At 43.8% G+C, this 279,308-nt stretch overlaps 2 protein-coding genes across 6 annotated transcripts; both read left to right on the top strand.

Moving 5' to 3' along the window:
* Positions 1-81,077: 81,077 nt before the first annotated feature.
* Positions 81,078-155,004, top strand: ADGRG2 (adhesion G protein-coupled receptor G2; the record flags this gene model as incomplete). 3 transcript variants are annotated; one of them, XM_082681514.1, is made up of 27 exons in its annotated part: positions 81,078-81,196; positions 108,631-108,666; positions 111,916-111,963; positions 112,062-112,085; positions 113,753-113,791; positions 115,893-115,934; positions 118,192-118,245; positions 121,662-121,717; positions 122,544-122,602; positions 125,310-125,349; positions 125,823-125,860; positions 127,457-127,551; positions 128,103-128,169; positions 132,059-132,450; positions 135,976-136,147; positions 136,345-136,501; positions 137,991-138,134; positions 139,003-139,125; positions 139,773-139,818; positions 139,941-140,044; positions 140,835-140,956; positions 142,304-142,572; positions 145,741-145,840; positions 146,409-146,692; positions 149,878-149,979; positions 150,976-151,128; positions 154,411-155,004. In XM_082681514.1, the coding sequence occupies 27 exons, from the start codon at positions 81,079-81,081 to the stop codon at positions 154,593-154,595; spliced, it is 3,069 nt and encodes a 1,022-aa protein (XP_082537640.1). In that variant the 3' UTR covers positions 154,596-155,004. The 3 variants fall into 3 exon arrangements, with proteins under 3 accessions (XP_082537640.1, XP_082537642.1, XP_082537641.1); XM_082681516.1 differs by having other exon boundaries at positions 81,079-81,196; positions 111,916-111,954; positions 122,547-122,602; XM_082681515.1 differs by having other exon boundaries at positions 81,079-81,196; positions 122,547-122,602.
* A 6,239-nt stretch (positions 155,005-161,243) lies between these two features.
* Positions 161,244-242,967, top strand: PHKA2 (phosphorylase kinase regulatory subunit alpha 2). Of its 3 annotated transcripts, XM_082681077.1 has the most exons (33): positions 161,244-161,355; positions 189,971-190,129; positions 193,428-193,475; positions 194,407-194,575; positions 197,001-197,083; positions 199,372-199,452; positions 200,572-200,670; positions 202,458-202,604; positions 204,091-204,144; positions 204,769-204,891; positions 208,746-208,841; positions 212,535-212,642; positions 214,689-214,767; positions 217,687-217,821; positions 218,500-218,609; positions 219,766-219,910; positions 220,164-220,242; positions 223,232-223,401; positions 224,171-224,344; positions 228,208-228,296; positions 229,299-229,432; positions 229,841-229,997; positions 231,158-231,237; positions 231,431-231,509; positions 231,610-231,739; positions 232,325-232,426; positions 234,966-235,084; positions 235,837-235,866; positions 237,077-237,130; positions 238,915-239,085; positions 240,606-240,659; positions 241,330-241,530; positions 241,986-242,967. In XM_082681077.1, the coding sequence occupies exons 1-33, from the start codon at positions 161,278-161,280 to the stop codon at positions 242,154-242,156; spliced, it is 3,708 nt and encodes a 1,235-aa protein (XP_082537203.1). In that variant the 5' UTR covers positions 161,244-161,277; the 3' UTR covers positions 242,157-242,967. The 3 variants fall into 3 exon arrangements, with proteins under 3 accessions (XP_082537203.1, XP_082537204.1, XP_082537205.1); XM_082681078.1 differs by lacking the exon at positions 237,077-237,130; XM_082681079.1 differs by lacking the exons at positions 228,208-228,296; positions 229,841-229,997; positions 231,158-231,237; ... (8 more) ...; positions 241,330-241,530; positions 241,986-242,967 and having other exon boundaries at positions 229,299-229,401.
* The last annotated feature ends 36,341 nt before the right edge of the window (positions 242,968-279,308 follow it).

Here is a 279,308-nt window from a genome sequence, read left to right as displayed (position 1 = left end):
CCAACTATTTTGGGGAAGGGGCTGGGGGCGGCGGGTTCCAGGAATTGGGCCAATGCCTACTTTTTGGCCTTTTAGGGTCAGCCTCAGAACTCTCATGGCGCCTGTGGCTGTGGCCTTTAGCATATGCTAATGCATTACAATGAGTGTCTTAATATAACTAGGCTCAAGGTCTAGTGGAAGTCAAATCTTCCATCATCTTGGGCCTAATTGATTCTAACCAGTTTTTGTATCCTCAAGGGCTTAGTCATTCTTTTAAAGGTTGTGCCCTGCCCCCTTCCCTCCTGTCTCAAATCCACTGTGAGTCAAGAGTCAAGATGAAGTAGAAGGTTTCTTGCTCGGAGCACACCTAATAATATCTCCCCTTGCCGTGGTTATATTTGTGAGACTTGTACTTTTTAGTTTTGGTTTGAGCAAGATGAACAAAACATTTGGAAGAGGTTAAGTGCATGGGGGATTTTGCTGATGACGGACCATAATGAAAGTGATTTGGGAGTTGAAGAAAGACAGGATATGGGGTGAAATTAGGTCAGTTGCTCCGAAATTTATTTTTACCATGACCCACAGTATGAAATACGGTTTACAGCATGACCCAGTATACACACATAGACATATATAATGGAAATAAAGATTTCATATGAGCAATACTTAATCTTTACTACATGCATCACATTCTATTTCCTATTTTATTGTCTCCTCTTCTGTCCTATTCTGTTGCATTTTATTCTGTTCTCTTTTATTCTATTTAATTTTTAATATGTTGGTCAAGTTTCTCTAGATTGACTTTACAGCCCACTACTGGGTTCCAATATGTGGTTTGAAAACACTGGGTTAGGAGCCATGTGGGTTTGGGAATTGGAGGAAAGAGAGGTGACTTGGGGTTCTGGGCTTCAGACAACAGAGATGGAGGCTGTATTATTTTGCTAGGGTTGCCATAACAAGGTGCAGCAGAGTGGGTGGCTTTAACAATAGAAATTTATTTTCTCACACTTCTGGAGTCTGGAAGTCCGAGATCAAGTGCTGGCAGAGTTGGTTGCTCCTGAGCTTGTGGATAGCCACTCTCTTGCTGCTTCTTCACATGATTGCTCCTCTGGTGTCTCTTCCTCTTCTTTTTTTTTTTCCCTTAGAATTTTATTTATTATTTTTAAATAAATTTATTTATTTATTTAATTTATTTTTGACTGCGTTCGGTCTTCGTTGCTGCCTGTGGGCTTTCTCTAGTTGCGGCGAGCAGAGGCTACTCTTTGTTGCGGTGTGTGGGCTTCTCATTGCGGTGGCTTCTCTTGTTGCAGAGCACAGGCTCTAGGCTCACGGGCTTCAGTAGTTGTGGCACGTGGGCTCAGTAGTTGTGGCTCGCGGGCTCTAGAGTGCAGTCTCAGTAATTGTGGCGCATGGGCTTAGTTGCTCCGCGGAATGTGGGATCTTCCCGGACCAGGGGTCGAACCCGTCACCCCTGCATTGGCAGGTGGATTCTTAACCACTGCGCCACCAGGGAAGTCCCTCAGGTAATTTCTTTCAGGAAGATTCCTAAAAGTGGAATCACACAGTCAAAAGGTATAAACATTTTAGAGCGTCTTGATATATAACGCAAATTCTTCTTACCAAAGATGGTTCCAACTTTCACTTTGAGCTGCAGTGTAGGAGAGTAGAAAGGGCACATTCCTGCGTTTCTAAGGGTAGGTGGCTGGTGGCTGCACTGACTGCTGGAGTTACAACCAGAAAGCCCTGGTTTAAACCCTGACTTGCCAACTATGTGACCATGTGGGTCACTTACTTTTAGAAGACTTGGTTTCTTCAGTGTCTAATGGGACTAGTGACACCTTCTCAAAGAGCTATTGGAATGAATACCTGAGAAATTGCACATGTGAGGCTTACTTCACACCCCCTTTCAGTGCTGCTTGGAGACTAGTTAATCTTGGAAATGAATGAGAGTTTACATTTTAATGACCAGTGATGGTCTAGTGGATAACCCTTCCCAACAATCTTCACCAGAGCAGACTACATGGGAACAATCTCTTCTCTTCCATTCCCTTCCCTTCCCTTCTTTGTGACTGGCCGAGCACAGAGGCTGGAGGTGGGGCTTCCCCAGAACCCCTAGACCACATCACACCAGTACTGCCTGCCCTGCCTCCTAGTGGAGGGCCCTTCCATCCCACTTTGGTAGAGTAATAAGCCACATGGTAGATGCAAAACTTTGGACTAACATTTCTGGTTTAGAAATGGTTTCACTGTTTTGAATTCGGCTGAATACCACACTTGCCAACAATAGCAAAGTAAGAATACAATTCAGCACCTCATTAATCCCAACATTATCACATGTGTGGTTTTCATTTCACATTTAATATTTATCTTTCTCAAGAGAAAGCCAGGACCAAGTTAGGCAGGTTATAGTCATCCAACCTGAAAGTCAGGAAGACACTGGTGGAGGGGGAGAGGCAAGGGTTTCTGGGGGAAGCAAAGACTGGCTGACTTTAGTTCATGTCCTGATGGGTAACACTCATGATCATTTTTATGGACTACAACAGTGAAGTGGATTTTTGGACTGACTAAACTAAAATTATGGGAAGCATGAATAAATTTAGTCTCTGAGCCTTTGAATCTACCCACCTATTTATTCCCAGCAACCACAGCTTCAAATCACAGAACCTTGTTAGTAGCACGTTAGCTCTAAAGTGGATCTGAGAGACAACCTTCTTGTTTTCCAGATGAGAAAACTGAAGTTCAGAGAAGTTACGTGACTTGTTCAATATCACGTGAGCTATTAAGGGCAGAGCCAGGCTATAGCTGAGGCCTCTTATGTTGCTTAGTTGCACATGGCACACCGTCTCCCTCCCTCTGTCTGCATTTGTGAAATGTTTATCATTACAGTACCTATTGTGGTTTAAACAAACTAGAAAGCAATTGGAAAATCAGTGGTTTAATTCCTCCAGAGAATTTAAGTTAAATTCCAGTATACGAAACTACAGGAGGACTTTCACCTGCGGAATTTGTTCCAGTTGGGCTGCTAAGAGCCCTAGCTCTGGAGTGAAAGAACTGGGGATGAAAAAGCTGTTTCTAATCTAGTCATAGAAAATTGTGGGTCAAATGCTGGGGAGGGTATGGGCAGATTAAGATCCCGCAAGCCGCGAGGCACGGCCAAAAAAAGAAGGGAGAGGGGTTTGGACTTTTGTTCCCACTTATAAGGTGGGGTAATAGTTAAGGATTCAGAGCAGGGGGAACAACAGATCCAAGCAATGCTTTAGGAGGAGGGATGATCTGGGAGCAATGGGTGGTAAGGAAATACGAAAAAGTGATTGCAGGCCAGAGGCCAGGTGGGGAATGTATAAAATCATCAAGGAGAGAAGTGGGGAAGACCTGCCTAGAGTTGCAGAACCAGGAATTATCTCCATTTGGGATCTTTCCAGAAGCAGACTCCGAGACAAGGATTCAATTGCAAATAGTTTCTTTGAGAGGTGATCCTAGGAAACCCTGGTTGGAGAGAGGGGGAGTGAGACAGGGAAAGAAAGGAAGACACTGACAGGTCTTTTAGCAAGCCAGTTAGTGGAGTGGGCAACTGAAGGTCAATCCCACTGGGGAGCTCTGGGATACAGAGGAGAGCATGCCTCGGGGTTGTCCCCACAAGGGACCAGGAAGGTGGAGGATTCATTCACCCATTCCCCATCCACCATTGGTTTCGAACTGCTTCCAGAAGCACTAACTCTCCAACACTCTGGGCTTGCCCTGCTTATGGGCCAAATGTGCTCCAACAAAAAATGCTCTCAGGATCCAGGAGTGGAGAGGTGAATGTCAAGGGAACACCAGCAGTCTGATATACGGACACCTGTTTCTCCTTGGAGATACTCAAGCAGTCCTGGATATTGTAGACAGGACTTAGCACTCTGTACATAGTTGGGTGCGAAGACCTCAAACTTGACCTTTTCTAAGTTCTGTGATTCCTTTGTCTTCAAAAACAGGCCACCCTGCCTATGAGCGCCCACTACATTCTTGCCTGTATCTAATCCCAGGTTTTAATCCATGCCCCTTTAAAAATTCTACTCCATGATACAAATTTCCTTGAAGAACATGTGATTAGTGTTTTGTTGGGTTTTTTTGGTGGTGCCGCAAAGCATGTGGGATCCTAGTTCCCCGACCAGGGATCGAACCCATGCCTTCTGCGTTGGAAGCACGTAGTCTTAACCACTAGACCACCAGGGAAGTCCTGTGATTAGTGTTTTCCATGTCTTTTATGGAATTGTATTTTTAAAACACTTCTCTAATGAGATTACAAAAGACTGGAAATTATAGTAATGAAGGTATTAGTCAGGCACGTGATACCCAAGGTAGGAAAGAAGAACACATTAACTCAACCTGCCTTAACTTGCTTCAGTGAAGCTGGCAACAGGCAAGCTATCTGTCGCCATCATTTACCAGAATTAATTCAAAGTCTGGCTAGGGTTCAATCCCGCATAGAAATTGGCCAGGACTTCAAATTGGAAACCATTCAACATTAAAACCAGTATGACATATTTTCTTTTTAGAACCACACAACTCAAAATTTAAGAAATTTGAGGAATTTCTGGAAAATTCTGCAGTAAGTCAATGACGTTTATTTCAAGAAGACAGAAGTGACTTTCTTAGGGAAACAATAAGTTGTTTGCATTTATGGACCTTAAAACGGACCTTTCTGTCTCCTTCTGTTAGTTTAGTAAGGGGGTAGGGAGTGGGAAAGTGCTAACGGCTCCCAGGATGGATTTTTGAGTGCTGAGGTCCACCCAGTGAACTCCGGAGCCAAGTAACCAACCCTTGAAAATACGTTTACATCATGAGTAGAAACGCCAAACACCAGATGGCCTTCCTGAGAGGGAATAAATGTAAAGTCCAGGATGAAAGCAAGCACGGCGTCTCTGGAAGAGGCAGCTTTTCCTTCATTGTTATTTGCCCCTTTCCTTTGACCGCAGACCCATGCAGCCTCTCAGGGTTTGGTTTGGAAGATTGGAGGCGGCTTCTGTTACTTTTACACCCAGCTGGAGTGGCCTGGGTGTTGACCCAAAGCTGGGTGAAGCCGTTTTCATGAAACTAGTAAATATTTATTGAGCACCTACTAAGTGCAAGGAACTGAGTCAAATGTTACATGGTTTATAAATGTCTGTCCTGGAGGACCTTAGACTTTGGAAGGGGAGATAAGGCTCACAGATAAAGAACTCTAAAAAGTCAAGAGGAATAAATGCTCCTCCTCTGTTCCAACTTCCCTTTGTACTTGTAACTGTTAAAACAATCATAACAATATTAATAATGATAGGAACCCATTTATAGAACACTTTCAGTAGTCTAGACTCTGTGAGGTGAGAGTTATTGCTCTCTTATTGTACAGATGTGGAAACTAAGGCACCTGCCCAAGTTCACACAGCCAGTTAGTGTTGGAAGTGAGATCCAAATCCAAGCAGTCTGGTTGCAGAGCCCACACTCTTAACAACTATACTTCCTACCACACAATAATGTTTTTACTATTAAGTTGTTCGTGTACACAGCTGTTTCCCAGTTATTCTGGAAAGTTCTATGAGGTAGGAGACTTGTGTTTTCATTCTTGTGTTCGAGCACTTCCCACAGAGCCTGGTCCCAGAAGCTTCTCAGTAAATACTGAATGAATGAATGGTTGAACCTGAAGCACGGGTGAGGCTCTGTGGCTGTTCAGAGAAGGAAAAAATGACATTTATTAATAGGCATGAGGGAAGGCTGCATGGAAGAAGTGGCCTTCAGTCTCTGCTGTGATGGGTGGATAGGATCCATGGAGCTGGAGGAACGTTTTTCAATTCTGTACTGCAGATGCAGACCTTTGGTCACTTGGGAGGTTGCTGGCTGGTTGGAGGGCCTATAGCCTGTGACGTAGTAGGCCTGCTCCCCAGAAGGAATGGACATTCCACTGCCAAGTGCCTAGAGCCATGGGCCCATCTGCCTCCAGAGGCTGGGGGACTGCTGGAGACAGAGCGAGGGGACAGATACCCCACAAATGGAGGACTGAGCATGTGGGAGGCCAGGGAGTGAGAGGCAGCACCACCTGGCTGTGCTGTGCTGGGTCCCACCCTGGAGCCCCAGGACTCTGGACAGAGGCATTGCTAGTTCATGGAATGTGTACACAGGGACTGCTGCTGCCGGGAAGGACCCGTCAAAGTGAATCACGGGTGCAACGGGCCAGGGGATGCCATGCCCAGTGGAGCCCACCTGGTGGTGCTGATGGTGGGGTGCATAGCAGCAAAAAAGGATATTGGCAGATTGAGAAAAGCCCAGACAGAGTCCAGGCCTGAGCAGGAATCACGTGGCTCTGAGAGATGTCCCATCTGTTGGGACTGGGTGAGCTCTTGAGCGACCTTACTTGGATTGGTAACTTTGGTAAATCAGACCTCAACGGCGCTTAATATATTTGTGATGAAGGGAACCATTCACAGGGGGCCTGTGGAGAATCCAGTCATGGTCCAAGGCTAACTCCAGGGGCTGATCCCTGGATTGTGTAAGCTGCATTGACAAAGAACCCAAACAGAATTGCTTAGGGACTCATAATGCTGTAGGGTTGATGGGAGACTCTTGGGGCTCTGCTTGGTTGTTTACCCCCCCCAATCGCAAATTTGGATTGTGTGAACTACTGTGGAGAGGTGACTCTCAGTGTTAAGTGGCTGGCTGTGTGTAGGAAGCAGCAGGGAATGCAGTTGGACAACCCCAGACACAAAATATAGGCTCCGTAGTTTTAACCTCCTGTTTAATGACATCTCAACTTGGCAATATCAGTAAAGCCCGGGCAGAGTGGTTAGACAGAACTGGAGGTACTTACTCAGAACCTGAAATTCTTCACCCTCACGGTCCCACTCTCTGATGGCATCCTCCCTCTCCCAGTGTCCACAGCAACTGTTTCAAAGTTTCACAGCACACTTGAAGTCCTCTACTTTCAGCATGTGACATTCTCACACAACACAGAAAATATGGTCTCGTCTTGCATCCACCTGGGCAAGGTCACCCCTTCCTTTCTACTTCTTTGGTTACTCGATTCTCCTGCATCTTCAACCCCCATAACTCCTCTGCCTTTTATTCATCTAAGATATAAACACTTTCAAATCAAACTCTCTCTTTACTTTCTCTCCCATCTCGCCACAGCCAATTTTTTTTCCTTCCCTTTCGATCCAGCTTCTTTATTATGATCTTCACTTCTGCTCCCATTCATTATTCAAACCACTTCAGTTTGTCTTCAGCCCCTAGCCGGTCCCAGCAACCGCTCACACTAAGGCAGTTAAGGAGCTCATTGCCAAATCCGGTTCACACCATGGTGCTGGCCATTGCCTCCTTTTCAGAACTCGCCTCTCTTGACTTACGTGATGCCATGTTCTCCTCCTGTCCCTCCTGCCCTTTGATTGCTCTTCCTTCGTCTTCTTCATGGGCTTCCCATGGTTGCCACCTCTCTCCTTAAATATTGCTGCTTTCCAAGCTCCTGTCCTCGGTCTTTCGGTCACCTCTCCTCCCCTCACTTCTCCTCCCTCTTCACACCTCTTCTTTCACTGCCTCACTTCTCATTCCCACTTTTCTCTTTTTATTCCTCTCTCCACCCAGTTCTTTCTCCATAGATAAGTCCATTCCCAAGATTTCAACTACACCCATGTGTGGATGGCCCTCGCCTCTGCCATTTATATTCTCCTGCCAGGAATACCCTCCTGAACTCCAGACCCATGGGGTCAACCCATCTGGACAGTTCCACTTGGATACACCCACACTCAGCATGTCTGAAACTGAACTCACCTTCCACAAAATTCTCTCTCCTCCGTGATCTCCCATCTTGAGGAGCAGTGCTAGTGTCCAGCCTGTTACCCAAGTCAGAAAGCCCAGAGACCTGGCGGTGTCTCTTCACTACTTCCTCTCCTTTCCCCCTTCATACATGGAGCTGCCAATATCTAGAGGGTCTTCCTGTCCCCTCTGTCATTTCAATCCCCCACTTTCCATAGCTCTTTTTTCTCCCCTGGATCCCAGCACTGGTCCAACCCATCCTCTGTCAAGTACCCCTTTGGAAATGAACATCTGTTAGATCATTTCCCTGCTTTCTGTCCTCATGTGGTTCCAAATGCTCCAGACCTCTGAGGGCTCTGGTCTCTGCCCAACCCAACATGCCACACTTGCCTGGCTCCCTCCTCACCTGGCTCCCTTCTCGCTCCCCTGCCATTGTTCCTACCTGAAACACTCTCCTTCTTTTTCCTTACTTCCCCTTCTTCGAACTTGATCTCCTCTCCTCTGGAAAGTCTTCTCCAGCCTTTCTCTCCCTACCCATCTCCAGGCTGGACTAGCTGCCCCCTATTCTGCCCACCGCCCCCTGCCCATTTCTAGTGTAATCCTCAGCACACTGCTGAGTTTCTTTGTCTTCCATTATTGGTCTTATGTGTAACCTGACCTTGTTAACCTGTGTACTCTAGCATCGAGTACAATACTTGACACATACTCAGTAATGTTGTTAGATCCATGCAAGAAAAATCCTGGACACCATGCTTGAGAGGGCCATAGATATCCCAAACACCGCCCCCCCCCACCCCAGAAAAGAAGTATTAAATACTGGGGCACCTCTGTCATGAGGAATTCATTGCTCAGCCTGGCACAGCACAACCTGTAACTTAAAACATTTATACTCTCATGACTAACACTGTTCAGGCTCAAGGGAAATGCTTCTGCACATCTCTCATCCTGTGGCCTTAAAACAAAAGGCAGCTGTGTCCAACTGCTGTAAGAGTTCATGGTTACACAGCAATTGGCCTAAAAAAACATCTATAGCTTTGGAGTACACGGAAGATTTCAGTTGTGGAAATGCCTAGATAAGAGAAAACCCAAGTTAATTAATTAACGTTCCTTGTCAAATATAATGGATGTAATGGATCCTTGCATAATGAAATATTGCTTCCGGCAGTCCCAGGCATCCAACTGTTTCCTTCCCTTCTCGATTCAAAAATATTTGTGAGTTAGCATGGTGTTCACTGTGGTTGCACATGGTGGCTGGCAAACAGTTCACAATATTGAACAATTCATTAGTCTTAATTTTGTGTTTTTGTGTATGCATAGATAGATGAAAAATGTGTGAAGCATGAATGACACTGATTTTATTTTGGTAAGGCTGCACTAAACTTTCTTTTTTTAAAATTTTTATTGAAATATAGTTTTACAAAGTTGTGTTAGTTTCAGGTGTACAGCAAAGTGATTCAGCTACATATATTCTTTTTAGAATATATATATTCTTTCCCATTATAGGTTATTACAAGATATTGAGTATAGCTCCCTGTGCTATACAGTAGGTCCTTGTTGGTTATCTATTTTATATATAGTAGTGTGCATATTTTAATCCCAAACTCCTAATTTATCCCTCTCCCCCTTTCCCTTTGGTAACCATAAGTTTGTTTTCTATCTCTGTGAGTCTATTTCTGTTTTGTAAATAGGTTCATTTGTATCATTTTTTCAGATTCCACATATAAGCAATATCACTTGATATTTGTCTTTCTCTGTCTCACTTACTTTACTTAGTGTCATAATCTCTAGGTCCATCCATGTTGCTGCAAATGGTATTATTTCATTCTTTTTTTATATGGCTGAGTAATATTCCGTTGTGTATATATACCACATCTTCTTTATCCATTCATCTGTCGATGGACACTTAGGTTGATTCCATGTCTCAGCTATTGTAAATAGTGCTGCAATGAACATTGGGGTGCATGCATCTTTTCAAATTATAGTTTTCTCTGGATATATGCCCAAGAGTGGGATAACTGGATCATATGGTAACTCCATTTTTAGTTTTTTAAGGAAGCATGAATGATACTGATTTTATTTTGGTAAGGCTACACTGCACTTTCTTTATGAAGCATTCTGTGCTTTAGGAAAACCATCATTTTATTATTAATCTCAAATCACTTAGTTGCAATGACTTTTAAATAATTCCATTCATGCAATGATTTGTTACTAGTTCATTGCAATGTGCGTGTGGTAAGTGTGCAGTATGTTGATATTCATAAATTCAAAGGTTTTTAGAGAATGGAGAGACAATAAAATTGAATAAGCTTCCTAACATTCCTTTAAAATATCTTCAACATGAATCTTTCGAATATGAAAGAGAACAACAAAGAAATAATTTCAATAATGAACTGCAGCCTGTTACATGTTCTGGTAATGGCAAAAATCACAAACAGCTTGAAACATCCTTTGATTTCGGGTAAGAATCAGTTCAAAGTAAAATAATTTGTAATTCCACAATTAAAAACCGCTTGATTATTTCAACAAAAAATACAAGTAGCTTATTATTCCTACTTACATAATGTTAGGGGCAAATGGACTCAAAAGTTGTATCACTAAAATATGGAAGTGCCAAACATGCATTTTTATCAAAACGGCAATTATGTTCTGTTAAAACTCATGGTTCCAAAAAAAAATGCACAGTCATCAATCACAAAAAATTTGAAATAACATCAAGAATCAATTCCATAAAGCTTTTGAAATAGTAAAAACATTCCAAAAATATTTAATCAAAAAGTCAAAAAAGCAAGTAAAAAACATTTAGAAAACAATCAGAATTTTAAACGTTGTCTACTGTGTAGTTAAAAATAATCAAGCTTCTTCAGAAAGGAAAATTTTATGAGAACTTCAAAGAAAGAATAATACTGATATAAGCATATAATGCAATCTAGACTTAAAGTCCTTCTTATTATAAAACTTATTTAGTAAAATGAGAAAGTAATTTTCAGGAAAACATGAAACAAGAAGATACAAATTTTAATAATCATCAAAGGTGCTCTAGCTAGTCACATAAAAGAATTTTAATGACATACTTAAATTATGAAATTCAAGACTAAATATAGTTTAATGAGTTTTGTTGATATCCAAAAACCAAAAGGAGTAATATATTAAACTCTACTGTTGGTGCTTGGGAAAAAATATTTAAATGACAAATATTTACAGGAAAATCTTATTGCTTGATAAAAAGAATGGAACTTCGGTCAAAATTTTAGGAAACTTTCTGTATATTTTAGTTTGGAAATAAGCCACTGCATTCGATTATTTTGGATGATGCAATAAAAAGGTAAATTAGTAGAATAGAGATTGTTCTCTGGGCCCATGTGCCAAATCTGGCCCGCTGCCTGATTTTGTATGGCCTGTGAACAAAAGAAGAAAAATATTTTGTGACATGTGAAAATTATATAAAATTCAAATCCCAGGGCCTTCCCTGGTGGTGCAGTGGTTAAGAATCCGCCTGCCAATGCAGGGGACACAGGTTCGAGCTCTGTCCCGGGAAGATCCTACATGCCTCAGAGCAGCTAAGCCCGTGCGCCACAACTACTGAGCCCAGGTGCCACAACTACTGAAGCCCACGCACCTAGAGCCAGTGTTCCACAACAAGAGAAGCCACTGCAATGAGAAGCCCGTGCACCACAACGAAGAGTAGCCCCCACTCGCCGCAACTAAAGAAAGCCCGTGTGCAGCAACAAATACCTAACTCAGCCAAAAATAAATAAATAAATAAGTTAATTAATTTAAAAAATTTTCAAATCCCACTGTCCATAAATACAGTTTAATTGGAACCCAGCCCCGCCCATTCATTTACAAATTTGTGACCGCTTTCATGATACAACAGCAGAGTTGAATAGTTACTACAGGCACCCTGTGTCCTGCAAAGCCTAAAATAGTGACAGAAAAAGTTTAACAACTGCCAAAGTAAAACACTGAAAATCCTTTCTCCATAAATTTTATAATATGCTGCCATACAAAAATAATAATTGGAAATAATTAAATAAATTGTCTGAAAATCTGGAAATTGAAAGTAATGAAAATGAGAATATTTTGATCTCCTGGGGCAGTCTGTAGGGCTAGAAGCTGCAAAAGCAGTTTGGAGAGGATAGCTAGCCTTGTACCGTCACGTTAATTGAAATTATTAAATGGAATTAATTAAATATTCTGAGATGTCAATAACTTTCTTCAGCTCTACAAGCAAGAAAAGTTTTGATATTAAAGCTGGCAGATTAATTTGATGAAAGGGAAAAGTTATTGAGTATATAAAATAAAATAAATCAAAGTGTAAAGAGAGGTGGATGATATTATTAGAGATAGAGAATTAGGACATCCCTTTGAAACTAAGTAAATATCAATTCCAAGAAGAGCTACCATTCACTTGCCTTAAAAATTATTTTAAAATGGTTGTGTTGTTTAATGACAAATATGAGGGAAAACTTCCTAATGTTAAAACCTGAAATTTGACCAAATGATGTTTATGAATCTCTTTGAAGTAGAACAAAAAGTGTTTAAATGAAGACCTTTAGCAGTAATAGCCCATGTCGAACAAAAGACCACACTAAGATTTTCTGAAAATCACCAAATAATTTAGAAATTAAATTTTTTGATGAATGATTTAATAAGCAGCTTTATACTATATAAACATATAGATTTTAGAGAATAAAAGGATTTATAAGCATTTCATTCTTATTAATGTTATATACTATATATCAATATACCAAATAATGTCTTTATCTACATGTATTACATTTCTATATCTGCAGCTCTATGTTACTTTACCTGTTGTGAAATATTTTGACCATGGCCCCTAGGCCCACACACAGTCCATACTAGTTTTCTGTCCTGGCCTCACCTTTCGAATGGCACACATGAAATTGACTTGGCAGCTCTGACCGTGGCTCCAGTCAAGAACTATTCTGGTTCTCCCCTGCAACTGGCTGCACAGCCTCAGACTGCCTTGAGTCACACCCGTTTTAATTCAGTGCAGGCCTCAGACAGTCTCAACAGGGCCTGAGTAGTTGAAGGAAGCCCGCTTACTCCCTTTCTGCCTATATCAAAGCTTACAGTCTGGGAAGCATCTGAACTCTTGGTCAAAATGCTCTTTTCCCAGGGGCCATTTTTATTTCATATCTCGCAGAAGGAAAAACTCTATTCCTCTATAGAAGAATTTCAGGCATCAAAGGCAAGTGGGGAAGAATTTTGGGAGCTGAAGAATCTAGAATCCTAATGTTTTGTGAGTCCACCTGTAAGTCAAACGAGAAAAAACTTGGACTTTTAACATATTATTTTTCCAGAGCGGGAAAGAAGAAGCTTCTCTACATCCTCTGGTTTCTGATTTATCATTTGGATGGATCTTATGAGTGTACAGGCCTAAATGAGGTGAACTTGCTGACTGATACATCACTTGTTATGTCATGGAGTATAAAGTCATGAGGTTTAATGGAAAAAGACAGCTTGAAAAGACATCTGTGTAAGCCAGCTTTTAGAATCATGTTCAAGAGGTCTTAAATCTTGACATTGATTGATAAACTGGCTATAACTTCAAACAAATAAGTACGTCTATATTTTCAATAGTCCATACAATAAAAATAATCGCTAGTGTTAACTGGCTGCTCGTCTATGCCAGATGTTGTGTTAAGAATTATATATGCAATCTCATTTAATCCTCAAAACAAATTTAGGAGATAGGTACTATTTTTATCCCCATTTACACATTTTACAACATGCTGAGTATTCTCTGCTTGAATCCCTCTTCCTAATCCATTTTTGGCCCATCCGGGTCCTACTCTGTGCCCCAGGCCTCCCTTATCCTCTGGATTCTGTTTGGGTTCGGCCATTGGGAGTCACCACCGGAGATTGGAGGGTGGGAGCTGGAAACACCAGTTTTTCCCTTTCTCCTTTCCAACCCAAGGGTAGTAAGCTTCCCGCTGTTGCTGGTCTCTGAGCACCCTGACATCTCTTGGTTCCCTTAGCCCTGAACGCACTTCCAGAAATAGTCTCTTCACTAAATTGTCTTCATAGATCCCAGCTGAGTGTGCCTTCTATTTCCTGCTGGAACTCTGACAAGTTAATATTTGATCTCTGAAGTCCCTGCCAAAGATCCTGTCCACTTAACTTCTTCACTTACTGCCTTCTTCTAAATGCTATATTTTTGTTTGTTTGTTTGTTTGGAAATGTCTGTTTGGCTTTATTTGAAGGGAGCTGATCTTACCTATAAAGTTACCCATTTTTCAGGTGGGCATCGATTATTTCGATCCTTCACTGTAGGAACCATCTTCTGTAGCTATATTTACATATTCATGGGTATCAGTCCTCTCCGTGGTATTACTACTTCTTATTCGCCAGTGTGTGGTTAGAAAGTCTCAAGGGCTGGCATTCAGCTTGACACAAGCACACATTTTAGTAACTGGCAAGCAGTTTTTATGCCTTTAAACCAAAATAAACATTTGGGGGCATTTCTGGAAAATGTGATTAGGCAAATTTCACTAAGATGCTGTTCATGGCTTTAGCCAGGTTGTGTGGAGAAGGATTTTCTTTATTGGCAGCTCAAGGAGTTCAGCAGCTCAATTGCACTCTTTGGAAAACTTGAATATTTACAATATAATTTTATAAATGGATAAATGTTCTTGTGTCTGGGCAAATTAATATGCTTTTAAAATCAGAGCAGAGATTGGAAATAGAGGCTTGAGTTGCAGCGTCACACTGGCTCCCAATTTCTTAGCAGTGAAGTAAGAAAATATATTTAAAAACTTGTCCGGGGATCTATATGCCTAGACGTAACTCAGTATTAAATAATGTGTAAGACAACCACACATATAATAGATTTTAAATAACACATAAATGTAATCCAATTTTCCTTTTCACAACCCTCATGATTCATATTTTCTTAGCCACTGGCATTCTTACATACAGTTTCCAAGTTGATAGGATTGACTTTTTTTTTAATGGTGGTGTGACTAAGCAGGGATAGCTTCCTGTTCGAGCTACGGTGCTCCAGGCACCAGTTCACCACCTGGGTATGTTATGCCATGGGCATGCATGTGCTAAGATAATTGTGACTTATCAAAGTCCAATTCTGGATTTTAATTTCCTCAGCACAAGCCCAGGAAACAAACAGAAAACACATTATAATAGTGCACAAGTCTGAATTCCAATTTTAGAAAACGGGATTTTTATCCAAGCCAATCAAACTTGGTAATTAAACATTTATTTACCTATTATAAAGTGTTCTTTTTTGCACTTAACCATTTAGATGAATTATTGTATAAGAAAGTAACACTTTAAATGTTGCCTTATAGATTGAATAACAAAGAGTTGCTAAGGTAGAAAATTATTACAAAACACAGCTCCTAATTTTATAGATATTAAGGCTGTGTTCCAGAAGAGATCTCAAAATCCCAAAGAAGATCTAAGACCTCAATATCCTATCTGCTGACTTCCGCCTGAAACTTTAGGGTAGAGTTTCATTCTTTTAGTTTAAATTCTTATTTATTTATTTATTTATGGCTGCGTTGGGTCTTCCTTGCTGTGCACAGGCTTTCTCTAGCTGCGGTGAGAGGGGGCCACTCTTCACTGCAGTGCGCGGGCTTCTCATTGCGGTGGCTTCTCTTGTTGCAGAGCACAAGCTCCAGGCTCGAGGGCTTCAGCAGTTGTGGCTCGCGAGCTCTAGAGCGCAGGCTCAGTAGTTGTGGTGCACGGGCCCGGTCGCTCTGAGGCACGTGGGATCCTCCTGGAACAGGGCTCGAACCCGTGTCCCCTGCATTGGCAGGCAGACTCCCAACCACTGCGCCACCAGGGAAGCCCCTAGGTTAAATTCTTAATGCCTGTTAAAATGCAAATACCACCACTGGAAGGTAGGAGTTTGTATTAGATTTAGCTTCATGTAACCAAAAACCCCACATAGCAGTGGTTAAACACGTAGGAGTTTATTTTCCCCTCATGTATAGTAAATCCTAAAGTAGGCAGTCCAACGTTGGGAAGGAAGTTCCATGATCATCAAGAAAACAGCTCCTTTTGGTCTTTTACTTTATCATCCTAAGTGCATGCATTCCATCTCTAAATTCCACTCAGAGTCCAAGATTGTTGCTGAAGCCGAAACCATCATATATGTATTCCAGTCAGCAGGAAAAAAGAAAGAAAGGCAAAAGGCCCATTGGTACCAGTTTCTATCCGCTTCTAAAGAGGCTTCCTAAACATGCCATCCAACAACTTCTTTTTATATCGCATTGTTCAATCCTACCTGAAAGATAGGTTGGGTAATGTAGTCTTGTCACTTGTCTCATTAAGATCTAGTGTAAAACTAAGATGCTGGGCTTCCCTGGTGGCGCAATGGTTGAGAGTCCGCCTGCCGATGCAGGGGACACAGGTTCATGCCCCGGTCTGGGAAGATCCCACTTGCTGCGGGGCGGCTGGGCCCGTGAGCCATGGCCGCTGAGCCTGCGGGTCCGGAGCCTGTGCTCCGCAACGGGAGAGACAACAACAGTGAGAAGCCCGCGTACCGCAAAAAAATAAAAAACCTAAGATGCTGTACCTGAGGAAGAAAGATAATGAGTGGTCTTGACCACAGAAGGATAATGTTTTCAATCTTTTATCAGTCATTTAAGCATTAGTGGGGGGACTTCCCTGGTGGTCCAGTTGGTAAGACTCTGCACTCCCAATGCAAGGGGCCCGGGTTTGATCCCTGTTCGGACGACTAGATCCTGATACATGCCACAACTAAGAAATCGGCATGCCTCAACGAACATCCTGTGTGCTGCAACTAAGACCAGGCACAGCCCAAATAAATAAATAAATATTTATTTATTTTTAAAGAAATCATTAGTGGAGATAAGGGACCTGAATAAATTATTTAAAGAGAGTATAGAAAAGCACTGAGATCTGAGATGAGAAGAAGGGAGAGAGCAAAACTGAATCAGGGAAGGAAAGCTAAAGAAAATATTCAGTGCTTGGCACTTAACTAGTTAATCAAGAAGGAGTTGTGGAAGGAAGGGGGAAGAAATGGAGGAAGGAAGGAAAAAAGAAGGAAGGAAGGAAGGAAGCAAGGGAGAAAAGATTGCTTTTTTGTAAATGCTTTGGAGATACAGACCTGTTTTGTTGGTTTTTCTACCCCTAAAAGCCCCCAGCACAGCCTCTTGCCATTTAAGCAGTTTGGATGTAAAGTCACTCCTTTCTTTAAGATATGATATATTTTGTTCTCCCTTGAAAATGTCATATCATTTTGTCATCTCCTTATATATCACTCTCTCCTACTAAACCATGCATTCTCAATGGGAGAAACATGGTCCACAAGGGACCAAAAATCTTAGATATGACAATGATTTATGGCTCTTCAAAGGGCCACAAATACATAAAGAGATAAACAGTGTACCTGTGCATTTAAAATTTCGTGAAGGACGGTCTCTTAGGGGAAAAAAGAGGCCTACAAAGACTCTTTAAGTGGGGAGATAATGAAAAGAAGGTTGAGAAACACTGTGCTAAACTCTGAGTTCCTTGAGATTGGAAAGAAATCTCATTTATTCTGTGTTCCCAGAACCTAGCATGGTACCTGGTATCAGAAGGTAAATGAATGTCTGTTGAATCAATACATAAATGTCCAGAGGGACAGCTTGATAGAGAAGAGTCCAAAGATACAAAGAAATATTTTATTAATATCACAGTTTGGGACCACCTCTAACCCCTGCCCTACCAACTATGCCAGACAGCAAATAAACTCTATCTGCCCACCCCAGGATGTATGAACCTCGATGCAAAGGTCGATGCAAACATAGTTGATGAAAGAGAGAATAAAGATGAAGGCAGAATTTAAGCAGGAGAAAAAGAGTTAAAAAAAGAAAGAAAAAATGTATTGTTTCTAAAAGTACCAGAAGAATAGGAAAGAAAAGGCCAGAGTGGGGAATGTGGACAATTTTCTGTTCCCATCTATCCCTTCGTTTCTCTCTCCCTCCTATTTTAATATTTTCTCCTTTTACAAAAGTTTTAAAAAGTTAGTTCTGAGTAAACCAGCAGGAAGGCATTGAAACTTCAAAAATAATTCATCTTTTGGAACACTGGAGGAGATCTGAAAGTGTTTCTCACAATGAATACAATATTATTTAAAGCAATGGCTCCCAAGCATTTTGGAGTTTCGATGTGTAGTTGTTTGAACATATGGACTAAATGCAGATTGTATAAATGCCTGCACATGTGCACACACACACACATGTGCACACACACACAGACAAACACATACATGACACATGTTTTGTTACCCTATAGAAATAACCTAAAAGGAAACTCTTTTTGTGGGGCTTTACAATTTTGATCACCCTGAGGATCCCTGATGTATTCATTTTGGTAGGTCAGTTCTAGATCATTCCAGCTGACAGGGACTTAAGCACCAATGCTTTCTAAATTTTTTTTTTTAAATAACACTTTTATTCACATAACATACAGCTCACCCATTTAAAGTGTACAATTCAATTTTTTTATATTTACAGTTGTATAACTGTCACCACAATAAATTTTAGACCCATTTCATCACCCTAAGAAGAAACCCTCATACTCATTAGCAATCACTTCCATTTTCCCTCAAACCTCCCCCTTGCCCCGCTCTAGCCCTAGGCAACCACTAATGTACTTTCTGTTACTATATATTTGCCTATCCTGGACATTTCCTATAAATGGAATTATGCAATATACAGTTTGTGGCCTTTTATGACTGACCTCTTTCACCTGGCATCATGTCTTCGATGGTCATCCATGTTGTAACATGTATCAGTACTTGTTTTGTTTGGCAGCAAATTATGCTTAGAGACTGAGATTGTCTTTGCCAATAATTTATTTAACACAAGTTCAGTGCAGGAATTATAATAATTTCACAAGCCAGTAGCATACAGGATAATGTCTCTTAATAAGCCAGTAAAGAGATACACCAAACCAGTGAGAGGTTAATCACACTACTATTCCAGACAAGGAGATGAAAGGAAAGTCCACATTTAGATGACGTGTACGACTTGGTTCTCAGGAGGGTTGGCTTCGCCAACCAAGCGCTGACATCCAGCTGCGGGCTGCAAAAGTTCAAGTCCCTTATTTTTAGAGCACATTGCCAAGGAATACAAGCACTGGTGTTGGTGGGCAAGATGATCTCCTTCACGGGGAGCTTCACAGTTTTCACCACTGCCAGGAGAGAATTACTTTGCCTGGGCAGGAGCTAATGCCCCAAGGTCTTTGGAGAGCTCTTCAGTTCAGCAGAGTAGACTCGTCCAGACTGGACACTCTCTAGTTGCTGGTCAAACCTCTCGGTATCTAAAGCTGAAATATCCCCCAGCCACAGTGGCTCTTCCACGTGTTCAGTAGCTCAGTAGCTGAGCTACTGAGGGCTTATAAACAACCACAGATGTTGATGACAACATCCTGACGTGGCCTCCTCCATGTAAACAACTTTACTCTTAGAACTAAACAACTTCATTCTTAGATCAAAACAAGTGGTTGCGAAATCATATCAAACTAATACACAAAAGTACCTCCTTCCTTTTCATGGCCAAATAATACTTGATGGTATGGATATGCCATGTTTTGTTTATCCAGTTGATGGACATTTGGCTGTTTCTAATTTGGGGCCGTTACGAATGATGCTGCTATGAACATTCATGTGCAAATTTTTGTGTAGACATATGTTTTCATTTTTCTTGGGTATATACCAAAGAGTAGAATTGCTGGATCATATGGTAACTCTATGTGAAAGCTTTTGAGGAACTGTCAGACTGTTTTCCAAAACCACTGCACCATTTTACATTCCCACCAGTAGTGTATGAGGGTTCCGATTCTCCATATTCTTACCAATACTTGTTATTTTCTCTTCTGTTAATTATAGCCATCCTCATGGGTATGAAATTGTATCTCATTGGGGTTTTGATTTGCATTTCCTTGATGACTAATGATGAGTAAATTTTCATGTGCTAATCGGCCATTTGTATATCTTCTTTAGAGAGATGTCTGTTCAGATCCTTTGCCTGTTTTTAAATTGGGTTGTCTTTTTATTATTGAGTTGTAAGAATTCTTTATATTTTCTAGGAACAAGTCCCTTAGCAGTTATATGATTTGCAAATGAGAGGGAGCAGAATTTGCTACCCCCAGATATGCCTCTTTGGCATTTTATTTTGAGCTGATTCTTTTCGAGAGGCTGCAGACACAGGAAAAATCTCTGAAATCTGAGTGGAAGTTGCCCTTTTGTTAGAGATGTTTTACATTTTTATAAGGAAAATCTCCATTTGTAAGGGTGTCTCCATCTCTGTAACAGGAAGAGAAAAATGACTAAATCTCTAGTAACTCTTACCAATGGAGAAGGCGTGAACTTATATCTGCATAACAACCTTACCCTTGTTTGTTGTTTCCTGGTAACCTCCTATTAACTGGCCTTCCCCACTGCTACCCCCAACATCTTTTTTCTTTAGCTGGAGCTGTTACTGAAGGTGGTGGCTTGGGCCATTTCAGGGAGTTACTCAGTTCCCCTGGGTCTCTCCCTTGTATACCACAGGTGTGCATGTTCTTAAACTTCTATTTGTTTTTCTCCTGTTAATCTGTCTTTTTATTATGGGCAGGGGTCTCAGCCAAGAACCTAGAAGGGTAGAAGGAAAATTATTTTTCCTCCCCTACACAAATATTTTCTTCCAATCTGTGAGTTTTCTTTTTATTTTCTTGATGCTGTTCTTTGAAGCACAACAGTTCTTAATTTTGATAAAGTACAATTTACTTTTTGTTGTTTGTGCTTTTGGTATCATTCTAAGAAATCGTTGCTTAATCCAAGGCCAGGAAGATATAGCTCTATGTTTTTTTCTAAAAGTCTTACAGTTTTTACTCTCATTTCGGTCTTTGATCCATTTTTTGAGTTAACTTTTGTACATTGTGTAAAAAGTAGGTTTTTATGCTTTACACAGTGTAGGTCTTCAACTTAATTCTTTTGTGTGTGGGTATCCAGTTAGCCCAGAACCATTTGTTGAAAAGACTATTCTTGCCTTATTGAATTGTTTTGGCACCCTTGTTGAAAATCAATTGACTGTAAATGTGGAAGTTTATATCTGGACTCTTAATTCTATTCCACTGATCTATATATATGTCTGTCCTTATGCCAGTACCATAGTGTCTTAACTAATGTGGGTTTTTTTTTAATATGTATTTGAATTTTTAATTTATTTTTTTCAGGCATTCTCAGGTTGGCTTTATCAAACATTTCTAAGCTTTTAGTTCAAAATGTTTTTGCCCTTTTTGTTTTACTTTCTACAAAACTGCTATAAGATGCCAAAGATGAGCAGAAATTGGGAAAACTTCCTATCTCAAAAATAATGACAGAAGTTTAGAAACAAATGTTAAGAGAAAAACGGCTTGAGTGTTAAAACATAATTATCAACCCATATCCCTCTAATGTATGATAGTCCAAGATGTTGATCATGGAAGTAATTGAATAATTCAGTAAGTCTTGTGTAGACCCTATTAATTTCTTTTTTTTTTTTTTTTTTTAACCAAGGAGACACAGACATACACTGAAACCTATAAATTGTTGCTGAAAGAAATTAAAGATCTAAATAAATAGAAAAACATCCATAATTAATGTGGTTTTGTATTAGGTTTTAAAATCAGTAAGTTTTTTTTTTTTTTTTTGTGGTACGCGGGGCTCTCACTGCTGTGGCCTCTCCCGTTGCGGAGCACAGGCTCTGGACGTGCAGGGTCAGCAGCCATGGCTCACGGGCCCAGCCACTCTGCGGCATGTGGGATCTTCCCGGACCGGGGCACGAACCCGTGCCCCCTGCATCGGCAGGTGGACTCTCAACCACTGCGCCATGAGGGAAGCCCGAAATCAGTAAGTTTAAGTCCGAATTTGTTATTCTTTTCAAAAATTGTTTTGGCTATTCTGGGTCTTTTCCATGTCCATACGGATTTTAGGAACAGCTTGTCAATTTCTGTAAAACACCTAGCCTAGATTTTGCATTTAATCTGTAGGTCAACTTGAAGACTACTGCTATCTTAACAATTTAATTCTCCTGATCCATGAACATGGATATCTGTCCATTTTCTTAGGTCTTTAATTTCTTTTAACAATGTTTTATAGTTTTCAGAATATAGATTTTGAATTTCTTTCTTTAATTTTATTCCTGAGTGTTTTATTCTTTTTGATGCTACCGTAAATGAAATTTTTTAAAATTTCATTTTCTGATTGTTCATTGTAAGTATATAGAAATACAATTGATTTTTGTATATTGATTTTATATCCTGCAACCTTTCTGAACTTGTTTATTAGTTCTAGTAGATTTTAGAGAATTATTTGGGATTTTCTACTAATTATTTGGGTCATGTTATCTGTGAAAGAAGATAGTTTTACTTCTTCCTTCCTGCTGTGACTGCCTTTTATTTCTTTCTCTTGCTTAATTTCCCTGCCTAGAACCTGTAGTACAATGTTAAGTTGAAATATTGAGAGCAGACATCCTTCTCTTCTTCCTGATTTTGGGGAAAGCCATTAAGTGTGATGCTAGCTGTGGTTTTTGTTGTTGTTGTTGTTTGTTTTCTGGCAGATGCTCTATCAGGTTGAGAATATTCCCTTATATTTCTAGTTTGTTGAATGTTTTTATCATGAAGAGGTATTAAATATCTTCAAATGCTTTTTCTGCATCTATAGAGAGGATCATGTGGTTTTTTTCCTTTATTTTATTAATATAGTATATAACAATAATTGATTTTTGCATGTTAAACCAACCTGCATTCCTGGGATAAATTACACTTGGTCACAGTGTATAATCCTTTGCTATGGATTTTTACATCTGTATTTATGACAGATATTGGTCTGTAGTTTTCTTTCCTTATGATGTCATAGTCTGGTTTTGTTATCAGGGTAATACTGGCCTCATAGAATGAGTTGGGAAGCATATCTTCCTCTTTTATTTTTTGCAACAGTTTGTGAAACCCGGTATTAGTTCTATAAATATTTGGTAGAATTCACCTGTGAAGCCATCTGGGCCAGGGCCTCTCTTTGTGGGAGTTTGTATGGTTACTTATCCAGTCTCTTTACTTGTTATAGGTCTACTCACCTTTTCTGTTTCTTCTTGAGTCAGTTTAAGTAGTTTGTGTCTTTCTAGACGTTTGTCATCCAGGGTATCTAATTTGTTGTCATACAGTTGTTGATAGTATTCCTTATAATCTTCTTTATTTCTGTAAGGTTGGTAGTAATGGCCCCTCTTTCATTTCTGATTTTAGTAATTTGAGTCTTCTCTCTTTTTTTCCTGGTCAGTGTAGCTAAAGATTTGTTAATTTTGTTGATCTTATCAAAGAACCAACTTTTATTTCATTGATTCTATTGTTCTTCTATCTTATTAATTTATGCTCTAATCTTTATTATTTCAATGTTTTTTTAATATTTAATTTAATTTAATTTATCTTTATGGCTGCATTGGGTCTTAAGCTGCGGCATGTGGGATCTTTTGTTGTGGCCTGCGGGTTTTCTCTTCCCTAGTTGTGGTGCATGGGCTCCAGAGCGCATGGGCTCTGTAGTTGCAGCACGCAAGCTCTCTAGTTGTGGTGCGCAAGCTCAGTAGTTGTGGCACACAAGCTCAGCAATTGTGGTGCATGGGCTTAGTTTCCCCGCGGCACGTGGGATCTTAGTTCCCCGACCAGGGATCAAACCTGTGTCCCCTGCATAGGAAGGCAGCTTCTTTACCACTGGACCACCAGGGAAGTCCCAATGTTTTCTTTTATAAATGAAAAGAACTATGGCTTTAAGAGGCAGAGAGAGTTGCCCTAAGAAATTAACACACATACCTTTTATCCTTTCTTTCAAATGTAAGTCTTAAGCTTTGGAACTATAAGATGAATCAAGTATCAAGATTCAAGATGCACAGTACAGGGTTTTCATATAACCTTGTCCACCATAATTAATCAATCTTGCGTGAATGAATGTGTTAGAGAGTGGCTAGCTGATCACTAAAACTAGATCCTTTTCCTCCTGGGCACCTAGGTGAACCGCATTTCCCAGCCTCCCTGCAGTTAGGTATAGCCATATGGCTGAGCTCTAGCCTGACCAATAAAATGCAAGCAAAAGTGAAGTGCACCATCCAGACCTGGCTCATAACACTACCCATTCATAGTCCTCCCTCCCTTCCCCCCAACCTGCTGGCTGGATGTTGGCCCTCAGGGCAATCTTGAAAGCCATAGACTGCAGATGGTAGAGCCTCTCTTACTGGCTGTGTCTACCCTGTTCATCCACACTCAAGAGTAGTGTAACCAAGTTCCATTGTGATTTTTGTTATAAAGAAGAAAGAATTGAGACTTTCCAGAATTCAACCCTGAGATGACTCTAAACCCTGTAGATACAAAGTTTTCCCACTTGAATCTGCTGTAGCCTCTGTGTGCCTGAATCTTTAGAATTTGCATGGTGATTTAGGAGGTATAAAGGACTGTCATATATTATCTCATTTAATCCTAAATGAATGTAATGTCAATGAGAGTGGAGAATATGCATATCTTGGCCCCTTCCTCATTCCCAGCACCTCCCGAAGTATCTGGCACATAATAGGTACTCAATAAATACTTGCTAAATGAACGGATAGGAAAGCTTGATTAGTTTGAGGGCATGGAGAGAGAGACTTACAAGAACCTAGAAGCAGTTTAAACTGTGGTTCTTATGTCTAGAGCAATATTAATGTGCAGTATCAGTGCCTGACACATAGTAGGCATGCAATAATATATATTATTTATATACCTATAATGTATATATAGTATATACATCATGTATTAGATATCATATATACTATTATTATATACTTTAATAAAGCATAATTTTACTAATTAATTTATTTAAATATATATAATTAGCATTAGAATGACTTGAGAACTTGACCATCTAGCCAGAGTAAACTTGATGAATAGGCAGAATCCAATAAGAGGCATTCAAGTATTTCAGCCCTCTGAGATAGGATAAAATTTCACAATAGAGTGAAGCTGTAGATAGATTAGGTAAATCCAATCAGACAGTGAAGCACTCTGGATTGAAGAGTTTTTTATTGACTCTTATCAGATGAAAAAGGGGAAAGAAGTTACAAAAGTAAATAAGCCTTGACTCGAACTTACTCCGGGGATTCTGAGAGCAAAACTAACCTCATTTATGGGATCTGAACTTGGAGTTTTCTGTTGGGATGGCCACTATGACAAAATGTTGGGGCAGAGGGTGGGACCATAAGGCCGTTTGGTCGTAAGAAAGATCACTATGAATGTCTGTAGTTCCAGATCGCACATTCTGACCAAATCTCAGCCAACTGAGAAGATAACCCCAAAATTCACATGGGGTGTGACCCCAAATTGCTTGCAATGACATCATTGTCTCCTTAAGTGGACCTTTAACCCAAGGTTTCTCCACCTTGGCACCATTCTTATTTTGCACTGGATAACTCTGTTGTAGGGGACTGTCCTTTTGCATTGTACCATATGTAGCAGCGTCCCTGATCTCTACCCGCTAGATGCCAGCGGAATTTCTTCCCCACTCAGATTGTGACGGCAAAAACGTCTCTGGACATAGGCAAATATGCCCTGAGAGGCAAAATCACCCTCTATTGAGAACCACTGCTTTAACCCTATGAAGATTTACAGTTCAGTGTAGAGCTAGATAAATAAATCAAACCCACAGTATTAATATTTTTGTCTTAGATGTGGAAATTCTCTGTGTATATCTATTTGCAATGTTTAACATAATTTTGAGTATTTGACTGTAACAAGTTGGCCTTATGTTTCTAATTTAAAATGTGTACATGACTAATTGATTTAGGCTTGTGACAACTAGTTCACCAAGTTTGTAAACAATATTAGAACATTTGAGAGAACTTATTTAGAAGTTTAATTTATTAAATATATTAGAATCAGTGACGTTCTTGAGGAAGTTCTTTGTTAGGAAACAACTGATATATTTAAACAGAAAATAAAATATATTAAATGTGTAAATTTGGCTTAAGGACTTCCCTGGTGGTGCGGTGGTTAAGAACCTGCCTGCCAATGCTGGGGACACAGGTTCGAGCCCTGGTCCGGGAAGATCCCACGTGCCGCAGAGCAACTAAGCCGGTGTGCCACAACTACTGAGCCTGTGCTCTAGAGCCCGCGAGCCACAACTACTGAGCCCTTGAGCCACAACTACTGAAGCCTGCATGCCTAGAGCCCGTGCTCCACAGCAAGACAAGCTACCCCAGTAAGAAGCCCGTGCACCGCAACAAAGAGTAGCCCCCTCTCGCCACAGCTAGAGAAAGCCTGGGCGCAGCAACGAAGACCCAACGCAGCCCAAAATAAATAAATTTATTTAAAAAAAAATTTGGCTTAAAATTATTTAAAAGAACTTAACTGTCAAAGTCCCTGTAAAGTTATTGATAAAATGCAATTATGTTTATAAGGAAAACAACAAGATTTGTAAGTTGATCTTAAAAGCTTAAGAAAGATCTAGGTTTTTAAGTTTTAAAATTTGCTAATTTAAATCAAATATTATTTCCAAGAACCAAATTAACCTCTGAATAATATTTTCTGTGTGCGAAAGCCATCCCTGAGGACAAAAAAGAACTTCACGTTGACAGTAAGAAGTTAGTTGCCTCATAAGGGGTGTGACTGATGGTTTTACACATAGTCCCTGGGGGGCTGTGAGGAACAGTCTTTCATCCTCTTATTTCACAGAATCACTTTCTGGAATGATGAATAAAATGTATGAGTAAAAATGAGAAAATCGAGGGGATAATATGGGGAAAAGTATTCCCTCAAAATGAGGGAAAATGTTATGGGGTATTTATTTATTTAAACGACCATTTTATTTTATTTTATTTTTTAATTAATTAATTTTAAAGTTTTTGGCTGCGTTGGGTCTTCGTTGCTACACGCGGACTTTCTCCAGTTGTGGAGAACGGGGGCTGTTCTTTGTTGTGGTGTGTGGGCTTCTCACTGCGGTGGCTTCTCTTGTTGCGGAGCACAGGCTCTAGGCACGTGGGCTTCAGTAGTTGTGGCTCACGGGCTCAGTAGTTGTGTCTAGCGGGCTCTAGAGCGCAGGCTCAGTAGTTGTGACGCACGGGCCTAGTTGCTCCGCAGCATGTGGGATCTTCCCAGACCAGGGATTGAACCGGTGTCCCCTGCATTGGCAGGTGGATTCTTAACCACTGCACCACCAGGCAAGCTCCTTGGGGTTTTTTAAATTGAATTTGAGGGGGAAAATATTCAGGATAAGTTGTCAATACTCTCTTAAACGTGGAGTAAGAACCAGCGCATCTAACTTACAGGCCCCGATTTCCCAGCCCAGCTCCCGGGAAGAGACTGGTGTTGGAAGGACAGGGGCGTAGAAGGTGGCCCTGGTCAGCTACACGCTCCACCTGGCACACGCCTCAAGGACAGTTTGGGGACAGCTCTCTGAAAACACAGAGCAGGCAGACACGTGAGCTGAGAGCTGTCTGAATAAACTAGGCCCTGCACATGCTCTGCTGGTGGCTCTCGCCTCCAGTCTCTGTCCTGGAACCAGCTGCTGGAAGGCGGGCCTCAGGGGCACAGGTGCTCTGCTGGCTCTGGGGATGCCGCCATGTTGCAGCTCTCTCCCGCCAGGGGCCGCCGGTGCTGGGCTGCACACTCAACACTTTGCCTTTATTATCAGTGAGTCCCCCCAGAGCTGGCTGCTGTCTTACCCCCAGTGACAGATGGAGAAACTGAGGCTCGGAGGGGTGGCCACTCAGCTAGGGAGGATAAGCTGTCAATCTTCTAGGCAAAAACCAGTGAGTTAAAAATAAAGTGTCAGAAGAATCAGAAAATAATCTTATCATAAAATGAGACTGATTTGGTGAAGTCTCAGGTAGCAAATGCTACATTCAATGAGCTTGGGGTTTAGGGTTGTGTTGATTTCTGAATTTGTTTGGTAATATGGTGAACCATACGTCCAGAAAACACTAAACCTTTTTTTAAAAATCACGATGTCATTGGGTTCTTTGGTTGTCAAATTTCACTTGCATATAATTGCCTCAAAGTGTAGGTACAGCATTTGAAACAAAATGAAAAAAAAATTAAACTGATAATGATGTTCTTGGTCTCTGAATAAACTCTGTTTTTAAATAGAATGTACCAAGCATGGTAGTTTTAAAGACCAATCCTAATTTTGTGAAATACATTTTTATTTTTCTAAACTGGAAAAGAACTGTATGTCTGTCAAGTGCACTGAAGATAGGCAATGGAGAAACAGGTTTGATTTAATTTACCAAAAAAAAAAGAAAAAAAATCCCAAACTTGGTTATGGGCTTTTTTTCCCCTTATAATTAAAACATATTTGTATTTTACATCTTTAATAATGAGTAACTTTGGGAATAAATGTTTATTTTAGTTGAAAACGGTACAAAGACTAAAATATTAATGAGGGGGTCTAGAAAAAATTTGAGAGGCAGGGATGGAAATAGAATGATTTATCTTGAGAATTATCAGTACCAATATTAGTAACCACTGATACTGATTGAACGTTTACTGTGTGCTGGATAGTCTACTAAATCCTCAACACCAGTGCATCTCAAATTGTAACGTATAAGAATCATTTGGGGGAATTCCCTGGTGGTCCAATGATTAGGACTCAGTGCTTTCACTGCCAGGGGCTCAGGTTCAATCCTTGGTCAGGGAACTAAGATCCCACAAGCTGGAGGCCCAGCCAAAAAAACCCAGTCCTTTGGGGATCTTTAAAATGCAGATTTGCAGATTCTGTTTTAGTAGGTCTGGGGAGAAACCTGAGATTTTGCATTTCTAAGAAGCACCCAAGCGATGCAGATACCACTGTCTGGGTTTGTGAACCAAACTTTGGAGAGCAAAGTTTTAGTTGGATCATCTCATTGAATTCTCACAGTAACTCGATGTACTATTAATGTCTCCATTTTGCAGATAGAGAAACTGAGTCCTAGGGAGATTAAGTGATTTGCCCAAGTAGTGGGGCTGGCATTCTGACTCTAAATCTACATTTTAAAATTAGAATCATCTAGCCAGTGGTTCTCAATTCTGGCTGCACACTAGACCCACCTAAAGAGCTTTTAAAAATACTGATGGCCCCACCATTTAAATCAGCTTCTCTAAGGATGGGGCCTAAGCATCACTATTTATTTCAAGCTCCCCTGGTGATTGTAATGGGCAGTCAAGTCTGAGTACCACTGGTCTGCGTCAACCCCATTCTTTTACAAATAAGGCAATTGAGGCCCCCACCACAAAGAGTCAGTGTTTGTGACCAGGAACCCAGGTCCCCTGATTTAGTCAGTATCTGAATAAGAAGCCACTGTAATACAGGCTGGGGTTGGAGAGGGGGAGATGTTTATCTCTGTTGAAAAAAACCTTTAATTTAAACCTTATTAAACTATTAGCTAAGAAAAGCCTACAGGGCACTTACCATAAGACACTAAAGGGACTTCCCTGGCAGTCCAGTGGTTAAGACTCTGTGCTCCCATTGCAGGGGACACAGGTTCAATCCGTGCTCAGGGAACTAGATCCCACATGCTGCAACTAAAGACCCGGCACAGCCAATTAAATAAGTAAATATTTTTTAATAAAAGACACTAAAGAGGATCTAAAGTAATTTACATTATTTTGAGGAAAAAGTGTACTTGATTGTTAAAAAAGCAGGATCAGAATGAGCCTCAGAAACCCAAAAGAATGTAAGGAGTGGTGGATATGCTGGGTCTTAGAACAATTCTTTTTTTTTAAATTAATTAATTTATTTAATTTTTTATTTTTGGCTGCGTTGGGTCTTTGTTGCTGCATGCAGGCCTTCTCTAGTAGCAGCGAGAAGGGGCTACTCTTCGTCGCAGTGCGTGGGCTTCTCACTGCGGTGGCTTCTCGTTGTGGAGCATAGGCTCTAGGCGCCCGGGCTTCAGTAGTTGTGGCACGTGGGCTCAGTAGTTGTGGCTCACGGGCTCTAGAGCACAGGCTCAGTAGTTGTGGCGCACGGGCTTAGTTGCTCCTCGGCATGTGGGATCTTCCCGGACCAGGGCTCAAACCCATGTCCCCTGCATTGGCAGGTGGATTCTTAACCACTGCACCACCAGGGAAACCCACCACAATTCTTCTAGTCTATACTGGGAGAAAATTAAAAAAAAAAAAAGAGAACAACAAACTGTACTTTGATTGGGCGCAGTAAGATTGTGTGACTATCTCAAGAAATTTCACACCTATCCCCAGTGTGCGTAAGATCACCAATTTTGGAGATTTCTAGATTCACTAAGAAAAGTTTACACTATTTATGAAATGATTCATCCACTCATTCAACAAATATTTGTGAAGCACCTGCTATATGCTAGACACTAGATCCTGAAAATATGGCAGTAGACAAGACAGATACAGAGGTTACAGTTCGAGAAGGATGCTGCCCGTCCTAATGCTCTTGCCCTTGACTTAAAGGGGAGGAGGCATGTGACTTAGGCTTAGCCAATCATTATACTTCATCCTCCTCACCATGTGATGGTTAAAGCTGGGCCAGTGAGAGTGTGTCCCTGAGATTATTATATTCAATACACCGAACCCTGAAGCAGGAGTTCTGTTTCTTCTCTGGGATTGCCATCTGGGCTAATAGAAGCTAAGGGTGTCTTCAGCCATGTCTCATGCAACTTAGCATGGAAGAAGCCCTGTGAGAAGGGGGGGGATAGGGACCAGCTGCTGAGAGAGAGACAGAAATCCGATGACATAATTTGAATTCCTGTATTCAGAATCTATTCCACCTCTGTCCTTCCCAGATATGTGAGCTGATAAATTCCTTTTCTTACTTAAGCTGGTTTGAGTCAAATTTCTGTCATTTGCACCCAAAAGAGCTCTGACTCAGACTTACTGACTCACTGAATGAACAAGCAACATGAACCTCTGAGTTTTTCTAATACAGTGGCTCTCAGACTGTGGCCCCTGAACCAGAACCTCGGCCTCACCTGGGAACTTGGGAGATGCAAATCCTGGAATCGTATCCCAAACTTACTGAATCAGTAAGTGTGGAGGAAGGGCCCAGACATCATTTTTAACAAGCCCTCCAGATGATTTCAATCCACACTAAAGTTTGAGAAACTGTTCTAATACAGCCCTTTCCATAGATGTGAAACTAGAAGCCCAGAAAAGGGAGGTAATTTGCTAAAGTTCACAAGGCTAGTCAGAGTTTGCTTTAGACCCTCTTCGTAATCCAAGGACTGTAGGGTTTAAGAAAGGAGGGCCACTTGGAGTTTTGAGGGAAGTAAACACATGGATAGGCAACTAGAAGGGGGAAAAATATTTTGGGTCAAATAATACAGTACGGTTGGAAACACTTGCTGTGTGTTTCCACAGGAGTTTGGAGAATGTCTTACTCATCTTGGCTCCCCAGCTGAGCCAACAACAATGTGTTAAAGCTCCATGGCCAATGGCAGGAATCCAGGAGAGTCCTTTCTGTGTGCCAGCAAAGAGGAATTTCTTAGAAAAGCTACAGAAATTACGCTACTATCACATTTCACTTTGTGGAGTGAAAGAATAAAGAGGATGAAACAAAAAGCAGGGAACTTCAGTTATTCCCAAGAGTCCCACCTCTGCAGCTGGGAGAAAGGGATTTTATTGTTGTTCTTGCCAGGGCAGAAGTTCCCCGGAGGGAAACTGGGCACCTCACCTGGTGACTTGGAGAAAAACTTGCTTGTTTTGAACTTTTTTTTTCAGGTGGAGGAAGAGAGCAGCAGTGTTCCTGAGTGTCCCTGGAAACTCTATTTAGTAGCCTGCTTTCCGAAGATTTGCCCACCCTGCCCTGGGGACGTGGTGTATCCAGAGGCAAACCTAAGAAAAGAGAAGCCCTGGCACCATATGTATGAAGACTTCTTCTTCTGTCCTTCTCCTCCTCTTGAGTATACAGATAAGCATAGGAGGGAGCAGAGCAAAGAATCAAGGGAAGTTTCTGGCACTACCGGTTTCAGAGAGTACAAGCTTTTAATAGCCAATATACACTTTTGCTTTGGTATATCTACTCAGGCAAGGCCAATGTCCTCCAGGAAGTTACCTGATAGGAAAACGAAAGCATCACCTCCTCTCATAAAAATCCATGATTCACACATTCATTCATTCATCAGTTACTTATTAAATATCAACTACGTGTCAGGCACAGGTCTAGGCACTAGGGAAACAGCAGCAACAAAAATAGTAAATACTAGGGCTTCCCTGGTGGCGCAGTGGTTGAGAGTCCGCCTGCCGATGCAGGGGACACGGGTTCGTGCCCCGGTCCGGGAAGATCCCACAGGCCGTGGAGCGGCTGGGCCCGTGAACCATGGCCGCTGGGCCTGCGCGTCCAGAGCCTGTGCTCCGCAACGGGAGAGGCCGCAACAGTGAGAGGCCTGCGTACCGCAAAAAAAAAAAAAAAAAAAAAGTAAAAACTACAACAACAAAAACAACCTTGCCCTTATGGAACGTATGGAACTTTCTGTCTTTTTGGGGAGAAAGACAATAAACAAAACAAGCAAGTACATAGGCAGTTAGTGCTATGGAGGAAAAATAAAACAGGGAAAGAGTAGAGACAGAGCTGGGGGTGGTGAAGAAGGGAGTTTGAAAGAATAAATAAATAGGGCGACCAGGGAAGGCCTCACTGGAATTCAGTGTGGCCTTGGTCATAAACCCTCAAGAAAGATCTCTTGAAGCTGGAAAAGACCCTGAGAAAGAGACTCAAACAATCGATCAAGAAATAATTTCATCAGGTAACTACTGATATCTACTATGGTATAGATGAGTGCTCATCAAATATTCCATGTACTTTCCTACATTTCCCAGCCTTCCCTGCATTAGGTAGGAGCCATAGGACTAGTAGTCGCCAATCGTTTGTGAGCAGAAGTGATATGGGGCTTCGCTGGTGGTGCAGTGGTTAAGAATCTGCCCGCCAATGCCGGGGACATGGGTTTGAGCCCTGGCCCGAGAAGATCCCACATGCCGCAGAGCAACTAAGCCCTTGCGCCACAACTAGTGAGCCTGCACTCTAGAGCCCGCGAGCCACAACTACTGAAGCCCATGTGCCTGGAGCCCGTGCTCGGCAACAAGAGAAGGCACCGCAATGAGAAGCCCGCACACCACAACGAAGAGTAGCCCCCGCTCACCACAACTAGAGAAAGCCTGCACACAGCAACGAAGACTCAACGCAGCCAAAAAGAAATAAAAATTAAAAAAAAAAAATCCTGTTAAAAAAAAAAAGAAGTGATAAGTATCATTTCTGGGCTGAGGCATTTAAAAGCCCAAGTGCTTCCTTCCCCTTCCCTTGCCTACCTTGGCCATCTTGGAGGCACATGCTCCTGGCTGATTGTCTACCCTCAACCCGCTCCTCTCGTCTCCTCATTTTTTTTCAGGCATTCATCTTTCCCTCATGCAGCCCATGTGACTCAAGGTACACTGAGCCCATCCTTAGCTGCAAAGCCAGTCTGCTGGGTCTAACCCAGTGGTTCTCTTTAAGTGTGGTTCTTAGGCTAACGACATCAGCATTATTTGGGATCTTGTTAGAAATGTACAATCAGAAAAGTAAATTCTCAGCCCCCAACCCCTCAAGACTACTGAATCAGAAACTCGGGGGCTGGGGCCCTGCAATTTGTATTTTAATAAGCCCTCCTGCTGATTCTGATGCAGGCTTATATTTGAGAACCACTTGTTCTCACCAGTCATGTTAATCACATTCCCCTTGATAGTGATTGGTTCCTGAATCCAGGTTTAAGCCAGTCAGTGTCTGGCATTCCCCTGGCAGCTGAACTGGTCCAAAGGGAGTCATGTGACTTAAGTTGGCCCAAGTCAGACTGAAGAGAAGGCTATTGAAGCCACAGTTGAAGGAGGGTTTTTTTCCCTTCCTAAGCTTTCCAGGACCCTGCTTCTTCCCTTACCCCTTTTGATGGACACAAGTGAGGTTGCCTTCTTTGCCGACCATGAGGGAAACTAGGCTGAGGGCAGAGCTGAAAGGATCACAGTGAAAAGGAGCCAGAATGCTTGCACTGTGCCTGTTCCCTGAAATAACACATTTCCTTATGATTTAAGCCAGTTGGACTTGTGGTTTCTTGTACTTATAGCCAAAAATGTCATAACTACAAAGAAGTTATGAGACCAAGGAAGTATGGGGCCAATGGGCATACCAAAAATATTCTAGGATGATGAAGGACGTATTTAGTTAACAGGGATTTTTTCTTTCACCAAGTTCTCAAACACTAGACCCAGCTAGAATGACTGTTATAACTGTTATAACTTGGGAAAAGCAATTTAGGACAAATAAAATGGAGCATTACTTCATGCACTGGGTCCCCAGGTGGTGAACTGACTAAAAATACACAACTAATATTTTTTTAAAAAGAGGGGGACTTAAGTAATCTTCTTAAGTGAAATGAAAAAAATGGAGTAATACACAAGATGAGCCCAGAATATATTGTAGTTCCAGAAAGTAAGAAAGTGCTCAAAAAAGAATGGAATGCAGGAACCAGCCTGAAAGAACACCCAATGACTGAAGCCAAGACAATTTGACAACAAAATAAATAATGATAGCATTGGATAATAAACCAGACTAAAGTAATTACCCATGAGTCCGTAATGATATAAATAAATAATTGAATAAGTAAAGAAATGGGAGAGAAGATATAGCTCTTCCCTATTAGAAGAGTTCCAATGAATTAATGTAGAAGGAATGAATGAAAGAAATGGAAAAGCAGTTAGAACACCACGGTAATCATTGTTGCAAGTGTGATCCACTGATGGATGCTAAAATTAATGGAAGAAGGTTTGAAGAGAAACAGGATATTTGTATAGTCTCAAAGTATCTTCCTCAAGGGAGAAAATGAACATAGAAGACAAACTAGGGTGTCACAGGGCTGTGTATGTCCAGGGTTTTCCCCTGAAATACGCCCTGTGGTTTCAGACACAGGTAAACAGAGATTTGGTTTAAAATTGCATGGCCAGGACTTCATGGGTTCCTCCAAGAAACAAGAAGGGGATCAGAGACCTTCAGTTAGGACTGAGCTGGATGAGGCCTGGCCCAAAGTGTTGTCCTCTGTGTTCTACTGAAGAACCCAATGGGTTCATCTTCCTCACCGCCCCCCCCATCTCTACCCCAATGCCAAGGCTGCTCTCTGGAGGCAGGGTGGTGGTCAGTTGCACAAGCCAATGCCAGTGTGCAGATCTACTGGAATGCATCTAGTTTCCTCTGGATTTTCTGGTTGGTTATTTGTGTTGGCAGGGGGCCATGCTCAGTTCCTCCCAAACTGGAACACATTCTCTGGAAGGGCTGGTCCCACCATTCTCATCTTGGTCGAGGCCAAAGTTTCATTGTTCATTAAACTACCATTTGTAATTTTCATCGAACAGAATGACAATCTGTCCAACCATCTTCATTCAGTATTTCAACGAGAGAGAGTCTTTTTGCCTCCCACGAGAGTGTGTGATTTACTTATCTCTTCCATTGTGCAGTAGGTTCACCACCATCACAACTAGCGCAATGTTCTGGAGCAAAATTTTGTTGTATCACACGGTGACTTCACTCACATCGGCAGTGACTGGTTTCTCACCTAAATCCACCAGAGCCTACACCACAGAGGATAAGATCACATCAGCAGACACTTCCCTGGTCTGAGTGTGAGTGCCTTGGAGGGCTGGGATCACCTCTTGCCCATCTTCATCCTGCCCAGAGTCCGGCACATAGTAGATGGGATAGTCATCAGTGCAGTTCATCAAGTATGATGAACTACCTCTCCACTTCCTAGGTCCTTGTAGGGCTGCATTTCTCGGCCCTCTGTGCCTGGGTGCAACTATGTGAACAGTTCCAGCTGACGAGTTGGGAGCAGAAGTGTTGCACATCACTTCTGGGCTGCAGCACTGAAATGCTTGTGGTCCAGAACTCTCTTTTCCTTCTAGCTAAGCAACCAGCCGTGTTTGAGAAGGTGGCTCCTCAGTCAGCCTGGGTCCCTGAGTGACTGGAGGAAGTAGAGCTCCCTGTTCCAACCTATAATGACAACACAATGTAAGACATAAACCTTTGTTGCATTAGCCATAGAGATTTTGAGAGTTGTTTGTTACTGCAGCATAACCTAGGATATCCTCACTGATACTGTAGGCATTAAAAACAAATGTTTGTTGAATGAATGAATGACTTAAACCAGAAAGGATTTCTGAGCAGTGGTAGCTCCAGAGTTTCTATAAAAGGGAAATTCAAACTTGGTAAGCTGATTACAGTTTTGTGGGAAGTGGGGGCCATGTTGCTTAGGGGAGTTTTCTTGTTTTGTGTATGTAGTACACTGTTTTTGTTAGATGCCTTTTATTTGGGCTGTTGGAGTGTTGATGGAGATTATGGGGGCCTAAAAGACCCCATGCCAACTCTTGGCACCACCACTGGAGTTTAGATTGACATTGTTACCAGCTATGTATTTTTTTTTTTTTTTTTTCTGGCGGTACGTGGGCCTCTCACTGTTGTGGCCTCTCCTGTTGCAGAGCACAGGCTCCGGACGTGCAGGCTCAGCGGCCATGGCTGCTGGGAGGATCCCACATGCCGCGGAGCGGCTGGGCCCATGAGCCATGGCCGCTGAGCCTGAGCATCCGGAGCCTGTGCTCCACAATGGGAGAGGCCACGACAGTGAGAGGCCCGCGTACTGCAAAAAAAAAAAAAAAAAAAAAAGATGTAAAAACCGAGTATGTTCATCATCATCATCATCATTCTAGTTCCTCATCCCACTCTTTTGCCTTGCACCCAAGTCCCATGTTCTCTTTGTGCTCATTTCCCTTGGGAAATAATGAATCTGTTTGAGGCCATTGTGTAGTATATTTTTAGACTAGCCACAGGTAAAGTTGCATTTCCAGTTCTAAGGAGAGAGCTGGGCCCTGAGCACTGGCGAGCTGTCCTCCTCTGCCACCTCCCTTTGCTGCCCACATGAAGGGGTCCAACCAGTGGAAGAGGGCAATGAGACAAGGACTTATGCCCTCCCCACTCAGTCTCTGCCATGTTTCCTGACCAACTGAAGTCTGGGGATCAAACTCTATCACTGGTTCAAAGACCCTGTGGGGCAAGAGCCAAAATTGCCCGCTCTCCAATTGCTGGGATGTCAGCCCACGGGCTGTGGATGATTTAACCGCAAATCCTAAGCGGCCACGGCCTTCCTTCATGTCACCAGACAGTGCCTGTGTAGGAAGCGTGTGACCAGGGCCCCCTCTCTCGGAAAAGGCAGAGAGCCCCATGGCTGGAGGGGCCCCTCTTCAGCCCCAGCCTCTTGCCTCTTCTGTTGATCCTGATGGCAGAGTTTTGTTGATCTGAGCGTTTGTCAAGGAGAATGAAAGTTTGCCTGGAAGTCCATCAAAATAGGAATTTAAGTTTTAGGCAGTATCTCATTTGTGTATTTTAGATATAGTTCCCCAAAGTGCCTTTTTTTTTGTTTTTTTTAATGGCCAGGTTGTTTAAAGGAAAAGCATACTTATTCTGGTATTGCTCTTTAGAATTTCAAGCAACTTTTTTTTTTTAACATCTTTATTGGAGTATAATTGCTTTACAATGGCGTGTTAGTTTCTGCTGTATAACAAAGTGAGTCAGCTATACATATACATATATCCCCATATCTCCTCCCTCTTGCGTCTCCCTCCCATCCTCCCTATCCCACCCCTCTAGGTCAAGCAACTTTTAATATGAGCTCTACATATATTAACTTTTTATTGAAGTAGAACATACATAGAGAAAAGTACACATATCATAGGTGAGCAGCTCAATGAATTTTCACAAACTTAACAGATCCATGGAAGTAGCACCCAGATCAAGAAACATTACCTGTACCCCATAAATCCTTATCATCCTTATAACTGCTTCCAGTCATCAACTCCCCAATGACCGCCATTCTGACTTCTAACTTCACAGATTGGTTGTGCCTGTTTTATACTCTGTATAAATGGAACCACATAGTATGTATGCTTTTGTGCCCGACTTCCTTCGCTCAATGTTGCTTATGAGGTCCATCTACACTCAGCATGGCAGTGGCTTGTGCATTCACTGTCTGGTATTCCATTTTGAGACTATACCACTGCAATGTTTTCAATCCATTCTACTGCTGATGCACATTTGGGGAGCTTCCAGTCTGGGGCTATTACAAATATATGGCTATGAACATTCTCGTTCCTTTCCTCTGGTAGACATAGGCACTCATTTCTGTTGAGTATATACCTAGGAGGGGAATTGGGACATCAGGTAGTTGTGTGCTCAGTTTTAATCGATTCTGCCGAATGGCAGTGTATGAGATTTCTGGTGGCTCTACACAACATGAAGTCTTTTCTAACATATGCAAGTGTTAAGTTAATGCCAATGGAAACAATTTAACCCTTTGGAATAGCATTCAATCTATTTATTAAAATATACTATTTTACTCTTCATCACAATTCTGCCTCCAACTTGTTATGTAACCTGGGTGAGCTTCCTGCCGTCCACTCCCCCTTAATCCAACCCTTTCCATTCATTTATCTAGCTAGAATGTTGTGAGTGTTAATAAACTGGTGTTTGCAAAACAAAATCAACCCCCTCCTGCAAAGCGGAGTATACATCTCACGGGTGTTGTGTTTAATATGGCAGAGCCAGACAGGGGTGTGCTCTGTAGATCTGCACTTTATAAACATCCTCTCCAAAGCTCTGAATGCAATTCAGAATCTAGAATTTTGTTTTACTGGTAAAGAAAAATGGAATATTCTCCTGTAGATTTTAACGAAAGAAAGAGAATGGTGCTTTGAAAGTGATAAAGCATCTTGCAAATATTGGAGTTAGTTGACTACAAAGAGGAGGGCTGGAGAGGGTAGTGTGGGGATGGTGTAAAAGGGGCCAGAGAGGGAATTCAGAGCCCTTTTTCCCCTGGCCTGTACAATCAATTCTTATTGTAGAACCGAGCTAAGTTCCCCTGGGCCTCGGTTTTCCCATCTGTAACATTGGGTACTTTGACAAGCTGGTTAGGTGATCTGTAAATCTTATCCGGATCTAGTTTTTATTCTAGAATGTGCAGAGGCAGGAGATGCTGACAGAAAAGGTAGAGGGGACCAGGGACAACTCACTTCATATACTACCCCCCACCCCCCAGCAGTCAGAGCGCTGGGGATCCCAGTTTCTAGGTATCCGGTGTGCCAGGTAACCATGGAACCGAATTCGTTCTCAGGACCCTTTCCTTTTACCGACCTCTGTAAATCCCCCTCCAAGCGGTCTGACCTCTGCATCAGGAATATTGTGGCAGAGGGGCGACCTCGGGGTTCCCACCCATCACAGTACACGGTGCTGAAAGTGGTGGGACACGCATTTGGGTAACAGGGCGACCCCTAAAGGTGAGCGGCTGGGTCTGGAGACTGGAGGCCCCTAGGAGCACGCCGAACCGGACGCGGGGCAGCGGAGGTGCTCGCGGTCCAGGGAGTCCAGAAGCGCCACGCGGGCCTCTGCAGGGTGGTGTGGGCCGCTCGGCCCGCGGCCCCTACTTCTCTCCCCGCCCCGCAGCCTGGAACTCCCCCCGGCTTCGGGCGGCCGAGCTACTCGCTCACACCCTCCCCCCTCCGCGCCCCGCCCGCTCCCCGCTAGCTCCCCACCTCCGCGTCCAGCCTCGCAGCTGCCGAGCGACGGACGCGCCGGACGCGCCATGCCGCGCTGGGCCGCTGAAGAGCAGGCCGGCAAACCGTCCGGGAGCGGCGGGGGCGGTGCCCAGCCCGCGGGCGGGAGGAGGAGGGCCGCGGCCCGAGCGAAAGGGAAAAAGGAGGGCTGGAGGGCGCCAACAGCCAGCCCGTCGGCGGGGACCGGCAGGTAAGCGCGCGGCGCCGGGATGGGTCTGTCTTTCTCGGGTTCCTGAGACCCGGCCGGGGAGCCGCGGAGCTGGCGACCAGCGTGGGCGGCTCGGGCGCAGCGCCTGGACCTGGAGTGCGACGGGACGGCGGGGCGAACGCTCCCTCCGCCCGACTGCGGCTCTGAGCCGGGGCCCTGGGCCGCCCTAAAAGGCGGAGGCTGAGGGCCGAGCTCCGGGAGCTGGCACCCCGACAGTGGGAGAGGGCGCGCCGTGGGAAAGGGGGCTCTGGCGACGCGTTCTCCGAGGGAGAGGGGCGTGTGTATCCAAAAGCTTAAAACGGGCTCCAGCTCTCCCCAACCCTCCGCGAAAAAGAGCCACGAGCTTTGTTCGCGCGGGCGGTCTTCGAGACCCGACTGGTGGGGACTCAGTTTGCCGCGCCGCGCGGTGGGTGCGGCGGAGCCTGCGGAGCGCGGACGCGACCCGGGCCCCAGACGACTTGGCGCGGCAGCGTCTGGCTGGACGCAGAGCAGGTGGCTAAGGGCGCGGCGGGATGGAGCGGCAGCCAGGAGCCTGAGGCTGGGGACAGGAGAATGGAGGTCTCGGGTGAGCGCTTTTCGACAGGGACTTGCCATTTCGAGGCTCCGGAGCTAGATACGTTTCAGGTGAGGAGAGGGAGCGCTGACGGTCTCCTGAGAGCCAGATGAGGCAGGCAGCAGAGGTTTTCCGTGGCTGCTTCGACAGTGACACTTATTTGTATGTACCGTCCACACGAATTCCCTGGGGATCTTGTAAAAGTACAGATTCTGATTCAGTAGGTCCGGCTGGGGTGGGGCCCGACAGTCTGCATTTCTGACAGGCTCTCAGATGCTGCTGCTCCATGGATCACACTTTACACCGCAGGCCCTGCAGAAGTACTTTTTGTCCAACAGGCTGAAAACCTTAGGAAAACTGGGACATTGGGAGAGGAGGTCCTAAGACTTTACAATCCCACCTCCACCCCAAATACACACATTTAAACGATTGCTACTCATTTAGTAGCAAAATGCTTTACTCTTCTTACTGGGTTACCAGCCAACTACATTATCTGATAGTAGAGCTGGCTTCATGGGCATGCAACCTGTATTTGGTTTAATGTTCTGCAGTTGCTGTCGAAATTCTGAATAATTTTTGAACAAGGGACTTCGCATTTTTATTTTGCACTAAGCCCCACAAATTATGTAGCTGATCCGTAGGCAGAAAAAGGACCCATTTCTTTCTTTCTTTCTTTTTTTTTTGGCTGTGTTGGGTCTTCGTTTCTGTGCAAGGGCTTTCTCTAGTTGTGGAGAGCGGGGGCCACTCTTCATCGCGGTGCGCCGGCCTCTCATTGTCGCAGCCTCTCTTGTTGCGGAGCACAGGCTCCAGACGCACAGGCTCAGTAGTTGTGGCTCACGGGCCCAGTTGCCCCGCGGCATGTGGGATCTTCCCGGACCAGGGCTCAAACCCGTGTCCCCTGCATTGGTAGGCAGATTCTTAACCACTGCGCTACCAGGGAAGCCCAAGGACCCATTTCTTTGATCCGTGTTCAGAGCTGGTGGGTGATGGAGAGTGAAGGTTCATTAAGCAAAGACAAGCTAGATGTTACAGTTCCTTCCATCTTTCTCAACTTCTTTTCAGTTATTTTAAGAGATAAGCCTATGAGTATAATTTCAGTTCTACATGGTATGACAATATTTATTTTAAAAATAATATTAATAACCTATTAAGAGCTTAATTATTAATACAATTAAGTTCGATGTTGTAATAGTTTGTGAATTGAGTGACAAAGGCGTGTGCTATTTTCAAAGGATTTGGAGAGTTTTTATTTAGTGTCCCAAAGTTTTGCTTACTTAAGATCTAAAATGAGCTGGACATTGCTAAATTGGCTGCTTTTTTCAGCTCAAATGCAAAGCTGGAAAATAAAAAGTGGCCAAATTTTGAAGCTGTTCAGGGGTATTGCTTTACAGGGCCTCAGTGCGACGCCAGCCCCTATCGGATTCCCTCTGCTTTTATCATTCCCACATCCCTGCAAGGTGACTTTCATTAAAAGGGGGATAGAGCAGACTTTGCTATTGAAAAACACTGAAGAAATGCAGGGCCAGCATTAGTGTTTTCTGTGAATAATTCTTGCCCCAAACCCACAGACTGCAGGTGTGTGTACTTTTCTAGAGAAAAAATAAAAAATGTTGGAGACAGAGAAAAGAAAAAAAATGGAACTTTAATTATGGGTATGATTTTGTTCAGCAGAGGGAGGAAAAAGCCTGGGAAATGGCATTTCATTGGCGGGTTTGGCAGGCAAAGGAGAGCTGCTGTGTTTCTGGTACCATGAACAGCCTTCCAGAAATGGCAAAGTGAGTTTGCTCAGGTGTTAGGGAGAGCCAGTAAGGAAGCTGCACTTCCACGGCTAATGTGGTCATTCTGGGTGCTCCAGTGTGGCTGTGGTGTGCCTGGGGCTGGTTGGGGACTCAGCGAGGGGGACATCACCGTGAGGTTCCTAGTGCTTTCACAGCGTACATGAAACAAACATATTTTTCCATTTTGTTGCCTGAGAGTGCCAAGATAGTTCAAATACACAGTACAAACTGGGAAGAGCACCATTACATTGAAAAGAAAGAGCTGGGGGTCGGGGGGAGGGGAAGAATGCATTTCTGTGGTGGTAATAATTCTGAAGATAGAAAGGAGAGATTCTGCCTTTAGTAAAAACCTGGGAGCTGCCTTTTATGCCTCACTGAGAAAGGCCTTCGCTACCTCAAGATAGAGGAGAACAATTTTTCTGCTAAAATGTTCATGGTGTTAAAAATACATGGGTCTTTAATCCACATGGAAATTATCTGGGGGTTGTGGTGTGAGGTGGGAGATGTTGGACGTTAAGAAATGGGGTAAACATTTGGGAAAAATTGTCATAAAATAAATCCCCTCAATCAAAGTCTGTGAACACTGTGTTCCATTTTATTTATTTATTTATTTATTTTATTTATTTTTTTCTTTTGCGGTACGCGGGCCTCTCCCGTTGCGGAGCACAGGGTCCAGCCGCGCAGGCTCAGTGGCCATGGCTCACGGGCCCAGCCGCTCCGCGGCCTGTGGGATCTTCCCGGACCGGGGCACGAACCCGTGTCCCCTGCATCGGCAGGCGGACTCTCAACCACTGCGCCACCAGGGAAGCCCCTGTGTTTAATTTTATAAATCTGCTTAACTCTTGAGCCGATTCCATGTTTTAAAAATTGAAGTACAATTGTAAAGCAATTATACTCCATTAAAGATGTTAAAAAAAATGAACTACAGTTTATTTACAATAACATTCACCTTTTTTAGTGTACAGTTCTGTAAGCTTTGACAAATACATGTAATCATGTAACCACCCCCATGGTCAAGATATAGAAGAAGTCCATCACTCCAAAAAGTTCCTTGTTGACGCTTTGTAGTCAACCCCTCCCACCACTCTCAGCCCCTGGCAACCACTGATTTGTTTTCTGTCCCTATAAATTTGTCTTTTCCAGAATGTCCTGTGAATGGATACATACACAATGTAGCCTTCTGAGTCTGGCTTCTTTCACCTGGCATAATGCACTTGAGATTCACCCGTGTTGTGTGAATCAGTAATTTGTTCCTTTTTATTGCTGAGTAATATTCCACAGTTTGTCCATTTATCAACTTTTGGTGATTATGAATAGGGCCAGTGTAAACGTTCACAAACAGCTTTCTGTGTGAACATAAGTTTTCATTTCACTCCAGTAAATACCTAGAAGGAGGATTGCTGTATTGTGTGGTAAATTTAACTCGATAAGAAACTGCTGAACTTCTCCGAAGTGGCTCCACCAGCGTGCACTCCCACCAGTGATGTATGAGAGGTCCTGTTGCTTGGCATCCTTGCCAGCCCTTGGTATTGTCAGCTTATTTTATTCCAGCCATTCCAGTAGATTTGTGGTGGCATCTCTGTCGTTTTAGTTTGTGCTTCCCTGATAACTAATGATGTTGAGCATCTTTTTGTATGCTTTTTGGTCATTTGTATATCTTCTATGAAATGTCTGGGTTTTTTTTTTTATTGTATTGTGTGTCATTATTGAATCGTAAAAGTTCTGCATACACCTGCACACAAGTTCTCTGTCAGATATATGTATTGCAAACATTTGCTTTTAGTCTGTGGCTTGCCTTTTCATTTTCTTTATTTTTTAAAAAAATTGTGGTAGGAATACCTAACATGAGGTTTACCCTCTTAACGAATTTTGAAGTGTCCAATACAGTATTGTGAACTATAGGCATGGTGTAGAACAGCAGATAGCTAGAACTTTTTCATTTTGCATGACTGAAACTTTGTACCCTTTGAACAGCAATTCCCCATTTCCCCCTCCCTCCAGCCCCTGGCAACCACCATTCTACTCTCTGTTTCTGTGAGTTTGACTCTTTTAGTTGACTCATACCTCATATAAGTGGAATTAATGATTTTTTTTTTGAAGAGCACAAGTTTTAAATTTTGAGAAGGTCTAATTTATCAGGTTCTTTTTCTTCTATGAATAGCACTTTTGGTAACCTGTCTGATAAATCTGTGTCTACCTCACATTTACCAAGATTTTCTCTTGTGCCACCATCTAGACATTTTATAGTTTTATCTTTTGTATGTAGGTTTATGACTTCATTTTCTAAAATTAATTAATTTATTTATTTTTGGCTGCATTGGGTCTTCATTGCTGCACGCGGGCTTTCTCTAGTTGTGGTGAGCGGGGGCTACGCTTCATTGCGGTGGCCTCTCTTGTGGAGCACAGGCTCCAGGTGCACAGGCTTCAGTAGTTGTGGCATGTGGGCTCAGTAGTTGGGTCTCGTGGGCTCTAGAGCGCAGGCTCAGTAGTTGCGGTGCACGGGCTGAGTGGCTCTGTGGCATGTGGGATCTTCCCGGACCAGGGCTCGAACCTTTGTCCCCTGCATTGGCAGGCGGATTCTTAACCACTGCGCCACCAGGGAAGTCCCACGACTTCATTTTGAGTTAATTTTTGTATGCATCAAGGTTCACTCTTTTCCATATAGATAGTTGCCAGTTGTTGCAACACTATTTGTTGAAAAGACTATACTTTTCCCTCATTGCATCCCCTTGGCCCCTTTGTCAAAAATGAATTTACTGAGTATGTGTGGGTTTAATTTTGAACTCTCTTCTGTTCCATCGATCTGTACATCTGTCCTTATGCCTATACCACACTGTGTAGGTGTTACACATTCTTTTTTTTTTTTTTAATAAGAGGGTATTTTGTTGTTGTTTTCTTTAAAAATTTTTTTGTTTCTTTTTTTATTTTTTGGCCGCGCTGCGTGGCATGTGGGATCTTAGTTCCCCAACCAGGGATGGATCCTGCGCCCCCTGCGTTGGAAGCTCGGAGTCTTAACCACTGGACTGTCAGGGAAGTCCCACACATTCTTGTTAGGTGCATTCCTAGACTGTTTTGTTTGTAATTTGTATTGCTTTTAGAAATTGTATCCTTTTTTGCCCATTTCATTTTATTTTTATTATTTATTTATTTATTGGCTGCTTTGGGTCTTCCTTGCTGCGCGGGCTTTCTTTAGTTGCGTTGAGCAGGGGCTACCTTTGTTGTGGTGCGTGGGCTTCTCATTGCGGTGCGGTGGCTTCTCTTATTGTGGAGCATGGGCTCTAGGTGCACGGGCTTCAGTAGTTGTGGCTCGCAGGCTCTAGAGCACAGGCTCAGTAGTTGTGGCGCACGGGCTTGGTTGCTCCACGGCTTGTGGAATCTTCCCGGCCCAGGACTCGAATCCATGTCCCCTGCATTGGCAGGCGGATTCTTAACCACTGCGCCATCAGGGAAGCGCCCCCCCCCATTTTATTTTGTTGTGACTATACTATTGTATAGACAGGCTTTTTAATTTTTTTGTAGGTCTAGCATATTCAAGCCATGTTACTGAACTTTCATTAGTTCTCATAGTTTTTCAGTCAGTTTTCTTGAATTTTCAAGGTCGACAATCAAACGGGCTGCAAATGGCAATGGTATAGGGGTCCCTTCCCGCCCCCAATAGTTTTTCCTCAGTTTGTCTGGTCTCCTTAGTGGCTAGGCTGCCCTGTTAGAGCAGTGTTGAGGAGTAGTATCTGACTCAGGTGGGAACGCTTCTCATAGCTTACCACTAGGTATTCTTCTTGCTGTGGCGTTCTGACAGTTACCCTTATTAGTACCTTCAGGGGGTTTTCTTTCCATTTTTAGCTTTGAAATGTTCTAAAATTTAATTTTAAAATTTCTTGTTCTGCTTGGTTTTTTGTTTTTTCATTGAAAGCCTAACAGTTTAGAGGTGAGTCAGTCTTCCCAGCTTTGGGAGGTCATATTTTGACCTTCTTCCCTGGAGAAGAAGATAGTGTAGCAGAAGTCAATTCATTTTATTTAGACTAGGAAGAAACTACCTTTGGAGCTTTTTTTTATAATGTTCTCATTTGCGGGGGATGCCAGGTACAGTGAGGAAGGGAGAGAATAAAGGAACAGTTTATATATAAATAAATATCTTAAGTATAAATAAGATAAGATAGCTTTTTGTAGTGTTTTTCAAACTTTCCTGCCCACCATTCACAGTGAAAAGTATAGATCTCAACCCAGTATGAACATACCTGTATATAATTGAAACAGAATCCCATGAAGTATTATGCATTTTTCCTCTGTGCAGTGTATTCTGAAAATTTCAGTTCTCTTCCATCTGTTCTACTTCATTTAAGAATGATGATCATGACCCTCTGCATTGATCTGACACTCTTTCATATAACCCTGTTTTATAAAACTGTTCATTTAGGTTCTAAGCCCCCAAACTGCTGAACTGTGTCCAGGACAGATTCATTTTATATCAGATCCTGTTATGATACAAAGTGAGTTCATTCTTAATACCCTGAGATAGTGGTAGCTACCCAGATTTTTCTCTTGAATTAGGATATAGCCTCTAACCCAGTCTCCCAGCACCCAGTCTTGACCCCAGAGAATTGCCAGTAAAGGCAGTCTTGTAAATCCACTGCTCAAAACCTCTAACAGCCTCTACCACATTTACGCTAAACCCCCAGCTGCTCCCTGTAGCCTCTGAGGCCCTATATGACTTTTATCTCATTCTTCCCACACTTCTCCAGATATACCAGCCTTCTTGCTATTCATCACCCAAGCCAAGCATTTTCCTGCTTCCCAGCTTTAGTATTTGTGGTGCTACCTGCCTGGAGCACCATTTCACCAGATAATCACATAACTTGTCCCTCTGTTACATTTGGGTCTTCTCTAACCCTCATTCTAAATCAGCATTCCTCACCTACCACTACAAATGTCCACCCCTCATTCCACTTTTGTTTTCTTGTAACACTGTTATCTGCAATTACATTATTTAGTTATTCGTTCACTGATTCCGTGTCCTTTTTTTCCCTGCTAGAATATAGGAGGGCAGGGACTTTGTGTATCTTGCTCACCGTTGTATTTTCAGGACCTAGAACAGTGGGACATAGTAGGTGCTCAATAAATATTTGTTGAATGGATGAATGAGTGCACCTAGAATCTAGAAGAAATCAGACACTAATCCTAAGAGAAATTCAAATTCAGTTTTGGTGTGGAAATTTCTTTAGGTTAAGCATAGAGTATATTTTATTTGTATTTTTAATTAACTTATTTTTAGAATATATTTTAATGTAAGTCATTAATCAACAGACATCTGGTATCAACTACATTTCTGACTCTGATAATAATAATGATAACTAACAGCTAATATTTATTGGGCAGGCAGTGCTCAATTTACGTATATTAACTCATTTAACCCTCCCATCCTCTTGGGGCAGGTACTATTATTATCATTTTAAAGAGGAGGAAACTGAAGCACAGAGAGGTTAAATACTTTGTCCAAGGTCATACAAATGGTAAGCAGTAGATCCAGGGTTTGAACACAGACCATCTGATTTCAGAGCCTGTGTTTTGTTTTTGTTTTTTTATTGAAGTATAGCTGATTTACAGTATCAGTTTCAGGTATATAACATAGCGATTCAGTATTTTTATAGATTATGCTCCATTAAAAGTTATTACAAGGTAATGGCTATAATTCCCTGTGCTATACACTACATCCTTGTTGCTTATCTATTTTATACGTAGTAGCTTGTATCTTTTAATCCCATACCCCTAACTTGCCCCTCCCTCTTCCCTCTCCCCAGTTGTAACCACTAGTTTGTTTTCTATATCTGTGAGTCTTTTCTGTTTTGCCATATACATTCATTTGTATTATTTTTTAGATTCCACAGATAAGTGATATCATACCGTATTTGTCTTTCTCTGTCTGACTTATTTCACTGTCCATCAACAGATGAATAGATAAAGAAGTGGTGTGTGTGTACACACACACACACACACACACACACACACACACACACACACACAGGAATATTACTCAGCCATGAAAAAGAATAAAACTCTGCCATTTGCAGCAACGTGGATGGACCTGTGTTCTCAACCACAGTGCTCATAGGAACAAGGAGCATACACAATTCCTGATCTTCATAAACATGTAATGTTATGGTTAGAAGTAAAACAATAACTTTCAATGTTGATAAGGAGACCAACATTTGGTAAACAGTTCAGTTGAATTAGTAGGATGGATCTTACAAGCCTGATCCAGATTCTTGGGTCATCTGCCTATCACTGCTGTTGTCTTCTTCTTGTCCTGATATGGGTATCATTTGGGGGTCAGCAGACCTTTCTATATATCAGTCCAATGCAAAGGCCCTTCTTAAGTGGGAAATATGAATTCAAGAGTCAATTCCCTTCAGTTTCTCTGCGTATGAGCTAGTTAATAGCACCTGATAAGGGTCCTTTTATCTAGGTTGGAGACAGTCCTTTAAATGATGGCTTTTCCAGTATGCATAATCTCCTGGTTGCAGGTCACGGGGCATCTGATCTTCATCCAAAGATAGATTGCTGTGATAAGCTTCAGAAACAAACTTTGAGTGTTCTTTTAATAATTCAATTAAACTTTCCAATAATATAACTTAATAAGGAGCTATCTGGGAAGTGAGTCTTAAGCAGTAAATACAGACCTCAATTAACAAACCTAGAATTTAATACTCACTGAAACAATCTTTTTCTCTCTAAAATTACCCTCATTTCTACCAAATATAGCCAAATTAAGACTGATTTGTTTGCAGAATAAGTCTGGCTAATTGACCAAATAGGCTCTTTTAAATTGGCTGTGCTGGAACTTTTCCTAAGGAATCTCGGGTCGAACTTTTAAAAGGCCTCTCCAGGCTGGGAAATCCATGGCAAGGGCTAGCCAGATTCCGCCTGTGATATGTATAGATTTGGGTGAATTCCTCTCTTCTTGAGGTCCACCAAACATCTTGAGATTCTTGTACATGTCAGGAGGTGACCTTCCGTATTCACCTGATAAGGCATCTGGGAACCTAAGAGTTTCCAATTTCTGGAGGGATTTGGTAGAGAGAAAATATAAATGTTTCGATTCCACTTACAAAGGTATAATTTACCAAGTTGCTGTATGCCATAATTACCCTGAGGGGAAAGGTTTCCTTATATCTGGAAAACACAGATTAAAAGCCAGTAATATTTCAGACAAAAACCATGCAAATTATAATCATATTCACCAGTTCACTCAGTCCAATGTAACGAATCCTTTTTGTTAACAGTTTGGGAAGCCATCAGGTTTTCTGTTAGGATTCTTTAAATTTCTTACCTTGTTCAGCAGTATGGTCTGAAAGTTATTAGAAACCTGTACTTGCCAAAAAGTCCTTTCTATGAATCTTGAAGATGAAACATTTTTGCAAAAGGATCAGAGTAAAACAATAACTGTCTATGAATGACAAAAAAAACTTAAAAAGGCATGGTTAAACACGTGATTACAATGCCATTGACAAAGAAACTTGATTACTGCTGTGACATACAACATTTTAAGATGATAACTAAAATTACGACTGATACCATTTTACTAGGATGTATTCAAATTTTAAGAATTCCATATAATTTCTAGTATATCTATATTAATAACATTTACCCATACAATATAACTTAAGGTTTATCCCTCATTTGACAATGCTTCCTATGTAATTTAACATACCAAGCAAGCCTAATTAGTTTAATATTTCTCTTTGATATGCCTTAGGGGCTCTTTGGAAAACTCAAAGTTAGCTAGAGGTCAACGGACTTTAATTAGAATTTGATCTTTGGGAAGTTTGTCAAAAATATCGAAAAGTTTCAAAACACTTGGTCAAACACATAGGTCACTGGGAAACAATACTTGTTCACTTAACCAAAGTGACAATAAAAGATTTCAAAAGCAAATACAGAATGTAACAACAAATTACTTAAAAGGTAAAGAAAATTTACAATCTGATATCAAAAGCAGCTCAATAGTCCAAAAAACTTTGTTTTCTTAACAGAGGGAAAACCAAATTCCAGTCTTGTACCAGCTTACTTTTAATAACAAAATCAATTTACTTAATTAAATTCAATCTAATCTTAGCCAACCCTGACCATGCACAAAACACTTTTCTCAGGGTTCCTTTTTTACAAACCTTCCACAACTTTTTGTATCCGTATTAATTTGTCCCTTATTTTCTTTCCCATCCAGAAACAATTAGCTCTAGGACAAAATTACCACTTTTTTCCCTTAGCAAAATGTATTTCTATTCCTCATACCTTCTTTTACTGAAAACACACATCCTACTTTCCTTGCATACTGAAAAATTTCCCTTATTATTTCTAGTAGCTCTAATTACATATATATTAAAATTTTAAAAAATTTTTATTCATTGTGAACTTTTTTCTTATAAATTTATTTATTTTATTTTTGGCTGCGTTGCGTCCTCGTTGCTGCGCACGGGCTTTCTCTGGTTGCTGTGAGCGGGGGCTACTCTTTGTTGTGGTGCACGGGCTTCTCATTGCAGTGGCCTCTCTTGTTGCAGAGCACGCGCTCTAGGCATGTGGGCTTCAGTAGTTGTGACACGCGGGCTCAGTAGTTGTGGCTTGCAGGCCCTAGAGCACAGGCTCAGTAGTTGTGGTGCACGGGCTTAGTTGCTTTGCGGCATGTGGGATCTTCCTGGACCAGGGCTCGAACCTGTGTCACCTGCATTGGCAGGTGGATTCTTAACCACTGTGCCACCAGGGAAGGCCTATCCTTTCTACTCTTGATAGGCCTTTGGTTTGTTTCTAGTTTCTGGTTTTTATGAATAGTGTTGTGAGGATCACCCTTGTACATATCTTTTGATAAACACATATGTGCATTACTACTCGGTAAATGCTGTATTCCCTCTACCCTTCTAGGTTCTTGGCTGAGACACCCCTGTAATAAAAAGACAGATTAACAGGAGAGAAACAAGCACGTTTAGTAACATATATACCTCCTGTATGCATAGGAGAGACCCACGAAAACTGAGTAACTCCCCCAAATGGCCCAAGCCCAGCCACCTTCAACACCATCTTCAGCTAAAGACAAAAGAGGATTTTGCGGGGGTGGTGGTGGAGGAGGCCAATTATAGGAATTATCAGGAAAAATACAGTAAACAAGGGTAAGGTTGTTATACAGATTTAAGTCCACGCCTTCTCCATTGACAAGAGTTTCTAGAGATTTAGAGTCACCCTTCTCTTCCTGGTACAGAAAGGGAGACACCCTTAAAGTGGAGATTTCCCTTATAAATGTAAATGTCTCTTACAAAAGGGTAACTTCTACTCGGTTTTCAGAGCTTCTCCTTTGTGTGCCGTTTCTTAAAAATAATCAGCCTCAAGATAATTCTTATGCCAAAGAGACATTTTGGGGTGTCATATTGTGCTCCCCTTCAATACCTAAAAGAACGCTTCAGATATATTTCTACTCATTTTCATGGTTGTCAGTTATTTTCTTCTCTGAATGCAATTAGGATTAGTAACCACCTCTGCATAAACTTCCATATCTGTATCTATATACAGTGTTGAGGCTTTTTATTCATAACTTGAATTGTTTTAGCATCAGTTGTTTTTCTACTTCAGTTTTTTTCTAAGAGTGTTTCTATGTCCATTTATTACTTTACCAGCTTACCTATATCAAAATGTCATTTTTAAGTATCTCAAGAATTTTGACTTTTTCTTTTCCTGTGAGACACACACACACACACACACACACACACACACACACACACACACACACGTAATTATTTTGAAATGAAAAACACTCCTGGAACTGTCAAATGTATTTTGCAGATATTGAGGCAAAGGTTTACCCCACCTGAATAGTCCTGGAGTGGTACAGGCTTATTAAGCACTGATTCCTAATTTTGCCAAGGGGGGAAAAAGGGAAGAACAAAGTGAATGAAAGCGGTTTTGAAAAACTAAAGTATGCTTTATGTGTTGTGATTACACCCAGGTCCGCAGGTTGACATTATTATCTCCCTTTGTGCCAGACTGCATTAACTTATTCCATTCAGCAAATCTGAAGTTAACTCGACAAACTGAATAGAGCAAATATAGCCTGAAATCGAGCAAATACCTTCCATCTGATTTTGGTAGGAGTCACAGCCGCTGAATGTACGCTTTATGTAGAGAACACAGCGAACACTATTATCTACGGCACTGCTTTTCAGATGTACACATCAATCAGCTGGGGATCTTGTTGAAATGCAGATGCGGATTCTGGGGTTCTGGGATGGGGCTGGAAGATGCCTGCTTTTTGGGGGACCACATTTTGAATAGCGAGGCTTTAGAGCACAGCCGGGTTTACATGAGACCTTGGTCGGTTGCCCATTCAGGGGTCATCCCTGCCCCAGTGCCTCTCGGGTTGGCCTCCCAGTGCGGGCTGAAGAACCAGGTGTGTGCAGTCCCCGTTAGAGCCACAAAAGCCCAGTGCTCTTTGGATGTTTCTTTAAATCTCAAGTAGCAACTCCTTTCTATCTCCCCTCACCTAGTCTCTCCTCAAACATTCCGAACACCTGAAGAAAAACGACTGCACTCCTCAAAAGCACGCCAAACCAACATACACACCCACCCACACCCCAACCCCCGCCCTTACGCGCGCGCGAGCACACTTAATCCCAGGTACTGACCTGGAGGAAGAAGTGGGGCAGGGCAGGCACGAAGACGCTGTCTTCTCCCCTGGCTTCAGTGCTTTGTACTTCCTTGTTCATTCCACAGAGACTGGGTGTCCGTTTCAACATCCCGGTGCCGAGCACTGCGGTACACACCAGCCCCCTTCCAGCCACTAGCTGTGCATTTCTCTGCCCACCCATGTGGCAGCCTGGAGGGCTGGGGAATTAACAATCCCCAGCCCACCCCGGGAGCAGCCCTCAGCCAGCACCTGATGAAAGCTGGTAGATAAAGAGCCCAGTTCTTTGCCCATGAGCAGGACCACTGAGATGGATGGACGGTCTGCGCTGGCTCCCAGAGCTCCCCAGGACTGAGACTCAGCTGCCCCCAGTGGTAACACCTGTATTAGCTGCCTTCCTGCCTCCGTCCCTCTTCCCCATTCTCCTGTGTCCTGGGATCACATCCTAAATAAATTGCTTGCTCTTGAATCTTTGCCTCGGAGTTACCTTCTGGAGGAACCCAAACTATGGCAAGGCTCTTTGAGGCCAACAGTCAGGAAGTACTTTTGTTTGTTTTAATAAGACCCCATTACAAGAAAACCCAGGAGCCCCTTGGGTTTGTCCTAGGGGGGTTTCACCACTGTCTAGTTACTTTGTTGGCATGACACCAACCATTCAGATGGCTGGAAATAAGCCCGATCATGGAGAGCGTGCTTCCGTGTTCCTGGACTGTCAACAGAGTTGATATCTGGGGTCCCTAGCAGAGCTGATTCTTGTCATTCTGACTCCTGACCAGGGGCATGTATCTCTGAGTTCTGCCTCAGAGCCCTGAGCACATCCTGTGGCCCCTGCAACCCTCATCCTGGCTGCCTCCTACTTCCATGCTCCTTTCCGTAGGCCTCCTTCCCTGGGGTTCTCTGTTGTGAGTTCTCTGCCCAGCCCTTTGGGACAAGGAGTCCTTTCTTGGACCTTCAGTTTACTGCATGGAGGCTCCTGACTTTAAGTTTCAGGGACGTACCACCCCTGTCCTCCAAGCTTTGCACCAATGATCAGTGCTTCTCATAGCCGTGTCTTTAGCTTGTCCCCCTCCTCCTGCCTTCTTCCCCAGACTGGAAATGGATCCAAACCTTGGCATAATTTAAACTTCTGAGTGCATTTTAGAACTGCCTGTACCCAAATGGGGGATCTTAGCCCTTCTATATGTTCAGAAGTGCGCCTTTTCCCCTCAAGACCTTGTATGCAGCGCTCCGCTTTCTGTGGTTCCTTGTATGATGGGAACCCCCACCAGGCAGGGATATTTGGGAGGGTAGCCTGACCTGGCACTCTAGAATGGATTGCTCACAATCTTGCTGTACCCCTGCCAGGGTGCCTTGCCCACCAGGCTGAACACCCATGTCTTTGTTTGGGCCTCTTGGGGTTCCTGATTAGAGACCCTTGTTCCTTTGGATTTGGTATTTTAAGAGTACACACGACATCAGTAGGACTGTCTTTAATGTAAACATCCATGAAAACATCAAGGATGGATGGCTAGGTGACTGCTTCCCTGAGAGAGAGAGGGGCGGGGGGGGGGGAAGAGGGAGGGAAGGAGGGAGGGAGGGAATCTGTCTCTTCTTATAAGGCCACAGCCCTATTAGATTAGGGTCCCACCCTTATGACCTCATTTAACCTTAATTATCACCTAGAGACCCTGTCTCCAGATACAGTCATGCTGGAGGTTAAGGTTTCAACATATTAATTTGTGGGGGGAGAGACACAGTCCAGTCCATAGCAGTAACTGTGCCCAGCTTCCCCCCCAACCCCTCCATTCATCTAGCTGTATCCTGAAATTCCACAATTTGAGATTCATTTCTTTGGTTTAAAGAGTTGTTAAAATGTAAATGGGCACAGAATTTGGTTGATGTGTCTTGATATGAGGTCGGCTCCTGAGAGCAGGTAGGGTTCAAAAAGTAGGAGGCCACTGGGTACCTGCAAGTTGGGAATGGGCCCCATCTAGAGGAGAGAAAGGGTACTCAAATGAAAGTTGGTTTTCTCGGAGCAGTGTCTTTTTGTTAACTTTGCCAAGGCCTGTTCAAATCCTCAGAATTATTTTATCAGTTCCTGCAAAATAACCCTTAAGATCAAAGAACTGAGTACTTAACGTTGCTTTCTTGGATCTATGAACAATTTGAAAGACATCGCCTTTTATTTTTATTTATTTATTTATAAATTTATTTTTTATTTATATTATTTATTTTCGGCTGCGTTGGGTCTTCATTGCTGCTCTCAGGCTTCCTCTAGTTGCAGGGAGCGGGGACTACTCTGTTGCGGTGCGCAGGCTTCTCATTGCTGTGGCTTCTCTTGTTGCAGAGCAACAAGAGAATGTTTGTTTAAATGTTGCAGCCATAAATAAATAAATAATAAATAAAATTTTAAAATAATGATAAAGAGGGAGTCTTATTGTCTCTCTGCAAAGGGAGAATTAGAAGTACAACCTCTCACTGGTTTTTCCAGCCTTCTCTCAACACTTTTTTTTTTTTTTTTTTGCTGTACGCGGGCCTCTCACTGTTGTGGCCTCCCCCGTTGCGTAGCACAGGCTCCGGACGCGCAGGCTCAGCCGCTCCGCGGCATGTGGGATCTTCCCGGACCGGGGCACGAACCTGTGTCCCCTGCATCAGCAGGCAGACTTTCAACCACTGCGCCACCAGGGAAGCCCCTCTCAACACTTTTTATTAGCCAACAAATTATGTGTAATGACAACAGCTGTTTGTAGTAAAGATTCTTATGTGTCATTGGAGCCTAAAGTACTTTTTGAATCATCAAAGATTAAGTTATGTATGGGATAATTTTCATATTAACTGTGATATTGATGAAGTCTTTTTTTAAAAATTTATTTAATTTAGTTTTGGCTGTGTTGGGTCTTTGTCGCTGCGTGCGGGCTTTCTCTAGTTGTGGCGAGCGGGGGCTGCTCTTCGTTGCAGTGCGCGGGCTTCTCCTTACAGTGGCTTCTCTTGTTGCGGAGCACAGGCTGTAGGCGCGTGGGCTTCAGTAGTGGTGGCACGCGGGCTCAGTAGTTGTTGCTCGCGGGCTCTAGAGCACAGGCTCAGTAGTTGTGGTGCATGGACTTAGTTGCTCCGCGGCATGTGGGATCTTCCGGGACCAGGGCTCGAACCCGTGTCCCCTGCATTGGCAGGTGGATTCTTAACCACTGCACCACCAGGGAAGCCCCGATATTGATAAAGTCTTGGTTACTGCTTGTTACTGAATGGTAATCCTTTACCAACCAGGATATTTCCATTTTAGTACTTCATCCTTCTCCCACGCTAACATCAAAATGGTACCTGAGGTAAAGTGAGCCCTTTTCGTGGCTTCTTATTGCTGGGATTGGCTGCTTGTGGATAATTAGCTCAGCTAATCAGAACATTGTGTATGAGTCGGGCATATGGTTTTGACCCCATGTGGCCTTTGCTCCTAGGGGGACCCATAGAGGGTGGGTCAGTGCTGTTTCAGTTCTGCTAAGGAAAGTGCATGGAATTCCATCTCCTTTGGACCTGCTCCATCAATGGTGTCATCTAGAAGTCTTTAACCCTGGCCGTACATTAGCTTTAAAAAAGTGCACAGAGGTAAGCACTGTCCTGAAACTGGTGTTCATTTTCTCATATATTTCTTTATACTTATATATGAATATGTCCCTAAGCAAGAGAAAATGCTACTTGCATGCTTTTGAACTTTATATGATTGGTATCTTTTTTACCCTCATATTATTCTGCAACTTTAATTTTCAGTGTCTTTTTTTTGTGAGATGTGTCCTCGTTGCTACATGTAGCTCTAGCTCATTTCTTTTTCTTTGCTCTGTAGTAGTCCGTTGTGTAAATATATAATCTATTTGTACATTCTTCTATTGATGATCATTTAAATTGCTTCAGATTTTGTTGTTAAACATGAAGCTGCTATGAACAGCCTTGAACATGTTTCCTTGTGCTAATATATAAATATTTCTGTAGGGATTATATTCAGGAATGGGAGTACTGGGTGGTAGGGTATGTGCCTCTTCAACTGTACTAGTTGTTGCCAGATTACTTTCCTAAGCAACCATGTAAGAGACTTCCTGTTGCTCAGCATCCTTGCCAACACTTAGCATAGTCAGACTTTTGAATATCGCTAAGATGATAGGTATGATATTTATCTCTTTTTGTTGTGATTTGCATTTCTCTCAGTACTAGTGTTCACTGACTAAGTTTCATCTTCGTGAAATTCTAGTTCAAGTTTCTTACCTATTTTTCTCTATCAGTTTATCTGTATTTTTAAAAATTGATTTGTAGATGTTCTTTATATGTTCTGGATACTGATTTTTAGTGATATATGTTATAGATAATGTCTCCCAGTCTGTGGCTTATTTTTCACTTTTTATGGTGTTTTCTGATAAAGGTCTTTCAATGTAGTCAAATTTCTTCTTTTTTTCTTTTATGGTTTGCACTTTTTTTTTTTTTTTTGCGGTACGTGGGCCTCTCACCGTTGTGGCCTCTCCCATTGCGGAGCACAGGCTCCGGACACTCAGGCTCAGCGGCCACGGCTCACTGGCCCAGCCGCTCCGCGGCATGTGGGGTCTTCCTGGACCGGGTCACGAACCCGTGTACCCTGCATCGGCAGGCGGACTCTCAACCACTGCGCCACCAGGGAAGCCCTATGGTTTGCACTCTTTGTGTTCCTATCCCAAAGACATAAAGATATTCTTCTCTATTGTCTCCTAAAAGTTTTAAATGTTGGCTTTTGAAATAATTTTAGTCTAATTGGAATTGAGGGAGGAAATCTGTGTGTGGATTGTTTGTCCATGTGGAAAACCAGTTGTCCCAGGATCATTTATTGAAGAGTTGATCGTTGCCCTCCCTGAGCTGCATCTACCCTGGCACCTCCTTTGCTGTATCAAGTGCCCATATATGTGTGAATTTGCTTCCAGGCTCTCTCAAATTTGGTTTCCTGGTATATTTTTCAAACCCTGAGTGAATACTACACAACCTTGATTGCTGTAACTTTCTCAAGAGTCTTGGTATCTGGTAAGTCAAGCCCTCCTTTGTTATTCTTTGTCAAATTGTCTTGGCCACTTTGTTTTACATACACATCTTGCCCTCCATATCCATTGGTTCCATATCCGAGGATTCAACCAACTACAGATTGAAAATATTTGGAAAGAGAAATTCCAAAATGTTCCCAAAACCAAAACTTGAATTTTCTGCAAGTCGGCAACTATTTACATAGCATTTACATTGTATTAGGTAGTATATGTAATCTAAAGATGATTTGAAGTATACATCCTTTGTAGGTTATAGGCAAATACTATGCCACTTTATATAAGGGAGTTGAGCATCCTTGGATTTTGGAACCTGTGGGGGTTCCTGGAACCAATCCCCCATGGGTGCCAAGGGACGACTATACACCTTAGAGTTACCATCAAGTTCCATAAAGAACCTCATTAAGATTTTGAGTGAGGGCTTCCCTGGTGGCGCAGTGGTTGAGAGTCTGCCTGCCGATGCAGGGGACATGGGTTCGTGCCCCGGTCCGGGAAGAGCCTACATGCCGCGGAGCGGCTGGGCCCGTGAGCCATGGCCACTGAGCCTGCGCGTCGGAGCCTGTGCTCTGCAATGGGAGAGGCCACAGCAGTGAGAGGCCCGCGTACGGCAAAAAAAAAAAAAAAACAAAAACAACAGACAAAAAGATTTTGAGTGAAATTACCTTGAATTTGTAGCATTATATATTTTTTTCCAAATTACTTTGATATAGATGATCTCATTTGTGTCTTGCAACAACTTGAGAGGTAGGTTAATATTACCCCCATTTCTCAGATGAGGAAACATATTAAAGAAATTAAATGCCTTGTCCACAGCTCACAAAGCTAGTCGATTGCAGAGCCTGGTCATTTTTTGTTTTTAATATCCCTCTCTTCTTTTTTTTGTTAAGAAATAATTCACATACCATAAAATTCACCCTTTTAAAGTGTACAATTCAGTGGTTTTTAGTATATTCACAAAGTTGTATAGCCATCACCACCATCTAATTCCAGAACATTTTCATCACCTGAAAGAGAAGCCCTGCACTCATTAGCGGTCACTGCCCGTTTTCCCCTCCTCCCCACAGACGCTGGCAGCCACCCATCTACTTTCTGTCTCTGTGGATTTGCCTGTTGTGGAGATTTCATGTAAATGGAATCGTGCAGTATTTGGCCTTCTGTGTCTGGCTTCTTTCACTTAGCCTCATGTTTTCAAGAGTCTTCCATGTCATGAATCAGAACTTCATACCTTTTTCTTCCCCTTCTTCATTTTTTCTTGGGTTCATTTCCTTTCTTCATTTTCATGTTCTTTCTTTTTTCATTCTATTCCTTTTCCTTCATTTCTTCAGTCCTTTAGCCAAGTCTTTTGACTCCAAATCCAGTGCTCTTTTTACAGTTACCATGTTAAATCAATCAGTAAGTGGAAATTCATTTCTTTAAGAAGTTAAGGATGAAATGAAATGATTACGCGTGAGCCTAACAACGAAGTTCTTCAGCCTCACTCCTTGCTGGCATGCGTTAGGCACTCAAACATTGAACTGACTGCACCGGAATAGAGGGTTCAGCATCAGAGTTCTTTAGAAGAGTCTTGCCAGTGTTGTTTATGCTAAGCCAAACTTTCGCTAAGCACTGTGCCTGGGAAGTGGAATATTGTTTAGGTTGTGAGCTGTGCATTAGATATGCAAACTTGCTTTTGTAGAAGAGAAGTCGTATTTTCTTCTAGCAAACATCAGGTTGTTCAGTTGATTGTGTTACATAGATCTTGATTTGAAAGACAGCATAAAGCACTGTATATAAAGAACCCTTCTCTCTTTAAAAATGTACTTATTCAGTTAATCAATATTTTGACGTTAACCTTGAGCTTGAGTTGAACTATGAAGAAAAATCAGAAAGAATGACACTACAATTTGCCAAGCCCTGAACTAAACTAGGGACAAATATGTATGTTTCCCTGCCAAGTCTGCTGAATTAATTCCTTACCACTCCCCAGACCACTCCCAGTGAACAAACTGAACCCACATTTGGCAGGGTAGTGGAAGAGGAGAGATTAAACATGCACACACATGCACACACACACTCACACACACTCATAATTAGTTGATCTGCAGCAAACCTCAAGCTATTCTCTTAACTAAACTTAAATCAAGCCAATAATTCATTTAGATTTTAACCAGCTCTTTTGAAAATTGTTTTATAAGGCTTTAGTTCTTCCAAATGTTCACAACCCACAAAATTGGTTTTGGAAATAATCCTTTTTCCCTTTGCCTACAAGGAACTGCAAAGTTGAGTTTGAGTTCATTTGCAGTAGTTTTTCTTTCCGTAGGTTTCCAGATATCATCCTTTTTCTCTGTTTCCTTTTTTAACTTGCCATGGATTTTCCCTTCTTCCCCAATAGTATGTCCAACTCCTTCAAAATCTCTCCATTCATTCATCCATGTACTCTTTCAACAAGTATTTCTAAAGTTCCTACTATGTGCCAGGCAACCTTCTAGTCACTGGAGACTCAACAGTGAACCCAAAGGACAAAACCTCAGCCTTCAACAAAGCTTATTTTCTAGTGGGCAAAGCAGATAATAAGTAAATAAAATACACATTATGTTAGATGGTGATTAGTGCTATCTATAGAGGAAAATGAATCAGAAAAGAGGCACAGGGAGCATTGAGGGGCTTCAGTTTTAAATAGCATTTCTCTAGGTCAGGAGTTGGCTAACTTTGGCCTGTAACCTTCCACCTTTTCCTGTGAATAAAGTTTTATTGGCACACAGCCACACCCATACATTTAGATGTTGTCTGTGGAGTTCATTAGTTGGAACAGAGACCATATGGGCTGCAAATATTTACTATTTGGCCCTTTGCAGAGAAAGTGCAGATTTTTATATATGATAACTTTTTAGAATTAATATGCATGTCACACTTTTCAGCTTCCAAATCATCTTTACAAACGCTGCCTCATTGGAGTGTGGTAGAGGTGTTGGGAGAGGTCTAAGTAGCTTTGTTTTATAGGTGACTGAACTGGAGAGGTTACTGAGGTTGTCCAGGGCTGCTGCGTTTGTAAAGTGGTGATGTTTAATTCTAAAAGCTGGTGCTTTTTCCAGCCTAATCACCTGCTCCTGATGATAAATAAAACCCAGCTTTTTAGCACCGGGAGCTTCCTAGCGTACACAACACAGAAAGGCAATACTACGTAGGCATCAAGAGTGTGGGCTGTAAAGCTTGGCTGCCCAAGTTCAAATCCTCACTCTGCCACTTACCTCTGTGACCTCTGTGCCTTGTGACAGTTTCCTTTTCTATAAAGCAGTTATAATAATATGCCTCTGGGTACGGGGGTGATACATCCCAGTTTGCCTGAGGCAACCCTGGTTTATGCCTATTTTCTCTGCGTTTATTAATAGTGTCTCATTTTACTTTCAGGTGCTCCAGTCTGGACATTAAATTATATACGTACCCTAGCCAGGGTTGTCACTGGGATTGAGTTAGTACAAATAAAGGACTTAGAATCCTGCCTGACCATAGTCTGTGGCAGTGGTTTCTTATCTCAGTGTTGTGCCTACTCATCACTTAGTTTTCTTCTGACTCATTTTTTGATTCCATTAAGTCCAGACTGGTTGCTGTTTGAAGCGACTTTGTCTGTCTGGGTTAACAGGTGATGGAGGATCCTCCTTCTAGGGCACAGAGCCCTCCATCTGCAGTGTTCATCCCCCCGCGAGCCTCCTGGCTCACTCCCTGGTCTCCTTTGGCGGGTCTTTGCTCAGATGTCATCTTCTCATGATGCTTTCACAGGCCACTTCTCTAATTTGCCATGCCCTCCCATACACTTCGTGTCTACTTCCCTGCTTCTACCTACCTAGTTTTCTACCTAATACTTACTACTGATAACATGTAGATTTTATTGAGCGGCTAATAATATTTTTAGTGTAGTTTTATTTTGCTGTTGGATAGAAAGAAAAAAAAAACAAATACACTATGCCTGTGAGATTTATTTTTCTGTTTTTAAAAATAGTGTAGCTTTATTGTTAAAATTTGAGAAATTACAGAAAACCACAGTGAAACAAATATAATCCACCCATAGCCCCACCCCTCCCCCAGGGTTGTCATTTTGGGGTGTATTAAGAAGAAAGCAATTTTACACCAGCTCTAGAGGGAATGCATTTTCTAGTCTAATCACAGAACTTTAGCTAAACAACTTATAAGCAAATGAAGATTTCCTATGTTCTGTAAGTATTATAATTTTGATTCCTTTAAGATAAACTTTTCTTCATATTTTCATCTGAAACTGGTCTGAGAGAAAATATCAAAGCAATACTGGTCCAGCCTGGTCTCAGCCCCAGAAGTAAAGAAAAAAACATGGCAGAGCAGCTGAGTGAGACGGCAAGTTTCCCCACTTGGAATTAAGGTTTCCTGGCGTGTTGGCAGTGTGTTAGTCCGACTCTTGCCAATGTAAACGCCTTAATAGAAAGGGTCATGTGGTGGCATACTTTTTATTTGCTGACTTCCTTTATAATATAGAGCAAGTTGCACATTCTTTGTGTGTCACTCTCTCCTCCGAGAATATAATTCAACTCCGTGTTTGCTCCACAGCCCTCTTTAAAACTTGTAATTGTTTCATATATTTGTTCGTTTACATTTTTATTTGAGTGCCCCACCAGCATGTAAGTACCAGAAGGGCACAGTTGTATCTGTCTTGCTCACCACTGTGTTCCTAGTGCCTCATGTAGTGCCTTGCACATGGTATTTACTCACTATACATTTGTTGAATGGGGAGTCCACTGAGCCTGGCGGCACACACTCGCCCACCGCGCAGGGGTCCAGGATGGGGACGACCCGTGTGCCGGGTTCTCAGCTGTGAGAGAATGAAGCCCTAAAAGATGGCCTTGGCCCCACAAATATCATCCTCACTTTCTCCCTCAGGCCGCCAATTCCTTTAACAAATGGCAGAGTCATCAATTCAACCATCTGAGTTGGTTTCAAGTACCAGTGCCTTTTGAGACAGGAAGCTCATTAAGATCTTCACACTCGGAGATCAAGAGGGATGTTAGCTGCGGTCTTGGGGGTAGGGGGTAGTGGTGATAGGGTGGGGATGAGGAGAAGAGCACAGGGCAGGGAGGGGGAAGAGGGCCTGCAAGGTGGGATGGCCAGGGAGGAAAGAGCGCAGGAAGGGCAGCGTGCCCGCCGCCCAGGCTTCTCTAGTCTCTGCTAGAGAAGCTCGTTCAGTTTCACGTGCCGCCCAGGCCGATGAAGCAATCAACCGAGTGCCTGACACACCTGAGCAGTGGATGATGGCAATAAGGCAATAGCTACATTTTTTGAGCATGTACTGTGAGCCATGCTCTATGCTGAGCACTCTTCCTGTACTTACTACTCCTTTGCAAGAATTTTAGGACACAAATATGATGATTATTCCCATTTTATGGATAAGGAATCTGAGGTGGTGAGGCATTAAATATCTGAGATGACTTCATCCTGCAGCTTGTGGTAGGCTAAAATTTCATATTCATTCTCATCAGGACTCAGTAAAAATGTCTTGCTGTCCCCGCCCTCCCGCCCCCAACTGTTGCTTGAGGTCTGGGTGGCAGAAGGACTTACAGGAGCTGCTTCTGCAGAGTGGCCTTTCTACTATCAAGTTTGCTGACCCCTCATAGAGTTCAAGGTCAAACCAACTGGCCCACACATGATATCACATGGCTTTCCTTGCAGTGTATTAGAGAGTTACAGACCTTATAACAGGCAGGCCCAGTGTGCCTCATGGTTCAAAGAGACTTTGAGGTCTGGTGGCAAGTGAGTAGCTTTGGGACCACTCATGTGGTCTGCTCCAGTTTTCAGAAAATATCCGGGGAGTTAGACTCTTGCTGCAAGGGAAAAAAATAATACTCTCTCACCACTTGGAACACCTTGGTTTTGGAAAAATCATTAAAAAAAAAAATACTGCAAAGCCCCCGAGGCTGCATGATTGCTGGAGGGTCATTAGGGAAGAGGCAGTGTCCAGACACTTGTGGGAGGTAGGATTTTTTTATAGGCTGTTCGTGTGTCCAGTTTTGCAGTTTTTGGAGGAGGACTCCACTGGGGCTGTGAATGAAAACCATTGAATCTGTCACATTGTTGTTAGCCAGGTCACCTGGAAAAACACCCGGACAAATTGCAGCCCTGGGCGGGTCAAAGAGGGGAACACTAAAAAGAGAAGAAGAAAGAGCATGGCCCTGCTCTGGTTTGAGGCCAGGGCTCGGTGTCATAGCAAAATTCCCCGGTGAGAGAGGAGTTTCCACCATCGGAGGCTTTCCCCACCCTACTTTACACCATTAGTTTTTACAGTCTGAAAAAATAATTCCACTTCTGGTGGAGCCAAGTAGAGTCACTTGAAGGCAATGTAAACAAAAGGAACAGGTAGTGTTGATGCTTTAAGAGAACATCCTGATGAGGGAGGGAAAAAAATGAGAAGACCAGCTAGCAAGTGGGAGGTTTTCCTGGATGTAGGAGAGCTGCTTGGAATGGCACTGACTTCTGGTTTCTAAGGACCAGCCCAGCAAACCTAAACCTATAATGTAGGCAAAGCCTCCTTGGGGGTCTCTTCCCCATCCCTCTCCCTTTGCCCTCACTGAGCTAACAGCAGGTTCCCAGCTCAGTGCCCCTGTGTTGTCTGTGCCTGACCTCAATGGGCTCTCCCCAGTCATCCCTGCCTGTGGGATCCCTACTCACCAGCAAAGCTGATCTGATCAATGGAGCCACACTCGTCTGTTAATGACCACAGTCATTGAAATTTGCATCTTTAATGGGTTGCAATGCCTTACAAAAAAAACAAGCCTTGAGAGGTGATCTTTTGGTTATTAATCAGAAATTAAGAACTTTGAGGGTAGGAGAGGAGTCCTACTCTAGGCAAGCTTTAACAGGGCATCCTCTCCTTCAGTCCCTTTGATATGGAACACATTTCTCTGTCTTCCACTTCCCAAACACAAAAAGAGTCAGTCACTCCCATCTTTGTGTCCTCAAAGCACTGCTCTTAGGACTAGAGCGCATTTTATAACACTGTTCATCTGCGCATAGGGGTTGAGTGAAGATGTTTCTTGCCTTCCCAGAACATACCCCTTTATCCTTTCCCTGTGCAAATGTGGACCGGCCTCCATTTAGAAGAGAGTCTTAATTAGGAGCCACAACTTCCTGTAGATGATGTGATCAAACATCCAAGGCTGCTGACAGGAGGATTTAGCCTAGGACTGAGAAGTGACTGCTGCTGGGTTAGGTGAGGTGGGAGTCCCGGGCGACCTTGATAAGAGTAGCACAAAAGCCTATTTGAAATCAGTTCGAGAGAGGCTGGGAAGAGAGGAAGTGGTGATCGTGAGTACGGCCAAGCCCTGAGCAGATTCAGTTAAAGACTAGTTACAAGGAAAAACTTTGCTTCCTTCAAGGATTGTGTTTTCTCCTCTTCATGGATGAGTTCAGCATGGAATGTGATTCCTTTTCTCTCTGGGCACCAGAGAGCCATGTTTGTGGTTTGATATTTGATAATACAAATGTGAAGGCCTTATGACCGTGTTATTTGTTTTCTAATTCCCCTCCTTGGTTTTGATCTCCTTTTCTAATTTATATTCTCCTTGAACCTGCTTTCCTTTGTGTGGGGAGGGGACTACAGAATGCCATTTTGTCATCTGTGGTCTTGGTGGTTGATTACCTCTTGGCCTTTTGTCTACCATAAATCACCATACAAATGGAAGGGATTGTTACTATCAAGAACAGATGAGAAGGAGGGCAAATAGTTCTCTTGAAATAGGGAGGTTCGGGCTTCCCTGGTGGCCTAGTGGTTGAGAGTCCGCCTGCCGATGCCGGGGACATGGGTTCGTGCCCCGGTCCGGGAAGATCCCACGTGCCGTGGAGCGGCTGGGCCCCTGAGCCATGGCCGCTGAGCCTGCGCGTCTGGACCCTGTGCTCCGCAAGGGGAGAGGCCCGCAACAGTGAGAGGCCCGCGTACCACAAAGAAACCTAAAAAACAAAAGAAAAACAGGGAGGTTCTATAGACAGTTTTGGAACATGGGAAGGGAGATATTGGAAGACAGTTGAGGCAATAAAGTCTTCCTCTGCTCTTCCAGAAGATGGCATTGAGAAATCGAGAAAAATCCTAGAAATGTGTTCCAGAGGGTATACTTTCGATTTATTCTTGTTGATGGAAGCCATTAAAATCTCTGTACCTGACAGACAGTTGGTGGTCAGTTTCAAAATACGTTCACACATGCACCTAGAGAAGAAGTGAACTTGTGCAGGGAGTCCTAGGGAGAAAAGAGTTCCATTTAAAACACCATTAAAAAAAAAAAAGTGAACCTTTATCCAACCCTGACATCTCATTTGCCCTTCCTAAACATTAATGTTGTAACCACAAACAAATGACAGGTTCCAGGACACCAGGGAAAAGTAAGCTTTTAAAAAGTCTGAAAAAACATCATTCAGGGGAAAAAATAAGTTAGAGTGGGAATAAAGTACGGACTATAAATGTGGAAGAGGAAAGAAAGCGTTTTAAGAAATAACCTTCTGGCTTCTGAGTTGTACTGAGTGGTTTGATGTCATTAGCAAGATGATCCTATTGATTTTCTTTTATTCATATAGTAAAGAAATGGAAATCTAACCATTTTACCACTCACAGTGCGTTGTTTCCTGTAGTTATAAATGTATCTTCCAGTCGCTTAGGCTGGGCAGCCAGGTGAGGGAAGGGGGTTTGGGCTGTGCCCCTTAAACCTTGGGTGTCTGGCATGAAAGGCCTGTTTTCTTATTGTACTTCCCGTCTGGTTGCAAGGAGTTGACCGGTCAAGAGCGGAGGGCTAGAATGCTTCAGTAGTCTACTCAGCAGGTCACTGTGATAAATGACTCTCCCAGGGAGATTATCACCAACAAATGCCCGGAGACGGACTGCAAACTCTGCCAGGAGTCCACCCTCTTGCCTGGCAGTCCCCAGAAACATCTTGCTGAATCACTTTATGAGTGAGTCCCAGAGACCGTGTCTATAGACTCTGCTTATGCGGGCTTCAGAGGGAGTGGGCTAGAAGGAAATGAGGCCTTGAATTTGAACTAGCCCGGGCCAGTGTCTTTTGTACCCAGTGGGTCCTTAAACGGGTACTTGTAGTACTTGCAGAAGGAAAAGAGGAAAGCAAGAAGCGTGGGGGGAATAATGAAAGGGAGGAAAGGTAGGCAGAGAGGAAGAGAAAGAATGAAGAGGATGGAAAGGAAGAAGGAAGGTACATAAGTTAGTTTTCTCTGTGTAACAAAACACCCCAACATTTGGTGGTTTAAATAAAGCCACAGCTATTTCATTTGTTCCCAGTTCTGGAGTGTGCAGTGTGGGCTGGGCTCAGCTGGATGGTCCTGCTGGTGTCAGTTTGCTCACTCACACCCCTTCAGTCCCCTGCCAGTCAGCTAGATGACTCTGTTCTGGGGGTTGGAACAATGGTGGTGACTGGGCACGTGCCTTTCACCATCCAGCAGGCTAGCTCAGGCTCGTTTCCCTGTTCACAGAGTGGCTCGAGGTTCCAAGAGCAGCAAGAAAGTACAGACTTCCGCGGTCAAGCTCTTTTCGAGCTTCTGCTTGTATCACATTTGCCAATGTCCCATTGGGCAGAGCAAGTGCAAGTCCGGCCCACATTCAAGGGGTTGAGAAGTAGACTCCGCCTTTTGCTAGGAGGAGCTGAGGTCACATTGCAAATGGACAGGCATATTAGCATAGGGAGAATTTTTGGCCAGTTTTGCAATCTCCCACAAAGGGAAGGGCTAGAACTTTCTTTTGCTGGCAAGGTTGGCAGAGACACAACAGTATAGAGGCTGAGTTTGAGGCCCTCACCTTGAATTTTATTTTATTTTATTTATTTATTTTTAACATCTTTATTGGAGTATAATTGCTTCACAATGGTGTGTTAGTTTCTGCTTTATAACAAAGTGAATCAGCTATACGTATACATATATCCCCATATCTCCTCCCTCTTGCATCTCCCTCCCACCCTCCCTATCCCACCCCTCTAGGTGGTCACAGAGCACCCAGCTGATCTCCCTGTGCTATGCGGCTGCTTCCCACTAGCTATCTATTTTACGTTTGGTAGTGTATATATGTCCATGCCACTCTCTCACTTCATCCCAGCTCACCCTTCCCCCTCCCCGTGTCCTCAAGTCCATTCTCTACGTCTGCATCTTTATTCCTGTCCTGCCTCTAAGTTTTTCAGAACCATTTTTTTTTTAGACTCCATATATATATGTTAGCATACGGTATTTGTTTTTCTCTTTCTGACTTACTTCACTCTGTATGACAGACTCTGGGTCCATCCACCTCACTACAAATAACTCAATTTCGTTTCTTTTTATGGCTGAGTAATATTCCATTGTATATATGTGCCGCATCTTCTTTATCCATTCATCTGTTGATGGACATTTAGGTTGCTTCCATACCTCATTGTAGTTTTGTTTTTTTTTAAATTTCTGCATTCCATATCAACTGACCTTTATTAGTAAACAATCACCATCCATTGCTATAAGAGGTGTCCATTGAATCCTGGAGTTCAAAGAGACCCAATAATTCTTTATTTTTATTTTTTTACTCACAAATGACCTGTGTATGTTTATTTATTAATTTTCTTATTAGTCATCCATTTTATACACATCTGTGTATACATGTCAATCCCAATCTCCCAATTCATCCCACCACCACCCCGCCCCCCACTGCTTTCCCCCCTTGGTGTCCATACGTTTGTTCTCTACCTCTGTGTCTCAATTTCTGCTCTGCAAACTGGTTCATCTGTACCATTTTCTAGGTTCCACATATATGTGTTAATATACGATATTTGTTTTTCTCTTTCTGACTCACTTCACTCTGTATGACAGTCTCTAGATCCACGATGTCTCTACAAGTGACCCAATTTCGTTCCTTTTTATGGCTGAGTAATATTCCATCACATATATATACGACACCTTCTTTATCCATTCGTCTGTCGTTGGGCATTTAGGTTGCTTTCATGACCTGGGTACTGTAAATAGTGCTGCAATGAACATTGGGGTGCATGTGTCTTTTTGAATTATGGTTTTCTCTGGGTATATGCCCGGTAGTGGGGCTGCTGGATCATATGGTAATTCTATTTTTAGTTCTTTAAGGAACCTCCATACTGTTCTCCATAGTGGCTGTATCAATATACATTCCCACCAACAGTGCAAGAGGGTTCCCTTTTCTCCACACCCTCTCCAGCATTTGTTGTTTGTAGATTTTCTGATGATGCCCATTCTAACTGGTGTGAGGTGATACCTCATTGTAGTTTTGATTTCCATTTCTCTAATAATTAGTGATGTTGAGCAGCTTTTCATGTGCTGCTTGGCCATCTGTATGTCTTCTTTGGAGAAATGTCTATTTAGGTCTTCTGCCCATTTTTGTATTGGGTTGTTTTTTTTTTTTAATATTGAGCTGTTTATATATTTTGGAGATTAATCCTTTGTCCGATGATTCATTTGCAAATGTTTTCTTCCATTCTGAGGGTTGTATTTTCATATTGTTTATGGTTTCCTTTGTTGTGCAAAAGCTTTTAAATTTCATTAGGTCCCATTTGCTTATTTTATTTTTTTTTATTTCCATTACTCTAGGAGGTGGATCAAAAAACGTCTTGCTGTGATTTATGTCAAAGAGTGTTCTTCCTATGTTTTCCTCTAAGAGTTTTATAGTGTTCGGTTTTACATTTAGGTCTCTAATCCATTTTGAGTTTATTTTTGTGTATGGTGTTAGGGAATGTTCTGATTTCATTCTTTTACATGTAGCTGTACAGTTTTCCTAGCCCCACTTATTGAAGAGACTGTCTTTTCTCCATTGTATATCCTTGCCTCCTTTGTCATAGATTAGTTGATCATAGGTGCGTGGATTTATCTCTGGACTTTGTATCCTGTTCCATTGATCTCTGTTTCTGTTTTTGTGCCAGTACCATATTGTCTTGATTACTGTAGCTTTGTAGTATAGTCTGAAGTCAGGGAGTCTGATTCCTCCAGCTCCGTTTTTCTCCCTCAAGTCTGCTTTGGCTATTCGAGGTCTTTTGTGTCTCCATACAAATTTTAAGATTTTTTGTTCTAGTTCTGTAAAAAATGCCATTGGTAATTTGATAGGGATTGCATTGAATCTGTAGATTGCTTTGGGTAGTATAGTCATTTTCACAATATTGATTCTTCCAATCCAAGAACATGGTATATCTCTCCATCTGTTGGTGTCATCTTTAATTTCTTTCATCACTGTCTTATAGTTTTCTGGATACAGGTCTTTTGTCTCCCTAGGTAGGTTTATTCCTAGGTATTTTATTCTTTTTGTTGCAGTGGTAAATGGGAGTGTTTCCTTAATTTCTCTTTCAGATTTTTCATCATTAGTGTATAGGAATGCAAGAGATTTCTGTGCATTAATTTTGTATCCTGCAACTTTACCAAATTCATTGATTAGCTCTAGTAGTTTTCTGGTGGCCTCTTTAGGATTCTCTATGTATAGTATCATGTCGTCTTTAAAGAGTGACAGTTTTACTTCTTCTTTTCCAATTTGTATTCCTTTTATTTTTTTTTTCTCTGATTGCTGTGGCTACGACTTCCAAAACTCTGTTGAATAATAGTGGTGAGAGTGGACATCCTTGTCCTGTTCCTGATCTTGGAGGAAATGCTTTCAGTTTTTCACTATTGAGAATGATGTTTGCTGTGGGTTTGTCATATATGGCCTTTATTATGTTGAGGTAGGCTCCCACTATGCCCACTTTCTGGAGAGTTTTTATCATAAATGTGTGTTGAATATTGTCAAAAGCTTTTTCTGCATCTATTGAGATGATCTTATGGTTTTTATTCTTCACTTTGTTAATATGGTGTATCACGTTGATTGATTTGCATATATTGAAGAATCCTGGCATCCCTGGGGTAAATCCCACTTGATCGTGGTGTATGATCCTTTTAATGTGTTGTTGGATTCTGTTTGCTAGTATTTTATTGAGGATTTTTGCATCTACAATCATCAGTGATATTGGTCTGTAATTTTCTTTTTTGTAGTATCTTTGTCTGGTTTTGGTATCAGGGTGATGGTAGCCTCATAGAATGAGTTTGGGAGTGTTCCTTCCTCTGCAATTTTTTGGAAGAGTTTGAGAAGGATGGGTGTTAGCTCTTCTCTAAATATTTGGGAGAATTCACCTGTGAAGCCATCTGGGCCTGGACTTTTGTTTGTTGGAAGGTCTTTAATCACAGTTTCAATTTCATTACTTGTGATTGGTCTGTTCATATTTTCTATTTCTTCCTGGTTCAGTCTTGGAAGGTTATACCTTTCTAAGAATTTGTCCATTTCTTCCAGGTTGTCCATTTTATTGGCATAGAGTTGCTTGTAGTAGTCTCTTAGGATGCTTTGTATTTCTGCAGTGTCTGTTATAACTTCTCTGTTTTTATTTCTAACTTTATTGATTTGAGTCCTCTCCCTCTTTTTCTTGATGAGTCTGGCTAATGGTTTATGAATTTTGTGTATCTTCTCAAAGAACCAACTTTTAGTTTTATTGATCTTTGCTATTGTTTTCTTTGTTCTATTTCATTTATTTCTGCTCTGATCTTTATGATTTCTTTCCTTCTGCTAACTTTGTGTTTGTTCTTCTTTCGCTAGTTCCTTTAGGTGTAAGGTTAGATTGTTTATTTGAGATTTTTCTTGTTTCTTGAGGTAAGCTTGTATAGCTGTAAACTTCCCTCTTAGAACTGCTTTTGCTGCATCCCATAGGTTTTGGATTGTCGTGTTTTCATTGTCATTTGTCTCTAGGTATTTTTTGATTTCCTCTTTGACTTCTTCAGTGATCTCGATACCTCATTGTAGTTTTGATTTGGCAGTCGGGATTGATTTAATGAGGTGGTAGTTATCTAAATTCAGTTTTCCTGGTGAAATGTTTTCATACCAAAGGAAAAAAGTTCACCTCTAGTTAACTTCGTATGAATACAGCTTAATATAAGACTGTCATTAAGAAAATCCAGTAGATAAGTGTTCTGTTTTTTAAAAAATTGTTTATTTATTTACTTATGGCTGTGTTGGGTCTCCGTTGCAGCGCGCGGGCTTCTCATTGAGGTGGCTTCTCTTGTTGCGGAGCACAGGCTCTAGGCACGTGGGCTCAGTAGTTGTGGCACGTGGGCTCAGTAGTTGTGGCGCATGGGCTCTAGAGCACAGGCTCAGTAGTTGTGGCACTCGGGCTTAGTTGTTCCGCGGCATGTGGGATCTTCCCAGACCAGGGCTCAAACGCACGTCCCCTGTGTTGGCAGGCAGATTCTTAACAACTGCGCCACAAGGGAAGCCCAATAGGTGTTCTTTTTGTGAAATAGAAAATTAATGTTCTGAGAAAGAATTCATTGGTATATTTATTTATTTATTTGGCTGCGTTGGGTCTTCGTTGCTGCATGCGGGCTTCCTCTAGTTGGGGCAGTGCACGGGCTTCTCATTGTGGTGGCTTCTCTTGTTGCGGAGTGCAGGCTCTAGGCATGTTGGCTTCAGTAGCTGTGTCGTGCGGGCTGAGTAGTTGTGGCTCGTGGGCTCTTGAGCGCAGGCACAGTAGTTGTGGCACACGGGCTTAGTTGCTCTGCAGCATATGGGATCTTCCCGGACCAGGGATTGAACCCGTGTCCCCTGCATTGGCAGGCAGATTCTTAACCACTGTGCCACCAAGGACGTCCCAGCATGGCCTAAGTTTTGAAACACCTTTAGTTCCACCATGTTGGGTTGAGGCCTGTGGTAGCCTCACCCAGAGGGTTGGGTCTGCTGATCAGGGTCCTTCGAAACTGGGTCCCTCACTGTGTGCTCTTTAATACCCTCTTCTCCAGCTCTGGGCAGAGGTAACCAGCAGTATTCTATCCCCTGGGATACATTTGGGAAGCCTTAAGCTAGGTAAGGGGAGGGAAGGAAAAGAGGGAAACTGGGATCAAGGAGAGCAGAAGGGAAGAGAGGACGAGAAGACTGGAGAGAGGGGAGGAGAGGAAAGAAAGTGTTCAGTGCTGCAGAAAAATAGCATCGGACCAACAGTTGCAAGAGGTCCACCAGCTCCTTTCCCTGGTCTGGTTCATTCCACCTCTGACGCAGCCTCATCAGGGTGACCAAGAGGTCATCTTCTTAGATGTTTCGGAAAGCAATTCCAAAAGCTCTCTTCGTCACTTCTACAGTTGAACAATGCTCCATATCAGGACGTTCTTCCTCTTGTTAATTTAAATCCCTTGGAATGTGGTTCAAGCTACCTTTTAGACATCACCTTGTGCCCATGGCAGAGACGAAAACCACCTCGCTGCAATGGTTCTTTCTCAGAGGGCCTTGTATACATCGTGGATATTATTCATAATCCATCGTAACCTCCACCTGGACATGCAATGTGGATTGTTCCCAGTCTATTCACAGATTAAAATTTTAATACGTTCCATCGGTTGTCTGCTCCTTTCCTCCAGGTCCCTTCTGGCCATTCTCTGATTTGCTTGTTATGCTTCAGCAACGTCAAGCAGATTCTAAGCCCTGCCTACTCCATGCCAGTCTTTGACTCTGTGTCTTGGTTCAGGTACTTTCCTCTCTTTGGAATGCCCATTCCCATCGCTTCACGTAAAGGGCGTTGCACATCCTTTAAGATGCAGCATGACTGTTATCTCCTTGAGGAAACTCTCCCAGATCCGTTTCCCTACAACAGGTTAGGTTCCCTTCCTTGGAGCTCCCGCTGTGCCTGTGACAGAGCCCGCTGCCAGTTCATCTGCGCTTCCAGAAAGCCTGGCCATCTGCATTCAGCCTCTAATGGTCCTCTTGGCCAAGTGCCCTTGGCACACCCAAACAGAGCGGCCCTGTTCTTTGGCACACAGTAGGCATTTGGTAAAGTTTTGTTGAATTAATTATCTTTGAAGTCTTTCAGAGCCATCTCACAATTTAACTCCTCTTGAATGGTGGCATCCAGAACTGAACAAACCAGTCTGTGCAGGTAAAGGTCCTTTTAGACGGGCTCCCATCAGTAATGGGGCCACCACAAGGCTTGAGAACCATTCTTGTTTGTTCCTCGATGGCCATACCTACCACTCTACAGCCAAGACCTGCATATCCCTGACCTTCTCCTGTATATGCCCACAAGCCTGACCTTCACCATTCTCTCCGTCTGTGCAATTTGCTTTTCCTACTAGTGTGGAGAAGCTTCTCCTTGCTTATTTCTACTCTCATTTTCAATTTATCAAGGCCTTTGTCCTCTGGTTCTTTCTTCCGTGGTGTTGGTGTCACTGCCTGGAAGTGTGAGCCACTCTCTGCCCCTCAGTCTGGGCCAGTGATTAATCATTAGGTTGTAAATGAAGCGCCGAGCCCTCAGGATGCTGCATGTCACTGGGTTTTGTTTTGTTTTGTTTTGGTTCCTCCTTGGACCAGCATCACATTACCCAAGAGGACAGTGGGAAACTGTCTGGGGCTGCTGTTACCTGTGCCCTTTGCCCGTTGTTTTGCTGATTGTTCCAGGATGTGTGGGCCCTGTGGTCAGCACCCAGGGCCCCTGAGCAGGCTGTGAGCACAGGAGTTCTAATTCCTGGATGCAGCCTCTCTGAGAGCTTCCTCTGTGCTGGAGCAGGGCTCTAAGTTCATACAGAGATCATTTCCTTCCCACCCAAACCACTTGTACAGTCTGCTTGCTTTTTTCTTTTTTTCTGGTTATGCTGGTATTACCCTGGGTTTTAGCCAGCTTGATAAATAGAGGAAGTTGGATGCCTTTCCAGACTTCCTGATGTCATGGTTTGGTGGAGTCTGCAGTTGTGGGAGGTTTCAGTTAATCCTAGCAATTGGTGAGTTTGCTGTTCTTCTCTGAGAAACTTCTCTGTCCTGTGCCATGTCTTACATAAGTCAATATGGCTCCTTTTGTGACTTGCCTTTTCCTTTCAATGATGTAAGAAGCCCAGACATTGGCAGGCACTCTGTCCTGCTCAGTTCCTCGCGGAGATAAAGGACGGTGGACGTGCTGTGGCGATAGTGGCAAAGAGGGATCCAGAGGCCGACGGATGCACAGTTCTTTAATTAAGTTTAGGCCTCTGTGTCCATCAGCCATTTTCACATCATAGCTTTTGACATTCTCTTCCACAACTTACTCAAGTGAGTTCTTGCTCCCTGGCTGGGAAGCTGGTTTCTTGGCTCTGAGACCAGAAGTCTGTGCTCTCAGTGGGGCCTTTCTAATTGTGTTAGAGCAGGGCCAGGGGAGGCGGTGTCCAGCTGAACAAGTGATGGCATTACCTCCTAGTGAGCCCCCCTCCGAGCTTGATTTACGAGTTCTGTTTGGAGAACCTGGATGGCTTGGCCCAGCCTCCCTCTGTTATGCATTTTCCTAGAAGAAATACCTCTAATTGTATAAGTAATACATGAACATGTGCCGGTGTTCTTTTGGGCTTCGTCCTTTCCCCCATCACACGCCTCTCTGTGGAGGTTTGGTGGGTTTCCTTCCAGGCTTTTTTGTATGCAGCCATACTTGTCACTATATAAATAAGCATATATATGTATAGCTTTGTTTGTTTCTTAACATATCCTAGTATCTATATTATTAAGCAATTTGATTTTATTCACTTGACTTATATGTATTGACAATCTCTATGTGTCAACACATATAGATCAACTTCATTTTTTTTAAGCCTTGTATAATATTCCAGAATATGGATGGACCATCATTTTTTAACTGTTCATCTACTGATGGAGACTTAGGCTTTTCCCCCTTGCACAAAGCTGCAATGACAGTATTTGTTTGTATATTTTTGTGTATGTATGTCACTATTTCTGTAGGGACAATCTCCGGAATTAGAATTTCTGGATCAAAAGGTATGCACATTTAAAAATTCAAAACATAGCTAAACTGTTCTCTCAAAGTTTACATTGCCACCAGCAGTGTAAACAAGAGTTCATTTCCCCACATGCTCTCCGGCTTTGGGTATTATTAGGCTTTTTAATTGTTTCATTCAGTGGGCAAAACAGATTTCACTGTTGCTTGCCCTATTTTTCTACCTGAAAGTGTTCCAAGGGAGCAAAGAGAGCCTCATGTTGTTTATTAATAAACTTGGTTACCAGGAGCCACTCAGCATGCTTTATCGTGGTTATCCATAAGGTTTTGGAAGAGGCAATGTACTTGAATTGTGAAATTTCATCAAAAACCCCTATGTAGAAAATTCTCATTTGCACAAATACGAAGTGAAATTATTTCCATACTTGAAGTCACAGTTGATCTGTTTCCTTGTTTGATTATTTTAATGTTTTTCAGTTGTTGATCCTACAGTCATTCCACGTTGAATATTGGTACATGTGTTTGTAATTTGCTCATCCTAGGACAGGACAACATGCTCGGCTTTCATTTTTGCCTTCTTTAAACATTGCTTAATGAGGTTTTCCTGACATATTAGGCTTTATTAAAAACTACTTCTTTTTTCCTCTTAAAGAGCATATAATCAATAGAAACTCACCATGACTCCTTATTTCCTCTTTGAATTCATATTCTGGATCCTCCTTGAGCATTGAACTTCTGTCTTCACGGCTCATTGACTGAAGCCAGGAGTAGGTCAGTTGGTTCCAAGATCACCCTATAGATTGTTAACCTCTTGCACCTCTTTATCTTTATGTCTGTATTTCACATGAGGGGATATCATAGTGTGAAGTGACTGTCATCTTTGAGCTAAGAGCTGTACTGATGTTTTGGTTTTGAAGTGAAGCATGATGGAATATTCTTGAAGATACAAGTCAGGTTGTCAGCAGTGCTTTCTGTCCTGGGTGGGCACACAATTTCCTTTCCCCAGCGTGCATCTGCCTTGTCCCTCACTCAGGTCATTGCCAATGCCTCTGCCTCCCCCTTCCAACTCTGAGCCAAACATATCAGTAGAGAGTTATTTTTTTAGCCCCTCCATGGAGAAAGAATTCTGCCTCTGGCTTTGGGGATACAAGAGACATAAATGACCCAATCCTTGATATCAAGGAGTTTAGTTTCTAGGGAAGTTAAGTCACAAAAACTGAAGAAATAGCTAATGAAGCATGGTCTCTAGAAGAGACCATCCCTCCTCAGATCCGATCACTTCATTGTCCAGTGCCCCTGTGATGCAGTTAATGAAACCTGAGACTGAGCAGTAATACATGCTACTAAAACATTAACAAGGTCAGCCCCCAAGCGGGCTTTGAGCTTGTCTTCCAATTTGTAATAAGTTCCTTAGGAGTTGTTGCGGTGCGCGGGCTTCTCATTGTAGTGGCTTCTCTTGTTGCGGAGCACGGGCTCTAGGTGCACGGGCTTAAGTAGTTGTGGCGTGCGGGCTCAGTAGTTGTGTCTCATGGGCTCTAGAGCGCAGGCTCGGTAGTTGTGGCGCACGGGCTTTGTTGCTCCGCGGCATGTGGGATCTTCCAGGACCAGCGCTCGAACCCGTGTGCCCTGCACTGGCAGGCAGATTCTTAACTGCTGCGCCACCAGGGAAGTCCTCCTTATGCTAGTCTTGTTAGCCAACACTTATAAATCAGTGTGAATATCTCAAAGGCATAACATTTTCTAAAACACTTAGGGAGCAATTATCACACCTCTTGTTACTCAGGTCTAAAATATTGATAATTGCATACATCATTGCAGCCATGGTATAATCAGATTACATCAGTTAACCTGTGGTAGCACAGAATGACCCTCACCCAGACCTGCTCTGCAGTGGTATCAAGCTATTTCCCTCCTTTTAAACTTTATTCTATACCTAGATGAAGTTAGATTTATCATTTATTACCATTCAAGATTGCACCGATGGTCTACATTTTAAAAAATATGATACTTGTACTATTTAATGAAATTGAAGAGCTCCAGAATAATTTCTTGGAGTGGTACAAGCGGGGCCATGGCATTCAGTCATGTAGCTTATGTACTGTTCAACCCTAGGGTTTGCCATTTACATCAGAGTCTACAACCACAAAACATGAACGTGGGGTAATCGTTAATGAGTGGTTATCTAGTGTCAAGGTCTAGATTTTACTGTTTAAATGCTAGCAAATAGTTTTCTTTGTAATGGATGCTATCTCACAAGCCATCCTTAGCACCTTGAAATTTTGCTAAGAACCAGTGGCTATTCATCTTTGCTGTTGACGTAGAGAGCATTGAAGCAACCCAACTTGCACCAGAAGATGAAGAGAAGTTCCAGCTGAAAAAGATAAAAATGACTTTTATATATAATGAGTAAGGGTTTCAAAATCTATAGATTTCCCTCTTTAATCAGTGATCCCAGGGATGTCATGACCCAGCAGGATGTCCTCTAGTTTATGCAGAAGGCAGTAGGAGTGGTTACTATTTTAAATACCATAACACTTCTTCTCCTATTAGGAAATATATATTCAGCCTTGAGGAAACGTATTCCAGGCTTGGAATATGGACAATGGAAAGCAGTCTTTTCAGTGGCGCCAGGTCTGTAGTAAGTTCTTCCTGAGCCATATTCTCTTTTCAGGATGGTTACTGGAATCACCCTTCGTTGTGCCCTTTCCTGCCGTCATCTGGGAGCTGAGTACAAGCTCTCTTCAGTGGAAAAGCATGGTTTATTTTGATCAGAGGCCCAAGTCACAGCACATATTAACCAGTCACCCAGTGCCATGACTAACTTAACTTTGACCATATCTTATACACCACTTAGGCCCTACCCTAGAAGTTGGCAAAGCTCAAGAATGGGTTTGCAGAAATTTTGAAAATTCTATAATAGCATTTTGAGTTTGTTGATTTATTTCACCTGACGAACTCAAAACAGTTTACTTCCAAGGAGATCAATTCCCAGGAGGCCAGCACTGTGGCCTGGTAGAAAGAGTAGGAGTCCCACCAAACAGCCAGATGACCTTGACCCATCCCCTAGAACACGTTGGGCCTCTTTCTACATTTGTACAATAAGGGTCTCAGCTAGGTGAATTCTGAATTCCTTTCCAGAAACAGACTGCTCTGATACTCTTTCCAGAACTAAAATTAGATACTTGTGTAGTAAATCTTCTAAGTCAGCTCTGTGAATTCCAGGTAGAGTCAAACCTGAGGCATTTGTATAGGAGAGTTTTTTTGTAGAGGTTCATTAAATATAGCTTAAAAAAAAAGGGGGAATGCTTTTGGAGGGGAGCTGAGTTAAAAACTAAAAATAGATTAATTTTTAAACTTTATATGAAAATTTCTTTTTTTTTGTTTTTTGTTTTTTTGTGGTACATGGACCTCTCACCGTTGTGGCCTCTCCTGTTGCGGAGCACAGCCTCCGGACGCGCAGGCTCAGCGGCCATGGCTCACGGGCCCAGCCGCTCTGCGGCATGTGGGATCTTCGCGGACCGGGGCACGAACCCGCATGCCCTGCATCGGCAGGCGGACTCTCAACCACTGCGCCACCAGGGAAGCCCTATATATGAAACTTTTTATGACATATATATTAGTGTATAATTCAATGAATTTCAGAAACTGAACACACCATGTAACCAGAACACAGAATATTACCTGAACCTCAGAAGCCGCACTGAGCCCACTTCTAATTGTTGTATCCTCTGCCCGCTTCCAAGGATAACCATGCTCCCACCCTCATTCCATTGATTAGTTTTGCCTGCTTTTGTTCCTCATCTGAATGGGATCATGGACAACATGCATTCCTGTATGTCTGGCTCTTTTATCTAACATTGTATTTCAGAGATTCATCATTATTATTGTGTGTAGCTGTAGTACACACTTAAATTTTCCTCCAGAGAGACATTGCTTTATCTTTGCGCAACGACGTTATCATTCAAGTGACTCATTCGGGAGGGTCAGTAATATGCCATTATGAACAGAGAGAGGATGAAAGTGCTGGAGAGAAACCAGAGGCACTTTATAATTTATTAACATAGTGTGTTATTAATATATAATACAATTTACAGTATTGATTTTAAAAATAGAAGTCCTCTTTGGAAGGAGAAGGATTCACTTCCTGCTCTAAGACGTTATCATGCCTTGTCCAAGGAAAGAATCATTCCTCTGGTACCGGCAATGGCTGTTAAATTATAGGATTCTTAAAGATTGCCAGCTTTTCCTGGAGACTGAGAAATCGTGATTTATTCCCACCTTCCTGTGTCCTTATCCCTGCAATCCCTGCACTATCTTACCCTGCACATATGAGGTACAAAATAGCTATTTTTTGGGCTTCCCTGGTGGCACAGTGGTTCAGAGTCCGCTTGCCGATGCAGGGGACACGGGTTTGTGCCCCGGTCCGGGAGGATCCCACATGCCGCGGAGCGGTTATGCCCGTGAGCCATGGCCGCTGAGCCTGCGCGTCCGGAGCCTGTGCTCCACAACGGGAGAGGCCACAACAGTGAGAGGCCCGCGTACCGCCAAAAAAAAAAAAAAAGCTATTTGTTGACTGACTGAAGGGTCTAGCTAGCATTTATAGTGCCTTCACAGTGCCAGCCCCTGTGCCCAGATCTCCTGTTTACTCACCACAGCGACACTATCAGGCTGGTGCTATTATCACAGTTCGCTAGATGGGGAATCTTGGCCATCGGAAATAACTTATCCAGAGTCACTCAGACATTGTGTGGCAGAGCCAGAACCTTTGATCCCATGCTCTTTAGCCTTCACCGCGGTGCCTGCACACTCTATCTCAGGCCAACAGAAGCTGCGGTGGTGGCTAGTGCTTGGATGCCCTGTGGCCAGGAGCTCTGCCAGCTGAGAACACGCGGCCTGGTCTGTCCCAGCCCCTTCCCCTGTGGCCATGTAGAAGGAGCCTGCTCCGTGGGCTCTCACTGCCCGAGCCCCGTGGGTGGCGTGTGATTTCCTCGCTGGCTTCCTCCTCCCTCAGTATCCCCCGCCAGCGCCTGCTGCTGGTGCTGACTGCCTGTCACGGGCTTCCGTTGGCCAACTCCTCCATCGGGAGAGGAACGGACGCAGCCTTAGCATCTGCAGTTTTCTCCACGTGCCGAGCTCCTCTCAGCCTCTGCCCCACTTCCCCCATGTGTATTTCATCTAGTTGCTGCCTAGTTAACCCACACATCTCATCTGGTATATATTGGCCCTTGATGATTATTCGTTGGAACGAAATGAATAAACGAATGGTAAATGAGACTTAAAAATTCAGTATTGATATAAACTTCGCTTTTTAAAAAATGTTGACTCTGCCCTCCCCACTACTAAAAGTGTAAGCGATGATAATGAATTAACATACAATAAAGAGGAAATGCAACACACGCATCCTTTTACGGTATGACATAAATGGGGATAGATCATTCATAAGATTCTGTGACCTCTTCTGATTCTTAGCATAGTTTTTAACCAGCCTTTATATAGTGGTAATCATTATATATACGCAGCATTTTGTGTTTTTAAATTCTTTTCTTGATATTTTGCATGTGTTGATGTTTTCCATAAATCTACGTGGACTACCTTGCTTATCATTTTTATTATAATATCCCACTGGATGGGCCTCCCGTAATAAACATGGGTTTTGCTTTTTGTAGCCAGTGCCCACCTGGCATTGCCAATTCTCTGGACTAGAGTAATTTAAAGGAAGCAGGTTGCAGGTTGTCTTGCTTGAGGAACTGGCCTTTTGGGCATTGTTGTGTCGTGATTACGGCAAAGCTGTGATGATGTGTCCCCCTATTTTATTCCAGGATGCTTTTCTCTGGCAGGCAGTGTGGCCATGTTGGGAGACCTGAGGAACTTTTACTGACGTTCAAGATATTCCTTGTCATCATTTGTCTTCATGTCACTGTGGTTACATCCCTGGAAGGTAAGGTGCCCATTTTCCTTCATCTTTTTCCTATTTTATCTGTGTGTGTGTGTGTGTGTGTGTGTGTGTGTGTGTGTGTGTGTGTGTGTTTATTTGGGATTGTTTTACTGTGGTAAAAAAAACATAACATAAAACTTACCATTTTCACCATCTTTAAGTATATAATTCACTGCCATTAAATGTATTCACAGTTTTGTGCAACGATCACCACTATCCAGTTCCAGAACACTTTCATCATCTCAAATAGGAACTCTGCACCCATTAAGCAATAACCTCCCTTCCCCCCTCCCCCCAGGCCCTGGTAACCTCTGTTATTTCTGTCTCTATGATTTTGCCTATTCTAGGTACCTCATGTAAGTATAAGGAATCATACAATATTCATCCTCTTGTGTCTGGCTCATTTCCCTTAGCATGTTTCCAAGGTTCATCCATGTTGTAACATGATCCAGAATTTCATTCCTTTTTAAGGCTGAATAATGCTCCATTGTATGTACATATTTTGTTTATCTCTTCAATGTTGATGGACATTTGGGTTATTTCCACCTTTTGGCTATTATAAATAATGCTAGTGTGAACATTGGTGTTTAAGTATCCGTTTGAGTCCCTTCTTTCAATTCTTTGGGGTATATATACCGAGGAGTAGAATTGCTGGGTCATATGGTAATTCTGTGTTTAACTTTTTGAGGATCTGCCAAACTGTTTCCCACAGAGGCTGCACCATTTAACATTCTTACCAGCAAGGCACAGGATTCCAATTTTTCTATATCCTCACCAACACTTGTTATTTTCTGTTGTTTTGATAATGGATGTGAAATGGTATCATTGTGGTTTTTATTTGCATTTCCTTAATGATTAGTGATTTTGAACATGTTTTCATGTGCTTATTAGTCATTTGTGTATCTTCTTTAGAGAAATGACTATTCGAATCTTTGGTCCATTTTTGAATTGGGTTGTTTGGGGTTTTCTGTTTTCATTGAGTTTTAGGAGTTCATTATATATTCAGGATACTAATCCTTTATTATATATATGATTTGCAGATATTTTCCCCCTTCTGTGAGTTGTCTTTTCACTCTTTTTTTTTTTGGCTGCATTGGGTCTTCGTTGCTGTGCATGGGCTTTCTTTAGTTGTGGCAAGCGGGGGCTACTCTTCGCTGCCGTGTGCGGGCTTCTCATTGTGGTGGCTCCTCTTGTTGTGGAGCACGGGCCCTAGAGCACGTGGGCTTCAGTAGTTGCAGCACATAGGCTCAGTAGTTGTGGCACACAGGCTTAGTTGCTCCACAGGATGTGGGATCTTCCTGGACCAGGGATCAAACCTGTGTGCCCTGCATTGGCAGGCAGATTCTTAACCACTGCGCCACCAGGGAGTCCCTTTTCACTCTTTTAATAGTGTTCTTTGATGCACAAAAGTTTTTAATTTTGATGAAGTCCAATTTGTCTATTTTTACTTTATTGCCTGTGTTTTTGCTGTCATATCCAAGAAATGTCATGAAGATTTTTCCCTATTTTTCTTCTAAGAGCTTTATAGTTTTAGACCGGGGCACGAACCCGTGTCCCCTGCATCGGCAGGCAGACTCCCAACCACTGCACCACCAGGGAAGCCCCTATTTTTTTTTTTTTTTTTTAAACATCTTTATTGGAGCATACTTGCTTTACAATGGTATGTTAGTTTCAGCTTCACAACAAAATGAATCAGTTATATATATACATATGTTCCCATATCTCTTCCCGCTTGCGTCACCCTCCCTCCCACCCTCCCTATCCCACCCCTCCAGGCGGTCACACAGCACCGAGCTGATCTCCCTGTGCTATGCGGCTGCTTCCCACTAGCTATCTACCTTACGTTTGGTAGTGTATACATGTCCATGCCTCTTTATTGCTTTGTCACCGTTTACCCTTCCCCCTCCCCATAGCCTCAAGTCCATTCTCTAGTAAGTCTGTGTCTTTATTCCTGTTTCACCCCTAGGTTTTTCATGACATTTTTTTTTTCTTAAATTCCATATATATGTGTTAGCATACGGGTCTCTTGTAGACAGCAAATATATGGGTCTTGTTTTTGTATCCATTCAGCCAATCTGTGTCTTTTGGTGGGAGCATTTAGTCCATTTACATTTAAGGTAATTATCGATATGTGTGTTCCCATTCCCATTTTCTTAATTGTTTTGGGTTTGTTATTGTAGGTCTTTTCCTTCTTTTGTGTTTCTTGCCTAGAGAAGTTCCTTTAGCAGTTGTTGTAGAGCTGGTTTGGTGGTGCTGAACTCTCTCAGCTTTTGCTTGTCTCTAAAGGTTTTAATTTCTCCATCAAATCTGAATGAGATCCTTGCTGGGTAGAGTAATCTTGGTTGCAGGTTTTTCTCCTTCAACACTTTCAATATGTCCTGCCACTCCCTTCTGGCTTGCAGAGTTTCTGCTGAAAGATCAGCTGTTAACCTTATGGGGATTCCCTTGTGTGTTATTTGTTGTTTTTCCCTTGCTGCTTTTAATATGTTTTCTTTGTATTTAATTTTTGACAGTTTGATTAATATGTGTCTTGGCGTATTTCTCCTTGGATTTATCCTGTATGGGACTCTCTGTGCTTCCTGGACTTGATTAACTATTTCCTTTCCCATATTAGGGAAGTTTTCAACTATAATCTCTTCAAATATTTTCTCAGTCCCTTTCTTTTTCTCTTCTTCTTCTGGAACCCCTATAATTCGAATGTTGGTACGTTTAATGTTGTCCCAGAGGTCTCTGAGACTGTCCTCAGTTCTTTTCATTCTTTTTTCTTTATTCTGCTCTGCAGTAGTTATTTCCACTATTTTATCTTCCAGGTCACTTATCCGTTCTTCTGCCTCAGTTATTCTGCTATTGATCCCATCTAGAGTACTTTTAATTTCATTTATTGTGTTGTTCATCGTTGCTTGTTTCATCTTTAGTTCTTCTAGGTCCTTGTTAACTGATTCTTGCATTTTGTCCATTCTATTGTCCATTCTATCTCCAAGATTTCGGATCAACCTTACTATCATTATTTTGAATTCTTTTTCAGGTAGACTGCCTATTTCCTCTTCATTTGTTAGGTCTGATGGGTTTTTATCTTGCTCCTTCATCTGCGGTGTGTTTTTCTGTCTTTTCATTTTGCTTATCTTACTGTGTTTGGGGTCTCCTTTTTTGCAGGCTGAAGGTTCGTAGTTCCTGTTGTTTTTTGTGTCTGTCCCCAGTGGCTAAGGTTGGTTCAGTGGGTTGTGTAGGCTTCCTGGTGGAGGGTACTAGTGCCTGTGTTCTGGTGGATGAGGCTAGATCTTGTCTTTCTGGTGGGCAGGTCCACGTCTGGTGGTGTGTTTTGGGGTGTCTGTAGACTTATTATGATTTTGGGCCGCCTCTCTGCTAATGGGTGGGGTTGTGTTCCTGTCTTGCTAGTTGTTTGGCATAGGATGTCCAGCACTGCAGCTTGCTGGTCGTTGAGTGAAGCTGGGTGCTGGCGTTGAGATGGAGATCTCTCGGAAATTTTTGCTGTTTGATATTATGTGCAGCTGGGAGGTCTCTTGTGGATCAGTGTCCTGAAGTTGGCTCTCCCACCTCAGAGGCACAGCACTGACTCCTGGCTGCAGCACCAAGAGCCTTTCATCCACACGGCTCCTTAATTTGGGATGATTGGTTGTCTATTCAGGTATTCCACAGATGCAGGGTACATCAAGTTGATTGTGGAGCTTTAATCCGCTGCTTCTGATGCTGCTGGGAGAGATTTCCCTTTCTCTTCTTTGTTCTCACAGCTCCCAGGGGCTCAGCTTTGGATTTAGCCCCACCTGTGCGTGTAGGTCGCCGGAGGGCGTCTGTTCTTTGCTCAGACAGGACGGGGTTAAAGGAGCCGCTGATTCGGAGGCTCTGGCTCACTCAGGCCCGGGGGTAGGGAGGGGCACGGAGTGTGGGGCGGGCCTGCGGCGGCAGAGGCCGGTGAGACGTTGCAGCCTGAGGCGCGCCTGTGCGTTCTCCCGGGGGAGTTGTCCCTGGATCCCGGGACCCTGGCAGTGGCGGGCTGCACAGGCTCCCCGGAAGGGCGTGTGGCTAGTGACCTGTGCTCGCACACAGGCCTCCCGGTGGCGGCAGCAGCGGCCTTAGCGTCTCATGTCTGTCTCTGGGCTCCGCACTTTTAGCCGCGGCTCGCGCCCGTCCCTGGAGCTCTCTCAAGCAGCGTTCTTAATCCCCTCTCCTCGTGCACCAGGAAACAAAGAGGGACGTAAAAGTCTCTTGCCTCTTCGGCAGTTCCAGACTTCTCCCCGGACTCTCTCCCGGCCAGCCGCGGTGCACTAACGCCCTGCAGGCTGTGTTCACGCCGCCAACCTCAGTCCTCTCCCGGCGCTCCGACAAAAGCCGGAGCCTCAGCTCCCAGTCCCGCCCGCCCCGGCGGGCGAGCAGACAAGCCTCTCGGCTGGCGAGTTCCGGTCGGCCCGATCCTCTGCGCTGGAATCTGTCCGCTTTGCCCTCCGCACCCCTGTTGCTGTGCTCTCCTCCGCGGCTCCCAAGCTCCCCCACTCCGCCTCCCGAAGCCTCCACCCGCGAAGGGGCTTCCTAGTGTGTGGACACTTTTCCTCCTTCACAGCTCTCTCCCGCTGGTGCAGGACCCGTCCCTATCCTTTTGTCTCTGTTTAGTTTTTTCTTTTGCCCTACCCAGGTACGTGGGGGGTTTCTTGCCTTTTGGGAGGTCTGAGGTCTTCTGCCAGCGTTCAGTAGATGCTCTGTAGGAGTTGTTCCATGCGTAGATGTATTTCTGGTGTATCTGTGGGGAGGAACGTGATCTCCGCGTCTTACTCTTCCGCCATCTTCCCGGAAGTCCCCCCTATTTGTTTTTAAATACCTACTCGAAGGCACTTCTGCATGGAAATTTAAGGGAGATAGAGAATCACCCTAATGAAGCAGCATCCATTTCAGAAAAGAGGATCCTTAGAAGCTTATGTGAGAATGGGAAAACGTACCTGAGGAAGGCGATAAAAAGTCCAGAAACCCCAGGGCTGCAATATCTTTGAGTACAACTGCCAAAAGAATACAGTGCTATGCAAATATAAAAAATCAGTATTTAAGAAGACATTATTAAGGACATACAGAGAAATACCTTACTTATTTAGAAGAGAGTTGCAAGACCAAGGAATCTTTGTTGGATAAAGCAAATATCTACTAGCAGCAAACAACAGCATAAATACAACAGACACACAGATGCACACAAACTAAATGGAAAACTTGCAACAGATTAAAACACAGTTGAGGGCTTCCCTGGTGGTGCAGTGGTTGGGAGTCTGCCTGCCGATGCAGGGGACACGGGTTCGTGCCCGGGTCCGGGAGGATCCCACATGCCGCGGAGCAGCTGGGCCCGTGAGCCATGGCCGCTGAGCCTGGGCGTCTGGAGCCTGGGCTCCGCAACGGGAGAGGCCATGGCAGTGAGAGGCCCGCGTACCGCAAAAAGCAAACAAACAAACAAAAAAACACAGTTGACAGTCCTTCAAAAGTAGGCACTGGGGCATATTGTCAAGAAGCCATGATACTTTACACAAAGAAATAAGAGCTAAATGTGTATTGACTGCTTACAATGTGCTGGGTTCCTATGTGCTGTATATACATCCACTCTCTTAAGCTGCTCAACCAAATCTATTAAGGGGAGATCCTAGTCTTAGCACCATTTCTCAGATCAAGAAACTGAGGCTCAGAGAGATAAGTAACTTGCTCAAGGGAGTGGCCGAGCTGGGAATTGTACCCAACTTGGAATTTTGTGCTCCTAACCGCAAAACCAGAGTTCTCAAACTTGAGTATGCATCAGAATCACCTGGAAGGCTTGTTAAGCCAGATTCCTGGGTCCTTCCCTGAGAGTTTTTGATTTAGTAGCTCTGGGGCGGGCCCTGAGAATTGACATTTCTAACAAGTTCTCAGGTGATGTTGATGTGACTGGTTCAGAGAGGATACCACTACCTACACAACTGGCAGAAGACATAAGTAGGGAGAGAAAACTCCTCCAGATATATATCATGGGATACAAATTCTTTTATGGCCATGTGATGTTCATGTAAGCTGTGCTCAGACACATCATCTCCTTGGGGCATTAAGACACCACTGTGGGGGCTTCCCTGGTGGCGCAGTGGTTGAGAGTCCGCCTGCTGATGCAGGGGACACGGGTTCGTGCCCCGGTCTGGGAAGATCCCACATGCCGTGGAGCGGCTGGGCCTGTGAGCCATGGCCGCTGAGCCTGCGCTCCGCAACGGGAGAGGCCACAACAGTGAGAGGCTAGCATACCGCAAAAAAAAAAAAAAATTATGAAAATGGGGCAGGTAAACATGAGAGTTTCATGGCTCTGAAACCAGCCTGAGTAGGGAAAACCTGTGTGGATGCTAAGGTCGCTGAATGTATTTCTTGCTCTGGCTCTCTGATGAATTGATTTCTTAAGGCAGTGGTTCTCAGAGTGTGGCCCCCAGACAAGCAACATCAGCATCACCTGGGAGCTCTTTAGAAGTGCAGATTCTCAGGCCCAGCCTAGACCTGCTGAATTGGAAACTCTGAGGGTGGGGTCCAGCAGTCTGTGCTTTTTTAACCATCCCTCCAGGTGATGCTGATGCATTCTCAGAGAGCCACAGTCTTAAAGAATTGGCTGAAACATTACTGTGCCCCATGATATAGTAGAAAGGTGGTGAGATCTAGAGTTAGAGCCCTCCCCGTGCCTGCCACCTGCTATTTGTATGATCTCTATTTGCCAGTAGACTGACATGGGACTCTATTTCCTCATCTTCAAAATGGGTGTAATCCTGAGCTCCCCCAGTGGGCTCTTGTTTTTTGTTTTGTTTAAACATTATTTATCTTTTATTTTTTTAAATATTTTATTTATTTATATTTGGCTGTGTTGGGTCTTCTTTGCTGTGCACGGGCTTCCTCTAGTTGCGGCGAGCGGGGGCTCCTCTTCCTTGTGGTGCACAGGCTTCTCACTGTGGTGGCTTCTCTTGTTGCGGAGCACGGGCTCTAGGTGTGTGGGCTTCAGTAGTTGTGGCACGTGGGCTCAGTAGTTGCGGCTCACGGGCTCTAGAGCACAGGCTCAGTAGTTGTGGCGCATGGGCTTAGTTGCTCCACGGCATGTGGGATCTTCCCAGAGCAGGGCTCGAACCTGTGTCCCCTGCATTGGCAGGTGGATTCTTAACCACCGCGCCACCAGGGAAGCCCTGGGCTCTTGTTAAGGCTCAATATATGTTTTAAGAAAAGAACCTCCATGATGGCAAAGGTTTTTCTTTTTCTTTTCTCTGTTTCTTTTTCCAGCTTTATTGACATATAACATTTAACATTGCATATGCAAAGGTTTTTCTGAATGAAGTGTTTTGGGATCTGGAAAGGGCTAAATAGGAGTTCGTTATTATCTTTCAGAACTCTAACTAAGAGTATTCATGTTATTTAATAATCACTTTGATAATATTTACCTGTGCCAGCCGCTGTTCTTTGAAGTAGGCACTAGCATTAGGCTCCGTTTTACAGACTTACAGGAAACCGAGGCGCAAAGAAGGTAAGCAACTTGCCCTAGGTTAAACATTTTGGTTGCAGAGTTGCAATTCGAACTCAGGCCATCTGACCCAAAGTTTGTGTGTTTAGCCACTACGCTGTCCTGTCTTCAGCATTCTTAACCTCTTTGCTACACTAGGTTGTGTACTGTGCTTGGTGGTTGTGTAGCTGTAGGTTAAACGTCAAGGTGGAATCCACTTCTGGACTGGATATTGGACTGGATCATCCAGACGGCTTATAGGCATCATCTCTCTGAACAGCTTTGGACTGAGGCAGGTTCTTTTCGGTTCAGGATGGCTTAGGTCTGGTCTTTGATGAAGGCCAAGGGGACCTGCTACTTCTACATTGGATAATCAGTTGCGTGGTAATGAGTGCCTGCTGTGTGCCTAGCATTACTGGCTGCTGAGAGGACATCATCTCTGACTCCAGGAAATTTACACTCCAGTTGGAGGGACATGACTATGACACATGAGAACAGTACAAACTGTAACTAAATCCTGAAGCGTGAGTCAGTGCTATAGGGCTTTAACATATGGCCTTCGGCCAAATCCGTGGGTGAGTCTAGTTAAATGTTAAGCCACCTGTAGCAGATGCTATTGGTGCGCTGCCCATCTCCCTTGGCCCACCCAGAGGTCACCTAGAGACGGATCCTGCACATGCTGGTGGCTCCCATGTCTCCCTGACTGAGAATGATCTGTACCCATGCACCCATGCTTGGCCTGTACATGGAACAAGCTAGTAGTGCCGGGGAGTTAATACCCCAAAGCAGTGAAGAATGGGAGTTCGTGTTTACCTATGCCAGCTTCCTTGTCCCTTGGTGGGACAATGCTAAGGTGTGTTCTATACACCTAGGAGATTGTTGGATTGGGCCACAGTTGCCCATAGTAGCAGTGTGCTAATTAATGTACCCATTATTGGCTTTACTCTCTTCCCTACCTCACTCCCCTACTCCCTCCCTCTGCTTCCTGGGATCATCCCCATTTGGAAACACTCATTTTCCAAGTCTAGCCCAGTATTACTGCCTCTATGAAACCTCCCCTCACGTCTTCATAAGAATTAAATCTCTTCTGCCAGTGCTCCCTTTTCTGTTTATCCATGTCTTTTTATGCTTGTCACTTTGTATCATGTCATGATGTACTTCCTTTGCATCATGAGTCGTTTCAGCACATGGTCTGTGCCAGGTGAGAAGGGAGAATGAAGGTTTGGCAAGGTGGGTGGGAAACTAATGGGGTGAAAGCAGGCAGAGGGCCTGCTCTGGGGCAGGCCATGATGTAGATCATCTCATTTAATCCTCACAAAAACTCTTTATGGTAGATATTTTAAGTCTCAGTTTGCAGATGAAGAAACTGAGTGTCAAAGAGAGTAAGTCGTTTGCCCAGAGTCACACAGCTTGGAGGATCCCCCATTGGAATCAGTAGCCCGTACTGTTCATACTATACCAGGTTGCCCAGTAAGTGAAGACTGAATGAACGTGGCACTGAGGCACGGAGAGAAGAGGGAGAGGGAGCCTGAAGGACTGCCAGGGAGCAGCCGTTGCCCCTGGCTCTGGGGTATCTGGACTGCAAACACAGTAGCTTCGCCCTGGAAGCCTGAGAGATGACTCAGTGGCTCTTGACAGTGAGGAGGGATCGGACTGGCACTCCCTTTTTTTTTTTTAAACATCTTTATTGGAGTATAATTGCTTTACAATGTTGTGTTAGTTTCTGCTGTATAACAAAGTGAATCAGCTATACATATACATATATCCCCATATCTTCTCCCCGGACTGACACTCTCTTGTTAGGCCACTGACCAATAGAGAAAACCCTTAGACCTTGACACTTCCAGTTGTGTAATTTGGTGATGTTCGAGGGAGTCATTCGTGGTCTACCAGAAGCCCAAATAAGTTTTGGCGGGTAACTTACCTCTAGCCTCTAGCTCTCTTGGGCTGTGCCAATACCTCTTTTCTTTTCTTCCTCCCTCCCTCCCTTCCTTCCTTCCTTTCTTCCACTGCTTTTTTTTGTCTTCCAAGAAGGTCTTCTTTTAGGTACAACTGTTTTCCAGAGCGTGAGATGACATATTAGTGGAAGATGGTTATAATTTCATTCTTGCAGAGTTGTCGTCCCCATTTGGAAACAAGTACACATTTGAGCCAGTTTGGTGACCTCATGAGCTATAATCCCAACTTACTGTCTTTCTGGGCTGGATCTAGATCTTTCTGTGCTGAAGGCATTTCTAGTGATAGATTTCTCTCTAATTCCCCTTGTCCAAGGCCTCACTGGCTTGTCTCCTCTTACCGTCTCATACTTTGTCCATCCAAGTCTTTGTTCTTCTTTCCAAACCCAGTGCTGGTCTCCTTGTCTCTCACTTTTCTATCTGTAAAATTGCGATTATAAATACCATAGTGCTGATCTGATACTCAGCCAATTTCCCAAGCCCCCAAAATTCCACACAGGCATGAGGTCACTTCTGCTGGGCCCTGACTCTTTCCCTGGCAGGTAGAAGTGGTGACAAGGAATGATAGAGAATCTAGATGGGTTGAGGGGGAAACTGAAAGCAGAGGACATTGTGTCCCACTTTCCACTTAGAACTCCGGATGAGAACCCCTCACAGTGGACTGTAAATCAACATGGGGCAGTGGCAGAGATGAGAAATGGTGGCACAGTGTGTTTAGGCAGAGTGAAGGCTGGAGGTGGTGTCCTCTCCAGGTCTTTCTCATCTCTTGTGTGACAGGGAAGGGATTCAAAATTGCCCTCGTGTTCCTAGTGGGTAGCTCTGTTGAGAGCCAGGGGCAGGGACAGGGCTGCAGAGATGACGGTGTGGACAGCTGAGACCAGGGGCCAGATGGAGGATGTGACAGACACCCAGTGGTGAGAGCTGAGAGGACCTAGGTCAGCAAGAGAGGGACCCCCCAGGCCAGGGTGGGATTCTGAGAGACTAGAACATGGGGCGCACTGGACACAGCCTTCAGCAGTGGATGCCAGCTGGACCCCCAGGAACCCTGCAGGGTGAGGGAGATCCCTGGAGAGACCCTTGAGAACCCAGTGCTCAGCACGAGGTGATGTAGGTCCTTTCTCCCTGCTGTGCAGAACACTGGCACCCCATTCCTAACCTGGAAGCCATCTTGACTACCAGAAGGAAGAGGAGGGAAAACGAAGATTGCGCATTTATCTGGAAGACATTGAGTTACCTAGAGACCATTTTAGAGCGGAAGAGAGAGCTACCTTAAATCATCAGGTTTAAGGATCCCTTTCCTGTACCTCTGGAATGGAGGCTCCAAAACAAGATGGAGTCATCCTAGACATCAAAGGAAAGCTCAAGGATTTCTTTTTAATTTGTTTATTGTCACTATTGTTTGTACATCTAAATTATGTCTATACATTTTATAAGATTTTTTAAAAATTTTTTATTTATTTATTTTTAGTTTTGGCTGTGTTGGGTCTTCGTTTCTGTGCGAGGGCTTTCTCTAGTTGCAGCGAGCGGGGGCCACTCTTCATCGCGGTGCGCGGGGCTTTCACTGTCACGGCCTCTCTTGTTGCGGAGCACAGGCTCCAGATGCGCAGGCTCAGTAGTTGTGGCTCACGGGCCCAGTTGCTCCGCGGCATGTGGGATCTTCCCAGACCAGGGCTCGAACCCGTGTCCCCTGCATTGGCAGGCAGATTCTCAACCACTGCGCCACCAGGGAAGCCCCGTATGTCTATACATTTTATACTAACTCTAAAACATCCATACTGAACAGTTAGGATGTGTCAGGACACTGCTAGCAGTGGTGAAGGCCATCATGATATCCTGAATTCTGCTCCTCCTCCTGGTTTTATCTTTGCAGGTATGAAGGAATATCTGGTCAGGTCCTGTCTATATCCTCCATAGTGTTAGCACATAGTAAGTGCTCAATAAACTGGCTGGTTGGTTGGTTTTGATTTGCGGCTCTAGTCTAAAGCCTAGAGATACACTAAAACATGGACTGCTCTCCTCAGCTTACACCACCAGCATTATCCTTATCTGAACCCAATGAGTTCTGATACAACATATATTCCACTAAACTTTTGTGTAGACCTCAGTGAGGTGGCTGTACATTGGCTCCAATTACCCTTAAGGAATGTATTTCCTTTCCTCCATGTGATGAAGGGGCTCGGCTGATTGCCTGTTAAGAGTCCTTCACGCTTTGACATTGTGAGTTCGATTACCCAGTAGGATCGGTCTTTGGATTCCTGATTTGTTGTCCTGGGATACCGGGGATCCTTGAGGTCTGCCTCGAACTAAGAACCACTCATCTCTGCAATCCCATTTTAAGGCTGCTCTCCTATTCAAAGTTCCTAATATGAAACTGGAAACAATTTAAAAGTCCTATTTTCTCCAGACTACTTTTTTTAACTTGACGTGATTTCAAAAGCTCTTAAAGTTACTGTGAAGCCAGTGAATCTCTTGATTTCCATATTGATAAAAGCTCCAGACATGGCTTTTGCTGACTGGTAAATCTCCCAGTTGCCAGTGCTATCCTTGCCTTGTTGTACATGGAAAAGTCCCAGTGTCTCTTTGTAGGATCCAGTGGCAACAGCACATAGCACTGAACATTAAGAACAGCGGTAGCAACCCATCTGGACATTTCTGTAGGTCTTCATGGTCTACAGAGCACCTTGGCATATACATCATCTCCTCATGTCCCCCTGAGGTGGGTGGAGAAGTTTGTATTATCCCCACTTTGCTGATGAGAGGACTGAAGCGCAAAGCAAAGGATACTTTTCTAGGTTACCCAGCAAGAGACAGTATCAAGGTGCTGAAAGCAGCTCTCCAGAACTCTTTCTTGTACACCAGCCTGCACGAAGTGCTTGCTTTTGGTTATAGGAGTATGTTTTATCCAAGATCTTTAACAAGGGTGACTTTAACCATGAGGAATGTCCCTCTAAATGAGGAGTTGGCAAACTTTTCTTTAAAGAACCAGATAATAAATATTTTGGCTTTGTGATCCTTATGGCCTCTGTGACAACTACTCAACGCTGCCCATGCAGCTCAAAAGTGGCCCTAGACAATATGTAAATGAATAGATGTGGCTTTGAGCCAGTGGAACTTTATTTGCAAATACAGTTGGTGGGCTGGATTCGGCCCATGGACTGTAGTTTACAGACTCCTTCCTGGTCTAGACAGTGCAGAAGTGGTGCGGCACTTACTACTGATCATTTATATTACACCCATTCCTTGCTTTTCTTCTTGCTGGCTGAGCCTGGCTTCGTAGGGTGCTCCCCTCTTTCAGCACTCAGGAGTAAATCCTGATTATTCTAAGCCACCCGTGGAAATGCTGTTCCTTGCCAATATTTGATTTAGGAGTGGGTATGTGACTGAATTTTTTTTTTTTTTTTTTGCGGTATGTGGGCCTCTCACTGTTGTGGCCTCTCCTGTTGCGGAGCACAGGCTCCGGACGCGCAGGCTCAGGGGCCATGGCTCACGGGCCCAGCCGCTCCACGGCGTGTGGGATCTTCCCGGACCGGGGCACGAACTGGTATCCCCTGCATCGGCAGGCGGATTCTCAACCACTGCGCCACCAGGGAAGCCCTGTGACTGACTTTTGACCAAAAAGCCACCTGGGAAAATCTGCTGGGGGACTTCTAGGAAAACATCCCCACTCCTGAGACTCAATGAAAAAGAGTTTCTCTTCTTACTCTGGACACGCACTGTCCAATATGATAGCCACTAGGCACATGTGGCTATTTAAATTTAAATTAATTAAAATTAAGTGAAATTAAAAATTCAGTTCCTCAGTCACACTAAGTCACATCTCAAGCGTTCAGTATTCACGTGGGGCTAGTGGTTGCCGTACTGGACGGTGCAGATATAGAATATTTCCATCGTTGTAGAAAGTTCTCTTGGCTAGTGCTGTGCCTAGACATTTTCATGTTTGGATTTGATGCCTGAAACAGTGGTAGCCATCTTAAAAACACTGAGAGGAGCTAGGGAGTGCAAGTAGAAAGTGGAGATAACCTGAGTTTTTGAAAGGTTGAGTCCCTGAACTAACTGTATCCTGAGGCTGAATGAACCGACGGCTGGAAAAGGCCTGGCTCTTTGTTGCCATCACTGAGCTGTAGGACCAGCCTTAGAACTGTCCGCTTTTGGAGTTCTTGTTAGGTGGCTTAATTGAATGTCCTTAATGTTTGTGATACTTTTAACTGAATGTTCTGCGACTTGCCTCTGAAAGCATTCTAACACATCTAAGTTAACTTTACAAAGGTTTACTGTGTGTCACATCGTTTTAAATGCTTCGTGCCTTACCTCCGTGAATCCTGATAATAGTTACGGTCAGGTGTTAATCCTTCATTTTCTAGATGAGGGAACTGAGGCTTGGACGGTTTGAGTCACTTCCAAGTTCACACAGCTGGAAAGTAGAAGTGGTGGCATTTTAGAACTTGTGTCCTTAACCACTTCCTCAGTGTTTAGTCCCTGAAGCAGTTGAAAATGTTTTTTTACACGACTTTGACTGAAACTTTGCCATATTCATTTATCCTGGGATGGGTTTGTACCTCCAAAGGATTAGATAAAGATTAAGAGAGATCTGAGGAATAAAAGCAATAGTTCCGCTGATTTAATCTGTTAAGAAGTAAGTTGTTCCAAGAGAACATGCTGTTGAAATGTACCTTGATGTGGGTACAGCTTTCCTTCAAGGAAATAACAAGAAACAGATTGATCTTGGCAAGAAGCCTCATGTTCACAAGATGACAGCGCTGTAAAAGAAACCCATCAAGATAGATTGAGAGTGCTTTTGCAACAATGTCTGTGGCAATTGTGTTTGTGTTTTTTTGTGTTTTTTTTTTTTTTTTTTGCGGTACACGGGCCTCTCACTGTTGTGGCCTCTCCCGCTGCGGAGCACAGGCTCCGGACGTGCAGGCTCAGCGGCCACGGCTCACGGGCCCAGCCGCTGCGCTGCATGTGGGATCCTCCCGGACCAGGGCACAAACCGGTGTGCCCTGCATCGGCAGGCGGACTCCCAACCACTGCGCCACCAGGGAAGCCCAGTTGTGTTTGTTTTTAACATCAGTGTCCTATTTGACCTATACCCTTCCCTCTTCTTTCCCTTTAGGAATGCACACAGCATAAAGTAAAAGTTACTCTCTTGTTGCTCTAGTATTTAGTATAGTATAGAGTTTTGTTAATTTAAGGACGAGAGAAATGAAAACTATCAAATGGGTGGTGGTGTTGCTTTGGTGAATAAATGAGAATTGCTTATAATTATCTGATTAATTGAATAAACAAGGACTGAACACATAGCTGTCTTGTGTCTCAACTCTGTAGCCTTTTTTGCCTTGCTCCTAATGTAAAATAGGCCTTGTCATTACACTGGTTACTGGTTTGGATTCACAGTAAAGGCTAACCAATTCTGGGTTTTGGTGTACAGGCAGGAGGGATGAGTTTGAATTAGTGAAGAACTTTCAGTCATAGGATTTTTTTTCAAAGTAGAATTTTAAAACTTTCAAGTGAGTTGCATAATATCACTAAAATGTAAACTCTGTTTGAGGCCAGGGGTTTGGTTTTATTCCTGCTATAACCCCAGTGCCTAGCATACAATTGGCCTTCAAAAATTGGAATAAGTGAATAAGCTTTGGGCAAATCCCTTCATGTTCTGAGCTTCTTTCCTCCCTTGTAGACTGAAGGGCTTGGACTAGTTTGGTATTTAGTCTTTTCCAGACCTATGGCTTATGTTGTAATTCTTTTCTTCCAGTGAACTCCAAGTCCTAAAAGATACTATCTTTCAAATGGTTTATTTAAGTAAAATTTTCCTCCCATTTTTGTGCTGAGCAAAGACAACAAAGATAACTGCATCCAGTGTTTGTGATCAGTAGTAGAAAACCAGGAGAGATGTAATTTCAAACAAAGCAAACATCACACTCTGTTTTCTCATGCAGTCTATTGTGGGTAAATAAACCATTTTTGAAGTAAAGAAATATAGTATAAGTCACTACCTTTGCCACTTTTCTGGATTTACAATATTATACTAGGTCATCTTCAAGTCTCCTTCGCCTCTGAAATGGATTTCTATGAACTTCCATTTCCTGATGTGTAATACAAAGTGATGGAACCCCACGGTCTTTCTAGGAGATGTCTTCCTATGATGCTAACCCATGGAAACTTGAATTAGACGAACACAGTTTTGTAATAGATATTCTCACTAATCAAGCATTAGTGAATAGATAGGAATGTTTTAAAGTTAGAATGGAAATCACATACATGCAAATCTTGGAAAGAAACTATCTTTATGATTTTTTAAAAACGCCCCTCTGCAAATTACTGCTATCACGTTGTTTGTTTTAAGGAAAAAAAAAAACAGTTTATTACATAAAGGTAAACTTTATCCAAAGACACAGAATCATGCAGAGTGAATTAATAATAATTACAGGGACTTCCCTGGTGGCGCAGTCATTAAGAATCCGCCTGCCAATGCAGGGGACACAGGTTCGAACCCTGGTCTGGGAAGACCCCACATGCCGTGGAGCAACTAAGCCCGTGCGCCACAACTACTGAGCCTGAGCTCTAGGGTCCACGAGCCACAAGTACTGAGCCTGCATGCCACAACTACTGAAGCCCACGCACCTAGAGCCCATGCTCTGCAACAAGAGAAGCCACCGTGATGAGAAGCCTGCGCATCGCAATAAAGAGTAGTCCCCGCTCGATGCAACTAGAGAAAGCCCATGTGCAGCAACAAAGACCCAGTGCAGCCAAAAAAAAAATAAATAAATGAATTTAAAAAATTAAAAAAAATAATAATTACAACTTACTGTTGGAACTGTGATAAAAATACTTTGTAAATGTAATATAATTTCCTTCAAAGCAAGCACCCCCATTTTTACAGTTGAAGAAATATAAGCAGAGAAATGTCAGAAACTTACTCGAGGCAGAGCAAGGATTTGGACCTCTCTCTCAAGAGCCTAGTCTCTTAATCACATTTAAAGTTGGTTAAGGAGGCATGCTCATTCATCCATTGGAAATATATGGACATGGGCCTTTTATCCACATGGAGATTACTAACTCAAGAGTTACACATTATTAAAAGTGAGGAGTTCCAGATCAGACTTCAAAGCTCATGACAAGCCAAAGACAATAGAAGGGGAAAACAGTAGAACAGGAGCCGCCAACATACAGAGGCCTAAGGGCCTCCTAAGCATCTTCTACCCAGAAGTGCTACAGCAGAGGTTAAGGTTTACACGGCTTCAAAACAGAGGGAACTCAAAAATACAACTTTTTCACCTAAGGATGCAGCAAGAATATCCATAATTCAGCCGTTCTCTGTGGCTTTTACTAGTATGTCACTGTTTACGGAACTGGTTTGTCACACAGGAGTTCTACAGTTGGGGATCATGAAAAAACACGATATGGATGTTAGCTAGGAGCAAAGCTGGGGAAGTGAGTCACAAAGAAGGGGGGATTCATATCAGCCTCAGAGTGGCAAGGACTCCCCCTCCTCTGATTCATATTGATTCCCTGACTTTTGACCTAGTCAATATGAGGGCAAAGAACTGGAGAAAAAATGACTGGGGAGAGTGATTTTAGCATTAATTTTGACCTATCATTAGTTTAATGGGTATCATTACTCTACAACACTCAAATTAAGTCTGATGTGGCAGAGACTGGCTGGCAGCTCACCAAAGCTTTCTTCCTTAGCACACAGCTAGACTACATTTCCCAGCCTCCCTTGCAGTTAGAAGTGGCCATGTGGCTGAGTTCTGGCCAGTGGGTGTGGGGAGAAATGATGTTTGCCACTTCCGGGCTTAGCCATTAAAAATCTCTCACCTGGGGCTTCCCTGGTGGCGCAGTGGTTGAGAGTCCGCCTGCCAATGCAGGGGACACAGGTTCGTGCCCCGGTCCGGGAAGATCCCACATGCCGCGGAGCGGCTGGGCCCGTGAGCCATGGCCGCTGAGCCTGCGCGTCCGGATCTTGTGCTCCGCAACGGGAGAGGCCACAACAGTGAGAGGCCCGCGTACCGCAAAAAAAAAAAAAAAAAAAAAAAAAAAAAGTCTCCCACCTGTTTGCCTGGCTGGATGTTGCTCTCCAGAGCAAACTTGGAATCTTCATGTTGAAAATGGCAGTGCCTCTGTCAGCCTGGGTTCCTGAATGATTGCATGGAGCAGATGCTGCTCTCTCTGTCCCACCCTACCCTCCACTCTAGGCTGCTGATTGGACTTCACACCTGGAAAATTAACTTTTTTTTTTAAGTGTCTGAGATTTCAGCGTTTATTTATTGTAGCAACTTGCCTTACCTTAACTAATGAGGCAGGGTAGTTGTTACATCTCATTCATTCTGCCATTGGAAGGTGGGGTGGGATGGGCTAGGCATCCCTTCTTTCTTGAGATCATGTATGAACCCAGGTTCATACAATCTAAGAAAGCTGGAGGAGGCTATTCTGGGCACTACCAGATTATCACTGTCCAATCAGGAGAGAGTCATTTGTAGTCAGGGGACTCCACCAGAGCTGCCCACTCCCTTTGTGCCAACCCAGGCCACTGGGACCTCCACAATGTGGTATAAGGTTAAGACTACAGGCTCTGGACTTCCTGGGGTCAAGTCTTACCTCTGCCATTTATTAACTCTGACTGTACCAAGGTATTTAATCATTGTGCTTCAGTTTCCTTATCTGTAAAGTAGCAGTATCTCTCTCATAGAGTTATATGCAGATTAAATGAGTTAATGCATGTAAAACAGATGGCTGAAATGCATTTGACACGTTGTAAGAACTCCGTAAAAACTATAGCCGTCATCACTAGAGACCAGCATGATCTAATAGAAATTTTTGTGATAATGGAAGTGTTCTATATGTGTCCAGTACGGTAGCCACCAACCACATGTGGCCACTGACCACTTGAAATGTGACTGAGAAACTGAATTTTAAATTTTATTTAACTTTAAATTTAAATAGCCACACGTGGGTAGTGGCTACCATGTTGAACAGTACAGCTATAGGCCATTTGTTCTAATTGCTTCAGAATTTTTTGAATTAGTGGTTTTGGGTTTTTTTTGGATATATACCCAGGAGTGGAATTGCTGGGTCATATGGTAGTTCTATTTTTAGCTTTTTGAGAAACCTCCCTGCTGTTTTCCACAGTGGCTGCACCAATATACATTCCCACCAACCGTACGAGGGTTCCTTTTTCTCTACATCCTCGCCAACATTTGTTATTTGTTAACCTACCTGCCGCACTTGAGGGATTCAGAGCAATGTCATCTGCACTGTTGGGGTTTGATAGGTTAACTATTCTGCTTCTCCCTCACCGCAACATCCCCTACATCCTCTCATCTTACCTTAGAAGTGTCTGTTGAACCTCTCTTTTCATGCCAGCTTCCCAAGCACCGGTTCAAGTCGTCATCATGTCTTGGCTAATCTACTGCAGTAGCCTGCTGTCTGGCCGTCCCACTATAGATCACCCTCCTCGTTTATTTCATAGCTATGTAAAAAAAATATTGTTCTGTGCCAGGGGCTGGGGAGGATGGGGAGTCCGTTGTGCAGCCAAGTCCTTACCTTAGGCTCCGCACCCCCGGAGGACCTAAGCTAAGATGCCAAGGGGGTCACTGCTCACCTGTGAGCTGGCAAAGAGTGGCGTGATCTGAGGGAGACTGGAAGAGTTTCTGTACCCTACCCACTGGTGCCCCACCCCCCCACTTCCAGGTGCTTCTGCACTTAAACATCTACCACAGGGAACTCTCACTACCCATAAATGACAGGTGCTTTGGAGTGAAAGAACATGTCAGCTGACTAACAGCAGAATCAGCCGAGACACTAGTGGGCATCCGGGAGGAGAGGGGCACCCAGGCAAATGTTGCTTTCCTTAAGCTGGATCTCTTCGGGAGGAAACGGAGATAGCCCTGGAGTGTGCATTCTCTATGGGGGCCACTTCGCCCCCATGGGAATGAAAATTGGTTCTTGGGGGCCAAAAACATTTATTTGTTTTTTTGGCTGCGTTGGGTCTTCATTGCTGCGCGCAGGCTTTCTCTAGTTGCGGCGAACCGGGGCTACTCTTCGTTGTGGTGCACGGGATTCTCATTGCGGTGGCTTCTCTTGCTGCATAGCACGGACTCTAGGCGCGTGGGCTTCAGTAGTTGTGGCGCACGGGCTCAGTAGTTGTGGCTTACGGGCTCTAGAGCGCAGGCTCAGTAGTTGTGACGCATGGGCTTAGTTGCTCCGCGGCATGTGGGATCTTCCCGGACCAGGGCTCAAACCCGTGTCCCCTGCATTGGCAGGTGGATTCTTAACCACTGCATCACCAGGGAAGTCCCAAAATCTTACATATTACACAGGGCTGGGACTTGGATGAGGCAAGTGAGGGGTCTAGGGCACAGAATGTTAGGAGACACCCCCTCTTAGGGCTGTGTGTGTGTGTGTACACACATACATAAATACACGCATACATAAATATATACATACTGTTTGGATGGCAAGGAGTGTTGTGGGTAAGGGAATGGAAAGGGTCGGGCAAAGGGGGAAAGTGTTGTGATTTTAAATAGAGTGGTCTGGATCAGTCTCTCAGAGAAGGTGATATTTGAGCAACATTTGAAAGAGGCAGCAGGGCAAACCAAGGGGTTCTCTGTGGGAAAAGTATTTCAGGCAGAGGGAGCAGCAAGTGCAAAGGCCCTGAGGTGGGACTATGCCCAGTGTGTTGGAGGAACAGCAGGGACACCAGAGTGGTTGGGTGAGGGGAGAGGAGGGGGAGATGAGGTCTGGATAGAGGGCCATGTTTCACGGGCATGTGGGGAGATTCCATGAAGAAGCATGGGTATAATGCCACTGTAATAAGTGTTCAATAGAGGCCAGTTTGCCTCTCTCCCTCCCTGCCCCCTGAAACACTAAGCAGTATTTACCTTTCAGACTGAAAAAGCTCCAGAAGCTACCAGCCTTCAGAAGTAGAGTGAACCCAAGTTGTGGCTAGCATTTTATAATGGAAAGCACAACCCAAATACTCCATTATCTGCACTGGCCTTGACGGGCAGCCTAGATTACTGTCTATGTGTCTAACTTCAGGGGGGCTGGGAAGGGGGGATGATGCCCTAAAACCCCCACCTGTCAGAAACAGTTTATTTCAAGGCTCTCCTCCTTCCTAAAGTATACATCCCTCCCAGTGGAATGGGGTGGGTGGCCAGCAGGTCAGTGGCTCTTCACTGTTTTAGACCACAGCCCAAGATGAGAAGCAGCCCAGTATAGTGGGGCTGGAAAGCCTAGGCTCAGATCCTAGCTCTGTCCCTTTACTACACACGTTATTTGACCTCCCTGTGCCTCGGTTTCCCCATCTGTAAAATGGGGTAACTTGCCTCGTATTGTTGTTATGAGGACTAAATGAGTTAATATTTATGAAGTGCCTGGTCACAGTAATGCTATATACATGCTTGTTAATTTAAAATAGAGTCCCTTTTGGGACTCTACTGTTCCCAGAAAAAAATACATATGAATACACACAAATTTGCATTCTATTCTAGGGCATTTATGGACACTCCAAAATGCATCTCCTAGATCCTCAAGGGAGGGACTGTGTTAACCTCTGAGAGAGGCCAGATCATTTCTGGAGGGGTTAAGGGGCGAGAGGGCGGGTGAGTGGTACCGTGTGAGGACGGGAGAGGAGCAAGACCCAGGGGCTGGGGAATCAAGGCCACGTTTCACCCACTTCCCGTTTTGGCCACGGCCCACCTAGAATTGCCAATCGTTTGCACTTTGGGAAAATCCGCCAGCTAGGAGGTGAAGTTTTCTTTAGGGATGTCATTATCAATTGTTTAATAAAAACGTTGTGTCAGAGTATTTATTGAGCACTGTGACGTGAGATGGTCACAGCTCAAGTAAACACATTTTGGCTGTGCCGAAGTAGAAATGTTTTCAGTCATTTTGTTGGTTCTGTAGTAAAATCTGAAAAATACAGTTCTTGTAAGAGTGTCTGTTGTCCCAAGCCCTGGAGAGCCACTGTCATAATAATTTTGTTTTGTTTGGGGTTCCTGTATAAGAGTGCCTAGGCGTGGCACCTTGTTTTGAATCATCTCTCTATGGAACAGTAATTCAATCCAGAGAAGGACTGTCACCGGATTACAAATTTTAGTTGGTTCTAAAACATTCATGCAAGGGGGGCTAGTTGTATTCTCTTTAGATCCACTCCTAGAAGATTAAGCCTTTATCTTTCCCATCCAACTTCGGGGAGAATGTGCTGGGTGTAAAGAGAACCAACTGTCTGACGTTTTAAGTCTTACATCTCCCACATATCAAATAGCAGAAGAAAAATGAAAACCTCAGAACCCTCAGACATGACCTTGTATGTCTTGGGTGCAGGTTATTCGGGAGGTGATCCCAGGAATCAGGAGTGAGCGAGCAGGGAGAGGGCATTAGGAAGAGGAAAGGCTGATAAAGGGTACGGTATTGAGATCATTGCTGTAGGCAACGTTTGTGATACGGCAGTTGAATGGCCATTTTAGTATACGTTTAGAAGATCTGTTAAGCAAGCTACCTGCTGTGATTGGCAGTTATAGCTATGATTCCAAAGTACAGATTCTGAACCATAGCCATCTAAGAAGTATTCTCAAGTCTTTCCTTCATGGACTCTGCCTCATTGCTCTCAGATCTTTTGCCCATCTTTCCCCTGCTGTGCTTTGTATCACAGGGACCTGACCCCTTGCAATATTTGCATTAAATTGATGCTCTTGAACTGCCTGTCATATATTCATGACTGCTGGAGACTCCTTAATGATGTCATCAGTCAATGCAAACATGCAAAGCCCTGCACTGGATTCCTGGAGGATAGTAAAGAATCAGGCAGCTTAGCATTTAGTTGGGAAAACAAGACATACAGTGGAAAAAGTTAAATAACAGTGCCTAACAGTATATGTCCAAATGCCAAGTGAATGGTGTAGCCAATGAATAAACTTTAAGATACTAAGAGGAAAGAGCCGTCTCCATCAGTTTCATGCCAGGGCATGCTTTAGGGGGCTGGAGAGCTGACAGAAAGGGGTCATCTAAAACTTCCAATTTTGGAAGGGTAAGAATTTGGAATTTTATTTGAAATCTCCTAATTCTTAAATGTTGGTAAGAAATTCAAACTTTCAAAAACTTCAGTGTGAGTTCCATCGTGTGGGCAAGATAGAACTCGTCGGGGAGCTGAGCTGGGATTGGGAGCCAATGGTGTGCGTGCGGGGGATGGTTTACTGAGTTGGGTGAGAAGTCAGACGCAAAGAACGTTAAGATCCTTGCCAATGAGAAGGTTCTGGGTTCTAATATTTCACTTATATGTGAGGCGATCAAGATCTGGGCTTAGAAGGGGGCAGTGGGCATGGGAAGAAAGGAGAGGTAAGAGAGAGATTAGGGAATATTAATACCCTCCATTTATGTACTAGTTTATGGTCTACACAGTTTGTCATTGGAGGTAGGATAGAATAGAGGCCCAGAGGGTAAGCTTTGAAGTCAGACTGCCTGGGTTCATATCCCAGCTCTACAGTGAATTCCCACGGAGGCCTGGAACAATTCACGGAACCTCGCGCAGCCTCAGTTTCTCAAGCGCTAAAAAGGACTGATGCTAAGGAATCCACATATTTCACAGAGTCGTTGGCTGATTTTAAATAATAAAATGTGCAGGAAGCTCTTCGTGCGTTAAGCCTGGCTCACAGGAAGCATCAATCAGTGTTCACTCTTACTGTCATCACACACATCATTTCTCTTTAATCCTTGCAACAGCTCCCTGTTAGGGTGAGAAGAATGCACAGGATGGATGACGGAATCTGTGGGTGGGATGGGAGGTGGGGAACAGGAGGAGTCAGGAGCGATGGCCAGAGCGTTGGCCTTCGGTTTGTAGACTCAGCTGTATTGCTGAAACTGACTCTAGTTTTCTGGGCCCTTCACTTAACCCCTGTGGGATTTTTCTTCCTAAAGTGTGGTTCCTTGCAAGTCATATTCTCCATAATTTAAAAAAAACTGGATTTTTGAGTATGTAGGAAGAATAATGGCTCCCCAAAGATGTCCCCTTCTAATGCCTCAAACCTGTAACTATGTTGCCTTACACGACAAAAGGGATTTTGCAAATGTGATTAAAGCTCAGGACTGGGAGATGGGGAGGTGATCGTGGATTGCCTGGGTGCTCCCGGTCTAATCACTCGAGTTCTTAAAAGTGGAAGAGGAAGGCAGAAGAGTGAGTCAGACGGATGCTGCATGAGAAGGACTCCCCCTACCCCATCCCACTGTTGCTAGCTTTGAAGATGGAGGAATGGGGCCAAGAAATGTGGGTGGCTTCTAGAATCGAGGAATGGCCCTCAATTTATAGCCAGCAAGAAAATGAGGACCTAGGTCCTCCAACTGCAAGGAACTGAATTCTGCCAGTTATCCAAATAAGGAGGACACAGGTTCTCCCCCAGAGCCTCCAGAAAGGTGTGCAGCCTGTTGACACCCTGATTTTAGTCTGGTGAGACCCATGTTGGACTAATGACCTACAGAACTCTAACGTAACAAGTTTGCATTGTCTTAAACCACTAAGTTCATGGTAATTTGTTACAGCAGCAACAGGAAACTAATATACTGAATTTTCCAGTTTCAGTTGTTTGGCTGGTGTTACCAGAGGTCCATCAAATTCAAGAATGATATGGAAATGCTGTGGGGCGATGGGGGACAAGGTCTTGGATATATGGGATTGGAGAGGCAATGACAGTAAGGCATTCACATGGCAGTGCTCAGACCACACTTGATCATGTGGGATTGGATTTGGGGAGGTGGTAGCAGTAAATTTGAAAGAATGTGCCAGGGAGGCGATGTAGGGAAAGAGACCCCGTTGAGGGGGGCCACTTTCTTGAGTTGCCAGTTCCTCTGTTTGGCGTCCATTCGAAGCTTAGGCATGCCAAACTCCTGGTCATCATAATTGCAATATACGGACTTTGTTTTAAAAAATCACTAGGGGGTCATATTGAGTAAATTTTATAGACAGCTCACAATTTTATTTATGGATTTATATCGAGACTTCAATAAATGAATAATGCTTTAAATTTTGCTCTTTGTAAGTTTCCAAAGGAAAATCTGAAAAATTTAAATGTTTTTCCTTTCTTTGCTTGCGAATCTTTTTTTTTTTTTTTTTTTTGCGAATCTTTTTAACAATGGAAATGTTTTGTCTCCTAAGAGTGACATGGAACTCAAATATATGACTCACTGGAAATGCCGACCACCTCCTTGGTTTTAACAAATGAGAAGTGAGTTAGGAGAGAGCCCAAGAAAAACAGAGGCTGATACTCAGGAAAATGTAAGGCCTATGGGACGTCTCTATGTGGCACCAAGAGGAGTGATGTGGAGCGTTATAATGAGAGACAGAAAAAGTGAATAAAATGTTAGTCACTGAGTAATCGGGCCCCTAGAAGAAAAAAAAATGCCAAAAGACAAAAAGCGGACAATAACAGTTTAAAAACCTTTAACTTTTATTTACTGGGTTCCCTCCCTTCATCAGTGTAGGTCTCTGCTGGGAGCCCTGTAGGCTGGGCTGGGCTGGCCCTTCATCTATGTGTTTTTTTTTTTTTTTTTTTTGCTGTACGCGGGCCTCTCACCGTTGGGGCCTCTCCCGTTGCGGAGCACAGGCTCCGGACGCGCAGGCTCCGCGGGCCATGGCTCACGGGCCCAGCCGCTCCGCGGCACGTGGGATCCTCCCGGACCGGGGCACGAACCCACGCCCCCTGCATCTGCAGGCGGACTCTCAACCACTGCGCCACCAGGGGAGCCCTGATCTATATTTTGATAAGGTTTTACCTCTTGATTGTGAATCCATGCCTATCAAACCTGTCTACCCAGAGATGGCCAACCAGGAAAGTTCCTTCTCTACTCTGGCTCTCCTATTACCCTTGAGTTGTCCATTTCCTCTAGCATCTAAGAAAGAGGTAAAACTCAGATGAGCCCCTTTCCCTGTGGGTATACAGCTCTTGTCAAAGGATTTAGCAATGGAGAAGGTTGAACAATTGGTGATTCTGGTCAGCCACCGGGCAAAATTGAAAAGGAAGCAGTATTAGCCCCTGTTGCCCTTCAGCATCACTCTCCATCCCTCTTCCCTGGTACTCAACTCTTCCTCAGTGCCTTCATGCTGTTCCCTGCCTGTGCCACGCTCCCACACCACTCTACCTCACCTGCCTAAACTGATGTGTCATTTTCAAGTAGCCCATATTGAATGTTGATTCTTCCCGGAAATTTTCAACATGGCCCAGTATGGTAGGTCTTTGCTACATAATCAGAAGACTTCAGCCAATTGGAATTAATTCATACTAAGCTGTGAATGACTGATTTCCCCTTAGTGCTCCCAGGAGCATTCTCAAAATTAAACTCCTGTTAATTCAACAGACTCTTTGATTGGTGGGATATTTAAGGTAGCATGAGGGATATATTGAAGGACAGAGACTAAGAAGAGGCAATGCCAATTAAGTTAGGGCATCAAGACACTAACTACTCTGCGCCAACCACTGGAGCACTCATTCAGTCCTGCTTTCAAGAAGAACTGTGTTTTAATTATACCAGAAAATAATCAGTACCCTACCACCATTTAAGGAAAATAGGCTCCTGGAAGCTACCAGGTATGTTTCACTGTGCAATTTTAGTTTCTAAGTATACTTATTCTTTCTTTTTAATTGTATCTCAAGATACCACTATGGAAATAACCATTCCTTTGTAATTAAAAACAGTTTAAGAATTTATAAGGTAATACCCCATTGGGTGAGAGTTTGCGAAAGTAACACTCTGATGTACTGCAAAGAGTGGTATAAATTGGTTTGTTTTCTGTAAGGCATCTTGGCAATCAAAATTCATGGAATTTCTGAAAGAAATAGCAAGTATGTATGCAAAAATTTACCAAGAGGATTTCTTGCAGCGTTGTTTGTAATCATGAAAAACTGTGCACACTAAAATGTCCATCAAAAGGAAATTTGTTATATAAATTAATGGTACATCCAATCAATGAAATGCTATGCAGTCATTACAAAATGGTATTGGGGAAAATTATTTAATGATACTGAACAATGTTCAGGATATAGTGTCATGAGAAAAGCCAGGTTACAAGTAGTTTTAAGTGACATGATCTTTCTTATCGTACATATAAGTACATATGTATACACATACATTCATATATTTATATTCATATGTAGATATACATTAACACATAGAAAGAGAAAAGAATATATGTCACAATGTTAATGTCATTTATGTCTGGGTGGTAAAATTCTAGGTGGTTTTAATTTTCTTCTTTTTGTTTATCTGTAATTTCTGAAGTTTCTCCAATAAGTGTATTATTTTTCATAGAGAAAAAAATAGAATTACTTTTCTTTTAAGGAATTAGCATCCTCCCAAAATAAATAACACAGCAGTTCTTGTAGTTTATATACCCAGAGGTGTCTGATTGGCTTAATTAAAGGTATAAAGTCTGCGCTAATAGGTATAAAAAGAAGTACAGTTACGGGAAGTTTAATTTATGCAGATGTATACATTTACACATTCTAATGAACATTTGCCAACAACCGAAGTTCTTAGTCATCATTTTTATTTTAAAATGTACTAAACCATTATATAACAAAATATATAGAGTACCATCAACAGTTAAACTGGAAGAATTGCTTCACCAGAGATATGTCTTTGTGGAGAATTGAAAGAACTGATTAGGCTGTTGAAAATAATAGTAAATTAACATACTGCCCTCTTTTGGTAGCTATTTGCAACTCATTTTACATTCACTGCCGTTAAAGATGTTAATCTCCTACAAATTCACGTACAAACTAATTTTATTTACTTATACATTTTTTAATTGAAGTATAGTTGATTTACAATAATGTTGTGTTAGTTTCAGGTGTACAGCACAGTGATTCAGATATATATATATATTCTGTTTCAGATTCTTTTCCATTATAGGTTATTACAAGATACTGTAATAATTCCCTGTATTATACAGTAGTTCCCTGTTGTTTAATCTACAAACTAAACTAACTTTAAATCACCTTTTTCGTCAACAGAGCATGCTGATAATTCCAGTTTGTTGTCACCTTCTGGTAAGATCGTTATTTCATGACTTTGGGGGCATTTCAGCAAAATATTCTAAAAGTTCTCCATGCAGTGTCAGATACAGAAAAGTTGTTTTCTTCTATGAAGCTTAATTAAATTCTGTCATTAAACCTACTCCTGAAAAATCAAAGCAGACACAGACAACAGGATAGTCTATCAATCCCCCCCAGTTGCTAAAGAAAGCTAGGGACTAAGTTGTGGGTTTTCATCATGGCAACTGCTTCAGTTCTTCAGTGTTATTTTTAGTATTCTAGTTTATGTCTCCTGAAGAGTATCAAGGACATAAACATGCTAAATGTTTCTATATTTGAGGGCTGAGATGTTCTCTTAAATATACTTCCTCAGCACCCCACTGAATTAATATTTTTCAAAAGGCTTCTAAAGGCTTAGCACTCATGAGAATGGGAAGGCAAATCAATAAAGAGAAATTTATAACTAGGACCCGTCTTGGCAGGAACCAGGAGCTGAACCTGCATTCCAGACTGCTGGCTACAACGGGACCTCAGGGATAAAGTGGTCCCACCCCATCCCTTAGTTAATAACACGGTGCAGCCTGGAGAGGCTGAGTAACTTATCTAAGTTCACACGGCTTCTTGCCCTACATCACAGAGGCAGCACATGGCTTCTCTAACTCCTACTTCTGTGTTTCATTCTGTAACATATATACGATATAGTACAGAACAATCTTTTACGGTAAGGAGTGAGTCAACTCACATTGTCCTTAGTTGTGTGAAAATGAGCTTCTACTGTTATTAATTCATTTAACTAAAATTAGTAATGATCGCTATTACTGCTCATGCACATACTAAATGTCTGGGAGTCTTCCGACATCTCTTTTTGCTTCCAATCTTGCAGTATAGGGATCGTTATATTCATGTTATAGATGAGGAAACCGAGGGTCAGAGAGGATGAAACTTGCTCATGTTCACACATTCTCTGGAGCCACACTACTTGGGTTTGAATTTGGCCACCCCCCCGCCCCCCCACCTCCATTGCTATCTGTGTGGCTTTGGACAAGTTCCTTCACCTTTCTGTGCCTCAGTTTTTTCATCTGTAAATTGAAGAGAATAGCAGTACTCGCTTCATAGGGAAGTTGTGAAGATGAAATGAGATAACACATGTGCCTAGCACAGAGTAAACCCTCAGTAAGTAATAACGATCATTATTATTATGTTTTACAAATTTACTTATTTAAAATTTTATTTATTTATTTATTTTCGGCTGCGTTGGGTCTTCGTTGCTGCGTGCGTGGACTTTCTCTAGTTGCGGTGAGCAGGGGCTACTCTTCATTGCAATGCACTGGCTTCTCATTGCGGTGGCTTCTCTCGTTGTGGAGCACGGGCTCTAGGTGTGTGGGCTTCAGTAGTTGTGGTGTGCAGGCTCAGTAGTTGTGGCTTGCGGGCTCTAGAGCGCAGGCTCAGTAGTTGTGGCGCACGGGCTTGGTTGCTGCATGGCATGTGGGATCTTCCCAGACCAGGGCTCAAACCCGTGTCCCCTGCATTGGCAGACAGATTCTTAACCACTGTGCCACCAGGGAAGTCTCTGATCATTATTATTAAGTTATTAAGTAACAGGACAGAGATTCAAACCCAGGACTGCAAATCTCCAAAGCCCAAGCTCTTTTAACTAAGCCAGTTTGCCCCCTTGTTATTAAACTTCTAGGATAAAATGAACCACTGTATTTTTCTTCTGCTGCAGTAGCCTTCTCAGACTTAATCATGGTGATATCTTTGCAAAACTCTGTTTGCATGGAATGAGGTCGAGGGTTTGGAGGCACACAATGATGCCAGGCACAGCCCCAGGGCCCCAGGGGAAAGCCAGCACACATCCAGGGATGGACAGGCGGCTGTGCCTGCAGGCCTCTTTGGATGGTGTCACCCATTCCTCTCCAATCAGAAAAATGAATAGCCATTGATTAAAAACCACCTTTGGGCAATTGTATTGTTCTGCCCCAAGAGCAAAGGATTCCATACCCAGGCTTTGAATCTTATTGCTCAGGAACTGTCTTACTTCTCAAGAAATATACTTGGTAATTTAAAAAAATGACAAAATTTGGAAGGAATAATGTAGGACAGACAGGGTGTGTGTGTTTCAGCCAACGCATGATTGGTCTAAAACAGACAGGCCAGCCAAGCGCCTCGACACACCCAAATGTTGTCCTTACCAGCTGAATATCAGGCTCCCTATTGCAAAGCTCAGTTTAGTTGTAAAATGTTTACTTGTCCTGTGTATACGGAGAGGTCAAGCCATTGGATCTTTTTAATATTTAAACATGCAAAGTGTGTGCAGTAGACTGACCTCTTAGCATAAATAGAGTTATTCCACAGGAAATTTACAACCTGATTGTCTTAATAGCAGCCATATTTTATTTTATTATTTTTTTTAATTAAAAAATATTTTAGCTATGTTGGGTCTTCGTTGCTGTGCATGGGCTTTCTCTAGTTGCGGCGAGCGGGGGCTGCTCTTCATTGAGATGCACGGGCTTCTCGTTGCAGTGGCTTCTCTTGTTGCGGAGCGCGGGCTCTACGCATGCGGGCTTTAGTAGTTGTGGCATGCGGGCTCAGTAGTTGTGGCGCACGGGCTTAGTTGCTCCGTAGCATGTGGGATCTTCCTGGACCAGGGCTCGAACCCGTGTCCCCTGCACTGGCAGGCGGATTCTTAACCACTGCACCACCAGGGAAGTCCCAGCAGCCATATTTTAAAATAACTTACCAGGAAGTTGTGTTAGGTAGTACAGTATTGAGTGATAGCAGTGTCATTTTTTTAAATCTTAAATTCATTATGAGAAAAGTTACCAGGTGTCATTATAAACAGAGTAGAACCTATGTGCCAATATGTTTCATAATTGTAGTGTGACAAATTATTAAACTATAAAATGTTTTCTAGGACTCTGTGGCTGAAAAATTTTGAAAGTAGTATGTCTCTATTTTGTTGTGGTTCCTAAAGTTATTTCCATAATATTCCATAGGTCAGAGCAAGCTTCGTGGTCATGAGTCTCATATTCTTTACCTGTAAAATGAAACAGTTGTACTCATTTCATCTCTTGGGTTCTTTCTTTATGATTTTCTGATTAAATGTATACTCACTGAGTGATTATGGGACTTGCAGATTTAACTACATGTTGGTCTGATAGCCTGTTTTCTACTTTTCATAATTATATCTCAAAAGTTTAACTCCTTAAAACTCAATAAATAATTGTTTCAAAGTATTAATTGGAATTTTTTTTTCTCCTGCAGCTGAATCATCTCTTGTTGGTTTTGTCCCCTACTCCAATGGTACTCCAGGCAAGATTTTGAAAAAATTTAAACCTATATTTACCCCAATTTGTTAAGTTTTTGATTTAATCATACCTTTGTCTTGTCATTTTTCCTTGGGTCAAAAGAGGTTGAAACTACAAGCTTAAATGGTAAGAATTTTTCTGTAGCAAGTGAAAATCGATAACCCTTAATATGAATATAAGTATAATGAATGGTGTTGAAGGTTTCCTTATTCAAATAACAAACACAAACAAACACAAAAAATCCCCCAGACCATCGACCCTGGAGAGCAACCTAAACTTTCTGGTTAAATGATAACATTCTTATTGTGGAAGGAGGACAGCCGTACACCATTCTAACTGTGCTGTGAAAGGAAAGAAATATCGATCACATTTTGAGAGCTCTACTTGCTCTCCAACACGATGCGAACACACTTTACAGGACAGATTGTTCAAATGGGGAAAGCACATCCAGTGACTTTAATGTGATTCACCCTAGATTTAGAGGCACAAAGTGTTCAGAGACAGCCTTTTTTTTTACAGATGATTTTATCAATTTTTAAATAGTATGAAATGAAAAAAAAATCTGGCTTCATGCTAGGGAAAAGGGCAAAGAATTGGGCTATAATCGAGGGAGGTGGGCAGGGCAGCACATTCTGTTCCCTTTCTCTGTGGGTAGACAGCCTTCCATCTTATTGCAGTCAAAAACCCAACACTTTTCACAATCCCTTAGTTAAGATGAAATCTCACCATGTGGTTGGTGGTTAAGGAGCTAAACAATCATAGATGCAACTCATGCCAATCAAAACTGGTTTAAATTCACATTTGGTCCAGTGGGAAGGAAAGACATTATCTTTTTTTTTTTTTTTTTGTGGTACGCAGGCCTCTCACTGTTGTGACCTGTCCCGTTGGGGAGCACAGGCTCCAGACACACAGGCTCAACGGCCATGGCTCATGGGCCTAGCCGCTCCGCGGCATGTGGGATCTTCCCGGACCGGGGCACGGACCCGTGTCCCCTGCATCGGCAGGTGGACTCTCAACCACTGCACCACCAGGGAAGCCCAAGACATTATCATTTTTATGTGCAATTACTTTTTACAGTGAAAAAACATCTTTAAAATAGCCTTGGCAGTAGTTTTTGGATCCCATTTGTGTGGGGTTTTTTTTTTTTAAGTGCAATAATATATTACAGGCCTTTTTTTCCCCCTTAAAGTTTCATCCAGAATAATAAATTCTAGAAGGATTTTCATTTAAAGAAATACCAATAGGGTAGATTTTAAATTGGATTTTAAGTGAAACGATCAAAATGAGATTTCCTTAAAAGTTCGTTGAATATCATGTTCAAGAACTCCAAATTTAAACTAGAATTTGTTAACGATTGTTTTATAAGAGTATACCTTTAGGTACAAATGCATTAAGCATCTATAGGGCTATGTATAATATTAAAGTTACTACTAACTACGGAAATGTCATATCCCTTAGAGACTTTCATTATAACAGAGAAAAAAAGGGGACAGAATATTAAACAACATAAATAGGTTTATTTAAATCTAATGATTATAGGAGTGCTGCTATGTTTTAGACACGTAAAACGTGTTCAGGAAACACATTTTTAAATGAATGAATACTTGCTGAGGAATGGTCTACGCGGGTTGGGGAATGGCTAGTGTCGTGAGGGGGTGGACCAGTTGGCTTTTGCAAAAGTCTCTAACTTCTCCAGGATTTGGGGAAAAGTGAAATGTTTAAGGAACTTAGGAAGATGCATGTATTTGTTAACCATGTCAATAGCCGTGCTAATTTTTATTATTTTATTTCAGATGCTACTTCGAGCGTATTATCTACTTTGAACAAAACAGGTAATGTCAAGTTATTTCTAAATATAATAACTTGTCTTCTGTGGCTTCTTGAGTTTCTCACTTGTGTGGTCTTCTGGGTTAGTAAAAGTTATCTCCTTGCCCATTTCCTATGACTCCAGCTGTTGATTTATTACTCGTTTTACTTTGACATTGAACTATAATTCTGGTGTCACCACACTCCTGAACTTCCAAACTCTTATGGCTATAGCACTCCATTTAAAATAACATTTACAATTTTTTTGATTACAGTAGTAATACATCTTAGCTCATAAAAAATGGGGAATATAGAAAAATGCAAAGAAGAAAATAGCAATCATCTTTAATGTTACTTTCATACGACTATTACTGTTAATAATTTGGTATATTTCCATTCAGTATCATATATATATATACACACTATGTATATATATATAACAAAATAGTCATAGTTTACATACATTTTTGTATCTTACCCTTTTGACTTCATATTAAATTATAAGTATTTTCCAGCATCCCTTACTATTAATGACTTGATAATATTCCGTCGTGTACCATGTGTGAACATTAAATTTGTTTCTACTTGTTTTTTTGTTGTTGTTGTTGCACTGCGCAGCATGCGGGATCTTAGTTCCTCAACCAGGGATGGAACCCGTGCCCCCTGCAGTGGGAGTGCAGAGTCTTAACCACTGGACTGGGAAGTCCCTGTTTCTGCTTTTTAAATAGAAATTGCTGCAGTGAACATCCTTGTGCCAACATCTTTGCATTTCTCCCTGATTTTTGTAGAATGCTCTTCAAGGATTGGACTTATTTGGGTCAGCATTATGAATATTTTAAGGCCCTTGATACCAATTGCCCAATTACTTTTTAGAAAAGTTGCACCCAACAACATTCCTGTCTGCAGTGGATGAGAATGTCTTTGTAACCGTACCTTTGCCTAGAGCTGAGACTATGTCATATACTATTAGATTTTCCTCTCAATTCCTTAGGTTCTATTTTGCATCTTTTCATATTTGTGAGGTTGAACACTTTTCCCCCAAGGATTTTTTTACTGGAATCAGAAGTTCATTTCACAGCTGTGTTTTGTTTGCTCTGGAAAGGAAAGTGTCAGGGCGAAACAAAATAATATATTAAAAGGATTCTTAATAGTAATGCAAAATGCTGTCAGCTTTTATAATTACCACCGATCATTGCCCATGGGTCTTTCACACACTGAAACAGAAGCTTGTCAATAACACATACAGACATGAGATTTCTGAAACTGTCAGGATAACGTCATCATTCTTAAGTGTTTCTCCAAGATCTGAGCTTTGTGTTTTCTTCAGAACTTGCTACTCACCCTAGGAGACAGACCTTCTTTGTAAGTCTGTGCCCGGAACACAGTCTCTTCTAACTGGCCATCCTTACAGTAAGGATTTCTGAGCCTGGTTCTCTATTATCTGGGAAATAAGCCATGGGCTCTGTTCCCAAAGCGTGTCGGGAAGATATTTCTAAGGTTCATTTCTTCAGAGTGTGTTAATATTTGCCTGTGAGTCATTGACTTGGAATAATTCTGTCCTGGTTCTGCTGTGAGCTTGTTGGATGACTGTAGTTGGATAGTCTCAGCCTCTCTGAGAATAATTTTATCTATCAATAATATTATATTATTATTATTAACTCCTAAAGAAGATAGGAGGACACTGTTGATATTCGGGTATAGTAGCAATATTTTGATAGTAGATCCTGTGTTTACTATTTCCATTCATTTTTATTCTGAATCACCTGCTCCTTACAACCTATCACCCGAAGGTCCTGATAGTGACTTAATTCTGCATATCTGAAGTGTAAGTTCACATTAATTTGTCTAGCAGCAGCGCATGGAAACTGCAGTAGAATTATGCAGGCAGTGGGGTAACAGGAATGATCTAACTGGGTAAATGTAGGAATCTGAATCCAGACCCACCCTCTGCCAATGCTATATGATCTGAGTATGTAATTCTCATTCATTCTGCTGCTGAGATGACCAATAGTGTCTTAAATGTGTCAACAGTTTGATTTTCTTAGCAGTTCACTAAAATGATACTCATGGCAAATTGTTTTTAAAAAATAACAATTCTGCTCTAATATTTAAATTGCTTCTTTGCAGAAAAAACTAAAATCACTATAGTAAAAACCTTCAATGCATCAGGTATGACTTATTATCAATATCAAGACTTTCTTTTTTTGTAACTAAAGTAAAATTAAACAAATGGCTGGTGTTTATGTTTTCTTTCTCTTTTTTCCTGTCTTTTAAAAATCAAATCTGTTCTTCACGTGTAGGTGTTTATGCACTGGGTACCTTAAATTGTACTAAGTGTTTGGGGTTATATAATAATGATCAGACACAATGCCCGCCCTCTAGAATCTTCTAGTCTATGAGGAGAGACAAGGCAAACAGGTAACCAGCATGAACATGTGTGCAGATAAAGGCAATGATTTCACAAGTGATTCTGACATGGATAAGAATCATGAGAGATAGAAGGGCTGGTGCTAATGATTATCAGTGAGATGCAATTTATGAAGGAAAGATTCTTAGAGGAGTGAACCTCAAACTCTTTTTAAATCAAATAAGGGATGTACTATTAAGTGCCTATTATAAGATTAAGGATACATGATTTGCTTAACAAAGGCTTCCAGTTGATTTAAAGCAGGGGTTGGCAAACTATGGCCTGTGGGCCAAATATGGCCCACCACCTGTTCTTGTAAATAAAGTTTTATTGGAACACTGCCATGCCCATTTGTTTACACATTGTCTATGGCTACTTTCCCGCCACAAGGAATAGTAGAGTAGCTGCAACAGAGACTATATGACACACAAAGCCTAAAATATTTACAATAGGGTTGGCCCATTACAGCCAGAGTTTTCTCGCTCATGATTTAAAGGCTGACTTGTGGCCATGTACTTGGAGGGAATTATGGATAACAGCCCTAACAATAGGAAAGAAAATTCTCAGTATGAATGAGTAGCAAAAGATACGCATCGCTGGAAACAAAGGTGCTACTAAAATTTCAAGAAAGATGAGAGATGGAGATGAGAGAATGAAAAGCTTAGTAAGCAATAGAACAATGTTTGACCAAGAACATTAAAGCATTACTATCCATAGTAATCTATAGTATTTGCATAGTGTATGTTTCCAGTGAGTTATGTCCATAAGCAAGTATATTTAAAATGAAATCTTTCTCTTTTGGTGTGGGTAACATTGCTGCAGAACAATATAGAAATCTACATGTCAGGTAACTTTTGGCACCTAAATTCAGTTCGCTCACAGAATCAAAACTCTTAGCTGAAACGTGATGCCTACACACCAAATGTCAACTAAATCATTCTGGCAGGAACCACATCGCATGCACTAACTCAAATTATAATTTTAGTTTGTTTCCAAACTAGTTCTCTTAGGGAAGAATTAAGCACTCATAAAGTACTATAGAAATAAAATAGCAATCAGGCATTGCATACGTTAATTCTGACCAAACCAGACCTAACAGGGACATCAAAATATGACAACCTTCTCCCCTTGGCAGTCTGCTAATACATTATCAGCATTTGCCTCTCACACTTATTATAGATTTCTTATACTTTGCCAAAAGGATGAAATTAATGAAGGGAAGATTCTCAGCAGAGTAAATCAAATCAAAGAAGAGATGTACCTCTCCTTTCACCAAAGGAGAAAGTATTTCTCAGGTTAATACGTATGAAGTATTTTTTCTAACATGGCTTATTTCACCTCCCATTCGTCTCTGCCTCCTTTGTATGCCTACGTCATCTGTTGTACTGTCCATCACTCCATTTTGCCCTCACTGTAACTTTTTATTTACTGGCCAGTATCACTCACTAGATTGTAAGCTTGTTGAGGGCAGGGTCTGTATCTGGAACCTCCCAAAGCCTATAGAATAAGGTAGGTGCTCAGCAAACATTTTTTGAATTTTGTAGTTTTTGCCCATGTGAAATGACATCATGACATTGATGTTATTTCATACATACATTTGCATAAGGAGCTAAGACCAGCGTTAGAGTGTTCATGGAATCCCCTGCCTAGGAAAGGAAGGAGGACCTATGAGTAGGGAAGGGCTATTTCATTTAAAGTCTCTATACTCGATTGTATTCATGCTGTTCCTTTTATATTGGACAGAAGAGGGATTAATTGGGAATGGGACAAAGAAATTTTAGGGAGTAGGGGATCAGACACTGACATACTAAAGAATAGTAGAGTCCAGTTCCATAATTGAACTACTAAGAAATGAAAATTCTCATTCCTTTAGTCTTTGTGGAATTCATCCAGCCAATTATATCCAACATGTAATATTTTGGGTACACGCTTAATGCTTGAATTTGTGAATTCTCTTAATGTAGTATGTAAGTGCAGGTGTTTACATGCTTAACCCGCTGTGTTGTGTTTTCTTTGCAGGTGTCAAACCCCAGAGAAATATCTGCAATTTGTCATCTATTTGCAATGACTCAGGTTAGTTCTTGTGTACACTACACATTACCGGGTAAATTAGCTCCACAGAGAAATGGTTTGTTTTCCTGCCGTTGAGTATGTGATGTGTGCCCCTCTGATTTATCTCCTTTCATCACACCTGGCTACTAAGAGTCTCGAATGAAAACAAAAGCAAATTTTAGATCAGGCTGAAAGTGAGATAATGGGTTAACTTCCTTAATATGAGAACGTGAAGCTCTGCACCAAATATTTTTCACCATAGCTTTAAATCCATAGCTAATGCCCTTAGAGTTGATTTATGAACATAATAATGAACTTAATTATTGAAAGCCAGTTCTTATATATAATATCCTCAAGGTTCTCCATAGGACCTTAAGTATTATAACTTAGAAACAGGATGTTGTCTTTTGCTAAAAATAAAACAAACCACTCTACTAGAATGTTGCAAATCTTACGTACACCTAGTTTAATTGGACGCTAATTGCAGTAGTGCCCATAGTGTATTTTGCCATCTCTAACTAGACTGTCCACTATTTTTAAAAATTAAGATGGCAGTCGCTTGAGAACATGCTATTTTTGAAATGGGAATATTTTCCCTTCTGCCATGGGCCAGAAGGAATGAAACAACCACTTTTCTGACGTTGGTTTGGCTCTCTGGGGTCCCTTCCTTATTAAAACCAATGAAAGAGATGTGAAAAACAGAAAAACATGGTATGGCAGGTCAGAACTGGACCATGGGAAGAAAGAAGAGGAAAGTAACAAAGTATTTTATAATATTGAAGTCTTAGTGTAGCTCCAGTGATACAAAAAAGCCAATCATTATAGGAATGTTTTCCTTTTATTCTGTTCCTTTTAACAGTTTAATAATTTCTTTGAAAAACATAGGAAACAATTTCAAGTGAAGTAAGTTAAGGTTGGATAGTTTAGAAAACTTCCATTGAAAGAATGTTCCACAGACACTTTCTGTTTATGTGATTGTGAGGTTTACTTACATCAGCTTTCTGCTGATAGTATGCTCCAGGTCGAATATAGCAGGAAAGTGTTAGCTGGCTTTGATTAAAGGGAGCAGAAACTTGTTGGATACATTTCACTTTTATATATTGTGGAACTCTCTTCTCTCCTCCTTCTCCTCTCCCTCCTCTCTTACCCTTCTCTTCACTGAATTCTCCATAATTTCGTTATTTTCATCCTTCATCTATGTTTTGGACTGGTGACTAATGTCTAGCTTAGTGTTATGTCTACATGATGTTTGATAACTGAAAATTGAACATTAAGTCAAAAAAAAACCTGGTCATCTTGAGTAACAGATGCCAGGAAGCTGGTTAGAGTAATGTTTTCCCCAGTTAAGCTACTGAATTGACCATCTGTTTTAGTGTCTGGTGAAAACAGCCTCTTCAGGGGACCTACTGTTTTGTCACCAGAAATTCCACGATATCCTCCCAGAAACTAGAAACCTTCACTTCTTGCAGTTTCCAATCTGGATTCATTAAGGGAAATGGAGGCTGGTGAAAAAACTGAGAGCTGACCAGGTAGAGTTAGGCTGAGGGTCAGAAGGTGGTTGCTTCCTGGTTGCTCTGCTACCCCTGTGCGCCCAGCACATTCTTGAAACTCAGCATGTGCTGAATAAGACTGAGGGATGAACTTGGAGAATGGAGAGGTGAGGGAGAAAAATTGTGGGTGTCAGCACACACACACAGGCACTAAATAAGTTTTTAAAAGCTAAGATTTTTGCAAAAATGTACGAGTAATTCTATGCATGTATCAATTATCTTTTCTTTTTAAATTGATTTTTGGCCGCGTTGGTTCTTCGTTGCTATGCGCGGGCTTTCTCTAGTTGTGGCGAGCGGGGGCTGCTCTTCGTTGCGGTGCGCGGGTTTCTCATTGCGGTGGCTTCTCTTGTTGAGGAGCACGGGCTCTAGGCACGTGGGCTCAGTAGTTGTGGCACACGGGCTCGGTAGTTGTGGCTCGTGGGCTCTAGAGCGCAGGCTCAGTAGTTGTGGTACACAGGCTTAGTTGCTCCGCGGCATGTGGGATCTTCCCAGACCAGGGCTCGAACCTGTGTCCCCTGCATCGGCAGGTGGATTCTTAACCACTGCGCCACCAGGGAAGCCCCAACAATTATCTTTACTTTTAATAATTATGTAGTGTATTAATTGAAATTTCAGTATCAATATGCAGAGTTTGAGGTTCTCAGTAGAAAGGTTGCTGGAATAGATAAATCATGTTAATCACTGGCCTAGTGGCGTTGTCAGCCATTTTAAGGGGAAGTGGACCACTGGGTCCTTGGCTGTGGGAATCAGTTGTACTTTGTAGTGCAATAAAAGATGAGACGGGGTGGCCTTCCACCCTCTAGCTCAGGAGTTGGCAAACTACTACGCATAGTCCAGATAATAGCCTGCCACATGTTTTCGTAAATAAAGTTTCATGGGAACACAGCCATGCCATTCATTTATATACTGTCTATGGCTGCTCTTACGCTACAACCGCAAAGTTGAGTAGTTTCGACAGAGAACCTATAGCCCACGAAACCTCAAATATGTACTTTCTGATCTCTTACCAAAAGAGTTGGCTGCATCCTGCTCTTGTTTATATGATATCCTTGCCCTTCTGATCAGGAGGCCAGTTTTTTGTCTCTGTAGATTATGAAGTGCACACAGTGTACTTCTGTTAAGGAGTCTCTGTTTTGTCTCCAGAGAGAGCCAAAGCCCTTCCCAGTATACCCTGCAGGAAATGGCATTGACTGAAATTGAGTTGTGTTTCCCAAGGAGAGCATTTTCAGAACAGGGTTTTCTGGTGTTTCTGGGACGAAAGCCACAGTGAGTTTTTCAGCTGAAGAAAGGATTTGCTCTGCATTCTGTTCAGGTTTCAAAGCAAAATCTCAACTTTGCTCCTAGGAAAGATAGTGCATTTGGTAGCTGTATTTTATTTTATTATTATATATATATTTTTATTTTCATCTGGTAGCTGTATTTTAAAACAAAAAAGAAAAACCCAAAATGGCAAGGAATAAATAGACTTTCATAAGGCTGTGTAACTGCTGAGAAATCCTTTTTCCCTCCCTCCCATGTCTCCCATAACTGCAACTATAACAGCTTAAAAAGATTTGCAGTGTTAGAGCCACAGTTCCCCAGTTAACATCATTAAGGGAAACAAAGTCCTGATGCGAAGCACATAGATAGGGGTAAAATTTCTTGACAAGGGGACAAGTTTTTTGTTTTTCTGCATTCCCACATAAAATGTATAGTTGATATTTTCTGAAAATTATACTGATTGATAATCGTTGGGTAACTTTGTGATAGAAAAGAAAGTAAATGTGAATAACAAAGAATTTGATGAAATTGTTTATAAAGTAATCTGATAATATTTTTCTGTATTGTATTAATCCTCAAACTCTAAGGATGCAAGTTTCAAATTGCTTTTTGAAAATTTATTTTTAGCCTTTTTTAGAGGTGAGATCGTGTTTCAATATGATGAAGAAAGCAGTGTTACCCAGGTAGGTTTTAAAGACTTTTTAATTGCAATTTAAAAAGTGAATTTTCATGTATTTAAAGATTTAAGGTTCAAATTATTTCTGATATTTAGCATATTTAATCACTAAATTTAAATAAAGTACGTGTTGTTGAAACATTAGCTTTGTTGGGAGGGCTTGACTTCATGATAATCATGGTATTTTGTTAAAAATTATATTTTAGTTTTCACTAGGCTTGATGCTGAATAGAGTGTTTATATGATACAGTTCTATTGCCAGTCAAAATTTGAAATTATATTAGAAACTCCTAGCAGTAAGAAATGTAATATATTGAACCTAAAGATTGTCTTCTCAATCTGATCCTGTTCACCCCATGGGGGATTCAGACACAGTAGTATCAGCCTTCCCATAACCTAGATTGGTTCAGAAGATCCCAGCTAAATATGGTTTGTTAATTCAGTAAATATTTCCTGAGCACCTACTATGTGCCAGGCAATGAGCTAGGTGCTAGAAATGCAGTGATGGTTGCTACCAAGTGTCCCTGTTTACATTCACATAGAGAACTTTAATAGTGTTCTTTTGGGGGACCCCTTGGAACAACAAAAGATAGAAATTAGCACATCAGACTTGCTGATTCAGAATATTTTTTTAAAGAAAACATAAAAACAAAAACTGACTCAGCCAATATATATTTGATCGTTTGCTAGACAATATTCCATGCCGTTAGGAATCACAGTCTTTGGGGTGTAGTTCTTTGGGCGCCCAACAAAACTGAAGAACAGCTTCTTCTTAGAAAGTGTTATAAAACAAAACAATATTTGTTGTATTCTTAATGATTTTGTGCTTCTAGCAGAATCAAGTTATGGCTAATGGTACCTCAACTGGAATCCTGTCTCTAAGGGAATTGAAGTGAGTAATCAATCTGCTGTTTGATTTAAAACTTAAGACATCAACTACGGAAAGATACTTGTTGCGCTATCTATACTTTTGGAAACTGAGAATAGGAAAGAGACAGACCCCAGAGGTCATAAGGAATTGGTTCTTGAGATCTTTGCAAACTAACTATAGTCGCCTGTCTTCAACTAATATCCCTGTGAGGCTGTTCTCTTTGATGCTATCGAATATGTAAGAGTGTCACCAAACCAGATTCGTTTTGCCCAATGCACAGCAAGCCAAAACACTGAGAGGCCAAGGTTTGCAGCAAAGAGAAGGGTTTATTCCCAAGGCAGCCACATGAGGAGGACAAGTCTCAGATCTGCCTCCCCAAAGGCCAGGGACTTGGGGTATTTATGAGGTAAAGAATAAAGTGGCAGGGCAGTCTGAGGCTGGGGAGCGTGGGGAGCATGGGGAAAGGTGATTGGAAAAAGGTGGGTAAGCTTTGTTCTGTGCAGGTGTTACTAAGCTACAGACCTCTGCATGTTCAAAAATGGAGGCGCTTAGCACCATCTGAGGGTGGAGTTTTCAGCCCTCTGATGCCAAGGACATCGGACACTCGCGCATGCCCAGTTGGAGGGCCACGGGTCCTATCCCGTCTTAACCAGTTCAGCTAGAACTAGATACAGCTGACTCCAAGTTCCTGGAAAACAACTCGGGAAAACATCTTATTGTTTAGGCTACATGCTGCTTGGAGGACATGCAGGTCTTAAAAGGACTTTGATTAGTGAAGGCAGGTTATAGGCGAAATGGATTTGACTAATAATTACCCACGGTTTCAAGAGCTCCATTTGAAATGGTATTTGGGTTTTAATATGATTTGGTAGCCAGCCAGGTTGAAATAAGAGTTCAAGGTAGGACTCCATGTATACCATTTACTCATGCTTTCATGAGGCATCGGTCATTCAAAAGTCAGAGAGAGGTCTTTGTTAAGTAGACCTCAGTTTACAAGGGTAAGCACAGATAGTAAGAAATGCATTACAAATAAATGCTCCTAGTTAGACAATAGGTCAAAATGTCGGCCAGCAGACAGGCTCACCTTGACTGTCACAGGTGAAATTCATCCACTCTCAACCTTGCTATTATCTTTCAAAAGAGATTTTCGTAAACTTTTGAACCAAATCCAGAAGCTCTGAGGAGTATCTGTGATGACACTGAAGAGAAAAACTTTTCCAAGTTATCAATAAAAAAAAACACGTGATAGGAAACATGTTTTTAAACTCACAAGTTCGTAAATAGAACACAACCTAGCATACTTGTAAGTAATTCGTTTTAATTGCTAGACTTGAAATATAGATGAGTTCATTTAAAGCCACCAAGCATTTGTTGAACACCTACTGTGTGCTAGGCATTGGGGATACAAATGGGGATAAACCCAACTCTCTGAGATGGAAAACTGGGTCTAGAGCAGTGGTTCTCAACTCTGACTGTATATTAAAATCACCTGGGGAGCTTTTAAAATGCCTGCTATCCAGGCACACTCCATAACAATTAAATGGGTATTTGGGGCCTGAGTTGCAGGCATTGGTGTTTTTGAAAACTCCCTAGGTGGTTCCAGCACGAGGCCAATTTTGAGAAGCAGGAATCTAGAGTCTGATGGGAAAGAAGCAGGAAGCAAACAAATGATAACGATACAGTATAATCCCTGCAATGAAGGTGACACGTACAGGCTACCAAAGGATGTTCTGAGTGTCTGAATATCGAGTAGGCAGAGTAGTTGGACATGACTGGAGTGGCCAGGGAAACCCCAGAAAGAAGGTGGCCTCTGAGCACAGTTCTGCAGGAGCAGCTCCTGCCAGCTTGAAAAGCTAGCTGACTACTGTTGCCACGATACTTCTCTTCTCTCCAGACCTTCCCTGGAGCCAAGAACTATTGCCCAGTCCTTAGAGCAGGATTTCTCAGCCTCAGCACTGTTGACATTTGGGGCCTGATCATTCTTTGTTATGTGGGGCTGTGCTGAGCATTGTAGGATGTGTAACAGATCCCTGGCCTCTACCCACTAGATGCAGGGAGCACCCTGCCCCCAACTGTGACAATCAAAAATGTCTCCAGATATTGCCAGATGTCCCTGGGGGGGCAGAGTCACCCCAGTTGAGAATCGCTGCCTTCACGTGAGTTCTTTAACTAGATTTCTTTCATCTTAAGTTCATGTGAAGCTCTGCCACATTGAAGAAATAAAACTGTTGTTGGAGTGGGATTGGAGGAGAGGAATGAGGGAAATTCCTAAAGAGGAGTTGTGAGGAGAGGAAGGCAGGGCTGGGGAGTGCTAGAGGGCAGGTGGGGTCAGTTGGAGAGAGAATGAGTAAGAAATCAGAGACAGACCCCAGGGTGAGTGGCTGGCCCCTCTCAGAAATTTTGCTTCCGGCCGGCTCTTCCTCTGGCCCTTTGCCAGAAGCAGCTGCCTGGGGGTTGCAGTAGCCTAATGAAATAAGATTGTTCAACCATAATTTATATCTTGCTGTTGGCTAGAACCGATACAGCTTCTGTCTGGTTAGTTTCCCTTGTCATATAAATAATGAATTTTTCCCACCTAGGAATCTCTTGTTATACCCAGTATTTCTTCAGAGTGAGCACTGCAAGCAATAAATACCATATGCTTAATTTAATTGCTAAAAGTCTAACTTGTTTTGAACTTAACATCACCAATGATCTCCTTCATATCAATTTCTCATTTTTTTAACAGACGATCAGAACTCAACAAAACCCTGCAAACTTTAAGTGAGGTAATCATAGTACATCCTGTATTTGTTTATAATTATTGTTATTATTTGGGGGAGAGCATGGAGTTCTGTACTCCTGAGGAGATATGTGTTCAAATTACCCCAAATCTGTCATGTATAAGAATGAACGGGCTAGTTCCATTACTCCAAAAATCAGAACTAGGCTCAATGGATGGACATTACAAGGGGGTAGATTTTCCTGTAAGTAAAACCAAGTTTCTTAAAACAAGGGCTCCAGGAGAATGAGCTCCCTTGTGTGGTAATGAGTTTCCTGACACTAGAGGTATCCAAGTAGAGCCTGTATTGGCCTGAATAGCTTTGATCATATGTCGTTAATCTGGTAGGAATGTGAATTGGATGATTCCTAGGGGTTCTTGTGGTTTTAAGATTCTGTGATGCTGTGATTAGTCCTGGGTCATCTTGCCTGACATTTTCAACTGTCAAACTAACATGGATTTTTTTTTCTTTTGTTTCAGACTTATTTTATAGTGTGTGCTACAGCAGAGGCCCAAAGGTCAGTCATTTTTAATACTTTTATATAAATAACCTTATTTCGCTACTCATGAGAAATAAAGTACAAGGAGTCTTAGGGTGCAAATTCAAAAGCATTCCTCTAAAATAAATACACATTAGTGACATTTTGGATGTATAATTTTTTATTCTTCCAAACACATATCACTGTCATATCCATATTCTCATTTCTTTATGAAGCACAGAGGGGTGGGTGGTGTTGGGCCATTTGCCTCTGGTTCTATGAAGCTAAGGGTAATCAGTTCCCTTAGCCCCATAAGGCCACCAATAGGAACAATAAATGGCTCCCAGTGGTCCAGTCAGGGTGAAGGCCACACAGAGAAGAAGGAACTATGGAGCTAGGAGAGAAAAGGAGAGAGGGGGAAGGAAAAGATAGGAAAGAAAGAGAAAAGAAGAAAATAAAAAGTGTGTGCAAGGGTCGGGACTTCCCTGGTGGCGCAGTGTTTAAGGATCCACCTTCCAGTGCAGGGGACACGGGTTCGAGCCCTGGTCTGGGAAGATCCCACATGCCGCGGAGCAACTAAGCCTGTGCGCCACAACTACTGAGCCTGTGCTCTGGAGCCTGTGAGCCACAACTACTGAAGCCCACACGCCTAGAGCCCATGCTCTGCAAAAAGAGAAGCCATCACAGTGAGAACCCGGCACACCGCAACGAAGAGTAGCCCCCGCTCTCCGCAGCTAGAGAAAGCCCGCGTGCAGCAACAAAGACCCAGTGCAGCCAAAAAGAAAGAAAGAAATTTATTTAAAAAAAAAAAAAGTGTGTGCAAGGATGAATCAGAGATTGCCTGACAGCTATTTGAGGTTACACAGATTATCATTTGAAATTATGTCCATTGGCTGTCCTGCCTGCATAAGCCAATGGCTTTTAGGTCGATAATCTCACTACCCGAATCTTGAGCATTCTGTGAGAGTAAAAGTCCTAGAAAAAAACAGTTTCTACTCATCAGACGGTTCATTGGTACAAATAAAGGCAAGCCTTCCGTGAAATTGTAGATAGGATTCCTATTCACTGTATGTATTTAGTTATTTCACTTTTCATTATTTGCAACATTAAACCAAGACGAAAGTAAAAAAGAAATAGAATGTCTTAAATTCCTGGTTATCTGATGACCTGAATTGAACTGCCAGAAAGATTTTGGATTTAAGAGACCTTGCTATTCATCTAGGCTGGTATGTGAAAGGGCTCTCCTGATGGAAACGCAAATGCCTCCAGACACCGGGGTGGTGTGGGTGGGTGGTAAGACTGTAGATGTCAGGACGCTTGTCTTTGCAACCAGGTTTCACCCCTGTATGTTCATGATGCGGGCAGGCAAAACGACTCAGCAGCTGTGTGTGGTCAGAGGGTCTCTGGTTTGCAGTCCCTGTGAATGTAAACCTCTATAAATTCTTCATCCTAGAAAGTCTTTGGGGTAAAGTTCAGCCCTTGATAGGTGGGTGTTTACAAGCTTATTGGGGTGACATTGCAGGTTAACAGTATCAGTGCCCCCTTTCCTCACTCTAAGCTTGAAAAAGCAATTACAAATATGTAGGTAGGTTTCCAGTTTAGTAATACTCTGTTTATATATATTTCTCTTTATAGCACATTAAATTGTACATTCACAATAAAACTGCATAAGACAATGAACATATGTACTGTGATGGTTGCTTGGCAAACAGTAAAGATTCGACCGATGGGTAAGTTGTCTCTGTCTTTATTGCTGTGTTCATTTTCACATGACTTTGATGTGTTCTTTTCAAAATTGAAAATACAATGAATAAATTTACATATGTTACAGCTTTCTGTTTTGACTCTTTTGTCCTTGGGCAGTTTTTAAGGAGCTCTAAAAGGTGATTTTTCCTGCTTTCTCAGTAAAGTTTCAGTATGCCGTATTGCAAATCATGATAAAACAAACCCTACTGAGAGGGAGAATTCTATTTGGAGTGCTCGATCGATTGCTGCTGGGATATATTTACTCCTGAATTTCTCTTAGGAGTTGCTGAAGAGCGATTGATACTGTGTGCATATAACCCCAAATTATTCACTCAATAGATATTTTTGAGCACCTACTATTTATATATAATTGTCAGTATAATGGAATCCAATTTATTTTATCACCTGTTTTAGACTAATGCTCTTCAAAATCCCATTAGTGTAAGAACTGTTATACTTGACGGAGCTGAGCTTCTACCTTGCCTTATTCTTGACCAATGCATTTTCTTCTTTCTTTTCTTTTTGTTTCCTGCAGAACAGTGCTGCTGTTCTGTCAGGATCCCCTGCCCTTCCTCCCCGGAAGAGTTAGAAAAACTGCAGTGGTATGTAGCAAACATGCTGACCCTTTTCCTAATAATAATAATAATAATACTTAATCGCCATGCTGGCTAAGGAATTTGAAATTTTGACGGTGAAGAAGGGCTTTCAAGTTTAGGGAAAAAGCACAGTTTTCTTTTGTATGAAGTTTCCTTCACTTTAAACCAATGGTTTGCAATCTTGGTTGCACATTAGAATCACCTGGGGAGCATTGACACTATTCTGACTTCCCACAGCCTCACCAACTGACCGTGTCCTCATACTGAAAAATTTTTCCAGTGTGGTAGATGAGGAATGGTGTCTTAGTGTTATTTGTACTTCTCTTATTAAAACTGTTTGAACATTTTCTTTTCATATATGTGGGGCCATTTTTTGTATTTTTGTGAATTGTGTGTTCATATCTTTTTCCCACTAGATATTTAATCAGTTTTTAAGAGTAATTTATATATTTCTATATTGTGGATATTAGCCCTTTGTCTGTGGTATATGTTGCAAATATTTTCTCTCCAATTTGTCAGTTATCTTTTGACTTTGTTTATGATGTTTTTGTCATGCAAATGAAAATTTTTTTATGTAGTTAAATTTACCAATCTTTTATTTTATTGCTTGTGAATTTGGAGGCATTATTAGAAAGCCTTTCCCTACGCCTGGCTATAGAGGAATTTACCCTTGTGTTTTTACAGTACTTGTATGGTTTCTTTTTTTGTTTGTTTGCTTTTACATTAGATCCACTTGGAATTTATTCTTATGTGGTGGGAGGTATGGGTCTAATTTAATCTTCTTCCAATGTCTATCTAGTGGTCCCAGCACCATTTATTAAAAAGTCCACCTTTTGGGGCTTCCCTGGTGGCGCAGTGGTTGGGAGTCTGCCTGCTGATGCAGGGGACAAGGGTTCGTGCCCCGGTCCGGGAGGAACCCACATGCCGCGGAGCGGCTGAGCCTGCGCGTCCGGAGCCTGTGCTCTGCAGCGGGAGAGGCCGCGACAGTGAGAGGCCCGCGTACAGCAAAAAAAAAAAAAAAAAGTCCACATTTTCCTCAGTTACCTGAGATGCCACCTTTGTCATATGCTAAATTTTGGTAGCTATTTGGGTTAGACTCCAAATGTTAGATATTAACATTGGGGGAACCAGGTGAAGCTGGTTCATGGACCCCACTTTGAGTAGTGGAGTTCTAGACTGTAGAACAGTGGTTCTCAACCCTGGCTGTATGTCGGAATCATCTGGGGAGTTTTAAAAACAGCAATGCTGGGAATTCCCTGGTGGTCCAGTGGTTAGGACTTGGCACTTTCATTGCTGGGGCCCGGGTTCAATCCCTGGTCAGGGAACTAAGATCCCACAAGCCACGCGGCACAGCATGTACATACATGCATACATACATACATGCATACATACGTACATGCATACATACGTACATGCGCTGATGCCTGCCTCCCACCCGCAGAGCTAGGGATGTCATTGGTCTGGGGTGCAGCCTAGGTTTCTGGACTTTTTAAAAATTAGGCTAGAATTAGATGATGGCCCAGTGTCTTTCCAATGCATTGGTTCTTAAGAACCAATTAGAAACACATGGGGCTCTTTTAGAACTGATGTGTCAAGGTCTCCTTCTGGGTGCTGGAAATACTCTATATTTTGATCCGGGTGGTGGTGATAGAGGTGTATACATATTACAATTACAATTTTTATAATCCTTCAAGCTCTAAATGTAAGATTAGTACAGTTTACTGTATTAGGCTAGGCCTCGGCAAAGAAGCACATTAAAATGAATATGGATGCCTGCACCCACTGCGGAGATTCTCGCTCATTTGGTTTGGGTTGGGAGCCCCGGCACTGGTGCTGAAGTGCTCCAAGGTTTCTAACGTATAGGTGGCGTTGCCCGCCACTGCTCTGCTGCTCACCACGTACGTCACCCAGTGGGTTAAGGGCTCTGATTAGCAGAAGTGATGAGAGCAATACAGGGCAGCCTCTTCATGGTTGAGCCCAGCGAATGGGAGCCCCATGCTAAGGGGCTCTGCTGCAGCCCCCAGATAATATGAAGGAAATTTAATTTACACTTCTCAAAGCACCTTTGCCACAGCTTGGCCAGATGGGTTGCCGCATTATACAATTTAGGGAATGGAGGCTCAGAGAAGTTGGGTGGATTGCCCAGAGGAGTAGTGAGAGCTGGAGCCCCAGCCAAGGCTTCGCGACTCATCATCTTTCTATCTGGCACCCCTTTGTCCATACTGCTTCCCGAACATCAGGCCGTGGGGAGAGGCTTCTCGCTGGGTGCCTGGCCCAGACTGGGTTGAGCCAGCATTTCTTTTTATGGGTATGACTTTCCTTAGGTCTCTCAACCTGATATTCCTCCCTCCTCTAACCCAAGAGAAGCTCCAGGAATACATTCTCACTGGTGTTCTAAGTCACCATCTAAAACTGGATCCACCAGAGTCTTCCCTGAGTGATAATTTGTTGCCTTGTCCCCTGAAGACTGGTGGATTTTATGCCAGATGGTAGATGAGTTCTTCTCAGTCTTCCATGTCATGAAAATACATGGGCCTGGGAATCTCACCCCCACTCCAGGACCAACTGAATCAGATACTTAGGAGAAGGCCACAGAAATCTCTCTGTTTTTAAAAAAAAGTCCTCTACGTAATTCTCAGGCACAGCCAAGGTTGAGAACCACTGGGCTACAGTAACATTGAGGGTGTAGCTGATGTACAAGCTGGGGACCACCCCTTTGGCCCCAGCTTGATCCATGTTTTCATTCAGCAAGCATTTCTTGTTCACATACTACGTGCTAGTTAGGACCATGGCAGGCTATAGCAGTATAAAATTGATCCAGACAGATTCCTATGCTCATGAGTTTCACAAAAATTTATGTATTGTTAACTCCAATTCGAGATTTTCTTGAAACAAAATTCAATACGTTGAAGAAAAAAAAATGGCAGTGTGATTTACCTTTCCTAGCCAGTATCACCAGTGTGCATGTGAACGACCTAAATTTGAAGTTTCTTGGAAAGGAGAAGCTTATTTGTGACCCACCAAGACCAGTACAAGAATTTGCTAGAATTAAAAATTCCATTCTACAAATTAATAATAGTGATTTCTACATATTTTTTTCTTCTATCAATCAATATGCAGAAGATTGTAATTGTAATTGACAGAATTATGTACTTTGGTTGCAAAAACTGTAAGAAAAATTTGAAGAACATTTTGTCGTTACTGGTAAATTTAGAACTGCTTTTCAGTTTACGCCATACCACTTTGAAGCCGTTGTTAATACTGAGTTGACACAAGAGTTAGTGGATCTATTATGGACAGACATAGTTTTGAAATGGGTGCGCTTTAGCTTCTAAGTCAAATCAGTTGTTCCAAAAATGATGAGCCAGTTTTGTCAGTGTGGATTTGAATATTAAAGGAAAATGGTATTTTGGCATTTGATTCAGTTTTTAGAAAAATTTTAAGTATGTTGGGCACAGTTTGGGCATGTGATTCCATTTTCTTTGAGAGTAAATTTTGTAAAATCAAAAAAAACACCAAAAAAGACAGATTCCTAGTATATGGAAACTACCAGTTGGGTCGCAGGGCGTTTAATAGCTCCCCTCTGCAAGAAGCACCTGGAAATGTTACAAGATCTCCTCAACTGACTGATAGAGTCAGGGAGCGGCAGTGAACAAGTGAAGCAGAACTGGGAATTCATGAAAGAGCATCCCTCCTGGCTAATTCCCCTCCCAGGGAGAAGGTGGTGGCAATGGGCAGGGGCAGGAGGCCAGTAGCAGGTCCACAGAGGATGTGCAGTGGCAGGTCCCTGGTGGAGCCATGTCACAGTGGTGGTGTCAGATGGTTGCCAGAAGAAGAGGTTAGCCTCTGTAGCTCATTCGTGTCTCACGTGCATCTCTCTGACTCTTTCCTTTAGTGACATGCAGGATCCCGTTGTGTGTCTTGCTGGTCATCCACATGGTACACCATTTTCTTCTTCCAGCAATTCCATCGCAGTTGCTCCTCAGGCCACCATTGTGTCCCAGACCTCCAGTGCCTTCTCTTTTACTGAGCCTCTAGCTCATCCATCTGTAATCCAGAGCCCTCACTCTCCAACAGGGGTGATTCCCCTTTCTTCTCCCCAGCCTTCAGCTCCCATAGCTTCCAGCCCTGCCATTGATATGCTCCCCCAGTCTGGAACTATCTCTTCCCCTGTGCCTCCAACTCATCTTTCCCACACCCTGCCACCTGTGAAATCCTTACCTCCCTCTCCCACCACGTCTGCCCCTGTGAATGTCAACACGACCAGCACACCTCCTGACAAGACAGGTAAGTACAGGGAGCAACGCTGCTCCCACGTTTGTTGTAATTCTGGTCACGTGAAACCCAGCTGCCAGCCTGCCAAATCAAAATACCTGTAATGAAACCACGTTAAGCCTTTGCTTTTGTGATGCCTACTTGATTTTGAGAGCTTTCCTTTGGGCATTCTTAGAACATAGATATGGCTGTGTTTGATTGTTTGGCCAAGAGAAATAGCTCTGAGGCAAACACAGATCTCATTTTGTCAAGATGAGTTCTTTTATAGGTTTCTTTCTCCTACAAAAGGTTGTTGGGTCACTGTTTTCGACATTCTGAAGAGAAAGATTTTGAACTATTAAACACAGTAACTCCATTTAGACAGAAGACAAAAGAAAACATTGATGTTCCTGAAAACCAGTCAGTCACAGAGTGCCAGAGCTGGGGCTGAGCCACAGTAGCCGTGAGGAGGAGAAGAGAATTCAGAAGACCTAGGGGTGGGTCTGCCCAGGCCCTCACAGGCGGTGGGATCCAGAATAAGCCATTTAGCTCCCCCTGACTTAGCCTGCTCTGCCTCAAGATGGAAATAATCCCACTATCCTCATAGGTTTGGAACCGTGGCGGACATGAGAATGCCATGGAAACTGCACGGGGCTCCCCGGACACAAAGTAGGCTTAGGGTTAAAAAGATAAAGGGAAGAGGGAAGGAAGCAGAGAGAACTCTGGTTACTCTCTGGAGTTTCAAGCCAGTGAGTAAGAAGCAGGCCTTCCTCTAGAATTTGGAGGGTGGGAGGCAAAGCCAACTTCTTGGCGACATGAGATTGGAGCTCGAGTTGTGGTCCTGCCTCCTCTACCCTGGGCAAGCATCCCCAGGAGATCTGGAGCCAAATGACTGGAGATATTTTTGAATTCCACAAGAGAGGAATGATGAAATATGATATGCCACCTCAACAAAATGTCTATTACGCAGCTGTGCATAAGAACAGCTAGACAGAAACTTGGGGCATTTTTCAAGTCTTGAGTGAAGTGAAAATAACGCGACAGTAAATAGTTTGCACACCATGTTTGTAATAGTAAGTTATAACAGGTGGATAAAGATTAGAAGGGAATATGCAAAATAAGAAATAGGATGTTAGGTGGTGAAATTAAGAGACTTCTTTGTTAGAAGACATACAGGTGGCCAATAGGCACATGAAAAGATGCTCATCATTGCTAATTATTAGGGAAATGCAAATCAAAACTGTAGTGAGGTATCCCCTCACACCGGTCAGAATGGCCATCATTAAAAAGTCTACAAATAATAAATGCTGGAGAGGGCGTGGAGAAAAGGGAACCCTCCTACACTGTTGGTGGGGATGTAATTGGTGCAGCCGCTATTGAGAACAGTACGGAGGTTCCTCAGAAAACTAAAAATAGAGTTGCCATATGATCCAGCAATCCCACTCCTGGGCATATACAAAGACAAAACTAAAATTTGAAAAGATACATGCACCCCCTGTGTTCATAGCACTATTTACAATAGCCAAGACATGTTAACAACCTAAATGTCCATCGACAGATGAATGGATAAAGAAGATATATATATATATTTTTTGGCGGTACGCGGGCCTCTCACTGTTGTGGCCTCTCCTGCCGCGGAGCACAGGCCCCGGACGCGCAGGCTCAGTGGCCATGGTCCACAGGCCCAGCCGCTCCACGGCATGTGGGATCCTCCCAGACCGGGGCACGAACCCGTGTCCCCTGCATCGGCAGGCGGACTCTCAACCACTGCGCCACCAGGGAAGCCCGAAGATATGTTTTTTATATATATGTGTTTTATACATATATATACAATGAAATATTACTCAGCTATTAAAAAGAATGAAATAGGACTTCCATGGTGGTGCAGTGGTTAAGAATCCTCCTGCCAATGCAGGGGACACAGGTTCAATCCCTGGACTGGGAAGATCCCACATGCCGCCAAGCAACTAAGCCCATGTGCCACAACTACTGAGCCGGCGCTCTAGAGCCTGCCTGCTGCAACTACTGAGCCTGTGTGCCACAACTACTGAAGCCCACGTGCCCTAGAGCCCACACGCCGCAACTACTGAAGCCCATGCACTCTAAGGCCCGTGTGCCACAACTACTGAGCCCACACACCGCAACTAGAGAAAGCCCACACACAGCAACAAAGACCCAACGCAGCCAAAAAATAAATAAAAATTAAAAAAAAAAAGAATGAAGTAATGCCATTTGCAGCGACGTGGATGGACCTAGAGATTATCATACTAAGCGAAGTAAGTCAGAAAGACAAATGCCATATGATATCATTTATATGTGGAATCTAAAATATGACACAAATGAACTTATCTACAAAACAGAAACAGACTCACAAGACATAGAGAACAGACTTGTGGTTGCCAAGGGGGAGAGGGATAGGGGAGGGAAGGATTGGGAGTTTGGGATTAGCAGATGCAAACTAGTATATATAGAATGGATAAACAACGTCATACTGTATATAGTACAGGGAACTATATTCAATATCCTGTGATAAACCATAATGGAAAAGAATATGAAAAAGAATATATATATGTATAAGTGAGTCCCTTTACGGTACAGCAGAAATAAACACAACATTGTAAATCCACTATACTTCAATAAAATTAAAAGAGAGACTTCTTTGTTGTTAGACAGGTTTATATCATTGTCTCCCAATTAAAAACATTACTAAAAATCAGGCTTACAGCTGGTAGTCCAGCTGTTGATTTCATAATATTCTCCTTTCCTAAGCTTTTAGTTACCCACATAACTAAGTTACCCACATAACTAAGCACATAACTAAGCTTTTAGTTACCCACACAAAGTTCTGTATTCATGCTGTAAATTAAATACATGTATATTTATGCTTATACAGATATACACTAAATACACTAATGTGCTTTTACATTTTTTTTTAGTTAGGTTTCTTGAAGTATAATTTACCTACAATAAAATTCATCCAGTTCTATAGATGTTCTATGAGGTTGGATAAATGCCCACAGTCACGTAACCACCATCATGATATATAACGTTTCCACTATCCCCAACGTTCCCTCGTGTCCCTTTGTAGTCAACTCCTACCTACTACCCCAAACCTCTGGGCACCACTGATATGTTTTGTTTCCCTATGCTTTCAGTTTTTCTGGAATGTCACATGAAGAGAATCATACAGTATGTAGCCTTTTGAGTCTGGCTTCTTTCATGTAACATAATACATTGGACTGTTGGAGACCTGTCCATGTTGTTGCATTTATCAGCAGTTCATTCCTTTTTATTACTGAGTAATAGTCCACTGTATGGATGGACCACAGTTTGTTTCCTCATTCTCCAGTTGATGGACATTTGGGTTGTTTCTAGTTTGGGACTATTATGAAAGAGGCTACTATCAACATTTATGAACATGTCTTCTTAAGACAGGTTTTCATCTCCTTGGGGCAAATACCTAGGAGTGGGTTTGCTAGGTCACAGAGTCTATGTGTGTTTCTTCATTAGTGCTTTTTCCATTATGTGTTCAGAAAGTGATTTGGCTCTCTGTTATAGAAATTGTTCACACCAGCAGCGTCAGTGTTTCTGAGCTTGAGAACCAAGTGTCCCGGATGGAGAAAGTTCTTTCCTTAGGCAGCTTGGAGCCTAACCTCGCAGGACAAATGATAAACCAAGTCAGCAGACTCCTTCATTCCCCGCCCACCTTGCTGGCCCCTTTGGCCCAAAGGTATGACTTAGCAAACTGATGTGGTCATGAGAGGGGACCCTCTAATGATAATGATGCTTCTATATGATTAATTAAAGCCAAGTATTTTTCTCTCACGTACGAGGTTCATGATGACTTGTTAAGTTTCTACTCAATATTCTGCTTAGACTGGGGAAAACAAAGTGGGAGTGAATTTGAACGGCTACTTCTCTTTACAGATTGCTAAAAGTAGTGGATGACATTGGCTTACAGCTGAATTTTTCAACCAAGACCATAAGTCTGACCTCCCCTTCTTTGGCTCTGACTGTGATCAGAGTGAATGCCAGTAATTTTGACACAACTACTTTTGCTGCTCAAGACCCTGCAAATCTTCAGGTACATCCTAATTTATTGTGGAAAAGACCTTTTTTTGTATATGATTATAGTCCTTGTGTACTTCATGATTGAGGCAATTACTGCTATACTCAGGGGTGATATTCAAAATATTTAACATCTAGAACAATGGGGCGCCACAGAATCAAGAAAAAGGACATTGGTCTTGCCTGGAGCAGGATCTCAGAGGCCCTCGTTGTGCCCAGTGTTAACCCTTCAGCAGCTGGCTTGTGGAAGTTTGCGGGGGGGCAGTCAAGTCGGGGAGGTGTCCAGCGGGTTCTAGGCAGTTGGGAGAGAGCAGGGACACTGGCTACTTCGCTTTTTCTTTTTTTTTTCTTTTAACATCTTTATTGGAGTATAATTGCTTTACAGTGGTGTGTTAGTTTCTGCTGTATAACAAAGTGAATCAGCTGTGTGTATACATATATCCCCATATCCCCTCCCTCTTGCGTCTCCCTCCCATCCTCCCTATCCCACCCCTCTAGATGGTCACAAAGCACCGAACTGATCTCCCTGTGCTATGCGGCTGCTTCCCCACTAGCTATCTATTTTACGTTTGGTACAAGCTACTTTTCGACCCATTTCAGTAATTTTTTTAATATATAAATTTATTTATTTATTTTTGGCTGCATTGGGTCTTCGTTGCTGCGCGCGGGCTTTCTCTAGTTGCGGCAAGTGGGGGCTACTCTTCGTTGCAGTGCGCGGGCTTCTCATTGCGGTGGCTTCTTTTGTTGCGGAGCACGGGCTTCAGTAGTTGTGGCACGTGGGCTCAGTAGTTGTGGCTTGCAGGCTCTAGAGCGCAGGCTCAGTAGTTGTGGCGCATGGGCTTAGTTGCTCCGTCACATGTGGGATCTTCCTGGACCAGGGCTCGAACCCATGTCCCCTGCATTGGCAGGCGGATTCTTAACCACTGTGCCACCAGGGAAGTCCCCATTTCAATATTTTAACAAGTGTTACGACTACACTGGTGTGAATAGTGGTGCTGTATATCAATCCTGCTTCTAGTGTTTTCTTTTAGAGGGATTGGGGACTGGAAACATGCAAGTAAAACCAAGTCTCGCCTTTAAACTTAATTTGTCTAGTCTTCCCTTTACAAGTTTAGTGCATGTGGTTCTATGATGACTTTGCCCTAACAGGTCACCAAGTTGGTGTGTCTGCTGCTGTGGTTTCCTTGGGGTCTGCAGTTATCCTGAACTTTCTCCCCTCCCACCCTAGCTTTATTGAGATATAATTGACATATAGTATCCTGCACTTTCTGTTTCTGTATATCCTTTATCCTTAAAATGTTTCCTTTCCTGCTCCGAGGCCTCATCTCCCTATTACACATCCTCTAATTTCATAGCAGTCAGAGAAAAAAGAAGAACCAATTGTACATAGAGACACCACAAATAAATGCCCTTACAGGATCCTCCATCTTAATTAGGTGTTGTGTTTTCCATCTCTTCATTATACTAGCCCCAGGTGTCTTTATGATCTTTTACTTGATTTTCAGGTTTCTCTGGAAACTCAGGCTCCTGAGAATAGTATTGGTGTTATTACTCTGCCTTCTTCGCTGATGAGTAATTTACCAGCTAATGATGTGGAGCTGGCTTCCAGGGTGCAGTTCAACTTTTTTGAAACACCTGCCCTGTTTCAGGTAAAGTTGCCTCTAATTGCTTTTGGTTTCGGTTTTGGAGGGGACTGAGGGAGTTTTCTTTCTTTTAATCCTCACATATTCTTAAGCCTGCTATAAGTCACATGAATTGCTGAAAAGCTGTAGTTTATTTTTTTCTCTCTCTCTTTTTTTTTTTTTTTTTTTTTGCGGTATGCGGGCCCCTCACTGTTGTGGCCTCTCCCGTTGTGGAGCACAGGCTCCGGACGCGCAGGCTCAGTGGCCATGGCTCACGGGCCCAGCCGCTCCGCGGCATGTGGGATCTACCCAGACCGGGGCATGAATCCGTGTCCCCTGCATCGGCAGGCGGACTCTCAACTACTGCGCCACCAGGGAAACCCTGTAGTTTATTTTTAAACAGGACCTAATGATGCTGCTGAGGATAAATAACAATAACTGACACTCACATAGCATTTATCACCTGCCGTGCAGTATCATAAGCACTTAGAAATGTTAACTGTAATCCTCTCAACAACATCATGAGGGAGGAACTATTGAATTATATCCCAGTTTTACAGATGAGGCTATGGAGGCACAGAGAGGTTAAGTAACTTGCTCAGGAACACACAGCTTAAATGGCTTAATGTTATGTTCCCTTTAAGATTCATGAGGGTCTTGTTGTGTCAATCTGTGAAATTTAACTCAGCATTTAGAGCATTGTATAGTGGAATAAGCTCTGCCTCTCATTATGGTCCTTGGGAAAGTCACTTTACTCCCTGCCCCTGAATTCCTGACCTAGGTAGTAAAATAAACCAGTGTGGACTAAATAGTCCTTAGGATCCCGTCTAGCTCTAAAATTCTCTGATAACATTTCATTTTCCCTTGCCATCTTGTTGATTCTTTGGTGTGCTAGGACCCTGCCTTGGAGAACCTCTCTCTGATCAGCTATGTCATTTCCTCGAGTGTGGCGAACCTGACAGTCAAGAATTTGACAAGAAACGTGACGGTTACATTAAAGCACATCCACCGGAGCCAGGTGGGCGGGGCCTGTCTGGTCTGTTTGTTGACCAGAAACACCTCATGCAAACTATGGCTGTAAGACTTTGCCTGAAAAAAGTAGATTCAGCAGATCCTTAGACCCAGTTAGGGCAGTGTGTAAGACTAGAATCACATAGTCACTCCGTTGGGTTTTAACATGCCTAATAACTGCCTTCCTAATTTCCAAGAAGGAGCAGTGTAAAAAGCAAGCTCTTCTTGCCAGTTTTCAGTGCTTTCTATCTGCGGCTACAGGTCTGATTCTCACCTCCAAAGAGAAAGCATCTTGGTTCAGTTCACATTGAGCATCATCTATGACCTCGCTGCTCAAAGTGTGGTTTGCAGACCTGCAGCATCAGTATCACCTGGGAACTTGCTAGAAATGCAGACTCTCAGGCCCCACCCCAGACCCACTGAATCAGAATGTGCCTTTTAGCAAGGCCTCAAGGTGATTCCTATGCACAATTGCTGAGTTTAAGTGCTGACGTATATGAGACTCACTTGCTTCTAGAGACCAGTGTAAAATAAGAACTCTCCTAAAATCAGGAACGAGATTCTGAAATTTTAAAATACCGTTTTTTTTCTGATCGCTTTCCAGTTTTTTCAGTTCTGTAAATTAATTATTTGTAGTTTATCTTTCTGTTACAGGATGACTTAACAGTGAGATGTGTATTTTGGGACTTGGGCAGCAACGGTAGGTTCCAGACATAACTTTTTCAGTCTTGAGTGGGAAGGGGAGGGGGAGCAAGGAGGGAGGAGCAGTGATTGGCGCAGTGGCTTTGCTGACGGGGCAGACACTCTTTCCAATGCCAACAGGTGGCAGAGGAGGCTGGTCATCTGATGGCTGCTCTGTCAAAGACAGGAGGCTAAATGAAACCACCTGTACCTGCAGCCACCTTACAAGCTTCGGCGTCCTACTGGTAATATCCCCACTCTACCTGGCCTTAGATTTGGGTCTGAGGGTTAGCTGGGGATCATACCATGATGTCTAATCTGATGGATAACTTTGATAGATCAGCAGGTTTCATAATATTGTGGCAAAGTTATAGACCAATGAAATGACTCTTCTAATAAGCAAATGTACTTGAAGGAAAATACTTGAACATAGAAGTATTTTTTCGCATTCTATTTTTACATTTAAGTTTTTCTTTTTAAGATAGCTATAAGAGGACTAGGGAATTCAGATTAAAATGGGTAATAAAATAGTTTTAATGCACTTTAAAATTTTATAAAACATTTGACATAAATTATTTTATTTAATCTTCCCAACAATCCAGCAAGATAGGTAGAATAGGGAGTTGTTATTTTCATATTAATGAAGTCAGAATTAAGACTCACTTGTTAGGTAATTGTCTACAGTCATAGAACTAAGAAATATAAGAGCCGGAAGCCAAATTCAAGTCTTTTGACTTCTAGCCCAGTGCTTTTCCAGTGCACCATAATGCAGTGATCAAGTACATGGGCTTTGGAGTCGGCCAGACCTGAATTTGGATCCTGGCTCCTCTACTTTGTAGCTGTGTGACCCTTGGCAAATTACTTATCCTCTCTGGGCCTCAGTTTTATTATCTTTACATGATGATAATAATTGCGCCTATCTTGTAGGTTTGTTGAACGAACTATGGACGGGTACCTGAATACCCAATAAATGTAAATTATGACTCTTATTTATTTAAAAATATTTGGTCTTGAAAGCAATATTTTATTTTCCAGGACTTGTCTCGAACATCCTTGCCACCGGCTCAGATAATGGCCCTGACATTTATCACCTATATTGGTTGTGGGCTTTCATCAATTTTTTTGTCAGTTACTCTTGTAACCTACATAGCCTTTGAGTGAGTATCCACAACTGGAAACTTGGATTATATGACGTAGCACCTCAATTGCCAAAGTCTATTAATTAATTAAGCATGCTCCTTGGCCTAGCTTATCCTGTCCACCCATCTAGTGGGGCCACCTATATGTAAAACTTCATGGGACTTTTTGGTTTATATACTTCCTTCCTTCCACTAGCTTGTGCACTCACTGAAGGCAGGGGTTGTGTCTTAATCATCCTTGTACCCTAAAATGATGCCTGGTACCTAGCTGGCATTAAGTGAGAAATGAAAGATGGATGCAGACCCCGAAACCCGAGAGCTTACAATGTGAAGTAGACCATAGCTCCATGTACAGCACAAGAGCTGTGTTTAATATGTTAAGTTTCTAAATAATAGTGAGCAAACACAAAAGATTCAATGCATTAACGGGTGTGGGGATGAAGAAGAATAAAGTGTATCAAGTGTCACTGAAAAATACAGATACTCAGTGAGTGTGGCTTTGTAGGTCAAAGCAAGAATGACATTCCAAATGACAGCATCTCCTTCTTGGCTTATCAGAAGGGTCCCTTTGGTCACTTCTGGGGGGGATTCCAATAAATTCTGTCGGAAAAGAAATATAGGCACTTTTATTGCATTAACTAAATGAAATAATATGTAAGTTCTGGGATTTAGATTTTGGACACTGATCAGGAAATGCACAAATTTACTTTTAGTGCCAAACTTAGGGTCCAGCTGTGACTACAGATCTTCTAGTGGACCTTTGGAAATACGATTAATGAGACTAAATTACTATAAGGCCAACCATTACTCAGAATGATCTCACCAGATCTAATTTCACACGCATAAACATGTACATGTCATCAGTTAGCTGTATTTTCCTACGGCTGTTTCACTTAGCTATAGTTTGAACTCTTCTTTCCATGATCTCATTTTAACTACTAACATAAGATAAGAGGAGAATCTGGCTTTTTGAAGATCTGAATAGAGGAGCCTATTGTATGAGAAGCAGCACAATGCTTCTAGAAGTAGTTTGGGAGAAGTGGAGGTGGGTGCTCAGAAGATTCCACTACGAACTATTTGAAAGGATGGGTCAATAGTCGGCATGTATTAAAAGGTTCCACTGAAATATAACCATGAATTTTCCATATGGTTATCACAGATGATTCGGTTTCGATTTTCCCTTTGTTGTTATTGTTGGCTTTAATGCCTCCCCCCCCCACACATACACACCCACGCTCAAAGAGAGGAAATTTATACATATAGACATTTACCAAAAAATACAAATAAATTGCTTAGAACACAGATATGTTCACATAAACGTTGGCAGATTGTGATGCTAATTCTTTTTTTGTCCTTTCCTTTTAGAAAGATCCGGAGGGATTACCCTTCCAAAATCCTCATCCAGCTGTGTGCAGCTCTGCTGCTGCTGAACCTGGTGTTCCTCTTGGACTCGTGGATTGCTTTGTATGACATAAGAGGCCTCTGCATCTCAGTGGCTATATTTCTGCATTATTTTCTCTTGGTCTCGTTCACTTGGATGGGCCTGGAAGCATTCCATATGTACCTGGCCCTTGTCAAAGTGTTTAATACTTACATCCGAAAATACATCCTTAAATTCTGCATTGTTGGTTGGGGTATGTATAATTTTTGCTCACACAGTGCCTGGGTTTTCTCTGCTTTTTCTCCAGTGTTTTGATTTTTAATCAGATAGAGACATTGATGAAGCAGGTCATACTTGGCAGGTTTCTAAAACAGCTTTATTCTCCTTTTCATGTTTCACTGCCCAGAGAACAACCTCGTCAAGTCTCTTTCTAGAACACCTGTATATTTACCCTGGATTGGTTATGACCACAACACTCTGAGGTTAGGGCTATGAATCCTCTTTGTATCTCCAGTAACTAGAACTGGGGCTGGCACAGAAGGTGCTCAATCAATTGAAAATATTAGCTTGGCGATAATGAGGCCAGACTGTCAGTCCCCAAGCTCCCAGCCAGCCTCACTCTGCTCTGTACCTCCCAGATTCACACATGTGCACGACAGTGTGCTCAGCAGGGTAGAGCGAGAGAACGTACAGATAAAACCTAATGTAACTTCATCACCACACCGGCCCGGTATTTCAGATCATGCCACCTGTCAGTGGTGGATCACAAAGTCTTAGACGCCCCCAAGATCTTGAAGGTTTATTCATTCAACTCCCCACCAAATGTAGGAGCCTCCTGGACTTGACTTACCCTTGACTAAAGATAATTTAACCTCTGCTTGAATTTTTCTATTGTAGGGGAGCTCATTACCTTCATTAAAAAACAAAATTCAGCTGAGTACATTTGAAAGATCTTACTGGCTTTATTCACAATTCATGAATCAGGCAGCATCCCGTCTAGCAGATAGAAAGGGGCTCTGAGGAGCTGTACCAAGTGAAAGACTTTTTATAGGCAGAAGGAAGCAGGAATAAGGAAGTCATTCTGGGCAATAAAACGGGTTGGTTATTGCAAGGTTACTTTCCTTCAGGGGTGGCAGGGGTCTATCAGGCAGGTTACCTACCTAGTGCTGATAAGGTGATTTCGGATTGACTGGTTTAAGATTCCATTTCTGGGAGAGCCGAAGACTTAACTCTGTAATGGAGTTAAGTCTCAGTTTGGTGACCTGTGGCTAGCATAAGCGAATCCATTTTGGGCCTGTTGTCTCGTTTTTAATACCTTACAAGGCAGCCAATGCCCATCTTCTAAAGCTCCGCAGGTCTGTTTTTCCATTAAGTTCACTTGGCTCTCTGGTGGCACTCCAGCGGTCTTGGTTTTGCTCTCTCAGGAGAAAAAATAAGAAGCTGATACCTCTTCTGCCAAAGAGTCCTTTAGATAATCTACATGTAATGTATATGTATAATGCTCTATTTCTCAATGTATTTTCACACAAGTGACCCCATAAGAGACAAGTCAGTGAAGTTAGCAAGGCAGTTACTGCTAATACCAGGTGAAGAACCTGGCTCAAAGTGATGACGTAATTTACCTTAATTTCCACAGCTCGAGAACAGCCGAGGCTGGCTTTCTAATTTCCTTTTTTTTTTTTTGCGGTACGCGGGCCTCTCACTGCTGTGGCCTCTTCCGTTGCGGAGCACAGGCTCCGGACGCGCAGGCTCAGCGGCTATGGCTCACGGGCCCAGCCGCTCCGCGGCATATGGGATCCTCCCGGACCGGGGCACGAACCCGTGTCCCCCGCATCGGCAGGTGGACTCCCAACCACTGCGCCACCAGGGAAGCCCTCTAATTTCTTATGCATATCCCTTCCACTGTATTATAGCCGCCATCCCTCCCAGACTCCCTCCTCTTCTTCAGGCTAAATATTCCTTCAGGGACTTCCCCTGGCGGTCCAGTGGCTAAGACTTCGCCTTCCAATGCAGGGGGTGCAGGTTCAATCCCTGGTTGGGGAGCTAAGATCCCACATGCCTCGGGCCAAAAAAACCAAAAAACAGAAGTGATATTGTGACAAATTCAATAGACTTTAAAAATGGTCTACATCAAAAGATATTTTAAAATATATGTATATTAAATAAATATTCCTTCAGATATTCCCTATGCAATAGGATTGCAGACCCTTTTCCTCCCTTGTCATCCTGCTTGTTATTATATCTTTGTGAAGAACAACACCTTTCTAGAAAGTCACTTATTCCCAGAAAAAGAAATCCCTGCCTCTGATCTTGGGCACGGATTCCGTCTTCTTTGTACAATCCTGAATGGTCAGATTCCCTTGTCAAGGAAAAGCTCCACGCCCCCAGTATTTTCTTTTTAGGAAGGTGTCTCGCTTAGGAAGTCACCATATGTCAGGGTCTCCGTAAGGTACAAATACAAAAGAATTAAATGAAATATTATGTTAGATGGTACCAGGTAGCCCAACCTGGCTGTCAGAAGGAATTGTTTTTTATTTACCAGAGCCTTGAGATTGTATGCCAGGCTGATCTGTGTGCACAGAGTGTGAAGTGTCAGCGTGGGGTGGGGAGTGATGGGGTAGAGGGGTGAGACGGACTCCTTCCCAGCCCAAGGTCACTTTAAGCGGGGAGGAGCCTTTTCATTATGCTTCCTCTTAGCCCAAGCGCCCTGGGAGAGCCAGTGAGAGAGCCAGTGTCGTGGCAATCAACACCCCCAAATCAATCAGGTCAGGCATCTCAGTCCATCAACGGGTTTCAGATAATCAGTTGAGGACTTTGGGGTTCATAATGAAAGATTTTCCAGAAGTTGCTGGTAACCCTAACAGGTTGATTCTTTGGTGTATATTTTGGAGTCCTTCACTTTGCCTGCCACCTGACCCTTAAAATTACATTCCAGATGGGTGTAAGTTAAGGCTAACACTAGCTACCATAGCAGACAAACCCTGAAATGTCAGGAGCAGGTCATTTCTTACTCATGTGCAGTCCAGTTAGCAGAAGTGGAGGGGTCTCTGGTCTTGTGATTTTTCAGGAGCCAAGCTGCTGGAGACTCTGCCTCAAGACAGGGCTTCCAAGGTCGCTCTGAATTTGGGAGAAAAGAGTAGAGAATCTCACTGGAGGTTTTTATGGGCTAGGCCAAGAGGTGGAGCAAATCACTTCTGTCCATGTTCCATTGGCCAAGACTTAGTCAAGTAGCCACATACACCTAGCTGTAAGAGAGGCTGGGAGATGGCCAGCCACATGCCGGGAGGAAGAGAAACTGGGTTTGGTGAACAGCTCACCAGTCTCTGCTATTTCAGAAGAAAATAGAACGTGATCTCTATTCTTTCTTCTCACCACCTTTGGTTATTAGAACTGTGTGTGACCAATGTTTCCCATCTTCCAGGGGTACCAGCTGTGGTTGTGACCATTGTCCTGATTATATCTCCAGATAACTATGGACTTGGATCCTATGGGAAATTCCCCAACGGGTCACCTGATGACTTGTGAGTACAAAGCCCCCCTCGGAATGTTAAGTGAACTGGAAAGCGGAATTCTCCAAGAAAGTGGAGGCTCTAATCAGCATATCAACTGGCTCTCATCCTAATAAAATCCAGTAACATTTACAGCAGGCTTTGCAGTTATATATGTAATGAGATCAGCTAGTTAGAAAAGCCATGCTACTATGTAAGTATTAAAAAAATGAATTAGGAGGAAGTATTTCAAAAATACTTTTATAAGCCTCTGATAAAAATAAAATACCAGCTACACTATGTTAGTAAAGACTCATGGAATAGAGTTACTAGGATCTAAAGGGGATAAAATCTTTTAATGTCTTCAAAGAATATTTTTTAAATACTTTCAATCACCAAGTGTCCTAAAATAAACCCTCTTGGAGTTTTTCCCCTAGAGCTATAAATGGCTGTGGAGATCAGAGGTTTTATCTTTTTTTTCTCTTGTAATTGTAGGAAAATGTTTCAGTAAAACAATATAGATTCATTGTTATCATTTTGAACCATATTTCAGCAAAAAAAACCATAATATGTTTTCCCTGTTTTTTCCCCCCAATTCCAGTTGCTGGATCAACAGCAATGCTGTATTCTATATTACGGTTGTGGGATATTTCTGTGTGATATTTTTGCTGAACGTCAGCATGTTCATTGTGGTCCTGGTTCAACTTTTTCGAATTAAAAAGAAGAAGCAACTGGGAGCCCAGCGAAAAACCAGTATTCAAGATCTCAGGAGTGTTGCTGGCCTTACGTTTTTACTAGGAATTACTTGGGGCTTTGCCTTCTTTGCCTGGGGACCAGTTAATGTCACCTTCATGTATCTCTTTGCCATCTTTAACACGTTACAAGGTAAGCTCTACAGCACTAAATACACACTGAATGACCCAGTCGAACTGAAAAATATTGCTACTAAAAGTTAGAGTATCTGCAAAGTGGCTTACTTAGTAGCTTAAGATATAATCATGGAAAAACAGATTTAACTTTGAGAAAGGGTGCTCTGAGAGCCTTGGAAGAAAGGCTAAATTCGTTAAATTCAAGAAGTGGTCCTTTTTTCCTCCTTATCCATCACTACCTCCTGGGAGGGAACAAACATATCAAGGGGAACCTACCAGGGAACTGTTTCTGGGAGAGTCACTCACTCTTCCTTCACCTGGTTCCTTACCTTTTTTTCCCTTTAACTTTTTTATTGAAGTAGAACATGCATACAGAAAAGTGCACATACCCATAAGTGTCCCCGTGAGGTCTCACCACTCTGACCTCCTAGGTCTGTGTTTGATTTGAAGACAATGATAAATGTGAAGTCAATGGCAGCAGCCTGGCCCAGTGCTTAATCCCACGCAGTTGCTCTGCCCTGACATGCAGCGGGAAGGGCAGGCTCTGTGTGTGACCCTTGACCTCGGAGCTTCCCCTTAGTTAATGAAGCCCAGCCGCAGTCATTTGGGAGCCCTCTTCCATTGTATTCTTTTTTTTTTCCTTTGGTCTTATTGTATTCTTTAGGAAAGCAAATTACTCATTCTTCTAGATCAGCATTATAAAAGAGTTGTCAGCTGTGATTAATTTTTTTTCTTTTTTTTTTTTTTTTTTTTTGGTTGCGTTGTGTCTTCTTTGCTGCACACGGGCTTTCTCTAGTTGCGGCGAGCGGGGGCTACTCTTCGCTGTGGTGCCCGGGCTTCTCATTGCGGTGGCTTGTCTTGTTGCGGAGCACGGGCTCTAGAGTGCAGGCTCAGTAGTTGTGGCGCACGGGCTTAGTTGCTCTGCAGCATGTGGGATCTTCCCAGACCAGGGATCGAACCCATGTCCCCTGCATTGGCAGGCAGATTCTTAACCACTGTGCCACCAGGGAAGTCCCGGCTGTGATTAATTTTTCATGGACGCACTTTGGCATTAAAAGCGGAGCAGGCTAATAAGTTTACGTTACAATAACAATCATTCGTGTCCCTGGGTTTCCTTTTACTCCAAATCCTCTGTGTTGATGCCTTTAATTGCATTCTCATCCACTCGTTTTCATCTTTTGCTGGTGGCTTTTAGCTCCCAGAGCATTCTCCTGTAGTTCTTTCAGGCAATATAGTTCATTAATCTGAGATTGAATTCAAATGCCTAATTTGGCTACCGGTTCTTATTTTATTCGGAGGAAGCCAGTTAACGTGCTTGCTGGGTACATACAGTTGTTCATTTTTACCTACAATGTACAGTTCCTGAACTGGTATATCCAGGTGTTGGACAACTTATAAAAGTTTTATTTGCCAACAATGGCATGCTAAAAGTAAGAGACACTTATTTTAAAGAGAAAAAATATATGCCCAAATCACACTAATCGTAAACATGAAAGCAAGGTACCTCCCCTCGCATATTTACCGTGGAAACTGAACCTGCCTCTTTTTCATTTCCCTAGAATGACTTCTCATTAGAATATGAGTGGACAGAAAGAATGTATTGTTTCATTTACAAAAGGGAACTAAAGCCTAATTCACAGGGCTTTGGGGTTGATAAAAGGAGAGATGTATACAGGTTCTGATTTGGGCCTTGGGTACCCCCATTTTGATGTCTCCCCTAATGCAACCAAGTGTAGCTGCCCAGGGTGGCAGGTGGACAAAGGTGTGCAGTACTCGAGATATCAGTCTTCAGGCTGGGCACGTGTACCCTACTAGAGGCAAACCTGATATTTTAACATGAAGGTTTTAAAGTAGATAGATTGGGGGCTGGGGAGAGGGAGAACTCAATTCGCCCATTCATTCTGCTAATATTTGTTCCCGTTCAAAGCCTTGGGGAGTGGTAGCGAGGGGGCTGTGTGGGGAGCCCTGCGCCTGCATGCAGTGGGGGGTGGAGGCAGAGCCTGAGGGCCTCTTCCCGTCTGTAGTGTTGTGGCCAGGACACCACTGGAGAATTTCCTTGAGGCTGTCACAGGGAGGCTGGAAGGTAAACAAGGCTATGGCTGCAGTGCCCCAGGCTTCGCAGGAAGGCCCAGGGAAGGAATATGGCTGTGGACTGGAGAGAAGGAGGGAGGGATGTGAGACAAAGGAGGAGATGGCATTTGACAGAACTTGGAAATCAATTACGCATATGGAGGGACGGGGAGGTAGGAGCTGTGGACTGAAATTAAAAAAGCACAGGGACTTCCCTGGTGGCCCGGTGGTTAAGACTGCACTCCCGATGCAGGGGCCCCGGGTTCAATCCCTGGTCAGGAAACTAGATCCCACCTGCCGCAACTAAGCCCTGGTACAGCCAAATAAATAAATATTTAAAAAAAAAAAAAAAGCACAATGTGAGAGCTGTGAGTTTCAATTTTCTTTGGGGGAATAGAGTCCGGGAGAGAGCCGCTCAGAAAGCTCTGAAGAACTGCTTCGAAGAGGTAAGGGGGGAGATCAGCATATGTGTGAGTTTGGAGAAGGGGTATGTACAGTCAAGCACACATCTCGGCAGAAGGTTACTGCTTGTCACAAGGCACAGATATCTTAGTTAATGCTTTTAGTGCTTTTCTAAGTGTGGGAAGATGCAAGAAACTGGGTTCATAAAATTTTCTCCTGAAAATACCTAACCATCCGAAGGCCTTTTCTACCAGTTTTCCCCGAGCACAGAGCGCCTCATGCCTGATCTCCATCCTGAAACCCTTTTAGGGTGTGTTGAATGTCAGTGACTGCAGTGGCTTATGACTCGATCCTTGTAGAGCTGGATGGCCAGCAACATTCTTTAGTTGGCAGAGCCTAGGTCTGAGCTGGCATCCTGGGTAGATGGCTCGTAATTCCAAAGATAGGGAAGGCCAATGACAGGATGTGAGAGGTGAGACAGTGAGTTTAATTTTGGACATATGGAGTGATATTCTTTTTACAAGTATTTTTTTAATCTTACAAAGAGAGTCCTCCCAGGGTGCCTTTCGAGAGCAAACTTTCCCAGGACTTCGGGCTTTATTTTCAATCTGCAAAATTTCATTTTGCCTATGGCTGCCAAAGGTTTTATCTTTTGTGCAGAGTAAGCTCATGACATTCAAGTCTTAGTTTGGAATTCATTGTGTTATGTTTTTCCCCCCCTCCCCATAGGATTTTTCATATTCATCTTTTACTGTGTAGCAAAAGAGAACGTCAGAAAGCAGTGGAGACGGTATCTGTGTTGTGGAAAGTTACGACTGGCTGAAAATTCTGGTACATATTTACCTTACTTTTTCTCCTTCCCTTAAAGCTTGAGGAAAAGATTGTATAAGCTAAGATCCAAAGCAATTAATGCCAAAGGAATATCGGGTCTGGAAATCAATGAATGGAGCCTGCTCGACACAAAATATCCATTGTGAACATTAGGGGAAAAAACCTAGTGAATTAAAAACCAATTACTCACATCTGGGAACTTAGTGAGCAATAGAATTAGTGGCCTGGCTGCTTCCTGAATGAAGCAACAGTGAAATTTTTAGAATTCATTTCCTTTCGAGTGCATGCTTTCCATTTGTCCAAAGAAATTTTTAATATTTACCTCCCTAACTTTTTAAGTCTTGACTCAACCTTTTTTCCACAGGTCCTGGTTGTCAGTGACTTCATTTATTTGTTATTGGGCCAGACTTTATATATAAGCCTTAGCATACATTTGGTTATTTTGAAGTTATTTTCAGCTATGCCCTCCTGGGTTATAGAGCAAATAGCTCATTTTTAAGAAAATAAGAAAAACGAGGTACTCTTTGAAAATCTAAATTCCTTTTGCATAAATATTACCCATGAATACAGACTTTGCAGTATTGCAAAGATCTGGTTGCACAAGATTGGAAAATGGCAGTACCTAGAGTTCCATCATTTGCCTGGATTGAAGAGCCATTAGTCATCACAGCAGGTTGATTTGTGTTCTTGTGAAGACAGTCCTTGGCTCTGAAATATTACCTAATTCAGAGGATATTTATAGACACAATCAAATTAGCTTGGCCTTTAGTTCCCAGAGAACATAGGTTCCTTTTAACCAGGCAGTCATTTAAAGGACGAATGTATACAGTCTTAAATGAAAATACATTTTATCACACCAACCTGTGAAATGTGGATTCTCTGTAAGATCTGGAAGCGAGAGATCAGTTGCTTAGAATGAGTTATGCTGTGACCTGTCTCCTGCATCTGAGTTTCAACATTCTGCCCTGTTTTTCTGTAATGCTTACCCTACTGTAGACTGGAGTAAAACTGCTACTAATGGTTTAAAGAAGCAGACTGTAAACCAAGGAGTCTCGAGCTCTTCAAATTCCTTACAGTCAAACAGTAACTCCACCCAGTCCACCACGCTGCTAGTGAATAATGATTGCTCAGGACTCACGAGCGGAAACGGTACGTTATGTCTCAATATAGTATTTCTCAAGCTAGTGCTTGTTGTATTAAAGCACTTTTATCCTTTAATGGCATTTTTGCTAAGCAAAGTGTATAATTACATGTATGACTAGTGGATCAAAATGTGGTTCCCTTATAAAAGAGAAAGTTTATTAATCCAAGTTCATTCATTTTAGAGCAGTTTTTTTTTTTTAAGATTTAGGGGTTGTTTTTTTTTTTAAAGATTTAAGTTTTCACGATGGGAATTGATGACGACCTAAAAGTTTTAATGTGGCAAATCCTGACTTAAGTATTGCCCAAAGACTTCAGTCCTATGCTGTTTCTGTGCAAGCAGTACCTAAAATACTCAGTAAGACTACATCAGTTTTTTAGTATATCTATAATTATACACATCTTCAACACTTTTAAACCTGCCTATTTTTTGCTTGTCATGTTTGTTCATTCTTTTCCACAGCGTGGCTGCCTTGTGACAGTGCCCAAATCCCCATGAATATATCAAATACTGGAAGATGAATTGTGACCTGTATTGGTGACTATATATGTCTCCAATATACATACAGATCATTGCTGCTGTGCCTCCTTTACTCATTAATTCTGACATTTCTAGCTAGAACTTCCATTACGTTTTCTTTCTTTCATAAGACTGGGCAGTTCATTTCTCATAAAAACTTATCTGTTTCTCTCTTCTTTGGCTTCTTAATATGTCTTTTGCATTTTTATAAAAACTTAAATTCTGCTGGTATACTTTCTCCTTTCCTGGAGAATTTGCCTTTACTTATCATTTTAGAATATTAGTTATTTGCATGACAAATTCAGATAAATTTGTGAGAAGGTTCATATACTTACCAGATAATTTTCTAGCCTCCCAAAGGTGGGAGGTCCTACTGGTTTGTATAGACTTTTAAGATACAAGAGGAGGGACTTCCCTGGTGGCGCAGTGGTTAAGAATTCACCTGCCAATGCCGGGGACACGGGTTCGAGCCCTGGTCCGGGAAGATCCCACATGCCGCGGAGCAACTAAGCCCGTGTGCCACAACTACTGAGCCTGCGCTCTAGAGCCCACGAGCATCGCAATGAAGAGCAGCCCCTGCTCGCCACAACTAGAGAAAGCCCATGTGCAGCAATGGAGACCCAACGCAGCCAAAGATTAATTAATTAATTTAAAAAATTGTTTTTAAATAAATAAAATACAAGAGGAGGTCTCTAAATCAAGGTTTCTCAACCTCGGCACAGTTAACATTTGGGGCTAGATAACTCTCTGTTGTGGGGCCTGTTCTGTGCATTTGAGAGTGTCTAGCAGCACCCCTGGTCTCCACCCACCAGGTACCAGTAGCACCCAGCCGTTCACCGCCCCCCCCAGCTGTGACAACTAAAAATGTCTTCCAGTATTGTGGAATGTTCCCTGGGGAATAAGATCGCCCCGCCCCCCAGTTGCTGAGAACCATTGCCGTATCAGATGAGAAACAGTTGCCATGGGGCCTTAGCTCTTTATTGTAGATACCAGAGGGAGAGCTGGGCTCTATGCCAAGTTGCTATAGCGGGAGTGACTCAGTGCAGGTAAACAGGGTAGAGGCAGTGGCAGTCAAGGCTGATTCATAAGTTAGTGGGAGAAACCGAGTTCAAAGTAGAGAAATCAGAGGTGTGAGCTGAGTCATCAAGATCCCTCAGAATCACAACGTATCAGTCAAACCTACTGGTTTGGATAGAAGTGTTTGGGGCTCTTAAAGCCATACTTTTCCATATTCTAGAAAGAACTCAGAGACGAAGCCTCACTTGCCTAGCCTACCAATATGTTGCCATCCTTCGGGGAATCAGATTGAATGGAGGCAGCACATTTTGCACAACTGTTTGACGTGGCTGACTTCGCACAGCTATTTTCCATGGCTGACAGTGAGGGTGGGGTACATTTTAGGTCAACAAAATGGCCACGTGTTTAATACCACATAACCTGCACATCAGGATCTGGGATGGATGACAGAAAAAGAAGCTGGAAGTTTAACAGTTTGTTTATTATACCAGGTCAAATTGTTCCTGCACAAGAATGTCCTCGAACCAAAATGCCTAAATCAGAACAGCAGCCTCGGACAGTCACTTGCCCATCGCTATGCCCAGAGGTGGAGCTGTGTTAGCCACATCCGTCACCTAGTGTGTGTGAATACTACCTATTTCAGTTATGCCTTGGAGGCTTGGCTACTAGCAGCCGTGTCACTCAGTACACAGGGCCACAAGCTCACAGTTTGGAAGAGACATCACACGTTGACTCTTTCGCTTCTGAGCCATGTAACCTTAAGCAAAGCACTTACTTTCTGACACCTTAGTTCCATCATCTGTGAAATGGGGATAATAATAGCACTCATCCCGTAGGGTAGTAAATGAGATAATTCTTATAAAGTTCTCAGCACTGCCATTATTAGTATAATTATGGCAGGAACTAACAGTTGGGCTTATTATTCAGCTTTCTACATTGTCTTCAAATGGTGTAACGGTCAAAAAGATGGTGCCAAGGAGCTAGAGGATCTCAGCAGCTGTGCCCACCCCCCCCACACACACAATTCAGGGCCTGCCTGGGATTGGGGAGGCCCACCTGCTCCCTGGCCTGGACTCTGAGGTTGGACTCTGTTGTTTCCTCCTGGGAATCAGTCTTATCCTGATTTAGTCAGAGAGGCTGGTTTAGTGTATGAGAGATGATTTTTTTTCTTGCCAGGACTGTTGTCACTCTGGGTTTCTCTGGTACAAAGTTTTACTTTATAGGAATCTTAGGGAACTGAGAACCTTGTGAGGGATCTCTGTTAACCTTTGGGAGAGACCAGAATATTACCTTAAGTTAAATTATACATACGCTACTACTTGAAGGCAATATATGTTCAACCAGAGTTAGGAAATGGGCCTTTTAAAATCAAAAACATTGCTTTGCTTCATATTTTGACTGTTTCATTTAAAAAAAGCTGCCATAGAGAGCTGGTTTCTGAATCATTCTCCAATTTGTTTTGCTTACTTTGAGTGGTCTTAGGAAAGGAATGAAAAGTAAATAAAATATGACAATATATCAGACATTTTTTTTAAAAAAGACATGCTCTACATGTGCATACTTAAGAATAAAGTGACGTTTGTTTATTTTGAAAATGCTTGCTATAGGAGCAGTTCCACGTGTAGATGTATTTCTGATGTATCTGTGGGGAGGAAGGTGATCTCCGCGTCCTACTCTTCCGCCATCTTCTCCTGTCCCCTGAAAATGCTTTCTGTGGATACTTTATGACGCTGATTTTGTTTTTCCTCATACAGCGAATGCTTCTACCGAGAAGAATGGTTTTTCTTTCAGTCTTCAGAATGGAGACGTGTGCCTCCATGATTTCACTGGAAAACAGCACATGTTTAATGAGAAAGAAGATTCCTGCAATGGTAAAAACCGTATCGCTCTAAGAAGGACTTCAAAGCGGGGAAGCTTACGCTTTATTGAGCAAATGTGATTCCTTTTCCTAAAATCAAAGCATGTTGCTTGACAGTGTGAAAATGTCCAATCTTATTTTTTACACAATGTGAGTTGTATGAAAATCAACTAATTTTATACTCAGCAACTTCTGGAGGAGCATAAGCTAATTGAGCGCAATGGTTGCTATTGGAAGAGGAAACCAAGACGTTATACCATGGTTCTTAGACATTTGTGATTTGGTTTCTCATCCTTCATTTTAAAAGAAGACTGGTTTTAAACAACACACTAAGAATAAGACTCATTTTTAAAAAATCAAAGTAGTTCATTTCCAGCCCCAGTTAAAGATGCTAAGTTATCTTTGATAACATATGAAGCCACTGTTGGCTTCAGCCTGTTGGTGAGTTTCGTCGTGCATGCCTTTGTTGTAAATAAGATAAATTCTAGTGACCCACATGTCAAAAATCTTACTTCTCCATTTTTGGTATTTATTTTCTACTGTGTAAATTTCTTTCTTTGTAGAATCACGGTTGTGCTGTTGTGTCTAATGTGATAATTCAGAAAATCCTTGCTGATTCAGTGACCTCTAAATCTCCTTTTGGAGATTATATGGGATGTGAAATACAGGAACTTCACTGAAATCAAGAAATAATGACGCCAGCCAGACTGGAAAAATGTAAGCGGATAGTGCCACAATTAGCTCATATAGTGCCTTGGAGTGACTTAGAAAAAGGTGCCCCCACTGGGCAGACACAGCCCCATGGGCTCGTGATTTGGCAAACAGAATGAGGGCCATATTTTTGCCCCACTCACCCTCTTGGATGCACCGTTGTTCAGGGTGGCACCTGTACAACCGTACATAGCATCCGATACTGACACCCATCTCCTGACCTCTTCCCTAATCATCAGATTATGGAAGCTGCACCAAGGTGTTTAGCTGAATACCTTGGGCACCGAGAGGGAAGGAACCGTAATCTAGACCATATGGTAGAAAAATCATGATGTGGAAGCGATACATACACTGCCACTTCTCAAATCCCCAGAGCCTTTCAGAAGAGGGGAGTAGAGTAGGATTACTTTTTAAAAGAGATGTACATTAAAAAAAAATCATATTGCTGTTCTTTAAAAAGCAACTGCATGGTACTTTGTTGATTGCTATGACTGGTACACTCTGGCCCAGCCAGAGCTTTAATTATTTTTTTTTAAAGAATTGTCTTGATGAGTGTATAGTGACAAGGGGGAGCAGCTATTGGGAACAGTGAACTATCCTGCAATGCTATTGTTTCCATATGTATCAAACCCTGATTGGTCCTAGTCATAGCGAGTCTGTCTTGCTTCCTACCTACAACTGCTTGAGCAGTGCCTCAAGTATGTCCTTACTAGGAACATTTCAAAAACCTTTAGTTAGGTCTTTCGCCAAGGTTCCCTTGCATATATTTCAAGTGAATGTTGTATCCCAGACTAACCACAGTAATAACGTAATACACTTCTGTGAGTGCTGATTTGTCTTTGCAATATTTCTTTTCCGATTTATTTAATTGTCTTGTATTTATACGTTAAAATTGACAAAAATGTTAAAATTGCCAAAATAAATTTGCAGTTAAGCCCTTTAAGTTCGAGAACTTTCACAAAAGGAAAACATTTGTGATCTCTTTCCCTGGTGGTGGAGCTTGGAAGCGGTAGGACCACCCTGAGGAAGGCAACTCGACAGTAGCATCCTTTGGCAGGCGGCAGGCACGCTGTGACCATGAAGTCGGAGCAAGGATTGTCCTGCCTCCCGCGATTGCTTTCTGAGGTCTCTTTTTCATTTTCCTCTTGCTCTTTCAAGATTATCTCTTTAACACACGTTGACATTGGCTCACACAAGCCCCAGATTTGGATCCCCTCCAAGTGTCTGCTTCCTCAGCATCAAACAGTAGGATTTCAAGAAGGTGAGGATCGGAACTGGGGTTTCTGGGGAGCTGATTAGCATATAGGAGCCACAAATGGGGAAAGCTGGCCTCAACTCCACAAGAGGTGTCTGAGCAATCTCTCCTTCCACGATGCTCAGTTGCCTCAAAGATGTTGAGTACTAATTTGATGAGAGAGGTGGCGAGATACTCTAGATTTGGGGGTGAGATATCAGAAACCAAATCTCCCAAAGCAGATTATGTAAACAAAGTGTACACAAAAGGATACACAATGTCTGACAACCTTTAGGTCCTGCCCCCCACCCCTTATTTTTCCTATTGTGTTTTGTGTCTGGCTACAGTCCTTAAGCCAAATTCTCGTCTGTATTTTTACTTCAGACAGATAAGGGGCAGGACAGAGAGAATGTTCCTGAGAAGCACCCTCCTTTGGCTTTCAAATTGGTCCCACAATCTGAGACTCTACTGAAGGAGACAAAGGTGGTGGCAATATGAGGAGGCAAGGAGTATCACAACAGTGGCCAGTATTTGAAGGAGTATTTTCTCAGAACATTCGAGAATTTTTTTTGTTTCGTTTTGTTTTTCCCCCAAAACACTGCATTCATTAATCCCACAAAGTAACTCTGTTAACTTCAATGAACAGCATCATGATTGTTCTCAGTAAAAAGGGTGAAATGTCTTCATTGGAGATACTGGGTTGTGTCTAATGAGGTCACCTAGGAGGCAGGTTAGTTTGTTGAAGGTCATTTCCACAAAGAGCTAATTTACTGAACAAGCAATTTATCAAATGGACTAGTGCGTTGTCACTTTGTCTCCATAAGAGCATTTTAAGGACTATTGAGTTTTTCTCTGCTTCAGCTCCTCGCTACTGCGGTTGGAGTCTGAAGGATGGACAGGAGAAAGATAAGACTGAGTGGACATAAGAACATCATCTTGAACGGGAAGAATTCTTAGCAGTATATTCTTTTTTCTTTTCACCTTAGTCTCTAGGTACAGCATCAAAAAGTTGGGGTGGGGCTTCCCTGGTGGCGCAGTGGTTGAGAGTCCGCCTGCCGATGCAGGGGACACAGGTTCGTGCCCCGGTCTGGGAAGATCCCACATGCCGCTGAGCGGCTGGGCCCGTGAGCCATGGCCGCTGAGGCTGCGCGTCTGGAGCCTGTGCTCCGCAACGGGAGAGGCCACAACAGTGAGAGGCCCACGTACTGCAAAAAAAAAAAAAAAAAAAAAAAAAGTTGGGGTGGACAAAAATTGAATACATTCTTCCAGAATGTGTTCTTTTAAATATATTTATAGGACTTCCCTGGTGGCGCAGTGGTTGAGAATCCGCCTGTCAATGCAGGGGACACGGGTTCGAGCCCTGGTCCGGGAAGATCCCACATGCCGCGGAGCAACTAAGCCTGTGCGCCACAACTCCCGAGCCTACGCTCCAAGAGCCCGCGAGCCACAATTACTGAAGCCCAAGTGCCTAGAGCCCGTGCTCTGCAACAAGAGAAGCCACCACAATGAGAAGCCCGTGCACTGCAATGAAGAGTAGCCCCCGCTTACCACAACTAGAGAAAGCCTGAGCGCGGCGACGAAGACCCAATGCAGTCCAAAATAAATAAATAAATAAAAATAAAATATTTATAGATATATACCTCGCTGTGAAGAAATCTTATGCTCCCTGGCGTTTCTCTCTTTACCTCTCAGTCTCAAACTAGCTGCAGGAAGCTGGAGCAGAGATATATTCAGCATTCTTTAAAATATTTTGATAAAAAACAAAATGATCTCCAGTCAACTAAAATTAAATTGTCATAGAAATTATTTGGCAAATTGGCTATTTTCAGCAAATTAATTCAGAACGGACCCTCTCTTCTGTGTCAAAGATGGCGTGCTTTTCTTTAGAGTCAAAGACCTGAACCCTCCAAGAGAAACATTTGTTGGTTTCCACCTTGGATGGTGACATGTGGCTCCCTGGGAACTTCCTTGGCAGAAGCCCCCCATGGCAGGACAAGGGGCAGACCCTCTGGTTGGGGTCAGAGAAGTTATACATGGTGCTACCTAAGGGTCTAGTTTCAGACTTTCATCTTTATAAAGATCATGAATCAGCTTCAGAAACAACAGCATACCCCATCACATTCCATATCTGATTCTTAACAAACATTTGAGAAATGACTCGGAGATGGGTTTCTATTGGGACACAACCAGAGAACGTTTTCATGGATATAGGGACGAAGATATGGAGGTTTTATATCTCAGGGACATAGAAATCTAAGATATGAGTCTGATTTTTATATAGCAGAGCTTGTAGTCCAAAAAGAATCACTGAAATTTGCTTGGAGATTTAAAAGCTAAAAAAGTAATAGCCTTCCTTCTTTTTGGTTTTATTCCTGAATTTCAAGCTTATTGAAAAATACAGCTTATATGATAATATACATTAAAGCATAGACCAAAGCCTAAGAATGTAGGCTGGCTATGCACCAAAAGAGGTATATGTGTGTAGCAGAATTTACAAAGAGACCAAGAGACTGAAAATGTTTCTATCCTGGATGGAAATGTCAGGTAATATGTAAAGGTCATCAGTTATTTTCCCCTATGGCTACAAAATGGACCCTTGAAGAAGAACTCACTGTGAACAAAGGCAGTAATGAAAGGAAGCAATAATCCCAGCTTTTAGTTACAGTATATGTGAGAGTTCTGTAAGAGTACATATTCACATTCCAAGAGATTTAATGGTGATAACTTAATGTCTAGTTTTATTTACCCCTAGACCATAGCAAATTTTGCATGGAGGCGCATCATGTGGATTGCTGCATTATTTAAGAGCCAATAGTAAGAAAAAGTGAGATAATGGGTTTGGTGCTTTAGTCGAGTGACACAGATTCATGTTATGGAATTTTGAAAATGAACTTGGTTAAGGATGATACATAGGGGACCCAGCTGAACATGACTTATTTTCTTTCATTCATTCATTCATTCAGTACCAATTGAGCTACAACTACATGCTCAACACTGTACCAGGTACGGTAGGAGATACCAAAACTGTTTCAATGAGTAACTTACAATCCAGTTAGAAAAACATGCCTCACGTGAAAACAATATGGGCAGTACATTGTTGTCAAATGATGATGGAACCAGCTGTGATTCATGAAGTACTTTCCTATGAGCCAAGCATGGTGCTGAGTGCTTTATATTCACCCTCTTGTTCAAAGCCACCCTAGGAGGTAGGTGCTATTATTATCCCCATTTTACAGGTGAGAACATTGAATATCAAACAGCTAAAACATCCCAAAGCTCGCACCACTTGTAAATGGCAGAACTGGAATTTGAACTCAATTTGAACTGACTCCAAGACCTAAGTTCTTACTAAAGAAATTGTTATGGGAATTCAGAGAATGGGGAGAGCTAATAGGGAAAAGCCGAGCAGGCCCTTAAAGCAAAGACAAGCTTCAGATAGGCAAGGAGGAGGAGGCCTACTGGGTCAAGCATACAGTAGATGCATGGAGACTAGCAAAGGGCTTGAGTTAAGGATATTAGCTGAGCTGTCCTCTGGAATTAATATGGGACCAGATTTTGGTGGAAAATGAATAGTGGGCAGAAGATTGTAAACACTGTGGGTAATGATAGGCCACGAGAAACTGTAATGTCGAGTTTCAAGTTGCAGGTCTGGAGATGGACTGCAGGCCAGGCTCGGTGAGCTTCTGCCAGGTGACTAGTGGCGAGGCCGCAGGCGCGGGGGGCAGCTGGGGGACCCTGCTCTGCCCCAGTCGCCCCCTCTCCTCTTCCCCCCGGGCCCCACTACTCTACTTCCGCTCGTGGGCGCAGACGCGCCAGGGGCAGAGCTACTATTATGGTCCGCGGAGGGGCGCCCAGGCAGCCGCAGTGGGCGGACCTATTTCTCCCACCTCTGGCGAGGTTGGCAACCCATTCCGGGGCCCTCTTAGGAAGGCAGCCTTATCCCCCGCCCGGAGTCAGTCCTTTATCTCCGCAGCTGCGAGCTTTCTGCTCCGCGACGGCGCATCTAGGGGCGGTGCTAGAGGGCGGGGCCAGGGATGGGGTTGTAAGCTCATCTCAGGGCTGGGCGGGGCCGCCAGCGACAGAGCGTGTTAGGCGTGTTCTGGGCCTCAGGCCCGGCTCCACGGATTCGGCTCCGCGCCGGGGGCGGGTCCGGGGGCGGGCCCGGGGCGTCCAGATGCACGCGACGGAAGGACCTATTTCAACAGCCCCCGCTGAGGTCGACGGCCGGCAGGGAGATAAGGGGCTGAGAGAGGCAAACGTTCCCGCCCGGAGCCAAGTTCCCCGCTGCTCTCGGGGGCCACCTCGTTTTCCTTCCCCCACTGGCCGCGACTCGGAGGGTTCCGTTCCGCGGCGGGGGCGCGGCCGGGGACTGGGCTGTGTGTCTGCTGCGGCAGGCGGGTCGTATAGAGTTCGCGGCCGGCCCCGAGGCCGTCTCACGACAGCCTGAAGACAAAAAAGGCTCGGCGGGGGCATCGTCGCCCCACGCCCGGAACCCAGTTCCCCACTTCTCTCGCGGGGCCGCGAGAGACCCGCGAGCGTCGGGAGCGCTACGGACCTGGTCAAGGCGGGGCAGCCGTAGCGCCAGCCCCTTTCTCCTCCTCCGCGCCTTTCAGCAGTAAGAAACTCTAGTTGGCTTGCTTTCCAATCATAGTTTGGTTCTGTCGTTTAAAAAAGTCCCTACCTCGTAACGCCGGGCTCCATCTCGAGAACTGACCGAGGCTGTGAGTGCTTGGGAACCGGGCCCGCTCGGCGGCCGCAGCCCGGGCGTTCCACCTCCTTGTAGCAGGTCGGACGCCGAGGCCCCGGAGCAACGCGGAGATGAGGAGCAGGAGCAATTCCGGGGTCCGCTTAGACGGATACGCGCGGCTGGTGCAGCAGACAATCCTGTGTTACCAGGTAAGGAGGAACCACCCCGAACTGCCATCTCGAGGCACTTATTCTCCTACCCAGCCCCCTCTCGTGTGCTGAGACTTTGTAGTTAAGAGGAAATTTCCTCTTTAAATCCGGTCCTTGCTGGCCGGTGGTTACTCCCCACCCCGTCCACTTTACGAGCCAGGGGACCTAAGGGCTGTGCGGCTACACTGCACAGGATTCTTTGACCGCTGTTTGGGATCGAAGATAGAAGGAGACCCCTGGGTGCCCTGGGTACAAAATGCGTCTTTCTGCATTGACTCTGCTGCTTTTGGATGGAAGGAGGTGTGTGTAGGTTGGACAGAGCACACTGAATGAGGATGGTGAGCTCTGGACTGCGAGGACAGTAGACGGGAGTGAAGAAACTCCTGAGGTGTGCATCCCACTCCGGGGTGTGTGGCGACTGCTGCTATTCTGCCCTTGAATTATCTTGTTAGAGACCCACCTGCGAGGGTCTTAGGGCTTACTCTGGTTGCCATTTTACAGATGAGAAAACTGCAGGCCAGAAAGGTTACTGCAGGTAGCAGGGTTAGACCCAGTGCAGGTCTTCTCCCAAGTTGGAGGGCATCTTCGAAGCTGCCCATGTAGTCTGAGGTATGGAATGTCTCCTGTTTTGTATTACCCGGCTAAAGTTATATCTGGGCCCATCATGTAAGACCACTGGACTATTTTTATTCCTAGTGAAGACAACAGCTATGTTGCTTGCCCTCCGTCAACGGCAATTATTTATAGGAGCTCCACGTCAGAGAAGGAAGTGGCCTTCCAGGGTAGAGGCCTGGCCTTCAAGTTGGGAGCCGTGGTCACTCCCAAGCCACTGACCCTTTTCCCTATAGCCAATTTCACAGCCTTGTTTCTTCATTCAGGAGATATTTATTGTGTCCCTATTATGTGCAAGGCACTCTGTCAGGTGCTGGGCCTACAAAGAAGAATAAATACTTGTAGTACAGTCAGATTTATGCGTAGGGAATAGGTCCAGAGTCCCTTGTCTGAAACTCCTGGGGTCAGATGTGGTTTGCAAGTCAGCAGTGTTTGGACTTTAGGAAGGTAATATACATATATATTCTCTAGTAACTGCAGTGAAGTCTAGGCAGCACCCTTAATCAAACACATTATTATTTTCCACATTGGAATATGAAGATTCACACTGAGTAGGAAAAGTAAAGACTGAAAGTAGTTTCACATCAGGTCACCTTTTGCTACCAAACGAGCTTGCTGCAAAATTATGAAAACACTTTAAATTTTCAGAGCATATTGGCTTTTGAAATTGCACATGAAGGACTGTGGTTCTTATTTTGGGAGCTTAGCCCAGTTTGGGGAGCAGGGAGGAGTCCTGGAAGAGACGATGTTCAAGCTAAGAACTGAAGAAGAAGTAGGCAGGCAAGTGGGGGTGATTTTTTTTTTTTGCCTTCCTCTTTGGAATATATTATAATTACTTCTACAAAGTGTTTTAAAAATCCAAGTTGAAAATCCTGGCCCTTCATTACTGTGATGGAAGGGGCTTTAAGGAGAACTGATCAAGCCTGGTTCTTGTGTCACACCTGGGTTTGAATCTCTAGCTCGTCCTTCAACTACAGGTGTAACCGTTTCCCAGCCTCTCTGAGACTATGCCCTTATCTGTAAAATGAGGATATAAACACCTGTGATTACTGCCCAGTATGTTGCCTGCCCCCCGCCCCAGTAGGCAGTTAGCAAATAGTTGAGTGCTGTTGATGGTGTTATGATTTTGATATAGGCCACACATATCCAGGCCACAAGTCCTCGCCTCACCACCCTGGCCCAGGATGCTCTTTTTCCTGAAGGCCTTGATACAGCTACTAATTGCTTTCTGGTCTTTGAACATAATTACGTCTCCTCATGGATTCTGTGAGATCCTTAAGCACAGAGACCTCATCAGTTTCATTCCTTTTGCATCAAGCAGTGGTCCAGGCACATGAAAAGTACCCTTAAGTCCTTGTTGATAAAATATGTTCTGCAGACTCTGAGCCATCCTAATGACCCAGCTATTGATCCAAGCTTACCTTCCCTCAGGAGCAAAAGAACTGTCTTCCCATTAAAGCAAATCTGCAGCATTGGACTTTCCTCTCCAACATTTTAATGATTAAAAAAAAGTTGTCTGAGCCTTTAGTTGTATTTATTTTGGGGGTAGTTCGTGAGAAGCCCTCATGTTTGCCCTGTTTTTCCCTTCCTGACTGCATAGTCAAGCTTTTCTGGTTAACCAGAACACTCCAAGTACGGTTCTGTTGGAAAATCCCGTGAGTCTGCACATGCAGAATCACTCCTTCCCACTTTCCCCCACCTCGCATCCATCCCGCCCCAACAGCTAGTTTTCACAGTTGTAGAGCCCTAACCCATTTAGGGCCTGGTCATCTTTTCTGAGTGATCTTAGGCAGGTCACCTATCCACTGTGTAAGAATGAATGAGCAATTTTATGTTATGCATATTTTACCACAATAAAAAATGAATGAGCTGGACTCTGAATGAGTGGTTTCTAAAGTTTATACTATATTTCCCATCCCCTGTAGATAGGTGCAGATGTTTATGAGGCAGTTTCCATTGTCAACTGGTACCAGGCTGACCTCTTTCTGATTTGTTCGTTTTTTTTAAAGTATAGTTGATTTACCATATTAGTTTCAGGTGTATAACTTGGTGATTCATTAGTTTTATAGGTTATATTCCATTGAAAGTTATTATAAAATAAGGGCTATATTTCCCCGTGCTGTACAAAATATCCTTGTAGCCTCTTGATTTTATACATAGTAGTTTGTACCTCTTAGTCTCCTACCCCTATCTTGTCCCTCCCCCCTTCCCTCTCCCCACTGGTAATCACTAATTTGTTCTCCATATCTGTGAGTCTGTTTCTGTTTTGTTATATTTGTTTGTTTGCTTTATTTTTTAGATTCCACATATAAGTGATAAAACACAGTATTTGTCTTTCTCTGTCTGACTTATTTCACTAGCCTAATACCCTCTAGGTCCATCCATGTTGTTGCAAATGGCAGAATTTCATTCTTTTTTATGGTCGAGTAGTATTCCATTGTATATATACACCACATCTTCTTTATCCATTCATCTGTTGATGGACATTTAGGTTGCTTCCATATCTTGGCTATTGTAAGTAATGCTGCTATGAACATTGGGGTGCATGTATCTTTTCAAATTAGTGTTTTTGTTTTCTTTGGATATATACCCAGGAGTGGAATTGCTGGATCATATGGTAGTTCTGATTTTAGTTTTTTGAGGTCCATACTCTTTTCTGTAGTGGCTGCACCAATTTACATTCCAACCAGCAGTGTGCTAGGGTTCCCTTTACTCCACATCCTCACCAACATGTTATTTGTGGTCTTTTTGGTGATGGCCGTTCTGACAGGTGTGAGGTGGTATCTCATTGTGGTTTTGATTTGCATTTCTCTGATGATTAGTGATGTTGAGCTTTTTAAGTTGACATCAACTTACATTGATTTCACTTGTTAGAAATCAGTGTTAAATATACCAAACTCGTAATTATTCTTTTGTTAGAGGCAATACTTTGTTCAGATCAGCTAGCATATCAACTAATTCCTTTTCCCGTGTCTGTGAAAGAGAATTTTTTCCATTAGTCATTTGCCAAATGTACTTACTGCTAAATAATAAAGATTGACAAAACCAAAAGCCAGTTTTTTAAAAAGAGTAATAAAAAGGCAATCACAATAGATGTAAAATTTTAAATTAACCAGATAATGGAAATTAATTTTTAAAAAATTTTAAAGATATATGTGATTTATAAGACACAAAACAGAGGATACTGAAAGTTTGAAAGTAATTAGTGATATACTAGGCAAGATATACTAGGCAAATATATACTAGGCAAATGCTAGGCAAAAATAAGTTGGAGTAATTATATTGATACTAACATCAGACAGATAAGCTTTTGAAATTTAAAAGAATTCTATTAGGGATTAAGAAACGTTATTACTAGATGATAAAAGGATAATTCACCAAAAAAAATAGAGCAGTTTTAAACCCACGGAATACTAACAACATAGCTTCAAAATGTATAAAGAAAAACTTGACTTAATTGTTAACAAATCCATAACCATAGTGGGAGTTTTTAAATACCCTTCTCTCAGATACTAATAAAGCAGAGAAATAATTAGGACATAGAAAATTTGAACACTGTCATAAGAAACAAACTTGATCAAGTATACATACGTAGAATTCTGTGCCCAACCAGTAGAAAATACTTATTTGTTTCAACCTTGCAAAGTATATTTTTCAAAAATTGATGACAAATTAGAGTATAAAGGAAACCTCAAAAAATACTGAAGAGTCAACTTTATGCATACCACATTTTTTGACCAAAATGCAAGAAAATTAGCAATAAACAATGACTGCTAACGCCCCCCCCCCCCCCGCCAAATATGTTTGGAATCCTACTAAGCCCACTTCTAAATATATTTAAACAGGTAATGGATATGTACGTCATGAATATATACACACACATATATATATGTACATATATGATGTCATGGATCTAAGAAGAAATTATAATGGAAATTATAAAATATTTAGAACTGAATAAAAACAAAGGCATTCCAAATACCAATTTATGGAATATAGCTAAAGTGGGATGTGAAGAGAAGTTTATATCCTGAAATGTATAAGAAAAGAAGAAGGATTTACAAATTAATGAACTCAAGTTGAGAAAAGGACAACAGAGTATACCCAAGGAAATAGATGAAAGGAAATAATAAAGACAAGACCAACAATTAATGTAACATAAAACAAATAATAAAGATTGACAAAATCAGAAGCTAGTTTTTTAAAAAGACTAATAAAAAGGCAAACTTCTGTCAGGGTTGATGGGGGGATGGGAAAAGGGACAAATAGACAATATTAGGAGAAAATGGAAAAATACTATGAACAATTTTGGGCAGTAAATTTGAAAACGTAAATGACAGTTTTCTAGATAAATGTTACCAGTGTTAAAGCAAGAAAAAATTACATCCTAATTAGACTATAACCATTAAAGAAAATTGAATAAGTGAAAAAATTCCTAGTCCAAGATGAGTTTATAGACTAGGACCAAGGAACATTTAGAGGTTTATTTATTCATTCATCTTTGAAGGCTAAGGAATTTGGCTTTTATTCTGAGTGGGAAGGGAAGCCGTGAGAGGGCTTTGAGCAGATGAGTGGCATCATCTGAATGATGTTTGAAAAGAATCACTCCACCGGCTGCGTGGAATATAAGGTGTCAAGATGCACAACAGGGCGACCAGTTAGGAAGCTTCTGCAATTGGAGCATGATGGCTCAGACAAGGGTGGTTGTAGTGGAGACAGATAGGAATGGTTGAGTTTGGGGAAAATTTCATAGGTAGAGACAAGTTTTACTGGTGGACTGAGTGTACGATGTATGGAAAAAAGTCAAGAATGACTCCAAGATTTTTGGCTTGAGTAACTGGTAGGATGGAATTGCCTTTTACTGAGATGGGGAAGATTGTGGAGGAGCAAGTTTCTGGGGGAAGATAAGGAGTTTTATTAATTTCGAGGTGACCATTAGACATCCAAGTGGAAATGGTAAATAGGCAGTTGAATGTATGAGTCTAGAAGTCAGGGGAGAGGTTAGGGCTGGAGATGAAAATCTTGGAGCTGTTGGTACACATATATGTAATGAAAGATAATGAGACTGGATGAGATCACAGGAGTGAGTTAAACAGAGAAGAGATGATATTTAAAGAGGAGCTTTCCAAAAATGGAGAGCTCCGGAAGATGAGGAGGGAACACCAAGGGAGACTGAGAAGCAGCAGATGAGGAAGGGGGAAAACCAGCCAAGGGTGGTTGTCATCCTAGAAGCCAAGTGAGGAAAGTGATTCAAGGAGGAGTATCAGATGGGGGAAAGACTAATAATGGGTCAAAGACAAGTAGCAACAAGACTGAGAAGTGACCATTAGATTTAGCGGTGTGGAAGTTGTTGGTGATCTTGTCATGCAGTTTATGTGAGTATTAGAGGCAGAAATTGGTTGAGGGGAGCTCGAGAAGGGACGAACAAGAGCTAAAGATTGCGTTGAAACGATTCTTTTGAAGAGTCGCTGTAAAGGAGAGCAGTGGTTGGGTGGAGATGTGAGCTTGAGAGGGGTTTATTTGAGAAATTATATATCTGGTAGAAATGATCCAGTAGATAGGGAAAAACTGATAATGCAAGAGTGAGAGTGGGAATTACTGGAGCAGAGAGAGTTTATCCATCAAAACAAGAGGGAAGGCAGGGTACGCGGACTCAGTGTTCTCTTTTGATTGCTTCTGCTTTCTCAGTGAAACACAAGGCACCGTCATTAGCAGAGAGTGAAGTTGGAGAGGAGTTATCAGAGGTTTGAGGAGAGGGGAGAAGGTTTGAAATTGTCCTTTAGGAGAAGAAGGGAATGGATGGTCCAGGGATTTCTAGTATGATTGTTGGACAGCATTAAGGGTCATTAATTTCAAGCAAGTTCAACCAGTATGGCTGTGGTTTTTTTTTTCCAGCTGCGCAGGTGCACCCCCAGCGGTAGGCAAAGAGTCAGATTTAACCAGAGCTCGGGTTTTTGCGTGGTGACTACAATGGAGTGAGAGAGGGGCAAGAGATTAACAGATAACCCCTATCTTAAATAAACTGTTTCAGATAAAAGATAAAGAGGGATAACTACCAACTCCTTTTATGTGGCCAATATCCCAAGATACCATGGCCAAACAAGACGCAATGAGAAATATTATTTATGGAGGAAATTCACTTATAAATATTGATGCAAAAATATAAAGTAAATTATTAATAAAATGAAGCCATCAATGTATTAAAAATACAGCATAATCAAGTAAAGTTTATCTCAGTAACACCAGGAAATTTTCTTTAAGAAAATCTATTAATATAACTTACCATATTAATAAAGGAAAAAAAGCCTGCAACTTTATCTGTAACATTTTCTTTCTTTTTTAAAAAAGGAAGGAATTTGTACCGTTCCTTCATGGTGGAATACTTTCATTTGTTGGATCTGAGTGATGGGTATTGGTTATATTGTTCTCTCTGCTTTCCTGTATGTTCGAGATTTTATTAAGTTGTAAAAATTAAGGCCATATTAATAAACATAGTCTAGGAGTAACCCAGGAGTCAGCTTGGATTTCTTCTTTTCCCTCATGCCCCACCAAAAAGTGAGAGAATGTCCTAATGAATTAGATCACCAAAATCTCTCTGCGCTCCACCCACTTCTGTCCCTGTCCACTGCCCCCACCCGAGTCCAGGCCACCATCATCTCATGCCTGGACTGCCCCTCTAGCCTCCTGATTAGTTCCTTGCTTCCACTCTTGGCCCCTCCTCCCCAGCAGTAAGCAACCTTACATCAGGCACCAGACTACACTGCTCTCCTGCCTACAACTTGCCATGGCTTTCGTCACTCCTAGAATAAAATGCAGAGTTCTATCAAACTTTGCAGTCCAGCTGCAGCTCACCAGCTTCTCACGCACCATCAGTGGTGTGCTGGTAAATGCTTAACAGCTGGCTCAGCTGACTTGAAAACGTGACTTTGTCAAGAGCCATACCAGGAGGGAGAAAATGAGAGAAAACCACCCCCAATCTCTCATGCCCAACAGCAAACTCTTGATCTTTCCCAACAAATCTGGGTACCACCACCCATTTGGAGCCCCAAGTCAGCAACCCAGGAGTCTTTTTGGCCCCTTCTTTCTTCCTTTCCCACCTGTATCTATTCCATCACCAAGCTCTGCTGATTCTATCTCCTGAACGTCTCTCGAATCCATCTGCTGCTTCTGCTCTGCTCTATCGTCACCGCCCTCCTTGTCTAAGCTGCCAGCCTTGCCAGTCTCTACCCCGGTACTAGCTTCCCAGCCTGTTTTCTCTCTGCAGCTACTCTCAGTCCCCTCCCGGTATTTCTCCTGACTGCAGCCAAAGTGGTCTTTTCCAAAGCAGGTATGCCCTCCTGCTGCACCCTCACTCTGGGTAACATCTTAACCTCTCTTCCACCCCGGCTCCACCGGGGGAGCCCTCCCTCCCCTCCCTCCTTGATGCCCTCACAGCATGACACACATCCCCTTTGCTGCACGTAACCGAGTTGGAATTTTACATCTATTTGTGTGACTTAAAATGAATGAATTCCCACTAGGCTATAAAGTCCGCTGCACAGGACCAAGGATTTCTTTTTAATTACCATTTTGTCCTTAGCACTTAGTGTCTGGCAGTTGTAGAGATTTTAAAAACAGTTGTTGATTGAATGAATAAATGAATGAAATAAAATGCTTAAACCACATAGTCTATGTGCTGTAGTATGTGCAGTTAACAAATGACCACTGCTCTTGTTATTATTATTCATCAGACCTCTACCATACAACCATCATTTGGGGGTTCTTAGAACCTAATTGTATGTCCATAAAAAGAGACTGGGCCAAAGTTGCTGCAACCTATCCGTTGTCCTTAGTTCAGTTTAATCTAGCAGGAATTTATTTAATAGTCAAGATGGGAATGAGAACAGTTGTGGACCAGGGCATACACAAGCATTCCCAGCAGCCCTGAGTTCAAAAAGGGCAGAAATGACATTTTTCGTCCATAGTCAGAAAAGGACTGTCTGACAGATGATTGTCTGGTCTGTGTGTCGAAGATTCGAGAAAGAGAGCACTTGATAGATAACCTAGTATCAACCCCAGCCCTGCCTTCTGCCATCTCCCACTTCAGTTCTTTTTAGGTGCAGCCAGGAGGGGGGCTTTTGCTGTGCTCTTTTCAGGACAGCCTTTAAATATTTTAGTGCCAGATAAAAACATTAGAGTAATTCAATGAAAAAAGTCCTTGAATCTTCCATTTACAAATAAAGGACCATAATAGACCCGTAGGAGGGAAATCTCTCCCAAGTTTCGGAGGGATCCAAAAGGTCATGTAGATCACCTAATCTCCTTTTACAGTTGAAGAATTCCAGCCAAGGGAGTTGAGGGGACCTTTTTCAAGGTCATCCTTTTGGTGAGCTGACAGCCCTGTGATAAGTGCTCCGTCTTGTTGGAAACAGGCCAAAGAGTAGAGATAAATACTTTAGACATGCCAGATTGCTGTGAAATAAAGTTATTCACTAATAGAGTGAAGTAAATATCACATCTGCCTCATAATAGGTAGGGAGAACATAATGTTCATAAAATACATTTAGAGAAGTGTTCCTTAATCAAATGGGTTACAGACCCATTTGAGAATTTGATGATGGGTGAATATCTTATCTTCTCCTGGGAAAAATGCTCCCATAAAAGTTCCAGGAGTCTAAGGACCTCCAGCTCCCTGCCCCCACAAAGCCCATCTATGGACTCCCGGAGAGCCCAGAGGCAGAGTGACAGGTGTGATGACACCATGCTCTGAACCCGAACCTGATGGAATAAAAGTCATTGAAAATATCGAATGGTGACATTTGCGATTTTCCTGTTCAGGTGAAAGGTTACTAGTGTGGCACCCAGTAATCCCTTGATACCTCGGACTTAAGGCGTGGCCAGGAGGATTCTGACAGCCCTACTGAGTTTGAATGTGTTCTATAAGTTTCCACAACACCAGGCTAAGGACTGATACCTCAAGCTAAGGAATTGGCAAGAGAGTCAAAGAATTAAAATCTCCTAAAAGAGTGGTAAAGTCATTTGCACATTTGATTGTAGCTGAGGGGCCCAGAATGGTTTCTGTGAAGTTTGAAAGTTTTAAGATGAGCACTGGGATCTGGAACGAAGCTAGAACAAAGCTAAAATGAAGTGGATGCCTGCAGCGCTTGGCCTGCGACCCAGTTTGTTTCTCTGTAAGCCATCACTCAGTCGTATGAGATGATACAGATGCGTCGGCCCAGGGCAGCTTGCAGCCTGTGCTTTATTTGTGAACCCAGAGGGGGAAGTCTAATCGGCAGCAATTTAGAAAAAGACATCATTTGCAAGTGAAAATTGCACACCTGTGATCTCCTTAGGTAAAGCATGAGGCTGCTGCATGTTAGAGCTTAAATTTTCAACATTATTCTCTGAAAGCTTGAGGTTTACATATCAAATTATGCAAAACCTATCTTTTTTTTTTTGCGGTGCGCGGGCCTCTCACTGTTGTGGCCTCTCCCATTGCGGAGCACAGGCTCCGGACGCGCAGGCTCAGTGGCCATGGCTCACGGGCCCAGCCGCTCCGCGGCACGTGGGATCTTCCCGGACCGGGGCACGAACCCGTGTCCCCTGCATCGGCAGGCGGACTCTCAACCACTGCGCCACCAGGGAAGCCCAAAATCTATCTTTTAAACTAATGGAAAAGGGGCTTCCCTGGTGGCGCAGTGGTTGAGAGTCCGCCTGCCGATGCAGGGGACACGGGTTCGTGCCCCGGTCCGGGAAGATCCCACGTGCCGCGGAGCGGCTGGGCCCGTGAGCCATGGCCACTGAGCCTGCGCTCTAGAGCCCGCAAGCCACAACTACTGAAGCCCGTGTGCCTACAGCCTGTGCTCTGCAACAAGAGAAGCCACCGCAGTGAGAAGCCCGCACACCGCAACAAAGAGTAGCCCCCGCTCGCCGCAACTAGAGAAAGCCCGCGTGCAGCAATGAAGACCCAACGCAGCTAAAAATAAGTAAATAAAATAAATCTATTACAAAGTAAATAATAAATAAATAATGGAAAAAAGAAAGGTTATTCACACAGCCAGTAGTCTCAATTACAGATGCAGTCATTTTAAAACCAATGCTGATGTCATTCCCACTTTAAAAAACCTCTCCCAAGTCCAAGGCATTGCCCTTCCCCATCTCCTTTAACATTTCAAACAGTTGCTAGAACAAAATTCCCATACAACAAGTGAATTTAACCAGTTTTCGGAGTTTTTGTAATAGAAATTCTCACATTCTATTTTTTGCTTTACCAGCACAGGGGTGGTAGGGAACAGGGGGCTGGGGGGAGTAATCATGTATTTTCAATATTTATCTTAGTTTCCTTTGGGCATTGCATTTGAATAATTGAACAGTATATTCCTCCCTTGGAACTGAGCAAGTTGGTGGGATGCACTTAGCGATTCTTAATCCAAAGGAAAGAGGTCTAAGGGTAGGAGTTAGCTGGAGGCCTCTGACCTCTGTCCCTTGGAGCATAGGAAAGGGAGCTTCAGGAAGGCTTCATGGAGGAGGGAGCATGTGAAGGAGAGGCGTTTGCTGGAGAGCATTACAGGCGGGGAGAAGAGTGTGTGCACAGGCCCAGAAGTGCGAGAGCAGAGCATGTGCAGGAAATACTAATTGGGGTTTTCTGGGGAGCTAAGGAGGGAGCGACGGGTGATGAGGCGGGATGTGAGAGGAAGAGCCAGCACATGATGAGCCTTGTATGGCTACCCAAGGGACTTCGGTTCTACCTTGTAGGGTCGGAGAATTCTGAGCAGGGCAGTGAAGGCTTGAGATTCTAGGTCTTTCAGTGACCTCCCTTTGTGGAGGATGGATTGGAAGGAAAGCAGTACTAGAGGTAGAGAGATCAGTAAGGAGCTATTCCGATTTTCTTTTGGGACGGAGGGAGGGGAAGAAGGAATCTATCCTCTCTGTGCCGTTTTTGGTGGGTAGATGACAGCATCCATCTGTGTGCCCTCCAGGTAGAAATTGAACTGCAAAATGTTAAATTAAGTAGTTTGGTGCTACCATCTAGCTTATGTATTTTACCTTAATATTGCCTCAATCTTAGATTTCTTTAATAGCATCAAATGTTTTTACGGTATCTAGTTCACTGTGGCCAGTTAATAGGCATTTGTAGTTGTATCTGTCAGGATTCTTTCAGATGTAACTGACACAAACCCACCTCAAATGGCCTTTAAGCACAAAAGAGAATTTATTGCTCAAATAACTGAAAATCCCAAGCGACTGGGCTAGGTTCAGGCATGGCTGGATTTAGGAGCTCAAATGACCAAGTATATCTCTTTGTATTACTTGGCCCTGTTTGACTCAGAGTGGGCTTTATTCTCTGGCAGGCTCATCTCAGGTGGTGGCAGAAGTGGTCCCTTGGCAGCTCCAGGTTATAGTCTTTCAGATTGGTGCCCTCTGTAGAAAGCAAGCTTTTCCTATAGTGCCCCTAGAGAAAGTCCTGACTGTGAATGGCTCTCAGTTGGTCCAGCTTGGGTCGTGTGCACATCCCTGAACTGTGCCTAGATTGGCCAGGCTGGGTCACACGTCCTTCCCTGCAGCTGGGGTTGTGGCCAGGGGTCAGGCAGTTATGGGATCAACCCTGCCTCCCCTCCCCAGAACCACTACTGAATCAGAGCAGGGGAAATTATAGGCCATTACCAGAAAAGGGGGGAACAGTTACTGGATAGGCAGAGGCAACAGTGGTTTCCATTAGAATGGGGATGAAGTAAAGGGCCCGAGGGGTCCCGACCCATGGTCTCCAGTCTGCTTCGAACCCTCCTTTTTATACAAAAGGAAACCAAGGGCCAGAGAAGTTAAGTAATTCGCTCAAGATCACATAGCTAATAAGTGGCAGAGCAGATTTGAACCCAGGTGTATCTTACACAGTGTGGGGGCTGTGGCCTTAAACACTGCATTATGTTCCGTGCCTCCCTTGAGGAACGGCCTTCAGGGACCTTCTGCACAAATAATACCAGAGACTGAGCTCACATTACCTACAACCCTGTCCATTCTATTTGGAAAATTCTAAATATTAGGAAGCTCTTACGTTGAGTTGAATAGCCAAAAAAATCAAATCCCTCTTTCAGAGGACAACCTTTCAGCAATTTGAAGATGCTAACTTGCTCTCCCTTAAACCTTCTCTAAACACCCTATTCTCCCTTCATGAGCTGTGGCTCTCAGCCTCTTCATAGCCCTGACCAACCTCTGGGTATGTTCCAGGTAGGGAATATCCCTTTTCAAACATGGTGTTTGGCAGTGACAGTATGCCAGGTGTGCTCTGCCAGGCTGGCAGTTCAGCGAGACGCTCATTTCCCTTGTTCTGAAAACTCTACTTCCATTAACATAGCCTTGATTTTTTGGTATCCACTCACATGCTGTTCGTAGGTCGTTCGTTGTTAAAACTTGCAGGCAGTGTTGTATAGTTGAAATTTCTTGTACCTAAATACTGGGGCAAGATGTGGCTGGGTCAAAGGGTAGCTGCTGGGATGGGGGAGTGGGGGGGGTGATTTGGAAAAAAGAGAAGAGGTTCTGTTTAAAGAGTTGTTGGGGCCCTGGGAGTGGGAGTGTATGTGTAAAGGGAGCTGAGTCATCTCAAATGTGTGGGAGTGATTGCTACTAAAATTAGTTAAGCAGACATTTATTGAACACGTAAGCCCAATAAATAAATTCTTGTTGAATTGTATCTAGTTTTGTTTCCACCTGTTTTCTAAGTCCTTAAGTGTTCTGCTGTTCTGGGTCAGCATCCACTTTGCAGCCCTTACCTGCCCCTCCTCTCACATGCACACGCCTTCTTAGGAGCAGTGGATGCCACCTTTTCAACATCGCTGCTCTCTTCTGTTGTTAATCCTCCCCATCCCCGATTGCTCTCAGTATCATCTTGGTATTGCCACCAACCAAGAAGATTGTATAAGTGTTGTTTCTTGAGCGTATATGACGAAGACTTGAGCTTTTATTATCTTTATTTTTCAGGTTGATAATTTTAACATTGAATATATGTTTTTAAACTACATACCCACCACCCTAGGGAGCCATGTACACTGTCTTCTTCGGTCATCTTGTACCACTGTACCGTTACCCTCAGTGAAATTCACTGCCCTAACTTCTGCCTCCTTAAACTTCACCTCTGTCCTTTGAGTTTACTATTCTCCGTTTCACCCATCTCATCTCTGAATCTAGGGATAAGCCATTTCCTATGCTTGAAGCAGCTCCCCTGTTTTACCCACTTTTCTACTTATAAAGCAAAAATGAGGATTTACCACCTGTTTGAATCATTCCCAAGATTCATGCTTCTTCAGAGTTTCCTAAAGAAAGACTACAGTTCTATGAATTTTAAAACATGTATAGAGTCACGTAACCACCACCATAATCAAAATACAAAGCAGTTCCTTCGACTAAAAAATCTCCCTCCTGCTACCTCTTTATAGTCACACATCCCACCCAACCCTAATCTCTAGAAACCGCTGATTTGTTCTGTGTCACTATAGTTTTGTCTTTTCAAGATTGTCATGTAAGTGGAATCATATGGTATGTAACCTTTGAGAGTGGCTTCTTTCACTTAGTATAATGCCCCCGAGATTCATCCAAGCTGTCGTGTGTATCAGTAGTTTGTTCTTTTTCATTGCCGAGTAGTATTCATTATATGGACATATCACAGTGTGTTTATCCATTCACCCGTTGAAGGAAATTTGAGTTATTTACAGTTTCTGGCAGTTATGGATCGAGCTGCTTTAAACATGCATGTAGAGGTTTGCATTTCTCTAGGGTAAATACTTAGGAGCAGGTTTGCTGGGTCATAGGGTAAGTGTCTGTTTAACTTCATTAGAAATCGCCAAACTCTTTTCTAGAATGGCAGCACTATTTTGCATTCCCACCAACAGTGTATGAGGATTCAAGTGGCTCTATGCCCCTGTTAACGCTTAGTATTGGCATTAGTTTTTCTATACTTTAAATTTTCATTTATTTACTTATTTATTGAAGTATACTTGATTTACAATGTTGTGTTTCTGGTGTACAGCAAAGTGACTCAGTTATATATATACATATTCTTTTTCATATTCTTTTCCATTATGGTTTATTACAGGATATTGAATATAGTTCCCTGTGCTATACAATAGGACCTTGTTGTTTATCTATTATATATATAGTAGTTTGTATCTGCTCATTCCAAACTCCTAATTTATCCCTCCCCACCTCCTTTTCCCTCTGGTAACCATAAGTTTATTTTCTATGTCTGTGAGTCTGTTTCTCTTTTGTAAATAAGTTCATTTGTATCATATTTTAGATTCCACATGCAAGTGATATATGGTATTTGTCTTTCTCTTCTGACTTACTTAGTATGATAATCTCTAAGTCCATCCATGTTGCTGCATATGGCATTATTTCATTCTTTTTTATGGGAGAGTAGTATTCCATTGTCTGTGTATACACACACACACACACACACACACACAAACACACACACATATATATATATCACCCATCTTCTTTATCCATTCATCTGTTGATGGACATTTAGGTTGCTTCCATGTCTTGGCTATTGTAAGTAGTGCTGCTGTGAACGTTGGGGTGAATGTATCTTTTCAAATTATAGTTTTCTCCAGATATCTGCCCAGGAGTGGGATTGCTGGATCACACGGTAGCTGTCTTTCTAGTTTTTTAAGGAACCTCCATACTGTTTTCCATAGTGGCTGTACCAGTTTACATTCCCACCAACAGTGTAGGACGGTTCCCTTTTCTCCGTACCCTCTCTGGCATTTGTTATTTGTAGACTTTGATGATGGCCATTCTGACTGGTATGAGGTGATACCTCATTGTAGTTTTGATTTTTTTTTTAATTAATTTATTTTTCGCTGTGTTGGGTCTTCATTGCTGTGCTCAGGCGTTCTCTAGCTGCACTGAGTAGGAGCTGCTCTTCGTGACAGTGTGTGAGCTTCTTGTTGCAGTGGGTTCTCTTGTTGCGAGCACAGGCTCTAGGAACGCAGGCTTCAGTAGTTGTGGCTCGTGGGCTGTAGAGCGCAGGCTCAGTTGTTGTGGCACACGGGCTTAGTTGCTCTGCGTCATGTGGGGTCTTCCCAGACCAGGGCTCAAACCTGTGTCCCCTGCATTGGCAGGCGGATTCTTAACCACTGTGCCACCAGGGAAGTCCCTAGTTTTGATTTTAATAATTAGCAATGTTGAGTATCTTTTCATGTGTCTGTTGGCTATCTGTATGTCTTCTTTGGAGAAATGCCTCTTTAGGTCTTCTGCCCATTTTTTGATTGGGTTGTTTGTTTTTTTGTTATTGAGTTGTATGAGCTGTTTGTATATTTTAGAAATTAAGCCCTTGTCAGTTGCATCATTTGCAAATATTTTCTCCCATTCCGTAGGTTGTCTTTTCATTTTGTTTATGGTTTCCTTTGCTGTGCAAAAGCGTGTAAGTTTGATTTGGTTCCATTTGTTATATTTGCTTTTATTTCTCTTGTCTTGGGAGACTGATCTAAGAAAACATTCTTACATTTATGTCAGAGAATGTTTTGCCTGTGTTCTCTTCTAGGATTTTTATGGTGTCATGTTTTATATTTAAGTCTTTAGGCCATTTTGAGTTTATTTTTGTGTATGGTGTGAGGGAGTGTTCTAACTTCATTGATTTATATGTGACTGTCCAGCTTGCCCAACACCACTCGCTGACGAGATTGTCTTTTCTCCATTGTATATTCTTGCCTCCTTTGCCGAAGATTAATTGATCATAGGTGTGTGGATTTATTTCTGGGCTCTCTATTCTGTTTCATTGATCCATATGTCTGTTTTTGTGCCAGTACCATGTTGTTTTGATTACTGTAGCTTTGTAGTATAGTCTGAAATCAGGGTGGGTTATACCTCCAGCTTTGTTCTTTTTCCTCAGGCTTATTTTGGCAATTCTAGGTCTTTTATAGTTCCACATAAATTTTAGGATTATTTGTTCTAGTTCTGTGAAAAAGGTCATGGATAATTTGACAGTGATCGCATTTAATCTGTAGATTGCTTTGGGGAGTATGGCCATTTTAACAATATTCTTCCAATCCAGGAGCATGGGATATCTTTCCATTTCTTTGAATCATCTGTAATTTCCTTAATCAATGTTTTATAGTTCTCAGCACATAAGTCTTTCACCTCCTTGGTCAGGTTTATTCCTAGATATTTTTTATTTTTATTATTATTTTGCGGTACGCGGGCCTCTCACTGCTGTGGCCTCTCCCGCTGCGGAGCACAGGCTCCGGATGCGCAGGCTCAGCGGCCATGGCCCACGGGCCCAGCCGCTCCACGGCATGTGGGATCCTCCTGGACCAGGGCACGAACCTGCGTCTTCTGCATCAGCAGGCGGACTCTAAACCACTGCGACACCAGGGAAGCCCCCTATATATTTTTTTTATGTGATTTTAAAAGGGGTTGTTTTTTACTTTGCCTTTCTGATATTTCATTGTTTGTGTAAAGAAATGCAAAAGATTTCTGTTTGTTAATCTTGTATCCTGCTACCTTGCTGAATTCGTTTATTAGTTCTACTAGTTTTTGTGTGGAGTCTTAAGGGTTTTCTGTATATAGTATCATGTTATCTGCATATAATGACAGTTTTACCTCTTCCCTTCCAATTTGGATACCTTTTATTTCTTTTTCTTGTCTGACTGCTGTGGCTAGGACTTCCAATACTATGTTGAAGAGAAGTGAGAGTGGGCATCCTTCTCTTGTTCCAGATTTTAGTGGGAAGGCTTTCAGGTTTTCACCATTGAGTCTTATGTTGGCTGTGGGTTTGTCATAAATAGCTTTTATTATGTTGAGATATGTTCCCTCTATACCCACTTCGGTAAGAGTTTTTAACATGAATAGATGTTGAATTTTATCAAATGCTTTTTTTGCATCTGTTGAAATGATCATGTGGTTTGGCAGTATTTTTTTATTTTAGCCATTTCAATAGGTAGGTAGTGCTATCTCACAGTGGTTTTAATTTGCATTTCCTTAATAGCTAATGATGTTGGCCTTTTTAAAAAAATTTTATTTATCTATTTTTGGCTGCGTTGGGTCTTCATTGCTGCACACGGGCTTCCTCTGTGGCGAGCAGGGGCTGCTCTTCATTGCAGTGCACGTGCTTCTTGTTGCAGTGGCTTCTCTTGTTGTGGAGCACGGGCTCTAGGCACGCGGGCTTCAGTAGTTGTGGTTCACAGGCCCTAGAGTGCGGGCTCAGTAGTTGTGGCGCACTGGCTTAGTTGCTCCATGGCATGTGGGATCTTCCTGGACTAGGGCTCGAACTCGTGTCCCCTGCATTGGCAGACAGATTCTTAACCAATGTGCCAACAGGGAAGCCCTTTTCAAGTTTTTTTTCAACCAATTTTTAAGTAAGTTGTTTTCTTACTGTTGAGTTTTGAGAGTTCTTTCCATATGCTGGATACAATTCCCTTGTTGAACATGTGACTTGCAAATAGTTTCTCCCAGTCTATAGCTTGTCTTTTTATCTCTTAAGTGTCTTTCACAGAGAAAAAGGTTTTAATTTTGATAAAGTCCAGTTTATCGATTTTTCTTCTATGGATGGTGCTTTTGGTGTCATGGCTAATTTTGCCTAATTTTAAGTCATGAAGATTTTTCTTCTATGTTTTCTTTCTTTTTAAAATTATTTTATTTATCTATATTTGGCTGCCTTGGGTCGTCGTTGCTGTGTGCAGGCTTTCTCTAGTTGTGGCGAGCGGGGGCTGCTCATTGTTGTGATGTGCGGGCTTCTCATTGCGGTGGCTTCTCTTTGTTGCAGAGCACAGGCTCTAGGCACGTGGCCTGCAGTAGTTGTGGCACGTGGGCTCAGTAGTTGTGGCTCGCGGGCCCTAGAGCACGGGCTCAGTAGTTGTGCCGCATGGGCTTAGTTGCTCTGTGGCATGTGGGATCTTCCCAGACCAGGGCTCAAACCTGTATCCCCTGCGTTGGCAGGCAGATTCTTAACAACTGCGCCACCAGGGAAGTCCCATCTTCTATGTTTTCTTACAGAAGTTTTATAGATTTACATTTTACATTTAGATCTCTGATCCATTTTGAGTTAACGTTGTGTAAGATGTGGGATTTAGATTCAGATTCATTTTCTTGCATATGGATGTTCATTTGTTCCAATACCATTTATTAAAAAGACTGTTCTTTCTCCCTTTGTGTTTAGACCTTTGTCAACGGTCAATTTGTCATATGTGTGTGGATCTACTTCTGGTCTCTATTCTTTTCTAGGCCCTATGTCTGTATCCCTTTTCCTCTTGTTAGGTGCACACACATTTAGGATTATTATATCTTCATAGGAACTGACCCTTTCATTATTATGTAACATCTCTCTGTATCCCTGGTCGTTTTCTTTGCTGTGAAGTCTACTTTGTCTGATGTTAATATCTCAATTCGTTTCCCCTCTTCTCCCTATGCTGAAGAGTAGGATTTCAGTTTATTACTTTAACAATTTTTTTATAAGCCCCAAAGCAAAAGGCAAGTAATTCATCACCATTTTAATCTCTGAGCACTTTAGATTCAGTAATGATTCGGCTGTGGAGGCGGCAGGTGGGGGTGTTTCCCAGCCCATCACAGCTAGCAGGTGACGTCACCATGACAGCATAGTTGTTCACAATTATTCATATAATAATTGTTCACATAGAGGGCAGACAGCAGAAGCAAGAAGAACTACAATTCTGCAGCCTGTGGAAGGAAAACCACATTCACGGAAAGATAGACAAAATGAAAAGGCAGAGGACTTTGTACCAGATGAGGGAACAAGATAAACCCCAGAAAAACAACTAAATGAAGTGGTGATAGGCAACCTTCCAGAAAAAGAATTCAGAATAATGATAGTGAAGATGACCCAGGACCTTGGAAAAAGAATGGAGGCAAAGATGGAGAAGATGCAAGAAATGTTTAACAGAGACCTAGAAGAATTAAAGAACAAACACCTGGAAGAATTAAAGAACAAACAAACAGAGATGAACAGTACAGTAACTGAAATGAAAAATACACTAGAAGGAATCAATACCAGAATAACTGAGGCAGAAGAACGGATAAGTGACCTGGAAGACAAAATGGTGGAGTTCACTGCTGCGGAACAGAATAAAGAAAAAAGAATGAAAAGAAATGAAGACAGCCTAAGAGACATCTGGGACAACATTAAATGCAACAACATTCGCATTAAAGGGGTCCCAGAAGGAGAAGAGACAGAGGAAGGACCCGAGAAAATATTTGAAGAGATTGTAGTCAAAAACTTCCCTAATATGGGAAAGGAAATAGCCACCCAAGTCCAGGAAGCACAGAGAGTCCCAGGCAGGATAAACCCAAGGGAAACACACCAAGACATATAGTAATCAAATAGACAAAAATTAAAGACAAAGAAAAATCATTGAAATCATAAGGGGAACACGACATAACATATAAGGGAACTCCTATAAGGTTAACAGCTGATTTCTCAGAAGAAACTCTACAAGCCAGAAGGGAGTAGCATTATATATTTAAAGTGATGAAAGGGAAGAACCTACAACCAAGATTACTCTACCCGGCAAGGACCTCATTCAGATTCGACAGAGAAATCAAAAGCTTTACGGACAAGCAAAAGCGAAGAGAATTCAGCACCACCAAACAAGCTCTACAACAAATGCTAAAGGAACTTCACTAAGTGGGAAACACAAGAGAATAATAGGGCCTACAAAAAGAAACCCATAACAATTAAGAAAATGGTTATAGGAACATACATATCGATAATTACCTTAAACGTGAATGGATTAAATGCTCCAACCAAAAGACACATGCTCGCTGAATGGATACAAAAACAATATATATATGTATATATATAGTATATATATATATATAATATATATATACTATACATATATATGTATACATATATACATATATATGTATATATATATATATACCATATATATGTTGTCTACAAGAGACCCACTTCAGACCTAGGGACACACACAGACTGAAAGTGAGGGGATGGAAACAGATATTCCATGCAAATGGAAATCAAAAGAAAGCTGGAGTAGCTATACTCATATCAGACAAAATAGACTTTAAAATAAAGAATGCTACAAGAGACAAGGAAGGACACTACATCATGATCAAGGGATCAATCCAAGAAGAAGATATAACAATTATATATGCACCCAACATAGGAGCACCTCAATACATAAGGCAACTGCTAACACCTGTAAAACAGGAAATCGACAGTAACACAATAATGGTGGGGGACTTTAACACCTCACTTACACCAATGGACAGATCATCCAGACAGAAAATTAATAAGGAAACAGAAGCTTTTAATGACACAAGAGACCAGATAGATTTAATTGATATTTATAGGACATTCTATCCCAAAACAGCACGTTACACTTTCTTCTCAAGTGTGCACAGAACATTCTCCAGGATAGATCACATCTTGGGTCACAAATCAAGCCTCAGTAAATTTAAGAAAATTGAAATCATATCAAGTACCTTTTCTGACCACAATGCTATGAGATTAGAAATCAATTACAAGGAAAAAAGCATAAATAACACAAACACATGGAGGCTAAACAATACATTACTAAATAAGCAAGAGATCACTGAAGAAATCAGAGGAAATCAAAAAATACCTACAGACAGATTACAACGAAAACACGATGATCCAAAACCTATGGCATGCAGCGAAAGCAGTTCTAAGAGGGAAGTTTATAGCAATACCAGCCTACCTCAAGAAACAAGAAAAGTCTCAAATAAACAATCTAACCTTCCACCTAAAGGAACTAGAGAAAGAAGAAGAAACAAAACCCAAAATTAGTAGAAGGAAAGATATCATAAAGATCAGAGCAGAAATAAATGAAATAGAAACAAAGGAAACGATAGCAAGGATCAATAAAACTAAAACCTGGTTCTTTGAGAAGATAAACAAAATTGATAAACCTTTAGCCAGACTCATCAAGACAAAGAAGGAGAGGACTCAACTCAATAAAATTAGAAAAGAAAAAGGAGAAGTTGCAGCGGACACCACAGAAACACAAAGCATCATAAGAGACTACTACAAGCAACTCTATGCCAATAAAACGGACAACCTGGAAGAAATGGACAAATTCTTAGAAAGGTATAACCTTCCAAGGCTGAACCAGGAAGAAATAGAAAATATGAACAGACCAATCACAAGTAATGAAATTGAAACTGTGATTAAAAATCTTCCAACAAACAAAAGTCCAGGCCCAGATGGCTTCACAGGTGAATTCTATCAAACATTTAGAGAAGCGCTAACACCTGTCCTTCTCAAACTCTTCCAAAAAATTGCGAAGGAAGGAACACTCCCAGACTCCTTCTATGAGGCCACCGTCACCCTGATACCAAAACCAGACAAAGATACAACAAAAAAAGGAAATTACACACCAATATCACTGATGATTGTAGATGCAAAAATCCTCAACAAAATACTAGCAAACAGAATCCAACAACACATTAAAAGGATCATACACCATGGTCAAGTGGGATTTATCCCAGGGATACACAGATTCTTCAGTATATGCAAATCAATACATGTGATACACCATATTAACAAATTTATGAATAAAAACCATATGATCATCTTAATAGATGCAGAAAAAGCTTTTGAAAAAATTCAACACCCATGTATGATAGAAACTCTCCAGAAAGTGGACATAGAGAGAAACTACCTCAACATAAAAAGGGCATATACAACAAACCCACAGCAAACATCATTCTCAATGGTGAAAAACTGAAAGCATTTCCTCTAACATCAGGAACAAGACAAGGATGTCCACTCTCACCACCATTATTCAACATAGTTTTGCAAGTCCTGGTCATGGCAATCAGAGAAGAAAAAGAAATAAAAGGAATACAAATTGGAAAAGAAGAAGTAAAACTGTCACTGTTTGCAGATGACATGACACTATACATAGAGAATCCTAAAACTACCACCAGAAAACTACTAGAGCTAATCAATGAATTTGGTAAAGTTGCAGAATACAAAATTTATTTATTTATTTATTATTATTTTTAAAAATTTATTTTTGGCCGCATTGGGTCTTCATTGCTGCACGTGGGCTTTCTCTAGCTGTGGCAAGAGGGGGCTACTCTTCATTGCGGTGTGTGGGCTTCTCATTGTGGTGGCTTCTCTTGTTGTGGAGCATGGGCTCTAGGCACACGGGCTTCAGTAGTTGTGGCTTGTGGGCTCTAGAGCACAGGCTCAGTAGTTGTAGTGCACGGGCTTAGCTGCTCCGTGGCATGTGGGATCTTACCAGACCAGGGTTCGAATCTGTGTCCCCTGCATTGGCAGGCGGATTCTTAACCACTGCGCCACCAGGGAAGCCCTGCAGGATACAAAGTTAATGCACAGAAATCTCTTGCATTCCTATACACTAACAACGAAAGATCAGAAAGAGAAATTAAGGAAACAGTCCCATTCACCATTGCAACAAAAAGAATAAAATACCTAGGAATACACCTACTTAAGGAGGTAAAAGACCTGTACACAGAAAATTGTAAGACACTGATGAAAGAAATCAAAGATGACACAAACAGATGGAGAACTATACCATGTTCTCGGATTGGAAGAATCAATATTGTGAAAATGACTATACTATCCAAAGCAATCTACAGATTCAATGCAATCCCTATCAAATTACCAGTGGCATTTTTTACAGAACTAGAACAAAAAAGTTTTAAAATTTGTATGGAGACACAAAAGATCCTGAATAGCCAAAGCAGTCTTGAGGGAAAAAAACGGAGCTGGAGCAATCAGACTCCACGACTTCACACTGTACTACAAAGCTACAGTAATCAAGACAGGATGGGACTGGCACAAAAACAGAAATATAGATCAATACAACAGGATAGAAAGCCCAGAGATAAACCCACGCACCTATGGTCAACTAATCTATGACAAAGGAGGCAAGGATACACAATGGAGAAAAGACTGTCTCTTCAACAAGTGGTGCTGGGAAAACTGGACAGCTACATGTAAAAGAATGAAATTAGAACACTCTCTAACACCATACACAAAAAATAGACTCAAAGTAGATTAGAGACCTAAATGTAAGACCAGACACTTTAAAAGTCTTAGTTGAAAACATAGTAAGAACACTCTGTGACATAAATCATAGCAAGATCTTTTTTGATCCACCTCCTAGAGTAATGGAAATAAAAACAAAAATTAACAAATGGGACCTAATGAAACTTAAAAGCTTTTGAAAAGAAACCTACAAACAAGACAAAAAGACAACCCTCAGAATGGGAGAAAATATTTGCAAACAAGTCAACAGACAAAGGATTAATCTCCAAAATATATAAACAGCTCATGCGGCTCAATATTAAAAAAACAAACAACCCAATCAAGAAATGGGCAGAAGGCCTAAATAGACATTTCTCCAAAGAAGACATACAGATGGCCAAGAAGCACGTGAAAAGCTGCTCAACATCACTAATTATTAGAGAAATGCCAATCAAAACTACAATGAGGTATCACCTCACACCAGTCAGAATGGCCATCATCAGAAAATCTACAAACGACAAATGCTGGAGAGGGTGTGGAGAAAGGGAACCCTCTTGCACTGTTGGTGGGAATGTAAATTGATACAGCCACTCTGGAGAACAGTATGGAGGTTCCTTAAAGAACTAAAAATAGAATTACCATATGATCCAACAGTCCCACTACTGGGCATGTACCCAGAGAAAACCATAATTCAAAAAGATACATGCACCGCACTGTTTGTTGCAGCACTGTTTACAGTAGCCAGGTCATGGAAGCAACCTAAGTGTCCATGTACAGGTGAATGGGTAAAGAAGATGTGGCACATATCTACAGTGGAATATTACTCAGCCATAAAAAGAAACAAAATTGAGTTATTTGTAGTGAGGTGGATGGACCTAGAGTCTGTCATACAGAGTGAAGTCAGTCAGAAAGAAAAACAAATACCGTATGCTATCACATATATATGAAATCAAAAAAATGGTTATGAAGAACCTAGGGGCAGGACAAGAATAAAGATGCAGACGTAGCAAACGGACTTGAGGACACGGGGAGGGGGAAGGGTAAGCTGGGATGAAGTGAGAGAGTGGCATGGACATATATACACTACCAAATGTAGAATAGATAGCTAGTGGGAAGCAGCTGCATAGCACAGGGAGATCAGCTCGGTGCTTGGTGACCACCTAGAGGGGTGGGATAGGGAAGGTCGGAGGGAGGGAGACGCAAAGGGGAGGAGATATGGGGATGTATGTATATGTGTAGCTGATTCATTTTGTTATACAGCAGAAACTAACACACCATTGTAAAGCAATTATACTCCAATAAAGATGTTAAAAAAAAGTACATATATACAATGGAATATTAGCCATAAAATGGAATGAAATTAGGTCATTTGTAGAGAAATGGATGGATTTAGAGACTGGCATACAGAGTGAAGTAAGTCAGAAAGAGAAAAACAAATATTGTATATTAATGCATATATGTGGAACCTAGAAAAATGGTACAGATGAACCCGTTTGCAGGGCAGAAATAGAGACACAGATGTAGAGAAAAAATGTATGGACACCAAGGGGGGAAAATGGCAGGGGTGGTGGTGGTGGTGGGATGAATTGGGAGATTGGCATTGACACGGATACACTAATATGTATAAAATAAACTGTATAAAAAAATAAAATAAAATTCAGCAATTCAAAAATAAAAAGTATTACTGAAGTGTCTAAGGCAGGTACAGATTTTGTGATGTTGGTCAGCTTTTAATATTCATAACTTGTGATTTCTTTCCTTGGTTTAAATAAATATAATTTTCATACCTAAAAAGTAATAGTGATAATAATTATTCACATAATGGTTGTTCACAGTTATTTGCTTCTCACTCCTGGGAGAGGCTTCCACATCCTTACCCTGTGGAACTTAGGAATGGCCATGTGACTTGCTTTCAACAATGAGACGTGAGAGGAAGTGATATGTGTCAGTTCTAACCAGCAGCTATAAGAGGCAGCTCATCGTTCACTGTCTGTCTTCTCCTCTGCCATGAGATGGGCAGTGTTGTGGGCATAACGCTGTCCCAGGAGCCTGGTTCCTAGATGGAAGGTAACACAGAGCAGAACCACAGCTGAAAAGGGATGGACACAAGACATGGGCGAGAAATATAAGCCACCAAGATTTTAGTGTTGTTATGACAGTATAGGGGCCAAGCCCTGGGCCCAGTCCATTCTAAGCCTTAGGGTCCTACCCTTTTTTCCCATAAACAGGAGCCAGGAAAGGCACTTCCCCTAAATTAGAAATGAACAAATGTTGGAGAGGGGCCGACAAATGACTGGATTTAAAAGAGAAACTGCCCAGCTGTTGGCCCCTTGCCCTTGATGAAGCACCGTTTATGTTAGGCTCATCTGTTTTGGACCTCTTCTTCTACAGTTTAAGGATGTCATTGTCAGTTTCCCTACAGCAGGAGTGCTGAGTCCCAGTGCAGGTCTGTGCTACCTCCTCTAATACTGCATTGGGACACTACCGTTGACTCTTTGTAGCTCTCCTCGTAGCTGCCCCCTCCTCTTCCTATAAGGGCGCTAATCCCCTTCATGAGAGCTCTGCCCACATGACCTGATTATCTCCCAAAGGCCCCACTTTCAAATACTGTCACATTGGGAATTAGATTTCAACGTATGAATTTTGGGGAGACACAGTCTTTCAGTTCATAATAGTAGGTATTCCTTTTGCTGAGTGCAGCAGCACTCTAATTTAACATGGCTTGTGTATGCAGTTTTGAATATGGGAATCCCCTGAAACACCCAGACTGCTTCTCTGTAGTGGAATGAGGCTGAGACAGTTTAGCTCTGGGTGGGGATGAACTAATCCACTTATAGTTAAACCCAAACTAAAGAACCAAAGAGGTGGCTTTCAGTTAACAGTGACATTTCATAATCCAAACCACACTTGGCGCTGTGTAAGCGGTCACTGCTGTGTCATTGGAAGGCTGTTTGTCTCAGTGGACTCACGGTTGATGGGTACGCCAGGAAGGGGCTGAGTTCTTTCTGTGCACCTCCTGATGGTTTCCTGCCCTGAGTTTATCCAACAGGACCCAGAACAGATAAAGATGCTTATGCTATACCTTGTTGGTGCATAGTGATTTTTTAAAAAAGAACTCCAATAGTCCACTATTGGAATGACTCATACCGTCCCTCAGCCATTCCTAGACTTCACTTCTGGTTGACTTTAATATCATTGATCTGTAGTTGTTGGCTGTAGAACAGTGTCAATACACTGAATGCTGCTGCCCCTGAAGGCCCATCAGTTGCGTTTTAGATGTTTTTGAAGAGGGCATAGATTAAAGAGGAAGTCAAATATTTAATTCCTTAGGTGGGATCATCTGAAACTATGCCAATATTTTTTTTACCCAGTAACCTTGGCAGTATCACTTTGAAAGTACCCAGCAGCGTTTTTTAATGAGCCCTCTTGTAAATAATTTGGTACCCTTTTGAATAATAATTTAAGCTGGCAGGGTTCTGATTGCTATGATGTATTTTATTAGATACATATTTCTTTGCATAATTTCAGGAAAGTCAACAGAGGCTTTATCTTTATGTGACTCTTTTCCTATCTTATCCATTTTATTTCTAGGCACAGAGTTTATTAAGACTAGATTCTTAAAAAAGTAATAGCTTTATTGAGATATAATTTACTCACCATACAATTCATCTAGCATGTACAATTTAGTGGGTTTTAGCATATTCACAGAGTTGTACATCATAACCACAGTCAAGTTTAGAACGTTTTCATCACCCCCAGAAAGGAAAAAACCTGTTAGCAGTCACTCACTCACTCACTCCCCATTTCCTCCCATCCCACTCCTACCCACAGCCCTAGACAACAACTAATCTACTTTCTATCTCTATAGATTTCCTATTCTGGACATTCTGTACAATTGGAATCATACAGTACGTAGACTTTTGTGACTGACTTCTTAGTGTAATGTTTTCAAGGTTCATCCATGCTGTAGCATGTATTAGTACTTCATTCCTTTTTATTGCTGAATAATATTTCATTGTTCGTATGGATCACATTTTGTTTATCCATTTATCAGTTGATGGACACTTGGGTTGTTTCCTCTTTTGGGCTACTATGAATAATGCTGTGATGAACATTTCTGTACACTTTTTGTGAAGGTCTGGCTTTTTAGTGACTCAGCTGCCCTTTTAAATACTGGTGATACCATAGCTACATAGGAACCCTGATGGCCACCCCCTTTTAAAAATAATTAATTAATTAATTAATTTTTGGCTGCGTTGGGTCTTTGTTGCTTTGCTTGGGCTTTTCTCTAGTTGCGGCGAGCGGGGGCTACTCTTCGTTGCGGTGTGCAGGCTTCTCATTGCGGTGGCTTCTCTTGTTGTGGAGCACGGGCTCTAGGCGCGCAGCCTCAGTAGTTGTGGCTCGCGGGCTCTAGAGCGCATGCTCAGTATTTGTGGCGCACGGGCTTAGTTGCTCCGCAGCACGTGGGATCCTCCCGGACCAGGGATCGAACCCATGCCCCCTGCACTGGCAGGCGGATTCCCAACCACTGTGCCACCAGGGAAGCCCCTGATGGCCCCTTGCTCGGCACCTCCTTTTTAAGGTAGGTGGCTTCCCCGGTCACACAGAGCTAGAGTGGTAGAGTGGGGCCTCTTGCTCCCATGTTCAGTGCTTTACTAAATGGTGTGGAAACACAAAGGGAGAGGAAGATCTAATTGTGTAATGCACATTTGTAAAAGCCTTGAAGGCTTTTTCTGTTTGCTGTTTCTTCTGTTCGTTACTTACAACAGTATGGTCTGGTCTGAAAGCCAAAGAACAAGTACTCACAAGTTAGAAGATCCCTCAGAGATTTTTTTAGTCTAATATCCTCGTTATACAGATGAGAAAACCAAAGCCTAGAAAAAGTGATGTCATTTCTCACCCAAGATCACACTGTTGGTGGCAGGGTCTCTTCACTTCTCATCCCGGCCCTCGTGCCCCGATTAGGGTGAGCGTTCATTGCCCAGGAGCTAGGTGAAAGGCCGTGCTGAATCGTTTTGTCTTCTCTGATAGAATCCCGTCACGGGGCTGCTGTCAGCCAGTCACGAGCAGAAGGACGCCTGGGTGCGGGATAACATCTACAGCATCCTGGCTGTGTGGGGCCTGGGCATGGCCTACCGCAAGAATGCTGACCGCGATGAGGACAAAGCCAAGGCCTACGAGTTGGAGCAGGTAAGGCTGACTGGCAGCCGTGGCTTGGCCGCTCAGCACCTTTTCCTTGAACTGAAAAGCCTACAAGGAGGTAGCTGTGTGTGCAAAACAGTCTGGTACAGGCTTCTCCTCCATTTCTGCTATAGTATATTTTGGGGAGGCACTTTGGTGGTCTCAGCCTCTCATGTGTCTCTCCTTTTGAGATTTTTCCCTCCATAAAAAAACAACAAAAAATCGCACTGAATAGACATCCAAATTTCTAACTAGCTACATTTCTCTCACACGTGCTCTGTCAATTTTATACATACTTACATACAAGATGTCATTGTAAACTAATATGATAGTTTTTAAAGAGTCAGCACACCAGAACTACACATTCCAAAGTGTATACTCTTTGGAGTAATCATGTTGAAAGGATATTTATCCAAACATTATTGCCACTGCTTAAAACATGTTTGGAATTTCCTTTAAAAATGCCTTTCAGTTTGAGTCATTCTAAAGCAGTCTTTTTAATTTATAGTCACCCTTTAATTTTGAACCACATTGGTGGTGTCCAATTTTTGTGCCTGTGTTACCATACAGCACAATGAGGACCTTTTATTGTTTTCCAAAATTAGAAACCAGCATACCCACCAAAGCGAAGACTTGCCCATCACTAAGTATGTAAGAAAATAATCTGCCCCTGAGCACAGGAAGTATTTTCAGAGTGTTTTGAGTAATAGCATTGAAGTAAGGAGCATTGATGTATAGAAGTATAGATCTCTTGGCATGAGAGCGTTTGGGATTTGTCTTTGATTCATCATTTCTCATTGGCTGGCACAGCCAGTGGATTGTCAGGTCCAGGGAGAGTTCTTACGGCCCAATTGGTGATTGTTTATAGCAACCAAAGTGGGCATGAGTGGCGGCAGCCTTGACAGCAGTAGGGAAGCTAAGAGAGGAAGCCTGTCTGTGTGAGCAAGGAAAGGACAGTCTGGATTTGACTAGACATGCTGAGTATGAGGTAATGAAATCACCCAGTCTTGGAGGTAAGGCAAGAATGGGTAGTATTGAAAATGCACATAGGGACTTCCCTGGTGGCGCAGTGGTTAGGAATCCTCCTGCCAATGCAGGGGACACGGATTTGAGCCCTAGTCTGGGAAGAACCCACATGCCGCGGAGCAACTAGGCCCGTGTGCCACAACTACTGAGCCTGTGCGCTAGGGCCCGTGAGCCACAACTACTGAGCCTGCGTGCCACAACTACTGCAGCCCACGTGCCTAGAGCCTGTGCTCCACAACAAGAGAAGCCACTGCATTGAGAAGCCTGCACATCACGACAATGAGTAGCCCCCGCTTGCCACAACTAGAGAAAGCCCACACACAGCAACGAAGACCCAATGCAGCCAACAAATAAAATAATTAATTTATTAATTAATTAATTTTAAAAAAGAAAATGCATACAGCAAGCACTGAATGCTCCTCTAAGAACTTGGCTATTACATAAGTGAATCATTCATTTAACAGTGTAATAATTTGACATTCATGTCCTCCAAACTTCCTATCCTCCTCTGACACAAAATCCAAGTAAACCCATGCCTGTCTATTCACACTCACATGCATGCGTGCGCATACACACACACACACACACACACACACACACACACACACACACACACACACACACTCTCTCTCTCTCTCTCTCTCTCTCTCTCTCTCTCTCTCTCTCTCTCTCTCTCTCTCTCTCTCTCTCTCTCTCTACCTCTCCTCTAAGCAATTTCTGATCTGGGTTAGAGTAGACTAGATTTGCCTATCTGTGACTGACAATAGAGAGGCACAAATAGGCCACATTGTTTGATTTGTTGAGTGTGGTTAATAACTAAAGAAGACATCTCCCTTGATTATGGAAAATAACACAGGATCTTCCAATGATCCTCAACAGGGACACTATTGCATTTGGGGCTTAGGCAGTACAGTTGTTATTGTGTGAGACTGTCCCATGAGTTGCAGGACATATAGTGTCCTTAGTCCTTACTCACTAAATGGCTGTAGCTCCCACCCCCATCATGGTGACAATAAAAATGCCTCCACCCCACATTTCCAGATGCTCCCTCATCCCCAGGGATGGTAATGTCACCACCAGTTGGGAACCACTGTGCTTCTTCACAATGGAAAATAACTTTTCTTTATTTGAGGGGAAGTCGATTGGCAAATGTTTACGCTGCACACCATAGGAAATGTTAATTATAACTGTTAATTATATCTTTTAATTATGAGGTAATATTTTCTGCATCAAAAGAGTTTATGACATAAAGTGAGATTATACTCTAGACTCCTAGGATTTTAGAGATGGAAGAATCTGAAGGGTGATCCATTTCAGACTTTGGCAGTTAACTTTCGTGGCCCTTCACTATGCCTTCCCCTGCAAACCATGTGCATTCTGTAAGAGAGGAGACGCTGAAGGCCCTGGGTGGGAACTTCTTTCAGCCAGGCTACTTTGACCTAAAAATATCCCATTCTCCAGCCACTTGTGAAGTAGTTATATAGAGTTTTTAATAGGACATATTAAGACCAGTCTTTCAGTGGGCCTGAATTGTGGAGCAAGTGGGAGGCAACACAATGTATTGACTAGGAGCTCAAACTCTGGAGTCAGAGGACCTGGGCCCTGTCCTTGCTCCCCATCCTGCCAGCGGAAAGACTTGAGCAATGTTGCTTCATCAGCCTCAGGTTCCTCATCTACAAAGTGGGGAAATAATAACACCCACCTCATAAGGGTGTTGCAAGAATTAGTGGGAATCCAGGTAAAGTGTTTTGTACAATACCAGGACAGAACGTCTGATTATCATAGTGATATTGATATTATTTATAATAATAATACATATTATTAAGAAACGTTGGCGGCTACTTGCATTTTGTAAGAACTTTACTCAGTGGTCCAGTAATGGTGTCACAAATGGCTATTTTGGCAAAGCATCATTATTTTGGGGCAGGCATGGTGGTGGACTTAATTCATCCTTAGTATAACAAAAATAAATTACTAAGAATTGTGATATAAAGCTCCAGGGTACTAGGCTTATAAAAATTGTCTTGCTAAAAGCAGGAGTCACTGGATTTCAGTGCCAGGAGGTACCATCTGGTCCAGCTCCTTTATCTGAGATAAGTCACTTTGTCAAGAATTTCTTTGTGATGCAGTGGATAGAAATAACCCAAACAATCAGAATGCGTGTATATGCCTTCTCGGGGAAGGCTCCAGGCAGCACTGGCTTACCAGCCATGTGGTCAGGAGGTTGTTTTCATGGAGCAGGGAAGCTGGCCTTATTACTGATTCCATTTTATGTCCGTAGAACGTGGTGAAACTGATGCGGGGTCTTCTCCAGTGCATGATGAGACAGGTAAGTGGAAAACGACAGATGTATTTTTGGGTCATCTGAGTGGGCACTTCATATTCATGGTGACAACTAACACTCTTAAAGTGTTCTGAACTTTTCTTCTCAAGATGAAGAGAAATTGAAAATATTTTGCTTACGTTCTCCTTTTAAAATTATCTTCAATAATTTTATTATGCTATAGAACCAGAGTCAAAGAATACTTTCTCAGAATCTCTTTTCAAGAGTTAACTTGTGTAAAAGGAGAATGTGCCCTTTTTTTTTTTTAACAGGGAAGAAAACGTTGTTTTTAAAAGCCACTCCTAGAAAGCCATGTACTGTTGTTTATTCTGTTGAGTTTATAAAAGGGTTTCTTTTGAGTTGAAATGCTTGAGTTTTTAAAACTTGACATTGATATTATTGATATTTTCAGTGAGGGGTAAATAAAACAATTTGTTGAGCATGTACTGTATACAGAACATCATACTAGGATCTACACAGATCCCAAGATAAATATGATACAGTCCCGACCCTTAATCGGCACGTGCCTCATTAGTCTTCAAAGACGACATTGCTCTTTCCCTTTCAACATAAGGAAACAAGATTGGAAATTTAAAGAGGAAGAGGAGGTTCCTCTCCCTCCCCTCCTCCCTCCCTCTCATTGAGTTCCTACTGTGTGTCACAGCTCATGCTGGAGATATCAGACAAGGAAACCCTGCGGCTTGACCCCTCAGCCCTGCAGAACTTGTTAAAATGGCGCTGGGCTCAGACATTTCTGGTGATGGGCAGGAAGAGTCCCCCGCACAGCCTCTCTGTGTGGTGCTCACTAGTGAACATCCATCCCCTGCCTTCCATCCCACTGGCTCCCAGAGGTAACAGATAAAAGGTCTAGATCCAAGAGATTGACCTTTGCCAGCCATGAACCCCTTAGCTGCGAGCAGCCGACTTGCTTTCTCAGGTGAATAAAGTGGAGAGGTTCAAGCACACTCAGAGTACCAAGGACAGCCTGCATGCCAAGTACGACACCGCCACCTGCAGCACCGTCGTGGGCGACGACCAGTGGGGCCACCTCCAGGTGGATGCCACCTCCCTCTTTCTCCTGTTTCTGGCCCAGATGACTGCCTCCGGTGAGCCAGGGCTGATTGACCTCATTGTACTGGGAGTGACCATCCAGAAGGGGGCGGGGAGGGGCAGGCATTGATCAGTATTCAAAATAAGCTATTTCTGTAAAGAAAAAGCATGCTTCTTTTTGCGTTGCATTATGTGCGCTACTCTGTGGCTCTGTTGACAGTCAGCCTCCTGAACCCTTGCAGAACGAGGGCTGTTGCACCAGCTCTGTCAGCATCTCACTGGTTGATCCCAAAGCTTCCTTGCTGTCTCTGTCGCCTAATTATTGGACCAACCTAGATCAGATCTACGTTCAGCAGTTCAAATATCTGCAGACGGTGTCATGCTCCATTTTAGAGTTTTCTTCTCCCGGAGTAGCAGGCCCTTCAGCTCTTCCTCTCACTACCCTGTCACCCTCTTTAGACACACCCTCGTTTATCCAAATTATAAACAAACAAAATAATTTCTAGAAGTCAGCAGTTTGCCCAGAGTTGTCTTTCAGTCCATAGCACCCATGCTGTGAGTGGGCCAAAAACTCCTGGGTGGTGAGCATCGTTCTCGTTGAAGCCCAAGCTGTTGGCTTTCATGGAGGCCTGGACACCAGGCCTCCCGAGCTCCAAGCTGCTGCCCCGCTCTGTGCACCAAATAGCCTCAAGTTAGGTCACTTAGCTGCTGTGTCTCAGAGTTCTTATCTCCAGTCCCCTAAATTCACGCTCCTGAGTTAGAGGCTTCCCATTTATTTCAGGCTGCAAATGTGAAACTCTAAAAATAGGAGAAGTCAGTAAATAATACTGTTATGGCTTCGTGAATAAACCAGGCACTTTAAAAAATATGTTTTGGTTATGAAAGTTAACGTGAGCTCACTGTAGATATTTTGGAAAATATAATGAAATACATAGAAAAAAAATCTCACTGCCAACTTTCATTCGAATGTGTCTCCTCCAAGTTTTTTTTCCTATGCATTTTAAAAACATATTTAAGGTCATACTATATGCATAAATATAGTCTTTTTATTACATAGCATTATAACTTAACCATTTGCCCCTTGATATTATAAGCTGTTTATAAACATAATTTTAATGACTTTATCAGTGGATATTCCATAATTAGTTTGACTATTCCTTTATTCTTTTTTTTTTTTTGCTATTATAACTATGTTGCAGTACCAACTTTGACCCCCATCTCTATTTGCTTCCTTCCCTTAGTTAGATATCATTCAAAGGCTACTCATACTTATTGCTAAATTGTTTTCAGAGCAGTTTACTAGTTAAACTTCCCCCAGTGATGTTAAGGGTGCATATCTTACCATACCCATACCAGCTTCAAGAATTCATACTTTAAAAATACATGTTGGGGGCTTCCCTGGTGGCGCAGTGGTTAAGGATCCGCCTGCTGATGCAGGGGACACGGGTTCGAGCCCTGGTCCGGGAAGATCCCACATGCCGCAGAGCAACTAAGCCCGTGCGCCACAACTACTGAGCCTGCTCTCTAGGGCCCGCGAGCCACAGCAGCTGAGCCCATGTACCTAGAGCCCATGCTCCGCAGCAAGAGAAGCCACCGCAACGAGAAGCCCGTGCATCGCAACAAAGGGTAGCCCCCGCTCACTGCAACTAGAGAAAGCCCACATGCAGCAACAAAGATCCAGCTCAGCCATAAATAAATAAATTAATTAATTTAAAAAAATAAAAATACATGTTGGAACTCTGCTCAGTATTCTGTAATAACCTAAATGGGAAAAGAATTTGAAAAAGAATAGATAGGTGTATATGTATAACTGAATCACTTTGCTGTATACCTGAAACTAACACAACATTGTTAATCAACTATACTCCAGTATAAAATAAAAATTTAAAAAATCCAACAGGAGAACCAAAAAAAAAATAAAACATGTATTTGTCATAACCAGTTATACATTCAAAGACCCAAGCAAAAAACCAGCTCTCCTGGTCACCGCCTGCTTTAACACGTTGATGTAGCCGCCTGGGCAGATCCATGAGGTGAAAAGCCATCTCCTGTAGTTGAGGGCTCCACTTTCCCCATCTGCCATTGGGGAAAAGTACCCGCCCTTTGGCTCACTCAAAGATAAGACAGTGGTTGCTCTGGGCTAAAATGCTTGCTTTGTGGAATCTTCTCTGCACAAATGCAACACATACCCGAAAGCCCCACATCTTCTCTTTCGATCCTTTCTACTCCTAGGCACACACACAAAAGTGGAGCCATTCTTTCCTTCCTCCCTTCCCTCCCCCCATCCTTCCTTCCTTCCTTCCGAGATTAGACATTAACTGTTACAGTTTACTTCATACTTAATTTTTGATGCCCTAGTAAGAAAAATGAAAATGAGGGTAAAAGGATTTATTTCCTAGTGTAATATTTGTAATTTGTAATTGGCAGCTCTCTCTTCACAACGTAATTCCGTTAACTCCATTGTTTGTTTTTCTTTACTAGGCTTACGTATTATTTTCACTCTTGACGAGGTGGCCTTCATACAGAATCTTGTTTTTTATATAGAAGCTGCATATAAAGTCGCTGTAAGTGTCAAACCCAGTGTTTTTTTTTTCAGGTGTCCCAGTGTCAAAAATAATAAAAATCATACAGCTCTTTGAGGGCCAGGCTGTTTGGGGCTGACCAGAAGTTAGCAAGATTAGAGCTATAAGATTACGTCACCTCTGCACACAAAGTGCACGTTTCTGTCCAGGAGCTCAGTTGGGGAGCTTCTGTTTTTGGAATGTGCCATATGCTCTCTTTGAATCCATCACGCTTATTTTAAATAAGACTCTAAAATGTCCTGTGGCACGTCCACAGGCCAGCCTGAATCAGGATGAAGGGCAACACCGCAGGAGCTGCGGTGCCGTGGGGATCACCCCAGGCAGCCCACAGGTAGGAGGCTGGAGCCAGATGTGTGCCCTGGGCCAGGTGTGTGCGGGTGTAAATATGTAGAAACTCAGTTCCTCCAGGCTTTTGTCTGCTACAGAGAGTGGAGCCTGACACTTGTAGAGAACAGCTAAACTGCAAAGCTGAGCATAAGAGCAGTAAGGAAAGGGTAGAGTTTGTTTTTTTTCTAAAAAGCCATTAAAGCAAGGATCAGCAAACTTTTTCTGTAAAGGGCCAGAGAGTAAATTTTTTCAGCTCTGCAGTCTCTGTTGCTGCTACTCAACTCTGCCATTGTACCACAAAAGCAGCCATAGGCAACTCGTGAACTCGTGAACGTGGCTGTGTCCCAAATAGACTTTATTTACAAAAAACAGGTGGCAAACTGTTTTGGTCCAAGGGCCGTAGTTTGCTGACCCCAGGTCTAAAGTGGCGATTCTCAACCACGGGCAGTCTTCCCCTCCCAGGGGACATTTGGCAATGTCTGGAGACGTTTTTGGCTGTCACTCTGGGGAGAGTGCTCCTGACATCCAGTGGGTAGAGGCCAGCGATTCTGCTGAACATACTAAGTGCACAGGACAGCTCCACACGGCAGAGAATGATCAAGTTCCAAATGTCAGTGGTGCTGAGGTTGACAAACCCTGGTCTAAAGAAACTTGGGAAGTCTTTGTGGCAAGGGCGGGACTTTAGCTGGACCTTGGTGGATGAGTAGGGTTTGGATTGGCAGAAGGGAGGGAAAAGGGTGTGGGAGTAGCAGGAACAATAACAGGCAGGAACAGGCTGTGAGCATGGGAACAGCTTGGGGAAAGGGGTGCAGAGTGAAGGAGTATTCTTAGGGTGAAAGCTGAGTACTTAAGAATAGTAGAAAGTAAAGTCAGCTTGTGGACGTGCAGGAGGTGGGGCTGGATAATAGAGGTATGGCCATGCAGAGAGAGAGATTTGAACGTGATCCACTAGGGAATAAACAGGTCGTCATTTTAGACTCTTCTGCTGGAGAGTGAGCTGATCAAAGCAGTTTTGAAGGATGAGTCAGTCCCTTGGCTCCAAGGTTGGAGTGAGGACGGGTTGGAGCGGAAAGGCCCAGCTGTGAGGAGTCCTGAAGGGAAGGGGTCCTGGGGCTCAGCAACAAGGCCTGCTTGGCAGGGAAGAGTCTGAAGTCACTCTCGTGTGTCTAAGTCTAAAATTTCTCATTTTGAAAATGTTCATCTTTCTCTGTGATAATAAATGCCAGAATTTTGGCATTGGTCCTGTTCTTCTTGGGTTGCAGCCTTTCAGTAGTGCATATAGCATTATTTCAAAACGGTATCCAGTGCTTGGGTTTCTTCAGTGAAAATATCAACTATAAAAGTTAGGTATGCATGTATCAAGTCCTCTATGTGGACGGGCTGTTCTAAGCCAGTTCCTATTAATTTGTTTCAAAATACCAGGAAAGTCCAGTATTCTGAGCCTCAGTTTTGACTTTGGCTTCTGTTAGTTGCTGAGCATTTTTTTCCCAAGAGGTAATGTTAAAAGCAGGTATTAAATTATTTTAAGTGGTTTGGTTGGCTTCACCTAGTTATAACCCATTTGTTAAAGTTTCTTTATTCCATCTTACAATTTAATACAAGTTCAAACGTATTAGATAAGTAAAGGGCAGCCTTTTATTTTAAGATAAAATGTTCTGGTCTCTACAAATCAAGAGTTTCTTACAAATTACTAACTTTAGAAATAAGAAAATTGAGAGTGTCTTTGTATGCATTTTTGTTCCACTTGAGTATTTACTTCCAAAAGTCTACCCAGAGGTCAAATGAACTGAAATCGAGAAAGAACACAGCTCGAATATGTAAAGCCATGAATTTAGTAGCCTTCGAGAAGAGGTATTCATGTTTCTTCATGCCTGCAGTGACGTGAACGAATCATTTTTCCATAGCACTTTTCATATACCTCTTTTTCCCTTTTTCTCCCGCAGGATTATGGAATGTGGGAACGTGGAGATAAGACCAATCAGGGCATTCCAGAACTGAATGCAAGCTCTGTAGGAATGGCCAAGGTGACAGTCTCGTCCTGTTTGTTCTTCCTTCTGTGCGTCTGTAACTGCTTTGGTTTGGTTCTCATCGTTAGGGGTTTGGATTTGATCTGATAAGCATATTTTTCAAAAGTCAGCAAGTATGGAATTCAAGTGGCACATGTACCCCAGCCAACTGAAATTATAGGTAAAAAAATGTAGGTTTCTTACACCGAAATCTGCGTGTACCTGAAAATAAGTGCATTCCCTCCTTACTATCCATTGTTATCACCCACACATCTAAGCTCTTGCTGTTGTCGAAGAAGCTGGATGTGTGATGTCCAGTCTTCTTTTCTGGGTCATAAAGGGGCTGAAGAATATGACCACTTTGTAGGACAGGGCTCACAAGTTTAAAAGTCTACAGGGTCAGGTCAGGCGAGTAATATAAACAAGTGAAGCCGGCCAGATAGAAAAATATCAGGGGGTACTGAGGACGCTGCAAACTTTCTCTGTAGGTATTCTAATTCAAAATCATTTAAAAAACTTCCTCAGGCCAAACAAAACATGCCTGTAGGGCAGATTCAGCCCGCTGGCCACCAGTTGACATGTCTTGCCCTAGACATTTAGCACGCCTCCTCCCTCCCCTCTTCCTCAAGACTGAAGCATAATTTTAGACAGAATAAAGACTCCAGAACTAGAATTCTTAAAGCAACAATAAATTTGCTCTGTTAAGGTCAACTGACAGAAAACATACTTAATACTAAAAAAAGTTAATATTTTTGAGTGCCAAATATGCTAATGTTAGAAGTCAACCGCTAAAATAGGTGAAAGAAAAGCCGCCCATGAATTTAGCCCTCCACCCCTTACACACACAAAGCTGTGTTGTTAATGTTTCATTATTGGGTAGAATAGTAATTTCATTTTGGGAAATGGTTTTCTGTTTTCTCTTTCTTGTTCCTGCAGTGAGCAGCAAAACACAGGAAAGCTCTTATCCACTGAAAATAAGGATAGAACACGAGTATAAGACACTTTAGTGGATTTTAAAGATTTGTTTTACCACGTTTGGGAAAACATATATGCTAGATTGCTTAATGAAAAAGGGGTGCCAGATGTGGGAGTGTATGTGTACTAGCAAGAAAAAGTAATTCATACCTGTGCTTGTAGGCAGCCCTAGAGGCAATTGACGAACTGGACCTTTTTGGAGCCCATGGAGGTCGCAAGTCCGTGATCCACGTTCTGCCCGATGAGGTCGAACACTGCCAGGTAATGGCTCAAGGCTCTCACGTTCCAGAGAGTAGGGAAGGAGACTCATGAAGTGGAAGACTTGGGCTCCAGTTCAGATCCTCACCTTCCTAGCTTGATGGGACTTGGCTTCTTTGAGTTTCAGTTCCCTCATCCATAAAATGGGCATACTGGGACCTTCTCCTCCTGCTGCACAAGGTGGTCACAAGGATCAGAGTAAATCAACTTAGTTTGTCAGAGTACTTTGTAAACCAGAAAGTACTGTGCAAACATAAGACACAGTGATGATGTTGTATATGGAGTCAATAATCAAGGCAGCCTTGTTTCGTTGGAGGCAAAATCGGTTTTATGTTTTTTGAGCATGTAGGTGGTTTTCTCTCAGGTTTATTTCATGAGGTCCCCAAATTGGATGACTAGCAGGCAGGAGTTCACTTGGGGAGGGAGTGGGAATGGGCAGAATGGATGGTGGAGGAGAGATGATATGGGAGAAATGGCAAATTAGTAAAATCTCCCTGAAATACCCGTCAGAGAAAGGTGTGATTTGATGCAGATTAGGGGACTCCATTTAGCAGACAGTAGGTCACCAGTTGCTGACACATCAGCAAACTCTTATTTAGTGAGGGCTTACCGCATGCCAGGTACTGTGCTAGGGCTGTGGGAGTGAGATATATAAAAACCTGTAAGCAGAGCGCTTCCGGTGGGAGTGTGTGTTTCAGGCAGAGAGCCGAGGGAGAGTGACTAGTTAAAGAACTGGGCTTGGGGGTCATTTGGCTATAGAAAATGAAGCTTTGTTCTGAAGCTGAAGGGCTCCCCCCCATATTTAACTCCTTCTAGCTCTTTCCATTTCCCTCCATTATATAGTCCTTAATGGGGAGTCTGCTATTTCTTTGGGTGTGGTTTAATAAAGTCAAGCTGGTATGCATCTTAATAGATGTGTAGTCCCTAGTAGAGATTGCATGAGCTCTGTAGCCAGCTGGACCTGGGTTAGAATCCTAGCTCTGTCGCAGACTGGCTGCATGCATTTAGGCATGAGTCTCTGTGTCTCAGAGTCCTCACGTGTGAATTGGACATAGTTCTCGAATTCCTTCATATAGAAGATTTAATAAGCTTATGTTTGCAGGGGTCTAGTCCCATGTCTATACATGTTAGATCTCAGTGTTAGCTCTCTTCCCTTCCCAAACTTTTCTTTATAATTTCACCTTCCTTTAGTTTACAGTACCTAATCCAACCACCTTATAATTGAGGCCATATTATAGTGCCACTAAGTAACCCATTCTTTCTAGGACTAAACTAATTCTGTTTTGACTAAACCATTTTGCCTGTTCATGTGGTCTTTTGAATTTGACTCCTTTAAGTAGTTCCTGGGTCACCCAGTCCAACTGGTCACATTCCACAGAAGCCAGACATTTCTTTGGCCTGGTCCCATATGTGTGTTCTTCTCTGTCTCTTATCTTCACAGCCAGGACACGCTAGCCTACTGACAAGGTAGTCCTTAGTCCCTTCCCTGCATGTCCTAAAGGCCCAGCGAAGTCAACAGAAGGCACGAAAGGAAGGGGGACAAACAGTTCTCAGCATGGGCTCCAGGCGTACTACTGCTCTCCCCAGACCCCTTTTCTCCTGCAAGGAGCAGGAAGCACTGGCTGGGTAGGCGAGGTCGCCCAGCAGGGGCCATGTTGGTAGGAAAAAGCTCTGCTCAAAATTGGCAAACTCATTCAAATGTTCCCTTGGGGTAAAGTCGTCGTTTCTAGATACTGTATGTAACTATTAGTGCTTCCGAGGTTAAAGCCACCTGTTTGTTTTTCGTTCAGTCTATTCTGTTCTCCATGCTGCCAAGAGCATCGACATCTAAAGAGATTGATGCTGGACTTCTTTCCATTATTTCTTTCCCGGCCTTTGCAGTGGAAGATGTGAACCTTGTGAATGTGACCAAAAATGAAATTATTTCCAAGCTCCAGGTAAGCATTGGTCACACTGGTGCCCTTCTGCCCTGTGTTAAGTGCCCCTTTCAGACAGTGACGTGGAGCAGCTCACCCAGGCCTCGGTTCTCCATGAGATCAGTTGCTCAGTATCTAAGTCGACTCATGATTGAGGTTTCCAAAGCTGAGTCTGGATAAGTCTTGGAGTGATCAGTGCCTTGGTTCTCTTTCTAAGTAGCAGAGCTTCAATTCAAGCTGGCACCTTTAAACCCCAATTCGTATCACTCCCGTACTTCTAAGGCAGAGCTTCTTAACCCTTTAGAGATCCCAGACAGACTCTTTTAAGAATCTCTTGAAAGGTAAAGTCCCCGCCAGAAAAAAATGTACATGTCCCAATATCCTGAAACTTTACACACAATTTCTGGGGACTTGGAGATCCCAAAGTTAAATTGAGGTTAAAAAAAATCCCCGCTCCAGGGTGAAATGCAGCAACTATGACACATGACACCAAACTGAGAAGGTTACGCAGTACTCCAGCCAACTGAAGTTACCAGTAAAATGATTGAAGAATGTAAGTTTCCTAAACTGAAATCTGCATTTGATGATCCTACTTAGATTCGGTGAAAAATGCTTTTAGCCTTTGGAAACAAAGGGGTAAAGGGTCTCCAACCATATCCCCCAAAGAAGGCACTGTCTCAGTTAGGGGCCAGTGGAGAAAACAGAACCTCTTTAATTTGTGGAAGTAGGCAGGGAATTAATGTAGGGAATGAAGCGTTTCAAGGGGAGCAGTTCAAGACCGGGCCTCCCAGGATGCCCCAAACACTACAGGGCTGGCCACTAGGAGCGTGCCTGCCTCCATGGCCAGTGCTAGAGCAGTGCCACTTACTTAAGAAATTGGGCAGTGGACACCCAAAACTGCGATCCAGGGATTAGGGAGGCAGATTCAGAGAGCACTGCCACTGTCCTTCTTTCCTGACCCCCAAGAAGCTGGAGAGGAACACTGGAGCCTGCAGCAGGAAAACCAGCAGCGATGGCCCTAAGCCACAGGGAGCCCTGCCACCTCCCTCACCTACTTCTTGCCAGGTGCAGGCTTCTTTGCATCCGGAGCCTAACTGCGAGGAGTCTGGAACGTCCTGTGGCTTTCCAGTCTTTCCAGTAGAAGCAGTCCAGTCAATCCACGTATCTGCCTTGGTGGCTTCTCCAAGCAGTAAGGGCCCCTTTGCATCTTCGCACGATACAGCAAATCAGAATGAAAGGATGGTCATTCAGTGAACTATCGGTAATTAATCTCTCAGCCCTGACTGCCACTCTAATGGAAGGTTTTGGCATTCCCTTCCAAGCACTGATCAAACCTGAATTTACTTTGCTTATTACTTAAAAATAAGTTTTTGTACTGATAGCAAAGAGCATTTGGTACCCATTTTGTTACTAAAAGATTCATGGGAAAGGGGGTGAAGGGCTGACTTGAATCAAAGAGGCAAAGAAATTGTTTCATCAAATGCATCTTTTTTCTTTATCTTCTTAGGGGCGTTATGGATGCTGTCGCTTCCTTCGAGATGGTTATAAAACCCCAAGAGAGGTTGTATTTAAAGATTGTTTCTTCTGATTCCTTAACTACTTCATATCTAAGTTGCCACTGTGGTGTTCTCCCTCTGTTGATTATAAAATTTACATGTTGGAATATAAAACTTACATGTTGGAATATTGGAAGCAAGTCTTAATTTTGGAGTCAGCAAGCTGGAGTGAGGCAATAGAATAGTAAGATCATCTGGAGGACAGCAAGCTGGTGGTTTAAAACCAGCTTTTAGACAAGGACAAACAGTTCTGTGGCTCACACGTGTTTTTAAAAGGCTACCTGTGGCCTCCTTGGGTTCCTTTGCCATAGTGACTGATATAATGATATCAATAAAACAGATAGTCTGCCCGGCACTGTGAGAGGCAAATTGCTATTTATTTGTTATAGAGATATAGTAAGCTTTAAATAATAAACTACCCAGGAGTGTTGTGTACATTTGATTTACTTTTCTGAAATGTTACCATGGAAAACTGCCAAAAATAGCATCTCCCCATTATAGCAGAATCCTAATTATGCCAGCCTCAAAGCTGCATTGAATCAGAAAGCAGGGGACACCCATTGAGGTACAATGGTATTATGTATGTAATCTGACATTACCTTTTAGAGGGTTTACCTGTTTGGTTCCAGGACCCAAACCGATTGCATTATGACCCTGCTGAACTCAAGCTCTTTGAAAACATTGAATGTGAATGGCCTGTGTTCTGGACTTATTTCATAATAGATGGGGTCTTCAACGGTGATGCTGTTCAGGTGAGAAAATGCTGGGTGTTGTGTTGGTAATCAGCATTTTCATTCCACTGGTGTGCTGATTATTATTAGAACATAGGGTTATGCAGGAATTCAGGGCACTGTGTCAGTTATCTGTCACTGCTTAACAAACTTTCCTAAAACTTAGTGAATTAAAACAACAGCTATTTTGTTTGCTTATTATTCTGCAATTTGGGCAAGGCTCAGCAGGGACAGGTTTTCTCTGCTTCACCTAGTGTCACCTGGGATGGGTCAGTGGGGCTGGAGGATCTACATCCGAGATGGCCTCCCTCACATGGTTGGCAGCTTGTTGGCCCAGACCTTGGTTCTCCACGTAGCTAGCTTGAGCTTCTTACAGTATTGCAGTCTCTGGACAGTTAAGCTTTTTACATGGTGGTCATCTTCTCCCAGAATGCGAAAGCAGAAGCCGCCAAGCTTTCTTAAGGTTTAGGCCTGGAACTGGCAAAGTGTCACATCTGTTGCATTCTGTTGTTTAAGGGCTGTTGTTGCCAAACCAGGTTTGTTTTGCCAGAGAGCAGCAAGCAAGCCAAAACGCTGAGATGCCGAGGTTTGCAGCAAACAGAGGGTTTATTCGCAAGGCAGCCATGCAAGGAGAAAGTCTCAGGTCTACCTGAGCGAAGGCAAGGGGCTCGGTGTATTTATGGGATAAAGAATAAAGCAGCAGGGCGGTCTGAGGCTGGGGAAAGGTGATTGGGAAAAGGTGCAGTAATTGTCATTCTGCCCAAGTGTAACTAGGCTACAGGGTTCTGCATGTTCCAAAATGGAGGTGCTTAGCATGCTCTGAGGGTGGAGTTTTCAGCCCTCTGATGCCGAAAGGTCAGCGGACACTTGGGCATGCCCAATTGGAGGGTCAGTGGTCCTAACCAGTCTTAACCAGCTCAGTTGGAACCAGACACAGCTGACTCCAAGTTCCTAGACAACAACTCGGGCAAACATCTTATTATTCAGACAAAGTGCTGCTTGGAGGACTTGCAAGTCTTAAAAGGACTTTGATTAGTGAAGGCAGGTTACAGGTAAAATGGATTTGACTAATGATTACGCTTGGTTTCAGTCCCCCCTATCTTTTTTTTTTTTTTTTTTTTTGCGGTACGCGGGCCTTTCACTGTCGTGGCCTCTCCCGTTGCGGAGCACAGGCTCCGGACGCGCAGGCCCAGCGGCCGTGGCTCACGGGCCCAGCCGCTCCGCGGCGTGTGGGATCTTTCCGGACCGGGGCACGAACCCGCGTCCCCTGCATCGGCAGGCTGACTCTCAACCACTGCACCACCAGGGAAGCCCCCCCCATCTTTTGATCATTCCTCCATCTTAAGGGAAGAAGAGAGATTACCACTCTGGATACTTCCTGCCGATAAGGGGCATAGACCCACCTAGGGCTTGTGAAATGAAACTGTTTAGCCCTCATTTGAAAATATTCGCTTGTTCCCAGTTTCAAGTTAACATTTTGATCCCAATAAACAAATACCACCTATGTGCCAGCTGTCAAGGCATCCATAGGCCCAAGATGGGTAAACCATAGACAGAGATGTAGCCTGAGGGGGCACATAGAATGCCACACATTGTTAAAACTTAGGCTCTTATTTTTAGGGATTTTATATAGGATAAGGCAGGGATAAAGTGTCTTACCTTTTTCCATATTGGAGTGTCTTGATCATTATCAGTTTGGCTGAAACAATTAGATATTAAATATGGAAGGGACACAGGCTGGGAAAAGTAAGTATGGTTTCTATAATATCCTGGCCATGTAGAACCTTGACAAGGGTAGATGCCAGGGTCATTTTTTTTTTTTTAATCTGAGGACACAAGGAGAGGACCAAATTTCGACTTAGGATAAAACAGGTGACAGGAAATTCTCTGTTGATTAGCCTAACCCAATATGTTACATCTGAGGGCCTTTTATCGTAAGTCATTCAAGGGGAGGGCCCTCCATAAAGGCTGGAGGACTAGGAGGCGGGGGTCGTCGGGGCCCACCAAACAGTCTTCCACACACAGGTTTTGTTGTTGCTGCTGTTCTTTTCAGACCAGCAGTGCTTTTGCCATCCTTAAGGGTACTCTTAGCTAATGTCTTAATTAAGGTGTCAGCCTCCTAACTGGTCTCCCAGCCTCGCTTCCTGCTGTTTCTCCACACCATTGCCAGTGATCTTATTAAGAAAGAGACTATGCTACTGCTTTGCTTAGAAGCTTTGAATGGCTTCCTGACTGCTTTTGGGATGAGGTACAAGCTCTTCACACGTTTTGTAGGATCCCATAAGATCGGGCCCTCGTTTTCACCAGTGTACCCCCAATTTCTTGTTACTTATTTCCTTTCTTGAGTTCTGTAATCCAAGCACATGGAAACTTTTTCAGTCCTTTGAGCAGGCCGTGCTGTCTCTCCCCTTCTCTCAAATGCCCTTTCAACCCCCAACTTCCCCTCCCTCCTTCACGTGATTCGTTTTAAGTGTCTCTTCTTTCAGAAAGCCTAAAAGCTGGGTCAGGTGCCCCTTTTATATGCCCCACGGTTCTTATAACAGCTTGGCACCTGTAACAGTATTTCCCACTTAGTTGTCAAAGGACCCTGGTAGAGGTGGTCTCTCTCCAGTTCACTGGTGTATGCCCCACGCCTAGTACATAGTAAGTACTCAGTGAATATTTGTTAATGCAGCATTCATTTGTTCAGACAGATTTCTTTAGCATTTGCTGCCGTGCATACTTTGGTGAGCAGAACAGACCTGTCCTCATGAAGTTTACGGGGCTGACAAACTCAAACACTGCTGTTTTTTTAATCTGTTCAGATCTCATGTTCTGGGGTAGGATATGCAATCTAAGATTCGTTTTAGTTTTTGAAAGCTGCTTCTATTGAGGAATGCAGAGGTGTTTCAGAAGCGGCAGTAAATTTCAAATATTAATGTTCCCTCTTTGTTGATTCTCACTCTTATGCTTCAGTGATTATCTCGGTTCTTAACGTTTTCTGTCTTTTTATCCCAAGACTGAAAGATCTCAAAAAGATTGAGTTGGAATTTCAATTATGAACAAGCTTGAAAATTATCAGAAACAACAACAACAACAAAAAAGCTAAGGAGACAGAAAAGCCTGTTTAGTACCTTATTTTGTAGGTCTCACAGAATTTACTTCTCTTAGCCCCCTGTGCTGTCTCTTCCAGTTGCTGCCCAGTCACATTTTAAAGTGATGCACCCTGTCGTGCTTTGCTGTCCATAAATTTCAAACGAAGAGAAAATGAGATCTGGAAGGCATTTGACTGGGCTCTCCAAAGATGAAATGTGTCAAATAGCTGGGTGGCTGTTAAGGGTTTTTTTCTCTCTATTTCCCTTTTCATGTGTAGGGTTTTATTGGTGCCTTTTTAATTTAATAGAAATGTTTACATCAACAGCTTTTACTGAGTAGCACATCCTAAAAATTGGGGTACATGGATCATAGTACCTACACTTCCTTTTCTTCACATCTTATTCGTTCAGCAAATATTTCGTGAGCAATAAATGTTTGAACGGAGGGCTTCTTCAGTGGAAAACTACCAACAGGTGGAAATGAATGCACTGCTTAAGATCTGGCCTCCACTCCATAAAGCTTATAGTCTAGCTGGTGAGACAAAGTTTAAATATGTGAGAAGTTAAGAGTGAAGTATTTAAATCACGAATTAAAGACAACACATAAAAGGCTAGTCGCATTTAGTTCCTCCTAACATTTGCTGTCAGCAAGAGTCCAGGTTCCTCCTGCAGTCCTTGAGCTGAAGGTATTTGTGCATTTCTTAGCCTTGTGTCCTACTTCTGATCTGTTTGTTGCCAAGAGAGCTGTTTTTCTGTGTTGCACTGCTGTTTCCTACCGTGGGGGATGGGGCTATTTTCCAGGTCCAAGAATACCGAGAGGCCCTGGAGGGAATATTAATCAGAGGCAAGAACGGGATCCACCTGATGCCTGAACTCTACGCCGTGCCGCCTAACAAGGTAAGCAGGTGCTGCTTATCTAATACAAAGTGAGATGGTGCTTGGCATTTGGGTATTTTTCATTCCCCCTTCAGACCTAACACTTTTTCTCCAGGAGAAGTGGTTTCTAAAGCCTTCAGTAGTGTTCCTGTTTATCACAGGAGTTACGGCTTTGGAGCCATGCTTGACCTGGCTGGTGCCCAAGGGAGGCGTTAGTTGAGGACCTTCAGAGGATACTTGTCCTTCTCCGAGCCCAAGGCCACACAGGCCCTAAAAAGCACAAAACACTATTAGGCACCATGTTCTCACACATTTCCACGGAAGAAGAAACCAGACAGAATCTCCCTGGGAGAGGGGGAGAGGTGTATAGGCATACCTCGCTTTACTGCAACTTCGCAGATAACTGCGTTTTTTTTTTTAAACAAATTGAAGTTTGTGGCAACCTTTAATTGAGTTCTTCCAATAGCATTTGCTCACTTCGTGTCTCTGTCACGTTTTGGTAATTCTTACAACGTTTCAGACTTTTTCATTATTACTATATTTGTTATGCTGACGTGTGATCAGTAATCTTTAATGTTACTACTGCTGAACTTGATGAAGGTTCAGATGATGGTTAGTATTTTTTAGCAACAAAATATGTTTAAATTAAGATACATACAGTTCTTTTAGACAAAATGCTATTTCACACTTAGTAGATTACAGTATAGTGTGAACATAACTTTTATATGCAATGGGAAACCAAAAAATTTGCGTGACTCCCTTTATATTCATTTTATTGCAGTGGTCTGGACCCAAGGTGTGCCTGTGTAGGGTAGCTGAGAATCTCTTCCTTTGAGTCAAGCAGTTCCTGAGCTAGAGCTTGAGTAATCACTTAGAAACCATTCTATATCATGAAGAGGGAAACTGGCCAGTTCCAAGAAGATGCCCAAAGATCGTTTTTTCTATCCACTTTCCTAGCTTGGGTCATGATGGACCTATATATCTTAATGGGAAGATTTCCCCATACATATCTCATGTTTAGCAGAAAAGAATTCTCGATTCAAGGCTATTTCTCTTTTGAATGTTCCTGTTGCTTCAAAGCTTCATTATTGCACTTTGGGGAGGAAGAGATTTCAGAGAGCAGTGTCCTTCCCCCGGTTGACAGGGCCTGCACTAGAGCGTAACCCTGCTGTCACACAGCAGCTTGGGTCTACGAGTTTGTGGTTGAATCAGGCCCACGAGCACATGGTCAGGGGACTGGCAAAGGCCTTTGAAATTATCTGCCTCAGTTCAGAGAGGCAGAGCTCAGACAGCACTGGGCTCTGCCTGGAACCAGACCCCAGGTTCAGGGCCTCCTCACAACCCCACGCTGCCTCCTAATGGGTGGTGCATTTCCAGGGGATGGACAGTCCCTCACTGTAGAGATCAGGCCATGGAGCCTGCAGGGGCTGTTTTCTTTCTAACTGTTAGAAACCTAGGTTTCCTGCAAACGTATTCATTTTACTATGTGTGATGTGTATGTGGTGGTGGTGGGGGGGGGGCTGACAGTGGGGGCTGGGTACTTACTTCCTAGCAACTGCGTGTTCAGGTTGCCCCTTTTCCAGTATTGAGGCACTTGACAAAACAAAGTTGGTAATGGGCCGTAATTTGGAACCTGAAAGCACAGCAAGGGAAAATAAATAGCTTCAGGGGTATTTTGCCTATTTTATGATAGAGAATAACCATCTATCCATGTTCTACTAAAAGGCATATTTCCTGACTGTAGTAACTGCTAGGTGTTATAAGCTCTCCTTTTCTTCCTGGTGAACAGTTCTGGCTACGTGTTGTAAAGGGTTACTCTGCAACTTTTCTCTTCTGATCTCTACACTGACCTTTGGGCTTGTACTTGTCATTTCAGTATCCTCCTTTATCTAGTGTGTTTACACATCAGCTAGGCACCGATTTTGAACATTCTTTTATTTTGAGCACAGTTTGTATCTGTGCCGGTTCTGGATGACAGCTGGGAAGGTTCACCCGTCACATCTTAGTAACATGCAGAGACCACCACAGACAGGGCTGCCCCGACCCATATGGCACCTTTGTGCAAATTAGAAAAAGAGCCTCACCCTTGGAGTGGCCACAGCTCTGGGCCAAGGCGCCATCCAGCCTGACTTTCAGCGTCACTCACTTCCTCAGGTGGACAGGCTTTTGCAGGGCGCCACCACCCACGGGGCCTCCATTGGACAGCTCGAGACTAACGCAAGCGTACCCAGCAGACTTGCTTGGAGCAGCTGCTCCGGGCTGGGCAGCAGGCTAGGTACTGGGGTACAGAGGGGTCATGACGCTGGCTCTGCCTCTGCGAACTTGCAGGCTAGGGGGGTCGGAGGAGCGAATCCATGGGATGGAGGGCAGACAGAGGACCGCCGGCGGCAAAGGCTTGGTGCATTGGAGGACCTGCAAGCAGATTGGAAGGACTGAGGTGGAGAGGGGGAGACACATACCTCCACGGGGAGGCAGGAGCCAGCAATGGGTGGGAGGAGGGCAGAGCCAAGCTGTCTTTTGACCCAGATATCTTGTCTACCTTCTGTTCTTTGCATCGACTATTTCCCATTCCAGATCTATGTAATCTTTCTTAACAGTACTTACATTTCAAAAAGTTTTAATGTACAATCTGACTGTAAAAGTAATTCTGCATACTGCAAAACATACAAGATTCTATAGAAAGAAAATATTTCTCCCGAATCTTACTTCCCAAATATAACCACAATGATGTTTTGGAGAATCTCCCTCCACGTATTATCCTATTTGATTATTTGATTACTGGTAACATTTAATTCAGTTCCGTTTATGAGCTTAAGTTTTTCTCAGTTTACTACAGAAAAATTTTTTAAATTTACTGCATGTATTAACAACATCACTGATTAATTCACAAGCAGAGAATGGCTCGTCTCATGATGTGATTTTCCCCTTTGGAGAAAGATGTGTTTCCTGTTTCCTTCAATTGGCTTATGTTTTCTGGAGAAGAAAGTGGTCACTAACATTCCCCCAACCAACGAACGTTGTAATGACCCAAAACCCAAAGGTCAGCATGGAGTTTACAACAGAAAATTGCAGCCTTTTACAACACGTAGCCAGCACTGTCCATCAGAAAGAGAACTGTAGCTTATTTTGATGAGTCAAAAGCCCCCAATGGATTCAGCTTTTTGAGTCCCTGATGGAAAATTAGTGATCTAATAATACAGTTGTTTTTCCTCAATAAATAGCGCCACCTTCTGGTAATTTTCTTGCATCTGCACACTGAGTTTATGAACCCCTGAGGAGAGCAAGATAGAAACCTGACTCAGCATCCAGAACTACACTGCCATGGCTGTTGGCTGATGTTTTAGATCATTGTACCCATAATGCAACCAAATATAAGTATGAGCTGTGACATTTCTTGTTGCCCAGAGCTGTGCTCAAAGACAGCAGGCCCAGTTTCCAGTGCCTATCTCTCAGCCTTTTGCCATCAGTGTGCTTGCGGGAAGAGCACTGGCTGGAACCAGGCCTGGGTTTGAGTCCCACCTCTGCTGCTTTTAGCCACGTGGCCCCCCGCGCAAGGGCCTCAGCCTCCATGGCCTCCTTATCCCAGCTCTCGCATAGAATTGGTTTGGAGGATCAAATGAGTGGCATTTTGTAAATCCTCCGTGCGCTCCCCATGTAGTGACGTTGGCCATTTTCTCCTCTGACATTCTGACTTCGGGTTTTCCTCTCTGCCAGGTAGATGAAGAGTATAAGAATCCTCACACGGTGGACAGAGTTCCTCTGGGGAAGCTGCCCCATCTGTGGGGCCAGTCCTTGTACATCCTCAGCTCCCTGTTGGCAGAGGTAAGGGACTTGGGGGCTTCACAGACTGGAAACCATCTGACTGGAAGTTCAGGGGGCCCTGGAAGAACACAGGGGCTCTCTGCTCCATGTGGCTATGAATATCTTTGGCATCTTTTTTTTTTTAAGATTACATTCTTTTTTAATTTTTTTTTTAAGATTTTTTTTTAACGTGGACCATTTTTAAAGTCTTTATTGAATTTGTTACAATATTGCTTCTGTTTTTTTGTTTTTTGTTTTTATGTTTTGGTTTTTTGGCCGCGAGGCATGTGGGATCTTAGCTCCCCGACCAGGGATGGAACCCACACCCCCTGCACTGGAAGGTGAAGTCCCAACCACTGGACCGCCAGGGAAGTCACCCGTCTTTGGCATCTTCATGGCTTTCAGGTCAACTGGTTGGGGTTGACTCTGAGGCTTGAGACCTAGGCTTGTGTCCGTATTTATAATAAACCGTTTTGGGCTTAGCTGCAAGCCAAGCACTCTCTGTCCCTCCCCCAGCGCCCCTTCCCACCAGCATTCCTGGTCTGTGGCTAGAACCTGGTTGAGTTGATGGTCGGTAGGAGGGCCGGAAACTTCTCAGCCAGGATCAGCACATGTATGAAAGATGCAGGGTTTGGGGGACTACTCCACACGGTCTTAGGTGCAGGAAGCAGGAGGACTCTGACGCTCCAGTGCTCTCTCCAGGAAGGGGCAGCGGGCTGGTTCTTCTGTAGTGGATTTTGTGTCGGCCGCTCCCTCAGCCAGTAGCACCGCCACACAGAAGGTCTGCTGCCTCTGACTCATTCCTCCTTGTTAAGCATTTTCTTGCCTCCAGGTTTAAGTTTTTAAAATACAAATGCTTTTGTGCCAGCTAAAAATGAATCCCCCTCCCCAGTCCTAAGTGTGAGTGATTTTTATCGGATGGCTCATCTTTCCTGGGAGGATCCTGCCCAGCTGAGTGCTTTGGACCCCTGGGGAGGGGTGGGGGCGGTGGGGGGCGGGGGAGCCAGGGGAGCAATGGGTTGGATGTCACTGGAGTTCCTGGTGGGTGAAAGGAAGACCCAAGTGAAGCTATCACAGTGCAAGTGGCCCTTAGGTGCTGAGATGGAGCAGTTGCTTCATGGATATGATCATCTCCGCAGTTTCATGGACATGTTCTTGCGGGTGGAGACTGTGTCTTATACTTTTGTCTTTATGAGTAGGGAAGCACATATATCTCCTTTGGAAAGCCAGCCCTGCCTCTGACTAGCTCTTTAACCTCGGGCAGGTCTCTTAATCTCCCTGGGCCTCGGTTTCCTTATCTTTATTATTATTTTTTTTTAATGTTGTACAGCTTTATTTAAATATAGGGTTTTTTTTTCACGTTTCCTCATCTTTAAAGTAAAGAGTTTGGGCTTTATCATCTCTGCAATATGGTGCAGCTCTGATTTCTGTATCAGTGACATGGGAAACAAACTTGCTTTTGTTTCCTCCTCCCAATGTAAAGGCCCTCATCTAGGCCCAGCATTAGGTCCAACTTCTCCTCAGAACTCCCAGAACACCTTGATCCCTTCTCTTAAGGTTCCCATCATTTACAGAAAATATGAGGAGATCCACATTCAAAAAGCACTCTGCCAGCAGGCAGGGGAGTTTTGTGTTTCAGGACAGTCAACTCTGGGCCAAGTCCTTACCCTAAGGACATTGCCTCGGTTTCCCCACCTGTAAGATGTGCGAATGGTAGTGCCTCCCTGTTAGGAGGCCTGTGTGACAGTGCATGTACAGGGCTCAGCACGGTACCTGGCGCGGGGTAAGGGCTCAGGAAGCATGAGTTACCCTCGTTCTTTTCACTCACACAAGTTTGGCGTCTCTGACTAGCCCTGGAGAGCTGGGTGCCAAAAACGCAATACATCGATCAGTGCCATCTAAATGGTATACTGTAGTTCAGAGAAAATAAGCATTTGCCTTGAAAAATGATAAAGGAATAAAACACTGAAGATTTTGAGCCCCCAAATATTTTATTTTCAAACTTAGGTTTAAGGTGAAATTTCAGTTAATCAGTATTTCATAGTGTTAATGCTCCTCTTTTCCTAGGGATTCCTTGCCACTGGTGAAATTGATCCCTTAAATAGAAGATTTTCCACTTCCGTCAAACCTGATGTCGTAGTACAAGGTTTGTGAGCATGTTTACTATTCATATTTAACTTTGTAAAACCAATGTTATTTTTAAAGCGAAGTGTTCTATGTAATTTTTAAAAATCTGCATGTGTATATATTTTAGCATGTATTAGTTCTGTGAAATGTGTTCTGTAACTCAGCTGCTTCCAATCACAGTTACTTTCTACAAAGCAGTTGTTTCTTGAATCTAAACCTTGATTGCAACCGGGGCACAAGTGATTCATTGAGCATCATTTTTCATAACTGCTCTTCTTTAAAAAGTAGAACGTGACCTTGTTGAAAACTCAAAACCCAAATGAGGGTTCACGCGTTCCTCCCTTGGAGGTCTGACTTCTTTCCAGAGCTGCAGGCCCATGTTTTCACCTCCCTCCACCCATCTCCCCTCCTCTCCAGCCGGCAACTCTTCCGCAGAAGTGCAAGGCCAGCCTGGGCTACTGCTGCGGCACTGGCTCTGACTAGCCATGTGACTTCACCTCTGTGTGCCTCGGGCTCTCCTGACCGGTGCTCTCTCACAGGGTGGTCTTGAGAGGAATTGAGATCCACAGGGAAAGCCCTCAGTGCAGGGCCAGGCCTAGAATGCTCCCTGCTGGCTGATTCCTCTCCCTACTTCCCCTCCTAGGAAGGACTCCCCAGGAGCTCACAAACCTCATAGAGTGACTTATATACCAGCTAAGTATCATAGCGTGTCGTGACTACACCTTGTGTCCTCTAGAGGACACTGTACATTTCTTAAAGGACAAGGGCCTTATCATTTTTGTAGCTTCTATGTTGATTGATACACACGCATTCAATACATTAAAAACAATTATTGAGCAAATGAAGGGCAACCCTCTCTGTGGCCACGGATGCATTTGGCTATGCCTGTCCGTGATACAGCAGAGGTCGTGCAGGTCATCACCCAGTCGATACTGTGCCCCAGGCCCACCGAGAGACGCACCCAACCATCACAACATTCCGATCAGGTAGAAAGTGTGACGATCATGATTATCATCCCCCTCTTACACATGAGGCTAAGGGGTTAACTTACTCAGGGACCCACGGCTGACAGCTGGAGGTGCAAACCCAGCTCTGACCTCCAGGTGGCGTGATCCAGCCTGACCCCACAGTCTCTGCCCGTCACCAGAGCACATGCTGCTAAGTGACCCCTTAAGTCCACAAGGCCGCTCTTCCAGTTGCGGGCTGGGGTGCATCGATGGATCCTGAGCACCACTTTTTTTTTTTTTTTTTAAATGCAATAGAAGAAAACAGAGTAGAAAATATCAGAGGCTGTGGTCTGGAGGAAGGAGAAGTGCAGTTTCAGAAACTTCTCTGCGTGCATCTCTCTCAGATCACCAGGCTCACAGGTCTTGGTCAAGCCACTCGTCTGAAAGAGTCACTTCTACAGAGTGACCGCCTTGTGGCTCTGATACGTGGAGATCTCTGCACGGTGTTGTAATCTTCCAAGGAGACGGGTGTTAAGGGAAGCTGCTCGCCCAGTCCTGCATGGCTGATGTTCCCATGCTGGGGCCTGGGGGGTTAGCTTCCAGTCCCTGCTCAGCTACAGCTGGCCAGTCGAGCAGCAAGGCTTCCCCTCAGGGCCTTGCTGTGAAGCTCAGATGAGATCATGAATATTAAAATACTTTGAAACAGCATCATGTGCTATGTAAATATAAGGAGGTGACATTCAGGTCTCAGTGGCATTTATATGTATCATACGTTCAGCTGCCACCAGCCTGAGGGTACAGTGGTTGGGCTCAGGGAGCTACCTTAACAGTAACCGAGTCTTTCCTCTGGCCTGAGCACCGCCCCGAGCCCCTGCAGCTCCTGGCAGGCTCAGCTGCAGGTGGACACAGCACCAGCCGCTCTCTCTGTGGCCAGAACTCCCTTTCTCCAGTTCCCTCCCCAGGACTCCTTCCTTTTGCCAAAGCACTGTCCCTTCTCTTTTTTTTTTTTTTTTTTTTTTTTTTTGCGGTACGCGGGCCTCTCACTGTTGTGGCTTCTCCCGTTGCGGAGCACAGACTCCGGACACGCAGGCTCAGCGGCCATGGCTCACGGGCCCAGCCGCTCCGCGGCATGTGGGATCTTCCCGGACCGGGGCACGAACCCGCGTCCCCTGCATTGGCAGGCGGACTCTCAACCACTGCGCCACCAGGGAAGCCCTGTCCCTTCTCTTAAAAGCCAGCAGTACTGGTACAGCAGGTATGGGGGGGTCTGAGCCCACCTCCGGCCCCCACATCCCAGGCATCCCAGAGCCTTGCCTGCTAGAGAGCCAGATGCCCAGCCTCATTCACTGGAGATGGGGCTCAGGCCGGCCCACTGGGTGCGTGGCCCAGCTCTGGGGTGGCTCTTCCCTACTAGCGGGGGGCCCTGTGCTGTGTTTCCCAGTGGGCCAGGCTGCCCCACTACCACCAGCCCACTGGTAGGCCCACTTTTCCTTCTCTCCAGAGCATAAAATCTCCTCCTCCCTCCCCCTTGGTCAGAGCATCCCCTGCTGCACACACCACTATATTGCTCTTCTGTCTTTGAGAGCAGAGGCACGGACTTCTTCTGGTATCCCCTTTGCAAAGCTGTTTCCACTCCTGACCCCATGTGAAAAGAACACAAGACAGGTTTCGAATAAATGCAGACCCACAGGGAAGCAAGACGTCATTTGAGATGGGTAATTCAGCTTGGGACCTGTTGAAGACCACTTCTAGAAGTCCCAGACTGTCTTGCACATTGAGGGCACTCGATAAATATGCACTGTGGGTGTTGAGGGGAGGCAAGGCCAGAGCGAACCAGGAAGAGCGACAGGACAAGCGCTCTCCCTTTCAAAAGCACGCAGCACTTGGAGAGCATGCTGTCACAGGCCAGAGAGGAGAGGAGACAGCAGCACACATCCGTGTGAGGTGACGAGGGCCGCCGTCTCATGCAGGTGCTATGTTCTTGTTCACAGTGACTGTTCTGGCAGAAAACAAGCACATTAAGGAGTTGCTGAGGAAACATGGGGTGAGCTTGCAGAGTATTGCCGACATTCATCCAATCCGAGTCCAGCCAGGCCGGATTCTTAGTCACATATATGCCAAGCTTGGTAGGTTTGGGGAAATAGCAGGGCATTTTTGGCGAGGGGGCATCTCGGTTCTAGGTTTGGGGTCTGGGGGAGACTGTGATATGTGTAAATTCAAAGGAATTGGGCAAAGCACTAAAGTAGGTGGCTTGACAGCTTCCACGTGAAGAGGAACGGCCACCAAGCACATTCCTCTCATGCCTGTTCAGGAGATGTCACCACACGTAGCAGTGTGATTCATCAGCTCTGTTGTAAAAGAAGGAGCCACCTTTGAAATTTCACAATTGGAACAGTCATTTGTGTCTTGGTGATGTTTCTAAATTTTATCTGTGGTCTAAGAAAATGCCCATTTACCCATTAAAATGGGAGATGGGTTCTCTTTACTTTTTCTAAAATCTGACTTTGTTTAGGATCATGGTTCAATACTAAATAAATAAAAAGTGAACATTAATAAAGTCCTTTTAATAATTTTATTCCATATAGATGTGGCACCGGGTGCTGTTCTTCTATATGCATGAAAAGAAGGGGGTGGGATTTGTTTTTAATTCATCCTTGTCCCAAAGAAGGATAACAGTATTAGAAAAACCAAACCTCAAAGTGAGTTGTTTAACATATAAATAAGCCCAGTCTTAGCCAGAATCACTTGGATTAGATGTCACTGTATTTGCTCTAGCTCGAATTGCTCTTTTATTTTCTAAATAGGACGGAATAAGAATATGAAATTGAGTGGGCGACCATATCGGCACATCGGAGTCCTTGGAACATCTAAACTATATGTGATTAGGAACCAAATCTTTACTTTCACAGCCCAGGTGAGAAGAGCAGGCCAGTAACAAGCCAATAAGCATGTTTATTAAGCTGTCTTTTCTGTCTGGGGAGGTGCTTTGAATGTGCGTGCATGTATTCAAACAGAGACATAAGATGACGCCCAGTACCTAATACAGTTCTTTACTCGTGGTAGGTGCTCAATAAATGCGGCTTGAATCGAATTGAGCGTGCCCTCACTTCCAGTATGAAATTCATACCACTTTACAAATTCGCTAGTGACATGCCACTTGACTCGCAGCCCTTGTGCCCTAATTGCAATAGTCCTTAACCCTTGCTTGGGCTGTTAGCAGGTCCTCTGTCAGCAGAATCCCACATGGGAAGTCTGATTTCTTAGGTCCCAACCCCCTTGATAGGATCCTGAATATACAGATTATGGAACCTTTCTTCAGAGTTTTTGTTTCCAAAGGAAACTAGTCCTGTGGAATGCAAACGAAGCGTTTTTCATCCATTTGGGCAGCTAGAAAGGCCAACTGAGGGATCACTTTGTCAACATGGGGCATAGCCGCCCAGCTGTCTGGGGACGTAGTTGGACTGTAGGGTCATGGGTCAGTAGCCTCAAGTTGCTCTTTTTCACCCAGCCTGTGCTGCTTGCTTAAATCTTGTGAGTTATTTCCCTTCGTAACAAATTTTAGACCAGAACTGAGCGTGCACTGGTCCAGAGGCCAGGACGACAGCGATTTTCATCAACATCAGGCAACAGTGCCTTTAGTTCACATTAACCAGGCCATGAATCAGGTAAACACAGTCTCCACGTCTCACCTGCTCTCAGTGGCCCCACTAGGGAAACATCACCGAGCCCAGCAGCCCTGGACAGTGTAGGAATTAAGGAGTTATTGCTTTACTTTCAGGGACAGCGGTATTGGGGCAGGTCCTTAAATCCCCATCCAAGGAGCTGTAAATAGATCTCGTTGTGCAAGTTTCCCTTCTGCGCTAGCACTAACGTAGCTCTGGCTCCTGGGCAGGCGACAGATCGATTTGTCTGATCGCGAGGAGAGCCCCATTATGGGGGCGGATTACAGCCAGGGTTGAGCCTCTTCTCTGGAAACAAAATGCAAGGATTAGTGCTGCCGTGAATGACAGCTGGGGTTATGTCGAGGGAGATGAAGGACAGCCTTGAACCTGGCCTCTTCTGACTTGCAGTTCACTGACCAGCATCACTTCTACCTGGCCCTGGACAATGAGATGATTGTGGAGATGCTGAGGATCGAGCTAGCCTACCTGTGCACCTGCTGGCGGATGACGGGCAGACCCACGCTCACCTTCCCCATCACCCATACCATGCTCAGTAACTCCATGAACTTGATCTGCTTGACTCATGTCCCACTGGTGGTTTGGACCCTTTTCAAAATGTTTAAAATGCGTCCCATGGACAGAGCTAAGTACTGAAGGGGGTTCTTAGCAGTTAGATTTCTTAGGTCGGGAATCTTCTGCGCCATACATATTTTAATTAGATTTTGTTGATGAAAACGTTTCAGTGCATAACGAAACAAAGTATTCCCAGATTAAGTAAACTAATTGATCTTTTTTTTTTTTTTAAGCAAACGATGGCTCAGATATTCATTCTGCTGTTCTTTCTACAATTCGAAAACTAGAGGATGGATATTTTGGAGGAGCTAGGTAATTTGTGATTTTTTTAAAAAGCAAAAGTAGCGTTGACCTTTCTTAAAGTCTTTTGCTGCCCTTCTCCCATTTTTCGTATCTTGCCGAACATAGAAGCGTGGAGCTTTAGAGTAAAAAGGGAGTTAAAACATCTAATCCAGTCACCCATGTGAAACTGGAATCATCTCTAAGCATCAGTTGGTGGGTGTTTGTGAAGCTTTTATGGACGCCAGGAGGCCTGGGGCATAGAGAGATGAACATATCAAGTCTCTCCGAAGTGGCACTCTCGGAATGCATGTATGGGATGCTGTGTCTGTTTCTACTCAAAGGCTAGAAAACACCCAGGGCCTAGGATCTGGCCGGTGCTCAATAATCAAATCACTCCTGGAATTGACTTGAGTGTGCTAACGCCGTAAGAATAATTCACAGAACTTTACAAATTCCTTCGTGGCCCTCAGAGCAGAGCACCTGAATGGGCCTCCCTAGACCACTGTCCCCTCATCCTCCGTGGAACGACGATTTGCAGGCCCACAGTCCAACCGGTGCTCCCAGCTATTACAGTGAAGCACCTTGAGGGATAGGGGGCTCACCTCCCATGGAAACCCCTTTTTTTTTTGTACCCCATGACTGTCACAAGGCAGAAGATTTCTCAGTAGCATCTATGCCCTGATCTCTGTGAATCTCCTGGAATATGCCAGAAGGGCCCCAGGATAACCTCACCGCGCAGCTGGTCCGAGTAATGTGTGGCCTTTGCCGAGCTTGGGGAGGCTGCCGTTTGGGTCCTGATGGAGTGCCAGTTGCTAAAAGTGTTTGGGAGTTGAAGTCAGCCCTTCTTGTCACATCCTCCCACACCAGGGACCCTGCTGCCACAGTAATTTTTTTAAATTATAAAATACACATAAAAATTGCCATCTTAACCATTTTCAAGTGTACAGTTCGGTTGCGTTAAGTATATTCACGTAGTTTGCAACCAATCTCTAGAACTCTTTTCATCTTGTAAAACTGAAACTCCCCCCACCCCTGCCCCTGGCAACTACAGTCTGCTTTCTGTCTCCAGGTGTCTCGTCTCAGTGGACTTATCCAGTATTTGTTTTTTTGTGTGACTGGCTTATTTCACTTAGGCTGATGTCCTCAGGGTTGAGTCACTGGATTTCTAAGCACTGGGTTTGGCACCTCTGCTCACCAAGCTCGCTGCGGGTTTTGCTGTAGACTCGAAGTGGCCCTCGCTCCAAGCTTCTCCTGGCCTCTCTCATGAGTGTCAGCGAGGCCATCCCCAGCATTCTGCTATCTAGCTCCCAGGGCTGGCGCCATAACTGCAGTTGGCATCTGCTTTCGTACATTTCATATCCAGCTTGGATAAGTTACCACCTGGCATATGGCGTCATAACCGAGAGACAATACTATACGCCCATAATTAACTGTTTTCCAAAATGAATTCTTTAACTGAAATCTAATCATTGTCAAAAGGATACCGTGTGCAGTTAGTTGAGCACTTGCAGTGTGTTCTTTGTGGCTTTGCACCTGTTGTCTCATGTTGTCTTCACTTTGTCGTGCAGGCTGTATTCCTATTTTATGGGCAAGGATCTGTAGGCTCAGAGAGCCAGGGGCACAAGATGAGTAGGTGCAGAAGCTCTGTGTGAATCCAGAAACGGGGCTGTAACCACCATCCTGAGCTGTGAGGGCTTACAGGAATCAGGAGGGCCTCCTGGTTACAGAGTATGGCAAACAATCCAGAGAACCATGGAAAGAAACAGGAATGCCTAGGCTCCATCAGCTGCCCTTCCTACTTAGTTCTTCATAATTAACGCTGAATGTCATTTTGTCTCTTTTTTAGGTCTGAGGGTATTTAAAAAACTGAACTCGCTCTACATGCCAGACTCCACCCTCTGCACCCACCTGGGGTCGCTTGCCATCAGAGGGTTTAGCCTTTCCGCCTTTGACCTGATTCCTTTCAACTTCATCAGAGAGGAACTGGTCCCTGGCTCCACCTCATCTCCTACTGTTTCCAACCGCAGGGCAAAACAATCCTTAGAACTGACCCCAGGGCTCTAGGGGGAAAGTTTTACTTGATTTAAGGGAAGGCTTTTCTCTCCCTCAGGCAATGTCTCTTGACAGTGTACTTGCCCGCGGAAGCTCAGGCACCTGTGAGTTCATCTGAGCTGCGTGCTTCTGTTTACTCTCCTCAAACTAAGCCATTTAAACACGTCATAATCTGATGCTGGTAGCTCTGAGGCATCCTACACTTTTCTGCCTCCAGATCTAACACTTTAAGAAGCACATAGTGCCCGCTTTCTTTCTGTACAGTGGACATCCCACTTGCCCCCCGAACCTGGGGGTGAATCAGGTTCAGGGAGCAAGAACTCGGAGGCTGCTGCCTTTGTAGCAGAATCCCATACTGCCAAACCCAGCTCCCAGTTTTCGGTGGAACTTTTCCCAGCCTGATAATAGGGCCCCTCTGGGCCACTGTCTCTATCCGGGGATGGCCCGGCCATCACATTCTTTCTAGAGAGAACTTTGGCTCTGAGACGTGCCTCTCCCAACATTTCCCCTCACCCTCCCCCGGGCCTTGTGTGGCTGAGTGATAGGGACTCATAAAAGGTAGCACGAGGGCACCCAAAGAATCGTTGCTTGTGGTTTTGTCCTGGTCCAGTTGTTTTAGGGCGAAAAATACCCGAGGGTTGGTTCTGTTTAAAAGTGGTTCGCTCAATATGTTTTGTAAAACTTTGGTTGGTTCAATAAAATAGATTTCTATTTGTGTTGGGTTTGGGGATAGGAAATCAGCATGATGCATTTTGGCTTTCAATATGCTGTGTGCTTCTACTTCATACTTGCTATTGAATTTTCATTTTCATTTCTTGGCTGACTGCTTGTATGGGGCAGTCTGCAGAGTGACGTGCTTACTGATTCTGGCAGAAGTGCCACCTGGTTATTGAAAAGTGTCTCGATGATTCATAGTGGAAGTTTGTCCACATCCACCTATATCTCTAACATAGTGTTTCCTTGGCAGAGTAAAATTAGGGAGTCTTTCGGAATTTCTCACCACCTCTTTCTACACGTATCTGACCTTCCTGGATCCAGACTGTGATGAGAAGTTGTTTGACGATACCAGTGAAGGGAGCTTCAGTCCTGATAGTGATTCAGATTTGGGAGGATATTTCGAAGACAACTATAATCAAGGTACGGCTTGGAATGCCTTTGCAGGTGTCCCTGAATTTATTTAAACCTTGGCATTGTGATAAAATTGCCCTAAAACTCAAGCACAGAAAATGATTTGTAATTAACATGACAAAAGAGTCTTTGGAAACTTTCACGTATTAAAATGCCACTTTAATAAACCTAAACTGTGAAAGTGGGGCTTTTTTAAACCTAGAGGGACAAAGAGTTTCAGGAATGTGGACTTTTCACGAAATATAAAGAAAGAAACACACTGCTTGAATTTTCAAAGAAATGGTAGAATGATCTTGGTTTGACTGGATATAAGTGATGAAGTCCTTTGTGTATAACATTTCTCAAACTGAGGAAGGTTTTGGGTTGGAGTGACCTGTTTTTCACTTTTAGATAGTACTTGGGATTGCGGCTGGGGATTCCATAATGCTTAGCTCACTCATGACAAATTAAAACCAAAAGATCAGATGTTGGCTGCTGGCCCTCTCATTGTCTACATATTCAGCTCATCTTGGGATGATGTGATGTAAACACTATTTGGACCTGTATTTTCTTTTTCTAGGATGAAGTTTTTCCAAACAATAACTTTATGAATACATGCATTATCTATGTAAATCTCTTTACTTTCCAGGGGTAGAGTGGAGGTCAAATATCTATATCAAAATGTTGTCTTTCACTAAATCTACTCAGCACTTCATGCTACACGTAATCACTATTATGCATTTAGGTTATTTCTGCAGCTTGTTTTCACTGGCTCTTTTTCTTACCTGTGTAATTATAGAAAGCCAGGATGAACTTGACCAGTATATCAACCACCTCCTGCAAAGCACATCCTCGAAGTGCTATCTGCCACCTCTTTGTAAGAAGACAGAGGACAGCCATGTTTTCAGTGCCATCTACTCCACTCGGGATATACTTTCCGTGATGGCAAAAGCAAAGGGTTTGGAAATTCCATGTACATTATTAACTCTTTTCTGCCTGTTAAAATAACTTCTTTTATCAAAGTAATGCATGAGCATAATGTAAAAGTCAAAGAACCCTAAACGACAACAAAATGCAGCTGTTTCCTGCCTCACCTCTCCCCTCCTCACTGCCCCCAGTCCTTCTACTTAGAGGCAACCACTTTCAACTCTTAGTTGTTTCTCCTGGTATTTACATATTTCTAAGTAATGTGTCTGTAGTGCTGTCTTTGATGCATCGATTTTATTCAGTATCTGTTGACTTTTTCTTGTGCAGGTGAGGAATTCAGCTGTGTTAAATCACCGCTCCTCTGCTTCACTTCCCCTAACCTATCCATGCAGTTGTATTAAGGTTTAGTTAAATCAGTATCCACTATTTCTGTCATTGTATGTGTGCAAATCTTATCCCCAACTCAGCATAATAATATACTACATGATCATTTTCCCTCTTCGTCTTCTCTAAAGTTAACAGTTTGCTTCGCTTCCTTTCTACACCTTCCAATGGCCTCGCAATACGAATTTCCACAAGGTGAATCGTGTATGAATCTCACGGTTCCACTGCTTTTCTTAGAGTCCAAAAGTTTCCTCCCATCTGGCTGATTGCACTCTAAGCCTCTTGCATACCTGGCATCCTGGGTCTTTTCTTTACGATAATCCTTGGAATCTCCTTTGCTTGTCTCTGCAGTTGGGTTCCCTGTTTCTTGATTCTGGCATGTTCCCCTTTCTCAATTTATTCCTTTGGTGGAATACATTCTAGAACAGTTTCAGTAGGTTTTAAGAAATGGTGCAATGGAAGAGGGCACAGTAATGACAGCCCTTAACTTGCTTGTTTCTGGAGTTCACTGCCCCTTTTGGCCTGGCCACCCTCCACGTCCGGGATGTAGATCTTATCCTGGGATGTTCCTTCATCATCATCTGGGAGACTTCCTTGTCTCCTTTGTTAGCTCTCCTGTTTTCTGTATCTCAACTTTTCCTCTTTCTTAGCTTACTATCTTATTTCGGTGGAGGACATCCAGTAGTTTCCTAGGAAACAGTTCATGGTGGGTAAAATTGTTGAGACCTTTCAAGTCTGAAAATATCTACAAATTCTCCATTTGAGAGTTAGGCTGGGTATAGCATTCTAGATTGAAAATAAATTTTCCTTAAGAATTTTGAAAGCATCTCTTCATTGTCTTCTAGCTATCAGTGTTGCTTCTGAGAAATCGGAACCCATCCTGATTTCTTTTTTTTTTTTTTTTGCGGTACACGGGCCTCTCACTGTTGTGGCCTCTCCCGTTGCGGAGCACAGGCTCCGGACGCGCAGGCTCAGCGGCCATGGCTCACAGGCCCAGCCGCTCTGCGGCATGTGGGATCTTCCCGGACCGGGGCACGAACCCGTGTCCCCTGCATCGGCAGGCGGACTCTCAACCACTGTGCCACCAGGGAAGCCCCATTCTGATTTTTGATCCTTGAAATATAAACTGTTATTCTCTTTCCAAGTTTGTAGGATTTTCTCTCAGGTTCTGAAATTTCAATGATGTGCTTTGTTCTGGGTGTATTTTCATCCACTGTGTTGGCTACTCAGTGGGCCTTCTCTATCTTGAAATTTATGTTTTTTAGTCCTGTAAAGTTTTTCTGAAAAATTCCTTGACTCATTTCCTTCCCTACATTTTCTCTGTCCTCTCTTTCTGGTACTTTATGATTCCAATGTTGACCTCCTGAAGAAGTCTTTATCGTTTCTCTCCTGTCTTCCATTTCTCTGTCTTTTGATCTGGTCTGAGGGCAATTGCTTCAACTTTTTGTTCCACCTGCTCAGTTGAGTTTTTCCACTTTTGCTGTCATGTTTTAAATCTTTGTTCTCTGAATTGTATCTGTTCTTGTTTCATGAATGCAATATAATTCTTATTACTCTAAGAATTAATGGCAGGGCTTTTTGTTTTTGTTTTTACATTTTCTTCTCCCTAAATGGTTTCCATTTCCCCCAAGTCAATTGTTCCTGTTTGTATTGGTTTCTATCTTCCAGAGTAGAGTCTTTCCTCCAGTGCTGGGTGTTCCTTGGTTAACTGCTCATGCATATAAGAATCTCCAAGCCTGTACCTGTAAATGGGGCCTGTTGGGTTTATGGGTGAAGGCAGGGCAGATTTCCCAGAGATGTTCTGCGATCTCCTTTGCAATCTCCTTTCTAACCTGTAAGGGTCTGATTGCCTCGAGCTATACAGTCATTTATTCCCCCAAGGAATGTACCCACACCTTCAGACATGTGGGTCAGCATCCCCTCCAGAGACACACATACCACCCCTTTTTTACCCTCTTCAGAGAGACCTTCTAGCCTTCTATCAGGGTGAGCAAGGCAGTTGCCAAGCTGTGTGGAGTTGCACAAGGCATCTAGGGAGCTCACTGCCTCTCACACACCTTCTTCTCCATCTTCCTTCTTATGGTTACCCTCTCTGGACCCCCAAGTTCTAGAGGTCCATGGAGCAGCAAGCTCCTTAGACTTCTGAGGATTCTCTGTTAGAAATCTGACTGGTTCTTGCTTTTCCCCACTGCAGTCTTGGGTTTGGTTGCCTTGTGTCCACTAAATGTTTTCATCCTTCAGCTTTCCCACTTCCAAAATGTTACTATTGTCTTCTCTCCTGCTTCCCTATTCTTTAGGATTTGCCTTTTTAAAAATTATTATTTTTTGTAGTGTTAGTGGGGGTTTAAGAGAAACTAAAACTTATGTTTAATCCACTAGTGTTACCTGAAGGTCTATAAATGCCTTCTATTTATTTATTTTAAAATTTATTTATTTTTAATTTTTGGCTGTGTTGGGTCTTTGTTGCTGTGTACGTGCTTTCTCTAGTTGCGGCAAGCAGGGGCTACTCTTCATTGCGGTGCGTGGGCTTCTCATTGTGGTGGCTTCTCTTGTTGCAGAGCATGGGCTCTAGGCATGTGGGCTTCAGTAGTTGCAGCACGCAGGCTCAGTAGTTGTGGCTCGTGGGCCGTAGAGCGCAGGCTCAGTAGTTGTGGCGCACGGGCTTAGCTGCTCCGCGGCATGTGGGATCTTCCCGGACCAGGGCTTGAACCCATGTCCCCTGCATTGGCAGGTGGATTCTTAACCACTGTGCCACCAGGGAAGCCCTATAAATGCCTTTTAAATATACCTCATCTTTACCTGGAAAGCTTCCTGTTTTCCCAAGGTGATATGACATACCCTGGCAGACAGAGATGGCTTAATGAATAAATACTGATAACATCTAAAGGTGGTTAAAAGGGGAATTCCCTGATGGTCCAGTGGTTAGGACTCGGTGCTTTCACTGCTGGGGCCCAGGTTCAGTCCCTGGTCAGGGAACTAATAAGATCCTGCAAGCTGCACAGCGCAGCCCCCAAAATTAATTAATTAATTAGGTGGTTAAAAAAACAGAAGCGCTAACACCCAGCAGTGGCAAAGTGAAACACACAGTGGACAGGAAGCTGGTACACCTCGATTATGAGAAGGCCAGTGACCTTGGGCAAATGACAAGGTCATTGGACAAACCTTGGACAAACCCTCTCTGGTTCTCAGTTTCCACATCTGAAAGAAAAAGAAGCTGGACTCAATCATTTCTAAGTCTCCTTCCAGTCCTAGATGCTATGTAGTTTTCCCTGAATTCTAAGAGAGAAAAGTGGAATTCAGCTCCTTAAAGCAAGATCTGTGTGTGTCCTGCTCATTTCTTATTTCCAGAGTTAGCACATGATGTGGCCACATGAAAAATTCTTTTTGAAATCAGTGAAACTAAGTAAGTAATCATTTCTTACTTGGTTTGTACTGAATAGGGAGTAGCCACCGTACCTCTTAAAAGAAGTATTTTAGCCTTCCTCCTGCTCCGAAGAGCTTTCTCTTTATTCGTTTGTTTTCTAGTTGTTCCCATGGCTTTGCCAACTAAAGTCCTAAGTGCCCACCGTAAATCGCTGAATCTTGTTGATTGTCCTCAGCCACTCCTAAAAAAGGTAAAGTATTTAGAATCACTTTTTCAAAAAGTGTGATGTTCTTTGGTGCTGGTGTAGCCCCAAGAACTCTTTTAAATGGTTGAACTCAAAAGAGCACATTTCTTGGTATCTAGAACTTTCAGGATTAGAAGTTCTGGGTTTTGATGTGCACCCACTCACTTAGTTGTCTGGCTTCTGGTTTGTGTCGGTATGCACACTGAATTTGATGCAAACCTTTATATTTTGCGTGTAGGAGATGGCTACTGACATTCTGCCTACTCATCAGAATCTGTGTCACATTAGAGGAAATGAGCTAGCTCGCTACCAGCCCCGTCCTAGCTGTGCCAGCCAGCCAAAGCCGGGCTACTTGTGGAGCAGGGCACAAAACCAGAAAAAGATTCCTCTGGAGAATAAAATCCCAGGGTGTTCCCCACTAGTTCCCATAATTTGTTATTTTATCCAAAGTTCCCTTTGATTTTATCAGAAAGATTCAGCGTCTGTTGGAGACTATTTTAACCTAACCACAATTTTAGGTTGTTTAAAACTCACATATTTTTTGTGTGTGTTTTGCCTTCAAAAAACATTTTATTGAAGTTTAACATATATAGAGAAAAGTATATAAAATATAAGTATAGAGCTCAATGAATTATCACTGAGCCAACAGACCCGTGTGCGTAACAAGCGCCCTTTGTGTCCCTCCCGGTCGCTTCCTCCCCCTCCACTCGAAAGGTAACTGCTAGCATGAATTCTAACACCAGGGGTTGGTTTTGCCTGTTTTTGACCTTTACATAAATAAAATTTACACATATTTTAACCTGTTCAGTTCAGTCTCCTGCAAACATCCACTAACACAATGATTCACCAATCAGGAATATAAACAAAAAGCCCCAAAAGATACAATGAAAACCTGTAGCATAGCACAGCAGCAGAGTTCCAAGACCGGGTTGGTGTGTCACTTCCTGGTCTTCTGGAAGTTGGCATGCTCAGCCCCCCTCCCCTGCTTTCTGGCTTTTGTATGGACAGGCCCCCGAAGATGACTTCCAGTTTCCCAGAGATGACCACGGCAACATAGACTGTGAGAAGCTGGCTGAGCAGCTGAAAGACTGTTCGAACCTACAGGACCAAGCGGACATTCTGTACATTCTGTATGTAATAAAGTAAGTGGGTGGTCTTCACTAGGTTGAGCTTTCTCTCTTCTCCTTGCTCTTTGTCCTAGGCTTCTTGGCCTTCCAACAAGCCACATCATGGTCATAGTCACCCAAGCTACCCAGACTCACCGTGAACAGACTCCCATCCCCTTCTCTACCTACTAGTGTTGCCCTCCCAAGATGAGAAGGCTGGGTGAGGCCAGGATCTCATCATTTCCTGATGTTAGGCTTCTGTTTCAAATAGACAGAAGACGACGCAGCCCTCTCGGTGAGACTCAAAGGCACTGGGAAGCCCCCAGGCACTTGGCAGAATGCGTGGTGATTCATTCCCCTCCCTGCCAAGTGAGCTCTATTGTAAGAGAATCTGGCCTTGAAACGTTCTGGGCCATACTTCTGGGGTTTTCCATGTCTTGACAGGGGTCCCAGCTGGGACACAAATCTCTCTGGACAGCACGGGGTCACTGTTCACAACCTCCTCAGTGAGCTCTATGGAAAAGCCGGCTTGAACCAGGAGTGGGGTCTGATCCGCTACATCTCTGGCCTACTCAAGAAGAAAGTGGAAGTCCTGGCTGAGGTCAGAACCACCATGCACGTGAAGGGTGTCTGTTTGTCTTCTCTAGCCCGGTGCCGTCTTCCTATTAGGAAAGCTGGAGGCAAGCACCTTCATTTGTAAAGGAAACACGTTGTTTAATATACAGACGGAGCTGGGCCTTCTGTCCTGACCTCCCACTGCTCTTGGAAGACAGGCAGAGGAAATGAAATTCAAGTTGATTAGTTTTGTTACTCCTTAGCTGCAGAAAAGGGTTTACCAAGAAATGAAATGAAAATGCTCTGTGGCCCTGCACCCTCTTAAACAGAGCTCTCTTATCTCCGCACATCTGTAATACAATCATCATCAGTATTTTAACCCCAAGGCCCTGCAAAATCCAGAATTGCTTTCTATGACATTCAGGTTCTTTTTTTTCCCCATTCATTCATTCATTTATTTATTTTATGGCTGCATTGGGTCTTCATTGCTGCACATGGGCTCTCTCCAGTTGTGGCGAGCGGGGGCTACTCTTCATTGTGGTGCGCGGGCTTCTCATTGCGGTGGCTTCTCTTGTTGCAGAGCATGGGCTCTAGGCACGCAGGCTTCAGTAGTTATGGCGCGTGGGCTCAGTAGGTGTGGCTCACGAGCTCTAGAGCGCAGGCTCAGTAGTTGTGGCGCACGGGCTTAGTTGCTCCGTGGCATGTGGGATCTTCCCGGCCCAGGGCTCGAACCCGTGTCCCCTGCATTGGCAGGCGGATTCTTAACCACTGTGCCACTAGGGAAGTCCCCAAGTTCACTGTTTTAGTAAGGTGATGGTATTTATTATATGTGAATAATGGGGAAACTGGCAACTTAGGACTATAATATGGTCATTAACTCTTAACATCAGTATTTTAGGACTCATAGCAACTCATCCTCCTTATGGAATATCAGGGAATCCAGTGTGTTTGCTACAGGGGGTGAGCATAAAATACCCACTAATAGGCCCTGCAGAGCCAGGCCTGGGACCACATTTTGGGGACAAAGATCACGGGGACCCAACTCTGGCTGGGTTGCTCAGTCTGGGGTCTGTGTATGAATTTTCAAATAAATAGCAGCATGGGTCATGAAGTTTGTAAAGGTAAATTTATGATCTTATTGGCAGTGGTCCTTCCCCACCGGCTTTGCTAATCTCCCTCCCCCTCCCCCTTTTCCTAAACGTGCAGGCCTGCACGGACCTGCTGTCGCACCAGAAGCAGCTCACGGTGGGCCTGCCGCCAGAACCCCGGGAGAAGACCATCTCCGCGTAAGTTTTCAACCTGGGGCCTCAGGTTTGGGGGCGGTACCTGGGGGGAAAACATCAGTGCTGTCCACCATTCAGGAAGAGAGGCTTTTTATAGACACTGTCACTCGAGCACTTCCAGCAGGAAAATGAGGATATTCCATAGAGGACTAGGAGGCATCTTTCGTGGTGTTTGTGTCCTGACGCTCCTTCCTAGGCCTCTTCCCCCCGAGGAGCTCACAGAACTCATCTACGAAGCCAGCGGGCAGGACATCAGCATCGCCGTGCTCACACAGGTCAGCTGGCCACGGAGGGGCAGGGCTGTCTCGGGGCAGCAGGGGCTTCTCCGCCACCAGCCAGTCTCTGAAGCCCTGTCTCCACGTCTGTCTGTGTCAGGAGATTGTGGTTTACCTGGCGATGTATGTCAGGGCACAGCCCAGCCTCTTCGTGGAGATGCTCAGACTCCGGATTGGACTCATCATTCAGGTGATGGCCACGGAGCTGGCGCGGAGCCTGAACTGTTCAGGTGCGATTCTCACGCGCGGCTCCCACAGCTCCTGCACCCACCCGCCCCTGGGGAGCCCTGCTCAAGTATTCTGGAACCAGGGCTTCTGAGCCTTTGGGTGGGCTCACGGCTTCACCAGATTCTCTCGTTTAGATGTAACTTCCGCCAAACCAACCAGCACAGGGTGTTGAATTTCATAGGTTAGGGAAAATGAGGTACTAGAATCTTCTGCTCTGCTCCTGACATCTGAGTTCCTCACTGTTTCTCCTTGTGGTAAGATGTCACCCCCCATTTCATAAAACCTCTGCTGGGAGAAATCCTACCAATTTAAATATGTAAATCAACTGCAAGGGGCATTCCAACATTGGGGGTTATTACAGTGAGAAAAATTATGCGTCTGAGTTAAGAAAATATACAACTTAAATAGCAGCATTTAGAATCACCAAGGATCGGTACCTTTCAGTCCTGAAGCAGTAGAGAGGTGATCCTGAGCAGGGAGACCTCCCACAGTACCCTTTGTCTCCACCACCACCCCACGCCCACGCCACTCTACCTTCCCCTGCCACCAGGCCTGTGTCGGGACACTTACACGATGTTTGTTTTTAGGAGAAGAAGCTTCTGAAAGTTTGATGAACCTCAGCCCTTTCGATATGAAAAATCTCCTACACCATATTTTAAGTGGAAAGGAGTTTGGTGTTGAAAGAAGCGGTAAGTAAATGCCCATCTTACTGAGGGGAGGGGGTCAGAGAGGGCTGGACTGACGTGTCCAGCGTGGCCTGGAACTGCTTCATTTCTATACAGATCAACACCAGTAATCGCGATTCGGGACATAATGTTTGGGTAGCAGGTTCCTACTTCACTGAGATGGACAGAGTTCTAGGTTTAAGGTTGTGACTTGTAGGGCTTTGTGACCCCTCGTCGGCTGGCTGGGAGAGCTGCGGTCCCATGTGGGCGTGGTGCACACCCTGGCCTGCGGCCTCCCTCCTTCTGCAGTTGGTCCAGGCACTGTCACTTGTGCACAGGGGTTAGGAGCAGGTGAGGTGACCAAGGTGTCAGCATGCAAGGGCTGTCTTTTCCAAGCACCTGAGGGCCCCACCTTTAGTGTGGGTTGGTTTTCAGTTAGACCCCCATCACCCTTCATGGGCCCAGATAAAAGCCCTCTGCAGCCTCACAGCACCTTCTTGCTGAGTGAGTTTGCCTCGTCCCCTTCTTGCTCTCTCTCACTTTTTATCTGTACCGGAACCCTGTTTGCAGTGCTAGGAAATATAATCGCCCAAGTCCTGGTGGAATTCTGTTCTCAAATGCTCCCTAATTATAATTGAAGCAATTATCATTTACCCTCCTCATAATAAGGTGAAATGATTTGCAGACACATTGGTGAATTTGTTTCATCAAGCCAAAGAAATGCAGTGTGGGCTGTCATTCTTTTTATTTAATAAGGACATTGGGTACTTCGGATCTTTTCTTTAGAGTGGGCACCAGCAGGCAACCAAACCGGCATCGTGCGATCAGGTGTGTTTTGGTGGGTTTTCTCCTTTCCTGAGGAATGGTCAAGATCCTTTTCCAAAAGTAATTTTCAGTTCTTTCAAATGCACAGTCCTTGAAATGTAAATATGTAAGATTAATATTTAATGTGTTCTGCTCATCAAAATAATATATGTGGTTTGACACAGATAATTACTAAAAATTGTTATTAAACAGAGTAATGTCACTTGAAACCATAAACATGTCTAATTGCAAGCAAGGCCAGAAGAGGTCCTGTCTTTTTGCGTACAGCATCATTTGTTAATTGTCCTTTGTAATTGTTCAATTTTTATAAATCAGGAAACTCAAATAGTCTTAGAATTTTTATTACATCCTGAGATGTCGGAGATGAGTATTTTCAGCTAATGCCCACTCTATACAGGCCCCACTGTAGCTTCCCAGACCCCTTTGGGTTCCGTTTTCCACTCTCCCAGTGTCCCTCCTCCCTCTCTGGCTAATCGTCGTGTCTCCTTTGTGGGTCCTCCCTCTGTGCTGTCCTTTGGCTCCTTATTTGTCTCTACTCCTCTGGGCAGTGCCCTACTCCCATGGCTTCGGGGGTGGGGTGGGTGGGAAGGCAGGGCACGCAGAGGATGCTGCCCGAGGAAATGACCTTAGAGTCGGGCCTTCAGAAGGAGAGGACGCACCTGGCAGAGGGGAGCAGGCAGGCCAGGAGGGAGCCGCCTGTGCAATGCCCAGTGCTGAGTGGCTGGCCTGGAGGGGACAGCTAAGAGCGGCGGGTGGGCTCAAGTCGGTAGGGCTTTGTGTGCCCCTGTGAGGCTTTAACCTGAAGAAGGATTCGAGGTGGACAGTGACATGGTCACACGTGCCTTTAAGAATGATCGTTGTGAGCACACCGTGGAGAACCGGTTAGTGGGGGCAGGGCGGGCAGCAGAGTGGAGCCAGGTGACGGATCCTCCCTGCCCCTTCTGTGTGTCTTCGCCACCTCCAGCCTTTGGTCGGCTTGTTCTCCCAGGACTTCCCTCTCCGGCCCCAAGGCTGGACCTTAATTAGGTGGTCTCAGTTTTCTGCAAGGAAGGGGGTGCATTTGGAGAAGTAAAAAATTATTTTAAAAGACATATCCAAATCATTGAAGAGTTTCCTGGCCACTCAGTGTTTTCTGCATGCTGCTTAAGTGATGTTCACTCTGTCACTCATCCACTCAAACACATATTGAGCCTGTGCTGTGTAGCAGGCGCTGCCCCAGGTGCTGGAAACAGAGCGCTGGCCAGGGCAGACACGGCCACCTCTAATGGAGTGCATGGTCGAGTGGGAGAGAGAGACGCGGATAAAAATAAGCACATGCGGGCTTCCCTGGTGGCGCAGTGGTTAAGAATCCACCTGCCAATGCAGGGGACACGGGTTCGAGCCCTGGCCCGGGAAGATCCCACATGCCGCACAGCAACTAAGCCCGTGCGCCACAACTACTGAGCCTGCGCTCTAGACCCCGTGAGCCACAGCTTCTGAAGGCTGCGCGCCTAGAGCCCGTGCTCTGCAACAAGAGAAGCCACTGCAATGAGAAGCCTGTGCACCGCAACGAAGAGTAGAGTAGCCCCCGCTCACCACAACCAGAGAAAAGCCCACGCGCAACAACAAAGACCCAACGCAGCCAAAAACAAAATAAATAAAATAAAATAATTAATTAAAAAAATAAGCACATGCATGCATTCCTCTCAGGGTGGACAAAATATCGTTTCTAAGAACGATGTGTGTGTTTCCTCTCCAGTGCGGCCTATCCATTCCTCCACATCCAGCCCTGCCATCTCCATCCATGAGGTGGGACATACTGGAGTCACCAAAACCGAGAGGAGTGGCATCAACAGGCTGAGGAGTGAGATGAAACAGGTAAGAAGAGCTCTCGGCGCCAGGAAAGAAGTGGTTTTCCTATCTGGGCTCAAGTCAGAAAGTGATAGAAACCCAAGGCATGCAGGGTACAGCCTGCTTTGTAAAGGACGTGCCATCCCTTCTGTCCTGGAATCTGAACACACCCTGTGCCCAGACATCCCAGAGCCACTCACGTGCACCCACCACATGCTCATCCTTAACGTTAAGGTGTTATGCGAGCATTCTGGAAAATACCCTTCCCCGTGTTTGCCTGTTGCCCGAGAACTAGTCATTCAAATGGATCACAGCCATTTAAAAAGTAGAGTCGCGCAAAAGGTAACTGAATCATCTCTCCATCAAATGTGTCCTTCAGGTGAAACAGAGACACCTTTATTTTCCACCATCCACAGGTGTCTCTTTTGTGCTCACCTTTATTTAATTCACAGTAAGTTCCTTCTCAACTGATCCCACAGGACGGCAAGTCAACAGCCTTTCAGTCCTAATGTGCCGGTTACTGTGGTAGGACTTGACAGTGATCTACAGTAGGAAATAGTTTCTTTCCTTCTGACTGTGACCTGCAGTGAGAGACACACTCGGATTTTCTTCTCCATTTCAAATGATGACTCAGTAGATTGAGTCTGTGAGGCACTGAGGGTCACACCCTGCAGCTGGAGCAACACTTCCTTGGACAATCTAGAGGGTGATAGAAGTAGTAAGGCATCCTTGATTTGAAACTGGTTTTTGCTTATCTTCTGATGTATTTTTACTTTCAGATGACTAGGCGATTTAGTGCTGATGAACAGGTGAAACATCTTTGTCTTGTTTCCTCCTTTACTGTGCTTCATGTTCTTTCTGGCTTGAATGGGGAAAGCAAGGCTGTGAGTACAGAGAGTCTGAGTGGGTGGAGAACGGTTCTGCCCGTCCAACATGCTTGGGTGGAGGGGACTCTGCAGGCTGTGGGAGGCAGCCCTGGGGACAGGCAGAGCACTGGACTTGAAAGCAGGAGAGCCCTGCGCCTTTAAACAAATCCATGTATCAAACTTGGATTTTACAGGAGGCTATGTGAAAGGGATGGTCCCGGGTTCTGCCTCGGCAGGAGTTTCTGTTCAAAAAAAGGGAAGAAATAGGGACAAATAGATTGTGGTCATTGATTATAGCAGTAGAAAGAATACTGCTACTTCCTGTCCCTAGATTGCCTGGGGGAATTTAACCCTGGAAGGAAAAGAAAATGTAAGGATACTGTTCTTTTATGTCACCCTTGTGACATACTTCCTTCGCCTCCTCCATCCAGAAGATCAGAGCCCCTTTCCTAATGATTTAATGTCTCTGTGAGAGAGCTCAGAGGAGTCACATACTGACACGCGGATTCTCTGTGTTGTCCCAGGGAAAAACGTCCATGCTGTCTCATTCGAATTTATGCTCTTTCCAAGTAAGGAACAGATTTTCCAAACATCTTCCTTTGCCCACCACTAGGTGGCACTGTCCCTCTTGTTACCTACATCCCGATGGCCGCTGACTGTGGCTGAATATGGGTGGTTCCTTCCGTCTCCATTTAGTGCCGTCCTTACATATTACGGGGACAAAATGATCACCTTTTTTCTTTGATGGGTTTAGATTCAGTTAGCCAGTACAAGTTTTGTATTTGGCCACTTATATCAAAGAAGTATATTATCCTCTTTCCAAAATTAACATAAAAGATTAGCATTTCATGGCTGGGAGTTTGGAAAATAAGTCGTGTGCTAACTTGATGAGGCACCCTCCACATCTGACTAGATATGGGAACACTCCACACTCAGAGAAAGCATTTCCCGGGACCTCTATTGCGCGAGCCCAGAGCTCTGCCCGCTGCTCTGCAGGCCATCTGCCTGGGGGGGTGAGTGAGAACTTGTGGCCACCCGCATCCTCTGCCTCTTCCTTCCTTGGCTGTTTCTGAGGCTGTTCTATGTTCCTTCTCTCTGCGTGCATCCTTTGGTGTCATTGCACATGACTGAGTGGACTCTCTTTGTTTTGTAGCTCTTTTCTGTGAGCCAGGCCCCATCCGGCAGCGCACACTCCTCCAAGTCTGTGGTAAACAGTGTGTCCCAGCCATTGTCCCCTTCGCCACCTCCTTCTCGTTTATGGTGTCTGAATCCTCTCGTTGCCCTTCTCGTGCTCCCACCACCTCCCTCACTTCCGAAGATGTGAACAGGTTTAAGTGTTTCCACTTGACTATGATTATGAGTAGAGGCTAGAAAGAAAGCCGAGAACCTGTGGAACTGAGCTCTGTTTTTCCATCTTGAGCTCTCTGCTTATGCTCCTCGGTGGGGTATGACTGAGGAGCACTTTTCTCACCAATTCCCAGGAGCTTCTGGAACTTTCGAGGCAGTGGTTATGTGCCTTTCCGTTGAGTCATGGGAGTGAACCACTGCCAGCACGTGCTGATTGGCACTTTGTACGCAGAATGCCCCCCCCCCCCCCGCTTGGCTTGAGGCCGCAGCTGAGATGGAAGGCTAGGAAGTGTTCTCATTGCAGAGGCGAGTCTGAATCCTCCTTGCGAAACTAGAGGCAGAAAACCAGCTGAGTCATTGATGAGCGTGGCTGTAATTACTTTTATTTGTATCTAATTGTTGCCGTATTTAAATGGCAGTAATGAGCCCAATGGAATAACCCAGCCTAACAGCCTTTTCAAAATAACATCCGATGAAGTCTCAGTGCGCTCCAAGAAGACTCCTGCCCTGCTGGCCTGCTTGACATTGGGATTGCATTTTAAACCTTTAAATTTGACGTTGCACACTGAGAAACGAAAGTGCCAGGTAGTCCAGAACAGAGATAATGTGTAAGGATGAAGGTTATCCCTTCCCCGACCCAGAGGCCAAGGGGTGAGAATCCATCCACGGGAAGAAAGCAGGTGTGAGCTTTGCCGCAGGGAGGCCACCGCTGAGGGAACCGCTTTCAGGCCTGGTCTCAGGCCCCACTGGGAGCCTCTCAGAGCTGCCTCCGCAGTCGTGGGCGGGCCTGTGGCTCCCGAGGCAGAAGCAAAACTGCTGGCCCTGCCCCAGCGCTTCCCTCGTGGAGGCCGGAATAAATCCAGCCTCGGGGAGGAGGTGGGCAGGAGGTGATACCCCTCCTGCCTCAGCAAAGGCTCCTGGCTCGGAGGTGGTCATCGCCCCAAATTAGGATAAAGTGCCGTGCTGAGAACAGGCAAAGTAGAAAGCGATTGAAAAGGAAGGTGGAAATACCATAGCCCCTGAGGCCCCGCCACAAACGTGGGTTCCAGCCTTCCCTCCTTCCAGGGCTCCAGAGCCTTGCCCTGCGCTGTGTTGTGTTCTCGTGGCAGCTGCACTGCAGGGGAGTGACCACCACTCTCCGCGGCACCACAGGAGGAAAGTGGTCACTGTGGCGTTGGTCTCCGTGGGCTGCGGCACCCGAGGAGTCACCTCCTCCAGGTCCGAGACCTCCCCAAGCCCTCCAGCAGCAGTGCCTGCCGACCCCACGGCCGGGCGTGCTCCCAGGGTTTCCCGCATCTGCACTCGGGGTGCGCACCTGTGCCCCACTGCTCAGATGAGGCTGAGCGTGCTCGCGGCAAGTTAGAGACTGGAGCAGCCGATGTGGAGTCGGGATTTGCAGCCCCCCCAGAGCCCACCCCCTGACCTGCTCGGCCTCTCCGTTGGGTCAGGGGCTTCTTATGCTGTACTTCCTCTTGGGGGCTGGGAAGAGTGCACGGAAGGAGCTTAGTAAACGAACCGGGGCAGGAAGGAGTGAATCCAGCTGGTGGTGTTGACTGGTTTACGGAGCCGCCCTCTCGGTGACCAGCACTGCCAGGGGGTGCCGGCTGTGAGGCTTCTGAAGGCCGCACCTTTTCTGTCTTGCAGAGGTCCAGCACCCCATCCTCACCCACGGGCACGTCATCGTCAGACTCAGGTGGGCATCACATCGGCTGGGGGGAGCAGCAGGGCCAGTGGCTGCGCAGGAGAAGGCTGGACGGGGCCATCAACAGAGTCCCCGTGGGATTTTACCAGAAGGTGTGGCAGATCCTTCAGAAGGTGAGCTTGGCCACTGTGCTGCATTCCATAGGCACTGGTGCTGAGGCGTGCTGGCACCTACAGGTAGCAGGCGGCTGCAGAACAGGCGCATAAGCCCCAACCTTAGGTAGCTCACGGCCTAGAGCAGGGTTTCTCCCCCCTCGGCACCATTGACATTTGGGGCTGGGTAATTCTCACTTCCGGGGCTGCCCTGTGCATTGTGGGATGTTAAGCGACATCCCTGGTCTCTACCCGCTAGATGCTGGTAGCACCCCCCCCCAAGTGTGACAACCAAAATGTCCCCAGACATTGCCGAGTGTCCTCCGGGAGGCAAATTGCCACTGGTTGAGAAACACTGGCTGGAAACCCAACAAGATAGATAAGGTGGCAGCCCAGGTTGTGGGGGGCCACCTTTGACGTAATTTAGGAACGCAGAGAAGTCGGAAGGTAGGCAAGAACCAGAGAAGGCAGGGAGAGCTCTGGATGAAACGCCGTAACCCGGCTGACCCAGAACAGCCGCAGGAGCCACGCCCCTTGGTCCCTGCCCCCGCCTCCTGTCTCGCTCCCTCATCAGCCTCAGAGCGTCCCGGTGTCTCCCTGGGCCCCACCAGAGGGACTGTCTGCCTCCATTAGAAGCTTCTGTGCAAACCAAGAACCACAGGCAGGACCGAGTTTTTCCCTAAACTATTTTTGTTAGCTCATTTCACAGTAGAAGAGGCGAGGAGAGAAGAGGCATCCCTAAGACCCCGTACTGCAGCCCCTTTCGGCTGCGTTATGTCCCCTGTGAGGTCCTCCTCGTGGAGCTGGGCATGGAGAGGTCAGAGGGGTCCCTGTCCTCACAGCTGAACTCCGGTCCCCACGTGGGGGCAGGGCCCGAAGAGGCCTCTTGTCAGGAGGAAGGAGCGTTTGCTGCCGCTGCATCCTCAGCCCACCTGGGACGGAGGCGGTGCAGCTGCTGTCTCCAGGGCACAGGGAGTCAGGAGGCAGCCTGTGAGCCCAGAACTGTTCCTGGGGCCGGGCTTCCACCGGCTTCATACCAAGATGCTTTTATTATGAAAAAGCAGCATTTTGTATTGAGCCAGCGCTGGTTATTTATATACACGGGTGTGCGTGTGCGTGCATGTGCTCTAGTCTTTTGTGATTGGTGCTTATTATAGAAATCTCAAAAATAGATGCCTGCAAAGGCATAGAAGTATCACTTCGCCAGCAGGAAACATGCACATCTCCCTTTATCTGGCACCAAAGGGGGCCTCTCAGCCGCCAGGGCCGGGTTGCCAAGTGAAACTCGGAGCTCCCACAGAGGAGGACCCGGCAGCTCCCTGGGGCGTTGTTCGGGTGAGATCTGAACGATGCCTGCTGGTTCCATCGAAAAACACAGCCTGTGGGCAGTGAGAACAAGCCCTCTAAAAATAACTCCGACAGTCTGGCGTGTGCCAGTCCTCGTGCTGGCTTCCAGGGCAGAGCGACTTGAGCGTGTGCGCGCCGTTTTTAATCACGTTCTGGAATCTGACTGAAATGTGAAATGCGTGTTCTGCCTCCAGTGTCACGGTCTGTCCATCGACGGTTATGTGCTCCCATCCTCGACGACGCGAGAGGTAGGATGGGAAAAACCCAAACACCGTGAGTTTTCACTAAGTGCTTTATTTCTTGGACTCTGACCACTCGCCCTTCTTTCAAGCTTGTTACATACAGGGCATTTGTAGATCCGATCTTTCTAGACACTTAACCCTCAAGTTTTGCAAAGTTTTTTTCCCCACATTTGTTGCATCATCTTTTCTCTTTCCCCTCAGAAAGAGTATGTCTGGACTGTCGACATCTTTAGATTTGTTTCTGAAAACTCTCTTAAGAGAAGAGCAAAGTTGCTCGCCATGCTTATGGGACCCACGGCAGAGAACAGTCATCTTCCCTGGTTTCTTTCCCCCATTCATTCTTTTAAAAAATTGATCTTTTAGTTTTTACACCACCCAAGGCACCATGCTGTGCACCACAAGGAATAATGAAGAAAGAGAAATAAGAAACGGCCCTGCCCCTGGAAGTCGCAGTCCAGTGGGATAGGTGACTAATGCTAGGACCAGGCTGACTGACTGATGCCCAGGGCAGAGCTCTCAGCTTCCTGCCCCAGAGGATTCCTGTGGGCAGAATTAGCAAAGTGGCCGGAGAGGAGGCAGCGTTTACGCTGAGCCACTGGGTGCTGTGGGCAGCGTGGGTGACAGGACTGTGTCTGTGCTCGCTTCACTCGTGACCCCCTGCTGGTCCCTTTGGCAGATGACCCCACAGGAGATCAAGTTTGCTGTCCACGTTGAGTCGGTGCTGAACCGAGTGCCGCAGCCTGAGTACCGGCAGCTGCTGGTGGAGGCCATCATGGTGCTGACGCTGCTCTCGGACACGGAGATGAACAGCATTGGGGGCATCATCCATGTGGACCAGATCGTGCACACGGCCAACCAGCTGTTCCTGCAGGACCAGGTGGGTGTGCCCAGAGCCAAGGTGGGGACGCGGCACTGCAGCCGGCTTGGCTGGCATTTATCTCTGTCGAGGCTGGAGATCCTGTGACCAACAGGAAATATTCTTGAACAAAGATAATGTCATCACAGATGGTGGGAAAATGTCAACCATTTGGTTTGAAAATGGCACAGTGGCCACTGGGAGATCTAAAGACCTTTGGAGATGGACAGGCCCATTTCAGCATAGGTTCTAGTGCCAGCACCAGCCTCGTGACATGTCTGGCCCCAAGTAAACCAGCCACTTAGCCTGCACCAAAGTCGAGCTAGAAGAAGCCGTCCTCCCATCCTAGAATCAGTGATGTGCTGCCAACTCGGGCGGGTGGGGACACGGTGCCCAGAGCAGAGGCCATCTGTCCCCCCGTTAGGCCGGTAGCGCCAGCTCTGCTCACGTGTTGCCTCTGCCCTTTCCTGCTGCAGATGTCGATCGGTGCCACGGACACGCTGGAGAAGGACCAAGCCACGGGCATTTGCCACTTCTTTTACGACAGTGCTCCCAGCGGGGCTTACGGGACAATGACCTACCTAACGAAGGCGGTGGCTTCTCACCTGCAGGAATTGCTGCCCAATTCAGGCTGCCACATGCAGTAGGGCCTCGGCGCTCTGAGCCCAAGATCCCCTGTGCTGTCACAAAAGCATTTCCCATCAGCAGCCCTGGCAGGGAGGAGGTGGCAGTAACACACCTGAAAGCAGTATACGTCCAAGCCGCAGAATCCTGTGCCCGCCCCCGAGGAGCGCCCTGGGATCATCTTCTTACATTCATTTTGCTGGGAAGTTTGTCACAGCATCTGGTCTCCTGGAGTCTGAGGAGGTATCGGAAGTTGGTCTCCTCTTGTGAGTGCAGAGTGAAGTGAGAAGGCAGCTTAAACTGGCTTTCGCAGAGTTGCCGAACAGGCTCAATGAGCTGGTGATACATCTTCCAGATGAAAAGATCCTTCCAGCAGCTGCGGACCTTGGCCAGGGGCACATCTTAACGGTACAGTCTGTCTGTGGGTCAAAATGTGTAGCAAATAGAACAACTCATCGTGCAGAGGTGTGGCTGTCTCGTGCCTTGCTTTCCTCCTCGGCTTGTTGCTGTCTTACTGGCAGCTACCTTTGCATGACGGTTCTCCTTCACCAACATTTAGAAAATTGCTCCCACTTGACTTTGGCTCATGGTCTTCAAGGATTTTATCTTGGCCACCCGTGAGTTAGGGATTTCTCCTGCCTTATGAAAATATCCCACATCATCTTCCAGAATCTAACCAAAAAGAAGCAAGGCAGAGGAGAAGCCAACCCTTCTTCTAGCTGGGCCAACTGTTGTTTTGGGGCTGGCATGGGCAGGGAGTCCCTCTGGAAGGCCTGTGCCCCCGCCCCCGTCGTGGGGTGGCGGCCGGCAGGGAGCGGCACGCCCACCGTGTTCTGGGGGAGCCACGTGCTGAGTCTGCAGCACCAGACGCCACAGAAGTGCGTGCCGTGCTCCCTCTTCAATGCTTCCCTCTGCGGCAGGGCCAGGCTGGGGCCTCAAGCCCTTCTCACAGCAGCACTTTTGCCTTAAGGCTCTCAGGTGGGGTGTAGCTGGAGGCCTTGCTTGCAGAGGCGTGAGGACAAATCCTGATGGGGCAGGGCCTCGCCAGTCTTTCCTTGCCAAGGTCCTGATGGATGGAGTTTCTCTCCAGGTGTCTTACGGGGATGGGGGCTGGGCATGACACACAACAGGGAAAACCGTTTCTGTGGATAATGGACTCTGAAGGACAGTCACCTGGTGGCCTCGTGGTGCGCTCTGGCTGGTTGAGGGTGATGGCTTAGATTGGTGATGACTCTGCCTCTGAAATGGAAACTTGGCCATTGGATCTTTGCGTGGAAGTTTGCGTGAAGGTGGAGAAAGCCGATGCTCAGGCTGCTTTGAGAGGACAGCAAGGTGCCCAGTGCCCCCCAGAGTCGGGATGCGGCACTGACCAGTATTCTTGAAGCAGAGGAAAGGCAGGGAGGGTTCCTGCTAAAGAGCCTCACTTCAGTCCAAGCCAAACACTTCGTAGTTGCCCCTGGGGGAGAGAGTCTGGAACACGAGTCTTGGCTCACTTACCCGCTCGGTGGTGCACAGGCGCTGTCTACACGGGACGTCAGTGCCTTGGCTTCATATTTGTTTGAAACCATAATATTTTCCTTGCTGAGGTACAGAGTAGTTACATAAAGAAAAGTGCCCAGGGGCTTCCCTGGTGGCGCAGTGGTTGAGAGTCCGCCTGCCGATTCAGGGGACACGGGTTCGTGCCCCAGTCCGGGAAGATCCCACATGCCGCAGAGCGGCTGCGCCCGTGAGCCATGGCCGCTGAGCCTGCGCGTAGGGAGCCGGTGCTCCGCAACGGGAGAGGCCACAGCAGTGAGAGGCCTGTGTACCGCTAAAGAAAAAAAAAAGAACAGTGCCCAAAATCTCTCTCAATTTCTGCTCCAGTGGACTCCCACATCCCCTCCCCTTCCTATTACTGTCGGTATGTCAAACCTTTCTCCTCAGATTACTAGATGGTTCCTTCTGTCATTCATCGGCACGTGTGAGATGCTCTGTCTGTGACTCGGTGCTCAAGGCCCTCAGCCTGCGCAGGAAAGCCAGTGTGAACAGATGACCAGGCTTTAGTGTGGTGGGGGGGGTGTGAGGGAGCTGGACGAGGGCTGGGCTGGGAAGGTAGGGACGGCCCAGAGCCCTGCCATCAGCATGGCAGATCCCGGAGACAGTGTGGGTGGCCTGGCGCCGTGCCCCGAGCCCCCCGCAGTGCCCGGAGCCTTCCTGTTTGTGCCCTGTCTTCCCTTGGAAGCCAGTTTGCTCTCATTTGCCTCGGCGGGTCCAGGGGGGTCACAGCCACCCACGTTTCATAGTCGCGTTTTCATGGCCTTTATTTCTGGTGTCTTTAAGACATGCTTGACATAAACAAGACTCATGTCATTCACCAGATAGACTCCCTGGTGGATCATTTCAAACACAGATAATGTAAGAAAGGTACAAGCCGCTAAAGGCCCGGTTGCTTCTTGGGCAAAGGCTCGAGAAGAGTTACAGCCCTCCAGAATGAGCCAGGTGCTAATTTAGAACGATCACCTGCCTGTGGATGACGCGCAAAGTCGCAGATGCTGTGTTTGGGCTCACCAACCGAGACGCGGGTGGCCAGGAGAAGAGCCATAATAAGCAATTCAACTGAGCCTTCGATTCACTCTTTTGAAACCTCTTTGAAATGAAATCCTGAAATAGTACCACATTTCCACAGGCACCAAGCTGTCAGCTTCAAAGAAGAACAGCCTTCTGAGGCTTGATCCCTTTCACGAGCAGCTGAGGCCCACACCACCAAGAAGAGGAACAGATGTTCGAGGGGGATGGGAGAGGCGTGTCCTGCCACCATCCTGGCCTCTGCGGATGGGCCCAGGTTTCCATACCAGGAGCCCCTGGCACCTTGGGGCTGGGCAGCAACGAAGACCCCACAGAGCCAAAAATAATAAATAAATACATGCATACATTTTATAGGAAAAAAGAAGAACTTGAATGTTATAGAAAGCAGTTCTGGATTTTGCAGGGCCTTGGGGTTAAAATACTGATGATGATTGTATGGCAGATGTGCAGAAATAAGAGAGCTCTGTTTAAGAGGGTGCCGGGCCACCGAGCATTTTCATTTCATTTCTTGGTAAACCCTTTTCTGCAGCTAAGGAGTAACAAAACTAATCAACTTGAATTCCAGTCACAGGAAGCCAGATATGCCCAGTAGCAACCCAGGCTGGGCTGGGGGAGCCAGGAGGCTGTCCGGTCAAGCCAGCATCTCCCCAGTGGACATCAGTCCGGAGGTCAGAGCCTCTGCAACTCCCCTGAGGTGCGGCGAATAAAAGGAGAGATCGTTACGCAATAGCTGCCTGGATAGAGAGGATATAAATGCTCCTTATGTAAAAAAAGAAAGAAAAAAGACCAGAAGATCAGGAGGCAAGAGAAACAAGTTCGTCAGTTGATGGATGCCATTTATTTCTGGACAAGAAGACAGGTGGCTCGGCCTCCCTTGATGTAAATTACAGCAGAGCATCTCTCAGTTCTGTTGACTTGCGCGGGAGTCTGGCAAATCGCTTTTGTCTTCCCTGCTTCCTTGTCAAAAGGTACAAAAGCCTCCCACCCCCTCCCTTGGCGCCATCATCTTTCAAGGTGACTCTTATGCTTTTGAAGTCCCTGCCATCTGTTCTGTACAGCTCTGCACTTCGCATGTTCCCAGAATGCCTTCTGTTCTCCCGGACTTGGCCACTGATAACTCTGCTTGTGAGGGGAAGGTAAAGACACACTGCCACCTTCTTAGAGCCCAGTGTGCCCTTGTTCCCTCAAAGCCATTTAGGAGAAGCCGTATCCTTAAGTTACCAAGAGAACTCTCTGAGGAACAAGACCCCTGAAACCGCAAGAGAGACTAATTCTCAAACCCAATGCACACAGTGTTTGATAGTTTGGGAGAGGGAAAAATTCCATCAGAAAACAACTGTGTATGTTTTTAAGGAACATATGTGCAATTTTGGCAAAAATGCCTTCTTAGAAGGACTGGCATCATCGTAACCATTGAACTCTGAAGTCACGTGATTCCTCCCTCTGTCTTGTTGCAGTATGTCAGCTATTCTGAAAAATGAATTGCTCAAGAAGGCACTTACTGGGGGCCTATTACAGTATTACCCAGGCGTCACTCTGCCCACAATACGGACCAGCGTGGCGGGATGAAGAAACGCCTGTCGTTTGAGAACACCTCTAAGGAGGCACGTTGTCCAGCGTCCCATGGAAGCATTCCTAGCACCGCTCCACCAGGACAGCCATGCGTCGGCCCTCAATCCTGAGTGTTTCTGACCTGTCTCAGCGGGGTGGCCGCCAGATGCCTCCAGCTGGTGGGCTAAGGGTGTGGCCCCGAGCTACTTCTGAAATGGGCACGGGGCAATGGTTACGCCTTCCAGTTTTCCTTTTTGAAAGACCTTTCCAGATACAAGCCCAGGATAGACTTGCCAAGGAGAATTCATAGTCACTGGCTCTATTCTCTCACGGCCTCTGTGTCACCTTTCACCGCTGTGTTAGTTGCAAATTACAGACAGCAACTCTAGCTGGGTAGGAAACACGTTTCTTAAAGGATATTGGATAAGTCACATGATCACTAGACTTGGCGACTCCCCAGCCAAGAACAAGGCCCCAGGTCACCGGGCTCACGCCCTGGAGCTTACACCACAGATGCCCCCAACGCTGACCAATGTCACGAGGACCACCGCCTCCTCTCTTTCAGAAACTATTTTAAATGTAGAGGCTGCCACCTGTCAACAGAGTAGGTTTCATACAGTCACTAGCCGTCAAGTCAGACTCCGGCAGGTGTGTTCCATCAGCTGGGGCGGGGCTGTCAGCTGAGAGGGAAGTTGGAAAAGCCAGCATCTGAGACTTCCTCCTCCTCGAGCGGCAGCGGGGCCGGCTTCATAACATGGGGGACCACCCCCCCCAGACCCAGGAAGGGCGTTCCGATGCTGAGCATCTAAAACTAAGCGTCCACCACAGCCAGGACCCTTGGCTTGTATTCCTCTGTCCAGAGACGCAGGACATGTGCTCTCCTGGGGTCTGCCCTTTGGCGAGGCTTGGTCAGTGGGAGTGAAGAGGGTGTGCACAGCAGGCAGCCAGTGCCCCCTCTGGGCTCAAGCTGGACCAATCACAGCTTCTCTCTGCCTGTAGAAATGTTTCTAAGTCATAGGGGCTGGGTAGCTGCTGCTACCCGGACTGCACAGCAGACCACCTCCTGCCACTCAGCTTCCAAGGAGCTGTTGCAAAGCTACCGGCATACCAGCCCAGCCCTGGTAGCCTTTTCCTGGACCCTCTGAGTGACAGCCCATCTGGGACAAGACGCAAATGATTGTCTCATCTTTCCTTCTAAGTCTTTAGCCAGCTGGGGGATTTAAAAATAAAGAGTTGGAACTGATTCGAAGTGTAAGCCTGTGTCCTGACAGTGTGAATAAATTCCCCCAGCTGTCACCGAGGTTCCATCCCTGAATTCTCACAAGCGTCCGAGCCACTGTCTCCTGAGCTCCAGAGAGCCCAGCCGCGGAGGCGAGTCGGCCTCTGGCGCTCCCCTCCCTCCCTCCCTCCCTCCCTCCCTCCCTCCGTGGCAGCTCCCCCGAAGTGCTCTCCCCCTCATTAACCACAGAGCTCCATCTGGAGTGAAAAACGGCCCAGCAGGCGCCGAGGCGGTCTCTGTGCCGGAGATGAAGCCAGGCTTGGCGGCCCCGGCGGTGCAGAGCACTGGAGCCTGAGTTGACCTTGCAGCCCGAGTCTCCAGAAAGGTCTCTGGGCTTTTCATCCCCTAAAGCAGCGAGCTGACATGTGCTACGGTGATCACACACACACACACGCTTCTGTCCCCAGGTCCCCTGAGACCAGAGATGGCTTTTGTGCCGTCAGCACACATTTCTGCGGCTGGCGCTGTGCTCAGCAGGCTGGGACACAGCAGCGCACGCCTACTAAAGGCAAGAGACAAAATAAGCAGGTCAACCGTGGGAGGGGGATCAAATCAAGAGCCCAGAGCAAAGGGTCCACTCTGAGCACGGGGCCAGTGGGGAATCTGCAGAGTAAACTCACCAGCCCTCCACCAGGACCACTCTGTTTTCTCGACAATGACGACACAGGAAGAAGAAAGGGCAGCCCCAAACCCTCCCCTGGGTGCGATGGGCCTCCCTCCCCGAGCAGGTCACGGATGAGTAAGATACCCACCTGCAAAATGTTCTGGGTGACGGGGCAGGAGCTTCTCAAGAATGTACTGGACCTCGGCCTATAGCTGTCCGAACCCAGCGCGGGGGAGGGGGGTGGGGGGTGGGGTGCAGGGGAGGGCACGGGGCCAAGCCCATCTCCCTGTCTCCATGTAACTCGGCCAAGAGGGCTGAGAAGCCAACCCCCAAGTCCTCCTTCCTCTCCTGGCCCAGATCGTAAACGAATGAGCAATTAGATACATAATGTGTTGGGATGACAAGAGGCTGGACAAGATTAAAGCAGACAAAGAGGGCAGGGAGGCCTGGGGGCAGCGGGGACTGTCATATGGGATGAGTAGACAAGACCCCTGATAAGGCAGGATTTGATCAGAGACCTGGAGGAAGTGAGGGCCTGAACTTAGGGGAAACTAGGGGAATATGCGCCAGATCGAGGGAACAACCAGTGCAAAGGCCCCGAGGCAGGAATGCACCTCACATGTCTTTGGAACAGGAAGGAGGCCAGAGGGTGCAGACTGCTACCATCAAGGGGAGGAGTGTAGACCTTGGCTTTTGTCCCAAATCACTGGGGGGTTTGGGACAGAGGAATGCCAACCCTTCCAGAGATCGGCTCCACAGGGACGCAGGGGCAGAGGAGAGAAGGGTTCATTTCGCAGCAGGTTTGGAGAGACTGTGTCTCTGGGAGGGTGAGACGAAAGGGGCAAGTGCCCAAGGTGATTTAACTTCCTTCCACCCCACTTGAGAAGCAGACAAGCTCCTCCTGGAGCTGGAAAATGGAGGTGATCGAATGACTGAATGACAGAGGAAAACTATTCCTGTTCCCTTCCTCAACCCTCCTCTCCCTCTCAGGCCTAAAACCCCGTGTCGTCCTTAGATCATTTTCAAGCAAACATACACACGCGTGCGCCCAGCCATCGGCCGGCCACCGCCTGCCACACTTCCTGTGCCGGGGCTGCAAGTCCTGTGCAGAGCAAGGGGCCGCAAAGGGAACAGTGGCTGCACTTGGTCCCCAGGGCTCCGCCCAGGCTTGCAGTCTCCTGCTGTCCCCACCCCTGAAGAAGTTTCTCCCCGTCCCCAACCCAGGGGACATCAGACCTCTTCTCTGCCATCCACAAGAGCCCAGCTGCCTTTCAAGTCGGGCCTCAGAAAGCACGAGGAAGAATGGGGTGGCTGAGGCCTTCTAGGCTCTAAAGGCTTCACATTCTGCAAGCCATTCAAAGGCTGCTTCCTCTGCACTTTAAATAGCTGCGCTGTGCTGAGTTTTAAATTTGACACATTTCTTTTTCTGAAGCTAAAAAAGGCACAATGGAGAAAGCAAGCAAGCAAGAAATGTAGTGAGTCATCGGGAGGAAGAGAGCTGCTCCCGCTTGGAGGCCGTGGTCAGGGGAATGGTGGTGGGAATAGGTGAGGCCAACAGGATTGGCTCTGAGTCCTCTCGGGAATAGGCAAGACTCTGGCGGGTCTTAACAGCTGGTAAGCCCCAGGTATGTTGGAAAGATAGAGGAAGGCGGCAGACATTTAAACTGAACATCTGGTCGAGTAGCACATCCCTCAGACATTGGAAAAGAACACACTTTCACCCCCGTACATTTGCTTAGTTAGATGACCATTCTTAGCACCAGGATTTTACAGATGGGGAAACGGAGGCTCAAAAGGCTTGTGAATTTCATAAATTCTCCTGCGTTAGATCAGGACTAAAGCCTGTGTTTCAAGTCTCCATGTTTACCTAGATCTGGGCAAAGAATATTGCATTTCATTTACAAATTTACCTCAGAAGACAGCCTCTCATTTTCTTGGATTACACAAGACTTGGACGGCAGATACGGAGACAGCTATTGCAGGGGATGCATTCCAGCCTACTTAAGAACCAGACGCGCCGTACAGGCAGGCGCCAGGCCTCGGGTGGGCACAGAGCTCGGGGCTAGACTAACAGTGCTCCGAGCGTGGCCCTCAGCCGGCCCCTAGGTGGCCCTTAGCTCCCCAGCTAAAGCCGGGAGGCCATGTCCTGCTCCACTTTCTCTAAGGGTCCATTTCAATTTAGAAGAAATGTGGTTAGTGCTTTGGAAACTGCAAAGCTCTTAACCAGAGTGTCTGTTTTAATGTGGGCCCTGCCACCCTAGAGACCTTGACCAGATGGTGAGCCTCTGACAAATTGGAAGCGAGGCAGAGGCAGCGGCTGCCTTAAGGCATCGAACCTGGCTTTGACCGCTTCCGGGGCCCCCAGCCCTTTCTGCCCCAGGCACTCTGGGGTCAGCCGGGCAAGCAGTCAGATCCCCACATTGCTGCTGGGAGCTGGGCACCCTTGGATTGTACATAGTCTCTAGGTGCCTCAGTTTTCTCCTCTGTGAGATGGGATGGGGATTATATAAACCGTCCTCACTGGAGGTTCCAGAGATTAACAGGATACTGTGTGTAATAATAATCATAATAATGTATATATACTAATGTCACGATAACGCGTGTAAGCCACTGGCACGCGGCAAAGGCTAAGTAGACAGCGGCTGTAGTCACCTTCCCCCACGGCGCCGCCCACCTAGGTCTGCAGACTCCAATCCCCATGGGAGGCAGCCCAGGTGCTTTTGAATGTGGGCTGTGGATCCAGACAGGCTGCTTTTTAGCTGCATACCCGTGGACAGCAAGTCCTTCCTCTGAGCCGCGTTTCCTCGTTTGTCAAGAGGGGATAATCAGAACTCTCCATTTAAGGATTTGGAGGACGATTAAAAATTAGATAATGGGAGTAAAAAATTGTTTAAAAGAAGGTCCATCAGTACTGCAACCTGGCAAAGCTTGGGTTAAGCCCAATTCAGGTGCTAGTTACACTCTAGAGAGGCCAAGGTCACTGCCCTCTTCTCCGCCCTGGGCAGGGCTCTCTGCTGTGGACCAAGGACAAAGCAGGGCAGACAGAGGCAGGGGATGGCACTTTGGGGAGAAGGAGCAAAGAGTTTCAAAGCCCTATCTTCATCTTCAACCTCTGAATTCCTTCTTCCTCTTGGAACTTGTCACCAAGGGCCTGGCGTGACAAGAGAGGGCTGGAGCCTCCTCCCTTCCTTGGGAGAAGTATTGCTGCTCTCGGAGAAGAGAGCATCTGGGATGGGCGCAGGCCAGGCAGCAGCTGAGGGGCAGAGCCAGGGAGCCAGCAGGACATGGCGTTGCTTTGCTGAGACCACAAGAGCTGCCTTGCTTGGGAATGGTTCAGAGCACCGCCCCTGAGCTGGTGCCTGCCTGCCTGGGGTCCAACTCCGCTGTGAAGTGGGGCCTGTGATAGCACCTCCATCTCATATGATTGTTACAAGGATTAAATGTATTCATTCTTAAGGTGCTTGGATATCACTTGGTACCACAGTAAGTGCTAAGTAAATGTTTGTTTGAATTTTTTTGAAAAAATTAGATAGAATAAAACTCCTGGAACCTAGCAAACATTCAATGAATTCCTGTTTAAAAACAGCCCCCAAATGCCTTCTCTCCCCGACTGTCCTCACTCCAGCCAGTCTTCTGTTTCGTCTGAGAGACTCATGTTGCTGAAGTATTAGAGGAAAGAAACCTTGATGGTCATTGGCCATTCCCAGCCTTTTCAGGGGTGTTTGCCTTTCATAAGTCATGTTTTAGCCTCAGTGAAAGCAATAACTTGTGGAATCTCAGCCTCTGAGCTAGACAGTATGATGGGGAGCTAAAGGGGAAAGGAGATGGGACAGTAAAAGGCCCTCAACCCCCTCCCGTCATGTTTTTTGCTTAAGTATGGGATGGCACTGCCCGAGGCCATGGCGGGGGGGGGGCGGGGGGCACACGTGCTCTGAAGACCTGTCTCTTGCCAGAACTCTAAAAGGTAGGATGATACTAGTGGATAGATTCTTCAGTAATCTCTCAGGATACTTTCAGCTGTACATCATAGGCTACCCAGCTATCAGTGGCTTAAACAATAAAGATAATCATCATCTCATTTAACAAGGAGTCTGGAGCCAGGAGGTTGCAGGGTTGGTTCAGTGGCTCAGTAATGTCATGAATGATCCATACACTTCCCATCTTCCTTCTCTATCATCCTCAGAATGTGTTGTTTCCTGCTCTCATGGTTGCAAGACAGCTGCCACAGCACCAAGCATCACACACTTAAAAGACAACCAGAGGGCTTCCCTGGTGGCGCAGTGGTTGAGAATCTGCCTGCCAATGCAGGGGACATGGGTTCGAGCCCTGGTATGGGAAGATCCCACATGCCGCGGAGCAACTAAGCCCGTGAGCCACAACTACTGAGCCTGCGTGTCTGGAGCCGGTGCTCCGACAAGAGAGCCCGCAATAGTGAGAGGCCCGCGCACCGCGATGAAGAGTGGCCCCCGCTCGCCACAACTAGAGAAAGCCCTCGCACAGAAACGAAGACCCAACACAGCCAAAAATAAAATAAAATAAAATAAAAAATAATTAAAAAAAAAAAAAAAAAAAAAGACAACCAGAAAGGGAGGGGCAGGGCTTTCTTCTTGAGTCTCTCTCTCTCCCTCTTTCTCCCTCAACCCATTCCAGGCAGGGAAATCTTCCCCAGAAACACTCTAATAGATTTTCCCATAATTCTGATTGGCCAGAACTGAGTCACATGCCTGTTTTAGACTAATCATTGGCAAAGACAATAAGGATTAACAGGAGAGCTTTAGAGCTACCATTGTTTTGAATATACAACTATTTGTGGCCCTGGGGGAAGGAGCCACCTTCTGAGACATCACCTGTCAAATACCTGACACAAAGTTGGGGTCCTATTAACAAGGAAGGGGAGGGATGGCTGCTGGACGGGCAACCTGGAGCTTATCCTGAACACTTAACCCCCTGGGTCATTGTCTTGGCCTCTTTCATGTTTCTTGAAATTTCCTGTGCCTTGTCCAGGGCCCTTTGCAGCTGTAGGAAAGGTGTTGCTCACTAAATACTTCGGGCGCTTCTACTTGTTGCCATAACTGTAACCACCTCCCCCTGCCTTCCGACCTTCCTACATGGTGGATTAAAGCAGAGAAACATAGACAAGATGAGACAAGCCACAATGTAGGTGAAGGTGTTAGAAAAAAGCTACAAGAGAATCATGATTAAATGTTCCAGACTCACCAGTTAAAAGACAAATGTCAGCAAATTAGGTTGATATGGAGAGATATGTACTGCTTATAAGCATACAGACATGAAAGGTTGAAAGGAAAAGGATGAAAGAGGACATGTCAGGCAAATGTTAACCAAAAGAGAGCTGGTATCACTGTGTTCATGTCAGGTAAAATAGACTTCAGGACAGAAAGCAGTATTAAGGATGAAAAAGGTGACTATGTGATGATAAAAAAGCAAATTCACCAAGAAGAGATTTCCATTTTAAACATATATGTACCCAACAAAGTAACTCCAAAATATATGAAGGAACCATTGATAGAACTACAAGAAGAAACCAATGAATCCATCTTCCTAGTGAGAGATTTCAACATATATCTTGACTACTAACAAGTTAGGCAGAACAAAATATCATCAAGGACGTAGAAGACCTGAATGACACAATTAACCTTGATCGAATGGACAGATAGACAAGTCAACGCAACATTTTGAGAATACACTCTGGGTTCTCCATGCACACGTGTAACAGTAAAATTTTGATTATATACTAAGCCATAAAGAAAAAAATTTTTTTACAAAGAGCAAAGCTGGAGGAATCACACTCCCTGACTTAAGACTATACTCAAAACTACAGTCATCAAAACAGTATGATACTGGCACAAAAACGGACACATAGGTCAATGGAACAGAATAGAAAGCCCAGAAATAAACCTACACACCTATAGTCGATTAATCTAGGACAAAGGAGGCAAGAATATACAGTGCAGAAAAGACAGTCTCTTCAAAAAGTGGTGTTGGGAAAACCGGACAGCATCATGTAAAAGAAAGAAATTCGAACATTTTCTCACACCATGTACAAAAATGCACTCAAAGTGTATTAAAGACCTAAATGTAAGACCAGAAACCATAAAACTCCTAGAAGAAAACAGAGAACACTCTGACATAAATTGTTTCAGTATCTTTTTGGATCTGTCTCCTAAGGCAAAAGAAACAAAAGCAAAAACAAATAAATGGGACCTAATTAAACTTAAAAGCTTTTGCACAGCAAGTGAAACCATCAACAAAATAAGACAACCTACTGAATGAGAGAAAACATTTGCAAATGATATGACCAGTAAGAGGTTAATATCCAAAATATATAAACAGCTCATACAACTGAATATCAGCAAAACAACCCAATCAAAAAATGGGCAGAAGGTCTGAATAGACATTTTTCCAAGGAAGACACACAGATGGCCAAAAGGCACATGAAAAGATGCTCAGCATCCCTAATCATCAGAGAAATAGAAATCAAAACCACAATGAGATATCACTTCACACCTGTGAGAATGGCTATCATCAAAAAGAACACAAATACAGGGAACTCTACTCAATACTCTGTAATAACCTATATGGGAAAAGAATCTGAAAAAGAATAGATATATGTATATGTATAACTGAATCACTTTGCCATATACCTGAAACTAACACAACATCGTAAATCAACTATACTCCAATATAAAATTAAAAATTTAAAAAAAGCACACAAATAACAAATGTTGGTGAGGATATGGAGAAAAGGGACCCCTGGTACACTGTTGATGGGCAGGTTAAGTTGGTGCAGCCACTGTGGAAAACAGTATGGATGTTCCTCAAAATAACTAAAAATAGAACCACCCTACGATCCTGGTCATGTGGTCCCCACCCCATCCCATGCCCCATCCCACTCCTGGGTATATATCCAAAGAAAATGAAAAATTAATTCAAAAAGATACATGTACCCCAACGTTCACAGAAGCATTATTTACAATTGCCAAGATATGGAAGCAACCTGTCCATCAAAAGATGAATGGATAAGAAGGTGTGGTATATGTATACACAATGGAATACTTCTCAGCCACAAAAAGAATGAAATTCTGCTGTTTGCAACAACATGGATGGACATAGAGAGCATTATGCTCAGTGAAATAAGTCAGAGACAAATACTCTGTTATCACTTATATATGGAATCTAAAAAATAAAATGTATATTAAAAAAAACCAAACAGACTCACAACTATAGAGAAGAAATTAGTGGTTACTAGTGGGGAGAGGGAAGGGGGAAGGACAGATGGGGTAAGGAATTAAGAGGCACCAACTACTACATATAAAAATAAATAAGCTACAGGGATATATTGTACAGCACAGGAAATATAGCCAATATTTTATAATAACTATAAATGGACTATATTCTATAAAAGTATTGAATCACTATGTTGCACACCTGAAACTAATATAATATTGTAAATCAAGTATACTTCAATAAAGAAAGAAATAAGCAGACCACAATCCTTGACCTTTAAAAATGTAAATAACCCCGAGACATTTACAAATGTTTTAAAAATTGCTAAGTAACTCACAGGCTAAAGAGGAATTCACATGAAACTTTTTAAAATCTCCAGAGGTGAATGAAAATGAAACTGGTGCATATCAAATCTTGTGACATACAGAAAAAACAACGCTTTGAGCGAAATTTATAACCTTAAATACTTGTATTAGAAAAGTTGACAACCTCAAGATTGATGAGCTAGGTTTCCACTTTAAGAAATTAGAGAAGGAACAACAAAGATAATAAAATAAACACAGATCACTGAAATAGAAAACAAAGATACAAAAGAGATCAACAAAGCCTAAGGTGACCTTTTTAGGAAAAGTAACAAAATAGGTAAACCTTCATCAAGTTTGCTCAAGAAAACAGAAGAAACAAAAAGTATTATGAATGAAAAGGGGGACATGACTACAGAAGAACTAGATGTTAATAAAAAGATAATAAAAGAATACTAGCAAATTCAACAATATGGCAGCAATTTTCAAAGTGAGACAAGAAGTGTCGGTGATGCTTGTGGCACACTATTCACGACAGCAAATGCCTGCAAGGGCTTCACCTGTCTGCGGGCGGGAATATCTTCACCTGGCCAGATTTTCTGAGGGATTCAGAAAGAATGGAGCACTGTGAGATGCAACAACATGGATGAATCTTAGCAATACAGCAGGATGATCAAAAAGATTACAAACAGCATGACACCCTTCTTATAAAATTAAACACACACACACATTTTAGGAACATATACAGATGCATATGAAACCACAGAAAAGCAAGGGAGAGCAGAACAAGGCACACAGCCTTCTTTAACAAGATTCTGTTGGCTGGTGAGACAGGCATGAGATGGGGTAAGGACCATGTGACCAGGCTGAAGTTAGTGTCAGGGTTCTGACTTTTGTTTGGGGTAGTGGGTTTGCATGTGCTTATTGTTAAAAGTAGCAAGCTAAGGATTTCCCTGGTGGCGCAGTGGTTAAGAATGCGCCTGCCAATGCAGGGGACACGGGTTCGAGCCCTCGTCCGGGAAGATCCCACACGCCGTGGAGCACTAAGCCCGTGCGCCAGAACTACTGAGCCTGCGTGCCATAACTACTGAATCCTGCGTGCCTAGAGCCCGTGCTCCACAACAAGAGAAGCCACCACAATGAGAGGCCCGCACACCGCAACGAAGAGTAGCCCCCGCTCGCCGCAACTAGAGAAAGCCTCTGCACAGCAACGAAGACCCAAGGCAGCCAAAAATAAATAAATTTATTTAAAAAATTAAAAAAATTAAAATAGCGAGCTAAATAACTAAATAAATAGGAGCAGGCCATGCTGGACCAGTGATGAAGAGTAGGTTGAGTGGAGAAGAGAAAGAGGCAGAAAAGCTATTCAGTTGGCAATCGTCATCATTATTCTTCCCCACAATCTAGGGGACAGACAGAGCTAACACAGCTGAGCGGGGGTCTTCGCCTGGGCCACTGCTGTGGGTCTGCTTCTTAGCTTCCCCCAGCTCAGCCCCGGCAGCTGACACCTCTCGTGCCATGTGGAGGAGACAGGGAGCCAGGGAAAGTGAGCCGCTGTAGGGTGGAACTTTGAACAGCTGAGGTCAGCTCTTCATTCTGACAGGAACCAGCAACCGTTGAGGATTATGTCTTGACCCTCCCTGATACAAAACTAACCAAAGAGGAGAGGACTGCTGAGATGGCACGGTTAGCCTGAAGGCAAAAGGACCAGGTGACAGGCCACAGAGACCTTGGAAACATCATTCAGGTGTCTCTCAAACTCAAGGGCCACTGGCTGCTGCAGGTGCCTGAGGGTGGCGGGTTATGACCTCCTAGAGAGGGTCTCCATCAACCTAGGGCAATTCAGGGGAAAGTAGTGTAGCTGTGAGTACTTAGTGATGGAGAGGGGGAGGGCTGCACCGCTGAGCGGGATGTGGGTGGCCACTGCAGCTTGCCTCTGCCTCGTGTGCCAGGCGCTCGGCTGCATTCTCTTTCACCTGTGCCATCGTGGCCGCACTTACTCTCATTCTGCAGGAGAAACAGAAGCTCCAAATACTCAAGTCATTTTTTCCCCCAGCGTTTCAGAGCCCCTTCTGCTCCTGGCAGAAGGACAGACGGGCAGAAGTTGTGTGACTTCAAAGGCCAGGTAGGGTTGCTAAAGTCAGCAAATAAAAGCACAGAATGGCCAGTTAAATTTGAACTCCATGTAAACAGAGTCAATTTTTAGTTCACGTATGTCCCGGCTAATATCTGGGACATGCTTATACTAAAAAACTGTTTGTCATCTGGAATTCAAATTTAACTGGGTGCCCTGTATTTTGTCTGGCAACCCTGAAGCCCGCGGTATCAGGCCGCCCTCTGCCACCATTGGTGACTCAAGAAACAGAGGCCAGGTGGTGTGAATTACGCAGAATGCCAGGCAGTGGAGGCAAATGCACCATGTGCAGCTGAAATGCACACTAATGCTTTCCCGCTTTGCAGGGGAGGGGAGCTACTGGTTTTGTCTGCGATCAAGGATGTAACTGTGGGCTCATCCCCACATGTGTGAAGCGATCCCCTTCCAACGCAGAAGCTCCGGCGCCCGCACGAGCCAGCCGGGAGGCAGCCTCGGTTTCCCTCCACCTCGGCGCGAGGGAGCCCTGACTAAATGCTGTTTCTCCCCCTCCATCCATCACTCCAGACACTCCCGCTCCGATGCTCGTGCATCTCAACTCCAGCCTCTGCACAAAGGGGAAGCCCGAGACGCAGACACCGCACAAAGCTTTGCGGGCTTGGTGGAGGAGGCGCCCTCCTTGCCCACGTCCCCTAGAGAGCCGCCCGCCGCGCCTGATGTAACCAATGGCACCCGCGGCAAACCATTTCCAGTGCCCTCTGCCACTCCCCCCCAGAGGCATTTCAGCTTGTGGAGCACCACGGTAGGGAGGGATGGGGTGTGCTCCGGAGGCTCACCGAGGCAGCCGCGAAGCAAGGCTAAAATTAAATCAGACTGAACATATTGTTCGCGGAAACCTTAGCAGAGCATGAGTCATGGTGGTGAAGTGCATCACACAGCCTCAGAATTCCCATTTATATTAGGTTTATTTGGGGTCTTTATGCTTTGGCTCAGGATCCCTTGCTCCTCTCCCCTCCCCCGCCCCGCACTGATTCTCCCTCTTTGGGGGAAAGCCTCAAGCCTATGGTGGCTAAGGGTCCAGCTGGGCAGCCAGGAAGCAGAGCAGGGTGGGCGCCTGGCGGGTACCAAGGGAATCAGCTCACCAGCGCCAGAGGTGGATGCCCCGGGGCCACCAGGAAAGAAAAGGTGGGGAAATCTGGCCATTTCGACGAATGCTAGCATCTCAATTTTTTTTTTTTTTTAAGTGAAATTCGGTGAGAGGCAAGAGGTTGAAACTCCAGGTTAAAATGAACTTGCCAGGTTCTTGTGCAGTTTTTGGTTAACTCAGCCTCCAGACAGCGCAGCCCAGTGAGCACACACACGCTCACTGCCTCACAGCTGTCTCCACAGACCACTTACCAGCTGCATGACCCGGGGCAACTGGCTTCATCCCTCTGTGTCCATGAAATAGGAGTGATGATAATAATATTTACCTCTAGGGTGGCTGCGACGATTACTGAGTTAATATGCGTGAAGTACTTAGCACTTGGCTCAGAGGAAATGCTAACGTGTGAGCTTTCATCACCATCACCGCCACCACGCCCCCCAGCAGCGGACCCTCGGTGGCACTGCCGGGCACTGGGGGAGCAGGGCCACACGTGCTTTACAGACAGCCACAGGCCAGAGACCTGGCAGAGGTAGGATTCACAGGCTGTGGGAGCCACAGGGCCTTCCCCTGCAACCTGTCCGGTCAAGTTGGTTGCAGGTGGGGAAATGCATGTCACACACGTTAGCAACCCAGTGCGGCAGAGTCATCTTCTGACTCCCCATCCAGTGCTCTTCCATGTGTTCCCTGAGGGGCCCTGCTGCACTGACACAACTGGAGAGGGAAGCAGGTTTCACACCTTGGGAGACTTGCAGTGCAGGCAGGTGAAGAGGGACCACCTGCCACTTTGAGCCACACCAGGCTGTGTAGGCAGAGTCCCCACAACCACGAGGCAACCACCCTCATCACTCAGCACACGTTCAGGCTACAGCAAGTTCCAACACTGTCACCTCATTTGGACCCTCACACCAAACGCAGGGGGCTAGTGGCAGGGGGAGCAGGGGCCCCGCTCTGACTGTGGATTCCCTGGGAGCTTTTGAATGAAGAGCTATTTCATCTACTCAGACCCAACATGTAAGTGGCCTCAGGGATCCCCAACTTTTTCCAATGGGGGTCTTTTTACTATCACCCCATGTTCCCTCTGCTTTGAAAGATTTTATCTACCATGCTGCAAGTAATAAGTTAATTTTTTCTTCTGTAATTTATTAATTGGAGACCAACATAATGGCCAAATGAAGTTTCTGTGCAAGGGATAAATGCTGTGCCCAAGATGAGGAGCTGGGATTCCTGCCAAAAGCAAAGAAACGTGACATTTTTATTGGCCCAAGATGACTTATCAGAGCTCCATGAACAGTCTCTGGAAGGCTTTATAAAATGACAACATCTCATGGACTCCTGTTAAGATGACTGCCCTCCCAAGAGGTCCAGAGACCCCAGGAGGAGAGCCGTGTGCTCTGATCCCATGGCAGTCTAAGCCCCCCAGGATAATGGCTGGGTAAGGACCCAAGGAGGCAGCAGTGTGGAAGAGGAAGGGACCTAATTGCTGATGCTGGGAACAGGGCCTCGAGCCTATGCCCAAGGCAGAGACTACCCACTCTGATAACTTGGGGCCCTCTTCCCTTGGTGATAGCCCCAAAAGCCATAGGGGCCCCCAGAATGGCACCTTTCTAGACCTCTAGACACAGAGCCCAAAGCTCTGCCCCTGTCCTAAGATGCTCAGAGTCTAAGGGAGTGCCTCTCTAGTGGTAAAGACTCATTCTAGAAGGGCAGGAAATCCAGGGCCTTCCTAAGGGTCCTCCTGGAGTACACAGCCAACAGGCCTGCAGTTCTAGCCATACCAAGCCTGTGGAGCCACGCTTCCCACCTGAGATGCTCAGTTCTCGCTCATTAGACATGAACATACCTCACAGATGTACCCCAAGAGAGAGGGACAGACCCTGACCCTAAGCTGACTTGAGCATGAGCCATGTTTATCTAGTTACAAATTCTTGGCTTTGTTCTAAATCTCTGGTATTGTGGAAAGACCACTTGGACTAGAGTCAAAGGGACATCATTTTGATTTTCAATTCCATGAATTTATCTCTGCTCCTTTGTCACTTCAAACTCTGTGAAAGGCTTAAAAATAAAACAAAACCTATACAACTTTAGGTTCCATTAGAAGTCGATTTACTCATAGTAGGTATCAATAAGAAGGAAAATGTTTGTTTGTTTGCTTGTTTTTGCGGTACACGGGCCTCTCACTGTTGTGGCCTCTCCCGTTGCGGAGCACAGGCTCCGGACACGCAGGCCCAGCGGCCATGGCTCACAGGCCCAGCCGCTCCGCGGCACGTGGGATCCTCCCGCACCGGTGCACGAACCCGCGACCCCTGCATCGGCAGGCAGACTCTCAACCACTGCGCCACCAGGGAAGCCCAATAAGGGGGAAAATGTAATGAATGGCAACTTAAACTAGAAAAAATGAATAAAACAACAATTTAATAAATAAACACAGAGCAAGATGAGTAAAGTTAAATTGAGTCTATCGGTCAATTCAGCAAAGTTGATTAAACTGAATTCACCCAATAAAATACAAAGACTGTCAAAGTTAAAAATAAAAATCCAGGGGCTTCCCTGGTGGCACAGTGGTTGGGGGTCCGCCTGCCGATGCAGGGGACACGGGTTCGTGCCCCGGTCCGGGAGGATCCCACATGCCGTGGAGCGGCTGGGCCCGTGAGCCATGGCCACTGAGCCTGCGCGTCCGGAGCCTGTGCTCCGCAACGGGAGAGGCCACAAGAGTGAGAGGCCCACGTACCGCAAAAAATAATAATAATAATAAAAATTTAAAAAAAAATCCAGGTGTATGCTGCTTAGAGGAAAAACAAACTGACAAAGACCGAAAATAAGATGCCAAAAAGATATCAGAAAAAATGCCAACAAGAAGAAAGCAGGCTTTCCACCGTCCTTTTACCTCCCTGCTCGCCAGCCCCATGCACTTAAAAAGAAGGTCATTGGACCACACAGTGGAAAAGTGCCTATCTACAACCCAAGGACCCAAGGCTGCGCCGTGCACTTGAGGGATCTCAGTTCCCCAACCAAGGACTCAATCTGGGTCACAGGACTGAAAGCCCGGAATCCTAACCACTAGGCCACCAGGGAACTCCCACTTAATTTCTTGTCTTGAAAGCTCTTAAATTTTAGTAACAATTTCCATGAGTAAGAGAGTAATAAATCACGAGATTGGTTCAAGATGGCAGAGTAGACGGACATGCTCTCACTCCCTCTTGAGATAACACCAGAATCACAACTAACTGCTGAACAATCATCGACAGGAAGACACTGGAACTCACTGAAAAAGATACTCCACATCCAAAGACAAAGGAGAAGCCACAATGAGACAGTATGAGGGGTGCTATCACAATAAGATCAAATCCCATAACTGCTGGGTGGGTGACTCACAAACTGGAGAACATTTATACCACAGAAGTCCACCCACTGGAGTGAAGGTTCTGAGCCCCACGTCAGACTTCACAATCAGCAGCTCTGGCAATGGGAGGAGGAATTCCTAGAGAATCAGACTTGGAAGGCTAGCGGGATTTGATTGCAGGACTTCGACAGGACTGGGGGAAACAGAGACCCCATTCTTGGAAGGCACACACAAAGTAGTGTGTGCATCAGGACCCAGGGGAAGGAGCAGTGATCCCATAGGAGACTGAACCAGACCTACCTGCTAGTGTTGGAGGGTCTCCTGCAGAGGTGTGGGGTGGCTGTGTCTCACCCTGAGAACAAGGACACTGGCAGCAGAAGTCCTGGGAAGTACTCCTTGGAGTGAGCCCTCCAAGAGTCCGCCCTTAGCCCCACCAAAGAGCCGGGGTAGGCTCCAGTGTTGGGTCGCCTCAGGCCAAACAACCAACAGGGAGGGAAACCAGCCCCATCCATCAGCAGACAGGCGGATTAAAGTTTTACTGAGCTCTGCCCACCAAAGCAACAGCCAGCTCTACCCATCACCAGTCCCTCCCACCAGGAAACCTGCACAAGCCTCTTAGATAGCCTCACCCACCAGAGGGCAGACAGCAGAAGCAAGGAGAACTACAATCCTGCAGCCTGTGGAACAAAAACCATGTTCACAGAAAGACAGAAAAGGTGACAAGGCAGAGGGCTATATACCAGATGAAGGAACAAGACAAAACCCCAGAAAAACAACTAAATGAAGTACAGACAGGCAACCTTCCAGAAAAAGAATTCAGAATAATGATAGTGAAGATGATCCAGGACCTCGGGAAAAAAATGGAGGCAAAGAGTGAGAAGATGCAAGAAATGTTTAACAAAGACCTAGAAGTATTACAGAACAAACAAACAGAGATGAACAATACAATAACTGAAATGAAAACTACACTAGAAGGAATCAATAGCAGAATAACTGAGGCAGAAGAACGGATAAGTGACTTGGAAGACAGAATGGTGGAATTCACTGCTGAGGAACAGAATAAAGAAAACAGAATGAAAAGAAATGAGGACAGCCTAAGAGACATCTGGGACAACATTAAATGCAACAACATTTGCATTATAGGGGTCCCAGAAGGCGAAGAGAGAGAGAGAAAGGACCAGAAAAAATATTTGAAGAGATTATAGTCAAAAACTTCCCTAGGGCTTCCCTGGTGGCGCAGTGGTTGAGAGTCCGCCTGCCGATGCAGGGGACACGGGTTCGTGCCCCAGTCCGGGAAGATCCCACATGCCGCGGAGCGGCTGGGCCCGTGAGCCATGGCCACTGAGCCTGCGCGTCCGGAGCCTGTGCTCCGCAACGGGAGAGGCCACAACAGTGAGAGGCCCGCGTACCGCAAAAAAAAAAAAAAAAAAAAAAAAACTTCCCTAACATGGGAAAGGAAATAGCCACCCAAGTCCAGGAAGCGCAGAGAGTCCCATACAGGATAAACCCAAGGAGAAACACGCCGAGACACATAGTAATCAAACTGGCAAAAATTAAAGACAAAGAAAAATGACTGAAAGCAGCAAGGGAAAAACAACAAATAACATACAAGGGAACTCCCATAAGGTTAACAACTGATCTCTCAGCAGAAACTCTACAAGCCAGAAGGCAGTGGCATGATATACATAAAGTGATGAAAGGGAAGAACCTACAACCAAGATTACTCTACCCAGCAAGGATCTCATTCAGATTTCATGGAGAAATCAAAAGCTTTACAGACAAGCAAAAGCAAGGAGAATTCAGCACCACCAAACCAGCTCTACAACAAATGCTAAAGGAACTTCACTAAGTGGGAAACACAAGAGAAGAAACGGACCTACAAAAACAAACCTAAAACAATTAAGAAAATGGTCATAGGAACACACATATCCATAATTACCTTAAATGTGAATGGATTAAATGCTCCAACCAAAGGACACAGGCTTGCTGAATGGATACAAAAACAAGACCCATATATATGCTGTCTACAAGAGACCCACTTCAGACCTAGGGACACATTCAGACTGAAAGTGAGGGGATGGAAAAAGATATTCCATGCAAATGGAAATCAAAAGAAAGCTGGAGTAGCAATACTCATATCAGATAAAATAGACTTTAAAATAAAGAATGTTACAAGAGACAAGGAAGGACACTATGTAATGATCAAGGGATCAATCCAAGAAAAAGATATAACAATTATAAATATATATGCATCCAACATAGGAGCACCTCAATGCATAAGGCAAATGCTAACAGCTGTAAAAGAGGAAATCGACAGTAACACAGTAATAGTGGGGGACTTTAACACCTCACACCAATGGACAGATCAACCAAACAGAAAATTAATAAGGAAACACAAGCTTTAAATGACACAATAGACCAGATGGATTTAATTGATATATATAGGACATTCCATCCAAAAAGAGCAGATTACACTTTCTTCTCAAGTGCGCATGGAACATTCTCCAGGATAGATCACATCTTGAGTCACAAATCAAGCCTCAATAAATTTAAGAAAACTGACATCATATCAAGCATCTTTTCTGACCACAACGTTATGAGATTAGAAATGAATTACCAGGAAAAAACCGTAAGAAACACAAACACATGGAGGCTAAAAACAATACGTTACTAAATAATCAAGAGATCACTGAAGAAATCAAAGAGGAAATCAAAAAATACCTACAGACAAATGACAATGAAAACACGACAATCCAAAACCTATGGGATGCAGCAAAAGCAGTGCTAAGAGGGAAGTTTATAGCTATACAAGCCTACCTCAAGAAACAAGAAAAATCTCAAATAAACAATCTAACCTTACACTAAAGGAACTAGAGAAAGAAGAACAAAACAAACTTAGCAGAAGGAAAGAAATCACAAAGATCAGAGCAGAAATAAATGAAATAGAAACAAAGGAAACAAAAGCAAAGATCAGTAAAACTAAAAGCTGGTTCTTTGAGAAGATAAGCAAAATTGATAAACCATTAGCCAGACTCATCAAGAAAAAGAGGGAGAGGACTCAAATCAATAAAATTACAGGAAAAGGCGGAAGATGGCGGAAGAGTAAGACGCGGAGATCACCTTCCTCCCCACAGATACACCAGAAATACATCTACACGTGGAACAACTCCTACAGAACACCTACTGAAGGCTGGCAGAAGACCTCAGACCTCCCAAAAGGCAAGAAACTCCCCACGTACCTGGGTAGGGCAAAAGAAAAAACAGAGACAAAAGAATAGGGACGGCACCTGCACCAGTGGGAGGGAGCTGTGAAGGAGGAAAAGTTTCCACACTCTAGGAAGCCCCTTCGCGGGCGGAGACTGCGGGAGGCGGAGGGGGGAGCTTCGAAGCTGCGGAGTGCACAGCAACGGGTGCGGAGGGCAAAGCGGGGAGATTCCCGCACAGAGGATCGGTGCCGACCGGCACTCACCAGCCCGAGAGGCTTGTCTGCTCACCCGCCGGGGCGGGCGGGGCTGAGAGCTGAGGCCGGAGCGCAGGGAGAGGACTGGGGTTGGCGGCTTGAACATAGCCTGAAGGGGTTAGTGCACCACAGCTAGCCGGGAGGGAGTCCGGGGAAAAGCCTGCACCAGCAGAAGAGGCAGGAGACTTTTCCTTCCCTCTTTGTTTCCTGGGGCGTGAGGAGAGGGGTTTAAGAACGCTGCTTAAAGGAACTCCAGAGACGGGCGCGAGCCGCGGCTAAAAGCGCGAACCCCAGAGACGGGCGCGAGCCGCGGCTGAAAGCGCGGACCCCAGAGACGGGCGCGAGCCGCGGCTGAAAGCGCGGAATCCAGAGACGGGCGCGAGCCGCGGCTGAAAGCGCGGAATCCAGAGACGGGCGCGAGCCGCGGCTGAAAGCGCGGAATCCAGAGACGGGCGCGAGCCGCGGCTGAAAGCGCGGAATCCAGAGACGGGCGCGAGCCGCGGCTGAGGGCGCGGACTCCAGAGACGGGCGCAAGCCGCGGCTAAAAGCGCGGACCCCAGAGGCGGGCGGGAGACGTTAAGGCTGCTGCTGCCGCCACCAAGGGGCCTGTGTGCGAGCACAGGTCACTCTCCACACCCCTCGTCCGCGGAGCCTGTGCAGCCCGCCACTGCCGGGTTCCCGGGATCCAGGGACAACTTCCCCGGGAGAGCGCACAGCGCGCCTCAGGCTGGTGCAACGTCACGCCGGCCTTTGCCACCGCAGGCCCGCCCCGCACTCTGTGCCCCTCCGTCCCCGCCGGCCTGAGTGCGCCAGAGCCCCCAATCAGCGGCTCTTTTAACCCCATCCTGTCTGAGCAAAAAACAGACGCCCTCCAGCGATCTACACGCAGTGGCAGGGCCAAATCCAAAGCTTAGCCCTGGGAGCTGTGAGAACAAAGAAGAGAAAGGGAAATCCCTCCCAGCAGCCTCAGAAGCAGCGGATTAAAGCTCCACAATCAACTTGATGTACCCTGCATCTGTGGAATACCTGAATAGACAACCAATCATCCCCAATTAAGGAAGTGGACTTTAGGAGCAAGATCTATGATTTTTTCCCCTTTCCTCTTTTTGTGAATGTGTATGTGTATGCTTCTGTGTGAGATCTTGTCTGTATAGTCTTGCTTCCACCATTTGTCCTAGGGTTCTATCCGTCCATGTTTTTTTTTTTAATTTTTTTTCTTAATAATTAATTTTAATAACCTTATTATACTTTACCTTCGTTCTTTCTTTCTTTCTTTCCGTCCTTCCTTCCCTCCTTTAGACAACGAATCATCCCAAATTGAGGAGGTGGTCTCTGACAGCAAGATTTAGGATTTTTCCCCATTTACCTCTTTTAGTGAGGGTGTATGTGTATGCTTCTGTGTAAGATTTTGTCTGTATAGCTTTGCTTCCAACATTTGTCCTAGGTTCTTTCCGTCCCTTTTTTTTTTTTTTTCTAAATAAGAAGTTTTTAATTCAATAACTTTATTATACTGTATTTTATTTTTACTGTATCTTCTTTCTTTCTGTCTTTTTTCCTTCTTTCCCTCCTTCCTTCCTCCCTCCCTCCCTCCCTCCTTTCTTTCCTTCTTGCCTTCTTTCCTTCTTTGCTTCTTTCTTTCTTTCTTCCTTCCTTCCTACCCTCCTTTCCTTCTTTCTTTCCTCATACTTCTACTAATTCCCTCTACTTTTTCTCCCTTTTATCCTGAGCCTGTGGATGAAAAGCTTTTGGTGCTCCAGCCAGGAGGCAGGGCTCTGCCTCTGAGGTAGGACAGCCAACTTCAGGACACTGATCAACAAGAGACCTCCCAGCTCCACATAATATCAAACGGCGAAAATCTCCCAGAGACCTCCATCTTAACACCAGCACCCAGCTTCACTCAACGACCAGCAAGCCACAGTGCTGGAAAACCTATGCCAAACAACTAGCAAAACAGGAACACAACCCCACCCATTAGCAGAGAGGCTGCCTAAAATCATAATAAGGCCACAGACACCCCCAAACACACCACCAGACGTGAACCTGCCCACTAGAGAGACAAGATCCAGCCTCATCCACCACAACACAGGCACTAGCCCCCTCCACCAGGAAGCCTACACAACCCACTGAACCAACCTTAGCCACTAGAGACAGACATCAAAAACAGGAGGAACCACAAACCTGCAGCCTGCAAAAAGGAGACCCCAAACACAGTAAGATAAGCAAAATGAGAAGACAGAAAAACACACAGCAGATAAAGGAGCAAGATAAAAATGCACCAGACCTAACAAATGAAGAGGAAATAGGCAGTCTACCTGAAAGAGAATTCAGAATAATGATAGTAAGGTTGATCCGAAATCTTGGAGATAGAATGGACAATAGATTGGACAAAATGCAAGAATCAGTTAACAAGGACCTAGAAGAACTAAAGATGAAACAAGCAACGATGAACAACACAATAAATGAAATTAAAAGTACTCTAGATGGGATCAATAGCAGAATAACTGAGGCAGAAGAACGGATAAGTGACCTGGAAGATAAAATAGTGGAAATAACTACTGCAGAGCAGAATAAAGAAAAAAGAATGAAAAGAACTGAGGACAGTCTCAGAGACCTCTGGGACAACATTAAACGCACCAACATTCGAATTATAGGGGTTCCAGAAGAAGAAGAGAAAAAGAAAGGGACTGAGAAAATATTTGAAGAGATTATAGTTGAAAACTTCCCTAATATGGGAAAGGAAATAGTTAATCAAGTCCAGGAAGCACAGAGAGTCCCATACAAGATAAATACAAGGAGAAATACGCCAAGACACATATTAATCAAACTGTCAAAAATTAAATACAAAGAAAGCATATTAAAAGCAGCAAGGGAAAAACAACAAATAACACATAAGGGAATCCCCATAAGGTTAACAGCTGATCTCTCAGCAGAAACCCTACAAGCCAGAAGGGAGTGGCAGGACATACTGAAAGAGATGAAGGAGAAAAACCTGCAGCCAAGACTACTCTACCCAGCAAGGATCTCATTCAGATTTGATGGAGAAATTAAAACCTTTACAGACAAGCAAAAGCTGAGAGAGTTCAGCACCACCAAACCAGCTTTACAACAAATGCTAAAGGATCTTCTCTAGGCAACAAACACAAGAGAAGGAAAAGACCTATAATAACAAACCCAAAACAATTTAGAAAATGGGAATAGGAACATACATATCGATAATTACCTTAAATGTAAATGGACTAAATGCTCCCACCAAAAGACACAGATTGGCTGAATGGATACAAAAACAAGACCCTTATATATGCTGTCTACAAGAGACCCACTTCAGACCTAGAGACACATACAGACTGAAAGTAAGGGGATGGAAAAAGATATTCCATGCAAATGGAAGCCAAAAGAAAGCTGGAGTAGCAATTCTCATATCAGACAAAATAGACTTTAAAATAAGGACTATTAAAAGAGACAAAGAAGGACACTACATAATGATCAAGGGATCGATCCAAGAAGAAGATATAACAATTGTAAATATTTATGCACCCAACATAGGAGCACCTCAATACATAAGGCAAATACTAACAGCCATAAAAGGGGAAATCGACAGTAACACATTCATAGTAGGGGACTTAAACACCCCACTTTCACCCATGGACAGATCATCCAAAATGAAAATAAATAAGGAAACACAAGCTTTAAATGATACATTAAACAAGATGGACTTAATTGATATTTATAGGACACTCCATCCAAAAACAACAGAATACACATTTTTCTCAAGTGCTCATGGAACATTCTCCAGGATAGATCATATCTTAGGTCACAAATCAAGCCTTGGGAAATTTAAGAAAATTGAAATTGTATCAAGTATCTTTTCTGACCACAACGCCATGAGACTAGATATCAATTACAGGAAAAGATCTGTAAAAAATACAAACACATGGAGGCTAAACAATACACTACTTAATAATGAAGAGATCACTGAAGAAATCAAAGAGGAAATCAAAAAATACCTAGAAACAAATGACAATGGAGACACAACGACCCAAAACCTGTGGGATGCAGCAAAAGCAGTTCTAAGGGGGAAGTTTATAGCAATACAAGCCCACCTTAAGAAGCAGGAAACATCTCGAAAAAACAACCTAACCTTGCACCTCAAGCAATTAGAGAAAGAAGAACAAAAAAACCCCAAAGCTAGCAGAAGGAAAGAAATCATAAAAATCAGATCAGAAATAAATGAAAAAGAAATGAAGGAAACAATAGCAAAGATCAATAAAACTAAAAGCTGGTTCTTTGAGAAGATAAACAAAATAGATAAACCACTAGCCAGACTCATCAAGAAAAAAAGGGAGAAGACTCAAATCAATAGAATTAGAAATGAAAAAGGAGAGGTAACAACTGACACTGCAGAGATAAAAGAGATCATGAGAGATTACTACAAGCAACTCTATGCCAATAAAATGGACAATCTGGAAGAAATGGACAAATTCTTAGAAATGCACAACCTGCCAAGACTGAATCAGGAAGAAATAGAAAATATGAACAGACCAATCACAAGCACTGAAATTGAAACTGTGATTAAAAATCTTCCAACAAAGAAAAGCCCAGGACCAGATGGCTTCACAGGCGAATTCTATCAAACATTTAGAGAAGAGCTAACACCTATCCTTCTCAAACTCTTCCAAAATATAGCAGAGGGAGGACCACTCCCTAACTCCTTCTACGAGGCCACCATCACCTTGATACCAAAACCAGACAAGGATGTCACAAAGAAAGAAAACTACAGGCCAATATCACTGATGAACATAGATGCAAAAATCCTCAACAAAATACTAGCAAACAGAATCCAACAGCACATTAAAAGGATCATACACCATGATCAAGTGGGGTTTATTCCAGGAATGCAAGGATTCTTCAATATACGCAAATCTATCAATGTGATAAACCATATTAACAAATTGAAGGAGAAAAACCATATGATCATCTCAATAGATGCAGAGAAAGCTTTTGACAAAATTCAACACCCATTTATGATAAAAACCCTGCAGAAAGTAGGCATAGAGGGAACTTTCCTCAACATAATAAAGGCCATATATGACAAGCCCACAGCAAACATCATCCTCAATGGTGAAAAACTGAAAGCATTTCCACTAAGATCAGGAACAAGACAAGGTTGCCCACTCTCACCACTATTATTCAACATTGTTTTGGAAGTTTTAGCCACAGCAATCAGAGAAGAAAAGGAAATAAAAGGAATCCAAATTGGAAAAGAAGAAGTAAAGCTGTCACTGTTTGCAGATGACATGATCCTATACATAGAGAACCCTAAAGATGCTACCAGAAAACTACTAGAGCTAATCAATGAATTTGGTAAAGTGGCAGGATACAAAATTAATGCACAGAAATCTCTGGCATTCCTATATACTAATGATGAAAAATCTGAAAGTGAAATCAAGAAAACACTCCCATTTACCATTGCAACAAAAAGAATAAAATATCTAGGAATAAACCTACCTAAGGAGACAAAAGACCTGTATGCAGAAAATTATAAGACACTGATGAAAGAAATTAAAGATGATATAAATAGATGGAGAGATATACCATGTTCTTGGATTGGAAGAATCAACATTGTGAAAATGACTCTACTACCCAAAGCAATCTATAGATTCAATGCAATCCCTATCAAACTACCACTGGCATTTTTCACAGAACTAGAACAAAAACTTTCACAATTTGTATGGAAACACAAAAGACCCCGAATAGCCAAAGCAATCTTGAGAACGAAAGAAGGAACTGGAGGAATCAGGCTCCCTGACTTCAGACTATACTACAAAGCTACAGTCATCAAGACAGTATGGTACTGGCACAAAAACAGAAAGATAGATCAATGGAACAGGATAGAAAGCCCAGAGATAAACCCATGCACATATGGACACCTTATCTTTGATAAAGGTGGCAGTAATGTACAATGGAGAAAGGACACCCTCTTCAATAAGTGGTGCTGGGAAAACTGGACAGGTACATGTAAAAGTATGAGATTAGATCACTCCCTAACACCATACACAAAAATAAGCTCAAAATGGATTAAAGACCTAAATGTAAGGCCAGAAACTATCAAACTCTTAGAGGAAAACATAGGCAGAACACTCTATGACATTAATCACAGCAAGATCCTTTCTGACCCACCTCCTAGAGTAATGGAAATAAAAACAAAAATAAACAAATGGGACCTAATGAAACTTCAAAGCTTTTGCACAGCAAAGGAAACCGTAAACAAGACCAAAAGACAACCCTCAGAATGGGAGAAAATATTTGCAAATGAAGCAACCGACAAAGGATTAATCTCCAAAATTTACAAGCAGCTCATGCAGCTCAATAACAAGAAAACAAACAACCCAATCCAAAAATGGGCAGAAGACCTAAATAGACATTTCTCCAAAGAAGATATACAGACTGCCAACAAACACATGAAAGAATGCTCAACATCGTTAATCATTAGAGAAATGCAAATCAAAACTACAATGAGATATCATCTCACACCAGTCAGAATGGCCATCATCAAAAAATCTAGAAACAATAAATGCTGGAGAGGGTGTGGAGAAAAGGGAACACTCTTGCACTGTTGGTGGGAATGTGAATTGGTTCAGCCACTATGGAGAACAGTATGGAGGTTCCTTAAAAAACTACAAATAGAACTACCATATGACCCAGCAATCCCACTACTGGGCATATACCCTGAGAAAACCAAAATTCAAAAAGAGTCATGTACCAAAATGTTCATTGCAGCTCTATTTACAATAGCCCGGAGATGGAAACAACCTAAGTGCCCGTCATCGGATGAATGGATAAAGAAGATGTGGCACATATATACAATGGAATATTACTCAGCCATAAAAAGAAACGAAATTGAGCTATTTGTAATGAGGTGGATAGACCTAGAGTCTGTCATACAGAGTGAAGTAAGTCAGAAAGAAAAAGACAAATACCGTATGCTAACACATATATATGGAATTTAAGAAAAAAATGTCATGAAGAACCTAGGGGTAAAGCAGGAATAAAGATGCAGACCTCCTAGAGAACGGACTTGAGGTTATGGGGAGGGGGAAGGGTGAGCTATGACAGGGCGAGAGAGAGTCATGGGCATATACACACTAACAAACGCAGTAAGGTAGATAGCTAGTGGGAAGCAGCCGCATGGCACAGGGATATTGGCTCGGTGCTTTGTGACAGCCTGGAGGGGTGGGATAGGGAGGGTGGGAGGGAGGGAGACGCAACAGGGAAGACATATGGGAACATATGTTTATGTATGACTGATTCACTTTGTTATAAAGCAGAAACTAACACACCATTGTAAAGCAATTATACCCCAATAAAGATGTTAAAAAAAATAAAATAAAATAAAATAAAATTACAAATGAAAAAGGAGAAGTTACAACAGACACCACAGAAATACAAAGCACCCTAAGAGACTACTACAAGCAACTCTATGCCAATAAAATGGACAACCTGAAAGAAATGGACAAATTCTTAGAAAGGTATAACCTTCCAAGACTGAACCAGGAAGAAATACAAAATATGACCAGACCAATCACAAGTAATGAAATTGAAACTGTGATTAAAGATCTTCCAAAAAACAAAAGTCCAGGCCCAGAGGGCTTCACATGTGAATCCTATCAAACATTTAGAGAAGCGCTAACACCCATCCTTCTCAAACTCATCCAAAACTGCAGAGGAAGGAACACTCCCAAACTCATTCTATGAGGCCACCCTCACCCTGATACCAAAACCAGACAAAGATACTAAAAAAAAAGAAAATTACAGACCAATATCACTGATGAATATAGATGCAAAAATTCTCAACAAAATACTAGCAAACAGAATCCAACAACACATTAAAAGGATCATACACCATGATCAAGTGGGATTTATCCCAGGGATGCAAGGATTCTTCAATATACGCAAATCAATCAAAGTGATATACCATATTAACAAATTGAAGAATAAAAACCATATGATCATCTCAACAGACGGAGAAAAAGCTTCTGACAAAATTCAACACCCGTTTATGATAAAAACTCTCCAGAAGGTGGGCATAGAGGAAACCTGCCTCAATATAATAGAGGCCATATACGACAAACCCACAGCAAACATCATTCTCAATGGTGAAAAACAGAGCATTTCCTCAATTGGAAAAGAAGAAGTAAAACTGTCACTGTCTGCAGATGACATGATACTATACATAGAGAATCCTAAAAATGCCACCAGAAAACTACTAGAGCTAATCAATGAATTTGGTAAAGTTGCAGGATACAAAATTAATGCACAGAAATCTCTTACATTCCTATACCCTAATGATGAAAAATCTGAAAGAGAAATTAAGCAAACACTCCCATTTACCATTGCAACAAAAAGAATAAAATACCGAGGAATAAACCTTCCTAGGGAGACAAAAGACCTATATGCAGAAAACTATAAGACACTGATGAAAGAAATTAAAGATGATACCAACAGATGGAGAGATATACCATGTTCTTATATTGGAAGAATCAATATTGTGAAAATGACTACACTACCCAAAGCAATCTACAGATTGAATGCAATCCCTATCAAATTACCAATGGCATTTTCTCCAGGAGTAGAACAAAAAATCTTAAAATTTGTATGGAGACACAAAAGACCCAGAGTAGCCAAAGCAGTCTTGAGGGAAAAAAAACAGAGCTGGAGGAATCAGACTCCCTGACTTCAGACTATATGACAAAGCTACAGTAATCAAGACAATATGGTACTGGGACAAAATCAGAAATATAGATCACTGGAACAGGATAGAAAGCCCAGAGATACATACATGCCCATACATCTATGGTTAACTAATCTATGACAAAGGAGGCAAGGATATACAATGGAGAAAAGTCTCTTCAATAAGTGTTGCTGGGAAAACTGGACAGTTATATGTAAAAGGATGAAATTAGAACACTCCCTAACACTATACACAAAAATAAACTCAAAATGGATTTGAGACCTAAATGTAAGACTGGATACTATAAAACTCTTAGAGGAAAACAAAGCAAGAACACTCTTTGACATAAATCACAGCAAGATCTTTTTTGATCCACCTCCTAGAGTAATGGAAATAAAAACAAAAATAAACAAATGGGACCTAATGAAACTTAAAAGCTTTTGCAAAGCAAAGGAAACTAGAAACACGACGAAAAGACAACCCTCAGAATGGGAGAAAATACTTGCAAACAAATAAATGGACAAAGGATTAATCTCCAAAATATATAAACAGCTCATGCAGCTCAAAATTAAAGAAACAAACAACGCAATCCGAAAATGGGCAGAAGACCTAAATAGACATTTCTCCAAAGAGGATGGCCAAAAAGCACATGAAAAGCTGCTCACCATCACTAGTTATTAGAAAAATGGAAATCAAAACTACAATGAGGTATCACCTCACACCAGTTAGAATGGGCATCATCAGAAAATCTACAAATGCTCGAGAGGGTGAGGAGAAAAGGGAACCCTCTTGCAGTGTTGGTGGGAATGTAAATTGATACAGCCACTATGGAGAACAGTATGGAGGTTGCTTAAACAACTAAAAATAGAATTACCATATGACCCAGCAATCCCACTACTGGGCATATACCCAGAGAAAACCATAATTCAAAAAGACACATGCACCCCAATGTTCATTGTGGCACTATTTACAATAGCCAAGACATGGAAGAAACCTTAATGCCCATTGACAGACGAATGGATAAAGAAGATGTGGTACATATATACAGTGGAATATTACTCAGCCATAAAAAGGAACGAAATTGAGTCATTTGTAGAGACGTGGATGAATCAAGAGACTGTCATACAGAGTGAAGTAAGTCAGAAAGAGAAAAACAAATATTGCATATTAACACATATACACGGAACCTAGAAAAATGGTACAGATGAACTGGTTTGCAGGGCAGAAATAGAGACACAGATGTAAAGAACAAATGAGTGGACACCAAGGGGGGAAAGTGGCGGGGGGGTGGTGGTGGTGGGATGAATTGGGAGATTGGGATTGACATGGATACACTGATGTGTATAAAATGGATGACTAATAAGAACCCGCTGTATAAAAAAATAAAATAAAATTCAAAAAAAAAGAAGAAAGGAGGATGAGAATGCCCCCATGCAGCAACAAAGACCCAACCCAGACAAAAAAGAAAGAAAAAAAAAGGAGAAGAAAACAGGAATACCAGAGGTAAGGAGAAAATTAAGGCTCAAACACTAAACAGGATCAAAAAGGAACACTGTGTATGATAAAAATACACAATTAAGAACATATCATCTTTAGGGTTTCCCTGGTCGCACAGTGGTTAAGAATCCACCTGCCAATGCGGGGGACATGGGTGCGAGCCCTGGTCTGGGAAAATCCCACATTCCGCGGAGCAACTAAGACCATGCACCACACCTACTGAGCCTGTGCTCTACAGCCCGCGAGCCACAACTACTGAGCCTGCGTGCCACTGAAGCCCATGCGCCCAGAGCCAGTGCTCCGCAACAAGAGAAGCCACCGCAACGAGAAGCCCACACACTGCAACGAGCCCCTGCTCACCACAACTAGAGAAAGCCCACGTGCAGCAACAAACACCCAACACAGCCAAAAATAAAAAAAAATTTTTTAAAGAACATATTGTCTTTATAAACTTATGTGCATTAAATAACATAGATGCTAAAATCACAAGGCAAAGAAACCAAACTACATAAATGCAAATAGAATAAAAATGCAGTGTTAGTGGGATGCTTCAATTCACCTCTTTCAGAACTATATACATCTAATAAGGAAAAAGTTAGTAGAAGCATAGATGAAATGATTGCTGCAACTACTAAACTGGGGTAACAAATACATAGACAGCCTGGCATTCTTCAAATGGAAAAATACATTTTGTTTGTATGTACATGAAACATTTACAGAAATAGGTCAGGGACATGGCGATGAAGAAAATCTTACTAAATCTGTAAGAAATAATGAAAGAGTGACATTTAAAACTATGAACTATTTTAAATGTGGAAAGAAACATTCCACTAGAAACCCCTTAAAGAGGAAATTAAAAGGGGAATTACTGCCTAGAAACTAATGAAAAAGGGAACATTTCATACTGAAACTTACAGGACACAGTGAAAGCAGGGCTTAGAGGAAAATTTATTGCCTTAAATATCTTCATTGTTTTATTTAAAATTATTTATTTATTTATTTTTGGCTGCATTAGCTCTTCGTTGCTGCGCACTGGCTTTTTTCTAGTTGTGGCGAGCAGGGGCTGCTCTTCCTTGCGGTGCGCGGGCTCCTCACTGCAGTGGCTTCTCTTGTTGCGGAGCACGGGCTCTAGGCACGCGGGCTTCAGTAGCTGCAGCACGCAGGCTCAGTAGTTGTGGCTCACAGGCGGTAGAGCACAGGCTCAGTAGTTGTGGCACGTGGGCTTAGTTGCTCTACAGCATGTGGGATCTTCCTGGACCAAGGCTCGAATTCCTGTCCCCTGCATTGGCAGGTGGATTCTTAACCACTGCACTACCAGGGAAGCCCCTTCATTTTTTAAAATGTCTAGAAATGAAAGACCTATACGAATCTTAAAAAAATTAGAAAAAGAACAGCAAAATAATGAACAGAAATTAGAAGAGAATATTAGTACAAGTAAAAGCTCTAACAGTGAACAAATACCCCTCCCCCAAAATAGTTCAAAGGAAAAATAAATGCAAAAGCTGGAACTTACAAAAGACAAGCAATAGTGTCTTGCAAGCCCCCTTGCAAGGCAGATCAAGGGAAGAAGAAAGCAGCAGAAGTTCACAAGAGGAGGAATAAGAAAGATAACAAAAACACAGATTTAGTAGAAATTAAAAGAACTATAAGAAACAGCATCTTTCTATTTTATTAATTTTTAATAAATATTTTTTATTTTAATAACTTTATTTTTTCTTTCTTTCTTTCTTTCTCCCTTTTATTCTGAGCCGTGTGGATGACAGGCTCTTGGTGCTCCAGCCGGGCGTCAGGCCTGTGCCTCTGAGGTGGGAGAGCCGAGTTCAGGACACTGGTCCACCAGAGACTTCCCAGCTGCACGCAATATCAAACAGCGAAAATCTCCCAGAGGTCTCCATCCCAATGCCAAGACCCAGCTCCACTAAACGACCAGCAAGCTACAGTGCTGGACACCGTATGCCAAACAACTAGCAAGACAGGAACACAACCCCACCCATTAGCAGAGACGCTACCGAAAATCATAAGGTCAGAGACACCCCAAAACACACCACCGGACGTGGTCCCGCCCACCAAAAACACAAGATCCAGCCTCACTCACCAGAACACAGGCACTAGTCCCCTCCACCAGGAAGCCTACACAACCCACTGAACCAACCTTAGCCACTGGGGACAGACACCAAAAACAACGGGAACTACGAGAGTGGTAGTGTGGACATATATACAGTACCAAATGTAAAACAGATAGCTAGTGGGAAGCAGCCACATAGCACAGGGAGAGCAGCTCAGTGCTTTGTGACCACCTAGAGGGGTGGGATAAGGAGGGTGGGAGGGAGGGAGACGCAAGAGAGAAGAGATATGGGGATATATGTATATGTATAGCTGATTCACTTTGTTATATTTATAAAGCAGAAACTAACAACAACAACAACAACAAAAAGATGGCCAGCCATGGAACACAAGTGTCTAGGGGTCCAGACTTCAGAATATGAAAAACCATGTTATGTCTTGCCCGTAGCATATTATAACAAAATGGGACCTAGTGGTTTTTTAACTTATCAGCTTCTTTATTTATAAGCTGGGGATGATAAAAACGCCCATGTTATGACATTAGAAACCTTACGAGTCATTGACATAAAAAATACAGTAAGTCATAAAAACAAAAAACAACAGCAACAAGTAAATGTGAACAATATACAGGAAATGGATGATTCCTTCGCAAAACTGAAGCCACCAAAATAGACCAACCTATCAAGATCATTTGCCATGGACGAGATTGAAAAGGAGAGTAGCTGTCCACCATGAAAAAGGCACCAAGACCACCTAAGCCCACAGCTGAATTTTATCTAACCTTTTGTGGACTAATGACTCTGATGCTCTTTGCACCTGCTTCTCTCAAACTGAATGTGTACACAAGTGATGTGGGGCTCTTGTCAAAATGCCAATTTGGATCCATCAGGTCTGAGATGGGCCCAAGACTCTGCATTTCTAACCAGTTCCCAGGGGAGGCGGATGCTGTTGGTTCATGGACCCCACTTTGAGTAGCAAGGATTTAACTATTTCAGGCAGTAGGAAGAAAGATATAAGGTTCTCCAGTTCCCCACAAGGCCAGCATAACTTATATACCAAAACCAGACAAAGCTAATTTCAACAATAACAAATACTCAATCTCAATTTCATTTATAAATATAGATGCAAAGTCTAAAAAAATAGTAGGAAATAGACTCAGATATGAAATTAAAAATTAGAAAGTGCTTCAATATGAAGAAACCTAGCAATATGAGTCTTTTTTTTAATTAAATTTTTTTTAAATTTATTTTTGGCTGCATTGGGTCTTTGTTGCTGCTCGCGGGCTTTCTCTAGTTGCCGCG

Source organism: Grampus griseus (genome assembly GCF_964374135.1).
Source record: "Grampus griseus genome assembly, chromosome: X".
Lineage (NCBI taxonomy): Eukaryota > Metazoa > Chordata > Mammalia > Artiodactyla > Delphinidae > Grampus > Grampus griseus.
The sequence above is the reverse complement of the archived record's forward strand: the minus strand, read 5'-3'. Positions and strand labels throughout refer to the sequence as shown.

Coding starts and splice junctions, on each gene's coding strand:
- PHKA2 (XM_082681077.1), top strand. CDS start 161,278: ATGAGGAGCAGGAGCAATTCCGGGGTCCGCTTAGACGGATACGCGCGG. Junction 229,433..229,840: donor TACATTCTGTATGTAATAAA/GTAAGTGGGTGG, acceptor ATGTCTTGACAG/GGGTCCCAGCTGGGACACAA. Junction 231,740..232,324: donor GCGGAGCCTGAACTGTTCAG/GTGCGATTCTCA, acceptor GTTTGTTTTTAG/GAGAAGAAGCTTCTGAAAGT.